Genomic DNA, 288358 nt, shown 5'->3' with positions numbered 1-288358 from the left:
GTAATTGGGCCTCCTGAACTGTTGTGGTGCAAAAATAAAATAAAATAAAACATTAAAGATTTGAGGAAATGTGTATGTTCAAACAAAGGCAGAATGGTAAATGTGATACAGTGTGTGAAGTGGCCACTTAAACCAGCTAACAATAGGTCACACGCCATGTAAATGCCTAGACTTCCATATTCCTTTCTCAAAAATGTTTTCTCTCTTTGTTTTCATTTGGACATACTCGAAACATTGTTGGTCTAAAATATATGTTTTGCATAAAAAACTGATCGCACTAATACGATTTCAATGTAGTGTAAAAATAGCAGGGTAAATATGAAATACCGTTTTAAAAGGAAAATGCAATATTTCATTTTTTAGACATGCACCTGAAACGTCGGACTGACCATTTTACTTTTAACGGAATAAATAAGGTTCCAAATACGCTGAAATTGGAGTACCAATGCATTAAACTATGCACAACTGGAAGCGGATGGCCAAACTATGATGATGAAATAATTCACCCGCAAAGTCGATTTTTCTTGTACGTCGCATCGTTTCATTATTTAATAATTTAAATAAATAAATAAAATAAAAACGGTGATGTTTTTAAAACGCAAGGGTCAAGGTTATATAAAAAAAGAAAATCCACCCTAGAGAAGGAAGGCATTGTATCTAATAATTTTGTTAAAAAAACAAATTAATATGAATTAAAATATTTCATAAAACTTCAGCCCAGTTTCAGGGGTTTATGCTTCGAAAAAGCTGAATGTTTACTCTTCAGACGGATCTGTTTTGCATCACTTTCCGTTGATTCAGCAAACATTTTTAAAACGTGATTTGCCGATCGCAACTCCCCTTAAATACCAATTCAACAGCTCATTGACAAAATGAAAAAATATATGAAGAGGAAGAAATCCTCTCAAATTAGAGACAATTTTAGTATCCTTTCCGGAAAAACAGACGTGACGTCAATGTTCAAGTAGTGCTTTTATTTTGTCGTCTTTATAAAATAACGTTTGACAAATTATGCGAAATATAATATGTGGATTCGATATTTTTCAGTAACATTCACCATTTTGCCTAAGGAGTTGTTCATATTTAAATTTGTTGCAACAGAGAAGGAAAACATTTTCGAGAACGGAATATGGGAGTCTAGGCATTTACAGGGCTTACGATCCCCTGTAAATTCCTAGACTCCCATATTCTCTTTTAAAAAAAATTGCTTCTCTGTTGCAAAAAAAATCAATATGAACAACTCCTTAGGGAGAAAACCCAGCCAGTCTGCAAGCATTTGATAATTGAAATTGAAATTGTTGAAAACGAACTATTTTGAATGACGTCACTAGTTCTTTCGAATTAACCAATGATAGAGTTGTGAGAGATTTCCGGTTACCAGATTAACGTCAATTTTACTTAGGCATAATCAGTCTGACGTGCAGTTGCCTTTTTCACACAGTATCGTTGAGGCATTTAAAAGAGTGAAAGAAAAATGTTAAAATACCTATTATTCAAAATAGTCTGGCAGCATATATTATCTTAAGCATTTACCTGATAATATACTCCAAAAGGCACAAACAAGAGTATTTAATTTTTAAACATAATTTAATATATATCGCACCTTTAGGACGAAAATGACTCAACTCAAAAAATCAAATTTTTGGGAAACTGCAAAAGAAGAATGTAAATTGTGACACCTTCGTATTCTTTCGTCGATTATTTCGTATTTTTCGAAGTAAGCACCAAATTTTGAGTTATAAATTTTACCGAAAGCATTCAGCAATGAATCTATTAAAAAAAAGCGTAGTAAAAATAAATTATTGTACGTTTAAACAAAATATTTATTTAATGAGTAATCATTAGATTGAAAGAAAACACACAAACAAATGGACTTTGATAAATAAAATAATTATTTAATAAAAGACATGTTTTGATTTATTCATGAAATTACATAAACTTAAATTCGTTTTAATATTTAAAATAATTAAGTAAAGTTGCAATTTTATAAGATTAAAATCGACTCAACCGGCTTTCGGTCACTATATTCTGTGTTGCGTCCTTCAAAAGGCAAAATAAAAACAACACTTATAGCGTCGTTTCCGTACTTACACGGAACCTAAATTTTCTGAGTAACAAAAAAACCGATGTTACTGTTATGTCCCATTCCCACTCGAATGTTGCATTTTTTAAATGCAGAAAGATGGATAGTGTTCATTAAAGTCGTTTTATGATCTTAACTCATTTTAAAGTTTTTTGAGTTAAGTCGTTTTCATTCTAAAGGTGCAGTATGTAGTTTCACTGTGGAAAAATTGTTCTCCAACGTGATTCATGAAACAGATTATTTTAAAATATGGGCAGAATGGTGAATGTTATACTGTGTGTTAAGTGGCCCCTTAAACAGGTTCCTGTAATTACATAACATCCCTAAAGTTGCTTTGACTTCATGAAAAATGTTTTCCCTCTCTTTTGCAATAAATGTCAGTAATGCATAACATCCGATAACCTTATAAAAACATTCAGTAAACCAACATCCATAAAATATCAGAATTTATTAAGAACATGTTATTTTTTAATGATACGAAATATTTAAGGCTTTCTATTTCTTAGAGAAACCATCCCATAATTTTACTATTGACTCATCGTAAATTTTATACCATGTTGTAGAATTATCAAGGCATAATATTTGGCTGAAATTAGTTATTAAATTATTTTTAAAAAATTGGTAAATATTAAAAAAACAAAGTTTTTTTATTGATATTTATTTAATTATTTATCCCCTGAATAACTCTCGTTTCTGTAGGAACACATCAACCGAGCTGTCTTTGGACACTTAATTATAAAACCTTTATATTTCAACGTAAATAATTATTCACATAATAGCATTTTTATCATAACATTTTATAATTATAAGTATAAATTAAATTTAAAGTGCAGCGCGCGGGATGATAAAGGAACAACTAACAAAGCAGCCAGTAGAGACATTTTGGTACCTACTATAGATACAGAGTGTATTTTTAAGTACCTAATCTACCTTCTAACCACAGAAATAAGGACACAATCTCGTTCAATGAATGAACTAAATGAGCTACAGATCCAAAAGACACGAAGATATGAAAGATATGAATGACACAAAGATCTATTTAGTTCGGCGCTCTATTCGTTCGCGAACTAACTGACCGAGATGAGAGAAATATACCTCTAGTTCAATATTTCCAACCTTGTTAGTATGACAGGGTCGTTTGCAAACTACACACCTCTTCAGTGAATTACAATACTAATTAATTTGGAATATTTTCAAAATACGTTTAAAATTATTATAACAGTTCCTTGATTGGAATCTGAAGAGTAAGACTGATCACCTTACATTCATCAAACACAGAAAAACGGTGCAATTAGTGTACTATGCACTATTAGGTGCTGACAAGGGAATGGCGATAAATGAATAAAAAATATATTTCTATAAAGGCAGTTGCATAAAATCTGGATTTGAATTACGGTCAGAAATAAATTGCATTCCAAAATATACGAGTATATCGTTTGTTTACCTGACCACATTAATATCTGAATACCAAACTATGTGCATATGATTCAAATACTCGTACACGAACATATTGCACTGGAATTCGGCAGAGACGAATGTCCGTATGGAATTTACATGTGCTCTATGGTGACAACAATGATTTGAAACATGTACCTTTAGTTAACAGGAATGCGGACAGCTCCAGGAAAAGCCAATATTTTCTAATGAATTCATAAAAGCGCCCCTGCTGTTAACGCGATAGATATAAGGGTACATTTCATTTCATGCAGAAATGGTTTTAGAAAAGCTTGCAGCAAACATAAACGTACACGGTTCACAATAAAAATACTGTTTTATGTGCAATAGTCTATTTACGCAGCTTTTGGATTTGATATCATTATTAGCACCCAAACACTTGTAAACACTTTTATTAGTCTCCAGGTCGGTGCAGAATACATTTCAGTGTGTGAAATAGAACCAACCCTCGACGAGTGTTTTCGACTTGATAACTGTTCTTAGGTCAAAATCTTGACAGGATCGCCAACCATTCAGAAACGTATCGCCTTTCCTTTATGTAACAGATGATCACGCTACGCTGCATTCAGTTTACCAATGCAGTACCCTATACACCACTGTGTGCGGAAAAAGAGATGATAATGAAACACCTGAAGCCCAGATCGTTAAACTATTCGTACTTTTTGTACGTATGCATGCTTTTAATTTGGTTTTAATTAAATATATTTTTTTATGGTTTATTTACATTTTTAAAATACCTTAAAAAAATAATTCTTAAAGAAAACAACATAATTTTCGTGATGTTGTTTTTTTGTGAAGTTTAAGTACCTCCTTGACAGTTTATTACACACTACACAGCCTGACCAAATTAAATAAAAAAATGGTGCCTTAAACGTTAGAACTGATTTATGTTTCGATGTCCCCCAACGCAACGTTCCAATCTGAGAATATGTTTCAATCTATGAAGTTACTGGATTGGACATGATAACTATTTTTTTTAAAGAGTCATCGACTCATTTCTGGTCATGCGGTTACAAAAAGAGATCCAAGCAGATTTCTCGTACGGGGTTTTCCTGTAATTTTGATTATTTTATACCAAAAACACGCACGACTTTCTTTCACGAAATTTCTCTTTTGTGGCCCCAAGAGTGTTCAATGTCTTGGATGAACATATTAAGTTCTCCAAAACCAACGCCATTTTCAGGAGAGGCTAACAAGTACAAGTTTGGATTTTACCTAAGGGATGAGACCATTGCAGGAGACGGCTGCGAGAAGTTGCATAGATTGATTAACTTTAAATCTTGTTGTCTTGATGTTCATTTAAATTTATGTAATAATTTTTATTTTTAGTATTCTTTGATATTATGTTTACTTCCACTTTCTAACATATTGTATCCTAACTCAACACAGGGCTCTTGGCCTCATAGAGTTACGGATATTATTTTTTTTGTGATTTGTATCTCTATTTGAATAAATCAATTAAATTTTAAAAATTTACATTTTTAGGTGTGCTAATTTCAAAAATACTTTATTTGTAGCACCTCTAATTTTGGAGATATATTTGATTTTAGTTTTGATAGAAGGCAAAAATTAATTTTCTTAGTAAGGGAAGTTGTACCTTCTTTTTGTGTAAAGTTTTGAAGTTCACGTACAATTTTTTTTTCAATCATTGTATAATCAGATAAAGCTTTGTAGCTCAGTATAACAACGTTTTATGTTATGTATGAGGACGAATACACCCCTAAAGAAAGCAAAAAATCTTTATCTGATTTTGTGAAAAATGTATATCTGGTCTATTTTAGCGTCCAATTAATGAGATGCCATGGCTAAAAAAAAAGTAAAAAAATTAGCAAAGTTTAATTTCAAAAAGACACTTCCTAGTTCCTATGGGCGAGGTAGAAGTTTATGATTAGGGTTACGTAGGAATATAAAAGTCGGGACTAACAGTCTAAGAATTTATTATTTTAAGTTTAAAATAATAAAGATATTCTAGTTTCCTTGTTTTAGCCTTTTATCAAAACTAATATTAATTGCCCATATATTTCATAAACCAAAATTATTAGACCAAATCTGAAAACTGTTTTAGATTATAAACGATAAAAATACCGAAAAACAACTAAAATATCTCTGGCATGAAATTTTCTGTCGGGCTGTATGTTTTATTTTTTAAATATTTGTGTATATACATATAATTAAACTTGCATTTTGAATGTAATTATTGCCATAACTCGTAAAAAAAAATTCAATTGCTTCAAATTTTTCTTAATTGTAACATTCTGAGTCAAAAGCATCGTCGTATAATAAAGTAACAACAAGTAGTGACTACTCATTAAATGCTAATAAGGTCTATTTCAAAACGTTCCAATGATACTCGTATACAGGCCATAAACCATCATTGCTTTGTACTTCATAATACATGTATTTGGATGGTAGATGTAAATTGTTTATTAGTCTATTTTTGTGCAGCTCTGATCCCAGTCTGTTCTGTTTTGAACAATCTCAAATTACACGAACGAAAACATTCATGGACTAATTTGTAAATGAAACCCGAAGAGTAATAAATGATTTCATGTAAAACAATACTATACAGAAAATACTATTACAATTGCCTTAAGCACTATTCTTGTAGAGGAAAAAAAAGCTTTTTTTTTTCCTCAGTGAGAATGGTGGGTTTTTTATGTGAATATTAGTGTTTTTTTAAACATTACTAATACTGAATAAACAAGTTAAATGTGAAATCGTTCATTAAAAATAAAATAGAGTAGTGTTCTCGGTACCTATTGAACTGTTTTTAAAGGGGATATAGTTTCAGAAATATACAAAAGTAGTCACGAACGTGACGACGTTTACACGATGGGGCGGATTTATCTCCACTCGATTTCCCCTTTTCATAATTTTTACCTGAGAGAAGCCATCGAGTTGAAAACACTCGTCCAGAGCTCCTGCTTTATTTTACACACAGAACTGTATTCTTTATTCGCCTCTGCACATATATTAAAATTGCAAAGTAACCCATGTGAAAAATAATTTTAAAATGATAGGAAAATTCATATGAGTTGAGAATTATTATTTGTTACCTAGAAACATAGATACCGAAGTAGTTGCTAGCAGCATACACCTACATTTTATTCTAAAAAATCAATTGTTTTCATTGTAATTTTGATTTGTTTTGCTCTCTTTTGTATTTTGTTAGTTTAAAAGAAGTCCACGTCGACTGAAACCTGGTAATCGCTAAGCAACTTGCTACAATTAAGGATTATCTGTCAGATTGCAACTGACTTAGCGCAAAAGCTTAAACTGAAGTCTGTTGGACAGCCCCCTTCTAAATATATAGGTCAACTTTTGGCATCCATCACTGGTTCAGATACCATAGTTGATCGCCGATATGCATCTCGCCTTGTTATTTTTAACATTAATTGAGATATTGACATATTTTTCATAATGTAATATAATATTGTAAAAATCAAGAAATATCAGTTTTTTTAAACATTTTTTAATTAATAAAGGTCTTACAATAGTGTCCAGTAAAAAATATTTTTTTTGATACTTGTTAGTAGCATTAAAAATATTTTTAATTTTGTAATTTTGTATTCCCGCAAAAATAGTCATTGCATTGGCCACGCCCCATACCCGTCACGATTTATGTTAATTTTTAATCCTGACCTTTAATTTTTTTTTAGAAAATCGTCACGGATCTTTACGTCACAATAATCAATGACAGATATGTCGCGTTTTTCAAGTGACATATTAAAAATCTTTGTTTAAGTTATATATTATGAAAACGTTTCTTCATTGATTTTAAAAATACAATTAATTATTATAAATCCATTTCATATATTTTAATCGATATTTGTAGTATGCGATATTTTCCTATTGCAATAACAAGGTAAAATACATTTCTTATACCAGCGGAATACAAATTTCTCTAAGAATTGTCATATATACATCGATTGAAAAGTGTAAACCTATGTTTTTTTGGAAATTAATCCGAATTTAACCTTATTTTTAGACCTATGGAGAACCTTATTTTTAGACCTATGAAGTTTGGACTTCTCAAATAATGTGTTATAAATTGCCTTTAAGTAAATAAATAGAAAATTAGAAATATATATTTTTTAAATAACATTACTTAACACGTACGAAATTTGCGCAAAAAAACATTTTTTTGTGGTCCCAAGAGTGTTCAATATCTCGAATAAACATATTAAGTTCTCCAAAACAAAAGCCATCTTCTGGCAGAATATTCCAAATTAGATTTTGTCCTGGGGAATAGACCATTGCAGTAGGCTGCTGGGAAACATTGCGTAAATTTGTTTATTTTTAATCATAATATTGTGCACAAAGAGCTTCGTGTTGTTTAGATATGGAATTGTTATCTACGAATGTTATAATATTTCATTTTGTATTTTTAATGCATACATTAGAAAACAATATTTATCTTTTATCCCTAATAGTACAGTTCAAAACGTATACTTTCCAAAGTAAGTTTTTTGTTGTATCTGTCTATGTAGGTAAACCCGTATCAAGATAGATGCAAGTTGTATGTGTATGGTGTGGTATCGGTAGGGTATGGCACCCGTCGGCAACACAGCCAGAAGCGACAGCAAGGCGATCCACAATCACTCGCTCAAATATGTTTATACTCCCCGAATGACGGCGGACCACCTTGCTATCACCACTCATCATATCTTGCACAAATACATAAATATATATACATACGAGTATCAGCAGTAAAAAAAGTAATGATATTGAAATAATATACTATGTTTTGAAGGGCATTGTTCCTTGCCCAAGAGCCACATCGCCACAGCTCTTGAAAACCACTTGTGAACAATATTTGAAATATTTTTAAAATAGAGAAAATAACTACCAAATTACCAAACTACCAAATCAAACGACAAAATTTAACCATACGTAAGTTACTAAGATAGTGAGTTTATCAATACTGAAAATATTTTTATCAAGATTTAGACATACAGAAAGTATTGTCAATTAAACCAACTGGTCCAAAAAGTTTAAAAAAAAGAAATCTAGATGTTTTCTGATTTGTGAAATAATTCAGTATAATCTCAACAAGAACAAACAACAAGCCGTTTTTCCGTAAGGGAAGGCAGAGAGAACAGAACGCCATATCACTCTGTATTTGCATACAAACCTCGCTTCTTCTACATTCATATATCTTCTCATGCATGCACGCCGATTATTTCTACTGTTGACATTCCTATCTTCAAGAATTTGTTGAATTTTATCGTGCCATGTCTCTCTCGATCTTCCTCGTTTTTTGCATCCATCAACTCTCGCGTCGTAGATCCTTTTAGCGTTTTTTCGCTGTCCATCTGCTCTACATGTCCAAACCAACGCAGTACCCCTTTATTGAATTCGTCGAAAATGCTTGTCTCAGCCTTGCATAGTGCGCACATCTCGATCACACATTTGCCTGCATTTTGACACCATTTAACCCACTATATATTTTTTTTCCAATCCTAAACTTCACTTCTATACATTCGAGTCAGCACCAGATCTCCACTGAGAACTACTAGTTTTTTTTAATTTCTATACTTCTTCGTGGACCAGGTGGATTTATCAAAAATATTTTGAGTTTGTCCAAATTTTTGAAAAAATAACATTTCCAGGCGTTGCCTAGAATGGAGGTGAAATAATTCAATTAGACGAATCTCACCCGCATAAATAAAGGTTTCAGCTCTTTAATTTCACAAATATCAACAGATGAAAGAATTGAAGGAATAAAGATGTTTAAATATGGGCAGAATGGTGAATGTTATACAGTGTGTAAAGTGGCCACTTAAACCAGCCATTGACAGATCATAAGCCCTGTAGATGCCTAGACTTCTATATTACCTTCTCTTAAATGTTTTTCATCTCTGTTGTAATATGTTAATATAAACAGCTCCCCAGGGAGTTGAATTCAGTCCTTGTCTACAAAAATTTGGACAAACTCAAAATATTGTTGAAAATAATATTTGTGCCATTTTTTATATTTTTTTATTTAAATTTTTGTACATAATGTTATTTGTACATTGGCGGGCTTATTGCCAAATGGCAATTTCTTTATTAACACTTTGAACAATCATGACAAAAAACGCTATTTTTATTAAGTATTAAATATGCATTTGTCCGCTTTTGATACTATTTTCAGCGTTTGGGTATATTTGATACTGAGGGCCTCAAGTATATTATTCATAATTTGATTGTTTGTAAGCTGCGGTTAAGTTGATGGAACTGTCGTTGCGGGAATCATTATTGATAGGATAACAGACAAGCGGTCAACCGAATATCCAATTTGAGTTAAAGCTTCCCCATATCCGCAAACGAGCATGCGCTACTTGCGTATATGCTATAGATATGTAGGTATAATAATGTAACTATCCAGGGCCTCGATTATGAATGCTATCTTTATCTGTTTATATCAAGATGGTATACTGAACTTCTGTACTATCTAAATCTTACCTCGGTATGTTATATCTACTTGCTATATCGATATCATATGATCGAAATAAGCCCATAAATGACCGCTAAAAATTAGTCCGCGTTCCTTAAGTCATTAACATTTCAAATAATTTTCATTTATATTTTAAAAAGAATTCTTTCATAGAATGTGCCCACTTCAAAGCGTTTTTGAACTCCAACAAATCCCAATTCAAGCAAAAAGTGCTTGCTTGAACGTGATTTTTATATGACTTTCAACCATTACTAAAACGATATGCTTAACGACCGTCTGCATTTATCTACCAATTTATTACAAAGCCGGCTCCTTTAACGTCTCAGTACGTGCACTCAGAAATATAGTAAAACAGATGGACAAAAAATAAGAACTAATTATTTTTTTACTGTGGCAACAATTTGTCGCCTAGATACTCTTATATGTTAATAGAGCAGAATCTAGCCACATTATTTTTAGTATCTTGGCATTTGTTTTCCACACTGACAGTTGTGTCGTAATTAAATTCGACTACAAAATTGACTCATTTCTCTCTAATATTTTTAATAGGCTTTTAAGAAAAAAAGTACCAGCCTCAGAACGATAAAAAAATTAAATAAATCGTAATTAAAGGAAAAATTGCTCTGTGGAACAACATTTTTGACACTAATAATGTGTAGATATGTGTATCGAGGGGTACTAGACCCGTTGGTACAAACCGATGTACTTACATCAAAACTTGATGGATCAGTATTGTGTCTTCGTAATCGGTCGGGAGAATTTTATCTTCAACCATGACGTCATATTGAAGCTTAGTCACTTAAGTTCGTAGATATGTGTACCGTGACGTATGTATCCCTCTTTTTATGTAGATGTACCTACCCAAAACTTGAAGTGGGGGGGGGGGGGTCTCGAGAGAATTTATCTTCAAATATATCGTCATGGTGAAGGTATGACATCCTTATCTTCCCATCATAATCGAGGCCCAGGAACACATCTTCAAATTGTTCCGTGGGCAGCTCAATTCAAAATCAAGGCAAGTCATCAAATAACACGTTATTACTGAAATAAACATAATACACAAGCTACCGTTACATTTTAAAAGAGACGGAGAACTTTTTGGAAAGGTGATATTGAAGTCTAGGCATTACTATCTACATTTAGCTGATTTAAGTTCGGTAGTCAGATGGCAGAAGGGACCTTCTGTAATTTATTCAGCTTTTAAAAGTTTGAATAAATATTTCAGTATATTATGCACATAATAAGAACAGCGTCGCGTCGTTTAGAATGGCAGTTTACTAAAAATTGACAGTTTAATGTTTTGGTTTGTGGATTAAATTTTCGAAATTTAGTCTTATTTTTGCTTTTTTGCCATCTGAGTAACGAGTTATCACTTTACATATACTAAAAATAATTTATAATAACAGGGAGAGAAAACACTTTTGATTGGGAAATATTAAAGTCTATGCTTTTGACTTGGTTGGTTCAAATGGCCACTACTCATGAGGGGTGCCCGATAATGTAGTGACAGATTTTTGCAAAATTCTAGTCTTTGACAGAATGTGCAGAATGGTGGGTAAACTAAAACTAAATTTTATATATTGTCCAGGGAGCCCAATGTCTTTGGATATGAACTAAACTTGTATTTTGTGTCTTCCTTTCTCATCAAAGGGGTGTAGTGTTGCTAACCCCCGGTGTTGAAATTGTCAAACGTACTATCTTCAACCTTTAAACAAGCTGTGCTACATGCATGATTATGTCATTTTTCTTTTGGTGACTCGTACGAGTACGAAAGGCTTCGGAGTTATGAAGTTTTAAAATTATGATAATTATAATCTAATCTGAAGTAATGAAATTTATAAAATTACTGTAAATAGGCATAGGCTATTGTGATTCAAGTAAAGATAGTTTTTGCTACCATTCGTGTTTGCAATATGGTCATGAGGATGAATGACATATCCGACAAATGCCAAACACACATTGAAAGGGGCAGTGAAAGTTGTAAGTAAAAAGTGGCGATATATGAAGTTGAAAATTTTAAATGATTACCACGTTTAGTGAAAAAAAAAAATTGCTTTTTGTATGAGTGATACCGATAGGAAGACCGACGGTCTTAAAACCGTTTCGGGTATGTAGAGGAACGTACTTTCACTGAAGTATTTCGTGAAGTAAAAGAGCTGAAACTTTTTGTGTAGGAAATACGAGTGTTCAAGCATAGTTGGAATGGTAAATGTAACACAGCTTGCACAGTGTCCAATTAGACCAGTCAATGTATTCAATAGTGTTCAATATTTTGAAAGAGCGTAATAAGCTCTCAAAGATAAAAAATATTTTCAAGAGAGGAGTTAAGGACTGGATTTTCCTTAAGGGGAGAAATTTGAGTGGGAAACTCCTCGATGATTTTCTGAATGTTTGAGTTCACTGTTTACCACATTGATGTGCCATATACTCGTATATACGAGTATATTTCTGATCCTATGTGATACACTCATACGTCTGAGTTAACTAATTGCTCGCTTCATCTCAACACAGGACTTTTAGTTCCACGGAGTTAGGACTTATATCTCAAATAATGTACAATAAACTTATGTGTGTAAATAAATAAATAAATGACAGGTAATAATGTGATTGTCTTGACTTTCATATTTTCTTGTCAAAAATTTTCTCGTTCGTTGTTGTAATAGAGCTCAATCGTTGCTATCAATTTTTCTGTAATTTTGTCGATTTTTATGAGAATCTACCAATCTATAGAAATCTAGTAAACTTTTACTGACTTTTTATGGATAATTTTTTAAAAATGTTTTTAATAAAAAGATCATTGAAATCGTGAATGTAGATTTTTAGTCACCATTAAAAAAAAATGGGGAATGCCTTATCGGAAGACCAACGAAAAGGTCACTAACTTTTTTAAATTTCGCTCCCCATCTCATCTCCGATTTACCAATTGTCCCGAAGGACTTTCAGGAAGATAGTTGTTTTTCTCAAGATTGTCAACGCTACGCTGATGTACCTACATATACATTCATGGGCGTTAGCAAGTAAATAAAAAATGTAAAAGAACGAATGTGGTAGGATGGTTTTTACATAATAATTACCCATACCCTCAGTAGTTTACCGTTAAGTGTTGTGAGTGAGTCCAAAAGCCTACTATCCACCGACAGCTGTAAAAGTTAACTATATCATTTATTCGGAATTCGGAGGAGGGAAGAGGATGTATGGACAGAGGCCAGCACGTCGTCCCTATTCGTGAGACCCCATCCATGATAAGTTTTTATTTTTTTATTCAAAAATAAAATTAACACAATTTACAAAAAATTGATAAAAAAACGAAACTAGTATATTCGAACAGAGATGAAGGTATGACAGAATGTGAGTTTAGTGTGAACGGAGATATTTTGAATCAAGTTGAAAAATTTGGGTATCTGGAAAGTATGTTTATTAGGAATGGAGAGACTGAGAAAGATGTGAAAAGGAGGGTGAGTGCAGAGAACAGGGTGAACGGCGCACTGAAATCTACCTTGGCAAATAAATGTTTGACGCACGAGGCAAAACAAGCAGTTTGCAATATGAGAGCGACGTGTGAAATCGGAAAAAACAATAAATAAAGTAGGTTAAATGTTGTTAAAATGTGATTTCTAAGGCCATTGTGTGGTAAAACGATGTAAGATAGGTGACAAATGCCGAGATCCATGCACTATGTAGGGCTGAGACAAGCGTTATCGACGAAATCGAGAAAGGGGCGCTGCCTTGGTTTGGTCATGTAGAGCAAATGGACTCTAAAACAACGGCTAAAAGGATCTCCGATGTGAATGTTGATAGATGCAGACAACGAGGAAGACCTAGAAAGACATTTCAAGATCAAATCCAACAAATACTTAAAAAGGGACATGTCAAGATTAAGAATATTTGGCGTGCGTGCATGAGAGGTTGTATAAATGTAGAAGAAGCGAAGTCTGTATGCAAATACAGAGTGATATGGCGTTCTATTTTCTCTGCCTATCCCTACGGGGAAACGGCGTGACTGTTTGTTGTTGTTGTTGTTGATGTAGTAATAAAAAAAAATCAATTCGTATAAAAATTATAATTAGTAGTTTTAATTATATTTATATCTCTTTTTACCCCAACATTGCATACCGACTGTTTGTTTCTTTTAAATAAATAAATAAATATATTTTTTATTGGAATAAACTAAACAAAAACAAAAAAATCCTTGCAGTACAACAAAATGAGCATAAAATTTCACATTAACAAAGAAAATCAGGATTTAAAACAAGGATATTTACAAAAGAGAACAGACTAGAGTAAAGAAAAAATCCTTGAGTGAACAGATACAGAATCCAAAGACCACCCCCGTAAGGGGAGGATAAAACAAAAGAACGTGTGCGTTTCGCTCGGAAGGAAGCACAGTCTCAACCGTTTTCACGTTCCGAAGAATTTACTTTAGACAACGTCAACATGGACTGTTTCGCATTCTAGTATACAGGACCAACCTGCCAATGGTTCAATAGTTATGGTTGTTGGAAGGACTACCTATATGCCGAACAATATTACTTTGGACATTGATATTTTTTACGTCTCAAAGGGAGTTATTCGATACAAGGTTCTCTTGCTTTTTAAACATTTTCTTAAGATATTATAGTTCTTTTGACTTTTGAAAAAAATAAATATTTATGAATTAAGGTGAAATATTTTGTAGTGTACGTGTGTATAAATTAATTTAAATCAAAACAGAAAAATTAACATCCCACAGGAATAGCTCTGTCTTACCACAGGGTAGTTTACCATATGAAAATCAAAGTTACTGATACAAGTTTTGATAAAAAGACGAGAGATCATCATCATCATTCTCTTTCCGCACCTAATGGTGCATAGGGCTCTGCATAAGTATACCAACGCGTTTCTCGACCATTTTTGTTACATGAAGGTTAGATGATCAGTTTTACGCTTCAGATGACAGTCCATGGATTTTGAAATATTCTAACGTAAAAACACTTTTTGAATCAATATTTCATGTCAACCATGCTGGGAATCGAATCCAAGAACCCTTGTGTGATAGAAAAATGCGTTGACCACTAAACCACGAGGCCGAAGAATATAAATACTGGTAAGTAATTACTGCGCCACGTCGCTCCGGCCGCCTACCACTTTTTACCCCAACAGGCTACGGGGAAATGGCTTAAAGCAGCGTTAGTTAGTTAATTCAATATTAAAACAAAACAAATTTGCTGTCATATGTCCTATTTAATAACTCCTACCCTCTTGAGCTTAATTAAACATGTTTGTGCATTCAAACTGCATCATCCGTGATTAATGGACACCGAGCATATTCTTTCTTTCGTGGTCTTCTTGAGGATGACGAACAACTGGGATTTCATGGGTCACAGTATGGGAATTCCATAGCTAGCCATTCTAATGTTGTGGTCTTTCCAAATTCTCCAGCATATATTCGTATATAATAAAACTAAAAAATAAAATAATTTTGGTAGGGTCCCATCGTTATATTTTTGACCTGTCCGAATTCAGTGAGTCATAGGGCACTGAGTTTGTACTCCGATTCCAAGGTATCTAGATTGATTTTATAACAAAGAGTGTAGCTCCAGGTGCCAGTCCAGGAACATTAAAATATTGGCATGAAGAATCACCTCTAAGACCAGTATTTCACCTCCCCTCTGTTAGGAATTGAACCCGGGACCTCAAAAATACAGTTCTGTGAGAGAAAAAAAACTGAAACCCGGACCCTGACCAAGGTGTTTTTGACTCGATGGCGACTCTCAGATTAAAATCACGAAAAAGGAAATTCCAATAAATCCACCACTGCAATATTTTATTGTTCCAATATTGGCACCTAAAGCGTAAAACTAATAACTTTATCTTCCGTGTAACGAAAATGATTCAGGTATACTAAATCAAAGTACCAATGCAGTGTTCTATGCACCACTAAATGTGGATAGATAAATTATGATGACACAATAAATCTGTATTTTTCTAAGCTGCTAATAAAAACGATGCTAATCTGAGTAATCAATTGTACTAGAAAGTAACAGTCGGCTATCACCGACTGTTACATGCTAAAAAAATTAAATATAATCGGCCCTCCGGGCCTCAGTCTCAGTTGATTTGATCTCGGGCACTTAGAAATATTGTCTTTTTCGGCCTCACATTTGTATTTGTTATAAGTTATTCATAAAGTAAAGTCTCAGCAAAATATACAGACGCAATCTGAGGGAAGGATAAATTCCATTTTTCGACCACTCTTTTAATGCTAGCTCAAGAAAACTCAAACTTCCTGACTTCTAAATTCTTTAATCATCTTCTGGTAGCCATAAAAAAATCCACAAGTAAAAACGTACTTAAGAAACATGTTTGTAATTGGCTGTTGCACATCGATAGGGATGATGTAATTTTTTTAAAGTTCTACATTACTAAAAAAATCTGCATTTGGTATTATGCACTCACATTCATTAAATAAAATAATTTATTGTATCTGCTTTCTTTTCCTATTCTTTATTTGCCCTTTATATAATTTTCTTATTGTTCTATTTTTTGGTATAGTATAAATTATTATTTGGTTAAATTCTTTATATCACATTGTATTCCGTGTAATTATTATTTATTTTATGTTACTATTATGTACATTATATGTTTTGATCTTGTTATTTAGGTTTATTTTATTTCTAATTATTTACTAGAGCTTAACACGAGCACAACAAATTTAAAAAAATAAAAAATAAATAATATTAGACAAAACGCTAAACCGTAAATATTAAATCTAATGAAATATTATTTGAAAACTTGTTTCACGCAACTCATTTAAATTTTGTCTTAAAAGCGAGAGGTAAATATTATTAGTCTAAAAATAACATCGGAAAGCTTGCGAGAGACAATAATTATTGTCTACATTTTTGCTTCATTTTAGAGCGGATACCCGCCTAAAATGGCTTATCAGTAAAAAAAGTCAACACATCTTTAGAACTTTCCGATTGAACTTGTGAAATTTTCGACTGAAACGTTTGTTTTACTCTACCTTTGGCCATAGAACGTCAACTTCTGGAAATAGTAATAGCAGAAGGGAATAACTAATAAAAGCTCATGCTGGAAGAAACCATTTGAAAATAGTTTTGCTTTTGAATACATGCCACTATTTAAGATAATTGTAATTAGGATTATTTGAAATATCACTACAATATATTAATAATTAAATATACAATTGTGTAGGCCAGGAGCGAAAGGGTTGAGATAGAGGTACTAAATAATGATATTAAGTTTTAAAATTTATAAACATATTACAACAGAGATGAAGAACATTTTTGAGAAGGTAATATAAAAGTCTAGGCATCTACAGGGCTTATGACTTGTCATTGTCTGGTTTTAGTGGCCACATTACACACTGTGTAACATTCACATTCCCATTTAAACATCTATAACCTTCAATTCTTTCTTATGTTGATGTTTGTGATGTTAAAGAGCTTTAACCTTTATTTATGCTGATGAGATTCATCCATTTGAGTTAGTTTACTTACATACTAGGCAACGCCTAAAAATGTTATTTTTTTTCCATTTCTACACTTCTTCATGCACCAGGTGAATTTATCAACAATATTTTAAATTATTCCAAATTTTCGTAGACAAGAACTGGATTAAAATCCAAGAATTGAAGGAATAAAGATGTTTAAATGTGGGCAGAATAGTGAATGTTACACAGTGTGTTGAGTGACCACGTAAACCAGCCAATGACAGGTCGTGGCCCTGTAGATGCCTAGACTTCTATATTACCTTCTCTAAAATGTTCTTCTTCTTTGTTGTAATATGTTAATGTTAACAGCTTCCCAGAGAGTTGAATCCAGTCCTTGTGTACAAAAATTTGGACAAAATCAAAACATTGTTTTTTAAATTAAATTTAATTTAATAAAAAAATCAAAGTTCATTTGATGTTTTTTTATTTCAGCCGAACAGGTACATGGTTGCGAGTCAAAGGCGACCCCTTGGAGTGACTGTTCTTCGAGCTGCGGAGGCGGAGTGGCATATCGTACTTCCAACTCCAACTCTGAGTGCGTAAGGAGAACTGATACAAGATTCTGTCAAACGGAAAGCTGCAAAGGTTTGAAGCTGTTGATGCATCTTGAAAAGAAGCACCATCACTTGAGGGTGAGTGCAACGTCATACTAATATATACAGTTAGTTGAAAAAAGGTATCCAAAATAATAGATAAATAAAAATCCCAGAAATTAAATTTTTGACAGAAAATTGTCAAACGTACGTTACCATTGTACGAGTGTTAAAAGCTATTTGTATGAGAACCAACAGAAAAACGTTTTTTATATTCTTTTTAGAAAATGACATTTTTGGAAACTTATTAACTGAATTTTAAATTAACATCGGTGTTCAGCAAATAAGATTCCACTAAATGTTATTGAATATTTGTTTATAACCACTAACCGACTGTTCTATGTCTACCGGTTTCGAGACAAACCCGTCTCTTCGTCAGGACGCCAATAAAACCAACCAATATATATATTAAGGGGTACTCTTCAATTGTATGCCGATGATAATAGGTGCGCGTGCATAAGAAGATATGTGAATGTAGATGAAGCGAGATCTGTATGCAAATGTCGAGTGGTGTGGTGTTCTATCCTCTCTGTTTACCCCTATGGAAAACCAGCTTGATAGTTTATTGATTTTGTTACACTTTGTTCTGTATATTTTTATATTTTCAATTCTCTGTACGTGTGATGTCACTAAACTACTCCTTAACGGCTTAACCGATTTACGTGCGGTTTTTTGCATAGTAATGAGTTTTGCGCTGCGCATGTTTATAAATCTTCAATCTAATATGTAAAAAAAAGTTGGAAGCATAAATGTGTTATTCATTGACGTACCAGGGTTGCACCCGACGAGAATGTATATTTAAAAAATGGAAACACGTTATTTTTTTTGCATAAAAATAAAGTTTGTTTTTTAGTGTTTAAAAACAGCATTCATTCTTTCCTTAAAATTCTCCTAATTTCTACACATTTATTTTTTAAAATCGCAATCTAATAATTGCAAATAAAGTGCACCCCTGTTGTAAGAAAAGCAAAGTTCGACATTTGTAAAAACAATTCTGTATTTAAAAAATATTTAGTTTATGTTTTGGAATTCAATCATAACTTTTACTCCACAAAAGCCAACAGATGGAAGAGTTGAGGAAATGTGAATGTTCAAACATGGACAAAATGGTGAAATGTGTAAAGTGGCCACATAAACAAGCCGATGACAGGTCATAAGACTTGTAAATGCCTACACTCCCATATTCCCTTCTCGAAAATTTCCCTCTCTGTAGAAATAAATTTAAAAATGAACAACAGCCAGTCTGCAAGCATTTGGACATACTTAAACATTATTGAATGTCTTTATTCGTTTATTAATCTAAATATAGGAAAAAGATAATTTTTTTGATAAAAATTTCTTTTTATTTTTCAAGGAATTTTTGCAAATCAGAACATTATATTACCCTGAAAATATCAAAACCTTCTAGGAAGTTCGTGAATAATTGACCTGCCAAAAATATTTCATAGTTATGTTTGTGTACCATGGGTGGCGCTGATGTTGAAGTCTGTGATATTTGACGTACGCATCAATACATGCCCAAGTCACTTGCATCGTAACTTGGCGTTGTTTTGACATTTCAATTTCTGTTCGCTTTGTTTCAATATTCTATTTATCACAATTGCGTGCATAATTAAGTTTATTACTCATCGACAAAACATATTGAAATCAATCTAACCTGCAAGTTTTGATTTTCAGTTAGTTTTATTTATATTTATCAAAGGGCAATGCCACGTTTTCGTGAACAAATAGGAAATATTAACAAACTAAAACAGGGATGGAGAACACCTTAAATAAGGGAATATGGAAGTCTAGGCATTCACAGGGCTTATGACCTTAATATTTTTTTTTCTTTTTCTATCTATTTTTGCATATTAAAATTTCCTTACACCCGAGATTTGTAAAATAAAATTAAACATAAAAATTATACAAGATTTATATTTAAAAAATATACAACATATTCAGTAGAAAGTTGAAATAATTCAAGAATAAATATAAAAAACAAAATGAAATAATTAAACATTCTACAGTAATACAACAAGAAAATCGTAAGTACTGTTTTATACAGATGGGCAAAGTGAACAAAAAATTGTAAATATTATGAAATGCATGAATAAATAAATATAATCACCATTCACTATCTTTGAAAAAGTTCAAAAGGTTTGTTCTATAGGAACACTAAATATATCAGATAAATAACAGAAATATATCAGATACTTAAGAATAACTATTGCCGAGCTCATGCATTTATATTATGCTGCCTGCGATCATATTATATCAACAGATTGCTAGTGATGGGCTTAAAATGCTCAGAATAAGTACTGCCTTTTTCCGACCATAAAACACACTTTTTTACTCTCAAAATTCAACCGAAAATTAGGATGCTTCTTATGGTCCGATGCGTCTTATCGTCCTAAACATTTTTTATCCTAATATGTCCAAAAAAATCTTACCGTATATAAATTTTAAACTTAGAATCAGTCATGAATTTTTAAATTATGATTTTTTACTAAAAACATTAAATTTGTTAAAACTTAACGATGGAAGAAAAATTATAGACCTTTTAAATTTATTCAAAATTGTAAATTCAATATGGAATCGCCCTGAACTGTTATCTCTCATCAACTTCGGGGTGCCTGGAAGAATGACTAGACAGGTGCCACCATTTTGTAGCAACAATTCACGGACAGTGTATACTTGTAATGCATTATTAAATAGACTTCATGAACTCGGCAATAGTTATTCCCACGTATCTGATATATTTAGTGTAGAGTAAAGTTCCAATAGAACAAACCTGTTGAACTTTTTCAAAGATGGTGAATGGTAATTATATTTATTTATTCATGCATTTCATATACGATTTTTTGTTCACTTTGCCTAGCTGTGTGAAACAGTACTTATGATTTTCTTGTTGTTTTACTGTAGAATGTTTTATTATTTAAACTTTCTACTGAATATGCTGTATAATTTTTAGGTTATTTTTTTAAATATTAATCTCGTATAATTTTTGGTGTGATTTTTTAATATTTTTTTTATAAATCTTGTTTTTAATGTTCATGTTTTTGCAATATTATAAATATTTGTAAAAGGCAGATTTGCCGTTTATGTTAATAAAATAAAATAAAATAAAAATAAAATATCATCCGTAAAATACGGTAGTTTTAAGACTTCAAAAACATTTTTTCACCAAAACAACTGCATCTATTGCTTTTTAATTAGAAGCATTTTAGAGAATTGTTTATTTGTTTGGTCGCCTATATTCGCTCAGTTAAGAGGAGATGACTAAGAAATGATAATTTTAGAATAAACATCCGTTCGGAGCAGCTCAGTATTACCGTTTCTTATTAGGTATTGGTGACCTACCGAAACAACACTTTTAGCCGAAACTGAAACCGAATATCGGTTTCAGGAGGCTAATTCTGTGTCAATTTAGTTTCGTAAGTTCGTTCGTTCGTCATATATACATCTTACTCTAACCCGTATTTCGCTCTCGTGCCCTCTCATGCAATACGAATGAATGTACGAAACGAATTAAGTACAAAAAAAGGCTCCTGTTCTAGTTTCAGCCGAAATCTATTTAAATAAGTTAAAAGTCACTTAAATACGCCCAAAACACAGAGGCGAATGATCCTTGTAATCGATTACATGCAGTTTACCATATTTTTTGACATCGAAAGTAATGTTTTATGTTACAGTTTTATTAGGAAAAAACACATCACCAGAAAAATATATTACTTTTCTTGGGTAAGTAAATTTATATCATATGCCTTTATTCCATACAGCGACCAGGTGCGCCTCTATTGGCCAAAATTGTTACTATTGGATTACATGAGATTACTCGGCTGACTTGAAAACACTAATTCAAATATGTCTTTGAACCTCATATTTTAGAATCTGATTGGAAAAATTATACTTGCGATTACAGAAAAATCTTGCAGCTTTCATTAATGCAATTAAGTCTTTCAATACTTCTTCATAAGGGCTAGCATTCTTTAAAATACATCAATTTGACTTACGACAGTCTAAGGGAGGTGACAATATACGCACTCGTTATGTGTGAGAAAGCGATAACGAATATATTTTGTATGTCTTAACATGAAAGTTACAATGATAAGTAAATAATTGATCATACTTATGTTTCGGTGGTTTGAAAGTAAATTTGCTTTGAAATAAATTAATATTTTGATATTTTAATCGAAACGAATTGATATTTTAATCTACAATATAGTATAAATCCTTTAGTGGGTTTTAAAAGAGTGGCTCTAAGTCATCCGTAGAAAACTATAGACCTGTAGCTGTACTTTCAGCGCCAGCTAAGGTATTTGAAATTTTAATAAGTAAAATCATCGCTTCTCGAGTCGAGCCATTTATAATAGATGAACAGCATGGGTTCAGGAAGGGTCGCTCGATTGAAACAAATTTAATGATATTTACAGACTACATTACGGCTGCATTAGATGCAGGACATCAGGTTGACTGTTCATATAATGACTTTGCCAAAGCCTTTGATACAGTCGGTCATGATGTTATGTTAAACAAGCTGAGTGAGATCGGTTTCTCGGATGAAATGCTAATATAATGGCGAGCTACCTCCGAAACCGAAATCAATACGTTTCACATGGCTTGTTTGAATCAAATTTTTTTAATACTTACTCAGGTGTTCCCCAGGGATCCAACCTGGGTCCATTACTGTTCTCTATTTTTATCAATGATATTAAAAAAGTTGTAGTCAAATCGCGTTTTTTATTATTCGCGGATGACTTGAAACTATTTTTGAGGGTTAAAACTTTGGATGATTTTCGTTCTCTCCAAACGGATATAATAAACGTATCTGAATGGGTAACGTATCAAAATGCTCAGTTATGTCTTTCACCAGGGCCCACAAAACGCTATTCTTCCGCTATAGAATGAATGACCAGAATCTTATGCGGATTGCGAAGGTTAAAGATCTAGGCATCACTTTTGTGAGTTCCCTGACATTTCATGATCAGATCGAAACAGTTTGAAGTAGTTCATTGAAGATGTTAGGATTCGTCTTGCGTACTGCTAGGGTTTTTGGTAGTACACGAGTACTGAGAATTCTTTATAACTCGTTGGTGCGAAGTAGACTCGAGAGTGGCTCGATGATTTGGGGACCGTGTGAGTTGAAGTACTCTCTTATGGTGGAGAGGGTTCAGAAGAAATTTCTTCGGTTTCTCTACATGAGGGAGTGCGGATATTATCCATGGCTTTATCCCACTGAGTTTCTCCAGGGTATGCTTGGTTACAGCAGTTTAAAGACTAGAAGGAATGTGTATTTAACAACGCACTTCGATTGTTGCGCGGTATTATTGACAACCCTGAAATTATGCGGAGCATTAGCTTTTATGTTCCTGATAATTACCTTAGACAGCGTCAACATAGACTGTTTCACATTCCAATATACAGGACCAACCTGCGAATGGTTATGCCCGTTGGAAAAGCTATCTCTATGTTGAACAATATCACTTTGGACATTGACATTTTTCACGTCTCTGAGGGAGTTTTTCGTTACAAGATTCTCTTAATTTTTTAACATATTATTCTTTGGATATTATGTATACTAATGTGTTTTTTTTATATATACCTAATTTTACCTAATTATTTATATATATGTATTAAGATATTTTATTTCGTAATGTACATATATATGAATAAATAAATAAATGCTAAAAATGATAAAATAAATGATAAAATAAAAAACAAAGATTCGGTAATTGTTTTTTAACTGTAATTCGTTTTTGTGCATACGATGACAGTTGAATATTGTAGGTTATTCTTCAGTATCCATTTAAACTTTAAAAATTAAGTTAGAGTTATGATAAAAACGTGACTAGTGTATAGTGTTAAGAATAAATATATATGAAGAATTATCAAATGTTTAACTTATATCGTTTTGTGAATAATAATGTGATATAAAAGTCGATGGAACAATGATTCTTAAAACGTAATTTATGTTTTGTTTAGTGAACTATCGTACTCGGCAAGGAATACTTTTAAATTATTTAGTTTTTATCTTATTTATTAAGAAATAGTGTTTTATTTCAAGACAAGTTATAATAGTCAGACGTAAACAAGATGCACCGGTACGCTAATGAATTATCCAGTTTTAATTATGACTTTTTCGACGCTCCACTTGAAACACGTAATAGCTGTGCGGATGGGTCGTTGTTTTCTAATGACGAAGGCGGGGGTTCGAATCCTGAGGGGCTTCCATTTTTCTTTTGCAATTATGTTTTTTTAAATTGTATTCTTTAAATCAAATGTTTTTGCTACATTAGAAAATATTTTTAAACTTATAATATTAGAAATAAGATTTGACACAAATCAGTGTTTGATTTCTAATATTTTAAGTTTAAATATGGAGTTCTATAAAATAAACACCAAATCAATCAATAAATCAAGAAAATATTTTAACTGAAACTATTTTTATTATTTATCATATGTCAAAATTATAATAATTATTTATCAAATATAAAATAGACTTGTTTTTTATATGCCATACTACCGCTATGGACATTATATCAGAATTTTCGTAGCTTACCAATTTAAAAACTCACCGCTTGCCACTGCCAAAACGATTATTGTCAAATCTTACTAGTTCATCAATACAAGTGTTAAATAAAATTCACAATGAAATAAAAGGCATAAGTTTAATAAGTAACCTTGTTTATTTTTAACGCTTTTTGGTTTGTTATTATGTCATACGTCATACGAGTACATATAACTTATATGTAACAGCTCTTCAAAGTACGCTATGGGAACCTTAACTCATAGAATATAAAAAAAATTACAAAAATATGAAAATTAAGAATCTTAGAACTACTAAAAATATAGTCAACAAATCACAAAATCTTTCTATTTATATTTTTATTTTAGACAATGGTAATACTAATTATCTCAATGAACAACAATCCAATATCTGCAATTCCGGTATTTAAAAAAACATATTAATAGTTATGTAAATGCAGAGGAAGGATAAAAGCCGAGTGAACGCGGTTGAAATGCGATCTCTTAGACAAATGCGTGGGAAATCAATGTATGACAGTGTTACGAATGATGAAATCAGGCGAGAGTGTAAATCTGATTCAAGTATAAGATAAGATTAAGAAAGGGTCTTAGAAATGGTTTGATCATGTAGAACAAATAGACGACGAAATATTGGTAAAACAAGTATATATGGAGAAAATAAACTGTAACATGAGACGAGGACGACCAAGAAAGACGTGGCATGATCAGATAAACAAAAATCTTAAGTCTGGTCATGTCAAAAGCAGACAGAACCGATTGGCATGTATGACAAGATATATAAATGTGGAAAAAACTAGGAATATATGCCAGGATGGACGTGTGTGGCGGTCCATTCTCTCTGCCTACCCCTACGGAGAAATGGCGTGATGGTAGTAGTAGTAGATGTATATTTGGGATACATCCGTAAAAATAAAACTGAATTGAAGATATGTCACAGGTCTCGTGGCCGAGTCTCGAGCCATAAGATGCACCCGAGTACAAACAAATGTAATCCGACACATCGCGACCACAGGTTTCGGCTCAGTCAAGTTTCGGCCAAAACAGATACTGCGACTGAAACTCGTTTAATTGGCCGAAACCGAAACTTCGGTCGGTCACTACTAAGTATATAGATTGGCTTTACTATTGCTGGCGGACAGGCGAGCATCATTCGACTAGGTTCTGTTATATGAAATTATAAATTCGCACTTGAACTGTCCTGAACCGTTACAAGTTATTAACTTACGAGTGTCTAGTGGGTCCACGCTAGCTAATGCGCTTTTTGCTTTTGACGTTAACATGAGAACTAATTATCAAATGTATTCACCAATTAACAGGTTTAACAGGCATGGTTATAACTATGCGGAACTAGGTGATATATTAGACATTAGGTCTGCGTTTGCTTACAATGATAATTTAGTAAAACATTTTCTGAACCAAGATTTCATTATCATCATTCCATGTCCGCTGCCTAGTTGGAGCATATCGTATCCCCAACTAGCCTGCATGCATCTTTTGCGTTGCCAATCTGCCAATCGTTTGCGTCCTCCCAAGTCAGGTTCTCGCCCCGAAGTTCTGACATAAACTGCCGATGAATAGTCAGCAGTGGACGAGCAGGACGTCGAGAATCTGATGAGATGTAAAGTAGGCAATCGCGGTTAAGGTTTTTAGGAGGCATCCGCAGTATATGGTCTAGCCAATCGTATCGTCTCCGCTTGACGACAGCTGACACCGGAGTTTACTGCGCCCGTTGTCTTATTACTTCATTCCACACAAAGTCGAACCACCGCACTCCAAGAATTCTTAGACACCTACTCTCAAAACTCTATTTTAGTGTTTTGTGCCCTAGTGAGGTACCATATTCGCATCCGTAGAGGAGAATAGGTGTTATGCAGGCGTTATATAGGTAGCATTTTGTTTTCACCAAGTAAATATTCGATCTCCAGACAGCCTTCATACTGTTAAATGTGGCGCCTGCATCTCCTAACCGCACTCCCAGTTCTTTTTTAAAGCTGCTACTTTCTGTAACATATACTCCCAGGTATTTGCAACTCTCGACCCTTTCGATGATTTGGTTTGACAGTCAAGAGGATTTTGAGCATCAACGCACTAAGACACAGTAAATGGGTTTTTGCAATATTAATTTTTAAACCCATGCATGCGGAGTATCTATTTAGCTTAGTAGGTAAATGGTGACCCATTACATTGGAACATCGTGAAACGGGCTCTGTTGAAAAGTGGTTTGATTATTGATCATAGGGACATTAGTTTTTGAAGCTGTCCTAATGTGAAATTTTTCCATATTTAAATTTGTTGCAACAGAGAGAGAAAACACTTTTCAGGCGAGTATATAGAAGTCTAGGCAATTACAAGGCCTATGATTCCCTTCTCAAAAGTGTTTTACCTCTCTGAATTAGTCCCTAGGTAGTAAATCTAGCCTGTCTGCAAACATTTGAACATACTCAAAACATTGTTTTATTTTCAAATTATTTACTTTTGACCTTTATTTCTTTATTATTTCTTCATTATTTGTAATTCAAAATATTAACAATATTAAATATGTACTATATTTTTATTTTGTCCAGATTTGTGCAGACAAGAACTGGATTCAACTCCCGGGGAGCTGTTAATCTTAAAATATTGCAAGAGATATGAAGAGCATTTTGAAGAAGATAATATAGAAGTCTAGGCATCTACAGGACTTATGACCTGACATTGGCTGGTTTAAGTGACCACTTTACACACTGTGTAACATTCACTCTTTCAGTTCCTTAACTTCACAAACATCAACAGATAAAATTATTGAAGGAATATAGGGGTTAAAAAATGAGCAGAATGGTTAATGCTTTAGTGTGTAAAGTGGCCACACAAACCAGTCAATGACAGGCCTTGTAGATGCCTGGACTTCTATATTACCTTCTCTGAAATGTTTTTCGTCTCTGTTGGAATATTTTAATTCTAATTATTTTCATTACTGAATATGTACACAGGAATTAAATCAGGTATGAAAGCGTTAACAGTTGATCGATATTTTTGCATGAATAATTTGAATTTTCGTGGAGACGTCATAATTAGACAAAACAATATTTCTGATGAATTCACGTCGTATATTATCATTCACGTCTACTTCTTGTATTCCACTAAGCTCACAATAATTGTTACATATGTGACAGCGATGCCATGCGACCTTTCCCATATCATAAATTTTGAAGCACGGGCGTTGATTTCCATGGCTGTCCCACTTAAAAGAGTGGCCATTAATTAACACCAACCCAGGCCCTGCAATATTCAACTGTCTTTTAATAGCGCAGTTTCCCTAAGTAGGAGACAGGCTAGGTTTATTACAAAATTACATTGTTTTTTATTTATTTATTTATCAATGTACACGGCACGCAGCGTCTTTCACCTTACAAAAATACACATTTAATAGAATATAAACACTTTAATGTAATGTGAAAAAGAAAAAAAATGAACAAAAGACATTTATTTATTTATTTTATTTATTTGACACTTTATACACATATACAATATATATACATATAAGGGCGGGCATATTGCTTTAAGACAATTTCTCCCTACCTACCCAAATCGTTCAGTTTGAGAAAATTATAAATACATGGACATATTGAATCTTACAATTTTATACAAAAAATAAAGACAAAGATTAACTATATAAAAATAAACATAAAAAAAAATCAACACTATACTATGAAGAGAGGAGAGGGAATGGGAAGGAAAGAAGAAGGATAAAGGAACAATTTAAATATTTAGATAGTGACATTTCAATCTTGACTTAAATGTAAATAAAGAAGGGGCGAGAAGAACCGAGTATCGCACGCAACTACACTGGCTCAGTATCAGGCATAGAAGAAACATTAACATTCTATCACTTCTTCACAATATTTTAAATAATCCCACTTCGCCTGTTTATCTGAAAGAGCTCATCCAAGCTCTTTCACAACACGGACTATCTCTTCGTTCTAGTAACGAGAGAACCCTTTTAATACCCTGTCATCGCTCTAATTTTCTTGCCTCCTCTTTCACAGTAGTAGCTGCTTGACTGTGGAATAATCTACCCACTAATGTTAGAGACACCCCTGCTTTATTTACAATTTAGTCAAGATTTAAATGTCCCTATCTAAATATTTAAATTGTTCCTTTATCCTTCTTTTTTCCTTCCCATCCCCTTTCCTCTCTTCATAGTAAAGTGTTAATTTTTTATATTCGTAGTATAGTATTATTTTTTTTATTTTGTTAATCTTTGTTTTTAATTTTTGTATAAAATTGTAAGATTCAATGTGTCCATGTATTTGTAATTTTCTCAAACTGAATGGTTTGGGTAGGTAGGAAGAAATTGCCTTAAGGAAATATGCTCGCTCTTATATGTATATATACTATATATGTATATAAAGTGTTAAATAAATAAATAAATAAGATCCATGAAAACAATAGTAACCCAGCATACTTTAAAGTATGGGTGATGGGTATTGCAATGGGTAGTATCCATACTCTCTCATGTAGAGATAACAAAGAACTTCTTCTGTGTTCTCTCTACCATTAGTGAGTAAGTGGCTTCTTCACCCCCCACACCAACTCACCACTCTCCAGAATACTACGCACTAAAGTTGTATACAAAAGTTTTATGGTATTCAATTCTGCGAAGTGTTTAGAATTATGTATGACAAATCCCAACATCTTGGAAACTGAACGACTCACATTGACAATGCGAATATGAAACCTTAATGAGATATCAAAGGTCACTCCCAGGTCCCTGGTTTCCGAGCTATGCTTAAAAAAAACATCTTGTCGTTACAATTCAAAGTTTTTTTTTCCACATAGTAAACATTAATTAATAATAAAAATATTGTGACCTTACTTGGGTTACCGTGCCGAGGACACTTACCAATAAATAAAATAATATTTCCAAAAAAATAGCTAATGAAGCCTTCTAAAAAAATATCCATATAATTTTGAAATGTCTATAAATCCTAAAAACTATTAATTTTAATACATTACAACAGAGATGAAGAAGATTTTTTAGAAAGTAATAAAGATTTAAGTGCTCAATTTAACCACTGTGTAACATTCATAATTTATGTTTGTAGATCAACATTCCTTTAATTCTTCCATATGTTGATATTTGTGAAGTTAAAGAGCTAAAACGTTAAAACGAGCTAAAACCATTGAGTAATAGTTTTGATTTAAGGTAATTTATAAACAAATACATTTATTTCTATTTTTATATATTTTTAACTTTTTAATCTTTTTTTTTTTTCTATTGAATATGTTCTGTAACTTGAATTATAAAAATAAAACTTTTATTTTATTGGTTGGTTGGAAGAAATTGCCATTTGGCAATAAGCCCGCCAATGTACAAATAACATTATGTACAAAAAGTTAAATAAATAAAAAAATAAAAAATAATAATAAAACGTTTATTATTATTATTTATTAAATTCATTTACTTTTGCTTTTCATTAAATCTAAAAAATAATGTGTCTTAACAGTGTAATTTTGTTTTTAACAAATGAGAATACATATAGAAAACATTATATTATACAGATATTATAAAATTTGATCCAGTTTGAGGCTTTAATTCGGCATAGAATTATAATAGGCCAGAAACCGGTATGCGCATCAAACTGAAGCCGTCTTAACTACTCATAAATGAGAAGTTTTACATTTCGGTGGACTGCAAACTTGATTTTACGCGCTTTCTGGTACATTATCATATAATTCTATGTTTTTCGGTTTTGACTTGTTTTTTTTTACACTGATATAGCGGAGGTCACAAAAATGATTTTTTTATTTTTAAATTATTTAATCGTTTATTATTGTATTTGCATCCACCGTGTGCTCGTTATGTAATTTACTGGCTTCTAGGAAAACAAATTTGATCTCCTTTTCTATAGGTTTCAGTAAGTACAACGCATAAAACGTGCGTACCTACAAGTCTTGTGCCGTACATGAGTGCAATCCAAGACAGCATCTTCAAACGATAAAACTTTATCAATCGCTTGAATTGGAAAAGTTTTCCTTTACGTATCTACATACATTTCACAAGCTTTTTCTATCGCTGTGATTCCTGTTTGTAAATTACTTTGCCAGTATTGACTGAATATGCTTTCTGCTTCCAACATATTATTCATTGAGAATTTTTCACTTAACGCTAAAAATGGTGCAGCATATTCTGCTGATTTAATATTATTTGATGAAATTTAATGTATTATTTGATTAAATTAAAGCGTAATTTAACATATTACAACAGAGATGAAGAATGTTTTAGAGAAGGCAATATATTCTAGGCATTAACGGGGCTTATGACTTGTCATTGGTTGGTTTAATTGACCACTTTACTCACTGTGTAATATTCACAATTCTGCCCATATTCGAATAACTATAGTCCTCCAATTCTTTCATCTGTTGTTTATTATGCGGGTGAGATTCATCTTATTAAATTATTTCACTTACACACTAGGCAACGCCTGAAAATTTTTAATTTTAAATGTTTTTATACTTCTTCATGGACCAGGTCGATTTATCAACAATATTTTGAGTTTGTCCAAATTTTCGTAGACAAGGACTGGATTCAACTCCTTGGGGAGCTGTTAACATTAACATATTACAACAGGGATGAAGACTGAAGGCAATATAGAAGTCAAGGCATCTAGAGGGCTTATGACCAGTCATTGGCTAGTTTAAGTGGCCACTTTACACACTGTGTAACATTCACCATTCTGCCCATATTTGAACATCTATATTCCTTCAATTCAAAATATTCTTATCTCTGTTGTAATATGTTAATGTTAACAGCTCCCCAGGAAATTGAATCCTTGAATTGAAATTTTTTCTAGGACGAAAAATTGTCCCAAGACATCGCCACCGAGATTGACGGCAGGCTATCTCCGCGGAACATTGATTACCCCCACTACAGCGCGCGGCCGCCAGCGGCTACATTGTCCGCGTACGAACAGGTTCCCGAGACAATGGCAATTCGCTTGACGTGAATATGTTCTTCCGAAAAAATCCCTTTTATCATTTCGTTCGTCCTTTAACGTTTTCAATATATTTTAGTATAAAATTAATAATATTTTTCGTGAATTTCGTTTCTAATATATTTTTCCTGTCGTGTTTTCATTTTCGCAGCGCTCATGTGTGAACTGCGGCCAAATTTTCGTATTGTCCTATCGTTCTGTCCTACGCGGTCGAGGCTATTTACGGAGCTGGAACAAGATAATATTGTCATATTTATTGTGTTGTCCACGTGTAAACGACGCTATTTCGCCTTGTATCTTGTAAACTGTAAATAAGTGTAATTCCACCCAATGAAATAAGTTTTATCCCATCCGATTTCCATATGAATATTGGTAGTATTTTCACAAATCGGGAATAACTATAAAAACAGGTTAAATATTTAGAGCGAATTATTACGATTCTAACAATACATCTACTAATTTTTAAAAACAAGTTTTTATTCAAGATTTTCAGGTTTAAAATCAAGTACATGCAAATAGCTCGTAATTTATTGGCGTCACGTCACTTTGACGTCACACGTCATCCCCGCCGAGTGCGCTTCTAACAAACATTGTGTACAAGTATAGCGCGGTAATGTTATATGTGCCGTTTGTCCCATAGGGCGCAAAACGTTTAGTTGAAACGCGTTTTTGGGTAAATAAAAATATGACGTCACACGGAATAAGTAATAGTACCGTAACCATCGTGGTGTAGATCACAAGCTGTGAATTCACTAATTAGCGATCGGCTAAAAATTGTCGAGTCTACTGCTGGCTCAGTAGGTAGGTCAGATCTGTCAGCGTGTATACTACGGTACGCTACGCATAGATATTTTTAGTCCTGTGCTACAGGCTAAAATGTGGTGAAGGGAGCCGATCGAAATCCTACATCCAACATCTCACGCGTGGCCCCACTTTGCTCTTCAAAAGGTTGCTCTACATACATTTTAATATAAAATAAACGTCCGTACTTACTAAATTTTCAAACACCATTTATTAGAGATTTATTTATTTAGTCATTCAAAATTACACTTATTAATGAACTTATTAAGACTTTTTAGGCTATGCCCGTGTAACATTAAATCAATCAGATTAAATTATAATGACATGTGATGCAATAGAATAACAATTTAGAAAAAAAAGTACAAGTAATAAATAATACAATTCCAAAGAACACAATGCAAAAAAGATAATCAGATATAAATTATACAAATTTAGATTCATAAAAAATCAAATATACAAAATAATGGTATCATTAAAATCAACAAAATAATAATAAAATATCGTAGTAGTAAAAAAAAATAGTATCACTGAAATTAATAGAAAAAAATATAAATATATATAAACATAATTGAAATGATAATTGAGATATGTTTTCAGGAAACTCACTCTATCCTTTAGTAAGAAATATAAGAAATAGGAGTAATAAATAAAATGCCAAATAAGAGTAAGTACTAAATTAAATAATACAAAAATACGTAATGAAATAACATAAAAATATCAAGATATGTAAATAGCAAATAAAAGTAAAAGTATGGAAGGAAAGCAGATTTGTAAATTTTTTGCCAATTGCTAATCTCGAACTTTAAAAAAAATGACAAGCTCGTCCCTATCGATGTGCAGCAACCAATTGCCAACATTTTTCTTAAATACATTGGCACTTGTGGAGTTTTTTATGACTGCTGGAAGATGATTAAAAAATTTCGGAGCTAGGAATGTAAAGTTTCTTTTAAAAAAATGATCGAGATTCGTTATTGAATATATTCCTAATATAAATGAGCACCGAAGATAGAATTGATATATTTTTATTACGTGGTTGACAATAATTTTGAGTTGCGAAGATCTCGGATCTTGGTTGCAGAGATGGAGAAGAGGCGGAGTGATCAGTGCGTCGGTGCTTTTATATGCTTACCTTTGTGACTGATCCTCCGGGTTGCCAACCTGTCGTTTTTGTTGTCAATTGCTATTCTCTTGACAGTTGCCGGTACCCACTTCTGAGGCACCACACTTTTGTCATTTTTTTCTTATTCAAAAAAATAAAAATAGTCCAATCTAAAATACTGTATTCATTCATTTTCTTATTCAGAATCTGTGAGCGTTTATGCCTAGTAAGTTTTGTGCGCATAACGCATAGCTATTGTGTATTGCTTATAGCGAATGCCTGCACGCTAAATCCGAAACAGAATATGTATTGTACCATAACAATGGGTGTATGTACGTGTGTGTATGTACACGTGTATATATATCTGTGTGTATATATATATATTTGGATATATGTGTATGTGTGAATGCATATGTATCAAAATGTGCAAACGAGTATGTTTATATTTTATTAGTCTGTGCTCTCTATTAATTTGTTAACTACTATTATTTATTAGAATGTGATTGCCTAGCTGGGAACGAGGTACGTACCCTTGTTATCTGGGGAAAGTGAACGTAAAATTGTATTTTTGATAAAATTGTAAAAATAAATAAATGAAGAAGTTCAGTGATTTGTATTTTTTTCATATGTTAATATGCTATCAAACAAAGCCATTTTTTTTTAAAAACATAAATATTTATCGTATTATTAGCGCCATGATTTTTTATGTTTTGAAATTACTCTGCATGTGACTTCACAAGTTCTTCTGTTTTTTTATCTAATTTCCCGTAGCTACTAAATTTCATATTAGCATGTGAATATGTGCAAAATTAGCAATACAAACATTTATTTATGTTGTATAAAATTTCTTACGTGTATCGAGCGCCCTCGAGGTGATAATGGTACTTTATTAGTCGAGACGTTATACTGTAGATTTTATTGTATGGAAAAAATGGCAACAATTATTTTGTGGAAAATCATCCTTGGGGGTACAGATTTAAAATATACAACTCTCCCCCACTCTACCTATATGTTAGAACGTTCCCCCTAAACCATCAAACCTTCCGGGCAGAGTTTTTACAGTCTTACAACAAAACGGTAAGATGCAGGTCAACAACTTTCAAAGGATTTTATATTATGGTCTTTATTCAATAAAACACATAAGTTATTACAATATTTACTCATTATAAAAAGATAACCATCATCGGGTGCTCAGTGTTAATTATGATTCAAATAAAAGAGTATAAACAAAGTATTGTAAACGCATAAAATAATAAACATGCATTCATTTTGTTTTTGATGCTTTGATAAAATAAAAAATAGTACAAAAAAAAGAAAAAAACTCAACAAAACCAGATAAAAAGGTTCAAAATATTTTTTAAAAAGTAGAAAAAGGAAGAAATAAGAAAAGATATTATTATTATAAAAATTTCCATGCATTATGTTTTACGCATATTTGTGGGTGCTATGGTTTCAAAGCAACGCAATGATTGAAAAATTTTGCCACAGAGAGGAAAAACATTTTTGAGATAGAAAGTCAATCTAGCCTCGTCAATAAACATTTGTAGATACTGAAAATTTTATTGATTAAATAGTGGTTTGTTAAAATAACGATTCCTATTATCTACTACATTTTTATTGTAATAGATTTCTCTGGATTGGTTTACCTTACTGGCACAACCTATTTTAGGGGCAGACATTTTTATATGCAGAGCCAAATGATAATAAAATATGACAACCTACTTGCCAGAGACGACGTATGGCCTGGAAACTATGTCGCTCTCTGTCAGAAGTCTATAAAAGTTAAAGTGTGTTCAACGAGCAATAGAAAGACACATGCTGGGCGACAGTCTTCATGATATAATTAAAAACGGAAAAATAAGATGCCGAAAAGAACAGCACGGCTAAAATGACAGTGAAAGGCAAGACAGGACAGGTCTGATGGTCGCCAAGAATCCTGAAGTAAAGATGACATTGATGATTTCAAAAAAGATGGACAGATGACATTGACCAGCTTGCGGAAAGTAGATGGCAGCAGATTGCCCAATATTGGAAATATAAGAAAAGCTTAGGTGAGGTATATGTCCAGCAGCATGGTTTATCCCCATTTATTCGTAAAATTACTGAGTGCTTTAATTTTTTTTTTCAAACAGATGCGAATATGGCTTTAAACATTTGATATGATTAAAAACATGCAATGAAAAATTAACAACATGATTGAATTTTTTTAAATGTTATTTCAAAAGATTTTTCTCATCTATAATATCAAAATAAAGACTTACTGAAAAATTTCCAATTGTAAAGAAATATAGTTAATTACCGTACTTAATCAAACCATAATAATTGTTTATCCTTTTTTAAATCTACAGACATTAATCAAATCCGTTTCCAGTAGTCTAAGCTGTATTCCAAATCAATAACCAATTTAGATATTTCGTATTACGATGCGATACTGGTATAAACGTCACAAAGTTTTGATTAATTAAATGTTATTGAATATATTAGGTGCTTATTCATGGAATTGTCATTTTTACAAATTGGCCAATTCGATCGTTGCTAACCTTCATTTTCGTTCCGATTTTGAATTTATAATAAACCTTTAAATTAACGTTTCTTAATTTATTGAAAATCAGTCGTTTGTTTTTATGTTGATTATTATTACTCAAATATTTTAATAAATTGAATGATGGATAACTTGAAAATTCACATTATTTTTTAATACGAGTTTCGTCGAGGTATTAACGCGGTGCAAACGGCAAGTAACAATATTATGATGTTTACAGGCTAAACACCGCAAGCGAACGCAATACACGTTGGTTTGATCACTTCCGTTCGAGAAATTTCGACTTCAACAACAAACCCCGTGGAAGACCAAAGACTAAAGTTGAAGTGAAAGCGGACCCACCTCAAACTACAACTGAGCCAGCAGCAGCCTTAAACGTAACTGACAAAACAATATTAAGTGATGTACATAAAGTCCGTAGAGCAAAAAGCTTACGAAGCGAGTTCCAGGTGAGCTGAATGGACGCCAGAGGCAAGCTCACGTTGATAACTGCATTGATTTGCTAAGCCGCCATAATAAGAAGGGAAGTCTGAATAGGATTATTACTTGCGAGATGAAAGAGATGGATCTTGTATGACAATTGAAGACCTTATCGGAAAAACAACAAATGTCACGTATATAAAATTTTACCGGAGAGAAATAAAACTTCTCAATTTCTAATGACACATGATTGTTTTTGCTGTTGATACAATGAAAACAAAAAAACACATTTAATTTTTGTCAATATCTCTTTTCAAATTAATTGTGATCGTTCATCGCAGTGGTTGAGTAAAGGGGCTCCAACCAACCAATGCCCAAAACGAAAGATCATTTGAAAGAAGCTTATGGGTAACGGTATGGTGGTCTGGTGTCGGTATTATCCACTGCGGCTTCGTTAAAGCTACCGCGACTGTTGGTGCAGGCCATGTATTATATTGTCAAGAATTACGGACAATGATGGATGAAAATCGCAGTAAAACAACCGAAGCTGGTGAATTGTTCATCGCCACTGCTGCTTTAAAACGTCCGGCCGGATCTTGTTCCAACTAATTACCCTTTTTTTCCATATTTACATAACTTTTGAAAACGGAAAAATTTAACTCCAAATATTCGGTGAAAAATGCGCTCATAGCATTTGTCTACTCCTACAGAAAAGGCATCAAACGACTACTATTGGAATTAAAAAGTTCAGCCCTATGGAAATTGGAGATAAAAAATATGTTCTTGTGCGTGGTAAAAATTAGAGCATTAAATTGTACCGCGAAGTCCTGAAAATGTATGACAGAAATAATAAAATTATTAAAAAAAAAAACGAACTACTTTGCATGACATCATTAGTTCTTTCAAATCAACCAATGATAAGATAGTTGTAACAGGTATCTGGTTTGCGGTAAGTCAACTGACAAATCAGCAGAACTCATCGAGAAGAAGGGGAAGAGAACTCTAGACGTCACACAAGTAATTTCAAAAATACAAAACTTTAAAAAATCATGGCGCTGATAATACGATTCATGTTTTTTGTTTAATTGCCTTAGTTTAATAGTCTATTAAAAAATTAAACTACTAAGCTTTCTCATTATAAAATATTTTGAATAATTCGGGACATTATTTTCGTACAAACATAGTTTATTTTTTCAATACCAAATGCCAATATTTTTAGAATACCTACGTAAATAAATAAAAAAGTTAATTTGATCTTATTTTATTTAACTGAATGACATAAATATTAAATTAAAACGATTAGTAATTAGATTACCGATATATTGTATTAACCCTTTACTCGCTGATGATAAAGATTTGTCCTGGGATGGTATTCTGAACGCAAAAGCGCGCGTAGAAAACGCACTTTTAACGCGTATTTACGTACTAAATACACGCTAAACAGAGCGATCTCTTTGCGCGCAATTTTGTTTAGAATACCAGCCCTGGTGTAAAGTAACTTGTATGTTTCTAATATGATGCATTCGATGTAATTAATAACTGTTAGTACATATTTGGACGTTGAGTAGTTTCGGCCACTTTGAAATAATAACATAGTTCCAAAAACTTCATCCCGGGGATCAGTTTTCCGTGGAACTCTCAACCGCTTGATTGTGTAAAACTAGTACTAGTGTAAAATAAACTTCTAAATTATAACTATTATGATGAGAGGTAAGTAAAATTTTTTGCCAATTTTTTGTTGCTTGATTATAATGTTGGTTTTTCAAGTATTTTTAGAAGAATAACAGCTTTTTTATATACCGATTTCCTGATGGTATAAATTTGAGCCAATATTTTTTGTTTTAATGGAGTTTAAAAATAAATAAATCCGTAATTGTTTTCAAGCTATAAATAACATAGTTAAAAAATAATAAGTTCAAAAACTCTACTTAATCTATGCTCAGGGTTCAAAGGGTTAAACATGCTGATTATTTTAGGATTCAATTTATATTAACTTTGTGGTCATAGTAAATATTTGTATATTATTACAACCAACTACTTTCCGACTTTTCATCTATCGATTTCGAGTCGTACTGGCCACTTCGTTAGGACTCTCACCACATTAACATATAAATACGAAAATACACCCTCTCTTTTATGTCATGATATTTTGTTTTGACAGATATGGAAAACCTGGATTTATCTATTGACAATTTAGACATACTCAATTTTTTTGGCTATAAATTACTCTTTATCCGTTAGAAGTTCTGTTCGTCTCCCCAATAGTTGTTTTATTAAAACTAGGTTTAGTAGAACTCCGCTTATTCGATCTCTATTCATCCGCATTACCAAATATCCGTATCTTTATCAGGAAATAAAAAATAAAGAAGATGTATATAATAACAAATTGAAAAGGTTTAATTGACTTTGCTGGACATTTTTAAGATACTGTGATTCCAATTCGAATCAATTCCAAAGATTCAAAAGTCCAATAGATTAAATGATAAGAACTCAAGTATCTATTTCTTTTTTTATTTAAAAAAAAAAATCGCTGTATCATTTTGAAAGCAATAAAAAAATGATCTTTGAATTAATTTTGAGTTTTACTTCAAAATATTTTCTTAATTTTATGGGTAATGTAATTATCCGGATTTCTGTATATCCATATAACGTTTATGGGAAACCCTCAGAGATATGGGAGCTCCAACTCAATTAATATCGCTGATTAATAATTTATATGTGAACAACACAGCTAAAGTGAAAGTGGACAACTCCTTGTCGACAAGTTTTAGCACTGAAAAGGGAGTCTGTCAAGGATGTATTCTATCTCCATCTTTATTCAAATTTTACGGGGAACACATAATGTGAAGAGCACTGGAAGGCTGGAAAGGAGGTTTTAAAATTGGTGGTTGCCTAGTCAACAACCTCAGATTTGCAGATGATATCACGATACTTGCTAAAGACAAGCTGGAAATGGCAGATATATTGGCTCGGGTAGCAGCAGAAAGTCACAAATTTGGGTTGGAAAATAAACAGAACTAAAACGAAGCTCATGATTGTTGACAGAGCCAATATGCTACAAACATCAACTAGACTCCAAGACCTTGAAAAAGTTCAAGACTTTGTTTATTTAGGCTCATCTATCTCTGCGGGCGGTGCATTCGCTTTAGAAATTAAAAGATGCATCCTAATAGCAAAAAATGCCATGACTCGACTGACCGAAATTTGGCAAGATTGGGGCATCTCGAAAAAAACTAAAATATTCATAGTGCGTACGCTTGTGTTCCCAATATTCTTGTATGGCGCAGAAACGTGGACAATTAAAGCAAGTGAGTAGGAGAGAAAAGTTGCCTTCGAGATGTGGTGTTGGCGTCGAATGCTGAGAATACCATGGACAGCCAGAAGAACAAACGTCTCCATATTGGAAGAACTCAACATAAAAGTTTGCCAATCGACCATATACTGCCATCGTACGCTGCAATTCTTCGATCACATAGCTAGACGTGACCCAGAAAATCTGGAGGAAATAATAATCACGGGCAGTGTGCCAGGACGAAGAAGCAGAGGCAGAGCTGCAGCTCGATGGATCGACCAGGTGAAAACAACCTCACGGGCGACCCTATATGGAGCTGTGGAGAGGACACAGAGCCGTGAAGAGTGGAGACGCTCTGTCAATGGAATGACTGGTGAGAGTACCAATAATCACGGCCCTCAGTTCAGACCCATTAATACGCCCCACGGGCTTTTACATTTATTAGTAATACATTCAAGTGCAGCAGATAAGTATATACATTAGGATAAAAGTAAGAATAACATAAGAAAAACTAAAAGAAACATAATAAGTAAAAATAACGAAATTATTTTATTTACACATTTTATGAGGACTTTGCCGGATGTCCACCCGGAACCTCAATCATGATAGGCAAATGCGCTCACCCCTACACCACGCGGCGAACTAAAGCAGCATTAAAAAAGTCAAGAAGATAATTTTAATTGTTTTCACCCTGCAAACATATGTAATAAATACATTCAAAATATTCAAAATTTTAATCGACAAATTTCCTCACACTTAAAATATAATCGGCAATTTAAAGATCAAATGCTAAATCACAAATGCTCTTTCTCATAAAATGAAATTGGTTTTCACTTACGGGCATATACTTACGGGCTATGCGAGGTATCTTCAACGCTTTGATATGCAAAGGAGACCATATTGTTGGAAAACAATGAAATTAAATCTCCGATAAATTAATGTCGGGGCTAGGACATTATTCATTCCGGTATAAGCCTTTGCTTTTTTAACACCATCATTTGCATAATAATGAAAATGCGCACCTCTGTTCTGTTTCCACGGTGAAATGTTTAATCGCTCCAATTTTACAAGGCACTGAATTACTTAAAGTATGAGGAACATATTTTATAATAAGACTTTGATTTTCTAAAATGCTATTAGAGGTTATTACAATTTAGGGACCATGTTAAACGAGGAAATAACCGTGCTGGAAAATGTGAATTAAGTTGTTGCAGAGCTTTGATCCGGAGTCCGCGAAACCACCGCGGGACAACAACCCGGTTCTCTTTCATTATTTTTACTACTAAATTATGTAAACCGTATTAGCTCGAGCGGACTAAAAGTTAAACAATAATAAATAAAACTATAACTAAAATATTTGAGTTTGTTCAAATATTCGTAGACAAAAGACTGGATTTCACTCCCTCGGGAGTCATTAAGATAAACATATTACCACAAGGATGGAGAATACCTTAAATACAAACTGGTCCAAGAAGAAGTTTAAAAATTGAAAAATTGTTTTCAGGCGTTGCCTAGTATGTGAAATAATTCAGTCAGATGAATCTCTTCACAGCAATAAAGGTTTCAGCTCTTTAATTTCACTAAAATCAACAAATGGAAGAATTTAAGAAATAGGGATGTTCAAACATAGGCAAAATGGGGAATGTTACACAGTGTGTAAAGTGGCCACTTAAATCAGCCAATGACAAATCATAAGCTCTGTAAATGCCGAGACTTTCATATTCCTTTATTTAAAGTATTCTCCATCTCTACACTTGTGACAAACGGCGATAAATAATGTAAATTTATTTATATTCCGTGTCCAGGTGGATCGACCAGGGCCTCGATTACATGGGAAGTTAACAGAGTTATCTTTGATTGTTAGGTTGGTTGATAGGTCGGTTGATAGATAAGTTGATAGGTCTCGACTAGGATGCTAGATTTTGAATAGATTTTGAATAGATTTTGAATAGATTTTGAATAGGTTTTCCTCTTGAATAGGGTGGTGCAAGGAATGGAGTGAATTTATGATCAATGATTTTCTTTTTTTGGGCCTTATCGGCTTGAATTATTTGGCTGCTGAAGTAACGAAGGTAACGGCTCTGGTTCTCCCGACCGGACTTGTTTCTTCTAGTTTACTAACAAGCTCATGAACTAACATACCCCATCGCCGTCAGAATTGAAGAATTTTGATTGAGGGTGACAGACAAATTGACTGTTTATACTTGACTGGTTGCTCTGACGGCGATTGGGGCATTGAAAGCCGTAAATGTAAATTTAAAAAATGAAAATTCGCGAATCTTTTGAAAACAAAGATTTTTTTGAAAAATAAATAAATTTACCGTTTATTACAGCTAAAAAAAAATGATTTTGTAATGTGCGGATCTGAAAAGAGGCCACAAGACCTTTAAAACAGATTCGGGTGAGTGGGTGGGGGCTTTCAATGTCGATAAAGAAAAATCGATATTTGTGTACGAAAATTAGTATTATATTTGCATGAAAATTTAAAGAATCTTCATCGGTAACCTATAACTGAACTCGTTTAAAAGAAAAAAAATGTATGCGTATTCTGCTTTTCATACTGAAAATTTAATTTTACTTTGTAGATAAAATTGAAGATAAATGTTTACTTCCCATTGTAATCGGGGCCCTGGGAAATCAAGCGGAGATAAGTCCGCCTCGATACGTAGCGGTTGACGCGTTCGTCTACCAATCTTGCCCTGGGTACGATTCCTGGAAGAGTGGACATGAAATGTAGTTTGAACTGCTATATTTTATTGTTCCTGAACTGACACCCGCATCGTAAGACTGACCACATTACCGCCATGACAGATGATCAAAATAGGCTGCCTTTAGTTCACCAATGCTGTGCCATATGAACCAATGGGAGCTGAAAGGGGATATTAATGTTTTTTTATGTTTTATTCCATATTTACATTGGTCATTATATGTAGACTCGAGTAGTTCTTAAGCTAAAATTCCTGTATTAATACAAAATATTAAGAGGATGCCCGGCCTGACTTTTCTACACACGTATTTATTCCCATATTTTCTCACTGGATTATGGCGCTAAAGAGATGATTTTCATACGCACTATAGATATCTTACATTGGCGATCCATTTTGTCTTTTTAAAAATCTTTGTGAAAAAATCGTGTGCTAAAAATACCACTTTGTAAAATGAGGCTAGCACAGAGACATGCATATTTATAGGCCTAAATTTTTTAAATTCTTTTTTACTGATAATTATTCGTTAATCTCAAACTTTCAAAACTTTCCTTCGTTTAAAAAACACGCACAATTTTGGATTCAAACTAAAGATATTGACTCTTTTTTTCTAGGATATTTACATATTTTGTTACCCTTTAAGAAATATTTTTATGTTTTTTTCTAATTTTTTTTTCTTTTTCAATTACTATTAAATAAAGAAAGTGCCTCCTAATCTTTTACAGAATATTTTGTTTTCTCTTTTTTTTATATTTCTCAAAAATATTATACATGTCTATTTATTATAGAAGCAAAACATTCATAAACATTTCTTGTATACCCACAAACAGGCCATGCCTTTGTGAAATTTTTATATACTATTCTTACTGTTAATATGTAATGAATTGCTATGTTATGATTCTTTATTTTTTTGAACTAAGCTTTACCTGTTATGTATATTGTAAAATATATATATATAACAATAAATAAAATAAAATAAATCTGTTGAGGAGCTATCCCTATTTAAAAACCTTTAAAACAGCCTAGTTCTATTTACCGGATGTACGATATACAAACATGTTAACTACGAGTATTTTTGAAAACATAAAAATGTGCCAAAACAGAAAAAAAAAAAATATTTCTTAAAAAACAAATCAAAATTGGTTCAGTTTTGGGTTGCAGAATACGAGACAGTAATGCTGCAGTCTCAAAATATAAGAATGTTGACTATTTTGGTTCTGTTTCTGTAATTCAAAAAGACAAAACAATAAAACAAAACAGATGTACCATAATATTATTACATAATTCATTTTGCGACTGCATATAATTCAAATATCCAACTATAATATTGCCATGTAGAACTTAAACCATTGTAACTCAAAGTTAGTCGTTTTAAAGTGTTATATTGATTCATAATCAGCATTAAATAAGCTATAAGTGAATCCAAATCGACAACTACAACAGTTGGAGTATTGTAAATAAAATAGCCCATAAGTAATTAAAATATTGACTTAAATGCGTTTTTAAAATATTATAATATTTTAAGTTCGATTTTGTTGAATATTTGAGTATGTAAAAATAAACACGACGTTTTTTTTTTAATTTGATGAGTTTTAATTTAAACTGCTAATTCTCAAAATAAGTATCTGCTATTAGTTTACAATAAAGCCCATAAACAAACTAAAACCCAGTAAACATACTGCAAATTCAGGCTGTAATTACTACTAAAAATCACAAAAGTCTTTTTTTGCAGTATCAGTTTGTTTGGTGCATTTTACATGTTTTTAGTTTTGGAGCAATTTTTTGACTGCTGTAACCAATGTGAATTCGAAAAAATTAAAAAAATATATTTTCAACGACTTATATGATACGCTTTTCCCCCACAATTAATTGTCATCATCAGCCTTGCGATGAAAAAAAAAATGGTTTTGTCAATATCATTGCCATTTACTTGTTTGAAAAGTATTTTGCGTTTTTCTCGAATGTGAATTTTCCTGTTACGGCGGTGTAAGGATAGAACGACAGCATAATAATTGATATATTATAAAATATTGTTAGTATTTAAAAATAATTAAAATTTGAAGTCACGTTAGAGGATCGTGCTTTTTCTAAAAATATCGTTAAAGTTGCATAAAAGGACATTCATATTTTTGACATTAAGAGATTTTTAAAGCGAAGTAAATTCATGTTGAGTTGATTTTAATCTCAAAGAGAATTTGATTTTCACAACTAAATATTTACGTTTGGATTAATGTGGTAGTTGCAAACGGCTCCAAACGTAAAATTTGTTGAACCTAAAAGCACTAATAAAACAAGTAAAATTTTATTCATCGAAGCACATTCCTTCAGCGGTTTATATTATAGCAATATATAAATAATAGATTTGAGCTTCAAAACTTTGCGATGAAGCGTTTTAGGGGAAGGATTACTTAAAAGCTGCGTGAAATCCTCAGGCCAGCCTCGTATAACAAACATAGTCCGGCTATACAGCACAAAAGATATACAATATTTTTTAGTTTATTTGTAGAGTATAAACAGAAGGCATATTATGATTTTATTTTGAATTTCGTATTACTAATAAAATATGTTCGAGTTTGATCTAAAATGAAGAATTCCAGCATTAAATCCGAAACACGTGAGAATAAAACATTGTACATACATTTATATTTCAAAACAAATCAAGACGAGATAATTTGAATTGGTCCTTCACAATATAATTCACCGATTATTTCTTGTTCCGTTAAATTAAATTGAACTTTATATGTTACAACAGAGATGCAGAACATTTTATATAAGGAAATATAGAATTCTAGGTATTTACGGGGCTAAGAACCTGTCATTGGCTGGCATATAAATGATCACTCTACACACTGTATATCATTCACTATTTTGCTTATATTTAAACATCTATATTCCTTCTACCGTTCCATCTGTTGACGTTTTTGAAGTAAAAGATCTGAAACCTTTATTGTTGCGGGTGAGATTCATCTGATTGAATTATTTTACCCACGTGCTAGGCTACGATGTTTGTTTTAACATTTATAAATGTATTCATGTATTGGTTAAGTATATTAGAATCCCGACTTGACCCTACAGTGCCCAATGAAGACGATATGCTACACACCAATAATCGAAATACACAAAAATAGTGATTTCAATCATTCTTATCACACATTGACTAGTGTATTATATTACATACGTGCTTGTCTTTATTGTCGACTTCGTGGTGTAGCGGTCAGCGCAATTGCCTTCCATGCAAGAGGTCTTGGGTTCGATTCCTGACATGGTTGACAAGAGATACATTTTTTAAAAGGTGATTTTCTACTAAAATATTTCATAGCCCTACACCTGAAGCGTTAGACTGACTACCTTATCTTTATATGATAAAAATATCTTTACAATTTATTTTTAAAATTGCCACTAGGGTAAAATTTTGTCATACAATTTTGAACAAAAAGTCAGTTGCATGTGTTTAATCAAAAGTTCAATTTAGCTTATGCTCAAACGGTGATTTTATTGTATTTTCAAAATGATTTGAAGTTATAATTATTTGCATAATTTTCATTAATAGTCAAAAAGGTGTTCATAAAAAAAACGTTATTTCTTGTATTTTTAAAAATCCTTTTATGCCCTATGAAGCATATTGTCTACATATCAACAATATGAGAATAATACTGAAATATAAAAAAAAAACATTTTCATTATTTTTCCTAGTATCTATGACACATAAAAAACATTCACAAATATATGTTTTGGTTAGAATTGGAAAAATTAGACGGTGAAGGGTTAACACGGAATATGCGTTGGATGATTCAACAATAATTGGTGGCTTCCTTGGTGTAGCGTTGAAGACGCTTGACGCATGCACGGAAGGTTCTGGGTTTGATTACGGGTGAGAACGTTAAAATCAAATATGATTTTTCTCAAGCCTGGGTGTTCTGTGCTGAAATTCACCACTGTAATTGAGCATCCTGGCCTGCTGTGGTACAAAAAAGAAAATTTAAAAAAGCAGAGTTAGTTTTTGAAGAAAATTATAAAGATGAGAGAGTAATCCAAAAACCGCGTTAAAAATCATTATCGTAACAAAGAAATCCTTTATCTTCATCCTTGATTTAAAATATTAATCTTTTAATTTTTTATGAATCCGTAAAAAGATATAAGTTATTATGGTATCAACAATCCTATTCTAAGTAGGCTTCTAAATTTTTTATTAAATTCAAACATGTACAATGTTTATAGTTGTGTTTTAAATTTTCCTCGAATACCTGAAAATGTATCCAAATGATCACTTCCATTAGAGTAATTTGTGAAAATTATGAATTTATTATTTCCAATATAAGTTTTAAAGGCTTTGAATGCCATAATTTCACCAAAGCGAAATTAACATTTCAAAACCAGCTACGACATTATAATATATTGTTACTCCTAAATGTTTTCAGAGGGAGGCATGAATGTATCAGATATCCTATAAATGATGTTTAATGCTCTTACTTTGTGGTTTTATATATATATATATTGATTTGTCAGCTAGAATTGCTATATCCTGACAAAATAAGCTTGATTTTCCAAAATTGGTCGGCCTAACTATTTTATTTGAGTGATTTAAATAAAAATTAAAAACCTCGTTTTTCGTTTTCATTTTGTTACAGGCAGCGATTACAAGCTCAAAAAATATTTAGAGCGTCATCTTTAGTAATTATATAACCATTTATTATGTCTATGTGATCTACCCTGTGATCTGATCTAATGCAATTGTGAATAATATGTTCATTGTTTTTATTAAAATTAAATTTATCATAATTATTTATTACACAAACTTTTATTAATTGGTTTTAAATATTTAATAAACAATACTAATGAGATAAAATAAATTTAAAATTTTCATTTAAAGCACTAATTTTGTGGTTATTCATTATAATTAAATAAATAAACAACAACTTTTTACCTTAATAAGGAAGCTTATATAGCTTTAAAACCGGTAGGTAGAAAAAAATATATATATAAGTGGTTGAATAAAGTTGTTGATTGTTTATTTTATAAAAATAATGAGCGCTCACTGTACTTCGAAATGGAATAGTTCATGGATTAGTACTACAGCCGAGGCCTATAGGTTAAATCATAACGTACTCGTATATATTTATATCAATTGGATTTGTGGAGAATCGAGTGGGTAAATGTGGAAATAGAGTCCTTCAGTTTTTTTTTTGTGTTTTTATGAATCTTTAATAAATTTTCATTTCGAAGGCCATTTTCAGCGAGTTGTAAAACTATTAAAAATCAGGAAACAAGTTGTGGTAGAGAGGGTTCCAATCTCAGACTTTTAGCTAAGTGACCACTTGAGTTAAAATCTCTAAAGAAAGTCTCGAGATTGATCTCAGGGTGTTGTCCATTTGAGATCAATAGCGGTCTCGAGATAGGTATGGGAGACTCAATACTGACTTCAGTCTCGAGATCGAGACGATTCCGTGTCGACTAGAGAGTCAACATGCAGTCTGCTGTGTGACTTGATCACACGCATGTGTTTTTATTTTTCAAAATGGATTCGCGTAAGGCCCTAGCATTTTTGATTGCGTATAAAATTGTGCAAAAACGGAAAATAAAAAAAAGAAGTATTGGGTGAGGAAATGGGTGGAGAGTCGAATTGACTTTCGAGCCGGTTCAACTCTCGTAAATGAGTTGCGGTTGGAGGATGCAGAGCAGTTTAAAACAATATTCGAAAGTCTGCAGTGGAGTTTGAACTACTTTCAGATTTCGTAAAACATCAGATTGTCAAACAAGATACAAAATGTACATCTTGTGGTTAACATTCCATAAAACATCCTTTTCCTCAGAAAGATTTATTAATTGAAAAATTTCCTCATCTGTCCATCATTGTCGTACGCTCATTTGATCAAATCAATCAAATCAATTAAAAAATGCCAAGCGCTGTTGAGAGTGCTTTCAGCTCTTTTGACATTGATGGAAGATTATCTCGAGTGCAGGAATGAGCGTGTCCACTTGCGACACGTGTAGTCTCGGCGACCAGTAACGACTTGTCTCCGAGAGTGCTCTCAGGCCTATTTTATATTTTGTATTTTTATTTTATTTTATTCAGAAAACATACAGTCAAACATAATAAGTGTTAAAAACAGCATTTTTTAAACATAAAAAGACCAATTAAGTTTTCATAAATTATGCAATAGATATAAACATTAAATGTGACAAAAAATAAATAAGAATTTCAAGTGAAAAAATAATATTTGTTGACATTTGCGTTTTCCATGGAGGTAATAAATTAAAATGAATGAAAATACCGAATGTACACTCCGAGCCATCCACGCACACACATGAACGCACATATAAAACATCCACAAACATATACATTACATGCGGCACATATACATAGCATAAACCACTCAAGATGCACATTCAGCAACTATCCCAAATAATCGACCCCATGAAGAAATTTTCTGTACAAATGCAACGTGCAGTTAAAAATGTCTACATCAATACTGAGTCCATTATAATTTCTACAGGTACGTTTAATGAATGAATTCGAGGTATAATTGTTTTTACAAGTTGGTACATAAAAAAGGGAATTTAATCTAGTATAGCAAAGAGGACAACGGAATCCAATATTTTGTAAAATATACGGCGAATCAGACTATATTATTGAGAATTTTAAAAAGAGTAGGCAGAGAGGACAGAAGGCCATATCACTCTGTCTGTCTGAGTTATCAACTTTAATTTAATAATTTTTGCTCTAAATGTATTTTAATTTTTTCTATTTCTTATTTTCCACTTACTCATGTTTAAAAAAAAACAACCTAAATGTAACTTTCAATTTCAATTTTACATGTTTTTTTAATATATTACATATGCACCTCATATTTCATAATGTATTTTAGATTAAGTATACCTACGCACAGGCCATACCTATGTAGGTTTTTTTTTGTTTTCATCAATAAAATGATATGTTATGTAATAAAAATGTACCAAATGTAAACAAAAAAAATGTATTATAAATATTAAAAGCATTAACTTTATGGTCAAACATTTGACTAAATGTTTTTAACTTACCGGTTAACCACTTACCACTTACGGTAAGTGGTTATATACAAATGTTTAATAACATTTAGTTAAAAAATTGTAAATTAAATAAAACCAAAAAAAAAATTAAAAAGTTCTTTTACTTGTAAAAAAAACGCATTACTTTTTTAAAACGCATTACTATTTAAAGCATTAACTTTATGGTCAAACATTTGACGAAATGCTTTTAACTTACTGGTTAACCACTTAATACTTACGGTAAGTGGTTATATACAAATATTTAATAACATTTAGTTAAAAAATTGTAAATTAAATAAAAACAAAAAATAAATTTAAAAAGTTCTTTTACTTGTAAAAAAAAACGCATTACTTTTCTTCAATTCTTTAGCAATGCACTACCGACAACTCAAATCTAATTCATTAATTTATTTAGGTATTTTAAGAAAATATAAATTAGAATTGTATTGACAAATTTACGAGTACTTTATAAAAACGTAATTAATATACAGTCAATTTTGGTATCTTCTCTTCAAACAGACTGAAGAGTGTCATTAGATTTTTCAGAAAAAATAATTGAAACAATAATTTTGATTTTATCTATTAAATTTAATATTTGGGCAGAGAAGCCATTTTCAAGTCTTCCCACGCAATAATTACGATTATTGATAATTTTATATTTACTTTTCTGGGTATTGTTTTTTATTAAGTACGTAGAAAAGGTACATCGAAAAAGATCACGAGGACTGATGGTTACTACTTCCTATAGTCTGGAATCGGACTGTAGGAAGGCCCAAACCTGCGTTTTAAAAAATCTACTTATCCATTACACAGGCGTGAAACTTTAAGCTGCGCCGGACAACGGAATGCATATAACGGAATGTTTATAATGGCAGAGAAATTCGGCTATACGGAAAATATGATTACGGGTCAACCGATGGTGAAATTTCGTCGTGATTTTAAACTGTTATCGTGTCATGTAATCTCAATATATTGGCATAAAAAAGCACCCATTTTTGTACAAATAAATTTTCCCCAATACTTCTTATAACCCAAATATCTCGGCTTGAGCTTATTGCATCAAAAGCGCAGTAACAGTGGTGAAAACGTTATAAATTATTGTATGGACGAGGATTCCTAACTTTACGAAGGGTGAGGTGCCTACCAGCGGAGCGGCAGTTTGGAGCATCCGTTTTCAGGGCATAGAAATCTTTCAGGAGCATTTTTTTCCGTGAAGTGAGAGGTATCGTCCTGCGACTTACACCATGCGTTCAGGTCGGGTGAACTTTATTCAAAAACAAATACATTTTAAACATACCTGATTTTATTTCACATTTTTTTTCTGTGTAATTGGGATGTAAACTAGCGCCCCAGGCCAATCCCTCAATAAGGAAAATAGTTTTCAACTTTTCGAGTTTGCTGGGGTCTGGCATTTCTTGGTTTATTTGAAAACTTACGAAATTTTTAAATATTACAGATAATTCATTAAAATAAATGCGTGTCAAAAAAACAAAAAAAAAGAAACTTACGTTTTCAAATGAACGTTTCAATTGACCGTCACGACCGACTGCGGCACAGTGCAACTAATTTGACGTACAAAACTACATTTACTGAAATAAATATGCTTCTACAATAACTAAAAGTACTTTCTTCCGCTTTTTTTTCGCGTCACAGACCTCCCTACTGAAAAAGGATACGGGGCGATGTGCTTTCAAAAGGGACGGCAGCGTAAGCGCGACAGCACCCGGCTGCGACCTTTCCCTGTTTACGGTCCTCTCTTGTTGGATTGTAGGAACACCGAAAGGTAAGGTCAAACCTAGGTGTACGGTCTCTGTATTCGTCTCACTCGGGATCGCAGGGTCCCGTTGTCGCTAGCTACGTGTCGTGCGGTCGCAGATTTACAACCCGAAGCCAGGGACTGAAGCAGAAGTAGGACCGGCGGTTTTTCGTTTGCCAGTATTTGCCCGGTACCCCTCTGGTCTGCGCGCGTTCGCGTTGACAGCAATTGAGATGAAATGAAAAATTCATTACCTGTGTAAACATAAAATTGAATTTATTCTAGAACATTTCTGGATTCTTTCCTTTTATTTTAAGTAAGTTTTATTATTTGCATACACCAAATTTAATATACTCTTGGACTAGATGAAACATTTATTTCACAAATTGCGAAAACCTAGTTTGCACATTTGCATTTCCTCTTACGTTTTCAATTCACCGGAAATACAGAAAAATCGCTTCACAGACTTTGTAAAGAATCAGAAAATTTGGGTTAACTCGCTACCCGTTTAGTAGCTTCGTCAAGCAGATTAAATGTAGGTACACGATTGCACTTTAAATGCAGAATTAAGAGTTTTCATAACAACCCCTCAAATTAAGCAAGGTACAGAAAATGTACAAAGTATCGCATAGTAAAATGATTGCAAAGTATTTCGTTTTTTTAATATTTATGCATGCTTTAGAAACCGGTAGATGATAATGATATAAAATTATCGTTGAAAACACATTCATGTAAAATTTATTTGAATGTATTGTCAAATGTATGAAATTTGGGACTTGGGGTTAATTATATGAATCATATACGTATAACAGCATTATATTTAATATAATGTGGTTATACGTATATGATTAATATAATTCACCCCAAGTTCCAAATTTCATGCATTTTTTTTTCATATTTTAGGTTAGAACGTAATATCAAGAGTTTTCCAAAAAACAGTATTATTTCGATGAAGCATTTTATTGTCGTGAATTTTCTCATTTCGAATAGAAATAAGTCTTCTCTGTTTTCACGGAAATGTTTTATTTTCTTATTTGTGTTTCGAGTTGAATTAAATAGGCATTTATATGATTATTCATGATATTTTATATGAATGTAGTAATACTTATCTTAATAGTCGGTATCTAGAGAAAATATCGCTTTATTATTGATCCGAGAAAAATGCAACACATACTCTTCTTTTGTGTGTCAAATGACAACTGACAGAGCCAAATGCGAGATTTGACAAAATAAAATAGCTAATACTATCACAAAATGGGGATGTCAAACAATATTTTGATATTGTAAAATATCGAAGATAAATTCGGTATAATATATTATTGTGACGTGTCCGGAATGGAAACATTAGTACTAGATGCGTTTTCACCCATTTTTTTAAAATTTTTGTATTTATTTTTTATTATACGGCACAAGTTCCTTTCACAATAAAAAACATAACAATATAACGAGTTGGTATATACAAATATTGAAAAACCATATTAAAATATGGGTATAAAAAGAAAAGTAAAAATAACAAGAAAAATATAAATACGCGTGTATGTATGTCAGCATACAAAACGACAAATAGCTTGCAAACCATTTATGCAATAGGTCGTTTATACCTAGAGAGTGAAGTTTTTTCAGTAGAATTTGATGTGATATTTTATCGGAAGCTTTTGTGAAATTCGTATATGTGCTATAAGCTTGGTGTTTTTTTAGAAACTTTTAGTAATATGATCCTGATAAAATAGCAGGTTAGTTTCGGTTGTTCTCCCTTAACAAATCCATGTTGCTGTTTGTCTATTAATTTCAGAATCTCTGGATATATTTGGTCCAATACGACGGATTAAAAAAAATTGTGAAGTACTGACTATATACAAATTGTGTGATAGTTTTGTAATCTTACTGGATTTCAAGCTAAGAGGAAAATTTCCACAGGTAAGCAGATGGTTGTAAAATTTAGTGACTGGTCCAACAATCACGTGGACACATTTTCGTAAAAATATTGGAGGAATGTTATTTGGCCCAGCGGATTTATTAAAGTCTAGAAAAAGTATATCAGTTTTGTGAGATGCATATGTTACGCAACTAAAATACAATTTTGAATGTTAAGCATCGTATAATGTGATCACATGAACCAGCTAATGACAGGTTAAAAGCTCTGTAAATCCCTTAACTTTTGTATACCCTTCTCATAATTGTTCTGCATTTCAGTTGAAATATCTTTCAATCTCGATTGTTTCCCTAGGGGGTTTAATCTAGTAATGGTTGTCAAAGATTTGGATATACTCATAATATGATCTCGCTACTTGGTGTACCGGGGAACGGACTTACGTACATAATACAGCAAAGGGTTCGAGGATCCATTATGCGAGTATTTAGAGAAAACCAGAGTGATTTTTTTCTTGTGTACAACATACGCTGTATTTTTAAGAAGAACAAAGAACTAAATAGTTATTTGGTTTTATACTTCATAGATTAAGAAAAAGTTGAACTTGTCAAAGCTATTCACTGAAAAATACCGAATTAATGATATCACAGAAGTTCGTAAAGGTTGTGTCTTTGCACAATTTCTTTTTATAATCCTAATAGTTATCAATCTTCTTCTCCCAAAAATAGAGTATGCCAACGATACTGTTATTATTTACGATTCAGTGAGTGGTTTTCAAGTCACTGTAGATATAATAAATTGATACTCCGCATGCATGGATATAAAAACAATACAACAAAAACCCGTGTACTGTGTAACACTTTGTGCTTTGATGCCTAAAATTCCCTAGCTCTGTTGAACCAAGTCATCGAAAGGGTCGTGGGTTTCAAATACCTGGAAGTATATGTTATGGAAAATGACAGCTTTCAATTAGAACTAAGAGTGCGGCTAGAAATAGCAGGCGCCACATTTTACAGAATGAAAGCTATCTGAAGATTAAAAATTTACCAAATAAAAAAAAGGCCTGCATAAAACCTAGTCTCATCTACGAATGCGAATCGTGGCAACTTGCTAGGGTTCAAAACAGCAAAATATTGAGTTTTAAGAATATACGATTTAGAAGAATCTTGAGTGCAATGAAATAATAAGAGGAGGGACACAGCAAACTTAAAATATAATGCGGTTGCTTCCTGAGAGCCTTAATCTGGCTTGCCTACTTCACAAGGCGTCAGTTTCTCGACGTCTCTGAGGTCCGCTGGTAACTATGCTGTCTTTGCTGTGGGAAATTATAAAACCAACATAGGATTCTTTTCTCCTCTAGCCAAAGATCCCCAAAACAATAAACATAAATTTATTTAACGGTACTGTCGATGTGTTCCAACAGCAAAGGCAAGCATTCAAGAAACAAGCGGTCTTGTCCCTCCGGACTCGCGATGATACACTTTCCATAACCGCCTAGGTTATGCCACAATTATACCTTTGTAAATTTAAATAGACTAAGACTGTTTAAATTAAGTGTTATTTTATAATATATATTTAATAATGAAAAGCCTGTTCATTGGTTAAAAAAACAAACTGTTTGTCGGTAGATCATATCAAAACTACGGGACGCGAACCTGATTTGAGAGGATGCGCAGAAGCTGGCATCCGACAGGAATGTTTAGAGGCTCTTTGTAGATACCATAAGGACATAAACATAGACAGAATGATGATGATGATGATAAAGCATCTTATATTATCTAAAAGGAAAGTTTAAGAAAATTGGAATTCATATTTTTTAATTTTATGAAAGAGCGTTTTTTCTTTCTTTCTAAATGTCGCAACTAAACATGGGGCTTTAAGTATTGTAAGTGTCTTTTTTGTTCTTTATTTACTCTGAAATAAATAAATATAAATAAAATAAATGTTTTTACTTCATGCCAAAATGTATCAGCATGTTCATATTAATTTTTTTGAGGGTAACGCCATTTCCAGTTATTATTGAGTTAGCTAAGGCGCTAAACATGCTCTATTGGCCCGTTGAAAACGACTGACATCTCATTTAAAATATAATATTACGGTGTTTTCTTACTTTTTGGAGGAGCTTGACTGCAGCACGATGCTCGATATTCATAAATTTATTGAGTAAACGTTTAGAGAATCATGTTCCAGATAAAATGTTATCAGTCTCAGATATTTACGGTACAATCATAATCATTTCTCTATCGGCTCCGTGGCGCATAAGGCACTTCCCTGGCATGCCAATCGCAGCGTATCTCGATAATTTTTGTGACATGGAAGATACTTTGATTAGTCTTACGCTTAGAGGCAGTGAAAAAAACAGACATCGATCTATCGACGTCAGGAGCTTGCATGGCACTGACCCCTACTTCTACGAATAAGAATGAGACTAAGACATTGATTCGAAACGCCCGTTCAGGATTTTTATTATATTTTTAATTTATTAAAATACGTTGAATTTTTATTTTCCTATATCAGAGAAGAAGCTTGAAACTTAAAATTTAGCAGCAGTTTATGATATTATTATTATCGTACTCCTGTTGACACCACTTGGTGCATAGGGCACTGTATTGGTTTAATTAATGCAGCGTACATCGATCATCTGTTAGATGAAATGATCAGCCTTCAGGTGTCAGTCCAGGAACATGAAATATTGCAATGAACCACATGTTTAACCCTTTGCTCCCTGACGCTACAAACTTGTCCAGATGTAAAATAACTCATTTTTCTCTTAGACAATTATGCATTTGATGTAAATAATCACTGTCGGTAAATATTTGGTATTTTCTATAGTTTTCGCAATTTTAAAGTAATTAGTTCCAAAATATTACTCCTGGGGATCAGTTTTGCCTTGAGCTGTCACCTGTTTGATTGTGTAAAATTATTATTTCTTTACAAACAATATTGTATTCAATCTTCAAACAAAGGCAAAATGGTGAATGTTACATAGTGTGTAAAGTGGCCACTTTTTTAAAATTTATTTTTTTATTGAATTTTTTTACATTAGCATTCTTTTGAACAATAATTTAATTTCCGCCAAGCTGCAAAAGCAGTTTTTTGCATGGATTTTTCTCTTTAAATGTTTTGGTAACACAATATAATAATTTTTATATAAAAATATAAAACATCTTAAATATATCGTAAAATAAAAGTTTGAAAAAAATCAAATACACGTAATGACAGGTCATAAGTCCTGTAAATACCCGGACTTCCATAAATCCTGCTCTAAAATATTCTCCATCTCTGTTGTAATTTGTTAATCTAAATATTTTAATAATTGTGATAACAAGTAAGTTCTTTTTCTTAAGTATTTTTGTTATTAAATTGAAATGCGGGTTTCTTTTTTTTTTAAATATATCATATTAGAAAAATAAAACCTTGTTTTATTGCGATTCCCTGACGGTACAAATTTGTACCACTGTTTTCTGATATAAAATGAGATTAATAAAAAAAAACAATAAAAACGTATCACTGTTATCAAGCTATTAATAACATAATATAAAGAGTAAAAGTTCAAAAACTTTACAGAAACAAAGGGCTAATTAATATTTCATGTCGACTTTCCTAGGCATCGAACCCTGGGCCTTAAACATGGTAGATAAACGCGTCAACCACTACACTACGAGGCAAACTTATGTCCACTTAATTTCTTTAGAAAAGAATTATTTTACCTGAAAGTAGCCATCAAGTCGAAATTCCAGGATACTGGTTCTATTTCACACACAGAACTCATCCGCCTGAACACTGGCGGAAATTATGTAATGGCATTTATTTATTTAACTATTAAGATACAAAAAAAAACTGTTTTAGATAAGAATAATTTCACACGATATGTTACTTAAATTTGCATGTGAGAGATAAACCGCAGTATCTCCAAAAATCTAACTTTTAGAAGAGACAAATCAGTGATTTTTCATACTTCAAATATTTTTTTTAAAAGAAAAGTTTTAACGTTAATTTGTTTTCTAAAATATATTGATACACATGACAAAAATACACATTTTAAAAATCTTTGGGAGAATCGTAAGTTTTCTCCCTGTCTTTATCCTCTAGTTTAGTATGGAGTTACAATATAAATAAATTATCTTTGCAATAAATAAAATTAGGGCTTAAAGCTATTTTCCATTGACAATTTTTTTTATTTCGACATCACAATAACTCCATTTCGTCACATTTGGAGTTACTGTTTACCTCTTGCATACAAAACTTATTTTTTACATATTCGAAATAACAATGATTAATACTTAATTAGATAGAGATATTTAATTCGATTTTAAAGTTTAAATATTGCTTTAATTTAATCGTTATTAATTTTACAGGAAGGTATTTTAAATAATTTTCATTTCAATTAAAATACGTTATGTATGTGAATAAAAATGAAAATAATCAATTATTTGACATACACCAGAACCTATTTATACACGGCGAATAAGTTTTACGCAGAACAGTGTAAATAAAGTATACTAAAAAAAACAATGGTAAATTAGTTTTCTTGAATAAAACTCGTTTTGTGTACTTTGATATTGTACCTTAATTTGGTTAAAAAATATAACATGATGGCAAAATCTTAGGTTCCAGTTTACGAAAATCCTTTTATTCTCTCTGTTTAGACATATTAACCAAAATCACCAAAATCACTGATGGCATTAATTATGGAAACTTTTGGTTAAATTGTGTTTTAATTGTAATCTTTGCCAAAAATGTATGTTTTAGTATGATAAATCAATATATTTGCATTTTCGAATTGTTATATTACATGGTTATTATATTGCTTATGATTGCATGTAAGATCAAAGTGTATGAAAATGTAAAGTAAAACAAACATCTTGCTAACGTGGTTTACAAAAGATTTTCAGTGAAATGTATGACATTGGGTAAAACTTAAATTTTGCAGGGCATTCGTTAGATTTAATTACTGCCTCGATTCTTCGAAGAGTCTTGCCTGAAATCTTCGGGTGTGGTAACCCCGAGCTACGAGTGGATGGTGGCCTCAATCAACTCTCTTTTGTTAATTGGATTCCGTCGTGACACATGCACTTTTAATTACGACTACATATTTTTAATGGGATTGAAGTCAGAACTGTTGCCAAACTACGGCAAACGGTGATACAAATATTACTGAATCACTCATGGTTGCTTCGTGCAGCATCCCATGGCACACCATTCTGCTAAATGATGCACTGCTCAGGATCCCCTTCTAACAAATTGTTGTTAGTGTGCAGCAGTTTTGGCTCCAAGACATCAGTTTAAATTTTTTGGGGTTAGTATTGCTTTCAATGACTGCCAAACATTCAACACCATGTCTTGTCATGCTGGCCCACACCACCGATACTCACGGAGTGTTTCACGGTGGCTGTGGTGGACTCAGATAACAAATCTTCCCAATGTTGACGAGGAACAAACCTGACACCATCACAACCAAAAGTGCAGATTGTAGTTTCATCACTTGTAATTTGTTAAGACCAGTTTTTCCATACAATTCCTACATTTTCAAGCTCAGTAAATTAAAATATAGTTTCTTTCTATAAATTCTCTCACCTAAAATATTTTCACGAAGTTTTATCCTGATCGTTCTGTCAGCAACTTGCACTCCTGGCTTCTTTTAGTTGACAACATCATCTAAAAGACTTTTAACTTTTTTAAAAGACAAAGAAGAGTCTTTAAATGTTCAATGAGGAACCTGAAAAGATAGGTAGTAGGCTGTGCAAATATCTTTATATATTAATTTCGGAGTTCTTCGGGTTTTTTGGCAATTCTGGTGGATTCAGTCTTTTTGTACCGTTGGAAAATTTTCTGTGCAACAGACTTTGTAGAACCACCCCCCCAACCTGTTGGCGATATCATCTTAAGAATAACCTTTCTTATGAAGTGTTATAGCCATTCTCTTTTATTCGGTGACCAATCAGCACGTTTAGTCATATTTGGGGCCATTGTTCTCAATATTTAAAAATTCACTTCACTTCAAATCAGGTATTATATTAAGTCTTTTCTACTTCAAAAACAAAAACTAACTAAAAAGATCATGAAATTTCTTGTAACTGTTGCTAATACTCTTCTGTTTGGTGGGCACAACTATCTTACGCGCCCTGTTGTCACTGGTTGACATAGAAGATGTGATATTTTATATCTGTTATCTGAAAAGCTGGAAGTCATATTTTTTGCAAAATTGAGTAATGAATGTAATTTTGTTAATATATTTAGATTATATTAATGCTAAAAACATTGGAGTCTTCCGGTATACCACTACTGAAATAGCTTGTTCTAAAACACCAGTAGTGCAGTTAAAATTCTAATGCTTTCATAAAAATACAACGGTTTGCCGGTATTAAAGCAGTGGATACCAAATAAATTCCACATTTTTCATAACAAACTACCTCTGACGCAGCGAAGGATTTTCCACAAGATTAAGTCTTATTGTAATAATCAACCATACTTGACCATTATGTCATTTCTTTTGTCGTTAACTAAAAATTTTACGATGCTTTTTTTCACATACTGTTTACTTTCAATAACTGTTTTAATGCAATTAATATTATGACATTCAATTTATATTTACCTGTTATTTTCATAAATAATTTATGTTCAACTTAAAGCACGTAATTGAATGATTTTGCTGAAAGAAAGTTCTATAAAAACATTGATTTTCATTTAATATTCTACATTTCTTTTTAAACTAAAGTCCGAGGAGGAATAAGGGAGCAGGCCGGGGGTTAGAACAAAAAACATTGAAGTGCTATAGTTATATAATCTATATATTAAATGTTTTTTTCTTAAATATTCTTATCAAAAGCCTTTAAATCCAAAAAAAACGACAATAAATTGTGTTTTTACTTCGAGAGATACATTTGAAACAGTTTTACAACTTCAAACCGTTCTCCTGAACAATTTACTAAATTATTATTTAGTTATTTATGCATAGATATGCAAATCTGTAAATTATATAGCCTCAGTGACACGTAAATTTTTATTTTTTATTTTCAAAACATGCTAAATATTGAGTAAAAACATTATAGATGAAAATAATGACATAAACATACTGATTGGTCATAGAGAAAACAGAAATAAGTCTAAGTGTTATAAAAAATAAGACTTGGATATCTTATGAATCCCAATTATACTAAAAGTTCCACAAGTATGCCACTAGTGTAAATATAGGGGTATCTTGATATCGGATAATTAAAACATATTGTTCGGACATCGCCGATCACAGACTAGAGAACACAACATGAATACATACTCGTGGGGTCATAGGGTCGTAAGTACATTCTAGACAATGTTACCTACACAGGCGTACATATTATATCGGGTTCAAAAGCCAAGTTAGTACATCAATTTATGGCCTTACACGGTTCAGAAAACTCAACAAAAAATATCGTTATTTACTTTTCATATTTTTATTTTCAATTTTTTTAAATTTGCATTGTCCTAAAAGTTTAAGTTAAACAATTTTTTTTTTTTTATCATTTTTTAATAATATTCAGTAGGCCCTCGACAATCCGAATAGATAAAAAAAAAACAGGAACTAGGCAAATTACTAAGGCGTCCGGATTATCAATACTTAAATGGTAATAAAACATATATGTTTAACTGTAGATATTTTTTTAACCATCAAAAGACAACCTAGGTAATATAAACAATAGTGAATATAAGATTAAAATATAACATATAAGAAGGCTCCGCGTTAGAAATGAAGCTTAAAAAGAGAAGTTACAATAGTTGTCTTAAAACAAGTCTGTAATACTCTTCTACTCATGTTTTCCCAAAAAAGCGCTGTCTCTTACTCGACGAAGAAACATAAATTTGTGGCAATCAAATTCCTAATCGTCAGCCCATTTCAAAGCAGTAATTCTTTCTCCCACTGATTTTGAAGGTGAAAATATTTTGAAAGCGACATGACGACTTCAACGCTTTTATTGCCATCTTGCTCTTCATCTTCGTACATTGCAGCTTGCGCGAATTCCTCATCAGTTAATACTTCATCTCGCCCTATCCATCCGGATTATCGCGATCATCAAATAAGCGGAAATCCGGATTAGCGAGGCTGATATAAATATGTGAATCTTTAAAAAGGGTATTTTTGAACCAATTTTTGCTAACTACTTGTAGTAAAAAAACAAATTGAAAACAAAGAGAAAAAAAATGGTACAATTATTGACAGAGGATAAAAGGAGTGTAAAATTGCATTTAACTACCGAAAAAGTGAAAATAATAGTGATTAGAAAATTTTGTAGATAATAAGGAGAAAATTGATTAGCTGTATTACAGCTTTGGTATAGCTGTGTTTTTTTTATTAGTCTTTAGATATTCGCAATACGCAATAAATGAATGTAATGCGCACTACACCTTCTGGGCATACGCGCACTCAAATTTAAAATCGGAAAACGATTTGATTTATAAGTCCGTATTTAAATGGAATCTTGCTAGAATATGTGGTCTCAAACATTAGTGGCTTTTTTCCATTTTTTCCACCCAGGATAAAAGTCGGTTTTAACGAGTCCTAAAATAAGGCAATGGCTTAGAAGATATAAATCAATTTTTATTTTGATTTAACACAATATTTCCTGAACAAAAATCTTACATATTTTCTGATTCATATATTACGGGCTTTAGAGGGGTGTTTAGAAATGTTCATGGGATATGATAATAAATCAGAAGCATGATGTAAATATTTATAGAACTACATACTATTAAAACTAATAAAATTCCCGTGCACGTTTAGGTACAGTACTTATCGTCCAGGACTCTTAATGAGATATTAGCAGACTTATCTACAATAGGGTATTTTCACGTTTTTTTTTATTTTGTAAAAAAATAGGAAAAAAAAATACAATGGTAACTGTACAGTTTTTATTTTTTTATGTGCACGCGTTAATTTTTCAGAGCGGTTTAAAAACGTATATTTTGAATGGGCGCCAAAACGACCATTCGGATGCCGTATGGGCTTGTGACGTCACGCGTTACGAATTTGACTGACCGTTCAAACAAATTCATACGAATTTGTATAGCCTACGTGTTGTTTTTGTTGTAATCGGTTGTTTTACACTGTTTTAACAAATTAACACGCCTAAAATGTCTTTAGTTATATGATACAAGTACTGTTTAGTTCCGATGTGCACAAACACTACGGTGAGGACGCCAAATAAAGCTTTTTTGGCCATTCCTAGTACCTAATGAAAAAATGATTGAACGCATTTGAACGTTATGAAACGGGATGTTAAAAAAACAAACCACTATACTTTTTTCCGTAGGTCTTGTTCAGTACAAAATACTAAATTTAATGATGTAGACTATAAAAATTGACTAACAGTAGGTACTGAAATTCGCATTTATAAAGCTTGACAGGTACTACAATACTTAAATATTTTATTCTTTGAACGTTATTGTTTTTATTTGTATTATATTTCTGTACTTATGTTACTAAGTTTAATTTGTAGAACTGTTGGTTTTCTAAATAAATAAAAAATAAAATTACTAAAAAACTGCTGTATGAAAATCTAGTTTATTTATTTGTGAAATTTATTGCATTTACAAAATGGCAACTGACCTTGGGATGCTAGACAGTCTTCACACTTGCAGGAATCTATTATTTTCTAGACTTCATCGCAAATCAACGTCACCGAGTACGCTTTGGTTCTAACTTTATGTTCTGGGGTGACTCGACCTTTTACTATTCAAATATCACCCTTCCGTTTTACTTGAATGTAACCTATGGCATTGTCTCCGTAATTTTCTCTAACTGATATATTAATAAGTAAATCACATTTAATTTTAAAAAGGCATTAACACGCACTCGAGCAACAGAGATGTTTACAAGCAATGGTATTTAATGGATTATGTTGTGTCAAAGTCACGTTACTTCCCCTTTGCATTAAATGTACGCGAAATAATACATTTATAGTACATGTAAATAATACAACTATTTAAATGAATACATTCTGGAAGCAAAATTATATATTTCCTTACTTTGCGGCCTTTACATTTCCATACTCAGAACTTAAAAAGTTTGAATAGGATGAGAAAAAAATACCCATCATGAATCTATCTATTTTGGGCAAGTTATCGGATTTTCCTTGTAAAAAACCAATGTCAGTCATAATGCTATTGATGTTTATAAATGAAAACAAAAAAAAGGAAAGGAAAATACGAAATTCAACTATAAAAAACAAATAAAAAACCACAAGCCGCCCGCGTCGGAGTATCTCAGTATAGGATTTGAGTGAACGTTGGATCTACAAGTCACACGTGACGTCATCAACCCTTTTGGCCAGTTACGGGCCGTTTTATTTCTATCAAACTTTAAATAGGAAATTATAAATGAAAACATTCCTTTCAGATTTTTTTAGTAAAATGCTCGCAATCGTAAAAATATTCTTTAAATACTGAATACATTTAAAATCATATTCCCAGTTTATGAAAGTACCCTATTGACAAAGATACTTTAAACCTTCATATAAATGCACACATTTTCGTGTGGAAAATTTGATTCGGTCTTTGTCAACGTACGAATCCCGAATCTTGCGTAAACAATTGCTAGATTCTATAAATGGTAAATATACATATTTCTACATTAATAAGTTATTACAACTGGTCAATATTATTAACTAATTTATGTGGTGTAAACAGAGCCATTTTTAAACTGAGTAAAAATAGCAATATTTTTAGTTTGTCCAAATTTTTGTAGTCAAGGACTGGATTAAATTTCCAGGGGAGCTGTTGATGTTAACATATTACAACAGAGATAAAATACATTTTAGAGAAGGTAATATAGAAGTCAAGGCATCTACAGTTATGACCTCTCATTGGCTGGTTTAAGTGGCCACTTTACACAAACAACTATAAATATGGTTAATAAATTCACCTTATCCATGAAAAAGTAAAGAATTTGAAAAAAATAAAAAATCGAGGCGTTGCCTAGTATGTAAGCAAGATAATTCAATGAGATGAATCTCACCCGAATAAATAAAGGTTTTAGCTCTTTAACTTCACAAACATCAACAGATGAAAAAAATGAAGGAATACAAATGTTCAAATATGGGCAGAATGGTGAATGTTACACAGTGTGTAAAGTGACCACTTAAACCAGCCAGTGACAGGTCATAAGCCCTGTAGATGCCTAGACTTCTGTATTTCTCTAAAATGTTTTTTATCTAATCTCTAATTGTAATATGTTATAATAGAATAATAGTAATAATAGAATAAGTTTTTTTAATTTTTGTAAAACTTGTTTAAATAATAGTCGGCCTCGTGGTGTACTGGTCAGCGCGTTTGCCTACAATGCTAAAGGTCTCAGGTTCGATTCCCGACATAGTTGATTTGAAATATTTATTCAAAAGGGTGTTTTTACAATATTTTATTGTCCCTGGACTGGTACCTGATGAGTTAGACTGATCATCTTACCTTCACGTAACAAAAAAATATCAAAATGCGCTAAAACTTAGGTGCGGAAATTAGGTGCGGAAAGGGAATGAAGATGATGATGATGATGGTGCTTTAATAAAGGTAAAATGCAGCAAAACAATGCAAATTGCAGCAATTTTTCTTTGGGTACCAGCAAAATATAATTCCAAAAATATCGAAAGGATGTTTTATTTATTTGTCATTTTTATTAGTGTTCTTTTAAATTCTATTCTTTTCTTTAAATTTATAAAAATTATGCGGTTTTCAAAACATAAATTCTGATAAAAAAAACTGCATTTGCAGTTAGACTAGAATTACTTTGCATTCTTTTAAATAAATTCAAAAATATATCAGCTAAAAAATACAATTTTCGTTTGAGGCTTTTTTTTTCAAATGACTTAAACAATTCGTAAGAATATATCAATTAAAACATTGAGCACCGGCCGAATACACATAGAATTTACCCTGTGCCCGGCCCATTTTTGTGAAATTTCATGCTTTGTAAAGGGTTTCTTAAAAGTGTCACAATTATGAAAATATTGAGTTAAATCAATTGAAACTTCTAATATTTATTTGAAACCATTTATTAAGTCATTTTTGTATGATAGTTCAGCCAACATTGGCCTTTATGGATAGCCAGATTGCAATGCTTGCACATATACACAGGGACTCACGCTTTTTTTGTGCTTTGTATTCCAGAACCATGTGAACACGTGATTATAATAATAACCACGCGTTGTGTCCCGGTCCCGTGTTTTTGGGTGGCGTACCAGCAGCAAAAAAGTATAAATAAAAGTCACTTGATGTCAATAAAATGACCCTTTTTAGACAGCTGGTAAACCACGTGAAAACACTGAACCGGGACACAACGCGTGGTTATATAATCACGTGTTTACACGGCTCCGGGAAACAAAATATTAATGTAAAATACACTTGTTCGCGGTAAACTAGAGTACTGATCCATAATTTTGGATCCTTCTGAATCAAACCACGTCCTTGAAATAGAGAAGGTAAAAAAGCAATTTTTGAAATACCTATATCATAGAGAAAATAATTATTATCCATTCTCGTATCTATCATTTTTTCTAGCAGGGACGCTGGATTTCAACACCCTCGAATCTTGTCGTCACATTTTTCTTGGGAAATATTTCTATAAGCTGATTTTTGGATGTATGTATAATCTAAATATACTGAAAGAGATCAGTTTTGTATGTTCTCAATAATTACGCTAAAGCGAGATCTCATGCATTGTTTTATACCCAGAAGCTGGAAGAATGCAATGAATGAAAATTCACCCATTAATACGGCAATTTGCTTGTAAACACGGTTTCTGCGAATAATATGGATCTATTCATACACTATTTTAAATTTTTTATGTTTTTTATACATCTATAATTATTTATTTGTTATTTTACAATTTACGTTTTACTTTTTGTAAAATTTAGATAATGTTTTCTTACTGGGGTTGGGTTCTCGTGCCGAGATAGACATTTTACATCATTCTTAAAAATGCCTAACTAAACATAATTTAATCATAATCTCGGACCCAACAGATTGTGTCCTGACCGAAAGTTTGCTTGCCTGCTATTAGCTGGTTAAGGGTCAGTTTTTTATTTTATCTTCTCATGTGATTGGCTATAATTCCTCGTTGTGCTCAAATCAAAATCGTGCAAAAATCAATGCTTAAGTGCCATAATCAAGGAAAAAAATATGTGAATACGTGTTAATAAAGAAAAATCAAACCACGCTTTACCCTGAGCCCTCTAAAATTATAGCACTCAACTCATGTTCAACACGAATTTAGTCATTTTTTTACCGTGAGCCCGGGTTTTGACGCGAGTAAATAATAAATAATTAAAGAAATGGGTAGAAGTTAAAATGAATTTAAGGAAAGAATCTGATTGCGATCCATAAAAAATACTATTTCTAAACATTAAAAAAACAACATCTTTTCATTTTTTTGTTTGTGCATTCTTCTCGAATGCAACCCTGGTAGATCGACGAATAAAACATTTATGCTCCTAAATTATTTTTTTACATTTTAGAATGAAGATTTTAATATCTACGAACACGCGCAGCGCAAAGATCTACATTTTTCTGAAAACCGCACGCAAATAAATTAAGCCATTTAGGAGGAGTTTAGTGACATCACACATACAGAAGAATTATATATATATATATATATATATATATACACACATATATATATATATATGTATATATAAAAAGATAGTAAAAACACATAAAACTTACAGATAAAAACATCTTTCTTCCTATTTGGCCTGATACACTCCTCAATCCGTGCGCACCGAACCTCCTTTTTCTATTTCTTAATAGCAATTACATTGATAGTATTTTCTTGTTGTCCTTACGGATAGTGGAAGTTGGTTGTACACTTTAATGGGAAGGTACACCAATCTTCATTGACCGAAAGTTGTGTCAATTTTCGATTGCTTTTGCAGCATCAGGGTGGAATGTCTAGTAACTCTAGTAATTGTGTTTGGTGTCATGGGAGATATTAAATAATATTTGTATGCATTCATAAGTAAAACTTTTGCATAAATTGGTTTTATAGTCATAACATTTGATTTTTCGTATATGTCGAGGGAGCTTGTACTGTCAGGAACTTTCAGAATAATATATTTTTAGGCTGATTATATTTTGTATTGTTTTTGTAAAAGTAAATTATTTTTTTAGCTTATTCTTAATTTATAAGATTCGATTATTTATTTTTTATCTAAATAAACACCTAAATATTTTATAGAATTTCTGTGTCTAATGACTTACAATGGCATATTTTAATATTTGGAATCTGATTATTGTAATTACAGCTGTAAACAGTTAAGGAAAGGTTCAAATTACTTGTAGTTTTTTTATTAATTTTAAATGTAATGAATTTTGTTTTCGAATGATTTAGTGTAAGATAATTTGAATCTAACCATTTTTTACCATGTTTAATTCTTTCTCAGTTTTTAAAAATATCCTACAAGCTTCCTTGAGAAAAAATCACAGTCTTATCAGCAAAACAAATTATAGAGCCTTTTAATGGTAAATTGCAAAGATCGTTTATAGATAAGGAACAATATGGGTCCAAGTACGCTATTTGAGGAATACCAAATAAAATATCGGTTCAAGAGCTTGATTTTTTATAAACATTTACTAATTGCTTTTTGTTTTTCATGTAACTTTTAAGCAGTTCCAATTCCGGCTGAATAATTTTTGAGCATAAGTTGTTGGCAGTTTGGTGGCAGTTTAACGGCACTTTAGCGGCAGTTTAGCGGCAGTTTAGCAGCTATTGCTTTCTATTCATTATCATCTACCTTATATTTACAGTCTGCATTACGTGATGGGTTTTACAACCCGTAAAGTTATGCAGACTACAATTGTCAAAGAAATAAAATAAATAAAACAACTTTGTTTTTAAACACCATTTTTTTTCACCGACCGGTTTCAAAGCTAAGCAAGCTTCTTTCTCAAGGTATATTTAACTAGTCAATTATTTTCTATTTTATTTTATCAGTATGCTGCCAATGAAATTAATAAACCTATTCCATTTTTCTTGAACGGATGGTAATGTGAGATGAATACGTTCGAAACTAGACCGAAGTGGACTTAAAGAAAAATAGTTTATTTGGTTATTTTTTTCTTATTATGAATAGCTTTTTTAATTTCTTAGATTTTCAAGTTGTCTAATTTTAATATTTTCTATTCTATTTAGGAAAAACTCGTTAGTTAAATATACCTTGAGGAAGAAGCTTGTTTAGCTTTAAAACCGGTAGGCGGAAAAAAACAGTGGTTAAAAACATAGTTGTTTTATTAATTCTATTATAATGAATAACCACAAATTTAAAAAAATAATAAATAATCAAAATCTATGCTGCAAGTTACAATCCGGCTCTGTGGCTGTCTCCTTCTAGTTCCGCCCAATGATGCGCTATTCTTCTCAAAACAATCGAGCTATCATTTTGCATAAAAAAAAATGTTTTTAAGAGATATTACAATGTTTTATTCACGAAATATGGTACCTTTGGTAAATTGCGTACAAAGATACTGTATAACTCAATATTATTTCCCAAATCTTCGCCCAACTTTGCGCTTTATATGGATCCTGCATTAAATCGATGCATCGATATTGTCATCGTTAGGAAAGATAAATGACTACTCTTTCAGTGAGAATTGATAACATGGCATTAACGTTTCCAATATATCAAAAATACTCCAATAATTTCTTTACTACCTCATTCTGTACGTTGAAAGTATTTGCAATCGTTTAAGATAATACGCGCCATGATTGTCCAATCAAAAATAGGTTTTCTCGGTTTGAAACTCTTCAACCTTTATTTGGCTTTAATGAACGTATAAAATGTTTAGTAAAAATAAAACTAAGAAAATGAATTAGTTAAAATAAAACTAAGAAAATGAATTAGTTAAAATAAAACTAAGAAAACAATTTTAAATAACACCAAACGATAAAAATATATTTATATGTATTTTTATTTAAAACTAATACTTAGGTAAATAGTAGGTATATATTTATGTATAAAAATATACAATGATGTAAAAAAAAGATAAAGATAATTATTTTTTACTTCTAAATAAAACTAAGAAAAGAAAAAAAAAAAACCACCAATAAAGACGTTTAAACAATTTCCAACAAGAGTATAATTTTGAAAAAAGTATAGTATGGTATATAAAAAAAAATAGTTATCAAATACTATTAGGTACCTACTAGCTTCTCCTACTAATGAAATACAGAAGAAGAACCGTTTTATATGTATGTACTAAGTTTTAGGTTTAATTTCACAAAAAAATTATAAAACATAAATGTATCACTGACATAGTCGCAGAACTTTTCAAAATTATTATTTTCGAAAATGTGTCTTTTTAAGACAAGAGTAAGGCATTTATACTGATTTATTTCTTACTTTAACGCCCTGCTCATTAAAAAAAAATCCAAGTTTATTTTTTGTAAAAATAGAGCCCATTTTTACGAGCCTAGTTTCCAAGAGATATAAATTTGAACCGTTTTTTTAAATGTTATTTGTTTATGAACCACTTCAATTTACAGTTAGGTTTACGTCGGCCAATATCGAGTTTACTATCCCGTCGTCAAGACTTATATGAACTAATTTAGAATTACACGCGTCGTACATAATAACACGGTCCCAAAATAAACAATGTATTGCTCCCACATTGTAAAATCATGACCCGGAAGGACTTCCCAAATAGTAGGAAGTCAGAACATTTGTCAAAATATATTTCATTAAAAAAAAAAATGACAAAGGATAATTAATATTGTAAAATTGGAAACTAATTGAGCTCCACACAAAAAAACAGGTTGTACTTAGTTAGGCAGACCACACATAATCCAAACATATCTTAAAAAAATGTAGTAGATAAGAAAGGCGTAATTTTGTTAATAAACTATTATTATAATCATATTACAACGTATTGAAGGAATAGGAAAATAAAAGAAAATAACGTTAGAAGATAATTTAAATCATTATTATGTAACTTGTATGTATTTTTAATTAATATTGTTTACTAATCTATACTTTTTAATGTTTTTTGCTAGTTAAATATAATGCTATTTTTTTGGTAAATTTATCACCGTTTGTTTATAATTGTGTAAAATTAACAAATTACAACAGGGATGCAGAATATCTTAAAGAAGGGGATATGGAATCTAGGCATTTGTAAGGTTTATGACCTGTCATTGGCTGGTTTAAGTACACACTGTGTAACATTCACCATTTTAACTATGTTTGAACATCTATATTTCTTCAATTCTTCCGTTTGTTGATTTTAGTAAAGTAAAGATCTTAATGACTCCCGAGGTGGTGAAATCCAGACTTTTATCTACAAACATTCGGACAAACTCAAATATTGTTATAAAACCAACTGGTCCAAGAAGAAGTATAACAATTAGAAAATTGTTTTCAGGCGTTGCCTAGTATCTGAAATAATTCAGTCAGATGAATCTCTCTACAACAATAAAGGATTCAGCTCTTTAACTTCACTATAATCAGCAAATTGAAGAATTAAAGAAATATGGATGTTGAAACATATGTAAAATGGTGAATGTGTTTAAAATGGCCACTTACACCAGCCAATGACAGGTCATAAGCCTTGTAGATGCCTAGACTTCCATATTCCCCTCTTTAAGGTATTCTCCATCATTGTTGTCATTTGTTAATATTGATGACTCCAAGGGGGTGAAATCCAGTCTTTTGTCTACAAACATTTGAACAAACTGTTGTAATAATGTAAAAGTTTCGTAAATAAATAAATGACGAAAATATTTTTTTAGAAAAAACTTTACTTATTTGTGATATAACAATGGCCATTTTGATATAAATTTGCAAACAAATACGCAAATCATGTACAATTTTACAAATAAGGGTAAAATATATATAATATTCTTGTATACCTTGAAATGTGTTCGAAGATCGATTGGAATTTTGAAATATCAGCGGCGCAAAGGAAAATCGACAGTATTAAAACGAAAGATTCAGTAAAATTAACGTGGCAATAGATAAAAATAAAATACGGAATTTTACTGCAAAGAGCAAGTATTTCAATATAATTCGTATGTGGATAATACCAAAGCAAATTTCAGCAGTGGCAACGTAAGGAATTTAGTAACCAAAGCGGTGGTAAATTGTGATGTTAAGGCCCATTCATACTTTGGTCAAGTAGTTTGAATTGAATGAGCTTACGTTTAAAGCTTCGTATCTAGAAATCTAGATATACCTGAATGTACTTAGTGTTATTGTATTGGCGTACTCGGGTGCTTTCATATTTTACGTTATCCGATTATACGAACATGCTTCAGTTGGTTCATTTTCTAGTTAAAACGCTGCATGCTACAGATGCTTACCGTTTATCATCATCATCATCATCATCACTCTCTTTCCACACCTAATGCTGCATAGGACTCTGTATCGATATACCGATCGCTGTATATCTTGATCATTTTTGTTACGTGAAAGTAAGAAAATCAGTCTTTAGCTTCGGGTGCCAGTCCAGGGGACTATGAAATATTTTAGTATAAAAACACAATTTAAAAAAAAAAATTTGTTTCAACCGTGTCGGGAATTGAACCCGAGACCTCTTGCGTGGTAGGCAAACACCTTAACCAGTACAACACGAGGCTGACATTACAAATCTATTACTCGTATAAATAATTCAACTGTTGTCCTGTCGAAATTAAAAATAAATAACAGCATCGAATATCTAACAGATTCATACAATGAAATGTATTTTTGGATCAAGAGAATTTTTCTGCGTAATTAACGATTAAAAGAACGCTCTAACAAGTATTTTGTTTGCACAGTGTTAGTACGTATGTCACATATTCATTTCAATCTCAAAATGAATTATTATTAGACAATATTTTAAATTAGTCAATATATTTGTAGATTAGGACTGGATTTCATCCCAGGGCCTCAATTATAAACGCTATCTTCATCAGTACATATCGAGACGGTATACTTAACTTCTGTACTATCTGTACCTACCTCGGTATGTTCTATCTACTTGTCATCTCGACACCATATGATTGGAATCAACCAATGAATGACCCCAAAGATTTAGTCCGCGTTCCTTACTTCATTAACATTTTAAATAATAGTCTTCTGCGATAAAAAGTGCCTACGTCAAAGCGATCATAAACTCCAATAAATCACAATTAAAGCAAAAAATGCTCGCTTGGACATGATTTTTATATGACTTTTATATGAAAGCTGGCTTTATAATCGTTTAGTAAATAAATACAGATGATCGTTAAGTATACCGTCTTAATAATTGTCAAAAGTCATATAAAAGTCATGTTCAAGTGAGCATTTTTTGCTTGAATTGTAATTTAATCGCTTTGACGTAGGCACTTTTTATTACAGAAGCCTATTTAAAATATAAATAAGAACTATTTTAAATGTTAATGAAGTTAGGAAAGCGGACTAAGTCTTTGGGGTCATTCATTGGTTGATTTCGATCATATGATGTCGAGATGACAAGTATATAGAACATACTGAGGTAGATACAGATAGTACAGAAGTTAAATATACCGTCTCGATATGTACAGATAAAGATAGCGTTCATAATTGAGGCCGTGGTAAGTACAAACATAGAAAGTAATCAAATTTCTGGATAATTTTACGATCTAGATTTCCGTTCGTCATCACTTGTCACAAAACAAAAATTTCATGTTTAATAACTATGTAGAGTATAGCGATTTTTTATATATATTTACGTCTTTTACTCCAAAGAAAATGAAAACACTAAAACAAGTCACTCTTATTTATTTGCTCTATTTACATTTTTTGCAAAAACAGCATTTTAGAATAACAAGTAATAAAGGTTTTATAAAATTAAAAACAGGAGTACTTGAGTTCCTATTATTTACTTAAAAAAATCTTTCTTAGACCTTTTTTTAAATAATTTTGGCCAAAAAATGGAAATCTAGTTGTAGTAGAATGAGATTTGAACCTCAGACCTTTGTGACCACATGATTAAAATCCGGTATCGACATTGTAAAACTTTTTACCTACCCCTAGGTTTTTTCTGTCGAAACGACGCAAAAATGACAAAATGTATTATTTGAAACATGAAACGAAATAAAGGTTGGCTTTACATAAGCTTATGGTGAAATATTTACTCAGTTGAGTGCTTTTTTAAACGGATTTACCCATGATATGCGTAAAATATAATAATGGATGCATCCTTTGAAAACATAATGTAGTGAAATTATTAAAAAGAGTCCTTTTAATAACTGTAATTGATAAAATTGGCAAATGAATATTTTGATAACATTATTATTTTTAAAAGGGTGTTTGCTCTAAAAAACACTTGTCTTTTGTACACAGAATTGAGGACCGTTTTCACAAAGCGAAATACCCACAAAATAAACAAAATGTCTGATTTTTCTATCTATCGATTCGTCATACAAAGTTTTATTAAAGCGATATTTATGCAAAGTTCAAACGAGTCAAATCAATTTTTTTTATAATATTTAATTGCGGAATAATATAAAAATATTTCAGAAATAACAATCCTATATATACATAGGTATATGTAGGCGTATAAAATATAACCAAAAAACAGTTAATAAGTAATAATTTCTCGTAAAAGTAAACTTATATGTTATATTCCTAACACAAATCTACTTTTCTATACATTCTTATCACAAAATATGTAGATGTATGGTTTTTGTGATTATTATATTATTGATTTCCAATACTGAGGGTCAATAGTCCATAATCGATTACACACACCCGTGTAAATCTTTTCACTTGAAATATAGAGCGATGACCGACAAGGCAAGTAATCATTTTATATTGGATCCAACACAACATTTTCTGCAAGTCTAACAGTATTGCACATAACAACGAGAGCAACGTCCTGCAGTACATTAGCATCGTTTTTACCATGGAGATATGAAGAAGAAAGGAACGTGGCCTATAAAGAGACCAAAGGACGTGGTAACGCTCAGTCGGTCCTAGTCAGCCTAACCAGTTGGCCACACTGCAAAACGAACATATCTCTACTCCCTTTCCTTTTTCAGGATTTTGAACTGAAAGTATTCATCGAGTCAAAATCACTCGTACAGGTTTCCTTATTATTTTAAAAAGTATGATTTTTTTTTTTCTCACTGAATGTCCCGTGCCGAGGAAAACATTTTACATTATTTTGAAACATGCCTTAAAATACGTGTAAAATAAATTTTCGCTCTTAACATTTTTATCCTATAAAAAAAAAAAGAAATTCTGGTTCTATTCATAACACAATTGTATTTCTTATCTGCCCGGACACGAAGTAAACTAATACATGCAGGTCAAACAAAATTAACTAATAGGTTTGTAACATTTTTCAACAGATAGATATATTTAATTATTATATCAATTTAACTTTTTAAATAAACGAGAAAGAAGTTGTAGAAATTGGTGCATTGTATTATGCACCAGTTTGAGCAGATAAAGACAAAAGACAAGAAGAATCTCATTTTAAAGTCATATTTTATTATTGTGTCAAAAAGTTAAAAGCGAATACCGTGGTTGAACGTCGCAAAATTTCTATGTAGAGAGTCCCATTAGGTAGAATCCTTCAAACCCTCTCAATTCTTGGGGCATAATGGCGCTTGGAATATTCAATCTAGCACGCATTATGGTAGTTCAACGATCGATTTCTTACTCAAGTTGAGTGAAATCATATTCATATTTTTCCGTACAAAAGGGTCACATTTTTTTGAAATTTGATGCTTGGAATTAAATAAAAAGAATATATTATGAAACTAAGAAAAAAAAAGTATTTTTAAAAAGAACATGAAATTTCTAGAACAAAAATGTTCGGTAGTCAAATGGCAGAAGGGACCATCTGTAATTTTCAAAAATGTTCAGGAGAGCTGAAATACGACTCAATTTCAAGACTTAAATCCACAAACAAAAATATTTTAGTGTTGCTTTTCAATAATAAGTTACCATTCTTAATGTCGCTGTTTTTTTTTCTGCGTGTATTTACTGAAATATTAATTAAAACTTTTGAAACTATAACATAGACAAAAATACAGATGGTCCCTTGTGCCATCTGACTACTGAATTACTGAACGTTTATTCCTCTTTTTCAATTCATTATAGAAATAAAAGACAAATGATCCTCAAATCCGTTTATTTTGAACAGCCAGTCACCGGTTTCATCGCTTTCACGACATCTTCGAGACTGGTATCTTTATTATAAAATTCACTTTATTTATATTAAAAAAACACTATAGAACCGGATATCATATTTATTCCATGTCCGCTCCCTAGTTGGAGCATATGGTATCCACAAAGAGCCTTCATGCATTTTTATAGGCTGCCAACTCCTTTGCGTCCTCCTAAGTCAGGTTTTCATCCTAAAGTTCTGACATAAACTGCCGACAAACAGTCAGCAGTGGACATTCAGGACGACGAAAACCTGATGCCTTGTAAAATAGACAAGCGTGGTTAAGGCTCTCAGGAGGCATCCGTAATATATGGCATAGCCAAACGTATCGCCTCCGCTTGACGAAAATTGTCACCAGAGTTTGTTGCGTCCGTTCTCTTATTACTTCATTCCTCACAAAGTTAAACCACCGCACACTCAAAATTCAGAGACACCTTTTTTCAAAACTCAGAATTTTGCTGTTTTGGGCATTAGTGAGGTGCCTCTATTCGCATCCGTAGAGGAAAGTAGTGTTATGCAGGCGTTATAAAGGCGGCATTTTGTTTTTACTGAGTAAATATCCGATCTCCAGACAGCATTCATACTGTTGAATGTGGCGCCTGGTACTCCTAACCGCACTCCCACTTCTTTTTAAAGCTGCCATTTTCTATAACATACTCCCGGGTATTTGAAACTTTCGACCCTTTTGACGATTTGGATTGACAGCGTCAGGTAATTTGAGCATCAAGGCACGAGGTATTACACAGTACATAGGTTTTTGTAATATCGAAAGAATGACGTAGAATTTGTAGAACAGAAATACCAATCCCAATATAAAAATGAGAACAAAAGGTACTAAATGGGTAAAAAATAAAATCTAACATTTTGTAAAGCAATTTCTCACTACCAAAATGTATTCCTAAAACACACGATTTTACTACTTGGCAATAGTTTTTAGCTCACTCAACAACCGTTTTTTGCATATTTATGAATATGTGTGTACCTGTGTGGGAGTTTTTAGGTTGTGTTTTTCTAGGAATGCATCGTAACGTGCTTCTGTCGATACGATACCGATATTCGTAGAAAAGTATTCGTGATATCGCTACTGACAACGATACGGATAGTGATTTCAAAATATGTAAATTGTATATAAGATATTAACTAAGTTGATTACATAAATGTAATTGAAAAAAAAGATAAACAGACAGAAAAAAGATAAAAGATAAACAATACAAGATTTGCAAAAAATAATATGTTTTCTCAATAAATAAATTAAAATGACAACGTTTATTTTAAAATTTAACTATCAGTGTATTGGCAAACAAATATTGCCGATTCCGACATTTATTTATTCATTTTATTTTAGCACCACAACAGGCCAGGAGGCCCAATTACAGTGGTGAATTACATCACAGAACGCTCAGGCTTAAGAAAAATCACATTTTAATTTTTGTGTTCTCACCGGGAATCGAACCCGGAACCTTTCGTGCGTCAGTCAAGCGTCTTGGCCACTACACTACGGAAGCCGCCTATATCAGAAACATAAAAATACCGTCAATATATCGATACTCTGAGAATAATCAGAGAAGATGGGGCTGAAAAGCTGAAAAGCATTTAAAATGTCAAAAAGTAGTCTTTATTGAAATTTTATTAGATTTTTATATCATTTAGACGTGTATTATTTTAAGATTTCATAAATGCTTTTATATTATTTAAGTTTAATCCTTGTGCTTCAAATATAGCTTGGATTTTAATTAAAGTAAGGTATTGTAAATCCCTGATGTAATTAGTTAATCTTAATGACTCCCGAGGTGGTGAAATCCAGTCTTTTGTCAATAAACATTTGGAAAAACTCAAATATTGTAATAAAACCAACTGGTCCCAGAAGTTTGAAAATTGGAAAATTGTTTTCAGGCGTTGCCTAGTATATGAAATAATTCAGGCATATGAATCTCTTCACAATTATGAAGGTTTCAGCTCTTTAACTTCAGTTAAATTGACAAATGGAAGAATTGAAGAAATATTGATGTTCAAACATAGGCAGAATGGTGAACGTTACACAGTGTGTAAAGTGGCCACATAAACCAGCCAATGACAGGTTATAAGCCCTGTAAATGCCTAGACTCTTGTATTCCTTCTTTAAGGTATTCTTTATCCCTGTTGTAAGGGGTGAAATCCAGTCTTTAGTCTACAAACATTTGGACCAACTCAAATATTGTTGTAAAACTTAATCATTGACAAAATATCAATATATAACAACAGTGATGAAGAACATTTTATAGTTGGGAATATAGAAGTCTAGGCATTTACAGGGCTTATGATCTGTGATTGGCTGGTTTAAAAGATGTCCCCTTCTGTAGGTACACAGAGAAGGAAAAATATTTTTTAAATCCACAGGAAGGAATTTAGGTCTGAAAGGGTCAATAACACCCTAGGGGTGAAATCAAGCAAGATACTCGTATATCAGTAAAATTAATGGTTTTTTATACGTTAGTTTTCCGTATTACTTATATTCTTTAAAGGCTATTTTTAATGAATGAAAAATTCGTTTTTAATTATTGTATACATCGTTTAGCCGAGAACCCGTTGCATTTCTACAATGATCTATAACAACATGTATTTTTCTTTTAAAACTCAATTTGAGATTATGGAATTGGAATGTGAGATTACAAAAGCTTTGCTGCAAAATTCTTTTCAACCGCTGAATGGAATGGCTTATTGTACTACATCATAAATTTATTGAAGTCTACCCAAGACGTCATTTTACAAATTTAATCATTCCGTCGCATAAAAAGGTTGCGTTCAAACTGTTTTTTTTTTTTTCAGAGTCGACTGAATTGACGTTTATTTTATGTATTTGGTTTGTAAACAAAACAAGTTATTAATAAAATAATTATTTTGATTCGTTGAAACTTTAGTCCACTTATTTTGATGGACCAAAAATCGGTTTCATCGCTCTCCTGATATCGTCAGACTGGTATGATTTTCAAATTTGCACCCAGTAATACGTTTCGTAAATTGTTTAAATTTTTCACCGATGCATAGCTTAATTGGAGTTTAAGGATTTTTACAATGTATTATATCAATCTTGATAACTCAGAGCAATCTGTCTTCCTTCAAACATTTAGGTATATTGACAAATGAATGTCACCCACATCATTAAAGATTTTGGTTTATTTATTTTTAAAAAGTGAACAGGTGAGAAAATCGAAAAAATATGGATATTCAAGCAGTTAGAATAATGAATGCAACATAATGTGTAAAGTCAAAATCAATCATAATTTATTACAACAGAGATGAAAGACATTTTATAGAAGAAACCTGGGCACAAACAGGCTTATGACCTCTCATTGGCTGGTTATGTGACCACTTTAGGAACTATATAACATTTACCATTCTGCCTATGCATATATCTGCATATTCTTTCAATTCTTCTAAATGTTGATCTTCGCGTTTGCAATATGGTCATGAGGATGAATGATTATATCTGACAAAGGCCCTCCATATGATTTGCTTAACTCACAGTGAAAGGGGCACTGAAAGTAGTAGAGTTAATTTTAATTCAAATCGCGATGTATGAAATTGACCGTTTTAAAAGAGAAACTCGCTTATCGACAAAAAACAACTTTTTTTTTGGATAAGTAAAACTGATAGGAAGACCCACGGTCTTTAAAACGGTTTCGGGTAAATGTGATGAAATGTACTTTCAATGTTGTTGATCTTCGCAAATTGGAGAATTAAAGGAATGCTCAAACATGGGCATAATGGTGAATGTTACAGGTCATAAGCTCTGTATTTGCCTCGACTTACATATTTCCTTCGATAAAACGTTCTTCATCTCTGTTGAAATATATTAAAATAACAACTCTTTGAACTTCTCTTTGGATTCAGTTCTTTTTTTTTTTTAAATAAAAAGAAATATTAGCGTTCTTATAATTTACCCAAATATTTCAATTTGGTGGCCATTTTCAACGAGTTGTAAATAACTCACTATTAAAAAATAGAAATCATGTTGGGGTAGAGTGGGGTTCGAACCTCGGACCTCTGATCCGTGAGTCCACAACACTAGCCACGGAACCTCAACCCGATTCTTGTCTACAATAAATTGGATAGACTCGAAATATTGTTTAAAATTATTCACTTAAACTAACCAATGACAGGTCCTAAGTTTTGTAAATGCCAATACTTCCATATCCCTTCTCAAATATGTTATTCATCTCCGTTGTGATATATGTAGATCGTTAGCTCTAAGCATAACTGATATGCATAGTTTACTTCTGAACAAGCAGGTATCCTTCAAGAGATCAGACCCTTTGAGAAAGGATTATGCAATTTCGAGCTTGGGAAATGTTCAGTTGATGTAATATTATGTATGTTAATGAACAATGTAGCCACAAATGTACCTATACATGGCTACCTGTTTGATTTCCCCACTCTCTTGGTAAAGCCTGAGGTTGAGAATATTAATCCGGAAATCTGCGCACGTGATCACTGTTCAAATTCACTCATGGGTCACAGTAATTAAACAATCTTAAAGCTGGGTTAACATGAGGACAATACAATAGATGAGACAATTTCATCCTGTCCCACCTCCTTATACAACCTCGGCTGCGCAGAACTGGACAATGCGCTCGTGATCACTGTTCAAATTTACTCATGGGTTAGTCATGAAACATTCTTAAAGCTGGGTTCAAACAATAGACGAGACAATTTTGTCCCATCCCAGCTCCTTGTACAGCCTCGACTGCGCAAGCCTGGACAAAGGGATAATACTTTACTTATGTACTTATGCGGTAGCAAAAGAATTAAAAAATTTAAAATATTTTGTCCGGTATATTGTATCCGGTCTTAGCACGGGATATTGACCCTAGTTAGACTGGCAATAATACAATAAATACAATTAAAAATATAAATATAATATAATATGTATGTACTCTATGTAACAGGGGCGAACCGTGTAAAGAAGCAATTATGCGCAGCTCACCATTATATTTAACTATCCATCAAAATGTTTTACGGTAAATTTATTTACAGAAAAACAACCAATTAATTACTATCTATTGATTGATTTGGTGTTTATTTTGTAGAACTCCATATATAAACGTATTATATTAGAAATCGAACACTGATTTGAGTCTACTGAACACTTTATTTTATTTTTACAAATATAAAAATTATAACAACAAAAATTTCGTGACAATTGTCATTTTTCATTCAAATAAGTATACTTTATTTTAAACATCTTAAACCCAGTGGCGAGATTTTTCTATTAGAGTAAACTTGCAGATTACCCAAATTCTTTAAAAATTCTTGATTCGGAAAACAGTACTTCAAACATTATTTCTTAAGGACTATTTTTCGTTGAGATGGTACTTTTGACATATGTCTCGCAACACATGTGGCGCTCGACGCGGCCGTTTTTGGCATTATTATTAATTTCTATAACAAATCAGCCAGTTCATATTTCAATCGTTATGAGAATACCTAAAACTGACTGAATTCATTGTGCTATATTTTACTAATTTTTAAATAAGTTATGTGTTGAATTAACGGATAATAAAGCTACACAATATAATATATCACAAAGTTACTTTGTTTGAGTTGATTTCATAGATGAAAGTTGGATCACACAGAACCACAGAAAAAATAGCAATTTATAGTATCCGTATTACATTATGTATACCTACTATTATATTTTTTATAGCTTACCAGTAAATAAAATCACCGTTCGCCATTACTATGTAACAGGGCTGCCAAGATGTTGTTTGTTTAGCTTTATTTAAAACGATAATAAGTCGCAGTTTGGCAGTCTTGACCTGTATTAAAGTATCTTTTTCTGTTTTTTTTTGGAAACAAAAAATCGACATACGCAACAAAGCGCGTTACGAGCGAGATAACAAAAAAATTATACTACGACGTATTGGAATTATTGGAGTTCAAACTAAATAATTATATTTTATAAACGTTTTATGGAAAAACATTTTTAAGAAAATATTTAATTGTGTTCTTAATTTTCAATAACAGTATTTATTTTCATTTCAATTGTTTCCGACATCAGCCAACCATACAGTAAAAAAAATTGACAGATAATTTTTTTTTATTTGAAAATTTAATTATAAACCCTTATGGATTATTACATTCATATTACATAAAATAATATATACATTTTTCATTTATACTCTGTTGTTCAAGATAATATTTTTTACCTCTTTTGAAAAGTTTGTCTGAGTCTTTTGTTTAGTTTTGTCTGGTAGTTTATTGTATAATTTCAGTCCCTGGTTCATTAGTCTTGATTGTACTTGTCTTGTTTTAGAAAGTTGTATAGTTTTGAAGATATTTTATTTAAAAAAAAAAACTAAAATTTCGTGCTTTTTTTATGCGCGGTGTGGCGGGAAATTTCATAAAATAATTTCGAATCGATTTTAACACTGCCAATTAATGATTTTTTTTTAAATGTGCCGTACTTAAGTTATGTATTTAGTACCATATAGTAACATATTGCATTTTGACATCTGATAGTGAAAATAACGTACCCCGCAGGATGTAATACCTAGCACTCAGATGCATATGGCGCTTAGCCATCTGATAAAATTACGCATCTCCCTGTGGGGAAATACTTATCTATGATATAAAACAAAAATGCGACTCACTCAAAATATCATATACATCGTACGAGGGAATATGCTCCCAGAATTACGCGAGGGAATAAAATCAACTGTCTTTTGTTAAGCTACCCCTCCACAGAACTCACAAACTGTTATATAATTTCATACGCAGCTCTTTGGAGGCAATTAGAAATGTAATCTTACGTAGTTGTAACGTCACTGGACGACGCAATATTTAGTTTATATACATACTGTAGCTGTTATCTTAAAAGTGTAATATAATTGTTTGATGTAATACTTTTTAAATAATAAATTAATATTTTACAACGTCTTAGTGTCTTATCAATTGATCAAATGGATGACGATTATCGGTCACTGGACGACGCAATACTTAGTTTATATACATACTGTAGCTGTTATCTCAAAAGTGTAATGTAATTGTTTGATGTAATACTTTTTAAATAATAAATTAATATTCTACAACGTCTTAGTGTCTTATCAATTGATCAAATGGATGACGATTATCGTTCTTTGTGTATGACCGCATCAGCACATAACACAGTTTTTTTGTCTATCAATCTTAATAGTCTAAATTATATTGTCTTTAATTGTGCTACGTGATGTCATGGCATACAGTTACTCCAACAATATTGTGAAAATAAATTTCCCATTTTTTTTTTTAGATCAAATAGCCAAAAACTATCTGCCGGGTAGTCAATGTAACAAAAGCACTTATGCAATATTGTGTACAGTACAATCCACTTTATGAAAGCTTAAAACAGATATGTAAAATAGAATTACGTATATTAAAATTACTCCATAAAAGTTGCAAAAAATATGTCTTCATTTGAATTGACGTGCGGACATTTGACTGCAGAGGAAATTGATCGGGAGCTCTAAATTGACTGCGCGGACAATTTCATACCATCCTTTCAGTATTCTATCGGAGTGATGTCATACAGTATTTAATTAAGTTATGGGTGTTCTATGTACGTTTTGTTTAAATATTCTTATATGTGTTTCCGTTGCCTTTTTGTTTGTTGATGTTCTCAACGTATGTCTATAATTTACGTTCTTAACGGTGTGTTGTATAAATAATACAATTTTGCGGCATCCAACTGCATTGCCGCAACGAATAATAGGGTAAACCTCTGAATGTTTTAAAGTTGTGAAGTGATTTGTTCAAAGTAAGCAGCAGTATCATTAATTTAGTTCACTTAACCGGGGATAAATGATAATTTTAGTTACCCAATATTAATAAAATAACAATCATAAAACATACTCATATGGAGGCGTGGTCGGCGATAACTCATAATGTTGATTTAACGGTTTAGAAAATCAGGGTTGATTGTAATATTTTATTTTTTTTAATGTTATTTTTACTTGAATAAATAATTAAAGTTCACTTAATATTTTTTTGTGCTTGTAGCTGATTTTAATATTAAACCTTTTATAATATAAATTGTTAACCCTTTTAAACAAGATAATTTTAATTTCTTTATTCGGAAGATATGCATTAAATCTTTAATTTTTATAGCAATTGGTTGCAACATGCGTAGTTTTAAAAATAAAGTACCACCCGTCTAGTAACGAGTTATTAATAGAAGACTGATATAGGTTTCTGGAAACCTATTTTGTAAATGGGCATAAACTCTTGTGTGGCTGTGATGTCACACTAGACTACATACAATACAAGACTTAATATATCTCTCTTATTTTTGTTTGTTTTTTTTTTTTTTTTGTAGTTGCAAATTATTTGTACCTTGCTTTTGTTATGTGCAAGGTTTTATTGAATACATTTATCTTTAAATTATATTCCGTTGACTTCAACATTTTTCACCGTAGACTTACAATAATAAAAATAAAGCAGAATCAGAATAAACAAAATAATTCTAGAAATATTACATTAACAAATAATAAAAAAATAATAAATAATAAAAAATCGTAAAAGTTGGACACAAAAAAACAAAAGGAGCTAGATACCACCATTGAATAACTTAGCCTGCTTGATCGTCCCTGTAATGAATCGAACAGTTTCTCTTCGTGTATCATTACAGTTCAGGAGCTCAGCTAGGTTATTAGTCGCATCAATCCGAGTGTTTATTTTGCATTCAAGCTCCCACCTCGGTCTATCAAACATTGGACAGTATACAAGAAGATGTTCCACAGTCTGCTCAGTGATGCCATCACATGGACAGCAACTATCGTCTCGCAGCCCAAAGCGATGCAGATATTCCCTCATGCATCCATGTCCCGAGAGAGCCTGAGTTAATTCATATGTAGGCGTTTCATGCTTCCAAAATGTTTTGGCCTCGTCTGTGCTTCTCAAAAGTTGCTTGATCCACTTATTGGCAGTTTTTTCTTCATAAATTTTCCTCCACTCATTTCATTTATCTTTTGAAAGGGACCACCTTACATGGCTTATTGGGACTTCATCAAAGTTCGGCCTCAATTTTTCGACTGTAGCAGCCTTGGCCAGCTCATCTGCTCTCTCATTTCCGATTTCTCCAACATGAGCTCTAACCCATGAAATTGGATTTTTTGTACTTTTCAAATGAACATTTCCGCACCGGATTAGGAAAGTTAAATTAGTGTAGCCATGCTGGGTTAATATAAAAAACATTTAACCTTGCTACGCGAAGAATGCATGTAACGCAAATAGCAATAAATCTGTATGAGAGAAAGTTCGAAGATAAAACTCATAGCAAGGAAGACAGAGACGCTATTTAGTAGCCGGTGTTTCTCTAAAATAGATTCTGTCGGTTTTTGACAGTGATGGGGATGCACGCTTGGAAGAGATGACCGGCGTAATTATGATTTAAAATTTATTTTGCTTTAACAGGGCTAAATTTGATGTTTATTGTTAGAAGTTATAAAAAAAGAATTATTAAAACAGTATATCTCCATGTCTAACCTTTAGAATATTCCGTCTTTTGTTTATGGTTACGACGCCACAAACGTTGATTAATAAGAATTAGCCGGTCGTAAGTCGAATTTCAAAAGTGACGTTAAATATACCAAAAAAATCCTAGAGCCTAGGTGTTATATAAAAATCATGGAAAGGTTATCTGAAGGTACAATCAGAAAAGAAAACTTACATTGAACCAACAAAAAAATGTTTTTGTGTAGTAATAAACATTTTTAATAGTTTTAACAATCAAAATGATAAATTAAGACACATAAATCAAACAATATTGTAAAATTTATTTTAAATAAATCCAATTATCAATAACCACTTCTTTTAGTGCGAGATTTAAGATTCTTTTTGCTTACTTAATTTTACTAAATCTATTTCAATAGTTGAAGTTACATACCTTAACTAGTTTTTCAAATTTACGTCTATTATTGGCGCCCTATTTTTATTTTTATTACGTTTCTTCTTATAAAGCTTCAGAAACGTATGTAGATCTAAAGGCACCAATATTTTTTTGGGCAAAATAGTTCTGTTGTTGTTATGTACTTACTATAAAATACTGTTTTTAAAATCCTGGGATATAAAATTTTTAGTTTAATATTGCATTAATCAATTTATTCAATTTCTAAGATTCTAAAACAGTGAAAATATCAACACCAAATGTAGAACTGAACATCTAAAATGCTGTTTCATAATTTACTAGTTCTTTGAAACGACAATTATTAAGAGGCTTTTATATGTTTTATTTTTTCGTCATACATGACCACGGCTTCGAGTTGGCCAGAGCTGATTTAAACAAAGATAAATTTTGAAATGCTCACTTAATTTATTGTAATTATTTTGATGGATTCGAATAATTTAGGTAATTAATATTTCTTGATATTTTTACACGATTTTTAACTTAACTTTATATTATTTGTAGAACTTCAAAAAAGGTTGTTTTGTAATCATTTTTTCATATTAATTTTCATGTTTATAAGACATTTTATATAATCGCCTCTTTTTGGGTAATATTCGTTATTGTACTGTATACTTAATTTATTAGACTAAAGAATAATATAGAATTTGAATGCGGATAGCTGCGGATGACCAAGTTAAAGGTTTTTTTTTATAGATGACTTTTATGTTATGACTTTTTTGTCTATTATGTTTTTTTTCTTTTTTTTTTACTTGTTGTCAGGTTACGGCGACACGCTAGATAATCAACGCACTTTAAAACAAAGATTTGCGTACTTCAAAAAATCAATAAAAGAACAATGGTATTAATCCCAAAGAAAACAAGCATTATTTATTAAAACCAATGAAGCTTAGTTAGAAAAAATATTTGAACTTTCAGAAAATAAACAAACTCGGTCAGGTCAGCCTTGTTTTTAAAAATGCCTTGTAACCCATAGGACAATTGTCGGAAGAGGCATAAGAAGCCCAAAATAAGCACTTTTGGTTATACCGTGAAAACTACGCAAGAAAGTTCTCGAAGAAGGAATGTAACCTTGATATATATGGTCGACTATTAAATTATCGGACCTATTATTAAGTAGCATGAACGAAACAAAAAAAAAATATCCAAAATGATTTTGCTCTAAATTAAACTTTGCTCTTTTGTTAGCTGACTCAAATATCGAATTCGATGTTCTTTATTTATTAAAAGAATTTACGGACAATGTCCAATTTAAACAAATCATTAAACAAAAAAAAATAAATAATTATAGTTACAAATAAAAGAAGCAATACAACAAAGAAAAGCAAAAACATTATGGCGTTAGGCATTATGGTATCCAAGCTAGTTCTACACATATACAGTAAATTTATTAGGAATAGTTTTTCAGTTTATTTGTAAAAAAAATCAATTTGCAATCAAAATAATTAAGATATTGATTTTCATTTACAAATCTGATCATTCTGGGTAGAGGCGCATGGAAACCATAATCATTAACTATAAATGAATAATCAAAAACAAAATATTTATTTGCATTTAAATTATTTGTCTACCGAAAACATTTCTTTTGTTCGTAAAATTAATCATTAAAAATAAATTTTAAGTTATTGAAGTGTACGTATTTTTTTCCGCAAAAATATTCCAATTTTACAAAGGAAAAACTTTACAGTAAAATTTATGATTTAAAGTCAAAATGCTTTGTAAAATAATTTTGACCGCCTAAATCATTTACATCAACGTACGTGCGACGTTACGTCACCGCGCGCGAAGGAATTATTTACCAGTCTTTTAAGAGTTGAATAGATGTGATTAAGCTACACGTTCGTAATTTTATTAACTGACAAAAATTTGCATGCTCCAGCATTCTATGTTTAAAATTTTCACAATAGTTTCCGCATCGTCTATACGTCCATATATGTGTACTGTAATTTGCATGTTAATTGAAACTCAACGATATTTAATTCAAATAAAAAAGTTTCTAGAATTATAAGTTATTGAGACTATTAGCTATGGCGGCCTCCTTGATGTAGTGGTTAAGACGCTTGACTCACACAAGGAAGGTTCCGGGTTCGATTCCCGGTGAGAACACAAGAATTTGATATGATTTTTCTCAATCGTGGGTGTTCTGTGATCAAATTCACCACTGTAATTGGGCTTCCTGGCCTGTTGCGGTGCATTCAAAAACAAATATGATAAACAAAAACATATATATTACGTCTGTGGCCAGGCGGATGAAGAATACTTACGATTCAACGTGCGAAATAGAACCAAATCCCTGGACGAGTGATTACGACTCAATAGCTTCTCTCAGGTAAAAATCCTGAAAAAGGGAACCGAGGGGGATAAGTCGGCTTCGTAGTGTAGTGGTTGGCTCATTTTCTTACCATGCTTGAGGTCCCGGGTTCGATTCCCAGCAGGGCAGCCTGAAATATTTGTACATTTAGCTTAAATATGTAAAATATTATGTACTTTTTTGTATGGAGTAATAAGCCGAGGTAATAGGCTAGTTTCATCGTTTACTGAGAACAGGCTGGGCGCTAGGGGCACTTCATAGATATTTTGTAGGAAGATATAAACGGTAGTGGTAATAATAAAAAACAATTATTTTAGACTAAAAATATTTATTTTTTTATTAATAAACTTCATAAAAGGTACATGTTTTTTTTTTAAATTACACATATCTACTTTTATACATTTAGTAAATGTTGTCACTGTAACTTTCCAAAAAAAGAGACTTTCTCTTGTGCTTGGAGAGTGACTTACACTGTTGTAGTTGTTTATTTATAAGAGTAAATTTACAAGAAAAAAAACATAAAACAATACTACATTCATACTCATTAAAATTTTATGTAGTTTTTACACGTGTTCAAAAAGTTTCTTTAGATTTTAATTTATTTATTAATATTTAATTTTTAATAGTTTTTAGCTCATTGGCAAGATAATTGTAATTTTTTACACCTGTAAATACAATGCTGTTTTGACCATGACTTGTGTGGAATCTAGGAGTCTTAATATTGTGTTGGGATCTGAGTGACTTATTCATCTCAAATTCTTTTATTTTTTCTTCTTTATAAATTTGTATAATAGAATTTATTTAATAAAAAGTGTCTACTGGCTACTGTCTACCTTAAATATTTTATATGGATTTACTAATAAACATTACTATCGAAAGTCAAATATAATGGTAAGCTGTGGATAATTGCTTATTTTGACGATTCGCCCTTGTTTTGTTTACATGACCGCAATGCACGGTACAGAATGCGTTATGTTTAACTGGCCACTTTACAAACTGTGTTCTATCTCGAAACTTTCCTTTTGCCGTTCATCCTTTATATCATGTACTCTTTATGTAGAAAGTTAGTAGATTCAAATACGAGTTATTGCTAGATTTTATCTCATAGAGGGTTAGATTATAGATATTTCAATAGAGATGAGGAAAAGTAAAAATTCATGTAAGTCTAGGCATAAGTCTAGACATACAGGGCTTATAGTCTCTTATTAGGCCTACTAAGAAAATCGCTTTAAAAAATCACCATATTTGAAAAACCTAATTTCTTTATTTTTTTCATAACTACTAGTTTTAAAGATACTTCAAAATACATGTTTAAAAAAAGCTCAGCAAGAGTGCACAGAGCAAGAGCATACGATAAAGGACAAAAAACAATTATAAGTATTGATTTTTTTTACTCATCGTCACAATGCAATGTATCTAAATATAATAATAATCATGTTACTATTGCACCAATATAAGACAATATAAAGAAAACTGGCACGGATATATAATTTTAACTGACAGTAAAAGACTCGTATGTCTTTCATGGCTATTGCGACAAGCCAAATTATTTACACAAAATTGTTAGCAATTCTTTTTGTTCCTTATATCGTTTTTAATGTTTAAAATAAATGTTTAAGAACCAAAATTTATTTACAAGTAATTCAAATAGATCACGTCAAAGAAGGAATCATGTGTTAGAAATACCACATTGTAAAACGAGGCTCGCACAGAGACATGCAGATTTTACAGGCCTAAAAAATATTAATTCTTTGTTTTACTAATAATAATTCATTGATTCCAAACTTTCAAAAGTTTCCTTCTTTTAAAAAACATGCACTATCCTGGATTCAAACTAAAGATAAGAACTCTTTTTTTCTATGATTTGTTTTGTTGCCCTTTAATAAAAAGGAATATTTTTGTGTTTTTTTAAATATTTTTTATTTCCTTTTTTAATTACTATAAAAAAAATACCATATTATCTTTTACAGAATATTTAATATTATTCTTTCTTATGTGATACAAAAATATTATAACGATCCATTATTTATTATAGGAGTAAAAATTCATTAACATTTTCTTGTATACCCACGAACAGGCCATGCCTTTGTGGGATTTTTTTGTTTACTATTTTTCTACTAATATGTATTTCATTGATATGTAATTATGCTTTTTTTATACTCTGTTTTATTATTATGTTTATTGTAAAAAACAAAATGAAAAAAAAAAAAATTACACTTACAAATTGTCACGAGGATAGCCGCGCTGTATTTCAGGGTTACCGGTGTCTGAAGCATTTTATGGGGAATCATTAATTAGTTGGTTTAAAGAGGCGGCAGTGATACCCTTAAGTCTGCTAGTGACTGCCCTGTAATGCCTGTGGTCGGCTCAAACAACCACATTCAGTTATAGACCACCTTTAGAACTCCTTTTGTTAAATTTCTGCATAACAACCTGTCTAGTGAATCATTGAAATATTTAAGATCCCCCATAATGACAAAGTGAACGATCCGGAGGTTGTAAATTGTTAAAAACAATAGTTTTATGGTAATTATAAAGTAGATACACCAAATTATAAAATCCTTAGTTAAAAGAATTCAGCAAAGTTTACGAATGAAATCGTACTATTTACGTCATTTAAACAAAATACCATCAACAATATTTTGAGTTTGTCCAAATTTTTGTAGACAAGGACTGGATTTAACTCCCTGGGGAGCTGTTAACATTAACAACAGAGATGAAGAACATTTTAGAGAGGGTAATATGGAAGTATATTCATCTACCGGGCTTATGACCTGTCATTGGCTGGTTGAAGTGGCCACTTTACACACTGTGTAACACTCATAATTCTGCCCATATTTGAACATCTATATTCCTTTAATTCTTTTATCTGTTGTTGCTGTAAGAGCTGAAACCTTTATTAATGCGGATGAGATTTATAAGGTTCCCAAGTACCTTGCTAGAGTACTCGTAAACTTAATAGATTAAAACATTTAAGTTTGTAAGTGAAAATTCTTGATGGAAGTTCATTGTAATTTATTATATAAATAAAACACAAGAGATACCTTAATCCACAAATTTGGAATATCCAGTGACCGGTTTCATCGCTTTCGCGACATCTTCGAGACTGGTCCAGTACAGGTTGACCAGTCTCGAAGATGTCGCTAAAGCGATGAAACCGGTCACTGGATATTCCAAATTTGTAGATTAAAGTATCACTCGTGTTTTATTTATATAATAAATTAAAAGATTAATTCAATTATCATTTCTGCTTGTCGGCTGTTTCGGATTCGTGTATATTTTTATTCAAATTTCAAACCATCCTATTCTTTGAAATCCGGTGGCTCTTGTTTTGATTTTCCCAGTCTCCGACGTCACTTCCTTCCCCGACAGTAAGTCAAGAAAAAACAGAACTTGTATCATCGCAACAAAGAACACACGGAAAAACGAATATTAAAAATCAATCTAAGATAACGTGCTCTAGTAAAATAATCGTGCAATCATAGATAATATGATAAGATCAATAAAATAACGTGAAGTGCTAATAGGCTAATGAACATAGTTATGCAGAAAGCAGCCAGTATACAATTTTGAAAAAATATATATTGATGTTATCGGATGCAGTAAGGCCAATTCTATGATCTGCTAAAAACAGCCAGACCGCTTAATACAAAAAACTGTTTTGATCACATTCTGAAAATGGTGGCGATCCAGAAAACGGCATTTTTAATCTGCAAAAAACACATACAGCAATAGAAAAATCTTTCGGTACTTTAAAAAATATTGAAGCTGGTCAAATACATCATTAGATTCTTGTTTGTAATATTAAAAAAAAACTAATGTATTCATTCTTTATAATTTGTTAAAGTCAAAAATTTTCCAACTGTTGTGTTGATTTGATTATTCACGCTTTTCACAAAAGTGCTTTTATCTCAGTATTACTTTTTTATGGCAGGCTGTTTTCTGCATAACTACATTAAATTATTACGAAGATACCTCATTTTTCGAAAATTTGTAGTTACCAACTTGTGCCAGAAACTCGACGACTGAAACATTGATAAAAAAAACATTTGTTCATGCAAAATGTACCTACATATTTACGTATTTGTGTGAATAATAATGAAAAACGAAATACAAAGTATCCAAAGTTATTCGTATTTAGAATTTATAGTGAGTTGAGGGTTGGAGCTAATGCGTATATATAACATGACGAATAAATATATGGAACTTTTACGTAACACGAGTGATGGCGATTATTAGTTGATGTGACAGGGCTGGACTACATACTGAAACTGAGAGACTGCGTTAAGCTGACTTGGTTGGGCTGACTCTTCGGGCTAACTGACGTTAACACGCCCTGTGGTATCTTTACAGGCCGCGTTCCGTTCTTAATGTCTTCATGATTGGAACGAAGTTAATGTACTTAAGGACGTTGCGCTTATGTAGACGGACGTTTAATGTGCAACACTGTTAGTCTTTCAGAATATATTGTATTGTTTTCAATATAAAATGATAATTTGCTTCATTCAGATGAAGTAATTTAGCTCGTAACATCATAACAATAATAGCGTAACTTTTCTAACAGTAAATTGTCCTCACGACCACTGATTTATTTTACCACATAATATGTAGATACTAGATACGTTCATAACACTCACATGAACATGTACAATAATGCACATGTATAATACATGTTTTTCCAATATAATGCACACAAACACAAACTCACTCTTTCGTCCTCTACGATTCTATCACTGAAATGTTAATTGACTTGATCTTCGAGAAAAAAATATGAAAACCTGTGTATTCAAAGGAAGTGTCATTGGCTCATTATTTTACTAACTGCATAATATTCACGATATTTCCTACTCAAAGGATCCTATTTAAATAAAAAACTGTCAAACTAAGTCAATTATCAAGGAGTTAAATCCAGTAAAAAATCAACAAAAAAAAATATACAAACTTACTCAAAATATTATTCGCAAAACATTAACTTACAGTCATGAAATAATAACTTTTGATGAAGTTACGTTGAGGAATATATATATATATATATATATATATATATATATATATATATATATATATATATATATATATAAATGAATGACTGTTATTAGTCTCGCAAAATCTCGAAAATGGCTTGACAGATTTACGTGCGGTTTTTTGGAAAAAAAATAATTTACGCTCTCAAGGTTTATAAATAATAACATCTTCAATATGTTGAGTGGAAAAAAGTTACAAGCGTATATGTGTTTTTCATCGATTTTCCAGGGTTGCATTCGGCTAAAATGCATATAATAAAAAAATCGGAGAGTGTTGTTTTTTTGCATAATAAAATAATATGTATTTTAACGTTTACAAACAAAAAATATTTTTAATAGATACTAATTTGATAATTTTGACTGACATTTGATACATTTTTGAAAAACGGATTCTTAAACAAAATCCACCTCTATCGGTACTTAGAGCAGAGTTTGACATTTTCAAAATGAATTCTATATTAGAAAATTAATTATTTACAGTTTTGGAATTCAACCTTAAAAAAGTACCTAGGTACCTACTTAAATTCAATATTTCTAAACGAATAATTTTAGGTTTTGGAATTTGATCGTAAACAAGTACCTAGGTACCTACGTATCAATGAAAAGTTTCACCATCTTTTTTACGTTTATCTGAATGGTTTTTGCTAAAAATTTTCTAGTCAAATTTTGTGAGTATCCTTAATTATTTTTAATCCTAAGAGGAAACGCAGTCCGCGTTTCTTCATACAAACGTTTTCCCGTATTTTCTCTCTGGATCATGGCACTCGAGCAGTGATTTTTTTACCCACTATTGATATTTACCATCGGTGTAGCGTGTCTTTATTGTTTTGTTACATGAAACTGGTTTATTATAGAAACTATAACCATCCAAAAACCCTTCAAAAGGCACCGTTTTAAAGGATGTTTTCGATGTTATACAAATATAACTATTTTTGAAAAACGCAAAACGTACTTATACAGAAAATTTTATTTTGATACTCTGTAAATAAATAAAAAATAACAAAATTAGTTCAGTTTTAAGGTGCGGAAAACGGGACAACGAAACGTTGATTGTGTCTATTCTAACAAAAGGTCTGACATGCCGTTGTCTTTTTCGCACAGTATCAGGGAGGCATTTGCAAGATAGTGACAGGAAAACAATGATTCTCTGTCCTCACAATGTATGTAAACCGAAACAAAAATAATAATGTATATGAACATATCGAATTTGGAATTAATACAAAAATTGATATCAAACTTTCGATTGTGTTCATTTGATATATATACAAATATGTATTTAAATCTAGCAATAGCAAAACATTGCGGGGTTCAGCTCGTATGCTATTAATTATAATTATAACTAACTTATTTGAAGGAATCAGTTTATGAACAATGAATTAAGATAAAGTTTATATTTAAAGCACTAACTTTGTGGTTATTCATTATAATAAAATAAATAAAACAACTTTGTTTTTAACCACTAATTTTTATTTTTTACTGACCGGTTTCAAAGCAAACAAGCTTCTTTGTCAAGTTTACGTAACTAGTTTGCTTTGAAACCGGTCGGTGACAAATAAAAATTAGCTTCTTTGTCAAGGTTTACGTAACTAGTTTGCTTTGAAACCGGTCGGTGATAAATAAAAATTAGCTTCTTTGTCAAGGTTTACGTAACTAGTTTGCTTTGAAACCGGTCGGTGATAAATAAAAATTAGCTTCTTTGTCAAGGTTTACGTAACTAGTTTGCTTTGAAACCGGTCGGTGACAAATAAAAATTAGCTTCTTTGTCAAGGTTTACGTAACTAGTTTGCTTTGAAACCGGTCGGTGAAAAATAAAAATTAGCTTCTTTGTCAAGGTTTACGTAACTAGTTTGCTTTGAAACCGGTCGGTGAAAATCGGTTAATATGCCCATTTGAAACAAAAATTCTTGATTTTTTGTTTAACATGCCTATCATTTTAGTATTTTTAATCATGCCTTTGTTAATATGCTCAACTAATAAAACAAATATCTAGCTCTTGAGTACTTTCGTCATTAAATTATGCCCCATTTAAAACTACGAAGATTCCTCAAAGAAACATGTCCTGTTTGAGAGAAAAGTAACCACGTATAGCAAATTGCTGGCAGCCATCCAGAAAGTTATTATGTTTCTCATAATGATTTTTCTTCCTCGAACTGGTTGAATTCTTAAAATTCTCCCTTACAAACCTAGAATATTAATTTTATAAACTCTTCTGACTTTATATGACTTATTTTACATAATTTATTTCATTACTATTTTGCGCACCACAACGGGCCAGTGGGGCAAATTTTGGTAATGACTTGCAGCATACAACACCTAGGCTTAAGAAAAATCCAATTTTGATTTTTGTGATTTCACCTAGAAGCGAACGCAGAACCTCCCTTACGACATTAAAGCGTAGCTATTTCATTACGGGAGCCACCGAACTATAGCTTTATATTTAAAAAAATAAAAAATAATAAGCTTCTTATGTTACCTACAAATTATTGTAAGTTTTTCAGACCTTCGACCTTGACACAACCGATTTAAAAAGATAAGATAAAATTATAATTATCAATGATATCTGAAGTGTAAGACTGATTGACTATCCTTCCTTCATGAAACAAATATTCATATTATATTTATTTATTTATGGCCACGCCGTAACGGCTTTTACATTTTTTCCCAGTTCTATTTCACACACAGAATTGTTTACTTCATCTGCCTGGACACATGAAACTCCAACCAACATTAAAACTAATTTAATAATCGCAACATTATACATCCAGTAACAGTATACAATAAAGAAAAAGCAAAGAAAAATACACTGGACTTTTTTTTACACGGAGTACGTTCCATTTTACACACTGTGTAACATTCACCATTCTGCCCATGTTTCAACATCATTATCGTTCCCTTTTCGCAACTAATGATGCATAGGGCACTGTATTGGTACACCAATCGCAGCGTAGCTTGATCATTTTTGATACATGATGGTAAGATGATCGGTCTTACTCTTCAAGTACCAGTCCAGGGACTATGAAATATTCTGGTGTGAAAACACCCTTTTAAATAAATATTTCATACCATCCATGTCGGGAATCGAACCCGAGACCTCTCGCATGGTAGGCAAACGCGCTAACCATTACACCATGATGCCCACGTTTAAACAACATTCACATTTTCTCAACTCTTACATCTGTTGACATCTTGTGAAGTAAAAGAGCTGAAACCTTTCTAACGTGGGCATAGGGGAGATTCATCCGGCTGAACCAATTTACCTACTAGGCAACGCCTGAAAACAATGTTTTAATTTTTACACTTCTTATACTAGTCCAAATGCTCTCAGACAGGCTGGATTTCCTTCCTGAGGAGTGATTTAGATCTCGATTTGTTGCAACAGAGTGAAAACATACTTTTGAGGAGGGAATATATAAGTCTAAGCATTTACGGGGCTTATGATCTAGGGAGGAAATTCAGCCTGTCTACAAACATTTAGACATCCTCAAAACATTGTTGACATATAAAATAGCTGATTGCAATAATTTCAGCACTTTTAACTTCAAACGAGAAAAAGGGGACTCCCATGTTTTATTCTCTAAGCTAAGGTGCAGATACTAAAAATATTTTATTATATTTCAAGTAAGTAAAAGATCGATGTAGCGCATTCCGATAAAGTAAAGTAAAATTATATTTCTGTCACGTAAAGTTAAATTGTTTTTAAAAAATAAAACTATTTTTTTTATTCCGATACCATTTTCAGTGTAATTTATTTGATTTACATGAAATAAATTTAAAATTTAAATCATCGGAAAATCAAAAACATGTGTTTGTAGAATTGTTTGGTTTTCAAATTCTAAAACTTTAGAGTAATAATACGCCACTGGCTAGAGTCGCCCATACGGAGAAAAACGATATTATGATTATAAGCTTGGAAGTTAGCTACAGATTACAGTAATACAACGGGCCGTTGGTACTCGTGTCGAGAATTTGTCTGTTGTTAAACTAAAAACCAAATCAAAATTTGGAACGCTTTTGTTCTATGGAATAGAGCGAGAAAGCTTCTCTAATGAATTATTTACTCTGAGTCTAAAACATATATTTATCTGTCACGTGGCGAATGCAGTTCGACATTTCAATCGACACATAAATCATTTATTTGTACAATTTGCCTTCCTGGTTTTCCTATACCAAAATGCCACGGGAAAATAGGAGCAACTTGATTGGTTCCAACTTTCGCGAACCTGCAATGTGCACCGACGTATATTACGTCAGAATTGAAAGTTTTCAATACGTTGACGGGGTGCAACAAATTGTTATTTTATCTAAAGCTCTTCCTGTCTGTCAATCTAAAGTAGACGCACTAAATCGACCAATGTATATTCCGTTCCCAATTGTTTTATATGTGAGGTGGTGCAATGTGTTGAATGTACTACTCTGAGAAGTTCAGTGCTACGGAAAAAAATGCTTTCTTACGCGCAGTAAAAATGCAAAATTTAAGCATTTAGTCGAAGGTCCTATGGCGTTCATTGTAGATTTGTATAATATTTTTATTTAATATGTAAGTTTACCACATACAGCATTCCAAAACAAGACAAGGACAATTGAGACTAATAAATCAGGGACTGAAATTATACAATAAACTACCAGACAAAACTTAACAAAAGACTCAATCAAACTGTTCAAAATGCGTTAAAATATAATTATCAACAATAGAGCATAAATAAAGAATCATATATTTTTTTGTAAAATGAATGTAATAGTTTTTGTAATGATACTCGTATGTAAGGGTTAATAAATGAACTTCAAATAAAAAATTTTAAAAAATGTATATCGTAAATACGAGCCAAAAAGCGCTAAAAATAAACCAATTTATGTTCTTTTATTTGATTGCGTATTTTATTGAACACTTATTTTAATGAATTCGACAATAAAAACGCCTAATTTTTGACGTTTTTAAGTGATTTTTAACTCATTTAGATAAACAATATTGAGTTTGTCCAAATCTTTGTAGACGAGGACTGGATTCAATTCCCTGGGGAGCTGTTAATATTAACATATTACAACACAGATGAAGAACATTTTAGAGAAGGGAATATAGAAGTAAAGGCATCTACAGGGCTTATGACCTGTCATTGGCTGGTTTAAGTGGCCACTTTACACAGTGTGTAATACACACTGTGTAACATTTACTATTTCGCCCATAGTTGAACATTTATATTCCTTCAATTCTTTCATCTGTTGATGTTTATGAAGTTGAAGAGCTGAAACCTTTATTTATGCGGGTGAGTTTCATCTAATTGAATTATTAATTAATTAATGTTGATAAATCCACCTGGTCCATGAAGAAGTATAGAAATTAAAAATAAATAAAAAATTTCAGGCTTTGCCTAATATGATGGTGAAATAATTCAATTAGATGAATCTCACCCGCATAATTAAACGTTTCAGCTCTTTAACATCAACAGATAAAATAATTGACGGAATATAGACCATGGGCGGAATGGTGAATGGTACACAGTGTGTAAAGTGGCCACTTCAACCAGCCAATGACCAGTCATAAGCCCCGTAGATGCCTAGACTTCTATATTCCCGTCTCTAAAATGTTCTTTATCTCTGTTGTAATATGTCATTTAAATACGTTTCGGTTTCGGCTGAAAATCTTGTTTCGGTCGATCACTAATATTAACAGCTCCCTTGGGGGTGATCCAGTCCTTGTCTACAAAAATTTAGACAAAATAAAAATATTGTTTAAATTAAATAAACAAATCTCCAGGGTTTCAGTGAATGTTGAACTTCCTTGACTAAAATTGGATTATATTTCCATGGTGGGTGACATTGTCCAAGCATTCTGGAATATTGCAGATTGAGCTAGCGTATTTCCTTGTCGGTTATGATTGAAACATATTATTGGAGATACAATATTCATATCTATTTCTAAGAAAAAACTCGAAATAATATATTCTGAACTCACAGATTCTTTAGGTCAACAATAATTGAAGACATGAGTAGATGAAGGCATTATGTCACAATTTTTAAAAAATGTGCTTTTTTACATAAATGAAGATTTTCGTTTATTATTACATATTTATTTTTTTGCATTTTACAATAGGTATATATAAGTTACAAATACAAAATTTACTATGAAACAAACACAAAAAACACATAAATGCATGGCCTGTGTGTGGCGATACATTTTATTTTGAATTTCAGTAAAGACTGCCGGAAAAATAAGATAGATGTCGAAAATAAAAAAATTGTGCTAATATTAGAACACATTTTTTTGTCAATAAAAATGAGAAAATAATAACACACATTGTAAGAAAATAATAACCCACAGTGTGTGAGAAAATAATAACACAAATGTGGCTTAAAGTGATTTATGAAATCAAAAGCACACTACCTTTCAAAACGTTAAGATACATATATACCTCGCTCATTGAATCCATTATATCTTACGGAGTGAGTGTCTGGGGTCTCACTTTCCAGTCTCACCTGGGTAAAATTATGATATTCAGGTGAGACTGTTGAGGGGGATTGTACCAGATAGCATAAACCGTGACGCAAAACATATGGGCGTAGGTGTATATTTTAAATTCTGTAATGTCCTGCCGGTAAAACAACTTTGTGACTACGAATTGATTGTAGATCACTTTGTTGATCCGGAATATAAAAAAAGAGTTTCCCATACTCACAACACTAGATTAAAAACTAAGGGCTCCCTGTTTGTTCCCCGAATTACAAATTACTTCGGAGAGTGAACATTAAATTGCGTTGTTCCAAGATTATTCAATGATCTCCCACAAACCATCATTAACATGAAAGATCTTCAAATGAAAAAAAAAAGGACTGAAGAAATATCTTCTAGACACTTTATAGTGCCTGTTTATAAATAAAATTGTAAAATATAAATAAAATAAATGTAATATAAACCTGTCATAAAAAAAAAATGTGTCCCACCGAAGTAACAAATTCTTATATGTATTTTTGAATTATTAAATAAACGCTGCTCTGCAGCACTGAAACTGATTCATTAAAAAAAGGATCTATGGAAAAATGTTTTTTTATCCATAATTTCAACATAAATTTAATTCGAAACAAATTCAACTAATCCATCTCCATCATAACTTATTATTATCCAAATAAAATGCATTGAACAGTTTTAGAGCTATGAAAAATGATTGTCTTCGCGAGTCTGGATTTACAATAAGCGATTTATAGTAAATTATTCCATCTTTGACTGGGTCTATTAAAAATTTTAAAAAATAAATGTTGGCGCATGAAAACATGTTTTAGACCCAGCTGCTATTTCTCGTAGCTTTAAAAGTATTGCTTCCTGAAATAACTGGTTGGAAGGAAAAAGGGAATTTTTATGAAGTCTAATTTTAATAATTTGTTATTTGTACCATTTCTAAAGACCTTATTTTTTTTTTTTTTAAATATGGTTGCAAATTATTTGTACCTTGCTTTTGTTACATGCAAGGTTTTTACACTTATATTGTTACCTTATATGATTATAGGCTCCTTTCCATCCAATTATTCCATAAAAAAAGTAGATCGTGCAAGGGCATGATAAACCATATTGCTAGTGTTTGGATGAACATAACGTTAAACATTTGAAAACATAGGTCAAATAAATAAAATATTCACAATATACATTTTATGTACAGTTCTTTCACATCAAGCGAACAACACTATAAAAAAGTAACAAAAAAACGATTTTGAGAGCAAATGAAGATAATATATTTAATCAATAATTGTACTGGTGGTCAAAACTTTAACCCCAGATATCTCTGCTTTTTGTTTTCGTCAAATAAAACTTTTATTCACTTATGTCTTCAATAATAAATATATATACATTTCTTTATAGATTTATAGATATATAGTCTTCAATTATAAATATATAGATTTCGTGCATAATTTGAAAAATAAGTTTTCGTTTCGTGATAAGGTTAAGGCCGACATAGCCACCAAGGCGCTCATGGACTCATTTGGTTGGGATGTTTAATTCGCCCTTCGTATTCCCTTGACTCCAGATTAACATATTTTCACCTCCCTAAAGGCACACATGGGTGGAATTAAATTTTCAACCGACGAGAAGTTGCAGAAAGCGGTTTTGAAGTGCGGGACGGAGATAACGGGACAGTTCTTCCAGGAAGGATTAAGAAGCTTGAGTCACGGCTCACCACATATATTGAAGGGAATGGCAATTATGTGTATAAATAGTCAATAAATATATAAAAAATATCCTTTAGATTTTTTTTTAATACACATTTTCTAAAATAAAAAATATCTGGTACACTTACTTTCTGAACATGCCTCGTACTACTGTTGGCAAGTCCATCTTTAAGTATTTGTTAGAAACAATATTTTGAGTTTGTCCAAATTTAAAATTAATAAAGGTTTCAGCTCTTTAACTTCACAAACATCAACAGATGGAAGAATTTAAGGAATATAGATGTTCAAATTTAGGCAGAATGGTGAATGTTACACCGTGTTTAAAGTGGCCACTTAAACCATCCATTGACAGGTCATAAGCCCTGTAGATGCCTAGACTTCTATATTACCTTCTCCTAAATGTTCTTCATCTCTGTTGTAATATATTTGTTAGATTTGATCGTGCCATGTATTTCACGGTCTTCTTCGTTTTCTGCATCCATAAATGTTTGCATCGTTAACCTTTTTATGCGTTTTTTTCAGTCCATTTGCTCTACATGTCCCAACCAACTCGGCATCCCTTTCTTGATTTTGTCAATAATGCTTGTCTAAGCCTTACATAGTTTACGGATCTCGACATTTGTACATCATACATCGTTTTATGACACATTTGCCTGAGAGACCGCACTTCAACAGTATTGAACCTTCTTACATAAATATTTTATCATTCTATTTTACCAGCCCAGGACAATTTTATTTAAAAAATGTACCTACAAATATTTGTCAAATTGACGTTGCAAATATTATTTTTAATTCTCTGGTTCGATTATCGACATAGCTGACATGAAAAAAATATTGAAATATACGTTTTTATATGCAACATTTCATGATTTTATGTTTTTTAATTTTTGTTTATGCTTTAATTTTTTTTATTATCCGAATGTTTTATTTATTTATTTATTTATTTTATTAGGTAAACAAACAGTATGTACACATATATTGCCAATTTCTTTGTATATTAGAGTAAGAAACTCATGCACATACCAAACAAATTGTTTACACTTAATACAATAATTTAAATTATGTTCAATATAATAAATGTAAAAGAAACGAAATGAAAAAATATTTATATAATAATAATGTTAAATGTCTGCTTCTCTCAAAATTTCAATAATTTTTGACCTAAATTTACATACATTCTCACAAAAAATATCAGCCTCGGTAAATATATTGTTATTTTGGTCGCATATTTTAGGTATTGTGATTGTTTAAAATAGTTTGTTGGCGCGTTTTCAGTGTAAAACAAAAGATTTTGTCTTGTCGGTCTAGATGGCACACGGAATGGAAGTCTTTCTAGTAGGTTAGGAGAATCAATTTTATTATTTATTAATTTGAATAAAAATAACTGGTCCAACATTATTCTTCGATTTTTAAGAGAGTTTATTCCATGGTACTGCATACTTTCAGCATGATTAGAAAAGTTAATGTTTAACCGGTAGTCGACCTGCTTAAAAAAAATTACGTTTTCTAATTCATATACGAGTATATCTTTAATTATTTATTTACTAATGGGATATTTTCTAATTTATATTTATGCTTCAATTTTTATTATTATCTGCATGTTTTATAATATATATGAGTTCAATATTCTTTGGTATTGGAAATTATTATTTTAACTGTTAAAGCATTATTTAATTAAGAAAAAAAACGCATGTAAAATTGAGGTCCTGCTTAAACACAGGAATTTCCTAAATCGTCGGGACCTAATGCAATGAACCACTTGACAAATTAAAACTGTGATTTTTTTTTTTATTGTCTTTGACTGCCACCTGAAACGAGAAACATTTTACCTTCATGTAACAAAAAATGATCAAGACAAGCCGTGATTGGTGTACCAATGCAGTGTCCTATGCATCATCAGATATGGAAAGGAAAATAATGATGATGATATTTTCAATATCTCCATCTATGATAGTTAAAAAAAATATATAAATAATTAAAATAGGTAGGTAAATTATTTGAACCGAGTGGAGATAAGTCCGCCTTGTTGTGGAAGTGGTTGGTGCGTTCGCCTACCATTATTACGGTCCTGGATTCGATTCCTGGCAGAATGGACATAAAGTGTTGATTTTAAAAATTGTTTTAACAACAATATTTAGGCACCTAAAACGTAAAACAGATCACCTTATATTAATGTAAAAGATCTAAATACGCTACATTTGATTTGCAAATTTGGTGCCCTATACTCCACCGGATGTGGAAGGGGAATAATGGTGATGGTGTTTCGAGTATGTCCAAATGTTTGTAGATAAAGCTGGATCATACTCTTTTTAATGGCTACTTAAAACAGCCAATGACAGTTCATTGGACCTGTAAATACTAAGACTTTCATATTCCCTTCTCAAAAAAATTTCTCACCCTTTTGTAATTAATTTCAATCTGTTTTAAGCAAATCTTAAATGACAAGAAAATTTAAACAAAAAAAATGTTTATCTTCATTTAATTTATCAAATTCAAATTATGTGTTCAAGCGGAGGAAAAATACAGTTCTGTGTGTAAAAAAAGAATCAGAAACCTGACCGAGTCTTTCGACTTGATGTCTGCTCTCAGGTAAAAATCTTGTGATAGAAAGTCGAGTGGAGATAAATCCGTCTCTTTGTGTCAAAGTTGACTAGTTTACCTATCAAGCTTAGGGTCCAAGGTCCGATTCCTGGCAGCGCGGAGGTAAAATACTGAGTTAAAAGGTTTTTTTAACGACAAGATTTCATTGTTCCTGGATTGACGCGTAAAGCGTAAGACTGATCACGTTACCTTCTGATGATCGATACCGGCTGCGTTTGGTTTGCCAGTGGGTGAGGAAAAGGAATAATGCCAAGGATAATATGAATTGGATACGAAATTTGGAGTGGTTTTATTTCACAAAGGAAATTAGCAAGGCGGAGATTTCAGATGAACGAGTCGGTTAAATCCCGGAGCGATTAGGTTTTTATTCCGAATCAAACGTATCCGATCTACGTACTTCCACGGACAAAAGCCCCACACGAACTGTTGCACTGATTTTCCGTTTTTCTCTCCTGGATTTATTTCCACGTTATGGGGAAGTCTGACCGTGAGGGTAGTTAGATACACAGCCACTTAATAAAGTAATGGAGAACTAATTGTTTTTCCTCTGTTGCGATAAACCCATTGCTTATTTGATTAGAGTTGAATCGTTGCACAGGAAAAGCATTTAACTCACCCGGGCCCAAGGGGGGTATCGAGGGTCCATAAGAGAATATTCTTTTCAATAACTTTTTTGTAAGTCATTATAAATTTGAACCTTAGAGGATAAACACAGGAGTTCATTTTTGCCGTTTTGAAGATAAAAATACAAAAATTATCGCAACAAGCTATTGTATACGTAAATAGAACGCCTAAGTCCACTATCGTTGTATAATTGCTTTTTTGAGTTGAAATATAAATCTGAAGGCCACTTAGTTTTAGTGCAAAAAACATAAGTAATCCTAGATAAACTATTTTAATGTTTTTTTTATAATCAAAATAATAAATATTTTAAATAAAAAGTTCTTTATGGGTTGAAATTATTTTGATAATAAGTTACGATGTTTTGAAAATCGCACAATCACAAAATCCCTTTTCCTAAACGTTTCGTTTAAACTGACTCTTGTGGTTAATCTTTTAAGGTAGAGATTTAGAATTATTTTTTGCATAATCCTCCCCCATAATGTGAAAAATGAATAAAAATTATTAAAATATTTTTCTGCCGAATTCCTTAAATAATTATTCACATTTGTCTATGCTTTCCCAGCCTTGCAAACAGCAAACATTACAATTCATCGCTCTACAGTTTAATAATCTTTGGTGCGTTGGTCACTTTGCAAGTAATAATAACCACACACATCCGGATTTTGTGCAGTAGATTTTATATGCATTCCCCCCTTAACTCCCCGCTGTACCTCTCCGCCAACGGATTGCGTGGCTTTAGATCAGTGTTATACAACGTGTAACTGCGAGAAGACCGCGATGTCACATAGCATTATCTCTCAAGAGTATTTGATGGAAAAATGAATGGATTTTGCAGAAAACTCAAAATATTATGGAATAACGTTAAAAACACTACCATGGTTATCATAATAACATCATTTATTTTTTCGTCGGGTGTGTAGCATTTGGGGCATTTTTGGTATCCCCCTTATATCTCTTATCCCCCTTGGAGACTAGAAATTTCTTTCTGGTACTCTTTATATAACAAAAAAAGCAAGATCGGTTCAAATTTGGGGTGTGTAAGACATCGATTTTAGTAAGGCATAATCAGTCCGACGGTACGTGCAGTTGTCTTTTTTGCACAATATTTGGGGGGGCATCTGCAAAAGAATGACAGAAAAACTATATTCAAATTCATCGCACCGATCTTCGCCGCATGTACTCCTAAGAACTGAGTTTATTTTTTCATTTCAAAATAAAGAAACAGTTTTACAGATTGGTCCAAGTGACTCATCATCGTCGGCATTGGAGTATGGCGTTAAGGTAACAGAAGTTAAAGATTTCTAAATGATTATTTTACTTTGGATGAAAGAGCGGTGTGCTTTTGCTATCGGCGGTAGCCATTTGTCGATTTTTCAACACCGAATCACTTCCGCGCTAGACCTTTTCATCAGACGATAGATAGACAGAGCTCCCTAGGGGGTTGAATCCAGTCCTCCCCTCCGTCTGCAAAAATTTGGACAAACTCAAAACATTGTTGATATGTAAATATATATAATCTATCTGTATATCCATATACCTATGTTCGTACATTTACGTATTTTAACTTATTATTGCTTCTTTTAGTCTTTATTTTATTTATGACAAAATATAAGGTTTTTAAACTTTACATATTACATTTTATAACATATTTTATTTGTACGAAATATTCCCAATCAGCAAAAGTGCTGGTATGAGGGGAAATTATATATAATAACACAATAGTTTAAATAAAAATTCAATAAAATAACATCACATATCACTCGTCACACGGGCTGTGAGAACAGTTTTATTTAGGTGTTTTTTAAGTGCGTACATGTTTTGTATATTTTTTAGATCATTAGAAAGTGAATTGTGAAAATTTATTGCTGTTAACAAAAAACTGTTTTTTTTTCTGTTGGTCCTAGGTCGTTCGTTAGTTAAATTATTTGATGCTCTTGTATTTATTTATGTATGTTGTAGTTAAAATTAAATTTAATATTTGTCTTTATTTTATTCTTTTTCATCTTAAGTATCATTTTTATTTTTTCTGTGTAGATCGATTCCTCTAGATTGAGCATGTTTACCTTACCTTATCCTTACTTTTATCTTCATTTATGTACTTTTGTTACACTGCTGCACTTGGATGCATTGCTTATAAATGTAAAAACCCGAAGAGTGTAAAAATAAATCAATATATTTTGATAAGTAAACATTTAAAAAACTTGATAAATTTGAGTATTTGTTTTCTTCTTCCTTATGTTAAGTTTCATTAAACATCCAACTATTTTAACAAAGAAAATGAGTAATGAAACACTTTTAATAGAACTTAAACTCAGTTTAAGACTCTTTAAGCAACGTAGGTAAACATTTGCTTGTTAGACCAAGTGACCATTTTACGCCTTTATCAACAACTCTGAATGAAAAAGAAAGTTATAAATACGCCATTAGTTTCGTTAGAATTGTATGGATTACCATAATATCAATACAAGGTAAAATTATTGTAATTGTTCAAAATTATTGTTTACAAACCGAACAGATGAAGACGATACATATGAAGCTAGACTTTGGCCACGACTGTTTACAGCTGTTTTTGAACCCTTTTATCTGTCAACTCAATTCCCCATTTATTTTATTCAAGGCACGTAACTTCGTAAGTTATCGCGCAAATATTGTAAAACTTTTACAGAATTTGCGTAGCGCCGCGGTCGATGTGAGCAAAAATTGTATTTTAATTATACCTCGATAGCAAAACAACGCCGCTCTTTCAACCAATGTTTTCATGTAATAAATAAAAACGTAATTTTGTGATTAAAACTCCATACTCTAAATTTATATAGCTACTTGTGTTTAAAAGTTATAACGGTTTTAAGTACATAATATACCACCGAACACCCTGTATAATGAAATATCACAAGACGCAAGCGGGGGAGGGGCGGGGATTTTCAATTTATAATTAAGTACTACATCAAGAACACATGTGCAAAAAATCAGCTGATTATGAACATTTGATGTTTAAAACCTAAAATTCCTGGGCTACTAGGCCTGTGTGTCAGCTGTACGCTTCTACCCGCTCACCCAATTCATTTTTGCGTTTTGTAGTTCTGACATGAACTGTTGACAAACAGTCAACAGAACGTCAAAAAATATGTAAATCTCCCAGAAGACATGCGCAGTACATGGCCAAACCTCTGCTTAATGAGAGGTGTCATCGGATGTTGCTGCGTCCGTTCGCTTATTTATTTGTTCCTTAAAAAGTCAAAACAACTCACGTCAACATTTTCCCGGGACTTTAATTTATAAAACTCAATATTTTGAGCCTATTTTGCCCTCATAAGCAAAAAGGCAGCTATTTGCAAAAGTTACATTTTGAAATAACATGCCAATTTTTACTATTTTTCAACTTCATGCAAATTTTTCAAAACTCTTAATAATTGGATGTAAAAACACAATATTTCAATTGCTTATAAAACCACTTTGTGTCTATATACTATGTTACTGAATAGAATTACAACCGTTTTTTTTTTAAACTTAATAACCATTGTGTTGTTTTTCTTTCTGAAATAAATTTTATATTACTTTTTGCTTTTTATTAAATTATCTTATTGAAATTTCTTATTGAACATTATCATTTATCAAATTTATTTTATATTTTTTTACAAAAAGCTGCCTTTTTACTTATGTTTACTAATTCTCCTCTAAAAACTGTTTCAACCCTGTCCTGCGTCGAATTAGGGCACACTACATATTACGGACAAAATAAATAATATGTTTCTACTTCAAAATCAATTTGGATACATTCATAATAATACAGATATACACATAATTATCTTTGATACGTTGAAAAACACAAATGAAAAAAATTGAGAGAATAATTATATTGATTATAATATTTACATAACACTCTTTCTCCTATCTTTCTTGCTCTAATTGATTTTTTTTAAATTTTTTTCATTTATTCATTTAAAATTATACTAGTTTAAATAATAATGAGCCTATTAAGATTTTAAAGGCTATGCCTGTGTCAAAACATAATAAACAATAAAAATACATAGTCAAATTAATTAGATTAAATTATAATTACATGTGATGCAATAGGATAACAACAATAGGAAAAAAGGTAAAAGTAATAAAGAATACAATGCAAAAAAATAATCAGAAGTAACTTTTAAAATAGTAATTATACAAATTAAGATTCACACATAATCAAATATACAAAAGAATGGTTTAACTACAATGCTTTTTTTTCATTTATTGATATATTTAACACGCCCCTTAATTAAAAAAAATATACATTAAGACTCATTCTTTCTAGCTGCGATACGATCCCACTTGCTATTCAATGATGCTCACACTTACACACACCTGAACACTTACTCTCATACAAATGCACATAAACACACCCTTTTGTTGTACCACGATTATATATATAAATTTTTATTTAGAAACTTCGCTGGTCTGTCTTTAAACCGTATCATTTTTTATGTTATTACATCATTGTCGACTGTTTGCTTCTATAAAATAAATAAATAAAATAAAAATTTTATATTATGTTTTTTGTCGAAAAGATGTCTTTTTGCATTTGAGGGCAGTATATTGTAGTACCACAGTGTGAATCCGTAGAAGAGAATAGCTCTAATGCTGGGATTTTATAGGCAGCATTTACCTGCTAATCTAAGTTTGGTTTTTTATTTTTTTTTTATTTAATAGCATAATTATTAATTTTGACAATTAAAAAAAAAAATCATGTGTTATATTTTTACTAAAACTAAAATCCCACCAAGCCACTTTTTGTAGCTTGTTGGTGAAGATTATATTTATACTGACTTAATAATATTATTTACATTTATAAAAACAATGAATAACAGATGAAAATTAACAGCCGGAAAGGTCAGAATAAACATGTTTATACAAATAATAATGTATAAATTTATTTTTTAAATACAAGAAAATGTATGAAAAATTAAAATATTTACACCTAAGCTACTATTCATGTATAAACTCTTGATCAAGTAGCCACTCTCTTATTTTACTCTTGTTACAATGTGAGTTAAATTTAAGTTCTTTTGGTAATAAATTAAAAATTCTAGGTACCAAATATTTGAGAGTTCTATTTCCATATTTATTACATACACTGAATAGATAATACACGTTACATACAATCCAAGTACTTTTGACATTTTGGATGACTTGGTTTGATATAGTCGGAGAATCTTGGTTTGTGTCGGTGTTCAGCGAATACAGTTATGTCTGTGAAATAGAACCAGAATTCTGAACCAGCGTTTGCGACTCGATAACTTCTCTCAGGTAAAAATCCTTAAAAAAATATCGAGTGGAGACTAGTCCGCCTCAGTAGTTGGCGTATTCACCTAATATGCTTGATGTCCCGAGCTTGATTCCTGAGAGAGTTAACATGAAATATTAATTTGTAAGGTGGTTTTACACTGCAATATTTCACTGTCCCTGGACTAGCAGCTGAAGCGTAAGACTAATCATTTTACATTCCTGTGGCACTTTATCGAGATACACTGCTTTTGTTTTTCCAATGCAGTGCACCGTCAGATGGGGATTAGGGTTTTATGATAATGATGAGGCACGAAGCGTTTCACAGAGTTTGCTACGTGCTAAGTATCGGTTTACTCAACAGCGGCTGAAGACCCTTGGCTTATTTTTAAATTATAATTGTATTATCTGGATACTTTTGGCTGATAGATTTTTTGGAGAAAAAAATAGTTGAAATCAAAAAGAATTACAATAAATACGAAAGGTGCAAGGATGCAGCCTTGATGAGCTCCGGTGGTGACCTCAAGCCAATCTGTATCAACATATGTAGTTAAATAGATTTCATTAAATATCTACTATTCGAGTGAAGTGCATTTTAGTTCGATCAGTTTTATTCGTTTTTATATGTCCACGTAGACGGAGAATACAGTTATGAGTGTGAAATAAAACCAGAACCCGGGACGAATGTTTTCGACTCAGTAAGCAAGTCGAGCAAGGAAATCGATTGTAGATTTATCCACCTCGTTGTGAAGTGATTGGCGCGTTTGCCTACCATTCCTTGAGTCCTGTATTTGATTCCTGGCAGGGTGAAGGTAAATTATTTAACTAGCAGTCATGGTCCCGACCCTAAAGTATGGGAGCGAAGTATGGACTTGGAAAAACAGGGATGAGAGAAGGCCAAATGCTGTCGAAATGCGATCTGTCAAGCGAATGTCTAGTAAAACTATGTACGATAGGTGCACAAATGTTGAGATCCGTACAATATGTAAAGCTGAGACAAGCATTATCGACAAAATTAAGAAAGGAGCTCTGCGCTGGTTTGGTCATGTAGAACGAATGGACAGCGAAATAACGGCTAAGAATATTTACAATGCAATAGAGGAAGACCGAGAAAGACATGGCATGACCAAATCTAACAAATACTTGAAGATGGACATGTCGAAAGTCGGAATAATCGACGCGCGTGCATGAGAAGGTGTATGAATGTAGAGTAAACGAGATCTGTATGCAAAGTTGAGTGTTGTGGCGTTCTATCTTCTCTGCCTGCCCTTACGGGGAAACGGCGAGATGGTTTGTTTTTGTTGTTGATTATTTTTTAAGGATGATGAGTTTCATATGGCTCTCATATACATACTTCCAGGATTTTCGTAATCCACAAAGCACAATTGTTTTGTCAATTGTTCTGAATACAGTGTGTGTTGCGGATATGATCCACACATGACCTGCCGGGTAGGAAACCTGCCTGGTTCTCTCTTAATACCCGAATTATGGGGCATCGAACTCTGCAATATTATGTAGGCAAGGACCTTCCCCGGTACACTTACTACGCATTTAAATGGAACGGTTCGGAAACATCGATTGTCTAATTGTAAACTATTCGGTTATTTGATGGTTTTAATTACTTATATTGTTAACTATTCGGTTAAACGATGGCTTAAATTTTTCTAAAAGCTGGCAAGTTGACAGAAAAATCGAACAATTCCCTGAAAAAAGTTATAAGTTGTCTATCTGCAAAATATGTCATTAATTTTATCCGATGGTTTACATTTTAGATCACAGATGCAGGGTGTCTAGAAATTTGTCAAATTCTTTGAAAAGGGGTATAATAAGTCAAAAGTCATGTTATGCAACAAAAGAACCCTTGTCAACACATCATCATCATCATTCCCTTTCCGCACCTAATGGTGCATAGGGCACTGCATTGGTACACCAATCGCAGCGTATCTTGATCAATTTCATTACATGAAGGTAAAATAATCAGTCTTGTGCTTCACGTAACAGTCCAGGGACTATGAAATATTCTAGTGTGAAAACGCCCTTTTAAATAAATATTTCGTATCAACCATGTTGGGAATCGAACCCGAGACCTCTTGAATGGTATGTAACTAGCGATCAAAAATAAGTGGTGTCCGAATTATAATAGTTTTAAGATAATACCAAAAACATTTTTTTTTTTTTTAATTATCCACCCTGGACACTCGATTTTTCCATTAATGATAAATGAATGATTTCTTTTGAGAATATGCAAATCCAAAAATCCAATCTCATTAATAAAAGATCTAAAGTGGCAGCTTACCCACCACATACCGCACACCGCATCTGAGGACATAAGTCTCCTTGGTGGTGCCCATATACACGGAAAATTTGCACGTTGTCAAACGAGAAAAGCTGCCCGAATGAGCTCTTTGTAATATGGTAGCCTTAGCATCTTTGTTCTGAAAGAAAGTAATCCAGAAGTACATAATATGTACTTCTTTGGATTGAAAAAAGGGGGAAATGAATTCTTCACTGGGATTAAATGGATTGGACATTATCAGTTCGCCGAAATGATTTTAAAACTTTTTAAAAACCTGAAATTCTTTTTAGAAGCCCCTGACATCTGTATATTCGACAGGACCTAGAACAGGGTCACGGATAGTACCAAGAAGCTCCGTACTATAATCATAGAGAGGAGGAAAGGGACAAGACCACATGATGTGTTTAGAAGATTGGTTAGGATATCCGTAGGAGTACGAAGGGGAGTCAACAATATTAAAAACAAATATGTATTTTTTAAATTTACCATGACCTGATGAAAACTGCGTAGTCCAGTGATCGAGGATAACCCAGAAAGTTTTAAGCGCTGACGGATTAAAGGAAAAAAAAGAAAGGTAACCTTCCCAGAAGGGGAAGATGAAAATTATTCCTAATCCCTGCGATCGGCCAAGTACTGATCCTAAAGCGTACAGACCAATTATTATTTTGCCAATTCTGGGAAAAATACTGGAACGGCTAATATGTCACTTAAAAGTAACTCAACCGATAAACGCTAAGCAATTTGGGTTCAGATCCAATATTTCTACCGAAGATGCTATCATTTCGATAAGCAATTTTGTTAATAACACAATTGTCCAAAAAATATGTCCTCATTATGTTACTTGATATCTCAGGTGCCTTTGACCATGCTTGGTAGCCGATGATTCTTTCCAAGCTCCGACTTTGACAAATACCTGCAAACTTATTTAAAATATATAATAAGCTATTTCTCAAATCGAAACGTTGTGTATCCCGGTGGAATTACACTTTTAACCCGTAAGATTTTATGTGGCTGTCCTCAAGGCTCTATTTTGGGACCACTTTTGCGGAATGTATTGTTAGATGATTTTCTTGAACTTTCCCTTCCTTCATCATGTATGATTCAAGCTTTTGCCGATGATGGATGTATTTTAATTGAGGGCAATAGCCGCAGATTTCTAAAGAGCGACGCAGCCAATGCACTAAATAAAGTATCCGATTAGGGTATTCGAAATAAATTAAGTTTTGCTCCTCAAAAAACTTAATTTTCACTATTAAAAGGCAATTTTGTGAGTCCTCTTTCTATCAAATTTAGGCACTTTTATTTGAGCTTCAAATTTGGTTTCAAACCTTGTTGTAACCCTTGAAAAAAATTTGTCTTTTCCTTCCCATGCTAGGAAAGCTGTGAATTTGGGAAAATATGGTTTTCCGCAAAGTTTTAAGCTTGGCCAGAGATTGTTGCTGGGGATTGTCTTTTGGAACTTCAACGGTCTTTTATAAATCTAAAGTGTCAACATATTATTTTTGTAGTTTTTTTCAAATTGCAAATTAAAAATTAAATTAAACCAAATTACTAAAAAAAGTATTTTATACGACCTTTCATATAACTACATAAAGCAATAAGTTGAATTTACACTCATTTATATACCTATAACACAAGAAATCAATATTTAAGTAGTGTAAATAAGTGTAGTAATCGATAATTAATATTAAAATTTGTGCAACAATAATTTTGCAATTCTTATTATATTATTTCATTTCTTACAAATTTGTTGCCATGATGCAGGCCCGTTAATAAATGCCAAAAAGTCAATTAATGCATGTTAAATCGCCACACGCCAAAATAAATATGTTACCGATTATAAAATCCCTCAAAATGAAAATATCACACACTACGAATACCGATAAAAATATATGAAATGAATTTAGAATAAATATCAATATGGATTTTTTTTTATGCATCAATGCATAAAAGGAATTTTATAAAAATACGTTGCTAGAAAAACGTACATGTTTGGCCTTGGTAGTTGTGACGTCAAAACAAATTTGAATGGTCAGGAACAAATAAACATGAATCGTGACGTATTAGGGGCGTGGCCAATGGAATGACCGTTTTCGCAGGAATTCAAAATCACAAATTCAAAAATATTTTTTATGCTAGTAATAATTAGCAGAAACATTTTTTTTGTGCACGGTATTTCATAGACCTTTATTATTTCAACAATGTTTAAAATAAGTTATATTTCCCTATTTTGAATACCTTCATAACTCTCACTTTGATAAAATTTGATTATGTGATAAATTAGACATTGTGGACGAATATCGCTGATGTGTCTGTAAACCTTATCTTTATTATGTGATTGAATCATTGTTGACTCTACGTTTCTAAAAAACAATTAAATAAATAATAAATATTATTATTTGGGTATTACTATTGATTGCTTTTTAAGTGGAAAATAAATGTTTTAAAAGCGTGGTAACGGTTAAGATCCATAGCTAGCCAACTACACAAATTAACGTTTTTAGTTCCTCTCTCCACAATAAGATTAGTATACTTGTCTCTGGCCGAATCTATAATAAAACGGAATCACCAGCTGGGTACATTCTTGTGCAACAAACATTAAATTTTATTTATTTATTTATTTTTGCACCACAACAGGCCAGAAAGCCCAATTACAGTGGTGAATTACATCACAGAACACCCAGGCTTAAGAAAAATCACATTTTAATATTTGTGTTCTCACCGGGAATCGAACCCGAAACCTTTCGTGTGTGAGTCAAGCGTCTTGACCACTGCACCACGGAGGCCGCCGATAAATAATGCACTTGTCAAATTAATTGCACCAACTTATATATACAATCAGAAACATAATGTATGAATAGAATGAAATGTTTTACCCGTTAAATATATCCGTTGAGCAAAATTATTACAAATGTTCAGCCGAACGTATAAAAATAAATTAGAACACAGTTATCTAACAAGATTTATATCTGTTGATCGTCTATTTGTACCAAAATTTAAAAATAAATATGGTCAGCGTACGTTGGATTATGTTGTTCTTAAAATGTTTAATATGCTACCCCTAGACTTGAAAAAAAATCTTAATAAAAATTAAATAAAATTGTTTGTTTCTACGATAAACTGATTTATTATTTATGTAAAACTTTCATTAAAGAAACTCATTTTAAAAAATATTTTTATATTCATTTTAAATACATTTGACCAAAATAACTCGCAAACGAGTGGAGGCGTACAAAAAAACATGTTAATTGTTTTCTTTTTAATATTTTCTTTTCTTTCTTTTTTATTTTATTTACATATTTTAGATCTTCATTGTAATAAGTACTATTAATTTGAAATTGTTGTTTTTTAGGTGCAATTTCTTTATTTATTTTGTTTTTTTTTTTTATTTTGTATTTTATATGTAAACAATAATATTGATTTATTTTGATTTCTTTATTTAATTTTACAATACGCCCAATGGGCATTTACAAAAAATATACAGGAAGTACAAAACATAGTAAGTAATAATTTTTTTAAAAAACAACTCTTTTTTGCATACATGTAGAAACAATAAAAAGCATTCTGCTATGCAAAATAAAAAGTGAAACTTTGCATAGTAAAAAAGAAATAAATATGTTTATAAGAAAATTGATTGAATTAAAAAGCAAATTGTAAATAGCTTGTAAAGATTTTTTTTTAAATATGTATATATAAATACATGTATACGTATAAAAAATGGTATTAACAAATTGATGTTAAAAAAACAAACAATAAAAGTTAGTTTACAGTAAGTATATATATAAGATATAATTTTATTAAATGGTACACAAAGATATTTGATACATTAATTTCAGAAATAGATAAGATAATAATATAATACACATCAAAAACAGAGAAAAAATTGCACGAAAAGAAAAGTTTTATTACGACATTAATAATTAGTTTAAAACGGTGCACGTTTTAAAATGAATAATTGTTGTATTAAAAATGTCTGTATCACAAGTAAATTTGTTGGCTAATTATGTTTGTGCTTTTTTATTTGAAACCTTATGTAACGCTCAAACTAGGAATTTACTGCGATAAAACACACCATCTTCTGCAACGGGCAGACTCCATAAAAAACCTTAATGTTATAATTGATAGGAATGTGCAATGGGAGGCTCAGGTCCTAGGTTGAGAAAGCTGTGCCATCTATTCTGTTTTTTTTCTGGATATCTTTCTAGACATTCTGGATATTAACACTCTCAAAAGTGTGTACTTTGCTCTGTTTCAATCCATGGCAACCTATGGAATAGTTGGCTGGGGAGGTTGTGCGGCATCCATTTTCAAGCCGCTCGTAATTTCATAGAAATTATTATTGAGAATAATGTTCCGGCGCCCTCCAACATACCCATCAGAACAGCTGTTTCAATACATGAAGGTGCTAGATATGAGACAACTGTACCAAAAAGAAGCACTTACAAGCTTCTAGTCAAACAATAAGGAGAGGTCTCAGCAGAATGTCCGTACGAGGTTTTCCCAGAGCCTGAATTATGTCATACCCAAAAACCCGTACAATTTTTGCTCAGAGACATCTATCATTTATCGCATCGAGAGTGTTCAATATTTTGGAAGAACGTATTAAGCTCTCAAGGACAAAAAAATATTTTCAAGAACTTACTTACTTATCGGGTCCGGACTTAAGACCTTGCCACTCCAGTGTGCAGCGGCAGGTATCGCCTTGTCAGTGGCCATCCTCAAATTACTTTCATCACAAGTTAACTACATTTGTGGGCACCGCAGCAGATGAGGATCATCCTGCACCTCTCCACAATCACAGTTCATGTCATCTCCCTCCAGAAAACCCCACCTCCATTGGTTGTATTTGCACCTAGACACCCCAAGTCTATTGATAACTTTATTTTCAAGAAAGGAGTTAAGGGCTGGATTTTTTTATTGGGAGGAATTTGAATAGGAAACTCCTTGATGATTTTCCAAATGCTTGAGTTTACTGTTTACCATATTGATGTGCCATATATATGTTTTTTTGAATATTTTCTGTAATTGTTTTTTATATTTCTAATCCTATATTTGTGATTATATACGTATGTATGTGTCTGTGTCATATAATTGCTCGTCCCTTCTCAACACAGGACTTTTAGTCCCATGGAGTTGGGACTTATTGTCTTAAATAATGTACAATAACCTTACATATGTAAATAAATAAATAAATGTCCGAGCACCCGATGACAAACTATCATTTTACAGTTTATGAGGACAAATATGCTTTAATAATTTATCAGGACAAATATGTGTCTTTACTTCAGGTTTTTATTTTTATAATGTTTTAATATTCTAATAACATACACGTTTTATCAAATAAGACTCTATAATAAAAAAACATTTAAAAAACCAATTTTTCTAAGTACTTTTCTTCTCATGGTCACATATAAATACATTTTTCTTCATGAGTTTCCGTAATTCACACGCCCTCATACATAAAATTAATTATAAATGTGACCTTATTACATACATTATTATCTATACACGTCGGCGTCGTACATAGTAGTAAACGATAGGCCAAATAGGATCTGAAATAGTTTAACATTAATTTTCTGGATATATAATTTTATTGAAAATCAAATATTTTGTTTCCGTTATGTGTTTCTCTAATCTGCCAAGTTTTGTTCTAAGTAAACAGATTAAATATTTAATCTTAGTAACCGTACTTAAGCTTTACTTATGCGCGCAACTCGATAAATAAGGGTTGTGTTTTTGGAACAGAGAAACGACTGCGATTATCAAGAATTCACATTTGTTTGTGTAATCTTTTATTCATTTCATTTATAAATTTATTGCAAAAAAATAATATACATACTTAATAACGGGGAATCTATATAAAACCAATTAATGTAAAATGAAAACGGAGTGTTCTCTGTTTATGATAGTCTCCATCTAACATGGCTCAGCCTGTTCTAAGATGGAAATTGTTTAACTTTAGAGCGTAAGTAGTCCTATACTAATAAAACAATAACATAAAAAAGAAAAACTGAAACTGAAACTACTTAATTATAAATGCCTAGCTAATCAAATGTAAGAAATTAAAAATCATTATTATACAAATATAAAGTATATATATATATGTGCCAGGAATACATGTTACTTAAACATAAATAATATAGTATAATATAGTATAATATATAATAAAACAATGAAATTAAATGAAATACATAAAAATATAAATAATATGTGTACCAATTACTACGTTTATTGATTTACATATATTTTTCAAAAAAATCTCTCGCTACACTATGTGCAATTATTTTTATTTTAAAATTTGTTTTAAATTTTGAGTCTTTTATATTTGGCAATAAATTATTAAATATTTTTGGAGCAATTACATTGTTTTGCTTTTTACCAAAGGCGGTTGATACAAATGGGACAATACAGTTAATTGTTTTTACTTTAAATTTGAAAATAATTCAACTCATTGTTGTAAAATTCAGTAAAAAATACCACTTCTAAATTGTGAATTCACTCATATTGTGAATAGAAATAAAAACAATTTTTTTTTACAATTCACTTAATATTAGTTTAAAAACTTTTAAAATTAAAAAAAGTGATTTCTTGAAATATGAAAGAAATGTTTGTTTAGTTCGTTGTTTTGTTTCAATTAATTTATTTTTATATCCGTTTAATCTATAAAAAAGCTAAATGTATTAACGAATTACAAAAAAAAAAAAACATTATTTATGATAGAAAATAAAAGACGAGTGATACTTTCATCCTAAAATTTGGAATATCCAGTGACCGGTTTCATCGCTTTCGCGAAATCTTCGAGACTGGTATCTTTATTAGTATTTATCAGTCTCGAAGATGTCGCGAAAGCGATGAAACCGGTAACTGGGTAATCAAAATTTGTGGATTAAAGTATCACTCGTCTTTTATTTTCTATAATAAATTACAATGAGCTTCCATCAAGAATTTTCACTTACAAACTTAAATTTTTTATAAAAATACAATTTAAAATAAAAATATTAAAATACAAGAAACTCGTTTATTGTTAAAAAATTTAAGAATTATTTATTTTTTAAGTTTAATAAAGTTATAGCAAACACATTTATTATTTAGTTATCAGTGTGTTGGTTCCCGAGGAAGTGAATGCTCGGGAACAAAAAAATAATGTGCGAATTTGACTAAGATATATTAATAGATCTAAAATTAATACAGTGCCTCACTGGCCTATTACGCCCATTGAAATAGATTCATTTGACCAAATCAGTAACATCAATAAGATTATTTTCAACTTTACACAAAAAAACCAGATCAAATATTATTCTTCTAACAATAATTTTAGGGAAATTCAATGGATATAAGAAAAGATTTTAATATTAATATTATGTATCTTTTTTGGGTTATACCGTGTATGTTGGATTTGATCCGACGTTTCGGCTACCATTGCAGGAGCCATCTTCAGGGAAAACAGCCAAAAAAGATACATAATATTGATAACAGTGACCGTGAAAACCTTCGCACCTATGGAAAAGATTTTAGTTTATATTTTCTCGCGGTAAATGCTGTTTAAAATTTATGAACTGGAGAAAAATGTTCGTCATTTGACGATCGTCATGCATTGGCGACAATAAGAGCGATTATGTAGGCATCTTAACGTTGTAATTTTAATCTTAGATTTTTACGAAAATGGTGGGCAAGATTCCTAGACTGTGGAGATATTTTACCCATCCATCATTAAATTTAAATTGATATTGATTTCCTTAATAATTTACATACTAATCTTTTATATTAAATTTCTATGCTCGTTATTGCTCGTTATTGCTCGTTTTTATCGACATTTCACCTTTAAATACTTATTGTCTACCATTATTATTACTTCAAACTAACACATTTTACTTCAAAAAAATATACACATTTTTCAAAACGAAATCAGACGTAGAATAAGTTACTCGTACATTGTAGTTTTATTCGTTTTCAATTTTCCTCCTATCAACAGATTCGAGAAATAAAAAAATGTTTTTTTTTTACTATGATAACCCATATAACATTCTATTTCTATTCAAATAAATAACGATTTTTAAGTATTTTTTGTTTAAATGCATATTTAAGGTAATTCTAAACAAAAATATGAAATTAATTATTCATAGATGGATTTTATATTTTTTTATTTAAAAATGCCAATTTTACGTTTGTTTTAAATGGAAATTGTACAAAACTTGGTTTGCGGAAACTTTACACTATATTGATTGTAACAAATAGCAAAACAATATACATGATTAAAGTCCTTCTGACAAAATGGTCTATGAAAAAAAAGAAAAGATATATTTTTTGCTTTATACACCATTTTGTGAAAAGGATCTTAAATATTGTTGTTGTATTTGTTACAATCAGTATAGTGTAAAGTTTTTGCAAACTAAGTTTTGTACGATTTCCATTTAAAATAAACGTAAAAAGTTTATCAACGTTTAAATGTCTTCTTTAAATATTTTATTACCAAAACAAAAGTTGGCCTTAACTTTATTTATTTTTATTTATTTAACTTTTTGTACATAATGTTAATTGTGAATTGGCGGGTTTATTGCCAAATGGCAATTTCTTCCAACCAACCAATAAAATAAAAGTTTTATTTTTATAATTCAAGTTACAGAACATATTCAATCGAAAAAAAAAGATTAAAAATCTGAAAGTATATAAAAATAGAAATAAACGTATTTGTTTATAAATTACCTTAAATCAAAACTATTACTCAATGGGAAAAAGGAAAAAAGAGGAAAGAAGAAAAAGGAAAGGAGAAGAGATTAAGGAAGAGAAAGGAGATGTTTCTTCAGACGTGATTTAAACAGAGATAATGTAGTAACATCTTTGATGGTGGATGGGAGATGATTCCACAGTCAAGCCGCATGGACACTATATGAGTTAGAGAAGAAAGAGGAATTGTGTATGGGTTTTAATAGAGTGCCTTGAGAATGAGAACGAAGAGGTAAACCAAGAACTAATAAGCGTTGAATTTTTTCACGCAGGTATATAGGAGCGTTAGGACTATGAAGTACATTGAACAGAAGTGAGAGGGAGTGATAGTCCGCTGTCTAATTTTGAGCCATTTCAGTTGCCTACGATAATCAGAAATGTGGTCATATTTCCTAAGACCAAAAATGTACCTTATGCATGTATTCTGAAGTCGTTCAAGTTTATCGAGTTGCTCACAGCTTAAATCAGTCATGGAAACATCAGCGTAATCTAGAATGGGTAGTAGTAATGCTTGTACAAGAGTGCATTTAGTACTAATGGGTAAGAATTTTTGCAACCTTCTAAGTGAGTGTAGACTGAAAAATATTTTGCGGCTTAATTCATTAGTATGAGCTCGCCAGCAGAGATGTTCATCCATTTGTACTCCTAGATTTTTTACGGATTTCCTGTATTGAATATTGGAACCATATTTTTACCTTCGTAGCAGAAATTCATTGTGACATACTCGTGTATTTAAAAACAAGTTTTGTAAGGTAAAACAAACAATTTGTCACGACTTAACTACGAGTATGTTTACCATTAAGTATTGTAAATTGCGTTTCTAATTTTACAAAATAGGTCAATAAATTAATTTCCTGGTTACGATTCTCCTGTTGTATTTATACATAAGACAGTGAATTTCTTATAAACTGCATAAAACCTAAAAACTTGGCAAAGTAAAATGATATATTATCACCATTTCTCATTCTGCACCCAGTTGTGCATAGGACACCGCATTGATAAACAAAATCCAGCGTATTTCAATCATCTATTACAAGAATATTTTGTGAAAAATTCTTCACATCAAGTACCAGTCCAGAAACAATGAAATACTGCAGTTTAAACAACCTTTAAAATCTATAGTTTACGTCCACCCTGCTAGAAATTAAACCCAGGAGCTTTACAATAGTAGGATAGGACATCAACCACTACACTACGAGGCGGACTTATCTCCGCATGATATTCTTGTCCAGGGTTTTTATATGAGAGTAGCCATCGAGTCACAAACATTCGTTTTTCATTCAAATGGACGGATAAGTTTTTATAATCGTCTTTATTCATGTACAATAAATAGCTGTTTAAGCCCTAGCAACTTAGCAAACTAATGATTCATATGATATTTCCTCGTATTGTTATCTACTTCATAGCTATTTTATTGTTCGCTTTTTTGACATTAGCTTATCAACGGTCTTACAAATAAATTTCACAATAAATATAGTTTTCAAAGTTAACTTTTATTATCTCGCGAATTATTTTGATTACGCTTTTTTTCAATATAAATAAAATTTATTCTTGAGATTTAGATTTGTAGATTGATAGAGATCTTGATCTGTAGATTTAGATTTCATTGGTTACACACGGTATTTTAAAACAGGCTACCAAAAATTAAGACAGTAATTTTTCATTACGATATAACATCATCCTGATTTTTTTAAATATTGGTAGTTATTTGATTATAAAATAATTAAGCAGTAATTAAATTAAAGCGCATAGTGTACACGATGCACAAACTAATATAATTGACCACCCTTTGTTTCCATACCAGCTCGCTTGGCAAAATATTATCAATAGGAAAATAATAAAATAAATATAAAACAACTTTGTTATTAACCACTTATTATTGATTTTTTCTGCCGATCGGTTTTAAAGCTTAGAAAGCTTCATTATCAAGGTATACTTAAGTAATCAATTTTTATTTTTGCAGTTATTACTAAATATTATATTGATATATATGAAGCTTATAAGTCAAGTGTTTTTGTCATGTTCTTTTAATGACGCCAAGTGTAAAGTGCTTCATACTCGTATCAATGTAATATTTAGTAATCACTGTAAAAAAAAAGACATAATTCATTAGTTAAGTATACTCGTACCTTGATAACGAAGCTTGTGTAACTTTGAAACATGTCGGTAAGAAAAAAAGTGGTTTGCAAAGTTGTTTTATATTTATTTTATTATAATGAAAAACCACAAAGTTAGTGCTTCAAATATACATTTTGTGTAAAGAAAATATTCTAAAAATAACGAAACACTTTATAATATTTATTAAGATTATTCTACATACATTAGTTGATTACAAAGACACAGTTTATAGTGACACAATCAGGAACGACCTATGCCTGTGAACCTCTTTATTAAATATATTATACTTATTTAAACCCAATCGGTAAAATTCATATAAAAACTGGTATTTTAAAAATTAGTATATACAGGCGTTTCCCATTAAACACTTCAAAAAAGGTTTAAAAAAAATATTGATTCATTTATTCCTCTAAAAAAATCTACAACCATCTTTTATTTTACAACAAATGCAAAAAAATATGGATGTTCAAATTTATGTTGAGTGGTTTGTGTAAGACAGTGAGTAAAGTCATCAATTTAACCGGTCATAAACCCTTTAAATTATAGCCTAAACTCAAGTGCTTATGTCAATACATTTGGGCAAGCATACTTAAAATTAAGAAAGTGTTAATATTACCCGTCAATAATATTTTAACAAACAAACATTTTTTAATCAATTATCGGTAAGATATTACAGCAAACATTTCTCCCTTCAAAAACTTTCTAGTGAGTAAAATCTAGCGTTATCTACAAACATTTGGAGTATTGTAAACATTGAAAAATATTTTCAGGCGTTGCCTGGTAAGTAAAATAATTCAGCCAGATGAATCTCACCCACATCGATAAATGTTTCAGCTCTTTTACTTCACAGAAGTCAACATATAAGAGAATTGAGGAAATTTTATTCTTGAACATAAGCAGAATGTTGAATGTTACAAAGTGTGTAAAGTGTCCACTTTAACCAGCCACTACATGTCATAGACCCTGTAAATGGCTATACCCCTATATTCCCTTCTCAAAAACGTATTTCTTCTCTGTTGCAAAAAAATAAATTTCATTCAGTGTAAAAATGTACATATTTTATTCAATTTAAATGAATAACCAAATACACTGTTGCAGGAAAAATATGTTTTTTGAGTAGTGAATATTTTAAAATTATAAAATAATGATGTGGCCATAGCTGGAATATTTGAAATTGACAAACATCAAAATCCACCTGTCAATCGCGAACATGGAATTTCTGTCTGTCTGGCTTAATTCCAAATTGCCCAACACTGCTTATGCATGGATTATAAATATTACATTTTGCATACGTTATATCAGAGAAAACTGTGTTTGAAAAAATGGAAATCATGAATATACTACAATTATTATCAAAAAAGGAAATAGATGCAATTCTTCAATCTGTCTATTAAGGTTAACATATTATTATAACAAATATTGCATCCACGACCGTATTAAAGAACAAAGTTACTTAAAGTACTTAAATGTTTAAAAAATGATAAAAATGTTTTGGGTAGGTCAAAATCTTTTTAGACGCCAGTCTGGTATAATATAAAGTATAAAAATTGAAGAAAAATTTACCAGCCATGGTATAAGATAAAGTATAAAAATTGAAAAAAATATTTCTTGCGATGCCTAGTAGGTGATATGGTTCCGCCGGATGAATCTCACCCAAGTGATAAAGGCTTCAGCTCTTTTGCTTCACAAAAGTAAACAGACAACAAAGTTAAGGAAATGTGGATGTTTGAACATGGGCAGAATAGTGAATGCTGCACAGTGTGTAGAGTGGCTACTTAAACTAGCCAATAATAGGTTATTATAAGCCCTGTAGATGCCTTTACTTCTATTCTATACTCCCGTTTACAGGCGATACAGGCAGCTTTTCGACATAAATCATAAAGCGAGTTAAATATGAGGTAGTATTCGATATCACGGTACAATGAGTAACCTGAAGAAATAAAATAAACGTAAAACCTTAAAATATTTCAAATCAACAAAAAAAATATCTAAATCGGTAAAATATCGATAAATTTTGACATCAATAGTAATCGCATTTAATTAAATGTTAATGTTAATATTAATTTGTTCTAATCTCAAAGTTATAATTTGCTCGCTCCATTGCATAGAACATATTATTTTATAGTAAAAGCATTCCAAATATTTGGTTTGGTTTTTGGATTAACAACAAACGTGTAACGGACGGCTTCGGTGTGCGCTTGCAATTCTCGACCTGAGTACCTATGGCCTGCTGAATTGCTGTATTCTGCAGCTAACTGCGTGATTGATAGTCATAAAATGCTTTTTGTCCGAATGGGAAACTCTATAAGCGGGTGGCGTTTTATTACTCCGAGATTCTAATGGTATTATAAACAATTGACATTTATTGCAACAGAGATGGTTAACTATTTTAGAAAAGCAAATATGGAGGTCTAGGCATTTACAGGGCGTATGATCTGCCATTGGCTGGTTTAACTGGTCACTTTACACACCGTGTAACAGTCAAAATTCTGAACGTTTGAACATCCATATTTCATCAATTCTTCTAACTGTTGATTTATGTAAAATTAAGAGCTTAACCTTTATTAGTGCAGGCGAAATTCGTATCACTGAGTTTTTGCATCTACATACTAGGCAACGACAAAAAATATAGGCGTATCGTCTTTTTTGGGTGATCACGTGTGGATTGAATCCGTTCTGACGTTTCGGCTACCTTTGAGTTCTCTTCAATTTGCACGGAATCACCCAAATAGAGACGATACAGCCTGAAACAATTTTTTTAATTTTATTTTCTGTCTATCTTCAATGTTTTTCCCCTTATTTTTTTCTAATATTTTTTTTATCTCTTCTGCTAAAATAATAAAAAAAAGATAACATATAAATAAACAAACAAATATAGATATAGTTGTCACGACTTGTCTCAATTTACCAAGACCATTAAAGATGATGAAGAGCTTACAAAGGGTTTTCGAAATAAGCATGAATAATTTTCATATCCAATGTCAATAAGAGTGATTTGGAACAATATCTAACACGTTTATGTATCGAACATTTCCTATCGATTCATTGTTCTCGGGCCGTGTGTACATTAGCGCTTCTAATAAGGTTACACAGTTTAACTAACTCGCTATACGCAGTTCATCGTCATCCGTATTAGGAATAACCAGAGAAGATTTATTTATTATGTTTACAAACAATGAAAAATAAAACACATAAATATTGAAACAATAAAAAAAATACACTACTTATTTTTCATAAATTACACGTAAACACTAATAAAATACGTATTTAAATAAAATGAGCAAAATAAATGATAAAATTGAATGTAAATTATTGTAAAAATTGAAAAAATAATGTAAAATTTTACGAATTAATTATAAAATAAACATGAATAAAATACGTATTTAAATAAAATTTACAATACAAATTATCACAATTAAATTATTTAAAAAATCATTCGTTAATATAAAACCAATAAAAACAATAAACAAAATATGCATCGAAAAAAAACCAGCAATGTAATCCACCAAAATTAAATGTAAAAAATTGAAATATCAACATAAAAACGCATTTTGTATACACTTCTCAAACCTAAACAACCCAGTGTAAAAAATGTCGATCTCTACGTTTTTAATGGTGTTGTATAATCTGCATATTCTTGACACTAGATTGAAGAAGGACACATTGTTCTTAAATAAATCTATGTGAAATGTTTTTGGGTTCCTTAAAGCATGACCATAAGGAACACTAATTTTTATTTTAGTTAAACAGCTTGAATTTACCATTTAAAATCTAAAATAAATATAACAAGTCATTTACCTTTCTTCTAGTTTCTAAAGTTTTGAAGTTAAAGTGTTGAAGTTTATTTTCGTAACTATTTATTGTGGAACTCAATTGACATTTCTGTGATAAAAGTCTAAGATTTTTTTTTTGTACAGATTCAACAACATATTCATATTAATTGTAATATGGGTTCCAAATAGTTGACCCATATTCCATTTTACTTCTTACTGGAGAGTTGTATAATTTTATAGAAGATTGATGGTTTTTAAATGGTTTTGTTGTCCTATGGATGAATCTCAACATTTTTAATGATTTATTTTTTAAATCAGTTATGTGATTATCAAACACAAATTTTGAATGTTAGGTAATTCCCAGATGACGTATTATCTCCACATTTTTTAACGAAACATTTATTATCTATAAAATATGAAAATCATTTAGTTTTCAATTTCAATTTTTTTTTAAACTATATAGCATAAGAATTATCAACGTTTGAAAACATGTTTTGATTACATCAGTCACCCAGTGTATCTAAGTCATTTTGCAATAGTGTATGATAAGATTCAAATTAAATTTTGCGATATATTTTTAAATTATCAGCAAACAACCCATAATCACATTTTACCAAGGTCGTTTATAAATATTAAAAACAACAAAGGTCCCAAATTGGAACCTTGTGGTACGTCTGAGCTAGCAACTATTTATAGATAATAATAGATAATAAATTTTAAGATAGAACATCATACTAAGATATTATTTCAATTCGTGGAGGTACCAAATATTAGGCAGTTTTTGATGAAAAGTTCATTAACGCAAATGCGTTAATAACAAAACATGGTTGATAACAAAAATTTGTTAAAGCGGCTTCAAGAGGAAATCTAAAAAAAATGCTCTAACAAGGTTTTACTGTAATAAAAAAAATGACCTAATACCAAAAAGACGTACGCCTTTTGCACAAAGAAATTTTTCTTTTGTTGCCTATTTCCTGGATGATTTCACTTTCCATTACGTAGTTTCCCAACTTAACACATAGTTTTTGATCACATGGAGTTTGGGATACGTTACTATTTTATGTAATACTAGAATTTTTATCCGGCTTTGCTTGGGATCGAGTTTAAAACAATTTTCATAAGTTCAAAAATACCCTGTCCTGTTATTTTAACTAAGCGAACTTTGTGGTATTTTTTTTTTTAAATACTGGTTAATATTCAAATTTCACGTCGCTACAACTTACCGTTATTGTATTTTATTTTAAATTTAGAATGAAGAAGGCCAAGAAAAAAATTGCTTAAAAACAGCAAATTTGAAATGGAAAAGTTAATTTTAAATGTCAAGAGCGTTTAAATCTTACTTTTGAAAAGTTCTATTTTATATTAAAAAGCCCGAAAAAATTGTGTAGAAAACAGCACGGTAGATTTAGCAAAGGCACTTTAAATGTTAGTTTTTAATTTAAATTTGATACGACGCGACGTGCTGTTAAAAAGTTCGAATCTGTATCGTGTAGAGGTCGAGACGAATCTGGCTCGAAACATATTATATGAACGTATCCGCTTTGTTGCATAATGGTCAGCGTGGTTGCCTACCATGCAAGATGTTTCGGGATCGATTCTTGACATGGTTGATATAAAATGTTAATTTACAAAGGTAATTTCGCACTAAATCATTTTGTACTCCCTGAAATGGCATCTGAAGCTTAGGACTGATCGATCGTCCAAACTTGATGTAACAAAAGCGATGAAGCTGCGGTTGTAGTGGCAATACAGTGCCCTATTCACCATTAGGTGTGACAAAGGGGTATCTGCACGTATAAGAAATACTCAATTAATATGCAAAGACACATTTTGATTGTTTGCCCTTCGCATGTGAAATTTTATGCTGTTCAATAGAATTTGAAATTAACAAGCTTGCTAATTTTGAAAATTAACTCGGAATAAATTATATCCTAAGCAAATGTAGCAAATTGATTGTTCTAAATTAGGGTAAGATCTATGGTAGAGATGATTGTGTGTTTTAAATTATTAATGAGTTCCACATACCAAGTCTTTTATGTATCCCCGAAGAGAATTATCAATGAAGTTAGACAACAGAATTCATTACGATTAATATAATATACATGAAAGTACATTACTATGTTTGCAGTATTTGTACAATTATTAACCGTTTTTTTTGCATGATTCAAAAACAAATATTAAATCTGTCATAATGTTATTTGTAACATTCCCACTTGAATTGAATTTCGTTTGAAATCAAAATTCAATTAAACTCACCGATAAAAAGCAGTTTTCGTGTTTTGCGCTCAGAGTAATAATGCAGAGAAGCCCTATCGCTATGTTTCATAGAACGCAAGCGATGTTGGCTAGAAACAAATGGGCGGTCATTTTGTTTTGTTTGACAACATACACATAATGGTTCTTTAGTATGCTTTTGTCGCTGTGCTTGGTTTTGTTTGTAAATAACATAGATATTTACGTTAAAATAAATCAAAATCAACTATAGTGAATTGCAGTATGTTTGTTTGCAGCAGTAGGAGCGTGAATGGTGTTAAAAGAGTCAGTTTTCACAGGTAATTGATTTCGAATATTTTCCCACAATATATTGATTTTTGGCATTTATTGTCCCGACACGTGTAATATGTTGCTTAAAAACTCTCCTTATACCAACATATATACTTCAGATACTATTTTTTCTTAATTAAGGGGATAATTTGGTGAATCAAAGTATGTTTACTGTTGATAATGACAGTTCATTACGGGCAATATGTCGGGGCCGCACTAAGCATCCATATAAAGTTTGAGTTCTTATCGAGTAGAGGTTGATTCAAATATTACTCGAAAATAGCAACGTTAACCTTAAAATTGCATCTTAAATGACATGTCCAAATTTCAGGCGGCTACAACTCACTGTTTTGGAGATGTGACGGACAAACAAACAAACTCATAACAGGACTTTAATTCCATGGAGTTGGCATTGATGTCTCAATAAATGTAATATAAGTAATTTGTGAATAAATTGAATAAGTAAATAAAAAAATAAACACACATGTGTTTTCAGTTTTATAAAATAAATATAGGCGAATTAAAGGTAAATAACCCTGCAATAATTAATACACAGGAACGTATTTAAAAATATTCACAATGCAAATTATTATCCATTTGGCAATTCTCGACCTGAATACGGCCCATTGTTTTGCTGCGAACTGTAACTAACTTAATACCCAATAATCATAGAATGGTTTTCCTACATTTGGGCTCCTCTATAGCTTGGCGCATTATTACTCTGAGGTTTTGCTACAATGTATAAAATCCTAAATTCATTTCAGCTTTGCATTATATTTTAACGGAAATATTTGGTTCGACGACATAAAATATTTTTAAGTGTAAGATCCGTCAATATTAAATATTAATGTTTGCGTATTGAACGCACAATAATTCGTCTTTTGGCAACAGCACAATGTACAATGCCAACTATTACTTGCGCATAAAATACAACATATTTGGCGGCCTCCGTGGTGTAGTGGTCAAGACGCTTGACTCACAGACGGAAGGTTCCGGGTTCGATTCCCGGTGAGAACACAAAAATTAAGTGTGATTTTTCTCAAGCCTGGGTGTTCTGTGATGTAATTCACCGCTGTAATTGGGCCTCCTGGCCTGTTGTGGTGCAAAAATAAAATAAAAATAAAAATAAAATAAAATATCATAGTAGAAAACAACAGATGTAAATCAGGATTTTGATATTGATGTATTTAGTGATGGTCCACACAAATATATAACTTCTTTGACTAAAAAATTACAATCATGCCTCTAATATTATATTTCTTGCATTTATATTGAGTTATTTAATACCCAATATTTTTTTACATTTTCTAATTTATATTTATGCTTCACGTTTTATTATTATCGGTATGTTTTTTTTGCAATTTACATTTATTTTTCTTTTTTGTTAGTATTATTATCATTTAATTTTTTAAAACATCATCTAATAAAAAAAACACATGTAAAAAAGAAGGTCCTGCCTAAACACATGAATTTCCTTGCTAGTCGGGACCTGAAACAATTAACCTCTGTACATTTTAAAATTGTGAAATAAATACGTCAATTGATAAATACCTTTATTATTCCATATAATTTATCGTAGCTTTATCTTTTTTGTAACTTTTATTACTTAAATTATTGTTATAGATAAACAAAAATGTTTCTATAGCGAAACTGTTTATAAATTATTGATATTTTATTTAAATTTTAATAAATTGTATTAATTATTTATATTTTCAATCAAATATTGGTCTATTGAACATTTTTATTTTTGTTGTGTTATTATTGGTGGTTAAAAATGTTTTGTGTCGTCATTTTTTATTTTTCGAATTGTATGTATAATGTGATATCTTTTACTGTTAATGAGCTGAAAATAAATAAATAAATGAAATTAAAACATTTTTATAAAAATAGATCTTTCGTTGGAGAGTACTTTTGACGATGAGATATTAACATAACTTATTACCTATAAATTTAAAGTAAATGTGTATAATTCCTTATATTTTAGTACTCAAAAATATATTCTCGACGGTAATTAAAAATATTGTAAGGGTCAAAGTGTTAATTATTTAAAAGGGTGAAAAGAAAATTGAAAATAAACTGTATTCTTTTGATTTTAAATTGTTCATATGAAAACTAAAATTGGTATTAAAATTACATTAGAAAAAACAGGAAATACGTTTTTTTTAATGATCTTTTTGTTCTCTCGAAAAGTTTACTCTTTGACCCTATAGCATTTCAAATTTCCGCCGTGTGACGCCGACGATACAATAACTCAGCGGTGTAATGAGAGCTCTCTAATGGTGCACAACATTGCAAAACACCCAGGCCTAAACTACACTTTTTTATTTATTTAATCATTAATTGAGGGTACTACTTGCAAACCCGGCAAAATCCAAAATTGAAAAAAAATGAGGTATTTATTAAAACTTATTCGGAATACAATTGTTTACAATAATTTTAACATTGTCAGTCAAAAATACGGTTTAATTTGTAAGACTTGACTTTTAAATAATCGGCTTTGTTGCAAACATGGCAACCTCTATTTAAGTATTGCAAAGTTGCTAATGTATAAAATTAAATTTATTATAACACTACTGTTTCTTGACATAATCATGCTTATGTCATCACTGCTTACGTATAAAATATTTACTGATTATAATAAAAAAATAAAGTCTAAAAAAAAGTTGAAGTTAAGTGTTGTATCAGTTTTTTATGATTTGCTAAAAATTAAGAATGATGGATTTCGCCGGATTTTCAAGAAGTAAGTACCCTCAAATTAAACATATACTGGCACATGAAAAAAAAACATTAAACTTGTTTTATTTCGTATTTTTTACATTATTAGAAATTACATGTACCTTTTTATAAAAAAAACTTGACGTTCATATTCCCTCCTTTCGAAAAGTTCCACATCTCTTTTGAAGTATTTATTTAGCCTCTGGGTCGCTTTTTTTGGACATTACATTCGTTTTTACATTTTATTTATTTTCAGCATTCTCATATATTTCGAGTCATCAAAATAAAGGCGTATAATTATTTTTCATCATAATATATATATATAGAAACAATAAAGAATTGGATAAATTAAGTGTATGTTAAGCAATATTAAAATAAAATAACAATAATAACATGCTTTAATTTTAATTTTGTACTTTAGTTTAAATTTTTAAACAGGTTTTTATTCTTTGAATTTTTTATCAATATATCATACATATTATGTAAGTTTTCTCTACAGTTTTTCATCAATATTTTGAGTTTGACCAAATTTTTGTAGACAAGAACTGGATTTAACCCCCTAGGGAGCTGTTAATAATTATATATTACAACAGAGATGGAAAACATTTTAGAGAAGGGAATAAAAGTCTAGGCATCTACAGTGCTTATGACTGGTTTGAGTGGCCACTTTACACACTGTGTAACATTCACAAGTCTGCCTATATTCGAAAATCTATATTCCTTTTCTCTTTTTTATCTATTTCACGAATTGATTAAATCAGATGAATCTCACCCACGTCAATAAAGGTTTCAGCTATTTAACTTCATAGACATCAACACAGGGAAGAAGCGAAGCAATATAGGTGTTCGAATATAGGGAGAATGGTGAATGTAAAACAGTGTGTTAAGCGGGCACTTAATCTAGCTAATGACAGGTCACAAGTCCTGTAGATGGCTAGACTTCTTTATTCCCTTCTCTATAATGTTTTTCATCTTAGTTGTAATATGTTTAAAAATGTTTTTGTTCTTTTTTGTACGTTTTATAATATAAATAATATACGTGTACATAAATTTAATATAAACTTACAAACTTAGTCAACAATATTAAGAGTTTGTTCAAATTTTTGTAGACAATTACTGGATTCGACTTCCTGGGGAGCTGTTTATATTGACATATTACAACAGAGATGAAGAACATTAAAGAGAAGGTAATATAGAAGTCTAGGCATCTACAGGGCTTATGACCTGTCAATGGCTGGTTTATGTGGCCACTTTACACACTGTGTAACATTCACCATTCTGTCCATATGTGAACATCTATATTCCTTCAATTCTTATGTTCTCTTCAATATGTTAATATAAACAACTCCTCAGGGAGTTGAATCCAGTCCGTGTCTACAAAAATTTGGACAACTCACAATATTACATTTTTTTATTTTTGAAACATACATTTATTTATTTTTGTTAATCTTTGCTTTTAATTTTTGTATAAAATTGTAAGATTCAATATGTCCATATATTTATAATTTTCTCAAACTGAACAGTTTGGGTAGGTAGGAAGAAATTGCCTTAAGGCAATATGCCCGCCCTTATATGTATATTTATTGTATATGTATACAAAGTGTCAATAAATAAAAATAAATAAATAAAAATATTGTTGATAAATTCACCTGGTCTATGAAGAAGTATAGAAATTGAAAAAATACTATTTTTAAGCGTTGCCTAGTATGTAGGCGAAATAATTCAATTAGATCAATCTTACCCGCATAAACAAATGTTTCAGCCCTTTAACTTCATAAACATCAACATATGAAAGAATTGAAGGAATATAGATGTTAAAATATAGGCAGAATGGTGAATGTTACACAGTGTGTAAAATGACCACTTAAACCAGCCATTGACAGATCATAAGCCCTGTATATGCCTAGACTTCTTTATTACCTTCTCTTAAATTTTTTTCATCTCTGTTGTAATATGTTATTACATACTTAGTGTTTAAAGCTGTCTGCATATATTTTGTTAATTATCTCTGTATATTAAGTATTCTTTGTTTATTTTAACAAGTAAAAATATTTTTTTAAAGTACACATTATTGTTAAGTGTCTTCGGCACGGGTAACCCCAGTGAGTCACATTGTTTTTATTATTGATCTTTGCTTATAATAAAAAAAATAATAAATACATAAATTCTATTCGAATATAATAGAACTTACTCTGCACTATTTAGCTATTTTACTGGAATAAAATGTATTATTATTATACAGTTTACCAAGAGTAAAAGGAAATTACATGAGAAAATAGATTAGAAAATGTAGGAAGTTATTATATAATAGTCCAACGATAAAACAGTTTCCAATACAGTAAACAAAACATAGGAGTAAATATAAATATAAAAGTTGATCTCATATTACACGCAATGTTGCACTGGCGAAAATGACAAATTATTACAATCATAATAAGCAGCGAGCTGAATGTACCGAGCTAACTTCACTAGTGTGTGTCCGAGCGGATCAAGAATACAGTTCTATAGATGAAATGGAACCAGAATCCTGGACGAGCGCTGTCGACTCGAAGGCCGTTCTCACAGTGGAGACAAGTTCGTCTCGTAATTTAGTAGTTGACGCGTTAGATCCCGGGTTCGATTCCTAGGTATGTCAACATGAAATTATTATTAAAATGTGGCTCTATTCTGCAATACTTCATGTTTCTGGACTAGCACCCGAAGCGTAAGGCTGATTGATTACCTTACCTTCGTGAAACATGTGATCAATATACGTTGCATTTAGTGTACCAATTCAGTGTCCTATGCACCAACGGGTGTGGACAGGGGTTTGATGAGTTCACCTTTGCTAGATAAAGATAAGAAAAATTTACCTTTACGAATTACAACAGGGATGGAGAATACCTTAAAGAAGGGAATATGGAAGTCTAGGCATTTGCAGGGCTTGTGACCTGTCATTAGCTGGAGTGGCCACTTTTCACACTGTGCAACATTCACCATTTTGCAAATGTTTGAACATCCATATTTCTTTAATTCTTCCATTTGTTGATTTTACTGAAGTTAAATAGCTGAAACCTTTATTGTTGTGAAGAGATTTATCTGACTTAATTATTACACATACTAGACTTCCATATTCTCTTCTTAAAGGTATTCTCTAACCCTGTTTTAATTTATTAATCTTAATGACTCCTGAAGGTGTGAAATTCAGTATTTTGTCTACAAACATCCAGTCTTTTGTGGACCAACTGAAATATTGTAAAAAGTAACAATTTTTTTAGTTTTAAGAATTGTGCGGTATATCATTGAGCCTGAAAATTGATCAAGTTATGCGCATCAAAATAATCATGATCGACATTAGTCATCAGACTGATCACAGTAACTGAATTAAATTTACAAATTATCAAAATAAGCGTGTGACAAGTGATTAGTGACTAATTCATTTATGATTATTCTATTCCTTATGTTAAATAACAACACCTGAAGTCTCGAAACTGTACATCTGCGTCATAATTTACGTATCTGTTCATTAAAATAAATGAATTGTTTATTGTTTTTTCGAAAACAGGCCTTATTTTCTACCAAAAGTCTTACTTTTAAATATATTATTCAAAAAGGCTGCAATTTGTGTATTTCTGAAGTGCCATACGTACCATTAGTTTCAAATATATCAATTGCATTAATACTGCGAAAACTTTTGGCTGTCGCGAATTGAAGACGGTTAATTTGTATAATTTACTAGCTTCGCTCACAAGGCATTACGGAGAAATCATCAAGTTGATTAATAAGTTGTGTAGTTTATCAATAAGAGTTTTTGTTTATCAATACGAATTTTCCCAATAAAATGATATGATATATTTTATCGAGATCGAAAGCAGCTTGGTTTTTCAACTATCGCTATGAAAGAAATACGATGATCCATTAGTCTATGGAGACTTTACATCGTTATTCTTTTCACAGATTCATAATCCTGCTACAAAGCTGTAAAAAAAAAAAAAAAAAATTCCCACTGAACTAAAAACTATTAAAAATAATATATCAATAAATAAATTTGAAGTAAATTTGAAGAAATTTTTTGAACCCGTGAACTACATTAAATTTTAATTAGTATGAATGTATTAATATTTTATGTTTTTTCTTTATATATTCTATGTTTTTAATTTGTTCTCATGTACTCGTATTTAAAATTATATTAACTCTTATTTATTTATTTATTATATACATACGGCCTAAGCCAATTAAAACAGTTACATGAAGAAACATAAATGCAAGAAACTGAACAAAAAGAACATAAAACTATTTAGCAAAGACAAACAAGGGCAAAACCATAATAGTATACAATATATTAAAAAAACGAAAGACCAAAAACTTTGAGCTAAACCATGCCAAAGCAACTTCATCCCACACTGTTTAGTCGCGAAGAGATCTACGAAAAGCCGGAAGATCTATCCCAAAAAATTCCAAGTCGTGTGATGAATTGACTAATCTACACATTCTGGACATTGGGGCATAAAAACCAAAGTTGCTCTTAGAAGATTTTATAAATAGCTGATTTTGTCTTCTGGTGACACGGTTGGGAACATGAAAAGAAATTGATTGCAAAAGAGATGGGACATCACTTAAAGCATTAAGTATTTTGAAAATGCATATAAGGTCCATCTCAGTTCTACGTCTCTCCAATGAAGACAGATTAAGAGATTGCTCTATTTCAAAATAAGAATAATTACCCCTTTGTAATCCGAGCAACCATACCACTTTTCTTAGAAAACGGTATTGGACAGACTCGATACGGTCAATATGAGTCCTGTTGAATGGAGACCAAATGGGAGAAGCTTATAATAAACAATAAACAACTACAACAGTGTAAGTCACTCTCCAAGCATAAGAGTTAGTCTCTTTTTTTGGAGAGTTACAGTGATAACATTCATTAGATGTGTTAAAGTAGATACGTATAAAATTTTTAAAAAACATGTACCTTTTATGAAAAGTATTAATAAAAAAAAATGTTTAAACAAATCCAAAACAAAAAAGTATCTCTTTTCCGCCAAGCTATCGGGTTTTTGGTGGGTTTTTTTCTGTTAGCGCCTATTTCAATTTACGTTCGAATTTTGTTAGTAAAGTTCAATGTTTATTACTACAATTATGATTTTATTTAATTTTTGTACATATTTAGGGTTGTGGTCCCGTGACTAGTGTCACGGACTCACGGATCAAAGGTCCAAGGTTCGCTCCCGCTCTAGCTCAACTTTGTTCCCATTTTTTAATAGTGAGTTATTTACAACTCGTCAAAAACGGCTCACAAAATTAAAATATTCGAATAAATCGTAAGAACACAAATATTTCTTTTCCCTTTTCTAAAAAAAAAAGTTTTTTTTGTATCCTGTTATTGTCCTTATTGTTTGTGTCCATATTGTATTCCTTTCTGTTTGTGTTGTTTTTATGTTTTTTATAACTTTTAAATCCATGTAACTTGTTTTTGTCCGATGTCATCGTGTTTTGGTTGAAAGCCTTAATAAAGGATAAAAAAAACAAAGTTACCATAGGTAAATCAAATCAATTAGGAATAGAAATTTCAAGAATTATTTTCAAACTGTTTTTTTTTTGACATTCCACCTTACCGCCTATTTATTTTCAAATAATGCTCATTTAATTATTTTTTAGTGTACTTTCTTAATTTTTGCTATGGAAAGTAAATGGTTTATTTTATTAACCATCTCTTCGGGTATCTTAGTACGAAAAATCAAGTCGATCGGTAGCTCTGTTGAGACATGAAGGACACTCAAACAAACAAACACATTTTCACCATTATAGTTTTAGTATAGAAGCATTGTTTTTCGGTTTATACAAATAAAAAATTATTACTCAATACATGTTTAATATGAAATTTAAAAAAAAAAAAATTTTTTATAAATAAATTTCATAAATGGAACATGTTTTTTTTATTTCTATACATATCTACTTTTACACATCTAGTAAATGTTATCACTGTAACTCTCCAAAAAAAGAGACTACCTCTTGTGCTTGGAGAGTAATTTACACTGTTGTAGTTGTTTATTTATAAGAGTTTATATATAATTTTAAATATGAGTACATGAGAAAAAAATAAAACAATAATACATTCATACTAATAAAAATTTAATGTAGTTTTTACACGTGTTCAAATAATTTCTTTAGATTTACTTTTAATTTATTTATTGATATATTATTATCAATATTTTTTGGTTCGTTGGGAAGATTATTATATTTTTTACACCTTTGAAGACAAAGCTATTTTGACAATGACTTGTATGGAATTTAGGAATTTTTGTATTATGTTGATATCTGAGTGACTCATTCATCTCAAATTCTTTTATTTTTAATACATATATTTACATTAACGTTCCCCATTACGTAAAATAAAAGAAAAAAGGTATTTAAATAGGTTGAAAAAATGGCTTCGTCAATGGTATAGAAGATTGTTATTTTTTTAAACACATATTGTTACTTAAATATTTTAAAGATGTTATCTTGGAAGTCTGTTTATGAAATAATGTTATTGTTAAATTATTTAAAATGGTGTCTAATAATATTTTTTTATTTTTTATAAAATGTATTTATTATACGGCACGGGTGCCTTTTACAATATTTAAAATAAAACAATAGAATGAGTTAGTTATTTAACAAAATTTGAAAAAAACATACTAAAACATGGGTATAAAAAGAAAAAGAAAAATAACAAGAAAAAAAATTATATATACAAGTATGTCAGCATACAAAAGATATAAAAAAGTCGGTATATATGTTTATAAAATGAGTTAACACCAGATCGTTAGCATAAGAGCTTTTGCAAATAATTCGTTAATCGTTACTATAGAACTTCACAAAATATTTGTAAAGAGATGATTTGAATTCACAGAGACTCGAGTTAAAAATGTCGATATGAGAGGTACATTCATTTCCTAGTGTGTGTACACGCGTTATAGTTGAGTGACAAAGATAGTTGGTTTGAGAAAGGTGACAATAATAAATAGTATTTCGTCTTATTCTACGTGTTGGTATATCAATATTTATTAAACCCAGGAGTTCGCAACAATCAAATTTAGAATGAATGGTTTTATATAAAAATATTAGGTCAGTTATTGTCCTGCAATCCTCCAGAGTGAACAAAGACGTGAAGTTAATTTTATTCTTAATATCGCATTTTGATATTATTTATTATAAAACCATGTAATTATAATCACATTCATTTTAGTATTGAGTGAATTTAGAATAATTTTCGTTGTGTCAAACATAGAACGTGGATATTTTGCAGCTGTAAGAAGTCATGCAGCGTTTTTCAGTCGAGCAACGCATAGAAATTGTGAAAATTCACTACCAAAATGGTAAGAACTTTACAAATATGATTTGAAAATGTCACAAAATGCTTGGTCATCATTATGCACCATTTCGAGCCTCTGTGGAGAATTTAATTAATAAAATTGAAACTTTTATTTTCGTATAGGATGTAAGAATAGATGGCCGTACTTGTACCGGTCGATAGCTTAGAAACGTCGTGGCAGTTAGAGAAAGTGTACACGAACTATCACCCACCTCCATTCGTCATCGTTGTTGACAAATAAACGTCTTCAGAAGCTCTTTGCGACAAATTTTGACTAAAGACCTGCACATGCACGCTTACAAGATTCAATTAACACAACATCAACATACCATGCTAAACGCCGACCATCCGTCAATTTGATAATGGAGCATCAACAAATTAATAATATATTATATAATTTTTTGGAAATATTAGGTAATATTTCCAAAAAATCATCTTTGGCGATGAGGCGCACTTCCAACTTGATGGGTACGTCCAATAAACAGAACTGTCGAATTCGGGGGACCGACAACCCAAGAGTGATCCATCAGCAGCCTATGCACCCACCACGTGTGACCGTGTGCTGTGAATTTTGGACTGGCGGAATCATTGGCCCGTATTGTTTTGAGAACGCAGCAATTGGCAAGCAACTACCGGCTATGGTCTTTGTAATCACGACATGTTAACTTACTTTTTGCGGCCTGCGCTGGATGAAATTGATGTTGATGACATTTGGTTTCAACAAGATGGTGCAACCTGCCACCCTGCGGCAGAAACAATGCAGTTATTGCAGACAAAATTATCAATGGTGCTATTCTGAACCGCTCTCGCTACCATAGAAAACACCTTTATCTCTCCTATTTTGTATTATACATAAATACGCAAGATAAAAGTGTTTTCTACGGCCGCGAGAGCGTTTGAAATATCACCCCAGGACGAGTATCTCGCGGCGGGCAGAAGTTAACTGGCCACCAAGATCGTGTGATCTGACACCTCCGGACTTCTTTAAGGGTTTCTGAAGGGAAAAATGTATGCAGATAATTCCGGAGCTCAAAACGCAGATCCGACGAATTATTGACGAAACACATCCACAATTTGTTAAAATGTGAGAGAAAAACGCGACATTAATTAATAACTGTGACGTCAAGATTCGTAATGATGTTCTACAAAAATTTGAGAGGTTAGGAACAAAGTTCAAAATTAACATAAATTGTGACGTATTAGGGGCGTCGCCAAAGCAATTACCGTTTTTGCGAATGCAAAATTACAAATTAAAAAATATTTTAAATTAAAAGGTTTTAAATATCTATTAAAAAAAATATACCTAAATGCAAACACTATAAAATTTTATTTGATTTGGTTTATTGTCAAAAAACTTAAGAGTATAATTTGCAAAGAAGAAGTGTCCGTAATTTTTATGACTTATAAATTTAAAATGGCACACTTTTCAACAAAACCTTTTTATGTATTCCAAACGCGATGAACATGGGAATAATTGTTGATATTTTTAATACATCCCTTATATTTCAATATTTTATTGATTTATTTATAATGTCCCTTTACGCAATAAACACTACTGGAATGTAGTTATATAAGATAAACTCCGTAAATGTATTTTAAAACGTTTCGAAGAACTGCAATTTTAAATAAATGTACCAGAGATACAAACGTTTGAATTTATTTTTCAATGAAAAAATCTTTGATGTGGAATTGCGTGAAAGTCGATCTGACAATATTGTGATAATGAAGAATACAAATATCATACAATATATCGAGATCACTTCCTTTTCCATTTGAAGAAATGATACAAAATATTGCAACGTAATAGCGACATCAGTAATGATGTACTCGTATTATCGAAATGCAACCCCCGATAAAATAAACCACCTTAGTTACAAATATATACGATCTACATTTTTAAATATTTTTTACTATTAATAAATAAATATCATTGTTTTGTTGAATTCGGAAATTTAAATATTTGGGTCCGTAAGATGTACCCAAACATTTTCAACGAGTGGTAAATCACTATTGTAAATCAAGTTGTGGCGGAGCGGAGTTTGAATGTACGACCCGTGATCAAAAACCGTTTGGATGCATTTTTGAAGGAAGAAGAATGCAGACAAAAGGCAGTACACGAGATATAGGTGCATTAGCAAGGGCTGCATTGGCAATATATAGATATACCTCAGTGACAAACGTACACCCGTTCCTCGAAATATTGAAAAAATTGCTTTGTTTAAGTAAAAATCCAAAATAGATACTGGCCATCTCAACATATGTGAATACTTGCAAATCTCATTTCACCATAGACTTAAAACTCTAATCAATGTTTCTCAAAGACTTTCAAATAGCAGAAAATTATAAATTCATTTATTTTAATGAAACAAACAGTCGACAATGATATACTAACATTAAAAAAAATACAGTTTAAAGACAGACCAGCAATTAAATTAAATTAAATTGTGTAACACAATTTAATTTTAATTAAATTAAATTGTGTTACAAAAAAAGGGTGTATTTATATGCATTTGTATGAGAGTCAGTGTTTATATGTATTAGTGTAGGAGTAAGTGTTCAGGTGTGTGTAAGTGTAAGCATCATTAAATAGTAAGTGGGATCGTATCGCAGCCAGAAATAGGGAGTCTTAATATATTTTTAAATAAATTAAGGGGCATGTAAAATATATCTATGGATGAAAAAAAGCATTATAGTTAGAGTAAAAACGATAGAGGAAAGAGTGTTGTGCATAGTTAGTGCTACAGACTGGCAGATGGAACAAATACTTATTTCTTGTCACGCGAAAGGGGACATTGAGATTTTTTTTTAAATGTATATATCAGATAAGTATGAAAACTAAAATGGCTCCGAAGACTGCAGTTTTTACATCGACCGATATGACTTACTGATACTGTTCAACAATTCTGTCAATTGAAACCAAAACCAAAGCAAAACAAAAAACTGATGAAGATAAATCAATCAATAAATCTAAAAACAAGCTAAATTAGATAGAAGAAACAAGATAAAACAACTAAATGACATGTGAAAAATGTATAAATTAAATTTTGAAAACTGTACATTATCTTGTGCCTTAGTAAGGAAGGCCCTTAAACTTATTTTGTTAAAAATAAAATTCACATGGTAGAGTAATAAAAAAAATGTATATGCAATTATAGTTCTATTTCGTGACTATTTTAAAATTGACGGGTGAGTTGTATTTCTTCATTAGGATCCTATAATACCAATAAGAGCGATGCGTTGTTATTTTTCTATGTCGTTATAAAAGTATATTTTTTGCAGAGACGACACGCTTGCAAGGCTACAATAAGAACCAAGCCCTCTCGCCTTCGTGTTGGACCCTGCGTATCCCGTCGACTTTTCCGCCCCCGCTTGTGTGGAGGTTGCGTCAGTGATGATATTTGCTGCAAGCCATTAAGATCATCGACAATTCAAGTAAGTCACAAAACGAAAAATAAACATATTCTAAGGCTTTCCCTTTTTTTAATCCGACCTAAAAAGGATGATTTTTAGGCGTTTTATATTTGGAAAAACAATTCAGAAGAATCTTCAACATCATAACCCTATCCGCATCCGATGGTGCATAGGACACCGCATTAGTTAACTGAACTCAGCGTATTCCGATCATATTTTACATAAAAGTAAGTGTTTTGCTTAATGTGCTACTCCAGGATTAGTGAAATATTGCAAGGAAAAATCGCAATTTAAACATATTTCACTTTGACCCTATATTTTTTTATTTCTTTTTATTTATTCATATTTTTTGCTAACAAACTATAATTAATAATAAAAATAATGTGACCTCACTAGGGTTTCCCGTGCCGAGGACACTTAACAATATACTTTTTTGAAATTACATTTGAGAATAAACAAAGAAGACTAACTTAAAAAACAAACATAGTTAACAAATATTCAGACAGTTTTAAAAACAAGGAATTTATGTACTTCTACATTATTTATATTACAAAACACACAATGAAAATAACAAAAACCTAACATAATCTATACAGTTGTGGAGCAGTTGATTCAATATTGGTATGGGCGAATGAGACAATCTATTTTACTTCAACCTAGCTCCACTATCCATTTTTTATAGCCGTTTTAAACATTTCCTCGTTACTAATTGTTTTAATAGATAGTGGAAGTAGGTTATAGATTTTAATTGAATAATACTCAACTCGAGTATATATAAGGACGTACAAAAAATACAATAAATTTATAAATGATTCAATGAGATTGCATAATATTTAGATTAATATCCTCAATAAATTCTTAGATTCTTTACTTCCAATTCTGTCAACCAAATCGTTATTCTCTTTTTCAATACTGATGGTTTATCAGATTTCCAAACACACGGTATCAGGTTATATAGGTCCGTTGTATAGAAATGATTACACGGTTTTCCTGTAAGATACAGCAAATATATGCTTTATGTACATTATTATCGTGACGATTGTAATGATCAATTAGGACACTATCGATAACTATGTCAGGGGCAACCCGTCGTCTTTTGTGTTGCCAAAAAATAAAGTAATTTAAACTAATTATATAACCGTTTTTTTACTAATGTGGTTGAAGAAATTTCTTAATTTTATTTAAAGAATAAAATGTAAATACAAGTCACGTTCATAGCATTTTTATTCGCAATTCATCTAAGTGTCGGGGGCTACCCGAACTTCCCGTAAATGTTAAACTTTTATATTCCGTGAAAAGATTTATCCTATTTGTATCAACAGAGAAAACATGTGTTCTGTTAGATGTTTTAACGTTTACGAGATTAGAATGCAACACTTCCATTGTTGTCAGACACATTAACACGCAAAACAAATAACCACATCAGTACGAAAATATTTACAGAGGAAATGTGTTAATTATTTATCTTTTACAGTAAATTGTATACATTTCAAATCATAATATTTTGATTGACAGTATATTGTCAATGTTACGACTGAATGAATGTGACATGTTGGTAGTACATTTTCAATTTTTATTATACATTTATTTCAAAGTAATCATTTTGCTTGTAAAAATCGTAGCACAAAAAATACGTCGTTTTCTGAGATTTCATATAATATCCTAACTGTAACAAGATAAACATTATTATTCACGCGAATTCACCAGTAATGCGGATGCATGTGCTCGCAAACCAATATGCTAACAACATCGATGTATTTAACGTGAGTCTTGTAAATTTCAAATATCAATGTAAATGTTCCATATGAAATAGAACTTAATATTCTGTTCATATTGTATTTTATAACATTATGTACCTAGCTGATTTAAACCTTTAACTGCATTTCTTTAGCTTTTTTTTAAAAAAACAACTTAACTTCTAAACACAGTTCTATATTTTATCATTTTATATTGTATTTTTAAAAATTTAAGTTATTTATATACTCATCTTCTTTTTTTATACCAACTTTACTTCCAAACACTGTTTTATCTTTTGTTGCTTTATATTGTATTTTTTAAATTTATTGTTGTTTATATACTCATATTTTATATAACTTTCATGTATGTAAAAGCCTTATGGGCGAGGAAAATTAATTTAAAAAAATATATATATCTGAAAGTAAACTTAAAATTCTGGGTTGAGCTGACTCCCAGGGGCCCTTGCGGTCCATACCTCGAGAGCGCGAGACCTATCGTCCATTCTCTTTAAAATCTTTCGATTACGAAAACATCAACCCCTCAGTCTCGGACACATTCTTACCGGAAAAAATAGACAAATCCTCTCTAACAAATCAACCCCGCGCATAGGGACCTACGACGAAAGCACCTCGTGGCCCCTGGTAAAGATTTTCATGCCACACGCACCCTAAAAGGTTACAATGAGGAAGTTCAGTGACTTTTTTTATTTGTTAATGGACTGTCAAGCTAAGCGCTTTAATTGTTTTAAACTTTTGTAATTTTAATTGTAGACGAAGAATTAAAACTTGAAAAAAATTGTAGTAAACATGAACACAATACGAGAATTTCAGAAAAATATCATATACAATCTTTTAAAACGAGAAAAGGACAATCGAGACTTATAAACCATGCACTGAAATTATACAATAAACTACCAGACAAAACTAAACAAAAGACTCAGGCAACCTTTACAAAAGATGTTAAAAATATTATTATTAACAGTAGAATTTGAATTTTAAAAGTGAAAATATTTTGTTAAATGTATGTAACCCTTAAGGGTTTATCAATAAATATTTAAATAAATAAAAAAAAAATTACCCCGCATGTGACGTCACGAGTTCTCGTCCCAGCCTTCTGCTGATTGATGAGTTGGCTTCCCGGAAACCAAAAATCGATCACAACACTCTACCGTTTGATGAACCGAGTGAACTTGTGACGTAGTTCAAAGTAGTTATTTTTTTTGTATTTTTTTTATACATTATCGAGAAACTTCGCAGAAAAAGTAAATGATCTAATTTTCCCGGGTGTAAGCAAACATTTTTTTATCCAATTTCCCGTAGCGTTGGAAGGATGCTTGCACTCGGGCAGTGGTTGGAAAACTCATTAGTCAAAAGAGCTAAAGATCAGCGATACAAGAATTACGATTTCTCTTGTGAGTTAGTGAGCCAAATTTATTTTCGTATAAAAAGATTTCCTCAAAGCCAACGGGCCTTATAATGTGGTAGAAGATTTGCGCATTTTCTCTCTATTTCAACTAAAAATTCTTTAAACTAGAGAGAATTGACCAATTGTGTTGACAATCTTGATTACCAATTCCAAAATATTTCATTTCTTCTGGAGATGTCTTCGCACAAAGTGCTTCTTGGTGAATGATGCAACGATAAACAAATATCTCGTGATGATAAAAACAGAACTTTTTCTTTTTCCGGTCACACTTTTTGTCCCATCTGTTGAAATTAAAACAATTTTATCAAGTGTAAGATGATGTTTCTCCGTTTATTAAATGACAGCGTTTGCATTATCCTCACCACGTGTTTGACCTTTCAGTGGCAAAAATCCTAAAAATTCTTGATTACGAGCCGTTGACAAAATAAGCGAAGAGTGAAATTTGGGTTGTGTGAGCCGCACTCGAGTGGCTAAAGAGCCACATGCGGCTCGCGAGCCGCGGTTTGCCGACCACTGGACTAGAGAGAGTAACTATTTATAGGCAAAATGATACAGAGTCAATGTTAAATATTTCTAGTCTACAAAAACGTAGAACCAATATTGACTCTGTATATATGTTCGGCATATTAAATAGTATAATCGATATGCCATCTTTACTGGGACAGGTAAAATTCTATATTACGACTCGTTGGTTGAGAAATAATGAAGTACTATTCATCGATCCGTATATAACAAACTATGGCTTTAATTCTCCAATGTCTTTGTCGTATTGTTAACTCAAGACAAGATCTTGGCATTTTTGGTTAAAGTATACAACGATTTAAACGAGCACTAGATAAATAGTCCAGATGTTGTTTTGATGTCCCTTATATTTGTTAATGCTTCTTTTATTATTTTTTTAATGTTTAACTGTTCTTATATTGTTATATTTATCCCTACAAATAACATAAATGGACAATATCCGTAAATAAATAAATCAAGAAAAATAAATTGCGAGTAATATACAGGTACAGTGTAAATGAAACTCATTAAAAAAATATTAAAATATTCCCGTTAATTAAGAATATTTTAGGAATTCGGAGTAATAGATACACGGCACTTATTAGCTGAATTATCATATTTGTTACGGAGAGTTATCTTGTGAAACCTAAATATACGACGGTAGGCTGAAAAGCAATGCACACATGCTTGTAGAACAAGAACAAAAACAAACAGCCAGATCCAGCAAAAATTATATTAAAGTATAATTTTTAGGCTTTAAAATTATGTATTCATTTTTCAATATTGCCACAGTTAAGCTTAAGACATTTCTCCCGTGTTATAAGTTTTTTCATTTCGACACTAAAAATTTTTTCCGACTTTTCTCGAATCCAGGACTTGATAGCTGCCTTCACCTCATCGTTCGACTTGTAATGATTACTCTTGAGTAGAGGAAAAAAATTAAAATCTCGAGGCTCAAGATCGGGGGAGTAAGGAAAGCGTGGATCGGTTCAAACTTCAGGTTTTGCAGAACCTCTCCAATGGACTGGGTTTCTGTGTTAATATATATAAGTCAACGAATATATTATAACACAAATATAATATATGAATGTACAAATATATTATCATATATTGGTTGACTTATCTCCATTTACCTTACCATCACAGGTTTGTTCTCGTCTGTGAGACGGCGTGGTACCTATCGTGCACAATTTTTACAGTAGCCCAATTGTTCAAAAATAAAGACAACTTGTCCGTTGGATATTCCAATATGGTTTGCAATACGCTTTTAAATGATTTGCCGGTCATTTTGAATCAAATCGTCGACGACTTTGCGATGTTTATCTTCTGTGGCAGTGATCGAACGTCCGCTGCTGTGTTTCATCAACAATTATGGCTTTTCCAGGCTCGCAACCACAAAAATTTACCACCTATCGATTAACAATAGACATATCAACAGCATCGTCACTATACACTGCCTTTAAACCAGTGCTTCTCAACTGCTGGTCTGCGGACCGGTACCGGTCGGTTGAGATTTTCTTCCGGTCCACAGAAATACTTGTCGCCAATTTTCAAATACCTATGCTATTAAAATGCGTCATTTGTTATTTTTTTACCTGTTATAACATAAGGGGCTCAAATTTTAGTAGGGCCGCGGTGGTGCATATTTTGCTGGAAAATATGTACACATAAAATGCCGTGTAATGCCGCAGTTGCATTCCATCAGCAACACTACCAATAGTCCTACTCCCTAGCATCCATGAGTGGTCTCTTTGGCCCCGCGAGCCCTGGGCAATGTGGCCACTGGCATTAACATCAGTGCCATAGCAGATAGGGAGAGGATGAATGGCGAGTGTACGGCGCCATAAAACGGGACCCCTCTAGCTAAGGGTAGGTAACCCCGACAGAAAATTCCGCCGAAGAAGGCAACGGGAAACCACTTCGGTCAATAATTCCCAGGATATTACTATGAAGAGAAACGAAATGAAGTCCCGGGCGGTCCTTAAATGGACCAGGGGTGCGAAGAATCTCCCGGCTCGACATAGAACTGTGAAGGAGCTGTTTCGCACTGCTCAGGATAGGGAAGCTTTTTCCCAAGTGATCGTCAACGTCAGGGGGACCCGACATGACACGTAAAGAAGAAGATAACATAATATTAAAAATCAAAAACAAAATTTTACAAAAACAAAAGTTTTTATACGTGTGTTACCGGTCCGCTATTTTGTATCTCCTATTTTCACCAGTCCGCAGGCTTTAAAAGGTTAAGAAACGCTGCTTTAAACGAAGATGAATCTCAGTAGGAGTCAGTACTTCAGCAGTTAAAAAATCAATAACAGCACTCTGTTTAACTCGCGTTGTTCACTAAAACACGTCTCCATCCTTTTGTTTCCCAAAATACACTGGATGAACGCAGCACCTTCAAACCTGCGCGTGCGTATGTAGGGGGAATGTTACTTCTACATGCCATCTAGCGCGATTCTGAAGGTCATTTTGTTCGCGTTCTCCAAGCATGTGTGCATTAGTTTTCAGTCTACCCTCGTACCTCCATACACTCCAACCCGACTAGAAGTCAACTAAAGGGTGGGTAATGGGGTAAAATACAAGTTCTTCATTTGGCCCAAGAACCTTAGAATTTTTAGGTAATAAAAATTTGATGAAGAACCTTAAATCAGCCAATGACCTTTATAGGCCTTGTTATGAATCCTTATTTTTTGACCCATACGACAGAACTGAGACGGTAAAAGTTGAACAAAAAATTGCATTGGGAAACATACAAGACGATGACATAATAATAGCGTAATATCCTGACATACATAAATATAAGAACAACAACACAACCACAATATGAAAGCCAGGATAGATGCAGTACAGTCAAAAATGCTGTGTGCTGTACAATGAACTTAAATACCTACTGCCATGACTTACTTGACTACTTGATAATTTATATGCCCAAGACAATTAGATTTTTAAAAAAGTCCGGAGTTTTGAAACTTTGCATGATTGTTTGTCGGTATCTATTGCATAATGTACTAAAAGCTAAGGAGGGGGGGGGGGGGTTAAAAGGTTCCTTTTCACGGTTTTTCACAAATATCTCCAGAACTATCAGTCCTAGCGAAAAATGTTTTTACATATAAATTAAAGTAATTAAAATGATCTATAAAAAAAATAATATGTATAGAAGTCATATTTTCGGAGATACAAGGCAGACAAAATAACAAAGTTTCATGCAACATCAAGTATTGGAGCTATTTTGTCCTAGTGCACGGCTAAAACATACTTTTTACAAAAAATAGTAGGTTTATATAAATATCGTAAAAATGATAGCAGGCTTTCTTAAAATCTGAATAATTTTAAGTTCAAAATGGCGGAATTCCGTTTCGTTGCCCTAGTTCTTGTATGTTCAATAGAGCATTTTGTAGATTTTACAAAAGACATTTTATTTATTTTTATAGTCGAATAAATAAAAAAAATAAATGCCAAAATACTATTTATTAACGGAAAAAATAATTATTATTTCTCCACATGGACGCGTAATAAGATAATGAACATAATATTAGCATTCATAAGTCAATTTATAAACATGGTCTGTTGAACATACAAGTACTAGCGCAGCGCACTATGGTTCGTTTAAAACATGCTAGCTAGACAAAAATATTTTTTGCGATTTTTTATTTTTTTGTATCCTATTGTGGTTACCTAATGCACTTTTAGGGTAATGAGAGGAAGTGTGGTCATTGGGTAGGTAAAAAAGTATTTTAACTCAAATTTTGAAATATAATATTAAAAAAATACATGACAAAGAACAACAATAAACCTGAATTAGGTAGGTAGGTATTTGACAGATGTTAAAATACGACAAATATTACAAAAAGTCTTACTGGTAGAAAACACGTTAAAACGGTACGTGAAAATGAGAAGGAAAAGGTCAAATAGGCAGTAGGTACGTGAAAACTCTTACAAAAAGGTGTAACAAGTATTAAACAATATTCACAGGACAGGTATTACAAAAAAGGTCTAACAGTTCAAAAACAATAGGCACAAGACAGGAATTGCAAAAAAGGTCAACATGTAAAAACAGGTAAATTACCTTCTGATATGTTAAACCTTATAACCCATTTCTGAAATTAGCAATAGAAAAGGATTAGCTGTTGTTATTTATCTTCGTCATTGCTAATTTTGTCTTCTGGTGAATTATTAACAATTTATTTCTGCATGTTAACATTAGGATTAGTTTTACAGGTTTAGATTTACAGGAGGTAGTATGATTAATTTTATTACCTCAGTCCACCTGAGTTTTCTTTGAGAACCTCTCGTAGGCCGTTTATTAAAGGGTCAGATGTGATTAATACATATTCGACTTCAAATCTACATAATATGCCAAAGCCTCTTCTCTCGATAAGTACCTTTGACTGCTATTTTCACTATTACTGACACTATCTTTCATAGATTTGCTCTTTTCGGAACTTTTATTTGTATCCCTAATAACAGCAGCAAGGCTCCGGTGCCCAGACGATTGCGCTGAGAACTCTGCTGTAGCCACTAACTCATTTGTGTCGCGTGTACTGAGCAGATCTTCAACTTTTCTCCTTTTTATTTTGTCAATGGACTAGTCAAAAAAAAAAATTGGACATCCAGTGTTTGAGGGCTTAGTGGGTAAAGATAGCGACACTTTTATCACAAAGTCTTTATAAATCAACTCTCCATTTTTTGTTAAAAATATCTTGCAGCACTTTTTGTGAAAATACCACTTTTTTCCAAATTAGTGGAAAATGCAATTATGGTCTTCTTCAGAGCTCTTTCGGAATCTCTTCCTCTTGGAAAAAACATTTTTTGACGATATGAATGCAAACAATCCGCTATTCCGGTTTTCTTTCCCGTGTTTCAGCCACTCTTCTAAAAGTTCCGATCTCCAGATTGAGAAGAGGTGCTCTGGAAAAAAAAACATAAAAATAGTTTTACAGCCGTCCATAGCTTAAATTTATTATTTTTAGGAGAAAAAGTGTTAACCCTACAATATTATATGAGTTTAAGCCCTTTAACTTGTCTTGACAAGTCTTTCCGGGTCCAAAATATGTAAAAATGAAAGAAAAAAAATGTGAAAATAAACTTTGGAATAACGTAAAAAAAACAAACTGCAACGTGTGTATTTGTTTTACAATAAAAAAAGTACATATTTTCAGCTCTAATATCTATTACTAAGATAAACAAGTACTTCTATCAAAGTCAGTGTAATAAGTATTCACGTCAAATGCAAAATTGCTGATGAATATTAGTTCTGATGAATACTTACTTGCTACCCTCATCTACCGCGGCCCTTAGGACAATAAAATTCTTGGAATCTGAGGTTTGTGGGTTTTTTTTATCAGATTCGAAATGTATTTCCGGGAAACTCGATAGTGAATTTTGTCTAGCTAGCATGTTCTAGACGAACCATAGTGCAGCGGTTTGTACAAGCTCCCTGACAGTAAGTTGCCGCAGGCTAAAATGCATTTTATCCCGGCCTTTTGACATGCACTTCGTCCTTCACAACCAGACGCACATACACAAAAAATGTTGTTCATCGTAGTCAGGTGTGGCATAGTTCTTTGTTGATAGGGGCTCCAGTGTTTCATCGTTAGCTGGTATTGACCCCCACTTTTTAGGTGTCAGTCGGTTATTCAACCACTGCCGCACTTGAAAAAAAAAAAATGCGGCTGGGCAGATTTTTTGGTAGGTGGCAGCGACAAAAGATCAGGTTTAATCTTGTTAACAGGCTTCAAGAATGCGGAGTATCAATGGCTGTGTAAATCATTTTCATGAGCTTGAAAAAATGCCAAAAACATTTGCTCACCGGCTCGCGATATCTCTTCTGGCGTTGATGAAGCATTGTAAAATACATTGACAATGGTTCTAAGGCGTTTTATTTTTCTCAAAAAGATTAACTATCAAACGTAGTAGAAAACAGCCAGCCATAGAAAAGTGAAACTGAGATAATAGCCATTTTGTGAAAAGAGTGAATTAAGAAATCTACACAAAAGTTTGAATGTTTTTGACTTTAACAAACGATAAACAATGAAAACATAAGTTTTTTTATATATTACAAACAAGAATCTTATTGTGCATTTAACCAGTTTAAAAGATTTTTAAAGTACCATAAGATTTTTTTAGTTTTGTGGGTGTTTTTTGCAAATTGAGAAATGCCGTTTTTGTGATCGACACCTTTTTCCGGGGGTGATTAAAACAGTTTTTAATATGAAAGCGGTCTGGTTGTTTTTAGCAGAACATAGAATCGACCTTACTGCACTCGATAACATCAACATCTTATTTTTTCGAAATTGTGTACATGCTGCTTTCTGCATAGCTACGTTCAATCTGTGCTTAACCCTTTTTATATAAAGATGAGGTGGTGTCGCACGTCGCAGCCACTAAGGGCATGTATAATATGAATATTTTGTGAATTATTTTCAGGTTTTTGTAACTCCAAGGATAAGTATATTTATGTGATAACTTTCCCCCTCCCTAATTTGAAGTTTTTTTTTTTGTTGTGGAGCTAAAACAATCAGCAAGACAAGTAAATCAATATCTTCTCCAACAACTGCAGTGTTAGTATTAGTAGTCAGTAGATGGTGTCGGCAATGTCGGCATCTCCATCAGCTACTTCTGTTTTAATGCCTACTGTTGCCATTTTTTTATACAGCATACGCTTTAACTTTATTTTGTTATTATCGTTTGTAAGAAGTTGTTCTTGCTGAACTGTCACCCCCACGATTTCGTCAAAATGAATGTTATCTGATGTTTTAGTGCTTTTTCTTCGCATTTGTTTAGCTCGCTTAGTGCTATTGGTGGTGTCGTTATAGCCATAAAAAAACAAGAGTGCAATTATAACAATCGTGACATTTTTCTAGATATGCAATCAGTTTGTGTCTTTTTGAGCTAACACTCCACTTTATGCGATGCAGAAGAAATCTATAGTCAATCACATAAACAGTAACCTTGCGATCAAATGCTGTCTCTGTAACTGGAAAAACTTCGTACAAGGCAGATTTCTTTCTTCATTTTTCTCATTACATTTTCATTAAAAAGTGCTAACTAGAAAGGCGCCAATTCGTACTTCAACAAACCCTGCAAGTTTTTACCTTTTTTCTTAGTTATTGCATAGACCCAGTGATATCTGATCTGGATATCTTAAAGTATCTCTCCTGGGTAAAAGTTTCAAACTCAAAAGGAGAGGTACAATAAAGAGCCCTCATATCTTGCAGATATAAATGGGCGCACTTGACGTACCATAAGTGCCCACTGGCATGAAAATAAGGAATCATTTGCTGAACACAACTAAGGTGGGAATCCCTATCATCCGAGTGTTCTGCTGCAATAAATGATAGAAACCATGCGAAAGTATTGCACCCATAGGATGGCAGTGGGTCCGTTGTTTTTCAAAGAGCTCAGCTCATTTTTCGTTTTTTATTGAAGTAAAGCATGTTGGGCACTCTCTTTGGGCATGTTTCGGGTCAACGTCTTATATTTTATTTTTCTCAATTTTTTTTAAATTTTGCTTTGGGTTGATTCGAGACATTGAAACTGTTAGCCACATGGAATAAATTGGCCTAAAACAGTCTGAACAAGCATGTGTTCGTTCAGCTATGCTAAATGCATGTCCAGTTAACATTTTATCAGCCAAAATCGTGCGTAATACCTCCTTGAGACTACTACCTGCCATAGTGCTAACTAATTACTAATACACTACTAGTAAAATGTCCCGACCACAACCGGACGGAAGTTACGCTGAAATGTGACTGAGGGCGAAAGACCCCGGCAAGATGGAACGAATGGAGCAAACTGCGAACAGCAGAGGTGAAAGGGTGAAAGGGGGAAGTAAATGTTTAAAATAAAAGAGAACGAGGATACACGTGCATGTGTAAGAGAGATAAAAAAATATTTAGTGAAAAGTATTGCTCATCAAGTTGTTTGCCTTATGTTTAGAATAAAAATCTCAAATAATTTAGATTATTTTTACTCGTATCTTCGAAAATATTAATCCTACAAATTGTTTTCGTAGAAAATTTTGTTTTCTTTAATTTGTCGGCAAAATATTTTTCTCTAAAAGTGATAGTTTCGGAAATATTTGTAAAAGACCATCAAAAGTGACCTTTAAACCCTCCTCCCACCCTTAGCGGACCTCCCACCCTCGGGGACTTTAAGTATGTTATGTAGTAGATACCAACAAACAATCCTGTTTAGATTCAAAACTCCTTATCATCTTTTTTGGTCTAATTTGCCTGGGCCAATAAAACAAAAATCAACCCAAAAAATCACAATATGACTACAGTAACCAGACGTGACAAAAGATGACAACCTTATAAAATGCTTCCCTAGCGGGGTTTTTTATATTATTAAAAACTTTTTTTTTAAGAGATGTTAAAAACTTTCATAATTAGGTTTTTCGTGTCTGTTAAGATATTTATCAATTTTCAATTCATTTTACTAGTAAATAGCAAAATAATTATTTTAAGCAATAAAACATAATAGTAGCATTGTTCTGAGAGTATTATAACAAAAATATAATAATATCATGTATATACTCACCTAATCACAAAGAAAAAGGTCCATTTCATATGAAGAGGTGGTTAAAATATACACGGCCACATAAAATTACAATAGGTGGATTAATAATTATCGTTGTATAATTGTTATTTTAATTTCTTTAATGCTCGTATTCCGTTCTCAAAAATGTTATTAATCTATGAAATATATTACTTACATACTTTATAACATATTATTTTAAACAAATTCGAGATTTTTTTGCAAATTCTGAATCCTAATTTCAGACTGATTTCATCACCCGCATATAATTCTCAAACAAAATGAAATAATTATTTCTTTACATGTTTATCATTTTTGAGAGACGCATTTTAGTATTTTTCGAGAACAGCTCTTAAGTTTTCAAGATATAGCAAGAATTAAATAAAAATTGTAATAAACCAGTTGGTTGAATCGGTAATATTTCGAGTAAGTCAAATGTTTGCTCTCTTTTTCAGGTTGAAATGCGCTGCGGGTCGCTGCTGATAAACGAAACTTCCATTGACGTACATAAAGTCCTGATGGAGTACATGGTGTCTGGACTCGACATCTGGGAACCGGCAAAAAAGAGTAGGTCTCATCCAAAGAACCGTCACATGGAGCACCACCGCTCCAGCCTGAAGAAACAACTGAAACCGTCCATGTATAACGACACTGACGATGATTCTAATGAACCAATGAAATCTATGAATCGCCGAGCGAGGAACAAATATGCTAACTTTCATTACGTCAACATCGAAAAGGTCGTCAAATGCAACTGCAAAAGGAAGTTCTGTAAAAACGAAGATCAGGATTACAACATTTTGAACAAGCTGACCTTTGGTGACGTGGAGCTGATCGACCCTTCCGGAAAGCATGGTGAAATGGAAATTCTTCATCGCGTTCATCGCACCGTGAATTACCCCGAACAAAATTAAATTCTCGTTCGCTTGCAGTCATTATTAGACGATAAGATAAATAATATCAACATTATATCAATAAGACCATTATATTATAATCCATCAATTAAATCTTAATATTATGACGATATAATGTATTACTAGTACATACATTAATATTACTTTAATCAGCACCTTGAATTTATTTCGGGATCGTTTTTTTTATGTTATTTAAAACATATATATATATGAACATTCAGATATCAACGTAAAGACACTTTTTTCAAACAAAAGTGTATTTTTATAGTATTTTTTGTTATGGCTTTTCTGTACAAGCTAAAAATTCTTGTTTTTTAAATACCAATGCCAAAAAAAATGGCGGTTGGATATTTTTTTTTCGAAAACTATAAGGTAACGGCTGAAGCGTAAATATTATTAATAAGAAATTGGACTGAAAATTTATATAAAATCATTCTTCGTATGTTACGTAATTAAAAAGGGGCCACAGATTTTGAATAAATAATTGAATAAGGAATAAATATTTGAAAGGATTTGCGTGAGAGAAAAGTAAAATTAATTATAAAATTTATATTCAATAAGAAAGAAGACTTGGCAGATTGAAAAACATTTAATATATTGTCTTTCGAAGGAAAAATTACAAAAATATTAATAGAGTATGAAATGATTGGGTTAGAAAAACTTAAAAAAAATAATGCATTCGTTGTTTTGTAAATTGAATGATAGGTATAACTTTTAAGAGTGTACATAAATACTTATTAATTGTGATTATTAAAGGGGCTTGTGCACATATTCAGAAAACAGGAATAACAAAAATGATTTAATTGTAAAATTTAAAAGCATTGTGGTTTTTTCAAGGAATTGAAAGTGGGTCGAAATATTTAATGTAACTGTGAAATAATATTTATGGTCCAATAGCAAATTAATGTATTTTCGTTCAATTTCACAATTTTAAAAAGAGGATAGAAAATACTAAAATGTATTTAAGAGTATAAACACATTTCATGGCATATCTTATCTACGAATATTAACTTAATTAAACATTTTATAGAGGTTAATTTTATATTTAAAGTAAGGGCACTTTTTTTTGCTTTATTTTGCCGGTATAATTTGATTGGACAGCACTGATGTATTTCTCTGTTCAATTAGAAAGTTGTATTGTCTAATGACATGTTAATAAATAATTACAAAGTTTTACAATATTTTATAAGTTTATTTTTTACATTGAGTGCTTTTTAAAAAATGAATAAATAAATACTCGTATAATACAATAAGAATAATTTATTAACGTGTATTTCTACCGACAATCAAAATATTTGTTCACATATTGTCATTGTCATTTGGACACCTGTGCTAATTAATCAGATTCGTATAATTATGTTTACGTTAACTGCATTATTTTGTATTTCTCTCTTGTCCATCTTTGATAAGAAATATCTGGAAACCCCTACAATATTTCCAGTAATTTGCATTTAAAAAAATATATCTTTCCCTTCATTTTATAAATATTCACTTTGTTTTTATATTGAAAAAGAGCACAATAAACACTGTCGAGATTTATAAACCAAAGAATGCAGAAATAATTTACTTTTTAGCCTTTATTTTGTTACCTTTACTTAACATGATTTAAAAAATTACTAGAAACTATAACTGGTTAAGCGCATAATAATATGCCGTTTCGTAGAATGTCTAGAGATGAATGTTTTTCATCGATTACGAAGGACCTTTGAAAACCTTTGCGACCAAACTATTATACGAGTAAATTTTAGTTTCACCTCAGATGTCCGTTATAACTGTTCAGTGCAATGCATTAAACTCTACGATTGTGCATATCAAATAATATTTAGTAAATCTTTAAACCATTAAATAACATTGGGTCATTGTATATTTTTTGTCAACACCTACTAACAACCTTGACCGATTTTAATTCCCCCTTTTGAGAAACTCAAAAAAGTCAATTCATTACTAATAATACACCTAAGTTGCAAATATTAATGTTATTTTCTTCAAATTTTACTTTAAAAATGTTAATAATTTGCTCTTTTCGTTATCACAATAATACAGAAACTTTTCAATGGCGATAAAATTATAATTTACATGCTATTTATACTAGTACCCTATATACTATAATATAATAAAAAATATATTATTGTCACTTATTATAGTGCATATTAACCATATTTGTGTATGTTATTATACTGACGATATCCAAATGATAAATCTATGTAAAAAAAAACAATGTATCACAAAAGGGATTATCAATAAAGATATCAATTTGAATAATACGCGTGTTTTTCATTTACTAGAATCTTTAATTTAAGATAAGGAGGCATTCAATCATTAATTGTTATCCCACTGTTAATGTTGATACGTTTAAAATTTTATTTCTAATGCCTACATGACATAAACAAAACATTGATAGTTCATAAATTAAGATTATATTGAAAACAATACAATAACATATCCAACGCTGATGCTGTTTTCAAAATTTCAACCTTTCGCCATTGAAAACCAATCTAATGTAAATATTTACCATTTCCAACAATAGGTGTCTCTTGTTTCCCCCATACTTTCATTCTCTATAATGGGCAAATACGCGTAAGAAATATAACATTTAAACCAAGTATATATAGAGAATCGAAAAATGCCATACGTAAATATGAAAGTTAACAGGGTGTGAAATTTGTATAATAACTTGACCCAACTAAGATTGCCACATTCTCAACAGCTTCATATGGGTTGAAAAATTATATTATATTAATATTTAACTATCTTTTTGAATTCTGTGTAACATTCACAATTTTTCTGATGTTTTAACATCCATATTTATTTACCTCTTCCATCTGTTTACTTTTGAGCTGAAACCATAATTTTGGTAGTGAGATTCATCTGGCAGAATTATTTCGCTTACTAGGCAATGCCTGAAAATAATGAAAATAAATTCATATTTTATACTTCTCATAAAAGTTAGTTTAATCGATAATATTTTACAAGTATCCAAATAAATGTTCGTGGAATAAGTTTTAATCGAAATAACTACCTAAGAGAGGGAAGTCAAGCCTTGCGCACACGCACAAAATGTATTATCAATAAAGTTATCGGTTTGAATAACATATTGCAGTGACGTCAGGAGCTTGCATAGCACTGACCCCCACCACTAAGAATAATAATAATTAATATAATCTTTAAAATTCACGATAAGGAGGCATTCAATCATTAATTATCTCACAGTTTGATAAAAAAATAACATTCATTTCCATTACTTCTTATTTCTTCTTCTTTTCCACATCCGCTCCTAAGTGGAGCATGTGGACATCACCAGTTGCCTTCAGGAGACCCTTTCGCCAGCCAGCATTTTTGCCTCTTCCCACGCCAATCCAGCGCCCCTTAATTTCACCGAATAAAGTCTAAAGATCGTCATCGACGGCCTACCAGGACGGCGTGAGCCCGCGGGTTTAAAGAAAAGGTTACTTGGGTTTAGGTTCTCCTGAGGCATGCGCAGCACGTGTCCAAGCCAGGTCCACCGCCGGATCCTCAAGAAGTTCGTTAAAAGAGGTTGCTGCGTCCGTTCTCGGACTTCAATGTTAGTTATAAAATCGAACCACCTTATGCCTAATATTCTTCTCAAGCACTTACTCTCAAAACTCAGAAGTTTGGTGTTTTGAGATTTGGTCAGGTGCCAAGATTCACACCCATATAGGAGTACTGGCACTATATAAGATTTGAATAATTGGCATTTTGTTTTGACCGAGTATAGACTAGAGTTCCAGATAACTTGCACCATGTTAAAAGTTGCTCCAGCAATTCCTAGGCGGGTTACGAGCTCTTTGTGCATGCTTCCATCTTTAGTTATGTGAACTCCCAAGTATTTAAAGCTGTCAACTTTCTCAATCCTTGGTCTATTATTAAAAAGAGGCTGATCAAGGTCAGGACAGGATTTTTTGCACATATTCTTAGTCTTTATTGTATTAATATTAAGACCCAGACAAGTTGAGTTTTCCTGCAGTGTGCCAACAATTTCTTGAAAATCACCAACAGACTTTAAAAAAAACTGCATCATCTGCATACTTCAAGTCACACAACTTTAGGGGGGAGTTTACTTCTATACCTCGATTAGGTGGTATTGATTTGCATAAGATAAAATCCATCAGTATGATGAATAAGAACGGTGCAAGGACGCAGCCTTGCCTCACTCCAGTGGAGACCCCAAACCAATCAGTCAAAGAGCTACCAATCCTCACACAATTGCTTTCTATGTGGAGCGCTTTAATAACAATAATAATCATGGGGGGAATACCATACGCATCGAGAATTTTCCAAAGAGATGTTCGATGCGGACTATCAAATGCTTTCTCGTAGTCAATGAAGCAACACGCAAGGGGTGAGTTCATTTCATTGCTCTGTTGGCGAATGCATCTTATGTTATGGATATGGTCCGCACAAGACTGACTGGGAATAAAACCAGTTTGGTTGACTCTCAAAATCTAAAGTACAGGAGCTCGTATTCTGCCCAAGATTATGTGTGCAAGAATCTTTCCTGGAACGCTCAGCAGAGTTATTCCGCGGTAATTATTGCACTCTAAAGGAACGCTTTTCATGTAAAATGCAATGATCGTACCATCAATCCAATCCCTTGGACTACATTCTTCATCCCAGATTTTTGATAATAAAGTATGCAGAGGCTAAACAATTTCATCCAAACTACTTTTTATCAAATCGGGACTAATTTCATCTTTGTCCGGCGCTTTCCCATTCTTCAGGCATTTTACCGCCTTGATGATTTCATCAATGGTTAGAGAATGGTCAAGGATATTGGCTGATTTAGGGATGTTTATATGAGCAACCTCTGCCGAAATATCGAATAGGTCCAAGGGAGGTGGGCAATTAAGGACCCCGCAAAAATAATTCTTTGAGAGTTTGCCACGTACTTTCAATGTAGTCCGTCGAAGGAAATCATTTTTTATTATATGCATTCTCGTCAAATGCAACCCTGGTGATGGAGTACTTAGGTTAGGGAAAAAGTCATTTCGTATTTTTTGCTTAGTTTCAATGCTTTTTAAAAAGTGTTACAATCATCCGATTTTAGTCAAATATAAGCCGTTCGGCTTAATAATTTGTTTTTAATAAGAATTTAACTTTATAATGCCCTTTTTGTAGAATCCCTGATCCCTATTGGCAAAAAACTCGGAAAACCAATTTTCACATTTGCTTTATTTCACATTTTTTTTAATCAAGCCTTTTGCAAATGGTTCAAAACGGTTTTATGATCAATATTTAGCTTTTAGGCGATGCCACGACTGCTAACATGATGGTCTTTTTCGATATTTTCCATGATTTTATCGACATTATCGACGACAGGCTTGCTAGAGCGTGGTGCATCATTCACCTCCACTTCACCAGAACAAAATCACTCGAACCACTGTTGTGCAGCACGAACCGAAAGAGTATCGGCCCCGTATACATCGCAAATTTTTTTGCGACGCGTTTTTCCCTTTCAGGTAGTAAAAATGTAAAATGTGGCGAATTTCTTCCTTTAAGAGCTCCATACTCAACGCACGATAGTTCACGACTGAATCGACCAAACACAATAATGTAATCAATAATGATTGAGATGTATTAAGTTGAAAAATAGGCCGTGAAATACGAAATTTCTTTTTCGCCTACCTTATATATAATTTTTTTTTTTTTATATAAGAGTTGCTTTATTATTTACCTTGCTTATAATATACAAGGTTTATATTTCAAAAGTGGATTTTTCTGCAACTAAATTTCTTTAAATTTATCTAAACTGTTGGGATCAGAAGGGATATACTAATGAGGGCCAATCAGGAACTTCTCAGCATTTGCTTATGTGGAGAGGAAACCACTCAAAACTCTTCAGGAGAAGCCGGCCTGTTGATAGTAGTCAACAGGCCTTCCGTTCCACTAGAGGAGTGTTCGGCATTTTCTTCCCTACTTTGGTTTATTTTACCAATAGCCTGCACTATATTTATCATGTATAATACCTCTCGTGTGAGTTCTTTATTACCTATCACCGATGGGATGTCGCATAGATCTTCACCCAAGCTTCTGCATCGCGCCTCCAGCTGTTGTTTTTGAAAGCTGAAAAGGGGGCAATGCATCAACAGGTGAGGGACATCTTGAGGAGTTTCATCGTCGCATGGGCAGCTATCGATTTCGGAGAGCTTGAAGCGATGCGGTAGCTCATAAAACCACCATGACCCGTAAGCATCTGGGTGAGCTCGTAGCCAGCATTCTGCATTCTACTGAAATCATAGGTATGGAAAATGGTAGGGAAAAACATTTTAGTTATACTTCCGGTAGGTTCACTTAAATAACGATCGTTCCAGACTTTAAGGCTTACATATAAATTAATTACCGGTAGTTTCTTATTAAATTATAATAAAAATAAATAATAATAATAATTGGTGGTTGTAAGAAATAGTCATTTAGTAAAAAGACCGCCAACGCATAATTAAGATTATGAACAAAAAGTATAAAAAATAGTATAAAATAATATTTCTGTGTTTGAATCATCGACATTTATTTATATTTATCGTGCAAAAGCAGCATTAGAAAATTATATTTCATCACATGTCCCGGTGTGTTATGTAGTAGTGAACAACTAGCATTCTCAAATTGACCATATTATATACTAGATCGAAAATTCAATTCGAAATTCAATTCCTAGACTACACGGGAAATGAGATGATTCAATACTTGTTTATTTTTTCCAAACTGCGCTTTTCCGCATTCTGAACATTGAAATGAAATAGAGATGAAACGCCTCGGTATCTACACAGCAGGGAGGTAAATTATTAAAACTCTAAACATGAAAATATGATTCATGTATTACAGCAGAGATAAAAAACATTTTATAGAAGGGACTACAGAAGTCTAGACATTTACAGGGCTTATGACCTGTCATTGGCTGGTTTCAGTGGCCACTTTCCACGCCGTGTGATGTTTAAAGATGCTCAAATAATAAAAAGGGTTGAATCCAGTTCATGTCGGCAAAAATTTGGACAAGCTCAAAGCATTCTCGATAGAAATATAATATTGTGTTTATCATTGTAACTCGTAACTAGCAGAGATGGTTGAATTCCAAAACTTTAAATAATAAATTTTTCAAATAAATAATTATTTTTGCAAATGTCAAACTCTAAATAATAAATTTTTCAAATTAAGAATTATTTTTGCAAATGTCAAACTCTGGTCTCAACAGAGGTGCAATATTGTTTTAATTAATATGGAAGTAATTATAATAATTATAGACACATTTATTTTAATTTTTATACATTTATTATCTTTTACGTTGGTAAAATAAATAAGCGTTAGTAAATTAACTCGTTTTGACGTTTAACACTAAGAATATACAATCCAGTTAGAAAAACATATTTTTTACTGGATAGCCTGTATCGATTGCCAGCCCTTCAACTATCGCTATGAAAAAAATACGACGATCCGTTAGTCTATGGCAACGTACTCATAGCATCGTTACTATGTATCAATAATAATAAAAATTCCACTAAGAATTTTCCCGAGAGACTGAAATTTTTTTGCATATGAAAAGTAGCTTGTGACACTTGTCGGCTTTCTGGCTACCCTAATGCGAAAAATCACGTTACTAGGTTGCTCCGTTGCAACGCAGAAAATAATATTTTTTTAGGAGTGATAATTTTTTTAAGGGATAAAAAGTAGCAGCCTAAGTCACCTGTCAGCTCTCCGGCAATCCCTATGCAAAATATCACGTCGACCGGTCGCTACGCTACGACGTGAAAGTAACACAAACAAACAGACAAACACACTTTTGCATTTATAATATTAGTATGAATTCTTTACACAGTACTGAATATACATAATATTTTTAAAAATAATAACGCATACCCAAGTCCGTGAGACCAAAACCCCTGCCTTGACTTGGTACATGAACTCCAACATATAGGTACAAACGTAAAGATACTAATATCAGATTTGTCGATTATTATCAGATTTGGACGTTAATCAGCTGTTCCGTCTGGTGCAGAGTGTAAAGCCGCGGATGCCGGGCCGCCGGCGCGAGGCGGCACGCGGCAGTAACAAGACAGTCGCCATGAAGGCAGCTCGCGTGTCCGTTCCGGCACTCGTCACGTGGGGGCTACTGGCGCTGGCCCTCCCCGCCCCGGGCCTCTCCCTGTCCGTGGAGCAGCACGAGGCGCTGCGCGCGCAGCTCGTGCAGCGCGAGCGCGAGGGGGAGCTGGGCGGCACCTTGGAGCTCTCTCCTGCGGAGACGGTGGCCAACGCGCTGCTTATGGAATACAAGTATCAAGAAATGGACCTCGGCTTCCAAAACCTCTCCCTCTATGGTCCTGCAGGACATTTCTTCCACATGAAGACACTTATCGAGGAATCTGAAGTGTTCAAGTTCATACGTAAAATGCCCAAGGGGGCCGCCCTGCATGTGCACGACACGGCTCTGATCGGCGGCGATTACGTCCTGCTCAACATCACTTACAGAGACAACTTGTACTATTGTGCCAGTACTGGGAAAGGTCAAATCCACCTTCGGTTTGCTAACTCCACACCTCCGGCGCCGGAGGACGGTTGTAATTTCCGTCTTCTGAAAGACGTGAGAAAAGAGCAACAGAATGTACAGAAGTTCGATGCCGAGTTGGCACGACACTTCACCCTCGAGACCCCGAACCCTAGAGAAGAATATTCCGACATCAATGAAGTTTGGTCCAAGTTTGGTAACATATTTCAAGTCATAACTCCTATGTTGACATATAAGCCGGTATGGGAAGATTACTTCTACGAAGCCCTTCGACAATACAGAGAAGATAATATATTTTATTTGGAATTCCGTAGCACGCTACCGATGTTATATGACTTAGAAGGAAATATTTTCAACTCTGTTCAGTGCGCCGAAGTTTATAAACAAGTTAATGATAAATTCAAAAAAGATTATCCAGACTTTTTCGGATCCAGACTTATTTACGCTCCATCGAGGAATGTGTTACCTGAAGATGTGCGAGAATATATAGAAATTACTTGGGAAATAAAAAGTCGCTTAGGTGATTTTATCGCTGGATTCGACTTGGTGGGGCAAGAAGACACAGGTAAACCTCTGAAGGAATTCATCGCAGAACTGACATATGTTCCGCTTTTGTATATAAATGTATTCTATCACGCCGGGGAAACTAACTGGTTTGGAACATCAACAGACTATAACTTGATCGACGCTGTACTACTAGGCGCAAAGCGACTGGGTCACGCTTACGCCCTTCTCAAACACCCCGAAGTCGCCAAAATTGTGAAAGCAGAACAAATTGCCATCGAAGTGAATCCTATTTCTAACCAAGTGTTGATGCTGGTAGAAGACATGAGAAACCACCCGGCGTCCGTGATGCTGGCGGAGAATTACCCCGTGGTGATCTCTAGCGACGATCCCGGCCTGTGGGGAGCCTTACCGATGTCCCATGACTTGTACCAAGCCTTCGTGGGGATGGCCAGCAGGCACTCTGACCTGCGTCTTCTAAAACAGCTCGTCATTAACACCATTACCTTCTCATCTATGCCACTCGACGAAAAAAACGAAGCCTTCGAAAGATTTTATGCGGATTGGAACAAGTTTATCCTAAATATGGGTCACTTTCAATTGCAGGTCAATGCATTGTGATTTATAAATTTTCTTAACAAAATTGTGATTATCTTTCAGTATAAATAATTTATTTAATGTATTTGTTTAAATTTATTATGCAACTATTTTTTTACATCTAAAAACTTATTTGACAAATATAAAATATATGCATTTATTATTCTAACCAATTTCGGTAATGAGTTATTTAATATGTGGAAAATTGTATAAGCGTAAAATATAAGATAAATTTTTGTGAGCTACCAAGAAATAAAATGTACCCAATGTTTGTATTTACTGTTTGCTGAATAAAAAACGTACGAAGCGAAATTAACTGTGATATTTCTTTTGTATTGCGATTACTTTTAGGTAATACATATTCATAATAATAATTGTGCGATCTGCGTCATAATACGTATTTCTATTATTGCACTTTAAGATATGTTTCGCATTCACAACGTACAATAAATGACGTTTTACAAGCGCTTTGTTTATGGACCTCCATAACGGTAAGTGGACATATTATATTTAGGTGTTTTTTTCTCCACAGATTATTATATTTTATTTGCTGCCTTATTTGTGTTATAAAATAAAATAGTTGAGACGTATTGTAATTACATTACATAATAAAACATTTAGTAAAGATATGCTACTCCAGTTTTGATAATTAAATAAGTGAAATACGGATGTTCAAACAAATGCAAGATGGTGAATGTTATACAGTATGTAAAGTAGACACATAAACCAGCAAATGACAGGTCATAAGGCCTTGACTTCCATATTCCCTTCTCTAAAATGTTCTTCATCCATGTTGTAATTTGTTCATCTTAATGGCTCCCTAGGGGGGAAATAAAGTCTTTTGACTACAAAGATTTGGACAAACTCAAAATATTGTATTATACCAACTGATCCAAGAAGAAGTTTAAAAATGCGGTGCGGTTAGTTACTAATAAGTCAAAAATACTAATAAGAGTAGATATAGTATAATAATTAAAAGTACAATGATACCACACTAGACATAATCTATATATATTACAACAGAGATGAAAAACATTTTAGAGAAGGTAATATAGAAGTCTAGGCATCTACAGGGCTTATGACCTGTCAATGGCTGGTTTAAGTGGCCATTTTACACACTGTGCAACATTCACCATCCTGCCCATATTTGAGCATCTTTATTCCTTCAATTCTTTCATCTGTTGATGTTTGTGAAGTTAAAGAGCTGAAACCTTTATTTTTGCGGGTGAGATTCATCTAATTGAATTATTTCCCCCACACACTAGGCAACGCCTGAAAATCTTATTTTTTCAATTTCTATACTTCTTCGTGGACCAGGTGGATTCATCAACAATATTTTGAGTTTGTCCCAAATTTTTGTAGATAAGAAGTGCATTCAACTTCCTGGGGAGCTGTTTATATTAACATATGACAACAGAGATGAAGAAAATTTAAGAGAAGGTAATATAGTTTAGGCATCTAAGTTTAGGCATCTACAGGGCTTACGACCTGTCAATGGTTGGTTTTAGTGGCCACTTTACACACTGTGTAACATTCACCATTCTGCCCATATTTGAGCATCTGTATTCCTTGTCCAGTCCTTGAATCCAGTCCTTGTCTACAAAAATTTGGACAAACTCAAAATACTGTTAAATAAATATGTGTTGGTGTGAAATTATATTTCGAGTGATAAAACTTTATTTTTTGAATCTAATGAAATATACGTGAAGCGTGTAATCATTGTAAAGTAAAATTAATTTTACAATTAAATGACTTGACGTATTTTCAGCGAGTCTAGAACCTGTTTGGAAAGCTTGCATTCCTCACCTCCCGTTTTGAGTTCCAGAAATTCTTACCTTTAGGAGATCGGAATTCCCCCTTCAGCTCCTCATGGGAACTTTACGTGTGCATTTTCGGTAAAGTGAAAACTTTTTCACAGTGTTAATTATCTTCCTCGTGTTTGTGTCACAAAACGTAACTTTTTAGCTCACAAAAAAAATTTTGACCTGTGCAATTTTAATATTGGTACCATCGTGTGTCCAGGTGGATGGAGAATACACTTCTGCGTGTGTGAAATAGAGCCTGAACCCTGGACTAGTACTTTCGACTCGATAGCTACTCTCAGGTAAAAAAATTGAAAAACGGAAACTGAGTTAAGATAAGTCCGCCTCGTAGTGTATTGGTTGGCGCTCATCTACCTCGTTTTAGGTCCTGGGTTCGATTCCTGTCAGGGTGGTCATGCACCGTGGCGCAGTCGGCTGGACGGCCAACCGCGGAACTGGCGTCGCGAGTCTGATTCCCGCCAGTTGCAAAAATAAATAAAAATATTCTCAATTGGTCCGGGTTTCGTGGTTTTTTTTCGAAACATCCTTTCATATCCTGCCTTTCCCACCTGGTGACAATACAAGAATAAAATAAAAGCTTAGCGGGTTAAAAAATAAAATAGAATAAAATGTATTTAAAACAATGAGGTGGTTCTACACTGCCGTGTTTCCTCGCTTCTGGACTGGCACCTGAAGCGTAAGACTGATCTCGGGTTCGATTTCCGACACGGTTGACATGAAACATTTAGTTAAAAGGGTTCTTATTTATATATTTAATGTTTTATGGTTTGAAAACAATAAACAATACATACGACATTGGTATAATAATCACAATTTGTTTTGGTTGGATATTGTTCATCAATTATATGTGAACACAACATGCACAAATACTTTTTTTTTAAGTATTTAATTTTTTTTTTTTTTTAATTGACTTGCTTAGTTAAATTCTATTAATATTTTGTGAGTTATTAAAATAAATTATGATAACAGATTATTACAAACTATTTTACTAACTAACACGAAGGACTATTTTATATGATTTAGTAAATTTATACAGTTCTTCAATAATTATTTCATGTATCGTTAAAGATATCAATATCAGCGTTATTTTCTACATAATTGTATAGTCTTAACATACGTAGTTATAATTAATTATTCTTGTTGATATAGAGTCAATGTTAAATATTTCTAGTCGACAAAAACGTAGAACTAATATTGACTCCATATGTATGTTTGGCATACTAAATGGTATGATCGATGTGTCATCATTACTGGGACAAGTCAAATTCCACATTCCAACTCGTTGGTTGAGAAACATGATGTACTGTTCATCGATCAGCATAGAACAAACTATGGCCTTAATTCTCCACCCGACCCGTCTTTGGCGTATTTTCACTCAAGACAAGATCTGGACTTTTTTGGTTTAAGTTTACAACGATTTAAACGAGTACTAAATGAATAGTCCAGATCTTGTCTTGATGTCCCATATGTTTGTCAATGCTTTTTTTTTACTATTCGTAAATTGAAATATTCATCCCTATAAATTTTATAAATGGACAATGTCCGTTAATAAATAAATAATACGTGATAATGCATTAAAGTGCGCCATATTATTATAGAAGGCTGGAAGATAAAATGTAGTGTACGATCTTAATCGCCGACTGGGGACATTCATTCTTGCCTAATTTCAACGAGAAAATCATGATGCAGCCTTAACAGGAGGCGGCACCGGAGATCTGCGGACACGATGCACGGATGGAGAAAGGTACCCTCACCGGTTTGTGAGTGTGGTGCCAAAAGGCAAACCAACGTCGAGGATTGCCAACCAATACGCTACTCTGGTGATCCAGTGGACTTCCTGACTGCGTTTCTTGTATCGATTGAATATCTGACTGGTCTGGATCTGGACCCCAAAATTTTATTTGAATTTTTTCTCCTATTCATATTTTCGTCTCCTTAAAATTGTATCCCACCGTACGCTGGAATACTTCAAAGTCCCTGGACGAGCACCTGAAGCGGAACACTGATCACCTTACCTTCATGTTACAAATAGCATCATCATCATCATCATCATCATTCCCTTTCCGCACATAATGGTGCATAGGGCACTGTATTGGTAAACCAATCGCAGCGTATCTAAATCTTTTTTATTTATAAAGGCAAGATGATCACTCTTACGCTTTAGGTACCAGTCCAGGGACTATGAAATATTCAAGTGTGAAAACGCCCTTTTAAATAAATATTTTATATCAACCATGTCGAAATTCGAACTCGGGACCTCTTGCATAGCAAACGCGCTGACCATTACACCACGAGGCCGACAAAAACAACAAATATAACAACCTTGAAAATCAATATTTTACGTCCACCCTGTCAGGAATCGAACCCGGGACCTTAATAATCGATGGCGAACGCGTCAACCACTACACGAAGAGGCGGACATATCTCCGTTTGGTTTCATTATTCAGGACTTTTATCTGGGAGTAGGCATTGAATCGAAAGCACTTGCCCAGGATTCGGTTTCTATTTCACACAAGTATATTTTTCTTCCGCTCGGACATATAAATCATTCATTTTCTCTATAAGTTTCATAAAGCCTTAAAAAATATACGTTTAGCAAATAATCAAATAAAATTTCAATACAGCCTACTCGTACCTACCTCAAAACCAGAATTCAGATACTTTTTAGCATTCCGGCCTCCCCTTTTTCCTACCCTCTACCGATCCTTCAACAACCGCTGAATAGTAATCGAATGCAATTAGTGCATGTTTAGAACCGGTACGGTGGTTGCCGCATCCCTTAAAATGTTATGTCAAAATATTTTCGCGAGTACTATGTATTCTGTGGTGATGGTAATGGTATTTTGACATGATGGCGTATTTTATTGATGAGAGTCCCGATGAAGAGGCGGATACGTCTCGAAATTGGTAGATATTGAACAGTCAGTAAAGTGTTTAATTGTGTCAATACCTATATAATAAACTAACATTTATTAATAAATCAATATCTTCTTACACGGGTTTTTCGCTGTAATATTTTACTGACCCCTGACCGGCACGTCACTTAAGCGTGCCTACCACATACCGCACGGCTAAGGCCTACTACATATGTAATAGGCCTTGGCACACCGCATTTTAGATCTCCTTGGCGGTGTCCACACGCAAGGAAAAAATGTTTGTTGCCGAACGAGAGAAGCTACCCGAAGAATCTCTCTGTAATTTAGTAGCTTTGGCATCTTTGTGTGGAAATATGGTAATCTAAAAGTACATAATGTGTACTTCGTTGGATTAAAGGAGAAAAGTGAATTCTTCACTGACTGGGAACTTGATAACAATATAATTGATAACAAAACTTTTTGAAAGCCTTTAAATTATTTTTGGAAGACACCTGGGTAGGTACGTATTCTGATGGGAATTCAAAATTAATCTTCAATTTTATCTACAAAGTAGTATGAAAAATATGATAAGTTTACTTTTTTTTTTAACATATTCAATTACCGGTTACCGACGAAATTACTTTGAATTTTCCTTACAAATATACACACTTTCGTACATAAATATCGATATTAGTTTATACCGTCTCAGGATATACCGATGAAGATAGCGGTTCATAATCGTAGTCCAGGGGTGGTATTCTGAACGCAAAAGCGCGCGTAGAAAACGCATTTTTACCGCGTATTTACGTACTAAATACACGCTAATAGAGCGATCTCTTCGAGCGCAATTCCGTTCAGAATACCAACCCAAATGTGTATATCCGACAGGACCTATAAAATGGTCACGGATAAAAGTGAGAAGCTTCATTCGGTATGAGAGGCGCTTAAAACGAAAGTCTCATCATTTTACCTTCGTGTAGCAAAAAATTATCAAATACTCTGCGGTACATGAAACGATGCAGTGCCCTAAGTACCATTAGGTGTGGAATGATTATAATGAATGTGTATGTTGTTCTGTCTAAGCTAAGCAATAAATTTTTTTTTTGTGTAAAAGGACATGAGATTACAGAGGTAAGTGTAAGAAAAAACATATTTGTATTTTTAGTAGTAAAAGAAAAGACTAATTTCTTACGAAAAATCACTTCTTCTCCGATGAACTTTTTGACATTTTGGCACTTCTAGGGAGATACATATATTACCATTCTTTCATCATCCATTTGTTCCACAAGACCAAATCGTCTAAGTGATCCTTTCTTAATTTTATCAATGTATTATACCGGACTAAGATTAGCATTCTCGCCTGCTTAATTTGAAGTAATAAAACATATTTGTATTTTTAGTAGTAAAAGAAAAGACTAATTTCTTACGAAAAATCACCTCTTCTCCAATGAACTTTTTGACATTTTGGCACTTCTAGGGTAAACCCTTGACATACGTATATTACTATTCTTTCATCATCCATTTGTTCCAGAAGACCAAATCGTCTAAGTGATCCTTTCTTAATTTTATCAATGTATTATACCGGACTAAGATTAGCATTCTCGCCTGATTAATTTGAAGTAATAAAATATATTTTTTTAAATCTGTTTATTTAAAAAATATACAGGTCTCAAACATTACGATTTTGTACTAACACTATTAAAATTTTGAGAACCCTCCTATAACACGGCTTCTCACAACAAAGTTGTGTATTATATTATTTATTTATTTTATTAATTCAAAATTACACTTGCTTACATATTCATAAACTTATTAAGGCTTTTTAGGCTGTGCCCGTGTTAAGCCATAATAATAACAAGAATAAAAAAGACAAAGTAAAATAAATTAAATTAAAATAATATATGATGCTGTAAAGAATAAGATAATAAATAATAACATTCCAAAAAAGATAACTTTAAAAAAATAATCAGATAAAATACGATAATATTTATCATACAAATTTAGTAGAAAACATAATCAAATATACAAAATAATAGAATCATTGAAATCAATTGAAAATTATGCAAAAATATAATTGAAATGATAAGTAAGATATGGTTTATCCAGTTAGAAAATAAAGTTACAAATAATGTGCAAAATAAATTATGAAAAAACATCAAAACATCAAGATATACAATAATAAGCAAATAAAAGAATGGAAGGAAAGCAAATAAGTAAATGTTCACTAGTCTCGAACTTTAAAAAAATTGACAACCTCGTCCCTACCGATGTGCAGCAGTCAATTGCAAACATTTTTCTTAAATACATTGGCACTTGTAGAGTTCTTTATGGCTGCTAACAGATGGTTTAAAAATTTAGGAGCTAGGAAGGTAAAGTTTCTTTGAGCTACCTTTGAATGAGTGGTCGGACCAAGATAATTTATCCTCCCCGCAGATTTCGCCTGTATATTTTACTGTGTCCTCACTTTATCTACTAATCTACTATATTATGATGTATGTGTTTGTACGTCGTCAGAAAATGAAATTGTTGGCATATTGCAATTTGACAAATCAATCAGAGACGACGGTTTTGACAATATAAGCATTTAGGGCGTTCAATATTCATTGATGGAAGATGAAATTGGCGAAGTAGATTTGCTGGAAATGGCTTCAAACATTCAAATCGATTTAGAGGAGAAGAACATTTATAGGATTGCAAAATAAAAAAATAGGCTTTAAAGAAATAATAAAAAACCCTTAACATATTAAAAAATACGGATTCATTTTTTAACGCAGACCCATCCGCTGAAAGAAGATGAACATCCTAAAGAGGAGCTGGAAAATTGCCTTTTAAAATAACGGAAAATTTATATCATTTAAAGGAACAGCAAGCAAAGCAAAATAACAAACTTTTAAAGATGGCGGAAAGTTTAAATGATTTGAAAAAATCAAAGAGTTACGATGATGTCTAATTTTTCAACTAAAAAAACGTTTACGTTAAGGTTACCTGTATAGTATACCTTGTACCTACTACTGAGATTTTATCAACCCGGAACTCTTTTTTTAACAAGGAAATTAAGGAATCCTGTAAAAAAAAAAAGTGGAAATATTTCCCATCAAATTATTTATTAACTCAATTTACTTCACCCAACTTCACCTCACTTTTATTATATTGACAAAATATTAAGTTTGAAAAACTGTTAAACGTTAAAAATATTTATTGATAAGGTAATACAGGTAACCCCGGATGATCGCGACCCCGGCGAGTGCGGATTCGTTATAACGCGATATTTTTCGCAATGTTATATTAACTTTAATAGATTGAGTGCATTTTCTGGCTTTTCTCGGTGGAACTGCATTTTAATTATAATAATAAAAATACGTACATTGTTTTTACTGCCGAGAATTTGGCTTTCAGAAAATCACCTAATTACCCCCGTGCCCGGGGACATGGCTTTTGAAGGAACTACCGACTAGCGACCCCTGTTATAGTTTTCATAAAATTTAAATACATAAAATTCAAACACTTTTTTATTGTAAAACTTCATTAAATTATATATTTTAGATTTGTTTTTATTATATACATTCAAGCAAAACTAAAATTCATACAATTGTTATTACTTTATACTCAAATTATTTTAAATAACATTTAAATTAAATAAAATTTCATTCATATAATCATATAAAATCGTAATTTACAACCCCTGCTTGCACAAAGAAATATTGTATATAGAAATTTGTTTAGTCTCACACGAGTCTGATGATGTCGGTCATGACGAAACCCGATCACCGGTAAAAATTATAAATTAAGGTGAAGTGTAACTATATACGTATTTTTATTATTAAAAGTAGTGACTCTAGAGAACAAACTAAACATAATCGAAATGATGGAAAATGGTGGTAAATTTTCAGTTGTATGTAAAAATTTTAAATTGCCTGAGTCTGCAGTGCGAATTATGTAAACAAAAAAAAACAAAATATTTAGAATGTTAGAAGATTATTTAGAATCTCAAAATGGAGGACAAGTTGATAAAGCGAGCGAAGGTTGACTTAATCAGTTTAAAAATCGCTCAAATCTGCATCGACTTGTGATCGAATAATTGGCGAATCGGCTAGTGCAGACAGAATCAGCTGAAAAATATCCAACAGTGTCGTAAAAAAATCCTCCGTTGATCGCGAAATTTCGTTTATCGCAGCCACGTCTAGACCGTATCCCCAGAGATGTTACCTGTATTATCAAGCACTGAGCAACGTGATTTTTTAAAACTTTGTGTTGTGACCTTTTTAAATAGGTAATAAATTAACAGCTCTCATTTATTAAAAATATTTTGGTAATTTTGCGGAAGATGGCGATAGTATCGACTAGTCATAATTTCTGTAAAATAGTAATAAATAGGTTTGTGTCTATGATAAACAAATTTGATTGCCTATTAATAGATGGCAGTAATGTACTTTTTTAAATATTTTTTTTATCGTGGTTTTTTACCAAAACAATATCGACGCTGGAAAGGAAAAACTTTCTAAGCAACATACAGCAACTCTTTAGAAGAAGCTAGTACATCTGGTTTTTTAATTTTTATTTAAATTATTTAGTAATCCCGCCAAAATAATACCTGTGTTTGAGATGATTTAAATAATAAAAAAAGACAAAAACCTTTCCAGCATCGATATGACAAATTAATAATACCACAAATTAATAACAAATTCAAACTAAAAAACATGTATTTAATAACTTTATCGACATAAATCTACAATTCAACAGAATCATAAAAAGATCAAATCAATTTCATATTAAATGAAACTTATTGCCAAAATATCATGAAATAACAAAACATAAGATTTAAAAAAAACATCTGCGACATAAATTACGTTCCTACTACACATCATTTAAAACTAATGGTATTATGGAGGTCGGGAAAAGTATTTAAAACAAAATTGCCATAATACTTGTTCTACCATGTTTAAATAACAACATCCCCTTTTCCACTGAAAATAGTGATCTACCAACTTAGAGTATCAACTCAATGGTTTCCTAGCCTTATTTCAATTTCAATTCCCATAAATATATTTTTTATGAATTCATTTATAAGCATCCCTAAAAGACTGATGAATGGACATCCAAGTGGAAGGAGATTAGTGCGAAGACCCAGGCCGTTATGAGGGGATGAAGGGAAAAGGGATGCAGCTCTGAGAGCAAACGGAATTGAAGGGGAATGTTGCAAAAGGCCAAAGCTCCAAATGAGCTGTAGCGCCATCAGAGAGAGAAATACAAATTTATTATAAATGCTAGGGGGGTGGTTTTTTTATGAATGTTGATAAATCGAATGTGAAAGTTTTTGAAAGAAATTCAAATATGACTAAATGAGTATACTATTTGCAAACTCGGTAAAATACATATTTCTATATTTTGAGCAAATCACAAAGAACTGATACAACAATAATAATAATAATAATAATGGTTTATTAACAAAAATTACAATTTCTTTATCTACTACATACACACATAGCTTTAACTTTTCTGTTTATATTTCAAATTTTTATTGTAACCAGTTCATATTTTACTAGATAGTCACATACCAGTAATGAAATACTTATGATTATGCCAAGAAACAAAAGTGAAATATTTCATTAATTTTGGAGATGGCCAACTTTGCAATACTCGAGTAGATAAAGCAAAATACAAATACTGACAATGTTGTAATTATCGTAAACGTGAACGGAGTTTTCCTGAAACAGGTAGAGGCATTTGTGTACCTGTGGGAAGGGATGGAAATGCCAAGAAAGATATTCAACGGAGGCTAAATGACGGGAACAGGATGAACGATGCAATAAAATAAACTTTGGCAAATAAATGTTTGTTCCAGAGGACAAAATTAGCAGTTCGCCATGGAGTCCTGGTGCCATGCTCTAGGGAAAACTTATTGTGGTTTCACCAGTTGTTGCAGACAATCAAAAGACAACAGAGATGGTTCCAACTGGAAACAACCCTGAACTCTCTAAGGCACCCCCTAGCTCTAAGTTTTGCTAAAACATAGATCACAATGTGCTATCGAATGTGCCAGATATGTGTAAAAAGATACCGCCCGTATATCCTTCCACAAGCATTTTTGGTCTCGTACAAACGCCATGACACTTTATACATGTCATTGGACGGGAATGTGTCAATGACAGCTCATAAGTGCAGTAAATGTCTAGACTTTTATATTCCCATCTCAAATATGATTTAAATAATTTCCAAGGGAGGAAATCCAGCCTGCCTACAAACATTTGAACATACTCAAAACATTGTTGATTAAACTAACTGGTACCTATAAGAATAAGTTTAAAAATTATAAAATTGTTTTCAGGCATTACCAAGTAGGTGAAATAATTCAGCCGGATAAATCTTGCCCACATGACAAAGGTTTCAGCCCTTTATTTCACAAAAGTCGACATATGGAAGAATTGAAAGAATATTGTGTAAACACAGACAGAATGGTGAATGTTACACATTGTGTTAAGTGGCCACTAAAACCAGCAAATGACATGTCACAAGCCCTGTAAATGTCTAGACTTCCATATTTCATTCTCAAAAATGTTTTCCCTCTCTGTTATAACAAATTTAGATATAAATTTTCAGCCACTCGTATTCACAACGTGAATGAAACAGGCATTTAAACCTCAAATAGTAAGCTCCAAAGCCATCAATGGGCATGAAGCAAGTTGGAGTTATAATAGCAGAACAGAAAGAGGGTAACTTACAACATTCATTTGCTGCTGTAATGAAATCCTATAATATAATCATAATCAAGAAGAAAGTTAAATACGGCCCATCTACAAGCGCAGCGGAATTAAATTAAAAACTAAGGCAGATTACAATATACGTTACAAATGCCTGATTTGTAATGATTTTTTTATTGGATTCAATGTAGTCAGTGTAAAAGTTGGGCTTACAAATCGTGCACTTCATAATATAGTAGACACGGTTCTTACTTATGTTACCTTCGTGATATCTAATTCTCAGTTTAATTACTATTTTTAAGTTTAATTTATTATTGATTGACACCAAACTGTTTTATAAATGACATAATTTGTGATCTCATTTAGAAATTACTTTAATCATAATTAAGCACACACACTGAAATGACTTGATAAAAATAACTTTTCTTATAATATCTGTACTTTTACCATACATTTAAGATCTGTTTTTTTTATTTTTAATAGCCATCTAAATTGAAATTGGAAGAGTTTTGTGAAAACATTGAATATCAGGTAATATTATTGTATTAATATTTGTTTCAAACGCGTCAAACAGTTCATTGTAATGCCACTAAATAACTGCAAAATTACTCTTCATCGACCCTTTTAGATCCAAGCCACATATGTAATGTCACTATCTATTCATTTATACAAATACATACATATTACAAAAAATACAATAATAACTACTAATCTTCTGAATGTGGTCCATTTATTGTACATGTATAATAAACCTTTATCGATGAAAAATCGTCACCGATGCATCCTATCTCTTTCGGTAACTTTCTGTCCCGTCACAACTTCAAAAACATTTTACTCGGAGGGGTTAAATCTTTTGGCTAATTTCTTATTTCCGTGGAATTTAAAGATTTCAAATATGCCAACGATTTTTCAAATTCTGTGACTATTACAAACAACAATTTTAAGGTGTTAATTCCCACCTTCCAAATCACTCGTTTGGGTTTGATTAAAGGAGTTCCGACCGTAATGTCGGATGATGATATTATCTCTGAATGTCGGGTTCCGGAAAGATACGGAAAACTTTTAAAAGTCCGGCGACTCAATTATAAAGATACAAAACTGGATCTGTAATTTGCAAACTATCTCAGTCAATTATTGGATATTTTGAAGGTCAGTCCTTACTCCTTCATGTTTACATCCACTACAACTCTATTCCTGTAGAAAAATACATCTTCTCCACGATTCTATGTTTCCAGTGCATCCGCTTTGAACACAGCAAAACGGTATGCAGATCATTTCAGCGTTGTTTTAAATATTCCGAGAATCGTTTGGGTAAATCCTGCTTATCTGAAAAACCTCCTTAGTGTGTTAACTGTCAAGGTTCTCATACTGCTATTAATACTCAATGTCCAGAATATTATCGACAGAAGAGTATCAAACACCACATGGCTGCCGACAATATTTCGTATTTTGAAACAGCTAAGATTGTTCCTCCTGCCAAACCTTCCTTTGCCCAAAAAGCTTTGTCCCTTCCTTTCCCTTCTTTCTCTCGCCCGGCTTATGTCATTTTTGGTAGTATACTTCGCCATCTACTTTAAAAAAATATTATTTGATTAATCTCTCCTGACGGTAATAACACTAATTCTGACCATTCTAATGGTGTTGATTCTCCTCTAATAAAAGCTTTGTTGATCCCCAAGAGCTATTCAAAATTTTAGTAAACCTCTTTATTAACAGTATTACGTCTAATAAAATACCGTTTAACGCTGCCGATGTTATAAATATTTTACTTCAAGCTATTAACAATGGCTCGAATTCTTCAATGGAATCTTCAGCAGAAGTGCTGTATGCAATAATATTAATCTTTTTCATAACTTCATTTTCAATTTCAGTTGCTGCCATTTCTAAGACATGATTCAAATTCAATCCGGTTTTCAGATTGGGTGGGTACTCGTGTCTTAGATGTGACCGCTCTGATGAGGATGATGGCTGTGCCATCTTTGTGTAAAATTCAATCTCTTTTCAGCGCATACTGGTCACCCCTCCTGGCAATCTCACTTAAGTATGCGCAGCTAGAATTACCAATTTTACATTTGTTTTATCATATGCCTTCCCAAATTCTCTATTTAATATTCAATGGTGGTCAAACTTTTGTTCTTCTCTTTCTAAGCCTATTTTATTCGTGAGTGATTTCAACACCTACTCCACTCTGTGGGGCTGCGTTAAAAATGACAAATCCAGTAGATGAATTAACGAATTTTTAGATGAATCTTATTTATTTGCTTTAAATTATGGCTCTCCGACGCGCATTCCTCCCCCAAACCGATCCCGCAATGTTTTGGACCTCTCTTTCTGCTCAATTGGTTTAGTTTTTACTTTTTCATGAAAGGTTTTATCGGATTCACATGGCAGTGACCATCTTCCGATATTAATATCATCATCAGACGTTTTCGCAGCATATGCAAAATTAAGTTCACCAAAAGCTAACCCGATAGCATTTAAAACGCTTCTTGAAAAGGAAGCCTCCTAATTTTCTCAGGTTATGCCTGAAAATTGTTGAACTTCTTGGGTAAATATGCTTAAAATTTTCCATGAAACTGCCAAAAAAATTATTCTTTTTTCTAAAAATATTAATTTACCATTAACCATTTTATTCTTATCCATATTTTAGTTTTTTACCAAACGTGAAAATTTATCTCGATCTTGGCTTTTCAAAATTTCAAACCACTCACAGATCGATTTCTTCTATTAATATTGAGTTTTCAGAAATTATTAACTGTAACTGGCCCAATCACAGGCATGTTTTAACCGATGGTTCGAAATCAAATAATGACGTTGGCGCTTCCTTCCTTTGCGAACAAGACAATTTATTTGGTACCGTCAAACATGACAATCTCGCCCACCCATGACAATTTTGCCCACTGCTGAAACCCTTAACAAAATCAAGTTTTAAAGTAAGAAAAGTTACTGGTATCATAAAAATTACATTTGGTAAGTATATTTTGATAGTTCCATGGCAAAACTAAATATTTAGTTTACCGCCAGCTTTAGTTGATCACTTTAAATTTGAAGTTAAACTTGAAGGTCTGTTTGTGTATATCTACAAATATTGTCAAAACTTTTATTGTTGCGGAGTTTGTGTTGAAAGGAGGAAAGTAAGTTTTATATATTTCATTGCATACATAATAATGCCGCTATAGAACGTATTTCTGTATATCTATTTGAACAAACACAATAGATATTTAAGTGGGCAAAATAAAAATCTGATGTGGGTTTCAACTCAAATACACGCTGAAAATGACGAGTCAGTTATTCTGTTCATTTAAACTTTTTATACCACACAGAAATTGGTAAACAATCTATCCGATTTTTCTCTGCCATCAGGATCAAAAGATACCTACACCTTATAGAGGAGAACATTGAAAAAAATGTCATAGCGACACGGAAACAACAGACTTTGGTGCCTACTCAGTCGATGAATCAACAAATTTCGAGACATTCATCATAAGTCATTACGACGAATATGAACAACGTGCCTCCGAATCTTCGGCCGAGGAAAACAAAAAAACAGTGTCTGATCCGCTTGAAATTAATAACGGTAAAAGAAGTCGCTTTCGTTTTAGTAAAGTATAACACTGTTGATACGCAAAATGACAAATATTATGTCGGTTAAGTTATCAGCGCATCAACTACCACAATTTTAATATTATTATGTCATTTGTAAGACGCAAACGTAATGGAGCTTTGTGTGATCTCATGTTGAGGATATTGCTGATTTTTTTAATTAGAACATGGTGAAATCTATACCTGAACCTGTAATCTTGCGTCAAGGTTTTCATAAATTCAATGTAAATCTTAAAAACTGCAAGATTGAGTCATTTCTGTAAGTAAATTAAAAATTGTTTCACAAAAACCAATTTTAATTTTTACCATTCAAAAATAATTTAAACCATTTTAAAAAATGTTAGAATATCCGACCACATTTTAGAAAGTTTTATTTATTTAAATTGCCAGCTTTTTGTGAAATTATGAAGACTTATTTTTTATTTTAAATGTTTTTTGTTTAAATATTTTTAACAGTCTAAAGAAGAAAATAAAACATACAAAATATTATGGATTCTGTATATAAAATACAATTTCAAAGTAAAGGTAATCTAGCAAATAATTGCACTGCTTTACAAAAAAATTAAGATTGTTTTTTTTTTCTACATACACATTTAAAGAAAAATCGTTTTGGGGGCAAGCTCCCTTAATTACGAAAATCGCATCAGAACTGAAATGGTTTGTAAAAAAAAATAATTGGCTTATGCATGGTCAAACACAAACAAATCAAAAGGATTAGAGATAAACTCCTTTCGTTTTGTTAAAAATCCAATTATGTGCCAACCTAGCCAACAAATCCACATTGTATAGAAAAATTGAGGGAATAGTTGACAATTTTGCCCACCGGTTTTTTTCCTTGATTTTATAATGGTGATGCCTCAATGATGCTATTGTTTAAACATAAACTGTTTTTTTCGCCCAAAAAGTAGAAAAGTGGCATGGTTGCTCGGATTACAAAGGGGTATTTATTCTTATTTTGAAATAGAGTAATCTCTTAATCTGTCTTCATTGGAGAGACGTAGAACTGAGATGGACCTTATATGCATTTTCAAAATACTTAATGCTTTAAGTGATGTCCCATCTCTGTTGCAATAAATTTCTTTTCATGTTCCCAACTGTGTCGCTAGAAGTCAAAATCTGCTATTTATAAAATCTTCTAAGAGCAACTTTGGTTTTTATGCCCCAATGTCCAAAATGTGTAGATTAGTCAATTCATCACACGACTTGGAATTTTTTGGGATAGATCTTCCGGCTTTTCGTAGATCTCTTCACGACTAAACAGTGTGGGATGAAGTTGCATTGGTATGGTTTAGCTCAAAGTTTTTGGTCTTTCGTTTTTTTAATACATTGTATACTATTATTGTTTTGCCCTTGTTTGTCTTTGCTAAATAGTTTTGTGTTCTTTTTGTTCAGTTTCTTGCATTTATGTTTCTTCATGTAACTGTTGTAATTGGCTTAGGCCGTATATATATAATAAATAAATAAATAATAAACCGTATGATAAGGATGATAAAACCAAAAATAACAGTTAATTACCAAGTGGGCAAAATTGTTAACAAGTGGAGATAATTTTGCGCAGCATGTTTTGTCTTCTAAAATTGCATAAATAAAAGAAAAGCAAACGTTTTGTACTTGTAAAAATGCTCAGAATAATTAGTATCACTATTCAACAAAATGGATAGGAGTAGTAAAAAAAATATGATATTGTAAAAGTTTGTTGAAACTGGGCAAAATTGACACGTTTGACGGTATTTTTAAACTCTCTTCTTTGCTCTCTAATTTTAATGCTGAATGCATAGCAATTCTTGAATCGGTTATCTATATTGAAAATATGAACTATTCGCACTCTTTTGCAGTGTTACATATTATGATTGATATATTTTTCTTTTTCAATATTGGAATATTGTTAACATATGAAAAATGAAATGTCTAATAATAAGTTAACAATATGCACTGAGAAACAATATGATTTTTTTTAGATTTTTGTTATTTAAAAAAAAAAATTTTTTTTATTAATATTTACAAAATACTCTTAAATTAAAGTCCTGCTGAGTTGCATACATACAACTCGTCAGCAGGTTCTTATAATTTGCTTCGATTACTCATACTTAACCTACATTAATAATAATTTTACTTGAAAAATATTACATACCTATTACATTATCAAAAGTTAAAAACTATCACTAAAAATTAAAAACATACAAAAAACTTTTTTCTATTAACCATAATTTGAGCAAACGTCTCACTCCTGTATTTATTATAATAATTGATAAATGAGTTAAAACTCAGTATTTTAAATATTGTTTGGTAACATGTTAAATATTTTAGGTATACTGTATTGCAGTGTCCTTTTGCCATATCTATTGGAATATCTAGGAACAGCTAGCCCTTCCATACTAGTAAACCTGGTGTAATCATGTACCGCGAAACCGTCCAATTTTGCCCTGGATGGACATTTTGTTCAAAAAGTCTAATCTATGATCAACCTTTAAAAAAATATATTTCCATTTGATTTCGGTAAATTTAGTACATTAAGGACGAAAGTAGATTTATGTCACTAACTTCCCTCAGAAGCTTTAGTCACTAACTTTACTCAGTGGCTTGTCAGAACCTGTCAAAGTGCGCGTGTAATTTGTTGCGGGCCAATTACGACTCTGTGTTTTTTAATATACTGCTCGATAGCAAAGACAAATGTAAGTTTTTCTTAGTGCATAATAAAGACAAAGGTTTTTAGATCATTTCCTGTTTACATTATGTATGTGTTGTCAGTAGTTTAAATCAAGAATTATGACGATGGGCAAATTAAAAGGCATACGTTGAGCCTCTGAGTTGTCAATTTTGCCCAAACGAAAAAATGTGTTAGGGTTGTCACTTTCTTATTTTAATCATCATCATCATCATCAGCCGTCTCTTGTCCAATGTTGAACATAGGCTTCCTCCTTTAGTCTCCATCTATCATTATGGGGAGTTATTTTGGACGGCCGCAATAAAGTAGCTCCATACCACGCTGTCCAGACGGGTTGGTATGGGAGATTTTTCGGATCTCCTTCCTTATGTGCTACGGAGATTTAAGTCCGAGCCAATGTTACGGTTATTCCGCCGATTTTCGGTCGTCAGAGCCTCGTCAGTTATCTAGCAGGGGGGACCACGAGCCGGTGAGGTTGACATTTGGGTTGGCCAGGTGTTCTTTCGCCAACGCCCTTTCCCCCCCCCCCTTATTTTAATAATTAGTTTAAATTGGAATTCACGAGTGGTGCAATAAAAATAATATTTTTCTCAATATAGATAAATGCCAGGTTATTTCCTTTTTAAAAAGTAAGAAACCTTTAACTTGTAACTATTTGTTGAACCACGCAACAATTGAAAGAGTTGATTTCATTAGGGATCTTGGAGTAATTTTTGATGATAAACTTACATTTATCAAACATATTGACAAGATTTCAAATGCGGCGCTAAGTATGTTGGGATTTATTTGTAGGGTTACTAATAAATTTGAAAGTATCGCACCAATCAAGTCACTTTATTGCTCCCTGGTTAGAAGTCGTTTAGAATATATTTCTCCAGTCTGGTCGCCCCATTATCGTGTACATTCTGATTCACTCGAGCGCGTCCAGAAGAAATTTCTAAAATATCTTAATTTTAAACTTCATATTCCAGCTGCTTTATTTAATTATAATCAATTGTTGTCTTCAGCAAATCTTTTAAGACTTTCTGATAGAAGAATCCTAACTGACCTAATATTACTTTTTAAGGTGATCAATTCATTAATTGACTGTTCGGATTTGCTGGAGTTGGTGTTTCCGTGTACCTGGTCGACATACCCGCCACAGATCTCCTTTTTGTTCTGCAAGTTCTAGAACCAACTATCACATGCACTCGCCTATCCCTAGGCTCCATAGATATGGCAATCAGTATGAGGACAAGGCTGATATATTTGGTTCTGGACTGATAGTTATAAAACGAGTCTGATTTCTTTTTTTCTCTCGCAATATTATTCTTAAACTTTTCTTTATATTTAAAAATGTTTTCCCTTTTTTTGTTTTTTTCATATTTATGTATTTATTTCGTTAATATTTTTGGTTGCTTATGTGTATTTACCTACTTGTTACTATTGTTATAGTTATGCAATTTTATAATTTTTTGTTATGTTTTTATATATATATTTTTTATTTATTTTTTCATATTTATGTTCAATATATGTTAAAGGCAATTTATGCCGTTTATGTAAAATAAATAATTAAATTAATTAATTAAATTAAAACTATTATGAAGATTTTGCACACATTAGTTATTTTAGATTTTCAAAAATATTATCATTATTGCGGATATTTTAATTTAATTCTTCTTTGCCTTTCTTAATTCTTTTGATAATGTGTTTTTATATTCCTTATATTGCTTTTTAATAGTTTCTGAAGCATTTCTCATTTTTTGCATGGTATACAATTTGTTTCTATATTAAATCGTTTTCTAGAGTTAACCAGCTTCCATTATTATCCACCCTCAAACGATTTTTTTTCACTTTTGTAGCTATGGACTTTGATTAGGAAATAATTTATATTAATCTTTAAAATTTGTGTCTTCTCGTTTTAACCTTTTTAGTTGTTCGTTAACTGTATTCCCGAAACTGTTATTATTTCTCACAACATAGGTATATGTTTTTGCCATTTCGAAAAATAATACCTACCTAACATTAAAAAATTGTCATTTAGGTAATTAAGACTAGGATTATTTGTATGTGTACTTAAATAAAGCATTTCTTTAAATAAACAAGATTTATTAATTTGTTCTAAGTTATCAACCAGATTTTGACAACCCTAAGACCTATTAATTGCTTGTATGAAAACAAATAGAGTTCGGCAGGTAAATTTGCCCAATCGTTTTTAGACGAATATTTTATTAGTTGGCCATTGAAAATATGCTCAAACGTCAATTTTGCACTTGAATTATTAATTCAATAAAGTAGTTCTTAGACAAGAACGCCATATGAGCTACAGTTCAACAAATAATGGTTGCGGGCAAACATGGAGGAACATGGAGATAATTTTGCCGGCCATCAAAATTTTTAATTGCTTGAAATCCTATTGAAATGTGACTGAATTTACAATTGCAACCCAATTCAATGATTATCAAGGTCATTCTTCGTAATTAAAAAGTAAAGCACAACTTACATTTTTTTGGAGAAAATCAACATAATAGCAAAAAAGCGGGCAAAATTGGACGGTTTCGCGGTACCAACTTGTGTTTGTACTCGGAGTGCGACGCATGCTGACAAATTAATTTGTACCAAAGTAGAGCCCTAACAGATAATTTATTTACAGATTTATACATCAATAATATTGTGTCTCTTGCGGTATCGCGGTATACATTTTTATTTAGTAGCAATTTGATCATAGAATTGTGCAAAGTTTGAATAAAATTAATATTAGTTTCACTTGATAACCCCCAGGAAATTATAGCGTATCGTATAATTAATTCAGAGAGATAAATAATTATTCGCAAAGTATTAACAGGGACATAATAACTTAAGATCCATATTGAAAATATAAACTATTCGCACTCCGTTATTTGTACTGATTCACTCAACTACTTAAAATTCAGTCATCCCCATTCAGTTCTAACTTTTCACTTATCATTTGTAATATTTTTGCATCTCTTTTTAAATTACATCGATGCGCCAAAAATATTGTTTTCGCCTGGATTCCAATTGCTACGTTGTAATATCAGGCAATTAAAAAGCGGATTCTCTTGCAAGGTGGGTATCTGAAGTTGGTAATTTAAAATACGACCGGGTGGAATTTTTTAGATATGACTAATTTGATCAGAGAAGTTAATTTTGATTTTTGGAAAGTGGAGTGAAATTCTTCTTAATTGTCAAAAGGGAATTTTTAATAGTAATATCCAGCCTGATATTCCCTCCGAACTCAATAGGTCTAGGATTGTAACTTTTTGCCGTATCTAAAATTTAGAGTCCAATGCCTGCGAATGTGGAGGCATTGGAGATCTTAATCACTTTTTTTTTTACATGTTCTTTAATGATATTTTACTTATGTTTTTTATAACCTTTCCAATTCGTTTATCACAAATTATTTCTTGTACTTTTTTATTTTTTGTTTATTGGTCAATTCTGTTTATATTTTTTTATGTTCAAACTGTTCTTTATTATGATTTGTAATATTTGTTTCATTGAAATAATTATGTTTAAATTAATTCTTTATTTTTTTACAATAAATTTATCTTACTTTTCTAGGTTTATGTAAAATATTTTTACTTCATTATTGTTCCCTGGCGTTCTTTTTTTAAAATAGTTAAAAATTATCACTAATAAAATATTATGTTTGTTATTTTTTTGTTTTTTTTTTCAATTTAGTTTTTTTTAAATTTTATAAACATATATATTTGGACCCCTGTATTTAGTAGCCTTACGTGTAATGTGCAAGGCTAGGTACTCGGAAAAAAACGTTTTTGTTTATCTTGGAAATGGGATATTCGATCACTGATTTTGGTTTATTACCTTTATGAGTCCAATCACCATTGTTGCAAAGTCCAAGAACAATGGCGCGTGATAACTACTTTTAACGACAGTGTGGATATCTGTTAAGAATATTACATCTTTCCTGCATTCTGTTTCAAGATTATGGCGTTGTAAACTGAAAAATGGGCACTGAAATAACAGATTTTCGATGCTCTGTGAAGAAATATCATCGCATGGACAATAGTCATCATTCCTTTTTGAACCTATATAGGTAACTTCTCATAGCTCCGCGTCCGTATTATTTTGATTATTTTGAGGTAATTCTTCTAGTTATTAAGTTGTATCTTCCTTCTTATAGTTTACTGTAAATTTCTCTTTTCTATTAAATAGGCGTTATCAGGTTTTGGTGGGTTTTTTCTGTGAGTTGAAATTTTGTTAGTTTAGTTACCTATATGTTTATTATTACAATTATTATTTTATGTTTTTTTTGCTGTTATTCCTTTATGTTTGTGTTGTTCTTATGTTTATTATTAATTAATGTAATTTGTTTTGGCCAATGTTATCATGTTTGGTCGAAGGCTCTAATAAAAGACAAAAAAGACGAGCAGTTGTCAAGTGTTTTCAGGCGTCGCTTTCACAAATAAACATTTACAGGAAAACCGATTCCAATGCGGAGTCAACTATTGGGGTCAAAATTACCGAGTCATAGAAGCAAAACGCTTATTTATAAGACAACCCAGATTAGCAGTTACACAAGTCACTTGTAAAACATAATGTCTTATCAAGAAACAAATTTGCAGTCTTGGAAGTGGAAAATTAAAAACACATAAATTTAAAGAAGGGAATAAAGCATTTTTTCAATTGTGTAGGTAAATCAGAATATCTGCAGTTGGCTGGAGACATGGAAATAATGTCCGATTAAATAAGAGTTACCAATACTACTAAATAAGTGACGCTAAAAAACAAACATGGTCATCTCCAAAATTTAAATGCAATTTCCGTGTTTTTTAACGAATTGTGACTATAACTCACTATCAAAATCGTATTTTTCAATCAAAGTAAATTTATAAAATAGCACTACGGGAACTCCGTGGTTATTTTATTTATTAATACTTTTACATTGTTTGTATTCTTTTTTTATACAGAATAATGTTCCCTCACTGGTGTCCCGTGTCGAGGGAAACATTTTACAAAATGTGAAACATGCCTAAGATTAGTTATTTAACTAAGTTAACATAATAATAACATTTAAAAAAACGTAATTCATTCAATAAACCTAATTACTATTAACACAATAAACAATAAAAAACTAAAATAATCATAAAAAACATAACCAATAGAACAAATTTCATAAACAGTGCACACATTTTACCTATTTGGCTTTTATATTAATCGCTTTATTAATCGGTTATATTAATCGCTAAAAGAAAAAAAGTTCATTTACTCAGTTTGACAAACGGTGGAGATGGCCACGTTTGTTTTTTAGCGTCACTTATGTGCTCAGTATATGGGATTCAGAGAAAAATATACCAGACATTAATTTTTCAATATTTTTAACCATGTATGGTCTTGTATTCTTTTTATAAAATACAGAGCACTAACAAAATGATGGTTGAAAAACAAGAGATGTAAAATAAAAGTTTTAACCAGAGGGTTCTCAATGAGAAAGCGACCCAAAGGCAGACCTAGAAAGAACTGGATACAGTGTTTGAAAGGGGATTGGAACAACGCAGGGTGGAGTGAATGCTGGAGAAAGTTGGCCAGAGATTGAATCGAATAGAGAGCACTTGGGCAGGAAATCAAATTATAATCTGGAATGTAGAATCAAAAATATGAAACCAGCATCTACGCGTGCATTTCTTAAATTTTACATTAAAAATAGGTATACTCAGCTCGAAAACTATAATTCGAAGCGTTTCTACTTACGTAAAATGATTTTTACTAAGCACCTATTCCCCATAAATAGCGTTGCCTAGTATGTGAAATAATTTAGTCAGATGAATCTCTTCACAACAATAAAGGTTTCAGCTCTTTAACTTCACTAAAATCAACAAATGGAAGAATTGAAGAAATAAAGATGTTAAAACACAGGCTAAATGGTGATAGTTACACAGTGTGTAAAGTGGCCACTTAAACCAGACAATGACAGGTCATAAGCTCTGTAAGTGCCTAGACTTCCATATTCCCTTATTTAAGGTATTCTCCATCCCTGTTGTAATTTGTTAATACTAAAAAGTAAATAATAGAGGTCGATTATGCAGTGGATCAAACCAAATAAGTAAATAATATGTTAATTTATTGGTTAAAATCTATTCAAAAACAATAAACTGTTTCTCTCGGCACTGGATTTCCCAGTGAGGGAAACATTAACCCAAATAAATGAATGTAACATTATTCGGAAGAATTAATGTTAAAAATTTAAAAATCAGTCAAAAAATATTATGCAACTTTGATGTCATACACAGATCTGCTTGGATTCAATCACGTCTGTTTCTTTGCGTATTTCGATTGAGCGCATCTTGAGCACGATTACCTATCCATCATGCACCAATGGTGATGCATGGCAAATTTAACAAATTAAAATATTTTTTTTTTTTTTTTTTTATGCCTCCACTCGTTTGCGAGTGATTTTGGAAATTAAAATAATGGATCTGAAAAAAAGCTTTGCCGTAATAATAACGGTTCGTTACAATAGACATTAACAATTAAATAGGTACTTATATCTAAGCTACACGAATATTAAAAAATACATATAAAAGAAAATAGCTGGTAGATTTTTCCTATTATAGTAATGACGAAAGCTTCCATGATAATAACGGCAAACAAATACATTGAAACATAACTTTAACCTTTAGCTTGATAAATGAATAAAAATAAATCAATAAATTAGTTAGAACTCTTACTAAACAGATACGTACACAATAAAAAATCTTATTTGAATTCTCATTGTAAAAAGTAAAAAGCTTACGACAGCCACTAATTTTGTTTATTTATTTACACTCTATCAAAATACAATTCCATGTTCACTTTGCCCAGCTAACAAGGGTACATACCCCGTTCCAAGCTAGGCAATTACATTTTAATATATTATAATTGTTAACAAATTAATATAGAGCACAGACAAACAAAATATAAACTTATTCGTATACACATTTTGATACATATACATACAGACATATACATATATACACACATATATAAATATATATATATATATATACACATATATACACATGTACATACACACACACGTGCATACACCCATGCGCATACACATACATACATTCATAAAAACATAGACAATTTATTTATGCGAAACTTCATGGTTGTCATCTATAAATATTTTTTTTTTTTAATTATTTCTTATTTTTTATATTTTACTTTCGACATCCAGTAAGAATCTCCAATCCGTGGCATGCATCAACTTTTCTGACTCCCTACGACCCATGTCATGAAAGAGCGAGGTCAACACCTTCCGTAACTTGACAACACTTCCGTCTTTCCACGGTTCTGGCAAAAGGTTATGGACCTTTTTCCTACGTAATAGTGTTGTCTCGATGCCAGAACAGTGTTGACCCCTTCACTTAGTCTCAGATCCCTATTAGAGTATCTTGTATTAAAGTTGTGGTTGACGCTTGGGTAAATGTCTCTATTTATGTGTGGAACCACTACCTTTCTCAATATATACTGTTGAATAATATTCAGTACTCTGAATTCTTTAAAGAGCAAGTCACTTGGATAACGAAATGTTTTTTTTTAAATTACTCGGATTAAAGATTTCTGTGCAATTGCTACAGGTTCAAGGGCGGTTTTTGTGCAAGCTCCCCCCCCCCCTAACCAATTAGACCGTAAGTCAACACAGATTTTGCCAGCAGATTTTGCATGGTATAGGTGTTTCAAGTCCGGGACTTTAAGTATATTTCTAAGTGTGATGAAAAAATGTATTAAGTGCTTAATTTTTGCAGTTATAGTTTCAATTTGTTTATTCCACCTCAAATACTGGTCTATAGTTATTCCAAGATATTTTATACTTTGAACACTACTCAGTTTTTTGCAATTGCAATTTACCATCACTGAACAATTGTGTAGTTGAAGTTTGTGAATTTCATTAGGTTGCCCGGTGGAAGTTGCACTAAAACGTGTGAACTTTGTTTTATCCGACTTTAAAGTCAACAGGTTTTCGTCTAGCCATTTTTTAATATAACTTAAGTCATTACCTGCTTTTTTTTAGTTTCTGACCAAGTTGATGCGCTATAAATTATAGCTGTATAATCTGCAAATTAAATGATTTGTCCAAGTGCTGGCTTGTTTCAAAGTTCGTTAATATATATCAAGAACAGCAGTGGTCCCAAAGTGCTCCCTTGCGGAACACCGAATGAGAGCTGAGCAGGTTCGCTTAAGTCACTACCCACTTTCACCTTCTGAAATCTTCCACTTACATAGCTGTTTAACCATTTATATAACTGCCCTTGGATTCCTATATAATGTAACCTTTTAAATATAATTTTATGTGAAATAGTGTCAAAAGCTTTCGCCAGGTGTAGAAAAATAGCCAAGCATTTTTCCCTATTGTCTAGATGTTCAGCTATTGTTTCAGTCAATTTAGCTATTGCGTTCAGTACCCACGCCTGTCCGAAATCCATATTGGTTTTCTTAGAGTAAATTATTTTTTTCTAAATAGTTATTAAGTTTTAGTTTGACATCTTTTTCAATAATTTTAGAAACAGTATTGAGCAAGGCGATTGGTCTGTAGTTATTAATACGTTTACTGTCACCATCTTTATAAATTGGTATTACAGTGGATTCTTTCAAAAGATTCGGAAAAATTCCTAAATTAAAACTAAGATTAAATATGAATGCTAATGGTTTTGCTATATTTGTTTTAATTGATTTTATAACAATTAAATATATTTTATCTGGACCCGTAGCTGTGCTCAGTTTCAAGGAATCTATAGTTTTTATTATTTCAATAGGTGTTGTTATAATTTCTTCAATTTTATGTGCTGAAGCAAGATATGGTATATTATAAGCAAGGGTGTCATCGTTAGATTTTAATTCACTAAGAATATTTTGGGCTAAAGTGTTTCCAACATAAGTAAAATAGTTATTGGCATGGTTTAGTATCTGATATTGAAGTTGTGTTATTTATGTCAATACTGTCTATTTGGGTAGTTTTCAATTTTGAATTTCTTGTAATTTCCCTCACTATTTTTCACATCCATGCAGTGTCGCAGTTACTATTTTCGTGAATCAGTTTTTTGTCGTAGTTTTGTTTCGCTAATCTTATATTATTTTTACATAAATTTCTATATTTCTTATACTCGTATTGAATAATTATATTGGCTTTTACATGTAATTTATTCCGTTTGTGAATATTTTTTACTAAAGTATTGGTTATCCATGGAGTGAATTTCTTTTTTTTGTGAGAGACTCTTTTTGTGGTCGTGTGTTTGTTTATGTATTGAATCAATGTTGTAATTAATGCGTCCATTGCCCTATCCACATCATTCTCCATAAAAACTTTTTCCCACATTTCGTTTTCTAGATCATTTGTCAAATCAGAGTATATGATTTTTTTTTCCTTTGTAATGTGAGATTCAGATTTGGTACATAGGGCAATGGTGTGATGGTCTGTTATATTAGAATGAAAAGTAAAAGCATCGAAACCATATATTCCTTTTGTTATAATATGATCGATACATGTATTACTTTGCTCTCTAGTAGTCGTATTTGAAATCAAATGTAGACCCTGATCGCCGAGAAAACAGGTATATTCATTTGCTTGATGGTGTATATTGTTAATCGTGTTTATGTTGATATCTCCAATAACGATCTGTCTCCTGTGATCTCTCATGTCATTGAGCATAAACTGAAGGGAGTCGAGAAATGGTTGGATATTAAGAAGCGATGGCGACCGATAAATAGCCAGGATTGTCAATTCATTACACGTTAGTTTTAGGCAATTAGCTTGAGAAAGTAACATTTCATCCACATTGACAATAAGTCCTTCCTTAACATAATATACAATTATACCACTACTTCTATTTATACATTTGATAGAATGATGCTAATATAGTTATTAATCGTTTTAGATTGATAGCACTCATTAGTCCAACACTCGGTGAGAATAATTATATCGAATTTATCATTAAAATTATCCAAGAAAGTTAAAAAGTTATCTAAGTTTACCGTACTCCTTATATTTTGGTGAATTATTTTTAAACTGTACCCATACCTGTCATACATCTTTATTTCTTCAAGGTTATCTATTATTATTGTTAAACATTTTCTCTAAAAAAACATTATTACTGTCCTCCGTAATTAAATATTTAAAAGAGATGCGTCAGGTTTTTGAGATATTTTTATGTTGGAGAAAATAAATTTATAGCAATTAAAATGTACACAAATATTAATGGTCATTTGATTTGTGTAAATGTGATATGGTCGATAATAATAGATATGAGTAGGTAGTTATTATCGTTGCCTTGTAAATTTGAATACATTGGCAGACAATTTTATTTCCAGAAAGTAAGAAAATACGACAGGATATTAAATTAACGGTTGTAGGATGCAATAATTTAACAATAAAATAGTATGGATATTTAGCAATAGTTGGTGTTATAATTTTTTCTGTGATTTTGTAAAAAATAACATTTAGGCATAAATACATAATGAAAGGATAAAAGTAGATTAATTCAAGATAGTTATAAAGAGTACAATGGAATTGATAAACATTTATAGAAGAGGTTGGTACATTTATTCTAGTCACAAGCCAGAAATTTATTTTAAGGTTATCAGAGTATATACACCAGTAATCAACATATTAATAATTATGTAAAAATTACGTTTACAATATTGATCATATTGATGGCGTCTGTTTTACCGACAAGTGTTTTGATAATAACAGTAAATCTACATAATGTTTTTGGGTATACACACTGTAGAAAAGAAACTGTTTCCATAAGATCATTTAAATAAAAACATAAAAACAAATTTAAAAATAAAGTTTCTAACACATTACTTGTTTTTGAAATAGAACAAAATAATTGAGAAGTGCGTTCCTCATAGTAATAAGAAATGACGTTTATAGTATTTATCATCCCAGTGGCGTCTGTTTTACCGACTAGTTTTTCAATAAACGCGCTCAATCTTGTCATAATAACGTGTGACATTTGGTTCACATAGTAAAGTTGAGCCTGGAACGATTTTGTATGCTTCAATGGCATATAAATTATATATAAATGAGTTAATAACATTGAAAAATTTAGCATCGATTGTTGAATGATTTTTATTTCTTAAATATAAAGTACAACGGTTAATGTTAAAAGAAAGGTCTTTTTGGGTATAAATAATAACTGGTTTGTATCAAAAGTGAGTTTAAGTGTGAAAAAGATAATTCTATAATAATAGAAACTGGATTTAGTTTTCAAGTTCTTCCTAATAATAATAAATATTTGATGAATTATAAATATTAACAGTGTGAACTTAAAAACAAAATTCAAATCTAACCTGGAACTACTTAGGGAGTTTATCTTCAGATAAAATTGGAATGATGGGAGCAACGACATATTTTCGCATGAATATCTTTCCGTTCCTGGTCCAAACAAATTTATACTCTCTGTCCTTTCCAGCTTTTCTCGCCAAGTAGTATAAATGTTTAGCCTGAAATGTTAGATGTTCCGTAATGTAGATCTGCCTGTTTGTTCCTAAGAAACCGACCTGTTTGGAGCTAAGTTTATCCTCCGGCTTCTTATTTAATTGTAGTTTCTAACGTCTTTCAGTAACACTTATTTCTTCATTTTTGTATTTAGTTTGTAGATAATGGGACGCGGAGTGTTGTCTTCTGACGGTTTAATATTGGCTCTATATGCAGTTTCAACATCCAAGGCAGTTATCGATGTTTTGATAGTTTTACATATTCTCGTGAAGCTGTCCATGATATTTTCACTTTCGTCTTTGATTACCCCTGTTACTTCGATGTTGCAGGATTTCTTTTCATGTTCCTGTATCTCAGCAACTCTTTCCAGTTTAGTCACTCAATTTTCCAGTTCCAGATTTTTTTTTTCAATTCATAAATGGTTTTTTTTTGCAATTTCAAGATTTTCTAGGACTTTGTTCCATCTATCCCCGCCTTGTGCGAAGTTCTGTTTTAATTCTGAGTCAGCAATTATTTTAACTTCACCTTGTAAAGCAGAAATTGCATTTCTTACATCTAAGAGAAGGGTGGTTGAGGAGAATTAAGTTGCACCACCAAATTCTTGATTCTCATGTCTTTTTTGGGAGCCATTAGTGTTGTGGATATTTATTTTTTGTAAAAAAAAACACTTAAATTTTGAAGAGTAAAATTTAAACACTCTCACCTGTCACAATAGTATTGTTGTTATTGATATATATAATTTGCTGATATCATGACGATATATCATTAAATATTACATATTATATATAATATACACCTCATAGCAGCTATTGGGGATGGGTATAACAACTAGCAACGGCGCCGTTCAAATCCTGTTCTATGTTTTTCTAGGAAATGCTTTTGAACAAAAAAATAAAACCACGCCACTGGACGAAAGGACCAAAAAGAAGTCCGCTGCTCTTCTGGAATCTTCAATCTTCAATCAGTGTTACCACGTTACCACGTTGAAACGATTGACGGTTACGATTTGACACTTGCTAATCACCAATACGCTTTCTTTTTATTCGTTGCGTTGTACGCGTTTGATTTTGTTTCAAGATAACAAATAACTAATTTTCACATCTTAAAAATATATAAAATACTATTTTATGTCAAATGTGACACATTATAAAATACCAAGGGCGTAGCCAGTTTTTTTTATTAAAAAATAGTTTTATTTGAACATTTAGAAACGCTAAAAGTAACAAGTTGCAGTGCTAATCGAACCTAACTTAATCTAATTTCAGAATAAGTCTACTAGAGTTCTGGCTGAATCGAGACAAAATTTATTTTTAGCTTCCAGAATCCTTTTTGCTCACACGAAGGCCAACAAACCAATTTTTGATTACCGTCAAACGTGACAATTTTGCCCAGTTTTAAAAAACTTTTACAATATCATAATTTTTTTACTACTCCTATCCATTTTGTTGAATAGTGATACTAATTATTCTGAGCATTTTTACAAGTCCAAAACGTTTGCTTTTCTTTTATTTATGCAATTTTAGAAGACAAAACATGCTGGGCAAAATTATCTCCCCTTATCATACGGTTTATTACTACTTTTTGGGCGAAAAAAACTGTTTATGTTTAAACAATACCATCATTGAGGCATCACCATTATAAAATCAATGAAAAAAACCGGTGGGGAAAATTGTCAACCATTTCCTGAATTTTTCTATACAATGTGGATTTGTGGGAAAGGGTTGGCACATAATTGGATTTTTAACAAAACGAAAGGAGTTTATCTCTAATCCTTTTAATTTGTTCGTGTTTGACCACGCATAAGCCAATTATTTTTTTTTACAAACCATTTCAGTTCTGATGCGATTGTTGTAATTAAGGGAGCTCGCCCCCAAACGATTTTTCTTTAAAAGTGTATGTAGAAAAAAAAAACGGTCTTGATTTTTTTGTACAGCAGTGCAATTATTTGCTAGATTACCTTTACTTTGAAATTGTATTTTATATACAGAATCCATAATATTTTGTATGTTTTATTTTCTTCTTTAGACTGTTAAAAATATTTATACAAAAAACATTTAAAATAAAAAATAAGTCTTCATAATTTCACAAAAAGCTGGCAAATTAAATAAATAAAACTTTCTCAAATGTGGTCGGATATTCTTACATTTTTTTAAATGGTTTAAATTATTTTTGAATGGTAAAAATTGAAATTGGTTTTTGTACAACAATTTTTCATTTACTCACAGAAAATGACTCAATCTAGCAATTTTTAAGATTTACATTGAATTTATGAAAACCTTGACGCAAGATTACAGGTTCAGGTAAATATTTCACTATGTTCCAATTAAATACATCAGCAATATCCTCAACTTGAGATCACACAAAGCTCCATTACGTTTGCGTCTTACAAATAACATAACAATATTAAAATTGTGGTAGTTGATGCGCTGATAACTTAACCGACATAGTGATCAACTGAAGCTGGCGGTAAACTAAATATTTAGTTTTGCCATGGAACTATCAAAATATACTTACCAAATGTAATTTTTATGATACCAGTAACTTTTTTTACTTTAAAACTTGATTTTGTTAAGGATTTCGGCAGTGGGCAAAATTGTCATGGTTGGGCGAAATTGTCATGTTTGACGGTATTGTTACCCATAGCCAAGATTTTACCATGCGTAAGGTGCTAAATAATTTTTCAATAGTTCACGCTGTGCAGAGCTGTGCAAGTGAATTAAGTAGCTCCCGTTTTATAAATGCGTATAACAATTGGATATCTTTTTCAACCCGTGCAGCTAGTTGTATATCTCCTTCAGTTCGGCTTTTGCCATATTTTTGCTTACTATTAGTTGTATTAAAGTTCAGCTTTATAGGCATAATACTATTATAACCTATTGATATTATACTGACCTATATTTTTTTGCTAGACTAAATGAGGCAGGGCGGGGCCGCTTATCCCACCTTGGCTTTGCCTATAATAATTTCGTATTTTATATCATTATATTATATTATAATACTGGAAGACGTCGGAATGGGTGTTCCCCACAGATAATATTATATATTTTTCCCACTATATCAATTACAGAGAATAACAGTATACGCAGTATTATCGGCATAACATATTAGTTTGGATGCCTACCAAAAACCTTAGCTTTCTTTGCCGTCTTTACAAGTTTTCAGGTTTTTGTTGTCCTCTAGACGTCCACGGTTGCCGAGTTTTGGAAGTTCACGTTTGAACTACAAGGTACGGATTTGACTTAGGAGGAGGCACAGGAATTAGCTGCTGACAAAGACGGCCTGAAATATTTTTTAGGAGACACCATTTGCTCCACCAAGGAAGTGGAAATATATTTCCTAATTAACTATATACACAATACAGTACAATTATAAATCTCTTATGATTATCGTCTAAATGAGGTAAATGTGATATACATTACACAAATAACACTTTTTTTGTTAGGTACTATAATTCGCATTCACATAAACTGACTTAGCAAATGCACTTTTTTTTTAATGGTATATCTTTAAGAAATTATGCTATTCTGACACTTTATTACCATTAAACCTAGTAATTTATTATCATAAAAATAAATACACATGACGTTGGATAAGTACCTACTATTATCTAACCATAGAGATGAAAAACGTGTATTCGTTCCGCTTGATCACTAGGGTGTTCATACTTCATACCAGCATTGCCAATCCTACCGATTTTTCAGTAGATCTACCGATTTTGGGTGAAATCTACAGATCTGCCTAATTTTATTGAAATGCTACCGATTTTTAAATTACATTATTTTAATACTATTCGTTCGTCCTCTATATGGGCAATCTACTTACAATTTTAATGTAATATCAAACACATATTTATTTGCAAATAATCATAATGACGTGCGGCGCTTGCTTTCGATACATACATGATACGGACAATGCATAGTATATTATTTTTTCTTTTGTGTTTACATTAGATAACCGTTCATTTTATGTTCGAGAATATTTTTTAACTTACTGTGATGCTACTTCTGAAAACCTGTAAGTGACTCATTTGTAATTTGTTTTGTTTCATTTTTAAGATAAATATAGCTGCTGGTTAAAAAATAAAGAATAATTAAAATAAATTTCTGCCATCTGTTTATTACTATAAAAATATTACTAATCCTTCGGTCGCAAATATACATCACGTTGATTGGTCTTCTTCTTTGCAGTCTCAATCTTGGGGATTGGTTTGCAGCAAAGTCCTGCATCTCGTCCTCCATTGGTCTCTATTTTCTGCAGCCCTCTTCAGCTCGACATAAGAGGCGCAGTTAAAATCTTCGCACACTTGCTCTAAATATTCCCGTCGGGGGCGCCCTCCATTGATTAGCAAGTATCTCGTTGATAAGTAAATATTGGTAAATATTTACTCTCGGTTATTTTTAAATTTGATGAATTTAAGTAATTTTTTCATATTTTCATAATTTCGGAAAATGGAATGTCAGCAGATCATTTAAAATGGAACATTTTTGTCACCTGTAACTATTTTCTGGTCAAATTTAGTAACCCTTTTCAACGATTAGTAGTTATTGTTTTATCCTCGCTAAAAATTGCGATAAACGTAAAAAAATCCTTAAATTATTGTGATCTCACTGGAAATCAAACCCGGAACTCTCCGGGTCAGGCAAGCGTAAGCCATTAGTCCAAGTGAGCCGGAATTTGGTTTGATTTTAGAAAACCCACTCACATGTTTAGCAAAGTTTTGTGAAGAAAAAGTTGGGGAAATTTTAATACATTCTTCCGTTCCCCTCATCACCCCGGCCCCTAGGACGATGAATCTACCGATTTATTTTCTGTATCTACCGATGCATTTTCTGTATCTACCAATTTTCGTACGATGAAGGTTGGCAACGCTGCTTCACACTTCACACTGTTCACTTTGCTTCTGCGCCCTGCTAAAGTATGTTGTGCTATTCGGCGGCACGTTATGCGCCATATTGAATTTTAACTGCAACGGTTTTCGCTGTTCGCGTTCGCGGTCAATCGTGCTGCTTTGTGATCCTTTGAGGTAAGTTTTCTATTTGAATACTCCACCGAATGTGTCATGCGACTTAACCATTTGCATTTAGAAAAAAGCGGAATTTGCTGTTGATGTAGTTTTATCTCTGAACATACGCCACATTGCTTTTTGTGGTCCAGGTGATGTTGTAAGCGATGTGGCTAGTCAACATAGAACAGAAAGTCAATATTGTTCATATTTCTCGTTTGCACTCAGTGGGTTTTATATTCGTCGCGAAGGAAGGATAAAACATCATTACTATGTTTTAATTTTCCTTTGCGGACATGTGGTACACCTTCCATTTGCATATTATGACATTTTTTTCATAAATTTGTGCATCTAACCAGTGTGCAGAATCTATTGATTTGCATGCATGTTATATTGGTACGTATTATTATGGTTGTGTTATTTATGGGATGTTTCATTACGCATGCACTCAACATTTATATCCCTACATATATCTCAGTTTGTCCCAGATTTATTTCTGACCCTAGGTTTTTTTACGTGGTGTGAGAACATCGAATGACTGTATATGACTTGTATTTGTGTAGTATCTTCTTATTTGAGCTATTTTCAATAGGTAATACAATATGGAAGAAAATATTTCATTTTTAGTCTCAGCATATTTCCTTACTTTTGGTATTAATACTCCTCCATGTTGGGCTGTTTTTGTAAAGTTAACAATCTAGATTGTGAGCAAATTCATTAAGTTTGTCAGTGTTTCGAAACCAAGTTTATTTGATTCCATGATTGTAATTATTTTGACTAGTCGCAGTCTGGGGATGTTTGTATTGTTAGCTTCTCATTGAACAGCACTGCTGTAGCATTCATACTTCTTCAGTTAATTGGAGCTTAAATGGTTTACAATGTTTTCGGAAACACAAAGTATTAAATATCAAATTTGCATTCAGTTTCTTATATTTCACAGATGTTTAAATGCACATTGTGTCCTTTTTATTAGTTATTTTATTGTTACACTCTTTGTCGAGGTTTTGGATTGTATTGCGGTGTCCATCATTACATTATTATTGATGACTTTAGAAAACACAGAACGACACACAACACAACTAAAAAAAATATACTTGGCTTATTTATACTTAAGCGTATTTGTAAAATGTGACAAAATCGGGCTTCCTCTTCACTCCTGCCTTGTTATTAATTGTATTGCCCATGTAATGCAACATTTTGGCCATGCACCAAATTTTTGAGATAATTGTGCAGTGTCAGCTTATTTACGTTCTTATGGGTAAAAATTGACATGTTTGGCTGCCACAACAACATTGAATCAGAGGGCTTGTAATGTGTAAAAACCTAAATTTATTTATGTACTTTTATAGATACAGTCTATCCAAAATGTTTGAGTGATCAGATGCCTCATTTTTCCGTCATTGTTCTGACACTTCCTTGTAACATCTATCACCAAGTTCTGGCCAGAGACTGCGGTCTCTTATTTCTTGATTGGTAGTTTATGATTATGTCTATTGAATTATGAATCAAAAAGTTTACATAGTCATAGAACAAAGTGTAAATCTGTGCAAAATCAATTGCAATTTTCTTACACCAGTCAAATTCTTAATTTAACATTCTTAGGTAAAATAGTATTTTTTATATAACAATTTTTTTCCTTTAATATTTAAATTTTCACTTGATGGTACAGTAAAACTACAATTATCCGGATTAATGAGTGCCAGTTGTTATCACATAAAAAACTTAACTATACATTCATGTCCAGCAAAGTTAATTGCTTTGATGAAGAAAAGTGCTGGCCGCCAGCACCCTTTTTTATTTCTTAATATAATGTCTTGTTTACTTTTTATTTCCTGATACGATGCTGATATTTGGCAATCTGGATGACTGGAGTTTGTATAAACTGAGTTCTTCTGTATTAACATTTGTGCGATTATTATGCGATTATTTTGGAAAACTTCTCTATGAATTAACAGCGATATTTTTCTAAGAACTTTCATCTTGTCTGCGATTACGTGTGAATAATTAAGGGTTCTATTTGCTTAAATGATGTTCTTAATTGTTTATTATTTCAGCATTTTGTGTATGATTGGTAAGAAACATTGTTAATAATATTTTGATTTAATGTGGCCTTATTACAATGGACGCGTGTGGACTTAACAAAGTATTTTATTGAACATTTATTGTCTGGAGTTATCATATTGTTCCCTTATGATAAGATCTTTGAGGAGGTATATTTAAGTTTTTAACAGAATAATACACAAGCTTAAATTGAAGTACTGTTTTGTAATGGGTTACACGCTTTGAGAATGTGATATATGCTCAGATAACATTTGCTCAGATATTTATCATTATGGCTAGCTTTGGTGGGGCTGAGATGCTCGCCCCACCAATGTGGATTCTGGTTTCAATCCTTGGTAAGAGCACAATAATATTTTATTTTTCTCAATGCTTCCCATATGATAGCTGATCTCATGCTGCAATACATAGTATATTTTTATTGCGCAATAAAGATTTTGGTATAAAAAACCATGTCTGTATCCAAAATCTTTATTATTTTAAGAAGTAGGCGTGCTGTACTGTATGTTTTTATACTTGCTTGGATTCTTCAAGCCGTGACCTAATTTTGTAGCATAGTTGTGTGTAATTCATTTGGATGTATAATAATTTAAGATAATAAAATTGAAGTTTTATCATTTCTACTGTACATTTATATTTTTGAATGAAATTTTTGCGTTTTTTTTTAAATTTTCTTTGCAATAAATGCGAAAAGGGTATTTTCACAAATAAGGAATAAGTAACATTGAAAATATATTACATATTTTGAGCGGTTTTTTTTTTCAATTACAGGTGTCCGCCAGCAGATTTGACATTTAGAAAATTAATAAACATTATAATAATAATATTTTAAGCTTAATCGATTTATTTTCATAATTAGAAATAATCTGGATATATGTTTTAAAAATTACTTGACTTCTATACTGTTCATTTTGTTGCAAACACTTGCAATCGAGACCTCATATTGACAAAAACTCGCTCGCAGAGATCTGGACTGATAGCTGCAATCTCGCTTCAGATATTTTCCTTTAGTGCATACAGAATTACTGTAAACGCGAGATTTGAAGTAGCCTCATTTTATAAAATCACACTGGTTAAGATTAGGTGATCAGTCTCTGTCACCATAGCGACTTATTAATTTTTCATAAAAAATGTTCCTCTCTATAGTCATTGATGCTCTAGCGGTGTTATGTTATCGAAGCCATCATGTTGCTGCAGCTCTTAAAAAATGAACGTGAAAATGCGCCTAGTCACAAAAAAATGTTATTCAAACAAATTGGGGTAGAAAATTCTTTTAAAATCACTCTAGCGAAATTTTCCATCTTTATGTAATCATCTTTCAACTGCTAGATGATATGCAGTTTGTAGGGATAAAATTTCAAATCTTTTCCACATGTTGTATCCTTCAGTTTCAACTGGTTCAACAGCTATCACTTAATCTTCGAATATCAAACTGAGAATAAAAATGTCTCCTCGCCACATTGGCCGAATTCTCGTTCAAGAAATACGCCTCAACCATGAAAGCGCGACGGACTCATAATTATTAAAAAACCGTTTATACTCCCTCGTTGAATGGTATCCCTATCCTTCTCCTGTCACTACTATGACCAGAGACAGCGCGATCTAAAGTGTCAAATTTGCTGGTGGGCACACTGTATAACCATCAATGCATAAAAATAAGTATTCGTTTATAATTTTCAGGTATAAAAACCAGCACATACAAAACGGTTCGCAGTTGGCGTCACGTCATTTTGACGTCACACGTCATGCCCGCCGAATGCGCTTCTAATAAACACTGCGCACAAGTATGATGTATTAACGTCTCTGTTTGTCTCATATTTGACTTTTAAGTAATTCAAAGTATGCACGTTTTAAACTTATGGAAAAATTAATAGTACCATTTGAATTTTTTGTTTATTTAAAAACGTGAAAAGACCCTATTATCACAATTTGTAATAATGCGTAACCCTTTATTGAAGTATTCTTTATGTGGCTTTTCTTTTTTACACAATATCACACCTGGAAGATATTACCTAGCTGAAATTAAGTAATTCAAAGTATGCACGATTTAAACTTATGGAAAAAATAATAATACCATTGTAATTTTTTGTTTGTTTTAAAACAGCAATTTTTTCAAAACGTAAAAAGACCCTATTATCACATTTTGTTATAATGCGTTACCTTTATTGAAGTATTCTATATGTGGCTTTTCTTTTTTACACAGTATCACACCTGGAAGATATTACCTAGCTGAAATCATCCATTTGTAGGACAAAGTGACTTTTTTTACATAACTGTCTTTTTCAAGACATAACCATGGCCGACAAGAGAAATGACAAGTTTATGAAATTTGGCCCTCAATGGCTACACGATTTGTCCCAAGATAATAATGTTCCTGCGCCCGCTCAACAGCCAAATGTCCACTGTAACTATGTCCCTAAGCCTGCTGACCAAAAACGTCCTTTGGCGAATTATCGGTAAATCATATATTTAATTTATCTTTAGTATTATGAAGTATTTTGCTTCATTTAATTATTAAAAGAAAATTGTTCGAATTTCTAAATTCACACATAATTATTTTAATATGCCAAAGAAATCAATACAAACAAACTCCGCAAATTGTACAAATCTCTTAATATTCAAGTAAAAAAAAATAATATTAAAGTTTATTGTTGTGTAGTGAGTGAGATACTGTCAAATGGGGTTGTATTGCCTAGCTTGAGTGCCATCTGTTGTTTAGTTCATTTTATGTATCAAAAATATATGTGTCCATGTAATCAACGAGAGTTATAATAATATTATATCTTAATGAATAAGGGTTCAAATATAGTAATCTGCACCATTAAAAAGATTAGGAATATGCTATGATCAAAAAAATAATGGCAAGAAGCTACCGAGTATAATATCTTCAAATGTAGCTTGCTATATCTTTTCTATTATAATTTATGCATAATTCGATTCTGCTATGATGGTGATTTTTAAAGCTAATTTTTCTAAACAACAACAGCATGACGGGCTTACTAATCTGGTTTGATTGTATTCATGCTGCTACTATTACCAAGCTAGTAACATTTTTGTCATTTGATTTTAGGAAGGATCATTTTTCTATAGGTATCCTCCTATTTTTATGGGCTTATGATTGGTCTGGTTGCTGATGTTGTGTTTAACCATAAAAGTTGATTTTTTAATTTTGTTTCATCAGATAAACCATTGTCATTATAAATTGGGTTGTGGTCTCTACCTCTACCTCGACTCGATTCCCATTTACAGTTAATTATTTATTCACAACTTGTTGAAGATGGCCCCAAAATTGAAATATTTGGGTAAAAATCATAAGAACCCAAATATTTATTTTATCAAATTGAAATTCCTTTGCTAAATCAAGAGAGACCAAAATGAATTTGAGTTTATTCAAAGAGAACGATAGCAAAGTGATGGGAAAATATCTGCGAGAGAGGGCTCCCATATTAGTTGCTGGCTATTTGTATTTTGTAATAATGTATATTTTGTCCTCTGTGCAATAAGATACTTAATGATATCATACAATTACTAATGAAAGTTATCATATAATTTTGAAAGTACATAAACGTAACACCCGGCAACCGGACGGTCTGTAAGCAGACCATATGTATAAAAAGCGAGGGGATATGGAAATTTGGACTTCAAATATCACAATTTCTGATATTACTAGCTCGGAGACTAATCATGCCATTAACTATAGGCGTTGGCAGAATGGATGGAACGCCATGTGCACCATCATTTATTGATTAAATCTTTGAATTGTATATTAATTTTGTTAAGTTGCATTCCATTATAATTAAAGTAATATGGCAACATCTTTATAAATTCATACAACTGAACTAATACAGCCACATTTTTACATATTTTTTTTTGGTCATCATTTTTCAAAAATCAACTCCTATCAAATCATTTAAATGGGTTTAATTATTCAAACATAAATTTATACATTTTAAATCTGAAATTGATTTATTAAAAAAAGCATAATACAACTCTTATTTATTGAAGAGTTACATGCACCTTTTTAAATGCATTATACTTTTTCAGTTAATTAAAAATATACTGGAATGCACACTTACTCATTTAAAAAACATGTATAAATAGCCTTTCAAAATTTTGACTCATCACTAGTTCCTATTACCACAAAGATACTATCCTGTACCCGTCCCTAAACCCAAATTGGCAATATTTCTAAAGGCAGTAAAAATATCATTTCTGTTTCTCAAAAGAGATAATATTTCAATTTTGTCAGTTTTTAGGCCTGCTCAGGAATCTTCAAAGCAGAGGATTTTTTTGTAAGATAGATTGTTAAAAAAAATATATTTGTATTTTCCAAAGCTTTGTGTTATTATAATTTGCATACTGCCTGTTCTTTCCAATTAAGAGATACAATAATTTACATTTCCCTACTATTTCAAGTCTTCCCTTCTATTATGTACTTCATGTTGTATTTAGAGTTGTATTTTCCACACTACTGATGGATATCATTGTAACTCATTTAAAACTGGAATCTATTAAAAAAATATAACCTTTACTTTTATCAATATGTTATATGCATGTAATTTTTCTATGGCACGATGTTAGTACCTAGAACCGGTATAAATTGAATCACGTCATTTATCTGTTACACTATAATCGCCTGTGCACTTGTTTCGAATCTCATGTTCCGAATCTCATATTTGTAACTGTAGAAAAAAAAAAAAAACTCATGGTAACACTGAGCATAAAAAATCATATAAAATTGATTCTTTAAGATCAAGATGATTCAAAGGAAAAATGGGGCGCGAGGCAATTATTAATTGTGACTCCTGTATTGAAATGTCTAGAAAGCTTATTGGTAATAATGTTTCGGAAAATATTCTGCATTCAAACATTAAAAAATGGCAATCCTTTTGTTTTTTTTTTTTTATGTTATTCATTTATATTTTTATGAAAAAAAACTTCAGTATTTTACTATTTTATACCATAACTATTTTCTTTGGTATTAGAATGAAAAAACTTCTTAAAAATTAAATAAGTGAAAAGTGTTTTTTTTTCTGTTTTTTTAATTTACAAGAATCTTTTATGTAAGGTTTGCAAATATGAGTTTATAATGATATTTATTCCGGGTGTGGACTTGATGTTTATAATTCTCCTTTTTTATGATATTGATGAATGTAATGTATTTTCATGTAGGTACGGGCGAGAAGAAATGTTGGCGCTGTATGACAGTAATGCGAGCCCTCCATCAGATATGACAAATCACGAGGAACTATATGTAAACAGGGCACAGTTACCTTTAGCACTCCAGGCGGAAGGAGCAGATGAGGAGTCTGTGAGTACCAAATATGCATCTCTGGCTTTCATTTGTGGTTTTGTCCTTAGATACATTAGTGTGAATGAACTCTTTTATTTTTTTTTTGTGTGGTGCATAACATATTAATATCTCTGGCGTCAGGCAGATAAGAATAGTTAACATTATACGGATTCAGTAAAAATCCAAATGAAATAATTATTTATCAGGTTAGATCCCGATTCAAAAAAATATTTACTAAAGAAATATCTTCAAACCCTATGAGCTATTGTAAAGGGTGGTTCAACCATAACGCACAATGTTTATTGTAAATAAAACAAAAAGTTTTCGGAGAATTTTCTTATTTTTTTTATTATGATAGAAAGATCTATGACAATTATGTGGAAACAAAATATTGGCCAAATGCTGGTCACGGCTTCGGAGGCATACCTCAATACGTTGGTCCATATTTTCAATGACGCTGAGGCATAATTGAGGTTCAATGTCGTTAATGTGCCGAATTATCTCATCTTTTAGCTATTGAATTGTTTTTGGCTTATTGACATACACTTTTTCTTTTAAATATCCTCAAAGAAAGAAGTCCAACGGTGTCAAATCACATGATCGTGACGGCCAATTGACATCACCACGACGTAAGATAAAACGTCCATTGAATTTCTTGCGCAAAAGAGCCATTGTTTCGTTGGCTGTGTGGCAAGTGGCACCATCCCGTTAGAACCACATATCGTCCAGCTTCATATCCTCAATTTCTGGCCACATAAAGTCCGTTATCATCTTGCGATAGCGAACACTATTTTTATTTTTTATTTTTATTTATTAAGGAAAAACAACAGTTGTTATATAAGAATACAAAACATAAAAAATAGTACATACATCCGGTTAAAGTTTTTCACAAATTTTATGAGAGAACATTTTACACAGTAAAGAGAAAAATAATATATTATATAAGACATGAGAAAAAAAAAAGGGCTCGTAAGAAGGTTAAGGGATGAGGAAATAGAGTGGGGGAGAGGGATTTTCATAATATAGTTGACCAATTCAAAATTTTGATATTATAATAAAATAAACATAATTAAAGGAACATAAACTTATTACACACTGACAAATGTGTCATTTTAGTGTTTCAAAAAGTTTTTTTTTGAAGTATATAAACAGAATTGAAATAATCATTGAATTTACTGCTAATAGATTTGCCATCACTTACAGACACCTCCACAGTGTATTATTCTAGGTAAAGTTTTGTTATTAGATCTTTTAAAATTTGAAAATGACCACAAAACTTTTGGATTGGTCTTCGGCGAAGTCTCTATATTTTCTACGTATTTGTCAAAACAAATTTTATTTACAGGCTTTTGACGGGATCTTAGTAGCGAAAAGGTTAAATAATCTGCAGCGCAGTTATATTTCTTAAATTTTTCGTGTATTTGAGATTTTTCTTTGATGATTTTAATTAGTGCTTTACTACACCATGGTGGGTGTTTATTTTCGCCCATCCAACAACCACGTTTCTGTAATACATATTACATCGTAATTGCTATTTAAGACATTCATTAAACATTCTTGTGTTTTTCCACGGACGCTGCGGGTATTTAGATAGTAAATTTTTAACTCTCCCATAAAAAATAATTAATAAATTTAATTTTTTAAACAATAGGACAGAATTTAAAAGAACTAAAATACACAAAATATGACAATTTTTTCCGGGGAAATTTATCTTTAAAAGTTATCTTAAGCAGAATTATGTACATATACAAATATAAAATGAAAGAGATATTATAATTATATATCTGAATGACATTGCAATAGGTCAACTTTATAATAAGGATAAGGAAAAATGAGGTGATAGGGGTTACAGGGTAAACTATTTGCGGTAACTGCTTGGCCTGACCTCATTTTCGAAGAAGTATGGCCCGATGACGCTGCTAGCCCATAAACCGCACCAAACAGTCACTCTTTGTGGATGCATCGGCTTTTCAACAATCAAAAACAATTCAAGAGCTAAAGGATGAGATAATTCGGCACATTATCTACAATGAACCTCAATTATGCCTCAGCGTCATTGAAAATATAGACCATCGGATAGAGGTATGCCACCGAAGCCGTGGCGAGCATTTGGCCGATATTTTTTTTCACACATAATTGTCAGATCTTTCTATCATAATAATAAAAATGAAGATAAATCTCTGAAAACTTTTTGTTCCATTTACAATTAACATCGTGGACCACCTTTTATAATATGTATCCAATTTATGCATGGTATCAAACAGCAGGTTCTAATGTTTTGATAAAATATGATAACAATAGTGTAAATGAGAGTAAGCATGGTGAAAGAACATCCATGTAATCAATATAATTATTCTTCTTAATTAGAGGCCCACCTGGTGTGTTCGCTTTACACAAATAATGCAAAAGGTTAATTTTTCTATGATTTCTTCCAGTATTAGCTCTCATTTGCTCATTCGGTGCTTATTGCTATCTTCATAATTTAACACCGTTAAGCTAGACAGATGGTATATGCAACACGAGTCGATAAGTTTAAAAATCATTACAATTTTTTTGCAAAATGTGTTGATTCTTTTAATATCTGTAAATTTTGTGTGGTTTTGGTAGCATTATTTTGAGTGACAGATTCTTTTTTTATTACATTTTGATTGCTCAGAATGGCAATAAATTGTGAAATGAAGTCAAGAAGGTTGATTACACGAGAATTTGTAGCAAATAATTTCCTGCCGTATATAAATAATTCTGACTGCGATAGGTGCAGTATCTGTATGGAATAGTGGTGGAAAAAGCACTAACTGAGATTCTGGTTTTCTCTGCAACTCGCATTCATGGCTTTATCCCGCTGTGCTTTCCTACTCGAGTTGAGTTACCCCCTTCAAAGTAGAACATTTTTACATTAGACGCAGAATTTTGCACTTAGCAAGAATATTTAAATACATAATTATCATAAACTGTTTTTTGTTTCATAATATCATTAGTTTCATTCATTATACATAAAATTTTAACTTGCGATTGCTCTGAAAAAATAAAATGTTTTTGAATTATTTTTTTACATTGTGTGGACACAAGTCTACGTAATATATTGTAATATATAAATAATATATAAATAATATCTTTATCCACCAATTTCTCATAGCGTTGTGAGAATTAATATTATTTTCAAGTATGTAATAAATAAATCCTTGTTTCTATGATGAATTTTGCATCATGGTCATAGCTTATTCCCTGTATTATACATATATCAGGGGCGAATCGTCAAAATAAGCGTTAAAATTATGCACAGCTTACCATTATATTTGACTTTTAATATTAATAATTTATAGTAACTATGATTATGGGAAAATAAATAAAGTAATTGTTATTTATTATAAATCACCGTTTATATCTTTCTAAAAAAAATATCTATTAAGTGCGCCCAGCCCATTCTCACTGAACGATAACTAGCGGATTACCTCAGCTTATTCTTCCATACAAAAAAGTACACTGTATTTTTCGTCTTTAACCCAAGTCGGCTTTTTTAGTACTAAAACAAACTTGCAGATTACAAATATTAGAAGATTCTCGATTAAGAAACTAGTATTTCGAACATTATTTCCGAAGGACTATTTTTCTTTGATGGGATACCGTCGACATATTATGTATCACATAGGACAGGTGGCGTTCGCAGTGGCCGTTTTAGGCATTATTCATTTTAAAAGAAATCGGCCAGTGCTCAAGTCTTGACAGTACTGTCAATGACAAATCATAATGGAAATATCTGCTGAATGTCATTGTGGTATTTGTTAATAAACTTTTGTACAAGTTAAGTATTCTATTAAAGTAGTGTAGAATAAAACTACGTATATCGCGTGGTTAATAATAATTGTTTGAGTTGATTTTCACAGAACCACAAAAAAAATAGTCTTTTATAATGCAGAGACCGAAAACAGCGGTGTTATTATTTGTGAAAAGCAATATTATTTTTTGCTAAAAGCGGTGTTATTTTTGAAAACTGGCGTAGTTATTTTTTAGAACCAATTTAAGTACACGGGTTGAAAATAAAAATCAAAGGCGTTGTTTTTTTTGCAATAAAAATATTTATTTTACAATAATACAACATTAAAAACACTGAATATAAACTAAAAATTATAAACCGACTGGTAATATATTTTTCTAAAACTGAATACAAATAAATTAGCAAATATGACATAAAACGCAGAATATAAATGTGTTAAATGCACATGCCAAAGATGGTCACCCTAAACCACCTTCAACGTCTCAACACATTTAGTCATGTAACACACTGAATCTGTCACTACACTCTTCACATTTTAAAACTCAATATTGTAGTCTTTCAGGGCATCTATTTATAGCCCTGACCTCAAGTGCGCTGAAATGTTTTTGTGCACAGCAAATCTCCAGCACCTGAAAAAAGAACAATTGTAAACTGAGAAAGGAAAACTGTATTTTCGATATTTTTTTAAGTCTACTTTCAAATGTTTTCATTCGGCGTTAATCTTGAAATTATAATAGTGTTTGTAAAAGTTGTGGCTTTGGAAATTGTTTTGATCAGTTAAGTTTACGAAACAAAGTCACTGCGTACTATAAAAATTACAGGTAAAATGTTGAATGTCGTATTTTTACCAATTTATAAATATGTGTCAAAAATAGTTAGGTTATCAAAACCGGCAAAATAACATTAAAAATAAATGTTTTGCTCAGAATAAAGTAAATAATTAATAAATCAAATACCTTGCATATATTTGTCAATCCAGGCTCCGACATGCGGATCATCGAGTTTTTCCGAAGGTATGTTGGCTTTGATAAAGGTTTCAGTCGTGTCTTTAGCCAATTCCGTAACAGCGTCCTGTCTTCTGGTTACATCTTTTATTTATAAGATTGCTTTGAAGTCCAAGCTGAATTCTTCTCGTCATATTTCCTATGTTTCACACCATGAATATGCTTTTCACAAGAATCCTTTCATTCTCAAGATATCGTCATATTCAGCAGAATCGGCACATACGCCACCATACAACACAAATTTGACAGTTATGAAAACAAATATGGCTTCTATTCGAATCAAGCCAAGATTCCATAGAACGACGCAGATAAACGAGTGTGAAGTTAGCAACTTAAAATATTCTTCAAAATATTTTATGGCTGTTCAAAGCTTGCTAAGCTTGTTATTTTACAAAAACACCAAATTTCTCGTTATTTTCAAAAAACTCAGAATTTCGCGCTATTTTCAAAAAACACAAAATTTCACGTTATTCGCGTAAAAATGCCGAATTTCCCGTTATTTTTCGTTTTATTGCGATCGCGAAATTTTCCGGTCTCCACTTATATGTAGTACAAATTAATGAACATTTTTAATAGATTCCCTATAAAATAAATCACGGCTTGCCACTGACATATATACATTACCATGGCTTTGAATGTGCAGTTGCGTAGCATATACTCCATTTTAATGCTTAATAGAGTATAGAGGTATCTTTTTGAATTTTTATTCATCATTAACATCCAGGATTGATATACAAAAGGCATCTTTCACACTGAAACAAAAGAGATTCTGAGTAAAACAAAACCCGAGTATGTTTTAAAGTATAATTGTTACTTTACAAATTACAACATGAATGGAAAACATTTCAGAGCAAGGATATGGATGTCAGGGCATTTACTTATGACCTGTCATGGGCTGGTTTCAGTGGCCACTTTACACACTGGGGGTGAAATTTAGTATTTTGTCTACAAACATTTGGACAAACTCAAATTATTGTTGATTGTTACTCCCGCTGAAGTATTTTTGTTTTCTAATTCCATATAGGTTTAGTTTTTTTTCGCTTATGAATTTCTACAGTACGAGGGTTGTCTTTTTTAGTTTTGTATACAGGGACATGGAGGGCGAGGAATCAAATGTAACAATTAAAAATAAACCTTCATCTTTAGTAAACCTAAATCCAACGAGTGCGATGCGTATAGTGTTGCAGCGAATTGTCAAAGTCCACAAGTCACCTGAACAATGGAACTAAACTGAGAGAATTTTCGCACAATAATTTTTTACAACTTTCGAAGAAGTTAAGCACCACATAAATCGACAATTTCTCTTTGCTAAACGTGGACGGCTGAGTCTTAGCGACGATCCAAGGAAAGGTGCACCAAAAACGGCGGTCACCCAGTAAAACGTCGATGCTGTGCGCAAGCTCATCAAGGAAGATCAACATGTGACATATCGCGAGATTGAGACATCATTAGGGATTTTAAGACCTTAATTAAAAAAAAATTGCGTAAAGTATTGTGTCTAAAAAATTAGTTTCCCGTTGGATACCGCATCTGTTAAACGAAAAACAGAATGAAGCTAGGATCAATTGGTGTCAAAAGACTAGAACGCTTCAACTCAGCAAACTCTAAAAATGTGTACAGCTTCGTCAGTGATGAATCGTGGATTTACTTATGTGAACCCTAAAATAAATGCCAATTGTCTGTTTGGGTGTTCCAAGGTGAAGAGAAGCCGACAAAAGTCATCCGTTCTTGAAGTGTGTCCAAAAGGATGGTCGCGATATTTGTCTCAATAAGCAGGTCATGTAGCAACAATTTCTCTGAAAGAACTGTTACTGCCGATTGGTATACAACCATTTTTTGCCAGAAGTCATCACTGAGCATCGAAAAACCAACCCGAACGATGAATCATCCTCCACCAAGATAATGAAAGTTTGCATACAGCTCGCATAACAATTGAATTTTTAGAACAAGAAAACGTCAAATTGCTAGATCACCCTCCGTTCAGTCTTAACCTAAGTCCCAATGATTTTTTTACCTTTCCGAAAATTAAGAACGAACTGCGTGGTCAAAGGTTCCTGTCGCCGAAAGAAGCAGTCCACCCTTCAAAAAGGCATTTTCAACTGTACCAACAAATGAGTGGAATAACTGCTTCCAGAGTTGGTTCGAGCGCCTGCAAAAATGTATTAATCTTTGTGGGGAATACATAACAAAATAGTAGTCTTTAAAAGCTATCTACTATTTTGTTCCAGCTCTATATGCAAAACTTAAAAGACAACCCTTATTTATTACCACGTTTATTTATTATTTTCATGGCTTTTAGTTCTATTTTCATTTCAGTGTAACAAGTCGTTGTGTAACAAAATTAATTTTCAAAATACACGCTTCTAATGCCTTGCAACTATTTCTAAAACTGATTGACACGGTGAAGTTTCTCGGTATTTTTTCCATTTTTGAAGAATGCTCAATAATTTACTGAAAGATTGAGTATGGATTATGTGATTATTTTCAACTTAGAATAGATAAATAGTAAATTAACCTGTCAATTTTTTTGGTATCAAGAGATATATGTTTTTCAAGTTTTAGCATGTTTAACCTAAACTACCCCATAGATCATATTTATACTAATGCATATTTGAATCCTTTGATCCCTGAACGTAGGTTAGGTAGAGGTTTTTGAACTTTTATTTTTTAATTATTTATAGTTTGAAAACAATAACATATTTTTCTTGATTTAAAAAAAAAATAGTGGTACAAATTTGTACCTTTAGAAAATCGTAATAAAAAATGAAAATCCTGCATTGTAATAAAACCGCCAAAATATTTTTTGAAAAAAAAACTTTCTTACATAATTATAATATTGAGGTTTGTTAAGTATTAATCACTTTACATAACCAAACAGGTGATACCCAGGAGTCATTTTTTAAAATGAATTACTTCAAAAGCACCAAAAGTATTAAAAATGTCCAAATACTGGTTACATAAAATGCATTCTCAGAAAAGAGATTTATGAGTTATTTTATACCAGGGGTGATATTCCAAACGCTCTTGCAGGCGTAGAAAAAGCTTTTATCGTGCGTATTTTGTATGTAAATACACAAGATAAAGGTGTTTTCTACGGCTGCGAGAGCGGTTCAGAATAGTACCGCAGGATGAATTTGTACCGTTAGAGAGCAAAAGGGTTTACTGAAGAAATGGTAGGGAATATTTTTTTTACAGGTTATTTATTTTTGAAAATAATGTAAAGGGAAAAAAAAATATTTTGATAAAACGCGAGTTCTTTATTACTAAGCTTGCGAAAATTTGTTAAAAAAATTAATGGTTTTCCGCTATTGCTCATGCTCTACATTTTGTTGAACCACTTTCTAATTATAATTGTTTTATAGTTAATTTCTCAAATTCAGTAAAGTCTGATACGTTTTGTTTGAAATATGTTTTATCTTCTGGCTAATAGGGAATTCAATTAAAGTGCTTATATTTGCTTAATGTGCGAGGATCAATCATTAAAAATATCAGTGAATAACATATGTATTAATGTATTCATTATAGAACCCATCTAACTGGCAAGTAAGGCATCCTCCTCCTATGCCTCAACCTGGATTAGGTTTACCAAATCCAGGAATGCGAATTGTAAGGCCGACACTTATGAGACCTGATTTCAATTCTCAGCGTGGAAGACCCAAAAATTACTACTCTGATCACGGGTAAGATGGAATGATTATAAAATTAAATTTTTGTCTTGCAAAAAAATATTTTTACAAATACATGGGTCGATTCTTCATCTACTTTGTCAATAAATTTATGTGTTAATAATTCCTTACAAGAAAATGTATTTTGAGAAGTAAAGTTTTTTTAATAATAATCGAAAAATTTCAGCCTTGGCTGCTTGGACAATCTGGACCTTGGTTCGATTCCTGGCAAGGTTAACTTGAACTATTCAATTCAGTGTCGTTTCATTAAAATATTTTGCAGATTCACAGACACACATAAAGTATCATATCACTTAATGGATTAATTATAATTAAACACTTCTAGCATGCAAAAAAATCCCCAAATTTCTTTCTTCTTTACCCCCGCGATAAGATTCATAATTGCACTCCTGGAATAAATTCTTACAAAAGGATAAAAAAGAAAATATATTGACCGGATAAAAAATGTAAAAATCTATTTACATACAGATTTATCTAAAACAAAAATCTTTTAATAATTTTATGAATATTAAAAAAAAAATTCTGTATAGTATTTTTAAAAACACAATTCTCGCTGTTTCTTTTTGACCTCAATGTTTTCCAGTATTTTTGTGTCAAACGGTAGGTTAGCCTTTTTTCTTCCTATTTTGTCATATAAATTATAGTTTTTATATATATCATCTCTACTTCTAACAGCCAGAAAAAGCCAAAGTGCTATTGAAGTAATCCTTTTTTTTATATATTGTCCCCAGTCCATATATTTTAGTTTCCGCAACAATTTCTCCCAACAAACTATTCGTAAAAAGTTGGAAATATCCTTTTCTGTAATGAACCTTTCCACGAGTATCCTAAATCTGGTATTTTTACAGTTAATGAAAATCGAATTGAGCCGTCATACACAACCGGATATGTTATCCATTTACCATCTCCGAAACTTCCTGATCAAATCCTCATCTTTCTCAAATTCTCAATTCTTTAGCAAATCACCGATTTCTTGAAAAATATTAAGCGACAGGACAAATATTTTTCAAACATTGAACCGATAGTGATGATTTTTCTAATATTTTGAAATACAAATCTATTTAATCATAGTTTTTTTTTTCCAGAAATTTTCTCTGATGGTAGTAATATTATTTATTTATGTTAAAAACAAGAAAGTTACCATGTTTTTTACATGACAATTCACTCAGGCGGGGTGGGCCCGACTTCCGCCATAGGAGTCGTATCGTATTTTTGTTTCGGGCATGTGTCTCTTACCCTTTACTTGTATACATAAAATCTAGAATAGTTAAACAAAACAATGAATAGGTCTTGCAGCAGAATTTGCCATGACTTCTTTTTCTTCAGGATTCGTTAGTGGCGAAAAATGTAGTATCTACATCACCAAGCATTTTGATGTGAATATTGAAATGCCACTCTAAAAACCTATTCCTGAAATAAAAATCTAAAATAAACATCATATGGTAGTTTCTTCCTTAGCAACTTACATGCAATTGGATAAAGGTTATAAATTGAATGCTTTTTTATTACAAAATGATCGACTCAGGAAATCTTGGAATTGTGTTCTCTATAATATTTTCTGGACAGGTAGATATTTTTGCAACTTTTAAGTGTAATATAATATTAATTTTTGCATAATATTGCCTCAAAGTATGAAATAGCGAAAATTAAAATTTATTTGATGTATGTAGTGTATATGCTATATATTTTTTTTATAATACTCTTCTGTCATGCCTTTAAATTGTTTTCTTGTCAATTCTAAGTAACCACAAGCCCATGTAAAGAAAAAACAATTCCAAAAATGTGACTGGATGGTATATGTAATTGTAATGCTTTTTTTAGTTTTGCTGATCGAGGTCATAGTGCTCCCCCACAAAATATGGCTGATGGACGAATGGTTCCATCACATCCGGATTGGAACAATCCTGGATTTTATCCCCGTAATAGTAATAACAATAACGGAAATAATTTTGGGTAAGTTCTTTCATCTGGTAGTGTCAGCAAAAAATTTTCCACAATTTTATTACATAAATAATACAGTTTTTATGATGTAACAAAATATTTAGCACTGTACACGGTAGAAATCCATGTTTTACTCTCTTGTAAATTAAAAGCTTGTATATATTTAAAACAGTAATAAAATAAAAGACAAGGACGTAGGTAGAAACTATGACTTAAAAATGCACTGAAATTTATGACTTATAAATACGAGGGTTGTCTGAAATGTTTCCGACCCAACAATGAAACTAGGCATATTCATTCAAATTTGTTTTTTATTTTCTAAATAGTGTCCTTTTACATCTATACACTTCTCCCAGCGATGCTCCCATGAGGTTAAAGAGATTGTTAAAGTTTAACCCATCCGAATAGTAGTTAGCATCGTTCCCTGTAAAAAAGTAGTTTACGAAGGTGATGGCCTCTTCATTAGATGAGAATCTCTGTCCTCCGAGCGCAACTTTTAGCTTAGGGAACAAAAAAATGTTTTCTGGGCTAGATCTGGTGAGTAGAAAGGGTGGTCAAGCAGTTCAAACCGCAATTTGTGGGTTTTCGGCATGGCAACCGCCGAGTTGTGTGAAGGTACATTATCTTAGTGAAAAAATTTTAGGAGTTTTTCTGTCTTCAACTTATCAATTAATCAACAATATTTTGAGTTTGTCCAAATTTTTGTAGACAACTAGTAACTTCACAAACATCAACAGAGGAAAGAATTGAAGGAATATAGATGTTCAAATATAGGCAGAATGGTGAATGTTACACAGTGTGTAAAGTGGCCACTTAAACCTGCCATTGACAGGTCATAAGCCCTGTAGATGCCTAGACTTCTATATTACCTTTTCTTAAATGTTTTTCATCTCTGTTGTAATATGTTAATTATCAATTAATGATGCGTAGTATGATCCCATAATAGTTTTTCCCTTTTTTAGGCTATTGTTAACGATAACTCCATGACCATCCCAGAAAATAGTTGCCATCACTTTCCCAGTCGAAGGAACTGTTTTTGCTTTTTTGGTGCCGATTCCCCCTTCGCAGTCCACTGTTTAGATTGATTTTTTGTTTCTGGAGTTGCATGGTGAATCCAAGTTTCATCTACCGTAATTAATCGGTGCCAAAAATCTGATTTCTTGCGCCAACTGAGCAGTGCAAATGTTCATTTGTACACATTTTTGGTGCGGAGTGAGCATACGCAGAACCCAGTACGCGGTCAGCTTTCTCATGCCTAAATCTTGTTTTTATATGTTGCAAACTTGTTCTTTGGACATGTTAATAGGCTCTGCTATCTCTCTAACCTCAATCCAACCACCATTTGGTGAACTTGTGCGATGCTATTTTGAGTGGTTACAGATTTTGGCCGTCCAAATGTTTATTGTCATCCAAGCTCGTATGTCCACATTTAAATTCAGCTGCCCAAAATTTTACTGTGGTATACGATGGAGTCCCTATACAGTGTCCAACTCGTCTTTAATTTGTGTAGGCGTATTGCCTTTCAAAAATAAATATTTAATAACAGCTCAATATTCGATTTATCATATGACCGTGTTATTAAAAATAGTTGTCATTTCGATTTGCTCTATAATTTTTTTAGGAAAAACAACAGATGTTATTAAAATAATAAAATGATGATGATGTTTTTTTCCAAGGATTGGAAAACCTTCATTTTAATATTATCTAGGAACTCATAGCCAAATACAATTTATCAATGTTTGAACTCTATTGTTATTCGTGTAGTTTGAAAATATTTTTATTAACAAAATCTTTTGTTACAGTGGACGATCACGCCCAGGATATTCTAAGAAACCTGGAGATAATATTTCAAGGGGGGTCCCTGAACCAGGAGAATACATCGGCGGATATGCACGGTACTTAAAAATAAATAAATAATTATGACAGATAATCTCCGCAGTCGAAGGAAGGATTGAGAAATATGCATGTCTAAGAAAGTTATTTATTAATTTCTTCTAAATAAATAAATCACTTTATCATTCGCCATTCTGCTTATGTTCAATCCTTTGCACTCAAATGCCGCCATAGAGGTGGCATGCCACGGTATGTTTATCACTCAGTCTTATTTCTCAATATTTTTAGTATATTGGGGTTTTTAGTTTTGTATATTATTTAAGCAAGGATCATTCAATTGCGATAAAATATTCCAGTTAAACTTGGGTATTACGAGGAAGATAGGATCAACTGAATTTACTCATTATAAGCATTTACTTGTTATACCTAAGAAAGATTTTTATTTTTAAATACAATCACCATTGCTTATTGTTACTATGTAAACAAACAAATATACGTGATTCATACAGATAATTTTCGGTTGGCAACTCTTTCAAATTTCATATCGATATTTTTAATGATTTAATTAACAATCACATTTGAGGAAGTGGGATATCCACACATAATGGAATCTTTTATTCAGATAAACAAGTCCCAAGGGGACACACATGTTTGTTTCTGGTATATTATTACTAGAAATGTACACATATTTAGATATTTTTTCTTGGAATACTTTTTAAAATTTACAATAATCTAAAATATTTTAGCCCACACGAAGGAGCTAACTGGAGACGTAATTATGGTCGAGGAAATGAAGGCGATGATGGTTGGAGGGGGTCTGATGGCCCTAGACCCAGGAATGCGCATGGTAAGTAGGAGTAGTTAATCTAACTGTATCCTATAAAAAATGTATAACAACTTGCTAGATTGCCTGCATCAGCAACTGTAATACGATAATTTTTAAAACTAACCTCAAATTCCCTACTGCCCCATTATTTTGCGGAGTGAACTCTGGTGTTGGTATTTTTGTGATTTTTTTATCGTTCTTTATTATACTACTATTACTGCAAAAAGAATAATTCTTATTTAAATATACAAAGATTCTTATGTTACATAAACCTAGCATGAAAATTAGTAAGTACCAGGTGAAACCTAAGTTTGACATTTATTTTTAGCAATCCCATTTTATTTTCCTGTACCATTGTTCAAATAACAAACATAAATTTGATTTAACACATTTAGAACCTCGATATGCCAAAAATGTTTTCTCGTGTATTTTCTTTTGAGTCAAGTTATTATGTTTCATTTCCATCAATCATGTGAATTTGTTAACATGATGTAGTTATCGTCCCCTTAAAGGCTGTTTATATGTCAATAATATTACATTGTTTTGTCTCAGGACTAGACCATTGTCCACGTGTTAACAGCAATTTGTAGGTCAAAAAGTCGTTTTGAGATATCGCCACCAAGATCTCCGTGGAACAATGATTACCTCGCCAACGCACGCGGCTGCATTGACCTCGTGTGAAAATGCCCGGAGAGGATCTTGTGACAATAGTGATTTGCTCGACGTGAACGAGTCGCTCCTGCGCATTTTTTGTGTTGAAAATCGAGGGATAAAAAAAAAACCCGTTTTTATTATTTAGTTTGTTCTTTAACAATTTCAGTACATCTTGGTATAAAATAAATAGTATTTTTGTGGATTCTCGCCGAATCATCGCCGCTGTGTATTTATTTTCTCAGCGCTCACATGTAAACTGCTACCGAATTTTCATTTTGTCCCAGTGTTCTGTCCCGCGCGGTCGAGGCTGTTCACGAAGCTGGGACAAGACGATATTGTCCCATCTTATTGTCCACATGTAAACAGCCCTTTAGAGTAAAAAATGAAATTTTTCTCTACTTTGAAGGAGAGCAAAAAAACAGTTTTACCATGTAATCAGTGTTATCTTATTTTCAACATGTGAAACATTTAAAATGTGTTTTTATTCATATAAAGGGTGGTATTTTGTTTCTCTACAAGACTCATTTATTATCTACTGTTTTTTTTAAATTTTGGTTCAGCTTTGTCTCTTTGACGTTTCTTTGATCCTAACCAAAGTAAAAAATGCAATCAGTAAACCCATGATACAAAATAGTATGTAATAATTATTATTTACATAGTAGATAAGTACAGCGGTGATCAATAAAAAACCCGCATTTCAAATAAACCTTGACTATCAAACTCAATAGTATTTTTTTTTTATTGATAAAGTTATAAAATTGCAAAAAAAAAATGTTTTTTTAGTTACAAAAGCAAGCAAAAATAAAAAAACTCAAGACAAATAAATTATGTATATATTAAACAAATGTTTTAAAAACTGATATCGCCCAATATGTAGTATCTGAATTATTTTTTTGACTTGTAACCTAAAAACAGTAATCGGGATTAAATTTGATGTATTTTACAAAATAATAAAACTGATTTACATGCGAAACTTAACTTACATCTAGCAGAGATAATGTAGAACTATTACTAGTTCAGATCTGCCACTTAGTACTACGGCGCCGTAACAACCATTTGACGTTTAGGTATAATAACACATTCCTATTGGTCAAATTTTGTATTCGCGCTATTTCACGTTGGCGCTTATATCCATCGAAAAAAAAATCCGCGGGAAATTCAAAACTTTCCCTAAAAGTTTTTACAGCTCAGCTTGATCATGAGTAATAGTTAAAAATCAGAATTATTCACTTTTTTCCAAATTGTTACTTTTACCACGGATTTTTAATTATTACTACTAATCAAACCACAAGTTTATATTATGAAGGAATTAAAGCTTCTCTATCATTAATGATGCTGCATTTCGAAAATAATGAGTTTTGGGAATTGATTGCCAACCCATAAAATTTAATAAAAAATCTTCGTTTCCTTTTTTGTGATTTAAAAGTGAATTCACCACATTTAACAACAAACTTTTCTAAAGCAAACTTGCCCTAACACTGATCATTAATGGTGAAGAGGCTTTGAAGACAGAGGAGATGGAAAAAAAGACACTTTATATGGAACATGATTTTTTAATAATGTAGTTTACGTTGTTAACTTTGATTCAGTGTTAAGTTGGATAAAAAATCGTCAACATGGAACACATAATTAAACATGACAATTTTTATTTTAAGTTCTGGAAAGAAAAACATGCCAATTGAACGCTTCAATACATACATGGATATATTTAAGTTGATATAATACAGATTTATGCAACAAAAAAAAGATAACATTGGAATACAATACTTTCTGAAGAGCTAAACTTATTTGAATTCTATATAAATATATATATATATATATATATATACTTATATAACATGTTTATAATTTTAATGTGTATATTTTAATCTTTATTCAGAATAAAACATTACATTTAAATTAAATTTGATGCAACTTTAAAACGCATAAAAGAAAAATAATGTGTCGTGGTTCAGATTAGGGCTTCCAACCCTGCAGCTGATTTTCAATCTAGGTTTTTGCAGAATGAAAAAAATGCAATCCAGTGAAATCCCCGTATTAGCGGGATCCTGCATGTTTTAATGCATAGCTTAAAGTTCCATTTACAGGAGTACAATATAAAAGATATGAAAATATTGTCCAATAAACAGCATCAACCACAAAAGACAATATTCTAGGACAATACAATAAGTCCACTTGGATCCTGGGAAAGAACAGTGTTGTATTGTCCACTTGTAAACGGTAGTTATATTTTGTATTTAGTGTATTGTAGTATCGAGACATAATCGCAAAAATATTGTAACTAACAAAAACAATATTTTTAAGGAGAACACTAGACTTATTCCTATCAATGAACAAGGAATACACTTTGAGAATCAATCTCTGGACTATTTATTTTATTGATACCATAATAATATCGTGTTAAAAGATATATGACTGTTGACAGATGTGGATAAAAATCTATATCAACCAATCCCGTGGGATCTTGCTCTAAGTGGGATCAGAAAGTCACTAGGGATCCTAGTATAACGGAATGTCCACATACTCCCAGTTCAGAATACATAAACTTTATATAATACAGAAACTTTCAAAATAATTAGCCCCTTTTCACATCAAAATTTCTTTCTGAAAGTTATGATTACAGAAAAATTTAAAAAATAAGAAAAATGCTAGAATAGCTCTTTTCTCAGAATATAATTGCAACAGCTTAATGCTACTTATTAAAATAATATCTACTTATTGCATATTAAAAGCAAAAATGTAATATTTTGTGTACTGAACAAATAAAGTAAAGTCCATATTTAAAAGAAATACTGTATGTTAGCTAAAAAAAGACATAACATATTTAATTTGCAATAATGACGTGAACAATAAAAGTCTATATTTAAAAGAAATACTGTATGTTAGCTATACAAAGACATAACATATTCATTTTGCAACAATAAATAGGTCAAGAAGAATTGTTTATTTAAAAATATGTGATAAAAACCATCTGTATTTATATGCAGGAGTAAATAAATAACAGTTACTTAAATACAAATTAATGATTTTAAAATACAAATTAATGATTAATATTTTTTGCTTTTTACAACAGCCAATTTTTGTAAAACATTTAGATTCGAATCAAGTAATTTAGAATCATATTTTCCTGACAATATTTTATTTATTTCCTGTGTCTAATTAAATAGTTGTAATTTAACAATCAGCTTTACAAGTTTTACTTTTATTACATTTATAACCACTCAAAATTTAAATTTTCCTCTATTATATACTGCAAGTTTTTATGGATATTTGATTGAATAAGATTATTTGGATTATTTAAATACCCATTAATAATTTCAATACACCTTGTAAATAAATTCAGAAGGCTTTTATATGCTAATTTTAAATAATAACCAGTTCTCTCTCTCAACAATACACATTTGTGATGAATTGAAGCTTCTGACTGAGTAAGGGATTGTTTGCAGGCCTCACAAATATTGTCACTTAACAATCTACGACAAATCCAACCAGCAGAATATCCATGGGCTCCAACTTTACTTCTCTCCTGTTAAGAGCATAAAACAGATACATCATGCACATTAATGCTATTGCATTCTGCTATTAACAAACTAGATAATGACATCCTAGATTCATTATTGAGCTCAGGTTCTGAAAGTAATGTGGGACCATCACGAAAGAAACTTAAAAACTCTTTCAGGTTTAGTATCATGCGCCCTCTATCGTCTTCACAGTTAAGTGTCGGAGAGTGTGACAACAAAAAAATAAGTGCAGACTTAAAAGTGTTGACAAAGTCTCTGCATGTTGGATTCACATTCTTTCCATTGTACATTCTAATTGATCCAAAAAAGTTTTCCAATGGATCTTGGTTGAGACGTCGCAGGACTAGTTTTTTATTACCAGCCTGATGCAAGTCTGCCCAGAGCCCTTGAACACCTTTGATGGTCAAAATATAGTTTTTTAGAGATGGTACAATCGTCTCTCTTCCTGAATTCAAATTTCATTTTCTTCAATTTGTTAATAGCATCAATCCAAAATGCACGGTGTGTAGACTGCAGTGTAGTAATGTATCTCATTTTACCCTTGGAAAAGTTGGTAGCACCATTTGTACTGTCGGAGAGTTTGTCGAAGAATAAGACGACATCACTGGTGGCTAACAAACTTAATTTTTTGGGTGATGACTCTGAAATAGAAAAAAACAAGTATTTATTAAAGACTAAATATTTTTAATTCATATTTTGATCTCATACCGTACATTTAGATACGTACCAAATTCTGCAGCAAAACGAAGAGCAGCAACCGTCCTTTCATTCAACACTTTGACGCAGTTGCTGACTTTCATTTTTCAGATTTTATCAGGTACAATGTGTGCATCGTGTATTGATTTCAATAACCTCACATCTCCAATCCTTGCGTCCCGTTCATACACAAAAATTAAATCATTCCAACTTGAAATTTTAGCCTCAGTTGATATATTTTTATTGAGAAAATTATTTTTTAACCCCTTAATCAAATGTGGGAGGTCATAAATTATAAAAAACTTTATGACTACATATTTCAAAAAATGTTTCATCTGCAAACAAATTTCAATAAAACATTAAACATAATATAAAACTGAAGTAGTAAAATATTTGTAAAGAAAATCTGAATGTAATTTTGCATTTATAAACTAAGGAAATAAAAATAATATTATCTACCGTTTTAGAAATTAATTTGTAGAATTACTTTTAAATAAAAAACACTTTGTATTTAAACACCACATACGAGTTTAATATTAGTTTAACACAAGTCTTGGGTATTCAGAATTCATCACCCATCATTAGGTGTAAATACAAACCTTTGCAAGTTTATATTAAAATTTGATGATGGGTAATTTTGAATACCAGAACCTTGTTTTCCAACTAATATTAATTTCATGATTGACATATAAATGCAAAGTTTTTTATTAATAAAATATAAAAAATAATTATTACCATAATCTTTCCCATTAATCAATACATTCTTCGTGTTTCTTCTCTTAAATATTTAAGTGCTGTTTCAGACACTGGCCTTAATAATAAAACCAGTGTCTGAAACAGCAGCGTACACTTCCCGAATACATTTAACTGACTGAATGGCAGGAGTTGTCCCTTCACAGAAATAGTAAGCAATATCATTAAAAAAATCCCCCTTATCATAAAAACCAGGGCATGGTCCGCAAATCTGAAATAAGAAAAAAAATATATATTCTCAAAATTATGACATTACAAATGGAACTAAATAATTTGTTTGCACTACTAAATATTTTTTAAAAACGAACCTGGCTTTTTCTCAATTCCAAAATCGAGAATCCTTTGGAGTCCTTCATTTTTCACACCAAAAGATAGTTATGGTGACAGCGAAACCTCATCAAACACTATGCTACATATTCTGTCATGGGTAGGCCAAGAGCCAACAGCATTTTTAAAAAATGCTGTTATGTTTGCATTTATTCCTGCTTGGAAACTCAATCCTCCAAGAAGCCTATATAAAGTTCGTCTTGAAGGCGATGCAAAAATTTTCTGCACGAGTATGTAACCCTTAGGCGAGTTTTTCAACAAAGCAAGGGACAAAATTATCGCAGTTTTGTGGTATATTAAATTTTTATTTTTGCTTCCTTGGCTATATGTTCTTCAGTAAATAAAGCCGGTGCTGCTTCAGGAAGTAGCCTACAGTTTCCCTCAATGAACTTTGCCTGAAAATGTCTTTGACATACGCGAAATGCATAGCAAATTCTACTATGTGATGTGTCTAATTTTGGCAAAGCAATATAGTTTGACGATGTCCCCGGATACATGGCAAGAAAGCACACAACACTTTTTTGACATTGTTATAATTATCACAGGCGAGAAAAATAGAAGAGAAAAGGTGAGAAGACACACGCACGCCGTAGATTTAAGGTTAACACACGTTTTAAATTTAAACCATTTTTCAAACGCGCTTTTTGCTATTAATAGAAGAGAAAAGGTGAGAAGACTGACACAAACAGAAAAAATAATGAAAACAGGACACGCACGCCGTAGATTTAAGATTAACACAGGTTTTAAATTTAAACCGTTTTTCACACGTGCGCCATTTGCTTTTTCAAACTGTGTGACGTCATGATGCGACATCAGCGCTCGTACGTAGCAAGTGCGTAGCGCTTACTCGAAATAGCGATGCGAATTACTACCAATTCCATTACTACCAACACAAGGGGGGTAAAACATCCATGACTACCAACACAAGGGGGGTAAAACACTTCGCAATAGGGACTGTCACCCCAGTGATTTACATGCTAAACTTAACTTACATCTAGTAGCTTAGAGTTTGACATTTGCAAAAAGAATTCTTTATTTGAAAAATTATTATTTCATGTTTTGGAATTCAACCACAAACAAGAACTTAGGTACCTTCATATCAATGAAAAGTATTTTTCCTTTTATCCGGAAAGTTTTTGCACGTTTTCACGAAACAGTAATTTTTCTTTTATTATTATTTATTTATTTATTTATTGACAGACTTATACAGTCCATTCCAAGAATGATAAACACATTTTCTTATACTAAATACAGGTACAAATGAAATGAAATATATCAAAATAAAATTAAAAGCTAGGACAAAAAAAAATACTACCTCAAGACAAGATCTGGTCTATCTTAGCTCTTTCTTTTCTTTTAGTTTCAAATTGAATGACAAGGTCACATCGAAACATGGCTGATGATTAAAGAATTACTAAATTCGCGTTGGGGATGGGTTGAGTGCCATAATTTTAGAGGGCTTATGGTAAATCGCGCTCTAAATTTTCTTAACACATATTCCTGTATTTTTTCCATGGATTATTGGTACTAGAGTAGGGATTTTTGCATGATTTTGATTTGAGCGCGACGAGGCTTCTTAACCAATCGCATGAGGAGGTAAAATGAAAAACTAACCTATATTACGAATATATAATATAACATTTCTTTTATTCAAACAGTTTTTGCACACTTTTAAGACACAGTCAGGTATTTTTCTTTTCATTTATTTTGGTTTCGAATTAAATGTCTAAGTCACGTCAAAACCTGGTTGGTGGTTTAAGAATGACCAAATACGCAACTGTCATGAGTTGAGTGTCATAATTTTAGAACGCTCAGGGGAAAAGAAGTCTGATTTTTATTCATGAACACGTATTCCTATATTTTCTCCATGGATTATGGCTCTAGAGTAGTGATTTTTGCACGATTTTGATTTGAGCACGACGAGGCCTCTTAGCCAATCACATGTGGAAATAAAACAAACCCTTACTACGAATATATAAATAGCTTAAAAAAGTCCAAAATAAATAACGCGTGTAATAACACGTCTAAAAAAATGTTTGTTCAACCAGATAATAGCAGGCAAGCTAACGTTTGGGCAAGACAACATCTGTGGGGTCCGCTTGTTATGTATATTTTTGACAGTCATTTCATAAATGACTCATGAATTATTCGTAATCCTTTAGGCAAAAAGCTGTCGTGGCGAGAAGAAGAAGCTGAAAGAGAAGCTCACAAAGAAAAGGGCAACGATGCTCATACTCAAGGTAAACTATGTTATTCAATTACGATGATTGATTAATATGCTCCACCTCTGACCTGTTTTGAGTTGACCAATTGAGCCGATGTGTATGCATTATGTAGCCTAATGTGCCTACATCTAAAGTACCGAGCGACAAGTTAAAACCTGCAACATTTTACTTACGGCAGGCCACTGACCACTGCAAAATGCCGTTCAGTGCTAAAATGGACGCACACGAGCAACGTTGCATTAGGTTTTCTCCTACTGAAATCCACCAAGAGTTGTTGAGCACCTCGGGGGATTCTGCAGTATCATGTGACACAGTGTAAAGGTGGCGTTGAGAATGTTGAGAACAGTGTGGCAGAACTTTATGTGAAGATTAACATGGAGGAGGGCCTCCCGTGCCCGCCGTAACGGACAAAAATGTCCAAAAAGTTCAAGAAATAGTGATGGAATGCAAGAGGATAACCATCAGGGAGATTGAAAAAGAAGTGAGTGTGTCGTATCAGACCATCCAACACGTAATAACAAAAAAAAAATGGGTTTCTCAAATGTTAATGCCCATACAAAAGATAGTTCGCCTGGACATTTGCAGGAAGCTTCTTTCTATCTTCCATCAAAATAAACAGGACTTTCTCGATCATTATGTAACTATGGATAAAACGTGGGTCCACCAGTTTGACCAAAGCACGCAGTGGAAACCAGGGGATCTTCACCATTCTGCAAATTGCAGGTCTTCTGGGGTGCTGAATGGTATTTACTTGTTGACTTCTTCTTAAAGAGCGCCACAGTACCAGGCTCCTATTATGCTTTGCTGATACCAAAACTGCGGGAGGCAATATAATAAAATGCAGGGGGAAACTGGATAAAAGGGTGCTGTTTTATCAGGACAATATTCTCCAGCACACAAAGCTTCGACTCACCCAAAAGAATTATCCTCTAAAGAATTATTCAGTGGCGCGCGGGCCGCGGCATCATTATTACAACATCAATTTGGCTTTTTCGAGACATCAAATGAATTCCGAAAATTTTTAAGGCTTAAACTGGGGTGATGAAAAATATAAAAAACGTTAATTAGGGGAATATTTGTATGAGAATGTATGAAGAAAAATGGGTCCTAAAAATGTTGGTGTAAAAAGCGGGAAAACGTAAAACCGAGGAACGTAAAAATGAGGTTTTACTGTAATTGGATGAGTATTATCTGTAAATGCATATGAAACTAGGAATACTTTAAATAAATTCCAGCTGTTGTGAATAATAAATATAGTTTTGACCAGAAAAGGGACTATTACTTCAATCAGCCATTGTGAAACACAAAGAAAAGGTAGAAAAATATATCAAAATATAAATTAATCTGTTTCTTACTATTATATTGACCTTATAATATCTTTTATCACCTTGACCTTATAATATATTTTGTGAATATAATTGTAAGAGACAGATTAATTTATATATTTTATTGCAATTTAAAAACAATAATTTAAACGAAATTTCAATGTTTTTTACAAAAACAATTACTTGAAGTGATTTAGAATTTTGAAAGTTATGCAACATCCTTGATGATTTTACATTTGTCTAAAAATAAACTACACCAATATTAAATACATAGTCGTATTCTAGTAAATTTGATGACGTCATGAAGATTTGAAATTTTGCCTGTCTCACAATTAGTAGAATGGATTCCTTCAAATTGCTTCAAACTGATTCCAGCAAATTACACCAATATATGTGATTGTCTCATTTACTGTATGGTCTGGTGGTCTCCGTCTTATGTGCCCGTACCATCTCTGTTGTCTCTTCCAGCTTACTATTTATGTCAGTGACACTTAGGCTACCACGAAAGTGTAAACTCTGAATTTTATCTTTTGATGATACTCCTGCCGGCCACCTGAATATTCACATTTCTGCTGTTTCAAGTTGCCTTGAGTAGGAGTTGTAAATAGTCCAGCATTCGAAGCCATACTTAATCGCCTGTCTAACAATAGTTTGGTATACCTTTCCTTTTAGCTTAAATGGTATTTTTGAGTCACAAGATTCCTGTTACCGGTCCGAATTTCATCCATCCCACACCTATTCTACGGTACATATCTGCTGCACATCCTCCATCTTTGTAAATCAGAGACCAGATAGCAAAATAAGTCACCGGGTATTAGTATTTCCCCATCCAGTTGCATTGAAGGTGTTTATTTATTTATTTATTAATGAAATCACTTGATTCCTCAAAAGGCAGGTACAGATATCGGTCTTCTTCTTTAAATGTTTAATGAGGAATTCCACTGTTTTCTATTTTTTTTTCTACTAGCGTACTATTTAACCAAGCAAAAATATATTTTGAATTTTTTTTTGTACGTTATTTACAAAGATATGATTTTTTAAAGTTACATTTATCAAATACCGCGCCAAATGACTGTAATCAGTGTCACTTTTCAGTAGTGACGTCATGAAACGGTTGGCGTTCTTACTTTCACTGACCTGACAAGAATCTATGGAATATTGCTTTGATTACTTCATTTAGTTGATCGTAATTTGCTCATTTCTATGTTATGGTTGTTTTTACAAACGCTTCGATTTAGAAAAACCTAGAAAGTTGACATAATCTTTGGTTGAAATGTCAAATTATACAAATTATACTCTTTTATTTTTTTTTCTATGGTCAAAACGTTCCTTACAAGGTACGAGGGCTTAAGCGGAAACCAGAAATACTACACGTAGGAGTGACGTCATTATTTACGATTTTAAAATGAATACTATTATTAACATTTTTTATTTATTTTTGCATGCGTTTTTGAGATATTTCATCCTAATCCAAAAATTTTTAATATTCACGTGTACACGAAAACATTTTTAAAATTCAATTCCGGGTTGCGCTGGAATTCCTCATTGTCATTAAAAAATAGAATAAATACAAGTAGTCGACAACATTGTGCAACGTCTGTAGTTTCATCACTATGGACTACATTTTATATTGTCAATAATTTGTTCTTCAATGTCATTTGATATTTATTGGATACGTGACTTCAATGTGTTATTTGAAAGTAAAATTTCCCAAATTTTCTTTCGAGTTTCCTGCCCTGAATGTTCTTCGGCAGCTTTAAGCATACAAAGCTTTATTCATGAAATTCACGAGATTTAGCAAGTAATTTTGAAATTTCAACAGATGCAGCTAATGTTCTTGAACTAGAGTTTTATTTTTTTTAAGATTTAGTACTTTGCCTTCAAAGAGTTCTCGCGGACTGTCACAATAATTTGGATGGACAGGTTTTAAATGACGTTACAACTTTGCCGGCTTTAAAATGTCACTGGCAAAACGGTTGCATGTAATATTACACTTTGAGGTTAAGTCTCCCTATTGATTTCTTTGAAGTAAAGCTTAATTTAATACAATTGCCGTCATACTTTCATTTTGGTGGCATTTTCCTGAAAACAAAATAAATCTATTAATATACTGTCGAACTTGGTATTATGAGGAAGACGGACCAACTGAATTTGCTTGTTATAAGCATTACTCGTTATACCAGAGAATGATTTTTTAATCCAATCGCCTTTGCATATTGTCACTATTGAAAATTATAATAACTGCTTACAAACAAACCAGTTTCTTAATTTCAAATTTGGATAAATAAACATTTGTATTTTTTCACAATGTTGACAATGTGACAATGATAGAGAAATCTTTTTTCACACTTCAACATATTTCGCACTACGTTCTATTATACAAATAATTGCCACTTTTTCGAAAAATTGAAACACTTCGGTTTGTTAGTAGTCATGTTTACAATTCAACGGTTAGGTTTTAACTTATCTGACATCACCCACTTGTAATGTTCATTATGCATTGACCATAGAACAAAAAAAAATATTGGAAAAACCCCTTGAACAAGGATGTCATTCATAAACTACAAAAGAAGTTGTAAATTGTAATGAAGTGCCAATCCCGTGCTTACTAAGTTCACAAAGCTTGGATTTTTTACACGCAATTTCAACCATATATGTGAGACTTAGTCAATGCTGTCGGCGAAAACACCAATTAGGTACTTGGACACTTTCATAGTATCATAAACGGAAACCGGTCCCAACATCCAGCAGCATTGGTAGTAAGTTAGTCCACCATTTCGATTTCATTACTTAGGTTCTTATTTCGAAAATTATGTTTTTAAATGAATTATTGAAGAGTTTTTACACAGCTGTTGACAATATTTTTGTTCGGTATGTCCGAGAAGAACCTCGTTATAAAAGTGAATAAATGTAAGGAGATAACCGCAAACTAAAATGCCAACTAATGTTTCCTCATTATTTTATTTTATTAACGTACACGGCAAATCTGCCTTTTACTAAAATTTAATTTAACAATATTAACATATTTGGCTTTTCAATCATTTAAAAACATAACTTTCAAAATATGTAACACTAGTAATAAAATCGAAACGGACAGCTGACTTAGGACTGATGCCGCTTAGCATCGGGACTGGATTATTTTTATGACACTTTGTAAGTTTATGTATCTAATTGATGTTTTCGCCGATAACATTGAAAAACTATTGCAGATATGATGGAAATTGCGTGTAAAAAATCCAAGCTTTGTGAACTCAGTAAGTACCAAATAAAAAACTTTTTTATTTACTTGCGTATTTAAATCAGGAATAGTTATTTTATAAACCTTTGTAGTCAAATGATTTTTACCCAGGTTTTGTCGTCAATCTTGAAAACAGTTTAAGAACAAGCAACCACTCGAAACAACTAATAAAAAGTGAGCGAGAATCGAAACACTCACTGTTCAGTGCTCACGCCCTGAGTTAGGAAATAATTTTTAAACCTTTTCTATAATTTATTCATCTAATTGTATTAATTTTTTTAAAATTAGAGCTGTTATGTTGAGAGATGTAGAGGTATGATGACTTCACGGACCACTTAGGAAGCTTTCAGGAACCATCGGTTAAGAACCGCTGTACTGCCTGTAGCATATGTTGCGTGGAATCATTGCTTCCCTTAAATGCCCAAATAATCTATTTTTTCACTACAAAAATTTCTGAGTGACTTTGAAAACCACCATTCAAAAAATTCACTCCTCACATAAACATGTATTTTTTTATAGTCCTAAACATTATAAGATAATTATTTACATATGAAATTACAAAATGACACGTAGAATTTATTAAAAACTAGAATTTTTACCCGGCTTTTCTCGGGATTGATTTAATCTCAAATTTCATTAGTTAAAAAATAAAACTTCTTGTTTTTTTGTTTTTCAACTGTGTGATTTAATAATCCGAGAATTTTGAAATTTTTCATTCCTATGAATTATTGTCAGTGGGTATATTTTTTTACCGAAGAATGCTGAAAAAATTTAGAAATGGCCTTTCAAAGATTGTGAGCAAATTTGACTTCGCTCCGATTTACCGTTTTGAATTTGATTTTATACTGAAGAACGCAAAGAAACAGTTTAATTTACCAACGATTTTGGTTTTACTATCGTTCTACTATCAGTGCGTTGTTTCACCCGCATTTTTACTATAGTAAAATGTAACCACTAGTTTTTCGATTCCAAAGCTCAAAAATTGAATAATGTTCTTTATTCATTTTTTACAAATGGTTACACTGTGGAATGTGACTTTGAAAAACACCGAACAAATTAAACCACGTGACAACATGGCATGGGTTTTGAGTAAACGCAACGAAATAACATCGGTAAACATAATCTTACAATTGTTTTTTTTTAAATACAATTTAATGAAATAAAATCCGAGTTACAATAACAATATTATAATATTTTATTTGAAAGCAAGAATGATAAGAAAAATTAAATGACAACTAAAATACTGTCAATCTAACAAGATAGCAAATTTTAGCTCTGGAATATTATAATGTAGGAATATAATATAATATTGATATATTCTTTGTAATATGCAAAACATTTTTTAAAACTTTAACCAAATTATTTTTTTAAAAAAGACAAGATTTGACTGACACAAAATTGTCCGTCCGAGGTTTGGTGGAATAATACTGCCAAATTGTTTTCGTTTTCTTGACAATAAGTACAAAATGTTATCATTGAAAGAACCCTCCAATTCATATTGATCATAATAAGCGTAATCCATTCCGTATTCGTAAATAAAGCAATACTGAGAGACGTGAGCAAATAACGACAACCGGTAAACATAAAAAAATGACGCCATCTTGATTATTCTACTATAGTAAAACGTTTTACTCGCCAACATTGGCGGGTTAAAATTTTAACTAATGGTTAAAGACTTTTACTATCCACCGTTAGTTACTATAGATGAAACAACCCATTTTGTCAATTTTTAACTATAACTACAGATTTTTTACTATTACTAACGATCAAACAACCGGGCCTAAGCTATACATCTGTCCGAGTACTGTGTTTGACTCAACAATATTTTAAACACTTTTTAGCTTATTATTTTTTTATTTATAGTTATTCAAAGTTTCTTAATAAGCCTAAATTATTTTTTACTCCTTCATAACTGTTATCTTGTTTTTTCCCTTTTATAAAACAGGTAATATTTGTATTTGTTACAGATGTTGTATTTCTTTTTATTGATACAATCCACTAATTTTTTGTTTTCAAAAAAATACATATTATAATTTTTGTACATACTGTTAATTGTACATTGGCGGGCTTGTTGCTAAATGGCAATTTCTTTTAACCGTTTTTTATAATTCAATTTACAAAACATATTATATTCAATAGAAAATAAAATAAAAAAAGCTAAATATAGGGTCAGGTAGGGTAAAATTGGGACAGTGAAAAAGTCAGGTAAATAAAAGACAGCATTATTGCTAATACATAATTATTTAAAAAGAATATAAAAAAAATAGTACTTACATTTACATATTATATAGTAAGTACAACCATTATGAAAATGTTTATTTTATTACCATCAATGCCTTTTAAAAAAATATGTAAAAGTATACCCAATTATCCATGAAATCTTTCAAACTTGGTAAACAAACTTTTGTTATATTGCTAACGCCTAACCCCCCATGTCGCTGCTTGCAGTGTCGATCGACGCTAGCAGACTTTCTGTCTACCCGCACAAATATAAATAAGTGTTGATTTAAGCTTTGACTGGAAAGAGCGTGTTTTTTGTGTGGGGTAAAATTTAGAGCCGTACGGGGTAATTACAAGATAGTGTGCGAATAAAAACCAGACTACAAGGACCAATCTCTACTCCTAAATGCCACTAAAGTACATTAAAAACTAAACAATTTTCTGAAAATGACCTTTGTACAGCCACGTGGCTCATCAGATGACTGGAGAAATGTCACTCCTTAAAGCATCTGAACGATTTAAAATTGATAAATCACTCTAAAGTATTAACATATTGCAACAGAGATGAAGAACATTTTAAAGAATGCAATATAGATTTACAGGCATCTACAGGGCTTATGACCTGTCATTGGCTAGTTTAAGTGGCCACTTTACACACTTAAGTAGGCGATTATCTGGTAAACCTCTGTCCAAACAAGGGAGAAAAACTACATTGAACAGCGAACAAGAAGCAGACCTTTCATAAAAAATAAGATTATGGCTAAATGGGGATTTGCATTGACCATTCAAACGTATATACGAGTACAAGAAAATAATTACACATTTTGATTTTTTGTTACTCGCATGTTACTTATGATACTCGTACTTTTTGCTGTCTTATATTTTGTATTTAATATAACCCAATAAGTTGATACTGGGATTTAATGTTAATTTTATAATTGTTATATGTGTTTTGCACTTTTAAAAGAAATAAAATACTTAATTTTGATAAAAACTATACGATTTTATCATCTTCATAATTAAGAAAGGTTAAAAATGAGACAGATTAGATAATATATTCACTTAAAATTGTTCTAACCCTCGTAGTCGTAGAAGTATTATTAAACCTAGTTGCAAATTCAACCCAAACTCTCCATATTGAAACCTTATTATCCTTTTTCTCGTACGTATAGCATAGCACTTTTGCCACAGTTGTCTTGTTTTTGCACACCGCTGTCTTTTTTTTGCCCCATCTTGAGGGTAAAAATAAGACAGAATTTAAATTTTTTCCCCCTTAAATAGTTACAATTGTCAAAGAAAAAGTCTAATATAATCAAAGACTATTCAAACATATATATTTATGTCTAAAAATATATACATTAAACTAGATTCTTAAGTGAGAAAATATATAAGATATAAATTTCGTCTCATTATTACCCCTCCTGACCCGATATAAAAATAGAAATAACTTTATATTTATATAAATGACCTTATATCAATACTATTACTTATGGGAAAAAGGAAAAAAGAGGAAAAAGGAAAGGGGGAGAGATTAAGATTAATTTCACTCTATAATAATTTTGAAAATGCTTCATTGAACCATAAATAAATAAACATGGGGTTGCATTATCTGTAGGTAGTTAAAGTAGGTACTACGTACAGATAATGCGAATACGAAATATAATATAATATAATATGTTATGATTATGTTTATATGATTTATACATTATATTCAGATCCACATTGAGGGGATTGTATATTATTATGTACCTATTATGGTAAAATCTATTACCTATATACTGATTTTCTAATCTACCTGTAACACAAAAAAATACGAGTTTGGGTACAAGCTTTGCTTATAGTATTCAATATATTCGAAATAGTTGGAGAATATAACCGGTACTAAAATTTTTGAAGCAGGGATTTATTATTTTGCACTCTACCATCAGAAGTTAGACTAAAATATGTAACATTAGTGTCTAGTTTTATTTTCTCTAATGTTTTTTTTCACTTTGCAGACAAAGAAAGGTCCGAGAGGGGTGGAGAACGCCGTGGACCTCCAAATATTGGCAATCGCAAGTCCCGGGCTATGGATATCAACAGTTCCGATGATCTACTGCCAGAGTGGTATGTTACATCCATTTAATATGCCATAGTAATATACCATTTGTTATCCGAGTAACAGCGGTAACAAGGTACTGGAGTAGAAGACCCTTTCTTTATAATATTCCATAATTTTATCTTTTGGTTTAACGGAGTTTGGGATATTTTACTATTAGAGCTTCCATCTAATAGTAACATATTAGGAAATCCGCTTGCTATGCGCAATGAACTTGAGGTTCATGTCTAAGTGTTTTCACATTGGAATGCAACAATGTTTTTTTAACAATATAAAGGCATACTACACTGTCAAATAAGTACCCGGAAATTTGAAATAAAACACAAACAACTTATCAATCATCTAAATTTATTATATCCCCTTCAAAATAGGCCCCTTCTGAGGCAATACACTTCTTCCAACGAACAATCCAATCATCGAAACACTTTTTAAAGCTATATTCCGGGATGGCCTTCAGTTCTCGTTGCGAATTAGTTTTGATGTCTTCAATGCTCTCAAAACGGGTTCCACGAAGTGGTAATTTGAGTTTTGGAAACAGGAAAAAGTCACACGGGGCCATATCTGGAGAGTACGGTGGTTGTTCGATGATATTTGTTGAATTTTTGTTCAAAAACTCGTTCACAATGATCGCTTTGTGCGCTGGTGCATTATCGTGGTGCAAAATCCAACTGTTGTTCCGCCACAAATCTGGTCTTTTGCGACGAACATTCTCTCTCAAACGCCTCATAACGCCAAGATAATATTCTTTATTGACGGTTTGGCCCTCCGGTAAAAATTCCGAATGAACAACACCACGAATATCGAAGAAAACGGTCAGCATCACCTTGATTTTCGATTTGCTTCGGCGCGGTTTTTTCGGTTTCGGCTCATTTTTGGTGCGCCATTCTGATGATTGTTGACTTGTTTGCATGTCGTACTCGAAAACCCATGTCTCGTCACCAGTTATGATGCGTTTGATGAACGTTGGATCGGAATTTACGCGTTTAAGCATGTCTTCAGCCACCTTACTGCGATTCACTTTTTGAAGAAAATTCAGATCTTTTGGCACCAATCGCGCTGCGACTTTCCGCATACCCAAAACATCAACCAAAATATGACGAGCGGTCTCATGAGACATGTTCATTTCTTGGGCTATCTTTCGCAAACTATAATGACGATTTTTGAGCACCATTTCCTTTATTTTGTCGACGTTTTCTTCAGTTGAAGAGGTCGAAGGCCGTCCTGAACGTGGCAAATCGTTCACTTCTTCTCGCCCCTCTTTGAACGATTTATACCAATCGTAAACTTGAGTTTTCGACATGGTTGAATCACCAAATGTTTTTTTCAACATTTCCAACGTTTTGGCACAAGAAATTTCGTTTGAAACACAAAATTTCACACAAACTCTTTGTTCGATATTTTTATCCATAGTAAAAATCGCAACGCACACAAAAGGTTGACTTGTTCCTAATGACGCCGTAACCAAACTAAATGACACATAGCAATAAAAATTCACAGAATAGTGGCTGACAGTTGTGCCAACCTGGGAAAATTTTTTTTAAAAAATATTCTCAGAGGGAAAATTTAAAATGAGAATTTCCGGGTACTTATTTGACAAAAGGTACTTTCAAAATGCTTAGTTTGCACCCTCCAGCTGGCTACTTCGGATGTTCTGTACAAAATAAGAATATCAATAGTATTTGTAATGATAGGAATGTAGGGTAGAAACAGCCGAAAATTAAGAGAATGGGACAGTGACATGAAGATGAAGGGGATGTCATTAAGAAGGTTATAAAAGGAGTAAAAATGATCAAGAAATTTACAGTGATGTGCGATATTCTGAAAACACACCAAAAATGAAATTGGAAAAGAAATGTCATTAAATAACATTAATTCGTGAATGAAAATCGCACTGGAATATCTTCTGACATAATGTCACGTTTCCTAGAGCTGAAGTATTGCGTACTGAAAACTTTGATTGCCATCGGAAGTATTACGAAATTAAACACTAAAATCTAATTCCAATCAGGTATCTGTCGAAGGATTCTCTGGAATCCTTTTGCTGGTATGGTGCAAATCTACTCGCTACAGATACTGCTCTAAAGTTTTGTCTCAAAAACTCAATTTGCAGTCGCAATCAAACATGAAGAACAAATATCGGATAACCCGAAAACATGCAGTAAGCAGTACAGGATGTCAGAAGTCAGCATCCTACATGTGACCCCACTCAGTATATTCACAAGTATACATCTACCTCACCATATGGATGCACAAAATCGCAAATGCTTAACGTTAGAGCTTATCGCAGAGCTGATTTATTTAGCGACCACGAGCTGCTTGTTAGGAAATTTCCGCTTTAAGCTCTACTGCATGGCTAGACAGAACATACCAGATTAAGTCAACGTTGATAAGCAGAAAATTCCTGCCAAATTTAGAAAATACCAGTGATGGTTACTACTCCATAACTTCAACAGAGTCAGTGGTAGAATCTCAAGACCTCAATAATATTGTCTGCAAAGACGAATTTAGGAGTAAAGGAGAGAATGAGTCCGCGGTTGATGTCAAATAATACTAGGAATGAGATAAAAAAGTGAGGAAAACTGAATAGCAGTAATAGACAGTGGAACAAACCATGATCAAATTGTTTTTAGAAACTACCAAAACAAAACTGACGAGAGATCTTCTTGCACAGACAGATGCATCCTGGATTTGCGTATAAACACAGCAGAAGAGACATCTCGCAGAAATGACACCAAAAATAATTAAAAATCACATGCCAAATATTTGCCAAGACAACTCCATCCCTGGGCCCTGTTCGCAGTCCCAGTTAGGCAAATGAGTCTGATATGAAGCTAGTGTGTGACATATGGAAAAATAATTTCTGCAGGGCCTTCCACCTCCCTAGGACCTTTTTGATACCGCGGTAGAAGTTGCCCAAAGAAATATTCCCGAAGCAGCCAATATCTTCATCAACCCTCTGACCATTGATGAAATCGTTTGTGTGGTGAAATGTCTGAAGAATGGGAAAGCGCCGCGCGAAGATGGAATTCGTCCTTAACTGTTGCAATTGTTCAGCCTTTTCACGCTTTATTATCAAATGTCTGGAATGACGAATGTTGTCATAGGGGTTGGATTAATGGTACAATCATTTCAATAAAATAATATAAATTAAACTCAAATCAATGTTTGATTTTAGTATTAAAATTATAACTTGAAGTTCTACAAAATAAACACCAAGTCAAGAAATAAATTAAATTTATTCATATAAGTTAATTATCTGGTGTAAAAAAATATCTCTTGACAAATTGTATGCTTGTGATTCAGCAGGACTTTCATTTAATATTAATTTTAAAAATATTGTGAAGGAAAATGATATAAAAATGACTTATCACATATATAATACTATGTAAGCAATTTTAAAACTTCCAAAAAAGTGTAATCTGGCCCAAATGGTGGGCATAAGTTCAAGAAAACCTTTTCCGAGAGACTAGCTATAGAATAAAAAGTTAACTCAATTTTTTTGTCATCGTTAAAGAATAAGTAATCTTAATATAATATGTATGCGTATTTTCTCATCCCCTAATCCATTTTGAAAACACTACTTACATACTAAATCTTTTTAATCATTATTTCAGGATTTTAAAATTCGAAGTTTTGAAATCATTTCAAATCATTCAGGTTTTTGGAAATAGCCGACTCATATGCTACAAATAATGGTTGTTATTGCTAATAAAGAAATTGTGTTTATTTTCATAACAGGGCCAATCCAGACAATGCCAATATACCAAGCGGTACATTTGACTCTACTGGCGCCTTCCAAGAAAATGAAAAGGATTGCGAAGTCGGATCTCCCATTCAGCACAGTCAATCTGCAACCATGATAAACGATAGGAAAGGTTGGTATTTATTATTTGGCAACTCATTTAGTTTATTGTATATTATCTTTTATATTGTTTTAATTTTTTCCAGTGCAATTAGTAAGGGGCAATTCACAGGGTAATATCCAGCCAAAAACATCAGGATCAGGGTCTTTCCTGAGGGCTATTGCTAACTCAGCCAAACCCAAGGGCTTTGATGCCACGGACATAGATTTTCTTACTAAGAGACCTCCTCCTAAGGTACTGATATTTTTATTATTTATTTATCTTATTAAACATACATATAATTTTTACATTATTACAAGTTATTTCATGTAACTAGGGTTTATAACCCTGTTCAAAGACAGTCAAAAATACATTATTTTATTAGCCAAAAGTCACAGTTTCAATCCTGGGGATTGGTTAGCAGCAAAGTCCCGCATCTTGTTCCCCACTATACTCAATTATCTGCAGCCCTCTTCACCTTAACATATGCTCCCGTCGGGGGCGCCCTCTGTGGTTCCCTCAGCCAATCCCTCTGTTATCTTATGCAAGAGACCCTCATGGCGCATAATTTGGCCGATCCATTGGGCTTGCTTCTCTCAGATGGTTTTGATTAGGTGCCTCCCTTCTTTGATTCTACTGAGAACCTCTCCGGGTAATTCTTTATATTCTCCTGTAGCACCACATTTCAAAGGCCTCAAGTTTATTTTTATCTCTTTCGGTATGGAAACATGTCTCACAGCCGTACCTTAATATGGTCCATACATATGTCCTGGCAAGTTGCTTGCGGAGTTTTAGGTCTGTTGTTTGACTCGAAAATCTTTGATTTTTTCTTGAACACAAGCCTCGCTTGATGTATTCCTTTTTTCATATAATACAAATTTTTAATAGGTATGTATTATATAAATAACCAAATTTTAAAGTGGTTGCTTGATAAAAATAATAAAGAACTGTGAAAATTAATCAACAAAAAATTGTGATTTAAACAAGAACATGGGTTCTCTATCTATCAGCTACCATTGACTTCTTAGATTCTCAGCGACCAATTTCACTAACAAAAAAAGTTAGTTAAGCATGACTGCTTGAGAGGTGACCTTCTAGCTTAAAAAAAAAAAGAATTTTCAATCATATTTTCACAATAATCTTAAAAGCTTACAGCATTCGATTCGTCAGCCGGTTCTTGTATTATTTTTTTTCAATGTTTTATACTTAACCTATATTAATAATAATTATATTTCAAAATCAATCATATATTTAGCAACAAGAAAACAGTTTTTCTCGTGTATTTTGTTGTATAATACATACATGAGATAATACGGCCGCGAGAGTGTTTCGAATACCAGCCCTGATGTTTATTGAAATCATATATGTTCATGTAATAATTTTTAATTTTAGTTTTTGCTATTGTTTAATAATGTGCATGCTTTCACTTTCCATTATGTTGTATCCCAACTCAACACAGGGCTCTTGGCCTAATAGAGTTAGGGATACGTTATTTATTTTTTTGTAAAATAAATGTATTTCTATGAATAAATAAATATAAAAAATATTTTTAAAATATCAGCGGTTCATTAAAAATATTAAAATAGCCCATTTTCATTTATCAAGCCTTTATTTTGTTTTTTAATTTTTGTGATAATCCGTTTTATTTGATTTATAGTATTCTGTAATTTTAACATGGATAAAACATAACATTTAGTTTCCATAGTTCGTTATTTTTTCTTGCTAGTTTTATATTAACCCGTGAACAACTTTTGAAGTATTAAAAACCTATGTTTTCAGATCGAAAAAACTGTTCAGCTTGCCTCAGAAGCAATGAAACCCGAACGCAATGAAGTAGACATACAAAATAGTGTTGAGAAGGCTGTGACAAATAATGTTGTCACAAGCTCTGAAATTTCCACGTCAATTCAACCGCAGAATGTTGGGTAAGTAATATTTTACCTTTCATATTTTGAAAATGTAATTGTCAAGTCTATGCAAAAGTTGCGAATATGTTTGATGAATAGATTATGGTAACACCCCTCAATTACCCTTTAAAACTAAAACTTTTCAATGGAATGTTTTTTTTTTTTTACCATTTTCTCCAGTTTTTGTTTAAATACTGTAATGTTTTACTACTTTTTTGATAGTCTCTATATCCTGCAATGGTGTTTAGTGAAAAAAAATGCACAGTTTTGTGATGTAGTCTTTGTTTTATTCGTTTTTTCAAAAAAGTATAACTTTTTAGTTATTACTCTTAAAATGTTGTCCTATATATAATATGAACGTTATTGCAGAGTTTAAAGCACGTAAGTATACAGTTTATAAAAAAGCCAATTAAAAATTGCAATCCATTGGCGATTATGTTCCATTTTTACGTGAAAATTAGGATCGCAAAAGAATCGCTAAAATCAGTGCACGCATGCATAATGCTCAGCAGTCGGAGTACATTTTGAGTCGCGCTTCGAGTCGAGTTTGGCATTCGAGAGGTTAAACAAGTAAGAATTAGTATGAAGAAGGAGTACATATTTTTAACTTGTTGAAATCGACTGCGGTTGTAAAACGAATTCTTTTGACCTTGACAATTATGAAAAATATTTAGAAAAAAAAATGTCAGAGGAAGAGAAGTGTGCTTGCGGAATCTGCGCGCATTTGGTCTTAAGTTGTAGAGCTATAGTGTGTTTCCTCTTTGTGTTCATTTCAATTGAATTTCCATTTGTAGGATGTCTAAGGATAAACTTACATCTACTACAGAGAAACCACGTAATTTTGGGCTTCAAATGGAGCCCCCTGTACCACAGAATGAGGCATCTGATAATTTAAGTTATGAAGATGCTCCCCAGCGGTGAGTTGGACAATTTAAATTTTTAGTAACTTGAAGATGAGGAAGTAACATCGAAACCGGTTGACATGTGACTCGGGAGTTAAAGTGGTTTATACAAATTATAAATAAATTAGTGTATAAGAAATTATTGAAATTACGGTAACATTTATTTCCAGCTTATTGGTAAATTAAAAACATAAAATCAAATTTGATGTTTGTTTTTAATATTTTTTTATTAGATAAATAGATAAAAATAAAGTTAAACCCAATGTTTTTATGTTTAAAATAAAAATACGAATATTGATGAATTGTTTTGTGACATATTTCATCCTAAATGTCTTGCCTATATCATTTAAACTATAATTTAATAGCGAACATAATTTGTGCATTTTTAATTTTTTCTTTTTATTTCAGGAATGTTCAAGGCATGATGAATGATTATGCCAAAATAAATGATTTCGAAATAAACGATTTTGTTAAGATGCTAGTTTTGGATGAAGAGAGCAAACCTATCGAAACAGTCAATTCTGCACTGCCAATACCATCGTCCATGGCTGGGTCCCCCTTAATGGGTGGACCACCAGCCATGGCTGGTCCACCATCCATGGCTTGTCCTCCACCAATGGTTGGTCCACCACCCATGTCTGGTCCACCACCTATGGTTGGTCCTCCACCCATGTCTGGTCCACCACCCATGTCTGGTCCACCACCCATGTCTGGTCCACCACCTATGTCTGGACCACTGACCATGGTGGTAACATCATCCATGGTAGGGGCATCCATGTCGGGTCAGCCACTCATGCCATTGGCACCATCTATGACAGGACCACCATCGATGTCTGTGTCACTATCGATGCCAGGACAGTTATCCATGGATAATTATCCTTTGAACATGGCCGGACAAACCATGGGAGGACAATCTATGGCTGGACAATCCATGGGTGGACAATCCATGGGTGGACAATCCATGGGTGGACAATCCATGGGTGGACAATCCATGGGTGGACAATCCATAATTAGTCAGTCCATGGCCGGATCCATGGCTGGACATTCCATAGTAGGACAGTCCATGGCCGGATCCATTGCTGGACATTCCATGGCCGGACAATCCATGGCTGGCCATTCCATGGTCGGACAATCCATGGCCAGTCAATCCATGACTGGACAATCCATGGCAGGACAATCAATGGGTGGACATTCCATTGTCGGACAGTCCATGGCTGGCCATTCCATAGTCGGACAATCCATGGGTGGTTCACCTTCCATGGGAGTATCCTTGACGGGACCTTTATCCATGTCAGGATCATCCACATTAACTTTACCCAAAACTTCCAATCTCCCGAATTCCGGAATGGTCCCAGTAAGTTTTATTATTTATTTTTAAATCATTTTTACAATTTATTATAAATTTAGGTGAAGTGAAAATCGGGAATGACTTTTGTTTGTGTACTTGCTTCAATTCAATAGAAAAATTGCACTGTGTCACAGTTAAATTATTGTTGTCGATGCATTGCAATAAGGTAGATGAATGTTTTTTGTAAATCAATGAGGAAGTTCAGCCCTATGGGAAATTAGATACAAAAAATGTTTTCTTACGCGCAGTGAAAATTTGAGCATTAAATTGTACAGTAAAGTTTCTTGAGAATGCACAAAAAAATATTTTTTAAAAAACAAAATACTTTTAGCTACATCACTAGTTCATATGAATCAACCAATGATAAGAGAGTTGTGAAAGTTTTCCAGTTTACTTACCGTCAGTGGACCAATCGGCAGAACTAACCGAAAAGAAGCGGAAGAGAACTTGAGAGGTCACACTCGGAATAATTTCAGAAATACCAAAATCATAGCGCTCGATACATTAAAATTTTAAAAAAAGGTTCTGACTAAGTTCAATAGTCATTAACAAATAAAATAAATTTTAAAAAACCACAGAACTTTCTCATTCATTTATCCTATGTTTAATTTTAAAACATACTATGAATTTTTGAGATTCAAGTTTTCAAAATTCTTATTTCGATAAGAGAAATGATGTAGATATGCAAATTTAGAGAGTTAAAAAAATTAAGCCTTTTAAAAGTATTTTTTTCTAGTAAATCAGATTTTTTTCTCCATGAAATATTTATGTTATAGAAATGCGCATTTTTTTTTTTTTTGTGTTTTATTATATTTTAATAAATATATTTTTAAATGTAACTTTTTAGTTAATATTGACAAACATCAAACAAAATAGTTGATTGTTCAAATGGTGGTTACGCTTAAACTGCCTTTAGTAGAAAATAAGACATGACAGCACAAAACTGTACTTATTTTTTTCTCATAGAGATGTTTCGCTATATGAATATTTTATTGGCATATTAGAATCATTGAACCCATTCAGGGCTCTTATACTGTATTAGGATTAGTCGGTAAACAAATACAAGTAGATGATTTCTTTTTTACAACTTGTAAAACTATCCATAATTCCTTGGCTAATATTATCTTAGGTTAATATTAGGGGTACCATAAAGAAATGACATATTTTATGACCTGCCATTTGAATGCAGTTTGTGTGCATACACTGTGAAGTAAACACATCCATGAGTTTTTTTGTTTGAAACTATTGTTCGGCATTATTTACGAGTAATAAGATCCGTATTATTCTTAAGGGTAAAATTTCCAAACCAGAAATCCATGAACAGGTACTGTATGTTACTTTTTTCAGCCAGGGCTTGAATGCCAGCAAGGCAATAACTTTAGTTTTTGGTAAAGTGCTAACACCACGTAAATGTCAATTTGGGTTTCAAAGGTTTAAATCCGTCATTAGAAATCTAAAAGATGCACCTAAATCTAGATGGCGTTTAAAATTTGATGATGACATTAAAAAATCTCTGGTAGACTTGTATCTTCAATTAACCATTGAGGAATTATCGTAGAGACTAATCCCCATGGTCAACTTTGCAGTTACATTTACAAAGCATCAGCAAAATGAATAGAATGGGAATCTGTGTGAAAATGCACGATTTCTTTATGGTCCCCCTGTTATTAAAAAAAAGTATATATTGTTTAGCTAACACTTTGTTCACAGCCAGGACTGGATGCCACTATGGGGTATCCGTTTGCCCAGAATGGTGAACAAAACAAACAAATTGTGTTTAATTTCGAAGGAGAGAGTTGGTATTATCGTGACCCTCAAGTAAGTGAATTTATTACATTTATCAACGATGTTTTGAGTATGTCTAAATTTTGGTTTGTATTAGGTGCACACCTATGAAATTGTTATTTTGTATAAAAAGTGAACTATTTTTTTTGCTTGAAAATTATATAATTAATTAATCGCATTTATCCTACCTGAGCTGTATTTAGGGATTTGCAACCAAACAAAAAATTTCAGAGGTGGGGGTGATTCAGAATAGAGCTAACGGAAGTGTGTTTCACTTATTGTATGATACTCGTGTAAGAGACCTATATTTTTTTAAAATCATGCCTTGTAGCGTGCTTCCTCTTATGAGATCATTAGCACTATCCTCAATACAATTTTTGACTCAATGCACAGCAACATAAAGCCCGCCTTCAGTAGAGATATGTACCAGTACAGTACTCCCGTCACAAAACAAAATCCATACAGGACCCGTGTAAAGTGTAAATACATCACAAATAAATTATTTTATATGCTTGTCCCTAAATGAGTTTTTCGCAAAACTATAAGAATATGTAAAATGATATTTTTTAAATAAATAATATAGAATCCTAATATTCTCCCATATTATCCATACAGTTTTGCAATGGTAACTAATGCCTTCGCTGTAAAAGTCCTGTTGGCGGGTGTTGACAAATGCTATGAATGGATTTCTTTACGACTCTTTAGAGGAAAATTTATTTTCATTCTACATAGTTATCCCAATTTTAAAAAAAAGGTAATCAGTTGGAGCAAGGCCCGCCGAGTATGGTAGGTGATGGAGAGTCCTTAGTTTCAGCTTTTGCAGCTTTGAGCCCATCTGCTGTGAAGTGTGCGACCGGTTGTCGTAAAGCAGCAGTGGGGATGAGCGATTGCACCCTCAGTTGTTTTACTGTGAACTTTTCCATCATAGCCAGATCTTCTGAAGCTGTAGTGGATAACACTGACACAGAACCACGCCATACTGTTACCTTTTTTGTTTGTTTTGAGTATTTTTTTGTCTGCTTTGATGAGTGCTTAAGATTGTACAAGATTTGACTCCAAATTCCCTCATTATTGTGTCAGCTCAGCAAAACAATGCGGTTTCGACATGAGCTTGCTGCTGGCGTACTCACTTCTCAAGCCTCTTGCAGACTTTATGTAATTGACTTCATGTTGCTTTGTCACTTCAATATATCCAATTTATAAAAACAGCAATTTCATAGAAGGGCACCTAACAAGATTGATAGATATTACAACATAGAGGGAGAACATTTTTAAAATAGGAATCATAGTTTTTGAATTGTCATTGTCGGTTTAAACATCCACTACACACTATTTTTCCTTTTTGATATCAATATTTGTTTTGATTCTTCCAATGGTTGATCAATGTGAAGTAATAGAGCTGAAACCTTTATTGTTTCTCCCTTTCAAATATCTGTCAGTCTTTATTAGATTAAATGTATTTTCTTAATTTGTTTTCTTTAATCCTCCCAAATCTTTTAGAACTTATAGATTGCAAAGTTCTTTGTTAAGAAGCCATTTTATTAAAATGATGAATGTATTTATATTATTGTAACTAAGGTTTAAATTTGCTATTTTGGCGCATAATTTAACATTTCTTATGAAGTAATTTTAGTTTTGTAATTTCAAGTTTAACTTTTATTTGAAAATGTATATCTTTTTTGTGTAAAAATATTTTATGTGTATAATTATAATTAATACAGGATAAGCTCACTACACATTTTTTATTTAATTTTTCTTTTTTAGGTTCACACATTTTTGATTTTTGGATTTGTATAATTTGAAATATTTTTATATAAAGAATAATTGTTTAATAATGTATTAATTTATTGTATTAAATAACAATACGTTATGTGTATGGATACTTATAACTGGAGTACGTAAAAACCTACAGGATTCGGTTGATAAATAAAACATCCTTAATTCAAATAAAATTTTCGGTCCCTGCTGTCTTTTTTTGGAGTTTTATAATTTAAAATATAATTTTTAAATGAAGAATTATTATATAACTTATAGTAAATAATAATATGTAATTTATATGTCATATAATTTTAACTGGAGTAAAATAAAAAAAATATAGGAAAAGCTTGTTAATACAAACAACTTTAATTTTAAATGGATTTTCGGCCTCTGTGAGTTTTCAAACACTTTCATTTTAACAATTGTTAATATTCAATGTTACATATAATTAAAACTAGGGGGTCGGTCACTAGTTTTTAAATATAAGGCATCAAATTTTACTGAACACGTGTTAAAATTTGAGTCTTCATTAACCGGATATTAAAAATAAATAAATAAATTCCATAACTAAACTCAGGTGTTGTACTGTCGCTGACGAACAATATAGGTTTGTGGCTGGGGTTCGTCTGTTCTGGGCAAATTCACATAGATGTTGAAATAGAGAAATACTATAGATTCTTTTCAAAGCAAAATTAATTATATTTTGTTGGAAATGCATACGTACTCAATGGGATTAAATCGTGTACCACCTTAAGAAAGTGTATTTTTTTAGGTGAATACGTGCTCGTAGGCCTTGGGGTGAGGGAAATAACATTTTCTTTTTTTTTTAGGGTGATGTACAAGGACCCTTTACTTCTGCTGAAATGGCTGAATGGTTCCAGTCTGGTTACTTTTCCAGTAACCTATTGGTTCGCAGGGGATGTGATCGCCAGTATCTAACGTTAGGCCAGTTAATCAGTGTGTGCGGAGGATACACTCCTTTCATTCTTCCCAATCATATTTTGGCAAAAATTTTCGAGGTTTGTTAATACCTATTAGTGATACCCTAACTGCGTTTTAATAACACAGGGCACTGATTGCTTCTCTTTATAAATCACATCTTGCTTGTAAAAAGCTTCCATTTCATTAGAGTTGTAGTGGTTTTTGGGTTAACCTGCATTGAATTTCTTCCTTCTAACATTTTAACCTTCGTTGCACGGGCCATCTTCAAGGTAATATTATTAGCGTGTAAGAATGCGTAGGTTATTCATTCAGGTTTTTTGTCACAGTCAGTAGAGAGTGCATTGTGTATTTTGGGTTTTGGTGTTCAACCATGTTGAATTTCGTTTATGTCTGTCATCTGTTAATGTTTTAGGATGCTTGCGGATCATTGCCTTTTTTATATTGCATATTCTGTAATTCTTAGTTTTGTGTAAGTTGTCTGGTTTGAAGCTGAGAAAATTACTGGATTTGAAAAGTTCAGTTCTTGCTGAAATTTTTTGGGTGGCCAAGTTTGTGCTCGTCAAACCTTTTTATTACTGCCCTGTAGTTGTTGGTGGAATCTTGGCATATTCACTTTGCCCTCGTCATTAGCAAATTCATCAACCCCCATTTTTGTGCTGAGCGATGATGCAAATCAGCATTCCTATACACCATCTGGCCAGGATTTCCATTTTTCTTTGCTCTACATATTAAAATGGAATAGTAATTATTTTGCAATAGTTATTGTCAATCATTTATCACCTAGAAAAACATTTAATTATTTCATTTCTTTGGGGCAGATTTCAAAGACGTCCTCTATATATTTCAATCATACTTTTAGTTTTAGGATTATTTCATCAAATGCCGTATCTTCAAATTTCCCGATGGAAAAAAATTGCTGTCCCAAGAGAATGGAGAGTTCATAGCCAAAAATATCTTTCTGGAAAATAAAGTAGTTGCACTTAGGGAGATGTTTGAATAAATCAAATATTCTTACTGTAATCCTCAGCCTCCCAAAGGAATGTTTGTAAAAAGTGGAGATATGTTTGTAAGGTAGTCTTTCCGGTATGTGTTTGTGTCTTGATAAATGCTGCGCTAGTTTGTATACCAGGACAGATCATGGTTGCTATAGGGTCAATTTCATTTACGGAAACTTAAGTCTTGATCAAGTTAGTGCGCAAGATGTTCCTTACTATATGAACTTTTTGTATTTACTCAAACAGTTGATTAATTTTAATGCTCATTGCTAATCTATTCTATAACTAATCATAATTTCACCACTAATCTATCCTGTACTGGTTTAGGGTCACAAAGGGCCTAAACAAAGGGAAATAAAGAAATATGTTTTGAATTGACACATAAAATAATGCTAAACAAACCATTGTAAAGAGCCAATAAAAAGTTATCCATATTAATAATAACAATAAATGCATTTCACCTAATAACTTCGATACACATGATAGATTCTAACAGGAAAAAAAAATCAAATAAAAGTTACAATTAAAATTAAACTAAAAGTATATTTAATTTTATTTCTATGTATATATATATATATGTATATATATATATATATGTGTGTATATGTTTATTAAAATTTCTGTCGGTTTTTATAATTTTGAAGAAAAAAAAATGTTCAAGTCAAACACATCCTCTTGGAATTTCTATACTCAATACAAATTATCAACATTTAAAAAGTTTTGGTTTTTTAATAAATCTTATCTGTTAATTTTTATTTAAACAATAAATAATTGCAATAATCTTATCAAACAATTTAATGCAGATGTTTGTGATACCATAATCAAATGGCCTTTACCAGTGAACATGGAACGTCGAAGTGTAAGAAGATCTTAGGTGATCGGATCGTGTGGTAAACAACACGGCATCTTCTGGTATAAAAAACAAGGAGTGAGCGGAGCATTTCATGGACAAGCCTGAACCCTCCATAAGTTTTTGCATAGGAAACGATTATGTTTCTGCACAGGAGTTATAAACGACCTGATTTATCAGTTGTAAATTTTTAAGCGCGTTATTATACATTTTTTTCTGTAGTTTTCCCTGTGTGAGCTCTAATTTTCTAAATCCATTTGCATGACGTTTACATCTTGGCTTTAATAACTCGAGTTTCATTTCACCTCATTCATTTCAGACATCAACCCCAATGGATCAAAAACCTCAAGACTTCAGGTTTTATATACTAAACAATCTATATAACTTTCCAATTAGGGTGAGTAATAAATTTTCAGCATCCTGTAGATCATTTGTGTTTCCCTTTGGATGAATATTGTTTGAGTAAATAAGAACGTCTCTTAAACAATAAAACATGTTCTGATAATATGTGTCTCAGAAGAATTTTAGGCATGCGGTGGTTTGAATTGTAAGGAACATAGAGGAAAGGCAACATATACAGCGATTTCCGGTCCATCATCAACTGCCATTGAGCGGAGGCCATACAGTTGGCCGGGCCTTATGCTGAAAGCCTCGCCCACTTTACAACACATTAGGTTTTCTAGTCCCGGATGTCCACTGCTGACAGTTTATGTTAGAACTACGGATGCGGACTGCAGAGATGCCCGGAGGCTGATTGCCGACCTCACACGCTGACGTAAAATGATGATAGTGAAAATTTAAAGGCTTGCTAATTCATTCAGCTTTCAGTATGGAATTATGGTTTCCTGATCACAATGTTGGTTTTTCTTTAACTACACCAGATACCCAGATTGAGAGGTCATAGCAATAATTTTGGTGTAACTCTTTTAAAAAGGCAGCCCCCAACTTGATGGATGTTAGCAATTCAATTTTGCTGAATTTTTTTTTCAATTTTTATATAATTATTTCAGGGTCCACCCATGGTCCAACAATATCCGATGCAGACTATGCTCTTGCCACCTGATGCAATGCAGCAGCCACCCCCGATGGTAGATTATATGGTAAATTTTACACGCATTGTATAGAAGCTGTCGAGTTTAAATTACTAGTTGGTTAAAAAAATCATGAAATATGAAATTTAGTGAAAATTAAACTTCTCTGTAATATAGTGGTTGGCACGCTCGCCTGCCGTGCTTGAGATCTGTAGTTTGATTTTTGGCAAGATAGGAAATATTTATTTTAAAAGTGCAAGTTTTTACTGTGCAATATTTTACTGTCTGGATGAGGTGTAAGACTGATAACTTTACCTTCATGTGACAGACGATTGAGATACAATGCATTTGGTGTGCCAGTGCAGTGCCCTTTGCACCATCAACTACAAATAAGGGTATGATGATGTATATTGAATAAAAAAATACTCTAGGAATGTGATGACCATGTTTTTCCTACTGTCCAAATAATATGAAATAGCACAAAAGTATGTACTCAAGGCCCTATCAAAACACCCACAATGGAGGTGTTTGAACGAGTAGTTGTTCTGGACGTCAGGCAACTGTACGCTAGGGCAATTCTCATTCACACATACAAATGGTGGGAGTAAATATAATACAGTCCATGAAACAAGATAAAAAAGAGACAACTATTAGTGTCACCTAAAATGACAACATCGTTTGGTCAGAGAAATCATATGTACCTTGCTCCCAAAATTTACTTCTTGATTCAAAATTAAATATAAGTAAACAGAAATTTAAATTATTTGTTAAAAAATGGCTTCTGGATCTGGGTCCCGAGAACTGCCTTAAGATGGTCACCCCACCAAAACAGTAGTCTGTTTGAACTCGGAATTATTGTTGCATGTCTGGTATTTATAATTTATGTTTATATCCATACACTGTTATTTATTATATCATATTTATTTATTATGTATTAGAACATAATATAAAAATAATGTAAATGAATGCCTCGACACGCGTTATGTCAAGTGAGGTGTTCATATAAAAAAGGAAAAAATATTATGTTTTATGTGAAATATATAAATAAATAAAATAAATAATTTAAAAAATGGTTCAAACAGCACAAAAAAATGTATTTGCATACGCACATAAAATTTTCAGCTTCAATAAAACAAATTAATATGAAATAAACTCATAATTTCAGTGATTTTTGAGACATGTTTCCGCATTATCAAGTCATAATGTGGAAATAAACAATAAATCTATTTAAACACAACAAAAAATTTAAAAAACTTTTTTTAATGACATGGAAACATAAATGTGATTTAGATACGTTTTTAATTGACAGCTGCCTTGTGGCGCTGTTGCCGCCAACTGTCGCCGCCAACTGTCGCCGACACGCGTGGAAAAGATCGTAATAATAATGTTAATTTGAAATTTGCATTCTGTGGATCACTTTTACACTTTGCACTTTGCCCAGAATTGACGGACTTATTATTTATTTACGGATTTATTCAGTCCATTTAACAATGGTAAATACATTTCTTTGTAATATATACAGGTACAATTGAAATAAAACATAACTAAAGACAATTCAAGCTAGAACAAGAAAATAAAAAATAATTTCTATCTCAAGGCATTTTATATGTAAGGTCTCTGGTAAATTGACAGCGTGTAATATTACAATTTTATTTTTTTATTCTGACAAATATAAGTATTCAATATTACTACTAAATACAATTTTTATATTAATTAAATACGTATATTTACATTAACGTTTTCCATCACGTAAAAGGAAAAAAACAGTCTTACTTTGTTTATTTTATTTTTAATTATTTAGGATAACATATAAATTACAAAAAAAATACATAAACAGTGCTTTTAATCAGTGCTACACAAAGAAGAATTATAAATGTAACTTTCACTTCTTTCTTATGAAGTTATAAAATGTCAAAGTTATTCCAGAGTTTATTATTGAAAATAAATATGAAAACAATAATAAAAATTTTATGTCACTTTAAAATATCTTCCAAAAAAATAGAAAAACGCTATGTGAAATCATTTTTCTGATGGTGTAGTAAAAATGCACAAAAAACATCTAGATATTATATTTCAACAAAACAAGGTTTGTTTTAAAATCTCCGAAATACGAATATGGCGCGCGCGTGTTAAATGTTAAAATTTACAAAAGACAAATGAAAAAAATGTGTTTATTCTCAAAAATGTCAATGAAGAACTGAGAACTCAGACTTTGTATTTTTGATGACAAAAGCATACCACGAAAATCCCATCCCTTTTCCGTGCCCTCAGAATTAGGACATCAATTTGAAAGAGAAAATGTGATCATAATTGTTTTGAACTCTGAGCATGTGAATTTTTGTGGATATTATATTTTTACAATAAAAATGCATTGCTTTCACAAGTAAAATTTTGCATGAATTAACTTATTTCTTTAACTTTGATAAATATTTTGTTAACTATTTTATTGTGGAAAATCCTTAAAGCAGTATGTAATCAATCGCCAAGTAGGTATGGCACACTCCTGTATGCATACATTACCATTGATCCACTACACATTTTGTAACAACCACTATTCTCTCTATGTTTAAAAAATATCCATGTCTTCAATTCAAACATTGTTATTTGTGAAGTAAAACAGCTTAAACTTGATTTTTATTGATTTGGGATATATTCTACCAAATTATCCCACCTAGGTACTATAAAATGCCTAAACATGTTTCAATTTACTTGCTTCTTGGACTAGATTCAATCTTGATGATCTCCCTAGGGGTGAAAATCCAGCGCTTTACTGCTGTATGACTTCAAAGATTTGAATATACTCAGAAATAATCTAAATACTTCTCAGGATTACTTTACTGACCCAAAAACATAATTTTACTCCTTTTTTTCAAATTTGTGATTTTTTTATTGTCTAATTAAAATATTTTTTGTCCTCTTGAAAACATATCTAAATTGGGATATTGGGTTATAATGTAGAGAATATAATATTTTTTTATTGCATTTTAGAATGAATGGGGAAATGCACCCCAGAATCCGAATGGCGTCTTCTGGCAGACAGACCACCCGCCTCCACCATACCCACCTCCCTCATCATTCACCATCCCCAGCATGATGATGCCGCCCCTGATGTGCCCTGACTACCACCTCCAAAGCCAGCAGCCCCGTCAAGTGGACCCGGCTCCAGAACAGATCCACTGGGAGGCACCTGTGGTAATTTTTTTTTGTACATTCATTTCAGAATATCGACTTTTGTAAAAAAATCTTCATAATACCTCTTTTTGCACTGGATAGTGCATTGGAAACGTATTTTTATCATCTATTGCATGAAAGTAAAGTGATCAGTATTACATTTCAGTCCAGGGACAATAAAATATTGCTGTTTAAAACCAAATCTTAAACAAATATTTCATGTGGACTTTGCTAGGAATTCAGAAAATCGGGACCTCAAGCATGGCAGGTGAATCCACTAACAGTCATCATCATCATAAGCTGGACAGCCTTGGGTGGGCCTTGGCTGTATCCGGGAGTCTCCTCCAGTCTTTTTTGGTCTGCTGTTCTTCTTCTCCAGTTCCTCACTTCCAACGTTGTATCCATTTATTCCCATCCGTCGCATTTTGGGCTTTCCTGGTCTTCGTCGTCCTTGTGGCATGTAAAGAGTTATGTGGTTTATGGGGTTGTTGCCATCCATTCTAATTATATGGCCAGCCACTTCAAGCGCCGCACCTTAATGGAGTTAATTACATCGGGCGCTCCATATATGTGTGTCATATTGCTCCCTATTGTAGCGATGATGCCAATGATTGTTTTGATTTAGGAGACATGTGTCATGATTGATTTAATCGATATTTGGTACAGTTTTATCTTACTATTTCTTTGTATTAATTTGGACCATAATTGTTTCTCGAGCGCATAGTAGGAGCGGTTTGCGGCTATCATTCTCCTCCAGATTTCTTATGAATGCGCCAAACTTGCACACCATAAAGGTGACTTTTCTCGATTGTCTTTTACAGGTTTTTTATTCTAATGTAGTCATCGAGTCTAAAACACTTGTTAAATATTCCAGGCCAGGAGGCCCAATTACAGTTGTGAATTACATCACAGAACACCCAGGCTTGAGAAAAATCACATTTAATTTTTGTGTTCTCACCGGGAATCGCACCTGGAACCTTCCGCGTGTGAGTCAAGCTTCTTGACCACTTCACTACGGAGGCCGCCAAATTTTCATTAATTTGTCACCGACAGGAAGGGGGGGTTCAGTTCAGGGATACAGTTGATGGAAGTATCGTACTGTTTGTGGATTCTGGATTTTTCTGAAAATATCATTGTTCTCTTAAAAAAAAAACATTAAATAAATTAGTAGAATGTTTCCTTTTTTTTCTGTTTTGCCCACTAAAGTTAGACTTAAATAATGTAAAAGAAATCCAGTTCTGACAATTCCTTTGTTTATATTTATTGCTAGACTTGGTCCTAATGCAAACTCATCAAATTCGTAAACTACTGAGATGAAAGTCCATGATCTGCGAACAATAGTCAAAAGTCAGTTTCTTGTATAACTTCCTCAATATCCTCCCGAGTAGAAGTTCCTTGAATTATGTCGATTTCTTGTGAATCCGATTTAACACCTTCATTAATATCTTTCCAAAATCCGGATCAAGTTCTATTAAATTTTCAATTTATTCTGTAGAAAAAAAGTTATATATATGTATTTTTTTAAATACAATATAGGTGGCTATGTATACTTATAACAATAACCATTGATAAACAATAGGACTGGATCTAAAGCTTAAGGCTGATCATGTTACCTTCATGTAATAAATTATCGAGATACATTACAACTGGTGTTTCATTCAGTTGTCGTATAGACCTAAGGGTGTAGTATATGGAAATTATGAAACAATAAAAGAGTACAAAATCAAACCGTTCACCCACTATTTTAACTAATACATGTATAAGGTCGAAGGTCATGCAAATTCAATCTTCATAAAATATTGATTTTATTATTTCTTTATTATATTATGTTAAATTTGCAGGAACAAAAGAAACCACTGGTGTTGGAGCAATTGTACACATCGATGATTCAACAACACCCTTCGACAATTAACGATTCTATGCAACATGGATCTAATACTCTACCTCAGCAAGAACCGCAAGGATTTAATGAAATGTTCAATAAATCCAAGCCGTTTATGGTAATTAACTTTATTTTCTTTTCTATAATTGAATTCATGAATGTTAACAACGGAGATAATTACAAAAAACTTTTTTTTTAATCAGCTTAAGAATGTTTTCAAAAGTTTTGACAATAATTATGCATCTATCGACATTTAAATAAATTTATAAAATACGTATACATATTATTTTTTTATGTATTTTAAAAATGTAAAAATATTTTTCACATTTTTAACATCCTAAAAGTACAGGACATTTAAAGAATCAAAATTGTAGCTAAACATACTTACAAATAAATAAATTAGCCGGAGTAAGCTTTTAAGTTCTTCAACTGATTTTCTGTAATATCCCTTTAGAATTTTTTTTTGATATTATGAAAAAAAATAAACATTGCATTCATTTGTAATTCAGTTCTTATTTTTAATGTGATTAACTGACTTGTAAATCGTCGCTTAGCTAACAACACAGCATAAGTCATTTTTGTTATTTTTACAGGATGGCAAAAAAACTTCCCATTTTATTGAATTGAAGAGGAATTATCAAACTTCAGTTTTCAATAGGCAATATTTTATGGATGAACATTTCATTTTAATACATTTAAATGCGTACTTTAATTGAGCTTTTATAAAATAAGCAGTATTTATGTCGTCCTGTAAAAATAATAAAAATTACTTATGCGGTGTTGTTACCTAAGCGCGACGAAATGTTTCATCAATTATTTTGATAAAGTTATCAATCAATCAAAAAAAAAAATTTGTTTATTGAACAGATAGCGTTCTCGCCTCGGTAGGCATCTTCAAGTTTGGTAAATCATTTACAACATTACACATAATAATAAAAGTGACCTACGCGGTGTTGTTACCTAAGCGACAAAATGTTACTGATAAAGCTATTAATCAAAATTTTTGGCTTAGTTTTATTATTTTGTTTATTGAACAATTAGCGTTTTCACCTTAGTAGGCATCTCGAAGTCTGATAAATAATTTACAACATTACACAAAATAATAAAAGTGAACCAAGAAAATTTATAATATTTCGAGTATGTTCAAATGTTTGCAGACAGGCTGGATAAATTTAGAGAAGTTTTATTGATGTTTTATCAAAATAATTAAGCGTGGATTTTTATCAAGAAACATCAATATTATTAAAAGTTACATCATCTTATTTTTTTACCTTTGCAGATGTTGCCAACCATGGAACCAATGAATATCATGAACCAAGTCCCTACTCAGATATCTTCACCCTTTCATTCTACTGAAATACCGACTAACCCGTCTTTTGGGATTTACTCGGACCCTTTGGTTCAAAATATACGCTTTAGTGTGGCTCAACCCGTCCAAGCAGAAGGTTCAGATTCATTCTTCTCCGAGAATATTAGAGTGGAACCTTTTGTCATGAACCACGAGGAACCTAATTCTACTCCATTCCTCGAATCTGATCCTATTCCAGAACCAACAACTCTACCCCTTGAGTCGCGTATTATCCAAAAGGTAAAACTCAGTTTTAATTACTACGTATGTATTTTATTAAAGAGATGTAATTCATGGGGCTTAGCTCTGCCCTTCAACATTTGAGAGAGAATTGACAATGCAATGAAATAATGGCATTTATTTTCCATAAAATTTCTGAATAAATAGTTGAAAACTGCTTTGAAGATTTCTAAATAACATTTAGTCCTAAAAACACTTGAAAGTGTCGGACGAATTGCTACATTTCTCATCATATTAATCCTGCCTATTTGCATGTTTATTTAACCAATAAATATAACTTATTTAGGGCCGGTTTTATAAACATCTAATCAAACTTCCGTAAGTGTAACGAACCGTTGGCCGTTTGTTACGATAACCGACGGTTTTGTGTTCTATAAACCATTTTTGTTAACGGACGGTTGCCGGTAAGCATTTTCATAGAAATTGAAATTTTTCTGTCAATTGTCTATGGAAAAACTTTTTATCTAAGCTCTTTCTGTCAAATGCGAACGGTGTGCATTCGCATTGAATGAAAAAATACATCAAATGCAAATAGTCGACAATTTTGAACGAAGTTTTTACACAAAAAAGAACTATGAATTGAGAGTACTATGAATTAAAATTAAAATTATTAAAAGCGAGCAGGTACGATGGATAGTTTTTACTATTATCTGTCATTTTAGTATTCATTTATATCAATAAACCATGTTTAAAATTTTAAAAAATTAACTGCTGAATATATTTATCAATCAGTCTAAAGTTGATTTTATACCACCACGCAGAACTAAATCCCAAAATAATGACTATCTGCATGTTAATTGGGCGGAGATTTGATCAAATAACAATGTAATAAAACAACTGTCATGTCAAATACGGCAGCGGCGCTGAAGGTAACGGATCGTAATGCATTTAACCGGCCAAAATCGGTCAGTAACCATTTAACCATAGATTTAACGGCTCGTAACGCTACGAACATTTATAAAACGCAATAATCGGCCGGTATACCAAATATTAGTTAAAAATGGTATCAAGTTAACGAACCGATGTTTATAAAACCAGCCCTTATTAGAAGTGTTTTGCTGCCATAATTTTATTTTTAATTTTAGAACAATCGAACTATATGTATGTGTGTGTATATTTTGAATATCATGTACATAATGTGTATGTATTATAAAGTTGTTCAGTCCATAAATTAAGTTTTATGATTTTTTTAATAGTAGTATATATAATAATATGAAGAATGATTGCGATTAGTCATTATTAATGTTATTAACAATAAATATGACTTTTATTATTAAATAGTAAAGCCTAACATTCCTCTCCCGTTTGTGGCTGTCTTGGAATGGTTTTTAGTTTTTTGTCAATATTGATTAATAACTATTTTGATTTGATTATAATCAAATACAATTTTGCTTTTGGATCCTTCAATGTTGCATTAAATTATTGAAGATGTTTGCATTTAAGTGCTTAAAGCATAATTTTAAGTTTGTGTTATTATTAAATAGGCATAATGCATTTCGGATTTTCTAGTTATTTTTCCTTTTGGAAATACTGGTTTACATTTCTTTGGCACTAAAGAAAGATTATTAATTTGCAATGGTGGTGGTTGTGTTAGGACTAGTTGTTTTTAATACAAATAGTATTTGTAACATAGTGTTTTCACACTACCCTACATTAATACATATTGGAATAACTGGTTTACGTTTCTTTGGCACTAAAAAAGATTATTCATTTGCAATGGTGGTGGTTGTGTAAGAACTAGAAAAAGAGTTTAAAAAAATACAAATAGTATTTGTAATATAGTATTTTCACATGATGACTCTGCTAACCACATGACATACTGTATAACTTTACCTAATAATATGTACACATTACCCAAACTGGGTTTTGAAATTATATATGTATAAATACATTTAAACCTCATGTTTACGTTCTTCAATTTTACGTTTTCCCGCTTTTTACGTCGAAATGTTTAGGTCCTATTTTTTTTCCATACATTCTCATTCAAATATCCCCCCAATTAGTGTTAATTTTCGAAACTCATTTGATCTGTCAAAAGACGCCAGGCCGCGCACCGCCGCGTTTGCCCAAAATGGTGAGTAAAATCAAGGTAAATAAAAAATAAAAAAAATTGTCTAACTAAATTCAAATTTCAGTGTTTTTAGACCATTTTGTTTAAATGTCTAATTTTGACATTTTACTAAATTGTGACATGCAGTTGACGCATGTTTACATCAATATTATTTGAAGTTATAAACATAATTTGGAAAGAAGATTTATTATAAAAATAAAAGACGAGCGATACTTTAATCCACAAATTTGGAATATCCAGTGACCGGTTTCATCGCTTTTGGGACATCTTGAAGACTGGTGTGGCGAAAGCGATGAAACCGGTCACTGGATATTCCAAATTTGTGGATGAAAGTATCACTCGTCTTTTATTTCTATAATAAATTACAGTGAATTTCCACCAAGAATTTTCTCTTACAAACTTAAATGTTTCGGGAAAGAAGATTGTTGAAACAGTTACCATAAAAGTCTGAAACAGTTTTGCTGTGATGTAAATGACAGTTGAAATTTTGGTGTGCTATACTAAAAAAAGTGATACCATTATAAACGATATTTCCCAATAGTCGGGGGGAAAAAATCATCGTATGTATTTTATGCAAATTCCAATTTTTATTTTGGTGGTTAAATACCTGCATAAAATTACTGAAACATGATTTTTTTTATTCAATAAGAATAAAAAAAACATTGTTGGATTTATTGAAAAAATACAAAATATTTTTCATGAAATCATAGGTAAATATGAATAATCCTCAATTAAGACCAATTTTACAATTTTTGTGAAGTTTTTCATTTCCTCACTTTATAGCGTTTTCCTCAGTTTAACACTTTTTCGCTGCTCCCTTGAAAAACGTAAAACAGGGGCTTGTATTTTCATAATGAAATATCACTGTTCCCATAATCTAAATTGAACAATTGTAAAAGTAATATTTACAAAAAATGTATGTTATATGCATAAATAAACATTTGTGACAACATTCGACTTATGCATGTTAATTTGAAAATATACTATTTTCTCAGCGTTTCACAATACGTATTGAATAACTAAGCTAATCTTGCTCCCCTGCAATTAATAATTTTGCAGTTTTTCATTTATAGTTGTTTTTTCCAAATTTACCCTTATCCCAATAAACCTAACAAATAAAAATATTAAATGGGATAAGACAGAATCCCGTTCAGTTATTAACTGTGCACCATCTTTTAGCTGTTATTGTAATCAAGGTTGTTTTAAATTATGTAAAACTGTTCTCAGGGGGAATGCCATGCCCGAGTTTTCCGCAGTTATCAGGCTGAGAACTGAAATAAATAGTAATTTTATAGTAGTAAATAGACCTGTTTACTGAAATTCAGGACTGTACTTACGATTTGAGTTGATATTGGAATATCTACAGTAAAATGTCTCATACGAGAGATGGTGGTCAAAGCTTTCATAAAAAATCATCACATGGATATGTTACTAAAAAGTGCATCCAAAATTTTTTAACTCATATGCCATTTCCTATTATCATTTTAAAAATATATAGATACAAATTAAGTATCCATAATCATATTTTCACATATAAATTTCGCTTTATAAATTGTAATAAATTATTAAAGCATAATTATTTATAATTCACTCTGTAGAACAATAATATATATTATCATTTTAGGTATTTTATCTAGAAAGTTCCTTATTTTTTCTAGCGTAGGCCACTCGGCATATGAAAAAGAATGATACCAAACAATTGTTTATACGCTGAAGAGCCTGCTAGAAAACATTGATATCAATGTATAATATTGTTCTGCAAATAATTTCATAAATTAATTTTTAAAATATAATAATGTTTTGACGACAAACTACTAAAGAATGGGTTGTGCTCCTTTGGTAATGTCGCAGACTTATGGATCAAAGGCCTAGGTTCGAACCCCACTCTACCACAACTTGATTCCCATTTTCGAGTAAAGCTTTTGATAAGGATATTTTTTATAAAACAATGAGATAGCATATTGGCTTCATTATTTGCATGCTAAGTGGTTTTTTTTTTTAGATACTATGATTGCTTATTTCCCTATATCTCCTTTTAGTGATAAATTGTAAGCATGAAGGAACCCAACAAATTTGGTAGTAAAACCTCATCATTTTTACTAGACTCGATTTTATGTTTTCCCGCTTTTTACACCAAAATGTTCAGGACCCATTTTTCTTCATACATTTTCATACAAATATTTCCCCCACTCAACGTTTTTCACATTTTTCTGGTTTTATGTTAAAAAAAAAATTGGAAAAATACCCAAAATTTATGTTGTAATAATAGTGCAGCGCGCCACCGCATGTGTCACGCAAGTGAAGAATAAAAACAGGCAAACAACTAATAAAGGATAAATTATTGTCAACCTAAATTCAAACCAGGTGAAATGTAATTGACCTTTTTGTTTAAGTATTTTCCTTTAGGGTTTGTTTTAGTTTTCATTTGAACAAAAACGTCATATTGGCTTGTACAAATCATGATATGCAGTCAACAAATGTTTAGGGACAATAAAGTTTTAATATCAATAAACTGCGTTGATTAAATCATAACAATAAAACTATTTAAAGTTATTAGAAAGATTGTTTAAAAAGTTGTCATAAAAGTGCAAAACAATTTGCAGCCATCTATATGAAAGTTGTTTTTAGTGATGCTATAGAAAAAAAAGTGATACCGTATAACTAAAATTTCCCAGCATTGAGGATAAAAAATATTGTACATTATTTTATGCAAATTCAAAATGATATTTTTATTATTTTTTATTTACACATAAAAGAATTTAACAGATGACATGATATTGTTTAAAAAAATACAAAATATAAATTATTTTTTGTGAAATTTATTTATTTATTTAAACGCCTTTTAGGCTTTTACATGTTTTACGTACATATATTGTAATGGTATCTATGCGGGTCTACCAATGAACAAAATGACTCGCCTACAATCTGTATTGAATGCCGCAGTGAGACTTATTTTCGGAATCTCTAAGTTCAGTCATATCACTCCACTACTTCGGGAACTACACTGGCTACGTTTTCCACAGAGGGTCGAATACAAACTCTGTTGGCTTATGTATAAGTCACTGCACAACTCTGGCCCGGAATATCTAAGGGAACTATGCATTCCAGATGAACTAGCTGACAGGCGTCTCACGCTTAGATCAGCTACGTCTACGGCGAGAGGAAAAGTTATTATACCTGTACGCAAACAGCGAACTAAATTTAGTGAACGCGAATTTGCGGTCGCAGGCCCTATGCCATGGAATGCTCTCCCAGCAGAGGTGCGAGGCTGTGAAAGTGAAGTGATGTTTCGGAAAAAACTTAAAACTCACTTGTTCTCTAAATCATTTGAATAAATCCGTAGCATGTGACAAAAAAAAATTGTTTTTATTAAATTACAAATTTAAAAGCTTCAATTAAATTTATTTAACAATAGAATCACTATTTAAAGCGCCCTTGAGGTATTATATTACGAAAATGGCGCTATATAAGTCATCTATAATAATAATAATATGTATAAATAAAGACAGACATGTATTTTACACAGAAGTAGCAAAATATACATATAAGTTTTAGAAGAAAAAGAAAAATATTAAAAACGTTATCTTTACATATTAGTATAAAAGTGGAAAAAACAGAAGTGCATTTATAAATATGAAGACAGGAATGCATTTTACGCTAAAAAGGAAGAAAAAATAAAAATGAATTAAGGAGAGTAAGAAAAAAAATAAAAAATAATCATTACATATTAGTAGAAAATATATGGGGATACATAATAATACATACATATATTGCAGTGGAGAACAGGAGTACATTTTTTCGTATAGGTAAGATTAAAATAATCTTAAAAGTAAAAGAAGTTAGAAAAATACTAATTTAGAATACAGATATAAGTCAATAAACGGTAAACAATCGACATAGTATTATTTAGGTATTACAATTTGAAGATAGTAAATTGATACACTGCCTTTTAAAATTCAAAAGTGTTATATTAAATATATCTAAGTCATTTGCATATTCATTTGCAAATGTATGAATTCTCCTTATTGGTGATTGTGCAGTGTGCACTGTAGTTTGTTGTTTACATAGAATAGTTTATTAAATCAGGTAACCCGGCCCGGAACTCACAAGTTAATTAGTTGTAACAGTTCGGAACCATCAAATATTGAAGTTAATATTCTAAATAAAAATAACAAATAATTCAGTTTTCTTCTATTTTCTAATGTTTGTACTTTTAAATATTTATTTAAGTATGAGTAATTAATATGTTTAACTGAAATACCTGATGAGGAAGTTCAGTGGTTTTTTTATTTGTTAATAGACTGTTAAAATAAGCCAAAAATTTTTTTTTTAATTTTTATATATCGTATTATCAGCGCTACGATTTTTCAAAGTGTTGTATTTCTGAAATAACTCCGCGTGTAATGTCAGAGGTTCATTTCCGCTTATTCTCATTCAGTTCTTCCCATTGGTCCAGAAGCGACAAGCAGACCGGAAATCTTCCATAGCTCTCAGATCATAGGTTGATTCACACGAACCAGTGACGTCATTCAAAGTAGTGCATTTTTATAAAAAAATTTTTTGTACATTTTCAAGAAACTTGAAACAATACAATTTAATGCTCTTATTTTTACCCTGCGTAAGAAAACATTTTTTGTATCCAATTTCCCGTAGGTTTGAAGTTCCTCATTTAAAATTAACGAAACGTAAACATTTATGTTGAACTCTTTCGATATTATTTATATGCACTTTATAATATGGTGACCATATAACTGAGTCGTATTCAAGTTGGCTACGTCCTAAAGCAATATATAAAATTTTCATTATACAAACTGAGTCAAAATCTCTGATCGTTAGCAACAGAAATCCTAGAGTTTTCATGCTTTTATTTGTAATGCTCTGTATATGTTTAGTGAAGTTTAATTTTTCATCAAACATAATACCAAGATCGGTGATTTCGGTCATTCGCTCCAAATTTATAGAATTTATGGTGTAGTTGAACGCTATTGGGTTCTTATTTCGGCAAAAAGTCGAAACTTTACAATTGTCAACATTGAGGAATAAATTGTCCCTTTCACACCATACATTAAAACTATTTAAATCATTAAAAATAGTAAAAAAAAATAACAATCCCCAATTATCACCGTTTTTACATGTTTTCTGGAAGTGTATGTACACTAATGTAGCAAATTAATTTTATTTGTATATAATTCCTATTTTTTTTCCATACATTTTTCATTTCCGCACTTTACCGTTTTCCTCAGTTTTACACATTTTTTATTGCTCCCTTGAAAAATGTAAAAAGGTGGTTTTACTTTATATACTTGCCATTTATGTTTGTTGGTGAATGTTACTTTTACTTTGCACGTTTAACATGCTTGCTTGCAATGGTTTGTGTTTTATTCTCATTGTTTCTGGTGTTGGATTCATTACAAAATAGTAAGTACATAGATTAATTCTAAATTCCTGATTTTTTACAATACTAATATGTTCTATTCCTAAATGCAATTCATGAAAAGGGTGCTTTTTTGTGCAGGATATTGAGCCGCAAGAAGTCAAACGAAAACCTGAATCTAGCAAATTCCAAGACAAAAAGAAAGAAGAAACTAAAAAGAAATCAGAAGAAAAAAAGAAAAAGTAAATCTTTTTCCCTCATTTGTTTTTATTTTAGTTAAAAAATTATTATGTATTTATAAATATTACTTCATACATTCTGTCAAATAAATACCGGGACTGAGTAATTGAAAAGGCTTGTGTAAATGATTTTTCAGTTATTTTTTTTTTCACTAGGTTGGCTTAACTGTACTCTATATTGACGCTAAGTTTGAGCACAATCTTTCATTTAGTTTGCTGTCAGCAGTCAAAAACATTGATTAGCGATTTTTACTGTGCATAAAAAATTTAACAATTAATTTGTCTTGAATTTTGTGTTGTGAACGAAATTTTGACTTGTAAATGTTGCAGAAAGCTTACGGTGACTCGCAGTGCGGCTTGTTCCAAAAGCGCTGAATTTTTTTCAAATGCAGCAATAAACTCAATTGTCTGAGAACATGCTGGAACGAGTCAGAATGGATTCATAGAGTGCATCTTAACTGGTGACGAGACATGGGTTTATGAGTACGGCATGCAAACAAGCCAGCAGGCATCAGAATAATGCTTGCTCAATGAGCCGAAACTGAAAAAACCACGTCAAAGTCATGCTCTCTGTTTTCTTCAATATTTGTGGTATTGTTCTCTCGGAATTTCTTCCTGATGGCCAAACAGTGAATAAGCAATATTATTTAAGAGTTATTTTTAGATTAACTTCATACTTTAAAGCCATAATATATTTTTTTGTCTGCAGGAAAGAAGAATCCGAAATTGTTAAAGTTGATGCAAAGGTTGAATCAGTGAAAAGGAAGGTAAGATAAGTACCATAGCCAAGTCCAAGTCCAAGTTTTTCTAGTTGAACATCTCCCAGTAACCAATCTCTTTCAGCTCACCATCTCCCTTAATTTTTAAGATTCTCCTGTTCTTATAAACAACGAAGAGAAATATGTATTTTTTAATGTATCTCCACATAATTAATAATAAGAAGAAAAGCAATTGACTTATCCCATTGCTTTAAGTGTCTTATAAGAGCTTTTTTATAAGAGTTATTAAACTAAAAGTTTGTATGTGAAAAGTAAATGCCCTTTATCAGAATCTTTTCATACCAATACAAATATTAATGTTAGAAAGATTTTTTCTTCAAATTTTTAATGAGCGTAATACAGGGAATAATAGTGCTAGCTTTCTGTGAGCATATAATATATGTATACACATTTATTATATCATTAACACTGGTATTGTTTGGTTTTTGATCAGATAAATACTGCATTTGACATTTTTTTTACAAAAAATATTTTATTTTATTTTATTTTATTCAGAAAACATACAGTCATACATAATAAGTATTAAAAACAACAATTTTTTTTCATAAAAAGACCAATTAAGTTTTCATAAATTATGCAAAAGATATAAACATTAAATATGACAAAAAAATAAATAAATCAGAATTTCAAGTGAGAAAAGAATAATTGTTAACATTTGCGTTTTCCATGGAGGTAATAAATTAAAATAAATAAAAATACCGAATGTACACTCCGAGCCATCCACGCACACACATGAACGCACATATAAAACATACACAAACATATACATTACATGCGGCACATATACATAGCACAAACCACTCAAGATGCACATTCAGCAACTATCCCAAATAATCGACCCCATGAAGAAATTTTCTGTACAAATGCAACGTGCAGTTAAAAATGTCTACATCAATACTGAGTCCATTATAATTTCTACAGGTACGTCTAATGAATGAATTCGAGGTATAATTGTTTTTACAAGTTGGTACATAAAAAAGGGAATTTAATCTGGTATAGCGAAGAGGACAACGGAAAACAATATTTTGTAAAAGATACGGTGAATCAACTATATTATTGAGAATTTTGAAAAGAAAAATTAAATCACATGTAAGGCGCCTTTTTTGTAGTGATTCTACATTAAAATTGATCAAAGATGCGTTGTTATTATGTTGAAATAGCATAAATTTTCAGTGATACCATAGTAAAAAAAGTGATTATAAATATAAATAAAATTTCCCCGCATTTATGGGAATTTTTTTGTATGTATGCATTTTATGCAAATCCAAATTTTTATATTCATGTAAACATTTTTTAGACTTGTTATTAAGATGATATCAATAAATCCCAATAAATACCAAAATTCTCTGTTAAGACCACCGATTGATGCCCAATTGCGTGGCACGTCGTTTGGTCGATACTCCGGGGTCCTTTGCGACATCTTCAGCCACAGCCACGATATTCTCAACAGAATCTCTGCTCTGGGGCTGGCCAGACCTGGCAGCATCTTGTGTTGTCCCATACTCTTCTTGGCGAGTGGTTAAACGCCATAGTGTTTGCCCAGTTGGTGTCGGATGACCAGGAAATCTGCACATAAATTCTCGCTGCGCCAACACCACCGATGAATTGTTCCGCAAAAAGGTCTAATCAAATTTTCCACGTTATTGAGGAGTATAGCGCTTCATGTCTTGTTGACGTGTATTTTGTATCTGTTTGCTTCGCAAATGTCAAAGCAGAACTGACATTTGCCGCCATTTGCAAAAACTATTGCATCTTCCGATAGGGTGATGACTTTTGCGCCACCTTTTATTAAGATAAATGAGCTACGAAAATTTGTAAAATAATTACTCGATTTTGTCTATTATGGATAGTTTGCAATTTATAAAAAGAATGGTTTGAACAGCTGTCCAATGTAATAAAATCAAATATCCTGACACAATAATTTGGATTTTGGTCATATTTAAATAAGCGAATCGATCCTACATGTTGCATTCGAATTCTAAATTTTACATTTGAGTACCAGATCCAATTTAGTGCTTCTATTTACTAAATCTACTCCCCTAATAAATAAATAAATTTCCCACATTTTGACAAGGAAAAATCTCTAATATTCAATGACTCAAAAAGACGAAACAGATGAATGGTGAATAAATATGGGTCCTGTAAAATGTAAATTTGCTGAATTGATCTCTTGATGATCTCTTCTGATTGAAACTTCGGGAGCAGAAGACAGGTTCCAGATTAATTTATCCATGAATCAACTTGTAATCGAGGTTAGGTTTGGCAGAACATGTGATTTGAAATAATATTTGACAAGCTACAAAAAGTGGCTTGGTGGGATTTTAGTTTTAGTAAAAATATAACAAGTGAAATTTTTTTAAATTATAAAACTGTATAATTATGCTATTAAATCAAAATAAATAAATCAATCAATCAATCAATTCTACATGGGACTTGCAGCTATCATGTTATAAATAAGTAATAAATATATTTATCGCTTCATCGTGATATTAAATTTGGGATAGGAAAGCTGATAAAAAGATAGTTGTGAAAACGCCATTTGAATCAGAGAAAAACACAACATGTAAGAAATCCGATCTAGTAGCATTTCGTCTAGAAAAATAAAAGGTAATCTACTCACGCCATCGCGGCCGTTTTACGGATCTGCAAGGTGTCACATTTGATATCAGTTGCACTATTCTGTGGACGGATTCTAAGATTTAGTCGCCAACTGGCTTTTTTTTTTTTTACTTCTGTCAACACTCGGTTGCCTGGCTTGCATTTGAATTTTACAGACGTGACAACTTGGCAAATGTATACAATAATACAACATTAAAAACACTGAATATAAACTGCATATTATAAACTGACTAGTAATATATTTTTTTAAAAACTGAAAAAAATTAGCAAATATTACCTAAAACGCGGAATATATATGTGTGCAATGCACATGCGAAAGATGGTCACCCAAAACCGCCTTCAACGTCTCAACACATTTAGTCATGTAACACGCTGAATCTGTCACTACACTCTTCACATTTTTTAACTCAATATTGTGATCTTTTAGGGCATCTATTATAGCCCTGACACAAAATTTACTAAAATAAAAAAATTCTGGAAAGAGTGTACGAGCTATGAATAAAATAAATTATTTTTAATTAAGAATGTTTTACTTATAAGAGATAACCCCCCACCCTTTTAAAGTTTTTGGTAAATATTGTTTAATATATTTTCATATGGTAACATCCGGTCACTCGAGCCCGGGACATATTGTATAAATGATATAATATAATATGTAATCTATTAATCAAATATTAGTTTTTTCTATATAAGATAAATTTGTATCAACTACAAAAATTGACTTACTTTTAAGAAGTTACCAACAAGTTTTTTTTTTTTAATGGTATTGGTACAGATATTTACAAAACGGCGAGGGGAATGTTATCTTTAATGTAAAAAATAAATTGTAAATGAATAAATGAATGTATTTATTAGCATTAATTTAAATCTGCTTAAAAAAAATGTGTTCGAACTTTTAGCCCAAACCCATAACAGCTGTTATGAATGAAGTTTTTGATGATCCGCTAGCTGACAAAGAGAAGAATGATAAAATTTCTAACTTTCTTGCACCATGGCAGACCCCAGTTGCTAACGAAGAATTTCGTCTCACTATTAATGAGATACAAAGGTGAGTGTCTCTTTGTAATTTTGATTCTTTCTTTTTGTCCGACCAAGAATATTCTTTGACCAGATATTTGTCTCCATATTTTAAAATAATATTTAAAAACTAAATTTTTCCACTTTTCAAGGTTACATTTTTATTTATTTTAAGGAAGTGTAAATCAAGTACCAATTGAAATAATTTTGAATTTTGTTTACATGTATTTGTTGTGTTCAACAGAATGGAGCGAGAACGGAGGCGAAATTATCAACAACTGCGAGAGTTTCAACAGCTAATTGACCAGAAAAAAGCTGCAGCAGATCAAAAGGTACTAAAACAAGAATTTCATTATAAAATCATAATCTATATGATAATGCTCCCGATCTTAAAGGAAGTTGTCATGGTAAAATAATTACTCACTATTTGGCAATATTTATGGTTCGGCTTCTGATAATCTGTTGATCACATTACTTCTATTAAGCGCTCTCTTTGTTATTTTTCATTTATTATCCTTTATTTCTACATTATAAAATAATTTGTAATTCTTAATATCTTCATTTTATTTACATTTATATTCTAAATTTCAATATATTATGTATGTTTATGTACATGCCTCTTATGCATATATAAACAAATAGATAAAATAAAAAATATTTACAGAGCATGCAGCAAGCCATGAAACTGAGATGGGTTGACCAAAAATTACCATCTCCAAACAATGTGCTGTCTCTTGCCGAGATCCAAGCGGAGGAACAAAGACAGCAAGTTATTAATGTAAGTTTCTTCTTTCCTCACATTTCAAACATGAGATACGGTTGTGGGTATTACTTTAATGTAAATGAGACCGTTATAAACAGACAGTGTTTGCAGAAAACCTTATAGCTATGGAGAATACAGTAGTTTCTCTGCACTTCATACTATAATTAATTTTTTCAGTGTGTCAAAAAATTGTATTCATTATTTTTAATTAATTTTATTTTTTTAGTTATGTTGTCAATATGATTTTAATTTCATTTACAATCACCAATGTTACAAAATTTCAACAAGTGCTGATGGTTAAAAAATAAATAAGAATTAGAATATTTGCGTATGTTTACCGTTACCTTGTACACTTGCAAACTGCAAAAATATTTATCTGGTATTGTTTTAAATCACTTAGGGTTGTAGTTGGTAAAATTTACAAAAATAATACAAAGCTGTTCTAAAAATAAATTCTTTAAAATGGCCTCTCACTTAAGCGACTAGATAATAAAACTATATAGTTGACAGATTATAGATATTGAAAAATGTATTCTGTAAATTGTAGCACATAACTTATTACTTATTTATCATATTATTACTGGGTATTGATATCAATGTAAAATTTTATTCTTGAGACTGAAAAAGGTTTTTTCCCCCAAGAAATGAGAAGGATAGCTTCTATTGAAACTTATGAACTCCTATTAGTTTTACAGTTTGAATGCATTATGTTAAAAGAGACAGTTTACAATTTTTATGTATTCAATCAGTACTTATTTTTACTAAACATGTTTATTGAAATCTGTGGCTTGGGTCTAAAATGGCCAATGTCGTAAATCACAACATTACGGCAGAGTTATTTTACAGATAATTTTAGTTTTAATAAACTGTTTGAGGTGCTTGAAAAACTATTTTTAATAAAAAGACACAACCACACATATAAATGTGTATAATTTTTTTTAATATGTGGCAAGAAAAAAAAATAAAAAAATCCGACATTGGCCCTTTTAGACCCCAAGACAGAAATAATGGTTGGTCTTTTCCATGTCTTTGTATTAGTGCGAACGTTTTATCTGTAGCATTTTTTTATTTTGGTTTTCAATCATATTCTCAACCATCCCTTTACTATAATGCACTCAAACTGAAACACTGTATATTCCTAACTTCAAAACTTTGATCTGTATGTAGTCTGTAACTACATGACCAAAATCTGCATTTTATTATTTTTTTTAAAAAATATGAAAAATAACTAGTATTTTGCTAGAATCTCACCTACATCAATAAAAATTTTTGATTTTTCCCATAAAAAAAACAACAGATAAAAGATATAGAAAAATAAGTACGTGCAAACCTAAGCAAAATGGTGATTGATAACTTAAACCACCAGATGATTGATACTTCCATATTCCATTTGACAAGGTTCTCTGTTGAGATACTGTCATTGTAATCAGTTCTTATTTCGGAATATATAATTGTGTTTCAGGCTGCAGCTGCTGCTAAAGTGTCAGTAGCAGAAAAGGAAAATCCAGTGGCCAATATCTTGCCCCCCAGTGGGGGGGGTATCTGGGGACCACCTTCTGCAGGAGGCCCCATCGGCACTTGGTGGCATGCTTTCAATGGAGGTTAACAATCCTATTCATACTATAATAAACATAATAAAATTAAATCATCATCATCATTTCCCTTTCCGCACCTAATGGTGCATAGGGGATTACATTGATACGCTGATTGCAGCTTATCTTGATCATTTTTTGTTACATGAAGGTAAGATGACCAGTCTTACGCTTCAGGAGCCAGTCCGGGGACTTTGATATATTATAGTGTAAAAACATCTTTTTAAATAATTATTTAATGTCAACCATGCCGGGAATCAAACCAGAGACCTCTACACTACGCCACGAGGCCGACTTGAAAAACTAAAATTAAATCACACCAAACATAAAAAAACCTTTTAACTAAAACTTACTTAATTGAGCTGTAATAGTTGAACACGTTTTGGAAGAAGTTAGTTCGGTACTTTCGATTAAACTTTATGTTTGAATTTTTGTATTCTATAAAGAATTCAAAACAGTACTATACAGTAACATATACAGTAAAACCCCCGTTTTACGTTTTTTAAGGGAACAACAAAAAAAAGTAAAACTGAGGAAAATGCTAAAGTGAGGAATGAAAAATGTATGGATAAAAAATCCAAAGACTTAAGTGTAAATATATCACCAGAAAAGTTGTAGTTGTAAAAACTGGCATAAATGTTGAATATTATGTCAATGATTCCATTAAAAGATTTTGTTTTTTTTTTCAAACAAAATTTTAGTATTTTTTGTTTTGTTTCCAAGGCATATTTTAAATGTAAATACTAAAATTCATCACAAAAATTCAGCTTAGAATTTGCACAAAATATATACGATGATTTTTTCCATAGATGTGAATAAATTTTATTCATATGGTATCATTTTTTTTACTATGGTATCACTGAAAATTGATAGAATTACAAATGTCATTTTTAGATTGCGGAAAAACTGTTTCATACTTTTATGATAACTTTTTAAACTATCTGCATCATAATTGTTTGATATTAAGACTTTATTGTTCCTTAACATGCCACAATTTAGTGCCATTGAATATGGCATTTTTTGTTCAAATGAAAACTTACCCTAACGAAAATCAGAGCGTCACTAAGATTGTATTTGTTTGAAAAATTTTGCAAAATTCAAATTGTAAATTCGTTGCAAAATAGCCTTTCAGAAAATTAGACATTTGAATAAAAAAGTCATTTACACTGCACCTGATTTGAATTTAAGACAGTAATTTACCCTTCATTAGTTGTTTACCTGCTTTTATTCTTTATCATGTATAATCTCTAGTTTGAGCACTTGCAAGGCACGCGCGGTGGAACGCGATTTTTTTTTTGACTTTTAGACATTTTTCATAAGTTTTTGAATGTAAAACCAGGATGGTGAAAAATGTTTATTGGGGGGAATATTTTAATGAGAATGTAAAACAAGAAAAGAAAAAGAAAAAAAAAAGCGGGGAAACGTTAAATTGAGGAATGCAAAAATGAGGTTTTACTGTATCATATTCATTCAAATTTTTAATATGTTTTGTCCTTATTTTTTACCACATAAAAAATCTTGAAACGTACTACAAATATCAATAATTGACTCATTTTCAGGACATACATTCAACGAAATAATTATTTATGTCTGCCTGTTTTCAGTTAAACAACCATTATTTTTTATTCTCAGCATGGGAATAATCTGAAATTAGTTTCTACTCCAGTATTAAAGATCACAATATCCAAAATTCAAACTTATTCAATTATTACAATATTTTGAGTTTCAAATGTTTGTAGACAAGACTGGATTTCATCCCCCTAGGGAGTCATTAAGATTAACAAATTACAACAGGGATAGAGAATATTTTAGAGAAGGCATAGAAGTCAAGTAACAGAGGCGAAATGGTGATTGTTAGGTAGTGTGTTAAGTGGCCACTTAAACCAGCCAATGACAGGTCATAAACCCTGTAAATGCCTACCCTTCCACATTCCCTTCTCTAAAATGTTCTCCATCCCTGTTGTAATTTGTTAATATTATTAAATAAGTTGTTCATATTACATACTGAAGCGTATAAAAAAAGCGGATTGTTTTACCTACCACGATGCAGAACCAATCTGCCAATGGTTATGCCGGTTGGTAGAGCAATCTTGCTACTTAATTGCATCACCTCGGATGTCGACATATTTCACGACACTGGGTACATTTTATTATATTATTTTAATAACATAACTATCTACTATAATTTGTGATCTATTATTGTATTTAGAATGAATTGGGTTTTCTTTCTGTAATGTTCTAAATACCTGAATAAAATAAATGAATAAATAATATATAACTATATAAAAATTGTATATATTAAATTTAATTTAATTAAAAGTTGAATGAATTATTTAATATTTATTTAGGTAATGCTGGTAATTGGGAGGCTCCAATTACATCTAAAGCTCAAGTTGAGTCTCCTCCTCTGCCTAAGCCTACGAATCAAAATAAGACCTCTTCTAGTCAACTGAAATTAGGTTCAAGCCAACCAAAATCTGGACAAAGTCAGACAAAAGCAGTTGCGGCCCAAAATAAGGGGGCAATTTCAAAATCTGCCCCGGCGCAAGTAAAAACGCCCCCAACTAAGGCGACAGCTGCCAAACAAAATTCTACTGCTGATAAGGGTAATTTCATTATGTATTTTTTTCTTGTAAAGTTTGATTGACGATGAATCAAAGCTTCTTCTTTCTATATTAGCTTAAAATTTCTATGAATCTATACTACTGTTTTAAGAAATAAAATGGCAATTGTAAATATGGTAATTAAATGTATTTTATTATTTGATGTTTTTAGGTAAACAAATGTTAAAACGTATTTCCGTTGTTAAAAATGCTATTGAGCCCGTTAAACAGGGAAGTTCTAATGGGTCTAAAACCGTTGATGAACGTGAAGAATTTATTTCTTGGTCTACTGCAACACTATCAAACTGGTGTTCAAAAATTGACGGTAAGTTATTATCAAAACGAAATTCTTCAAAATAAATAAATGTATTCGATTCTTTTTATGCAAATACTTTTCATTCTGTTTGTAGTACCGGAATTTTTTGAATTCATTCAGTCCTTGGAATCAGCTTATGAAGTAAAGGAGTATGCAAAATACTACCTCGGAGATAGTAAAGAATCTTCTGATTTTGCCCGTCAATATCTTGAGAAGAGGTAAAATATGTATCAATTTTATTTATTTTAATCCTCTACTATTAAAAAAAAAACATGTCTATGTTGGTTTAACATGGTGCAAGAAATGGTATAATAAATTGCGCAAGATTTCCAACAGAAATATCGTATCTTTCTATGTGATTCAAATATGGAGCTACTATTTATTAACATAAAGCAATGAAAATATGCACATGAATCCTGGAGTTCAAAAAATAATTTTAACACATTTTGTAATATTGATGTTGATACGTGCTAAATAATGTCGAGTTATTTCAAGATTAGTTTATAACTCTTTATTTTTACATTCAATTATGTGTGTTTGTATGTTTATGTGTGTTTCCTTCACGTCTCAACAGAGAAACTGATTGGCATAATTTTTTGTATACATTGCCGGAGAGGTGAGAAGTTTTTGCTACTTATTTTGTAATACTTTTTATTTATCACGAATTAAAAAAAATGACAATGAGGAAAATATGTAAAATATATCAACTATGAGCATGATTATTTGAAAATGAGTATAGGGTGAGGGGGAATGTGATTGACTTGGTTAGTTTGCTTTTCTTTTCGTCATGGTTTTGTAATGAACAGAATAACTATGCTACGTGACCAAAGCGATAGTCGGAAGACCAAGGACTTTCTATCCGGATAAAATATATCATTCCGCCGAGAAAATTATTTATAAACAACCTATTGATAAACGATACAACTAATTCATAACTTTTAATATATATAATAATTTCTCTCCAATGCCACGTGAAGGAAGTCGCGGGTAAAAGCTATTTAATTAATAATTAATAAAATATCGTTTCATTCTCATGGCACTGAGAATATTAAATCAAAACACCAATTGGACTATTTCATGTTGATGGATTGTGCAAAGATGATGATTAGGTAGCCTTAAATGTCTAGGAAGATAATATATTTTCATCATCATTCCCTTTCCGCACCTAATGATGCATAGGGTACTGCATTGATACACCAATTGTAGTGTATCTTGATGATTTTTGTTACATGAAGGTTAGATGATTAGTCTTACGCTTCAGGTACCAGTCTGGGGACTATGAAATAATTTAGTGTAAAAACACCTTTTTAAAGAAATATTTCATTTTTACCGCGTCGGGAATCGAACCTGAGACCTCTTGCATGGTAGGCAAATGCGCTGACTACTACACCACAAGGCCGACGATAATATATTTTACCGCTAATAAATATTTCATTTTAGAAAGAGTCGGGAATCAAACCCAAGATCTCATGTATGTTAATCTAACACAATAACCAATATACCATAAGGTAAATAATATTCAATTCAACATACTAAAATGCCTTTTTCCTAATGATGCATCTTCTGGAGTAATAAATAATATACGTAGATGAATGTGTAAACTACGGGTTGCAGTATTGCTGAACATAATGACACACTCCAATATTCAAATGTACTATTGTGCTAATATTTCACTCAATAAAAAAATTAAATCTGTGCTTGGTTAACTGAGATGGGTCTGATTAGACTCATTAGTATTTAAAGTTATCAACTATGTGAAATGTATTTTTTATTAATCATTTTATTTTACTCTAATTGTTCTTCCTAGAAATACCTTACACGTCGATGTAAGACGAAACCGTCCATTTCACGTATGTTGTTAATCCAAAAACCAAACCAAAAGCAACGCGTTAAAAAAGTTTTGTTACTATAAATTGAAGAAAGTTTGCCAGTAATTTGGAAATTTGGAAACAGCACGTGCTGTAAAAAATGGTTTATAGATAAATAGCTTTTACCTGCGGCTTAGCTCTATACGGTATTAAGGAGAAATTATTTAGGTAATATAGCACGCGCTTTTATCCCTATACATTTTTTCGCATATTGCTATCCTACACGTACAATATGGTTTTTATATTATCGACTCCTCTAACATGTGCAGTAGGTTTGCAGACTCACATTCCAACGCGACATCCCCTCAGCCACCCGCGCTTACCCCATACCCTGTGAGACCCATAAATTTATCATCCCTCCTTAATTTTGGCCTTTATTAGGCAGATTCCGAGCTCCAGAAGTCAGAGTAATCCTGGTCGTCGTCTACCATTTTTCTAACCTATCTTCTTGGTTCTCTCTGGTAAAGACATCTACTCAGGGCTCTTCTAGATTAATCAGTCTGCTTTCCTTGTCTGGAACTTTCTGGTATTAGGGAACGCCTTCGCTTTCGTCCAGTAAGATCATGTTATACTGATCGGTCCCTGCCACCTAGTCACTAACCTTATTTGGTTCAACCGGCTACTTTTGTCAGACATATAATTTGACTATTCGGATCCCAGTAATTGATCACTGGTACCCACTCAGTGAAGTACGAAGGCTCTGTTAGGCCTTTTCGCAAACTTCTGAATACGGTGCCAGACGTCTGTTACTTGGAAGAGATAGTTCGGCTGTCCGAAGCCCTTCTATTTTGGCCACCCAGAACCCAAAGTCACCCTCGGTTGTGAAACAATAACTCCGCTGCCTCTCAATCTGTGAAGTCTGTGCTTGTCAACCCGTGTAACCGATCTTGTATTTCTTTAATATCATAGTGCTTTTACTGTATGTAATGTATGAACTGAATCAATAAATATTTTTGAAATATAACTAGACATGTAAAGTAATGAATTAGCTGTCGTTTATCAATAAGAGTTTTTGTTTATCAATGAGAATTTTCCCGATAAATGATATATTTTATCAGGATTGAAAGTAGCTTGGACTTCCAAATATCGGGCAAATAGCTATATACAGGTGTTCTTTAAACCCTGTCACATCCGAAACCACGAAGATCAGTATGAGCAAGAAGACATATTGGTACATTAAAATATTTTTTTAGAATGACTAAAATCATAAAAAATAAAATATAGAAAAAAAACAAATGGTTGCCCACATCTGCAAGGGAGCAACGAGAAGGAGGGAGGGGGGAGTCTGAACTGCACGGCCGCGCCCCCCCCCCGCTTCTCCCCTGCAGAAGTAAACAACCATTTGTTTTTTTTTCTATATTTTATTATTTAAGATTTTAGTCGTTCTAAAAAATGATTTTAATGTGCCAACATGTCTTCTTTCTCATACTGATCATCGTGGTTTCGGATGTGACAGGGTTTAAAGAACACCCTGTATATATGGTGATTTAGCATCGTTCAAAATCCTGCTACAAAACTAATATGAAAAGCAAACCAAACTTACTATAGATAAAGCAAGTCAACTATAGTAATTTAAAGAATTAATTTCAAATAGCTTATTTTTGACATCCTACTTTACTCACCGCCTACTCATTTTTGAATAATACAGCTTTACCATATTTAATATTTTTTTTAGTGTACACTTTTAATTTTCGGGATGAAAAGTAATGGAAATTATTTTTCCATTAAGAATTTTTACAAGGGTGTGATATTTTTTTGGACTTATAACACTTGTCAGCTCTCCACCTATCCCTATGCAAAATATTAGGTCAATCGGTTGCGAAGTGATAGAAGAATTAATTTCTCCACTAAGAATTTTTGAAGTCCTCTTAGATAATTTTCATATTTTTTTAAAATTTTAAAACTATTATTAAAATAAATATATTGTAAACCTTATGCTGTTTTGTTTAATATCCAGGGTTGCATTACTAAAAATGTATACTGAATACACATTGTGAAATGGAAGATTTTGTACTTTTTATATAAACGTCCCTATTTGGGTGCTCCCCACGGTACATACAAATAAAAAGTGTTTAAATATATGTTTATAAAATTTTGACAAAATCTAAATATTATATGACAAAATAATTTTTTTTCTGTACTTTGGATATCATCAATTTTTTTAATACAAATACTGGATGAGGGATTAAAATATACAGATAGTGTAAAATGATTTTGTAATGTTTTATTATCAATACGACAATAGATCACGAAAAAGAGAAAATCAATAATGTTAAAATACATTCACATCTTCTTTATTATTTTTTAAAGGGCGAAATTACTTCGTCGCAATGCAAACGCAGTCCCAAGTGATGACCTCTGTGCGCCAGCTGCAGCCATCAATCCTGGTATGGGGGCAGAGTTTCTGGATGCTAAGGTAAATAATTTAAACTGCAGGTGCACTTTATGAATCTTATGCTTTATCTTGATCTTTGCTCAGAAATTTTAATAACAAGTCAACAGTCACTAAGTCACTACGTTTTGTTTTTAGGGAAAAGGACGGCGCAATAAAAAAAATAAGATGCAAAAAATAGATTCCAGAATTCTGGGATTCAACGTTACCGCAGCAGCTGACAGATTTAACGTAGGAGACATTGAAAGTGCTTAGTCGTTGTTCCAAGTATGGACGAAAAGCATGTTTTTTTTGGTCAAAATTGTCTCATATGTTGCTATTATTTTTTTTGAACCTGAAGAAAGTGCAAATTCTTTCGCTCTACTTTACATAATTATATTATATATGTGTATTATTTCTTTATTTTTGCATGAATTAAATTCTCACCATTATAGCCAAGTTTAAACAATTTGAATTTTCCATTTCAAATTGTGACTGAAATATTTAGTAAAATTAGTTATTATTTAAGGACAAGAATTTATTAAAAAGTAAGCAGTAAAAATTCTTATATTTGTGTCAATAAATGCATTTTCAATAATGGTTCATTTGGCATAAATTTGTAAATTTTTCTGAAAACGTACTTATATTGCCTTCAAGGTTACTCTATGTAATATAAGTTTTATTAATAAAAATAAGTTTATTACTAAGTTTAAAGCTCAATTAGATATCTTCTTACAAAATTTTCACTATATTTAAAGTTAAAACGTATGTTAAGTTATTATGGTGAGGATTTAATGAATTATTTTCATTTGCCATATTTAAAATAAAAAGTATCCCTATACATTAAAACCTCATTTTTTGAAAGTGGTTTATTTTTTTATGGAATATATTTTTGTTGTTGTGGATTTGAAAGAGTAGTTGTTTATTTATGTTTTATTAAAATAAAGTCTAATATTGTGAAGTATTTCCAATGTTTAGGACGAGTGCTGAGCAAAGGCGGTTCTCCCAAACAGTATCAGTCAATATTACCGCCATTCTAAGAAACCGGATTGACATACATATGTAATCGAGGACTATAATTTGTTCACAAACATTTATGTATTCTTGACTAGTTTGTAATTCATATATTGTACATTTTTGGGTGATTTGCTTACAATTTCTATAAATGGATCTATCTTTAGTCCATTATGAAGCCTCTTAGTACGAAATTTCATTATATTATGCAATGAGGTTTTAATGTAATGTGATCCATTGAATGGTTTTTAATTATAAATATTGAATCTTGAATCTTTAGATGATTTTTTAAAAAAGTATCAATGATTTCAATTTAAGTGTTTCATTAAATATTAAAAACTACAATTTAAATTTAAGTTATTTTTTAACATACCAGAAATTTCCTACAGCTTAATAATATTAATAATATATCGTTTTTTTTTTTAATGCTTGACTATATTGAAATATATGACTGCTACAAAAGGTTGTAAAAATTGTGTTCAAATTCTTCCACTAGTGAGATTTTTAAAATTTCTTTTTATTACCAAATTGGTTATATTCTACTATACAACACAATGTGTCTATAATGATTTTTGTTTAAAAAAACAAACAATAAGCATCGCCATAACATGATCTATTTATTTTCAGTACTTTAGTCAGTTTTATTAAGTAGTAAAAAGTTGACCCATTTACAACTTTTGGTATTCACAAGTTTCAGTGTCAAAATGTCTGAATACACATTTTCCAAATTTAAATTGAAAAAGGCTTATCATTTTCTATAGTTTCACCCTAAAAATAGGAATTTGCAGCATTGGTACTCACGAGTCTGTAATTATTTTAAGTTTGGTCATTAATGGGTAATTTATTCCATAATAGTATACACACCGGAACCTTTTTTTACACGAGGGATACGTTCCATGCAGTGCTGTGTAAAAAAGTACTAAAATAACAATGGTGAATATGTTTCTTTGCATAAAAATCCATTCTGGATTTCATAAAAAAATAATTGTTTACTGTTTATTGTATCTAAATTTTATTAAAAAAGTATAAGTAAGAAATGCTACAAAGATTATTTATTCACTATACCTATCGTATATATTAGACGCCGAGAGCCAAAGAAACTTAAGCGTCGACTGAACAGTTTTTGGGAAAATGACTTCCAAACATTTATGACTTAGTTTTTTTAGTAAAATTACTTAAGACTTCGATTAATGTGACGATTTTTTGTTGACATAAATGGAAATGAAATAAATTATGTAAACTTACAACTCATACTACATGACTGACACTGACTACTTGGCTGACATTAGCTGTTGTTTCCCTAACATATTTAAAAAAAAACTTTAATTCAGCCATAGACTTTTTTATTTTATTTAGTTTCCTCCTTTAATATTCATGCTTGAGTAAGTGTTAGTGTGGCTTAAAACATAAGTTTTTTTTATCTAACTACATATTTGGATTAAATCGATGTCAAATGTCACTTAAGCTCCTATGGCTCTTAGTGCCTCGTATTATACGCCAAGTGAGTAAAAGAAGAGCAATTAGGGAATTCCACAAATAAATAATATTATATTACACATTGTTATATTTAAAAATTAATTAATGTTATTTTGAAACCATTCAAAAAGAGGTTCCGGTATATTTTTATTTCGATTATTTTTGTTTTAATATTTTTTGCTCATCTAAAAAATATTATTTGGGAGTGTTCTTTCCATTAGAGTGAGTTAAGTTTTTCTTTGTTTAACAAACTAAACTATTTAATACAAATAGATTCATGCATCTAAAAAAATGGTGTTTCAGTGATTTTTAAAATTTTAACTTGTTCATAAAATAATTGTTATTTTTCTTTAATTTCTCGAATTCAAAAATTTTAAACATGTTTTTAACAACAGCATGTAATATAATTATTTTTTGCTCGTCTTTAGTCTATTTACTGTTATATCCAAAAAGTATTTTCCGTTTGTATTTCTGACCTATCGAGATGGAGTTGTCGCCATTATGAGTTAGCTGACTGTTGTGTACGCTACGTGGTGCTTGTTTGAAATGCGAAATAAAATTTAAAATCCCGCTGCTCGTGAGATAAGGTCCGTAATATGTTTCCTTAATGCAAATAACATCAGACCGGTCCACATTTATCAACAAATCCGAGGTGTACGGAGAACATGCAATGAGTTATTCAATGGTAAGGAGGTGGGTGAGACTGGTCAATGAAGATCGAGATAATGTGTTTCACCCATTCCTTACTATTGAATCACTTATCACATGTTCTTCGTACATCTCACGGATCTGTTAATGAAGCAAAACTGATAGTAGCGCTACGATGGTAAAAAATACATACAGAACTTACTTAATGTATATGCCTCGTATATAATTATTCCCCAATGACGCAGGTAGGTATGACGCATAAAACAAATTTTCATAGTAAATTTATGAAAAAAATGTATTTATTTTTTGGTATGCTATTTATTTAAAACAACCTTTTTGACAGTGCGTTTTTGATAATTTTTCCTAATGGATGTATACGTGTTTATTAATACATTAATATAATACGAGGTGTGATAAAAAAATGTGATGAGTAATTTTATCACAAAGTAACAAGTTTACACCAAATTTGAATAGTTCTCTTTCAGGGTACTCTCCTCGCTAGCAATGAGCTTACCCAACTTTGATTCCATAATTAGAAGCATTTCTGGAAGGCTCCAGCTTCGGTTGCTCCATTGTGGCCTTCTCAATGCCCGGAATGGTGTCAAAACGTTTTCCTATTAACACGATTTTTGTTTTTGGGAAAAGCCAGAAGTGAAGGAAGCCATTGGCTGATTTTTCTGGTCTCTTTCCGTACATCTATCTTACAAAACTATAAACTACCAATATTACCTGTGTAGTATTCGTAGTTAAAAGTTTGAACAAACTCTTATCGCATTCTATTCATTCTACATTCTATTGAAAAAAAAAACAAACATGACCTTAACATTCGAACTTGACTGGTGTGCCTTCTTAGGGCAAGGAGAGCCACTTGTTTTCCATTTCTAAATCTGAATTTTCATCTCAGGGTCATAGCCATACACTCAACTTTCATTTCCAGTCATAAGTTTGGCCATAAAGTCCGGATCTGCATCAAGATAATCTTCAATTCCGTGCAAACTGACACTTGATTTTCCTTCTATTCATCAGTCCAAAGTCTGCAAACAAATCTCGCACTCCTTTGTCTCATTTTTAAATTATCGGTTAAAGTGGTTTGCACAGACTCGTACAAGATATTCAGTTCTTTGGTAAGCTCTCGAAAAGTCAATCACCTGTTTGAATGAATATTTTTTTTCTACATTTTCGTCTGTTTTTAAGGTCGAAGAATGTCCCAACCGTTGTTTATCTTCAACTGACTCGTTTCCGCTTTTAAATTGGTCATATAACTTGTAAACAGTCTTCAGAGGCATCAAGTTATCGCCATACACTGATTTTATCATTTCATGAGCTTCTTTAGCACTTTTTTGCAACTTACAATACTTAATGTTGACGCATTGTTCGAATACCATGCTGCGAGAGACTTTGTATACACTACCTCACTCTTCTGGCTCTGGAAGTCGACTGACAAGTCATAACTAGTTCAAACATGACACTGACTGTCTCAACGGATCAGGTTATCGTACTTATTACATCATATGGATGTAGCCTCACCAGTTTCTGTTCTATTAATAATTCATTTGTCATATTTTTTTTATCATGTCTCGTACTCAATATATCACAGATGTCATATGCAATGTCTACTTTTGTATAATATTACTAGAATTTCTTGAATGTTTCTTAAATGTGCTTATTTTCGCCTCCAAAGAGCGCTCAACGCTTGGATATAACTTAATGGAAGTAGTCACGCTAATTATAAATAAGTATAGTATTGTTGTATAACAATATACTCCCCGAAACTACTCTTCATATTTAAAGCATATTTTGGTTTTCAGCTATTGCAATAAAAGATATTGACGTATTTTCATAAAGAAACACATTGCATTTCCACAACTGGACTTCTTTTGATAGCATAAGTTTGAACAACTTGTATATTAAAGATGAAAAGTCTTGTTAGTGTATTAATTGTTAAGTATTTTTAGAAAGAGTATAAATGTTAACTGAGTTTAAGGTACTGTTACAAAAGAAAATTTGGTATAATTAATAATTGCCCTTAATATTTAGAAATGTACCTCTAGGTCTTGGGAGAAAGGAACAATATTATGTCTTTTCTTTTCAGTATAATAATGAGAAGCACTCTACAATACAGTCTGCAAAACCCACAAATATTAATGTCTCTGAACCGATCAATATAACCAATTAATGTCTTTGATGTTTTAAATATTTGAGTCTTACTAAATATAAGTAAATGTTTTTATTGTAAACATAGGCTTTCTGCATTTAAGTTTACAGTGTCCCATTGTATTACTTTTTCTACATATCATATTTTTGTGAAACATGGCACTTTCTGGACAGTGTTAGTACAAAATACTACATTTTTTACTAGTACATATATATTTAAATTAAAAAATGCATAATATATAGGTGTTTCACAATTTTTTTATTGTATTTTATTATTCTAACTTATTGGAAAATAACTTTTTTCATGTCCTTTTTTAATGTATTCCTCCAGTTTGTGCAGTTTTGTATTGTTTTCTATCTCTATTCATTATACCGAATTGTTTATGGCTTTAATAATTTAATGTTACTAGTCGTAAGGCAAGTCTAGGTTATGACTAATGATGATATTTCTTCAAGCATAATAAATAATATATTAGTTTTAACATTCTCTTGTTTTATGTGTCTACCTGCATTAAAAAATATTTTAATGATTTAATTTGTGTTTTATTTAATTGTTCCACAATATCCATCTCTAAAACTTTTAAAACTTGATTAGCCAATTTTTAAATTAGGTGGCTAACTTTTGTTTGCCCAGGAATTCCAAATGAAAATAATTCTTGTCTAAAGCCTTGTTTATTCTTCAAAATTAGGCATTTTTTTTGGTCATTTGTTATTGCTGAAATATTTTTATGAATTAAATGAGGGATAAGTTGAAAATTTGCATTATTTTTTAATATGAGTTCCATCATGGTATTTGCGTGGCACACAAGGCACCCGACATCAATTATGTGTGCGGGATAAACGCCGCATGAGAATGCACTGTTTGTTTATGGTTTGATTGCTTCTATTCGGGAAATTTCAACCTCAATAAATATGTGGGAGACTGGAAACTAAGGTTAGAGATGTGGTATTAAAAGGGATGATAGAAACAGACCCAACTCAAACTACAACTGAGTTAATGGCAGCTTTCAACGTATGTGACAAAACAACGTAGACCAAGGGAATACATAATGTCGGCAAAGTAAAGAAGCTCGAGAAGTGGGTACCCTAAGAGCTGGATGAACACCAGCGGCAAGCTCGGGTCGATGCCTGCATTGCTTGGTGACACAATAAGAAGGCAATTCTGAGTTGGATCATTACTTGCAACCGCAAAATGGATCTTGTATGACAATCATAAGCGTTCATCACACTGGTTGGCTGAGACGGCTCCTGTCAAACAATACCCAAAAGAAGTTTATGGTAACGTATGGTGATCCTGAGTCAGCGTTAACCATTACAGCTTTACAAGAGTTAGCTAATTTATAACTGCAGACTTTAATCGTCAAGAGTTGCAGACAGTGATGGAGAAGCTCGCAGTCAAACAATGGAGCTGTTACTCGCTTATTGCCAATGCTGCTTAACGAAGACGCCTGACCGCACACTTGGCAGACCAGACTATCTCTAAGCTGCAAGAGCTGAAGCTGGAGAATCCGTTGCCCACTATACTCGCCCGACCTTGTACCAACTGATTACTTTTTTTTTAATTTGGATTTCTTTACTAAGAAAAGTATGCAGCAATATTCTTTCTTAAAAGAGCAGTTTATATAGCAGAATGGGATATTAAAGGTATTACATTTATACGCAGCTTAAATCCTGTTCTACTTTTTTTAGCCACTTGAAGTTTGCAATTACTTTTAAGGTCTGTACCTGTGAGAGTAATGAAATGAGTTTTATTTATCGATGGACAATGACCGATGAAAATTTTTTTTTTTATAAATGGGTAAATTTTACAAAGTTAGAATAGAATAAGTTTATAGACATTAAATATCTACAAGGTTAGTTAACTTTTTACAGTTGTTGAAAAAGTACTCTAGCTTATCTTTATGTAACACTACTGTTATGCAAGGATTATAATGTAGATGGTTCTGGTTAGCATATTTATTTGTATATTAATGGCAGTGATTATCAAAATTTTCCATGTGGAGTCATCAACACTTTTGTCAAGTTTGATTTACTGTGTGAAGAAAAGACATTATAGTTCCTTAAGTAAATAATAGATGGCAAGGTCTTGTGCTCATTACTATCCTCAGTTATGTTAACTCATGTGAAGCTTGATCAATTTATCATTGTCATAAAGAGATGATCAGAATAAGACTAGAAGATCCACAAAACCTAATGAGGCTTGTGATATCTGGCTGACTATGACGTGTTGCGGAAATGGTCATTGGACTCCAGTTTTAAGCATTCAAGTATTTTAATTTTTGCCCTGCTTAAAAAAAAAAATTTAAATGAAATTTTTACATATACATAACAGATGCAAGAATGCAATTAATTATTTATTAAAGTAAGTACATTAAATATAATTATGTGCAAGGCATGATGATATAATAAATTATAATATTCTATATTTAAGCCGGGATTTCATAAATCACATGAGATTAATTATTGTCAAATTTAGGGTTACACTTTTAGAATACAGGTGCTGAGTTCTATTTTTAAATCTTTAGAAATCAAAATAGTGAACATGGATAAGTAGATAATAATCTGCTTTGAAACGCTAGTCATTAGCAAGCATTATGCTTATTCTGTCCCCCATCTGCGCCCACCAGTGTGCAGGACACTGCACTAGATTGATGAAGTGTGAATTTAATTGTTAATTTCACAAAGGCAAGGTAATCGTACTTTTTCACAGGTGTCTTTTCAAATAAATATTGGAGTGAAAAAATCTCCAATATTTATTTTGGCCAGGAATTGAACCCGGAACCTCCTACATGGCAGCCAAAAGTGCTATACACATGGCCCTACAATATGAAAGCAGCCAATAATATTGTAGTGATATAAAATATTAAATTGTTCAAATTACTACTCAATTATGAATTAGAATGTAATGGTAAAAAATGAAAATTATAAAATTAATTGTATTAATAAGCGATAGATAAAATTGGTTACAGCATAATCATCATCAATCCGCACCCGATGGTGCATAGGGCACTGCATTGTTAAATCAAATGCAGCCTACCTATATCGATCATCAGTTATAAGAAGGTAAAGTGATTAGTATTATGCTTTACGTGAAATCAATACTGTAATACGAGTAAATCGCCAAATAGATCATTCTACAAAACCAAACGAA

At 31.9% G+C, this 288358-nt stretch overlaps 2 protein-coding genes across 4 annotated transcripts; both read left to right on the top strand.

The window, feature by feature from the left end:
* Nucleotides 1-163171: 163171 nt before the first annotated feature.
* LOC148279351 (adenosine deaminase-like) lies at nucleotides 163172-165052 on the top strand. Its single transcript, XM_088230095.1, has one exon. It carries the CDS (start codon nucleotides 163199-163201, stop codon nucleotides 164762-164764), a length of 1566 nt encoding a protein of 521 aa, XP_088086221.1. The 5' UTR covers nucleotides 163172-163198; the 3' UTR covers nucleotides 164765-165052.
* Nucleotides 165053-198718: 33666 nt separating this feature from the next.
* On the top strand, nucleotides 198719-281043 carry Gyf (GIGYF family protein Gyf). Of its 3 annotated transcripts, none has more exons than XM_088230101.1 (31): nucleotides 198719-198850; nucleotides 203091-203343; nucleotides 206060-206198; nucleotides 214485-214639; nucleotides 216467-216598; nucleotides 218389-218481; nucleotides 219166-219266; nucleotides 236202-236310; nucleotides 240041-240177; nucleotides 240251-240399; nucleotides 241924-242069; nucleotides 242846-242968; nucleotides 243362-244307; nucleotides 246012-246119; nucleotides 248675-248863; nucleotides 251642-251731; nucleotides 254651-254854; nucleotides 256675-256833; nucleotides 257995-258303; nucleotides 265890-265990; nucleotides 266697-266754; nucleotides 270285-270433; nucleotides 270647-270734; nucleotides 271067-271180; nucleotides 272628-272766; nucleotides 275106-275363; nucleotides 275533-275685; nucleotides 275771-275894; nucleotides 279855-279960; nucleotides 280075-280167; nucleotides 280894-281043. In XM_088230101.1, the coding sequence occupies exons 2-31, from the start codon at nucleotides 203183-203185 to the stop codon at nucleotides 280903-280905; spliced, it is 4845 nt and encodes a 1614-aa protein (XP_088086227.1). In that variant the 5' UTR covers nucleotides 198719-198850; nucleotides 203091-203182; the 3' UTR covers nucleotides 280906-281043. The 3 variants fall into 3 exon arrangements, 2 of the variants coding, with proteins under 2 accessions (XP_088086227.1, XP_088086226.1); XM_088230100.1 differs by having other exon boundaries at nucleotides 280075-280203; nucleotides 280894-281033; XR_015822909.1 differs by lacking the exons at nucleotides 275533-275685; nucleotides 275771-275894; nucleotides 279855-279960; nucleotides 280075-280167; nucleotides 280894-281043 and having other exon boundaries at nucleotides 271067-271184; nucleotides 275106-275187.
* The last annotated feature ends 7315 nt before the right edge of the window (nucleotides 281044-288358 follow it).

Source organism: Micrasema longulum, unplaced genomic scaffold, assembly GCF_059751315.1.
Source record: "Micrasema longulum isolate JH-2025_06_02 unplaced genomic scaffold, ASM5975131v1 h1tg000730l, whole genome shotgun sequence".
NCBI lineage: Eukaryota > Metazoa > Arthropoda > Insecta > Trichoptera > Brachycentridae > Micrasema > Micrasema longulum.
The sequence above is the reverse complement of the archived record's forward strand: the minus strand, read 5'-3'. Positions and strand labels throughout refer to the sequence as shown.

What these genes read in the sequence shown, in the direction of transcription:
- LOC148279351 (XM_088230095.1), top strand. Translation starts at nt 163,199, where the DNA reads ATGAAGGCAGCTCGCGTGTCCGTTCCGGCACTCGTCACGTGGGGGCTA.
- Gyf (XM_088230100.1), top strand. Translation starts at nt 203,183, where the DNA reads ATGGCCGACAAGAGAAATGACAAGTTTATGAAATTTGGCCCTCAATGG. An exon ending in CGAATTCCGGAATGGTCCCA is followed by an intron (nt 244,308 to 246,011) that starts GTAAGTTTTATT and finishes CTTTGTTCACAG; the next exon opens with CCAGGACTGGATGCCACTAT. An exon ending in CAGAGTTTCTGGATGCTAAG is followed by an intron (nt 279,961 to 280,074) that starts GTAAATAATTTA and finishes TTTTGTTTTTAG; the next exon opens with GGAAAAGGACGGCGCAATAA.